This window comes from Manis pentadactyla, chromosome 10, assembly GCF_030020395.1.
Source record: "Manis pentadactyla isolate mManPen7 chromosome 10, mManPen7.hap1, whole genome shotgun sequence".
NCBI classification, from domain to species: Eukaryota; Metazoa; Chordata; class Mammalia; order Pholidota; family Manidae; genus Manis; species Manis pentadactyla.
Genome location: NC_080028.1, coordinates 4,901,894 through 5,183,499, shown reverse-complemented (window position 1 = coordinate 5,183,499; position 281,606 = coordinate 4,901,894). Strand labels below are relative to the sequence as shown.

The window sequence follows — 281,606 nt, the reverse complement described above, 5'->3', positions numbered from 1 at the left end:
AGGCCCATCCTGCCTGAGACCGCTAAGAGGAAATGGAAGTCGTGAGACAGCAAAGGTTTATGGAGTGACCAACAGTACCAGGCCGGTGGCTCCAGTGGAATCTACACCTTATTCAGTCACCATCCAGGTGACCCTTTGTCCTGAAATATTTTTGTCCTTCAACTCAATGCTTTGCTTTTTAGAACTCAGCATGTTAGGATTGCCAGTTCAGGGCCCATGACTGATGCAGCCAGAAGGGAGAGTACAGACATGGCTTTCTCCTAGACGGAAACATTTCAGTAAAGAGGTAGAATTTGCACTTACTTAACTTCTAGCACTTTACGTTGAGATGGGTATAACCTGCCTATAACAGGAAGAAATGGGTAACTTGTGCATGGTTTAGTTTTAATGACCTTACTAACATGGTGCCTCAGCACGTAGCAGTCAGTGGAATACTGCATTTATTTAATTGTTGTCTTTCTTCCACTTTGATACTGCTCCCTTGCAGGTGGGCCCTCTGTCTTTCTCACTGCTATACCCATACTTGAGCAATGCCTGGCATGTAGTAGATGCACAGCACACATCTGGGGATGGGGTTCTGACTTTGAGCAGCCTGGTTAACCCCCTAAAACCTCAGTTTTCTCAGTTTCTCACAGTTAAGTGGGGTTGGTGGTAATAATAATTCTTGTGTTGCTGCCTTTGTGGGCTGTGAGCAGAGCCAAATGAAATCATGCACGTGCCATCCCTTAATTTAGTCACAAATGGCACGAAAGGACCTGAGCTTTTCCTGCCTCGCCCAGCATCACAAATCCCCAGTGCCTGGCAGGTAGGAGGTGCTCGATGAATATATGGTGAATAAGTGAAACCTAAGCTGTATTAAAGTACAGTGGTCTAAACTGGGCTCTTTAAATAAGACCAAGGGGCTCCTGATACTTTTATAATTTTTCAAGTGCACTGTTGGTTTCTTTTTATAAGCCAGGCAGTGATTCCTTTCTTGACTGACCCTCTGTTATTTTTGCTGCCTGAGGAGTTGAGCTCTGGCCCCTGGCATCTGCTTGGCCCACTTGAGATGTGTGGGCTGGGAGACCCCCCGCCCCTGCCCTTTGTCTGTGTGCAGACCGGGCACCTCTGGTCAGATCCCGGCCATTCTGTTCTCAGGCTGGCGAGGGCCCTCCTTTCTGAGCCCCCGGATGCCCTTGCCCTGCTCCTGCAGAGGCGGCAGCTCCTGGGGAGCCCAGTGCTGTTGCTGGCCTGGCCCCAGGCTCTGTGTTAGTGTCAGTTCGCTCAGCTTGTCCTAACAAAGCACCGCAGACTGGGTGGCTCACACCACAGGAATTTATTGTCTCACAGTTCTGGAGGCTGGACGTCAAAAGTCAGGGTGCCAGCCGGGTGGGTTTCCCTCCTTGGCTTGCCGAGGGTGTCTTACCTCTGCATGTGCATCCCTGGTCAATCTCTCTGTACCCAAATTTTTCTTTTTGTAAGGATACCAGACAGGTTGGATTAGGGCTCACCCCTCTGACCCAGTTTTACCTCACCTCTTTAAAGGCCCTGTCTCCAAATACAGTCACATTTTGAGGTAGTTGGGGTGAGGACTTCAACATATGAATGTAGGGGGCACATCATTTAGCACAGACATGAGAACCGTTAAGCCAAGGTCAGCCAGCACTGGGACTGCCTCTGCCTGGGGTTTCTCATAGCTGCTGCCACAGGCCCCTGGTCTTGACTCTGCATGACCCTTCATTTGGACCGTGTCTGTGGGTGGGGTGTGGGAGGGGGCCCGGGGGCCTGGGGGCCCGGGAGGGTGCGACCTCGGGGGGTGCTCACAACCGCTCGCTGTCCTGAAGCTCCTTCCTCACACCCTGCTGGGCGGGAGGGCCACCTCCGAGCAGGCTCTCTCTGTTGGGATTACGTACTCCTGCTTAAGCAAACCCAGGAATTGGTGTTAATTAAGCAACACCTGCGAGCAGAATGTGTTCCCATTGGCATTTAGGGATTGCTAATAGTTATCGTAAATAATAGCTAATAGTGCTTCGTAGTGCCAGGCGCTGTGTAAAGTCATTTATCCCCACGGCAACACCATGAGGTCAGTTACTGCTTTTAATCCTGTTTTATAGCTGAGGAGGGAAGGCACAGACAGGTGGCCTGTCCAGGTGGGTCACCCAGCTGGTTTGTGCCTGCGCCTGGTTTTGAAACCAGGCTGTGTGTTCAGTGACCAAGGTGGGGAGAAGCTCTATTCCTGCCCCTGGCCCTGCATTCCAGGAGCTTCCTCGGTCCCTCCGTCTGTCCGGGCAGCGAGCACCGCCGAGAGCGAAGTCGGCCTCTGCACGTCGGGCGGCCTCGGCCCGGTGGCCACTTCCTGCTGCTGCTGTTTGATTTGTGTTGTCTTGGAAACGGATGACAAGTGTTCCTTGTTAGCACCAGACCTCCTGAAGACGATGGGACCAGGAGGGGCTGCGGGGGCTGGGTGGGCCTTGCACGGCCAGGGTCGGGCTGGAGACCAGAGCATCAGACCCGGGCCGCCCTACGACCCCGTCCGCCCTGCCCCGTGGCCGCTCTCTGGGCCCAGGCGAGCTGGGAGGCTTCTCCGAGGCCGGAGTCTGCCGCCGAGTTTCCACTGAGCCCAAAGAAGGTGCCGTAGGCCGCACCCCAGAGTGGACAGGCCACTCCCTTCCTTCCTTCTTCACGCACTGTGGGCTTGTTTTCCAGTCTGTTTGCCCGGGAAGCCGCTGGCAGTGGAGATAGAAATAAAATTTGTGGTCAGCAGAGTCCTATCACCTAGAAACAACCCAGTCCCCGGCGGCCCGGCCCTTTGCGGCCTTCCTCTTCCTTCCTGAAGGCAACTCTTCCTCGGACTGCAAGTCACCGCGCCCCTGCCCGCAGCCACATGTGCCCGCCGCGCCTGTCGCCACCACCCCCGGCCGCGCTGCTCGCGCTCCAGCCACCACCCGTCCGCAGTGAGTGCCCGGCCTGCTCCCCTGCATTTGAGCGGGAGCTACACCCCCGCCAGCCCCTTCCCCTCCTCTGCTTTGCAGGGGAAGGTTGTTTAGACAAGAATGGGCCTGGGCGGCCTGTTCCCGGGAAGGTGACCCGGACGTTGGTGTGAGGACGACGGGGATAAGGGTGTCCTTGGGCTGATGGCACCTTGGCCCCCGATCCAGGCACCTGCTTTGGGCAGCGAAGCGTGTTGGGAAGTTTCCATCACTCTGGTGGGTCTCGGGGGTCTTGGTGTTGGCAGCGTTTCCAGGGGAAGCTGAATGTAGGGGTCTCTGATGAGCTGGGGTTTCTCTTTAATGTGCTCCTGGTTCTGCCTTTTCCTGTTAACTGGCTGCTCTTGGCCAGCGTCTGGCTTCTCCTGTCACCGCGAGGTATGGTCCGTTCTGCCGTCTTCAGGAGGCAGCGCTTGACAGAAGGAGCTTTGCCCTGGGCAGCATGGGGGTGCGCCCAGCTCTGCCGTTATTAGCACCGCCGTGGCACTGGTGCCATCCCTCTGGTGCTCGATTTTCCTGCCTGTGAAATGGGGACAGTGGTACAGGTGATGTGTAGTGAGTTTTTTGGGTCCAAGGGACAGTCCCAATCTCTTAAACTGCTTCGTCTAGTGCAATTCTTGTAACTTTATTTTACGGTAGAGAACACCACCGCCCAGAGAGGCTAAGTAACAGGCCCAAGGTCACTCACACAGCAGTTGGGAATTGGAGTCAGGGGTTACTTGGAGCTCTTAACCTGGGCTTACAGGCCTTCTCCCTTGGGGACAGAGTGAGATGGTGGCTGTCCAAATGCTCCTGTGCCTCTGACACCAAGGAAGCTCCTGGCCAGTGCCCCTTGCCCTCTCTGGTGGAGAAGAGAGCACGCAGTTCCCTGGGAGTCTCCTGGGGCACCCTTAGCAGGAGGGACACTGGTGCTCAGTCTGGAGGTGACCAGGACAGGAGCCCTTCCCTTGAGAGCACAGCCTGATTTCTGGCTTGATCATCCGTGGTCTTCCAAGCATGCCACTCTGGGTGTGTGGGGACAGTTCTGGAGGAGAAAGTAGCAGTTGAAGGAGGGGGGTCAGGAGATCGACTGCAGGGAGGCTCTCAGCTCAGTCTCTGAGGCAGCTCCTCAGAGACAACAGACCTTTCCACAGGGGCAGAGAGTAACAGACTTGGCACAGCTGGGAGGGGGGCAGGGGCGGGGAGGGGCGCAGTGTGGGGACTTAAGAAATGAATTTCAAAGCTGTGCTGAATGTTTTCTCTCAAAACCCAACTGCTGATGTGAGGAGGGGGCTGGGAAACTTTCTGTTAGGAAAGGGATCCCCAGGCTCTGAAAGTTGGGGACCTGAGCTGAGAGCACCCCTCCATGGTGGCCCCGGGGCCGCCTACCCCACTTCCTTGGCCTGGTGATCAGCCCCCTGCTCTGCCTTTGCATCCAGAGGTCTTTTCTGGAAAAGCTCTTGTCACCAATGTCGGTCACCTCCTCCAGGCTCGAGGTCTGCCGTGCACGAGGATGCAGACGCCGTGGCTGGGCTCAGGTTAGCCGCTGCGTGTTTACGCTGGGTGCGCCAACTAGTGGGGTAGGCAGGGAACAAGTCCTGGCTCCGTCATGGCCTTGGGCGGGTTTCTTGACTTCCTTGGTAAATGGCGATAATGAGGTAGCCACTCCTGCATTGGCGACCCCTGCGCCATGCCCGTGTGGACCGGAGCCGCTGCCTCTGTGTCTTGGGCTCTGTCCCTCCCAATCGCTGGCTGTGCTCTGTCCCTCCTTCCTCCTCGCCACCTATTTCCCAGTGCCTGGGACCAGGAGAACTTTCTAAGGTTTCTGCAATGTCCACAACTTCCCCATGTTGCTGTTATTTTACGGATAGGACCTGGTGGTCAGGGGGACCAGACTTGGTCCCACTGTGAGTGTCAGCCCCTAGCTGCCTCAGCTGGGCAAGTCCCTGCTCTCTGCGCCTCTGAGCCCTGGTGTGCAGGGGCACCTGCCCCTCACTGTCCGGAGTCCGAGTGAGGTCGTGGAGGAGGATGTGGGGCAGGCAGGCCCTTGACAGAGGCGGACTTCCTCCCTCTGCAGAGACGGGCCCAGGAGTCTCCATGCCCACCCTGCAGGCCATGTCTCGCTGCCCATTCGGGTCAGGGGATTTCAAGCTGGGCGCACAATGGGACAAGAGAAGGGAACTTGAGTGAAAGCTCGAGGTCTGCTGATCGGGACTTTGGAGGTCCCCTCTCTTTCCAGCCTGTCAGCCCTCCTCCTGCTTCAGATGATCCAGAGCATACTTCCCTACCCTCTGGGACCCTGGGAATGGAGACGGGCACCCTCTCCTTCCACTCTGTGGGCCAGACTCCTCCAAGACTCGGTTCCAAGTTTACCTCCTGCAGGAAGCCTTCCTGGACTGCTACCCTCTCCCTCGTGGGTCCCCAGCATTCTCATGGACCTTGGGCTGGGCCTGTGTCTGAGTCCTTGCCCTGCCTAACCCCAGCCCTGGCTGGTGACCAGCCCACACACCTGCACACAGCAGGCCCTCAAAACTATTTGCCGAGCATTCTGAGGGCCAGCTCTGGTCAGTCCTGTGGTAGGCATTTGTACCTGCTTCCCATTGCATCTGTACCCCTGAAGGAGGCATGGTTATTGTAACTCCAGGGAGAGGAAATCCCTGGGGAAAATACCTCTAAAACCCGAAATCAGTCAAAGGGAGAAATAAAGTTTAAAACCTGTTTATTGCTTACAAACTGTGGTCCAGGGCTGACTCTCTGCTCCGGAAGAAGCCAGCAAGCCAGCCTCCTCCCCTTAACCTCTCAGGTTCAGACATGCCCTGCCCTCGGTTGCCCAGGTAATTAATTATCCATGGATATGGAGATGAACTTCTCTCCACCCCTGAGGATATGCAAATAAATGCACTAAAGCCAGGCGGGATATTCTGTAGATGTTACAATTTTACCCACAGTTATGGTGCGCATTTTACTCAGCTATTGAGCGGACCTCCATTACGGACCTTCTAGGTACCTGACCTTGTGCAGGGCTTCACGGGGACAATGTGTCTGTTCAAGTTGGAGATGGACAATGGAGTATTAAAACAAAATAGTAACTGAATGTGAGGACTTGGGGGCAGAAAGGAAGCTAGGCGCTGCGATGGTCACCGGGGGACTTTGGGGTGGCTGGCTGCGAGGTGTTTTCTGGAAGCATGAGAAGGGACCAGTCACCTGGAGCTGGGGTGGGCCTTCTGTGGATGGACGGAAGGCAGCCTGCACAGGTCGGAACAAGCCCTGCCGTCTTGCAGCCCCGCGACCCGTTCTGTCACCCCCGTGGCTGACTGGGTGAGCAAGGCTGGCTGAAGAAGGTCCCTTGGCGCTGTGACCCTGGGCTCGTGCCTGCGCGGTGTGCAGGCAGCAGCTTTCCCAGCGCAGGATGTGGGCTGCCCCTGCCTGGCCCCCAGCCGTCCCAGAGCTGCCCCAGAGCACGCAGCCTGCCAGATCCCAGGGGCTTCCTTGGGGAGGCCAGGGCGTCAGGCACGTGGCTGAGCCTCTCCTAGCCCCAGGGAGGCAGGGGACGCCGGGTGGGGGACGTTAGGCATTACTCACCGCCTCTCCCGAGTCCTCCCAGCCACCCGGCCAGGCTGTTGGGGTGTGTGGGCAGTGACCCCCCCACCCCAGCGTCTGGCTCACGGCGTGATCACGGAGGTGGGCAGGCTCGGCTGTGAGCTTGCCCCCTGCCCTCAGGCCCCACTCAGAACAAGCACCTCGTATCCAGCCGGGAGGAGAAAGCAAAGGGACCAGGAGTCCAAGCTGCCCCTCTGTGCCAAGGAGGCCCTCCCTGCTGGCAGTGGGCACCGGGTGGCAGGAGCCTTTCTTTCTCCTGAAGGGTCAGGAGGCAGGGGCCCAGCCCCACCTTGGCCCTGTAAGCTGCAGGGTGCCCGGTCCCTGCCCCACCTTGGCCCTGTAGGCTGCAGGGTGCCTGGCCCCTGCCCCACCTTGGCCCTGTAAGCTGCAGGGAGCCCATGCTCAGCGCTCAGTTAGCACTTCCGGTTTGCAGGGTCCAGGAAAGCCAGGATGGGTTTAAGCCACATGATGGCCATGGGAGGCGGACGCATAGTCCTGGCCCTCGTGGGCTTCTGACCCGAGCCAGGGTCCTGTCCTGCCTGCCGATGCCACACCGTTGTGTGGAAATGTCCAGCCTCTGGGCCTCCCACCCAGGTCAGCTCACAGGTTGCACCGGCTGACCCTCTGTGGGGGGCCGCCGGGCACTGCAGTGTTGAAGGGCAGCCTACCCCTCCACACAGGTGCTGGGAGCCCCTCCTGCCTCCATGTGTGACAACACAGGCTGCCTCCAGACACTGCCCCATGTCCCCTGGAGGGCAGGATTGCCCCAGTCTGAGAACCACTGAGCTAGGAGGCTGCCTCCATGGATCTTCAGGACCCTTCCACCCCAGGAGTGGGAGAGCAGAAGGGAAGACCCCCAGCAACCACTGGTCTTTTCATTGTCTCTCTAGTTTCGCCTTTTTCAGAAAGTTGTGCAGGTGGAATCCGACTGGATGTAGTCTTTTCAGACTGGCTTCTTTCACTTAGAGTATGCATTGAGGTCCCTCCGCGTCTATTTGTGGCTTGACAGCTCGTTTCTTTTTAGCACTGAATAATCTCCCATTGTCTGGGTGGACCACAGTTTATCCATTCACTTCCTGGCGGATCTGCTGCCCCTTGGCACACGGGCAGCTCAGGCTCCTTGAATTGGGAGGGGGAGGTTGGCGGGGTGGGAGCCCAGACCGATGCCCTGAGGGGGCGGGTCCACTCTGAGGCTCTGGAGGGTGAAGCTGGGAGAGGGTGCTGCAAGGGGCAGGTCGGGGCTGCCGGAAGCTGGGCGCCCCCATGCCTGCCTGAATCCAGGAGGCTGAGGAGGGAGCCGAGGCTGCTGTGGATTCTCGATGCGATGAACCTCATGGGAAGCTGAGTTAGGTGGATGGCTATCCTCACAGGCGCTGCCGTCTTCAGAGAGGAGGGTGGGCCATGGTCCCTAAGGCCCCCATCCTGTGAGCCCCTCCCCCAGCCCACCCCAAGCCCCGTCTGCCTAGAAATCCCTTCTGCTCATTGCACTCAAGGCTGAAGACGGGTGGACCCCATAAGGGACAAAGGATGCCTCCGAGCACTCTGGGTGCAACGCAGCCTGCATGGGGTGCCGCCTCCTCCACTGGCTCCCTGCAGGCGTGGTGAGTGCCTCCTGCAGCTACAGATGCACGTTTGCTCACGCCTTCTGTACATATACCTCTAAATTCCTAGGCGTCTGCCCATCTCGGGACAGATGAGCTAAGGTGCCCACCCCTCTTCAGGTGGGAACACCAAGCTCACAAGCATTCAGAGACATGTGCCCTGGAGGCAGGCAGGCATTAGTAGGGGGCTGGTGTGGGCCTGGGTCCCACTCTGCTGCATGTCACCCTCCCTTCTCCCTCTGCCCCGGTGGTTTAGTAGATGACTCATGGGCGAGCCTGGATGGTCTGAGATAGTCGGTGCCCCGTCTGGTGGCAGAGCCGGCTGCTGGTTGTGTGTGGCTCAAGGTCACCCAGCGGGTGCATCCCGTCCAAGGCCGAGGGGTGCCCTGGAGCAGCAGTCTGTGAGTGTCCCGGGGCTGCCGTAACCAAGCAGACCGGGCGGCTTAACAGAAATGTATTGTCTCATGGTCTGGAGTCCAGAAGTCCAAAATCAAGGTGTCAGCCAGTCTGGGGCTTAGGGGGGAGGGTCTGTTCTGTGTCTTCCAGCCGCAGGGCTCCGGGCTCTCCTGGGCTTGTGGGCGCATCGGGTCTCTGCCTCTGCCTCTGCCTTTACATAGTGTGTCCCTTCTTCCCGTAGTTCATCTCGATGGATGAAAAGTACGAAAGGAAACTCTTATGTCTGCTGCCTGGTTTGGTACTTGGATCTCATTTTGCAAGAGCCTCCTTACAGAAGTGTTTAAAAACATATACTCAATAAAAAATAATTATCCAGGAAAAAAACAAAAAACAAAAAACAAAAAACATATGTAAAGCAGAATTCTGAAATGAGTACTTAGTCTATACATGCGTATATAAAAATAAGTATTTAATAAAGGATGCAGAATAAAAAAAGGATTATTCAGTGTCTCTGTCTTCTCTTAAGGACACCAGTGATCAGGGTGTCCGCCCTAATGACCCCATCTCAACTTGGCCACATCTGCAAAGACCCCATTTCCAAATAGGGCCGCATTCACAGGCACTGGGGTTCAAGACTCCAACATGTCTTTCTGGGAGATAAAATTCAACCCATAACACAGGGTGAGTTGTTCCAGATCTGTCTGCTTCCAGAGTGTGGGGCAACCCAGGGAAGGGTGCAGTCAGTGCAGGGGGCCTGGTGGGAGGCCTCCCTGAGGAAGATGTGTGAGGCTCTGAGGGATGTGAAGGGAGGTGTTGGGGGCCCCTGGGAGGTGCAAGCCTGCACAGGTCTTAGGGGAACTGCAGGGTTTCATTGCTTGTTTGCTTTGATGGTAAGGTCGTGCGGACAGAGTGAAGCTTCCTACGGCCAGGATTCTCACCTGGCCCTGGTCGGCTAGCTCACTACACACGTGTGGGCAATACGTTGTTATTGACTCTATATAAAGAGCTCTGCCCAGTGCTCTGGGTGACACGGTGGCAGCGCCGAGGACAGAGACTGAGATGGCTGCGGGGACAGAGGGGCCCAGAGGCAGAGACTGGCTTGCTGCGTGCAGACTCGCTCTGAGTGGACGGGATTCTAGTGACTGACCTGCCGCCGTGGGAATAAAGTTGGGTATAAAACCTTTCATCCCAAGAACGTTCCATTGTCATTCCTTAGTCTCATTGAATCCATAGTTGAACTTACCCGGGGCTGAAACCCACTGGCAAGACAGAGATCTGAGCACGGCTTTAAGAAGTAGAATTCAGGTAGGTAGTGGAACTTCACAACTGGGCAGGCAGTCATTCAAGGAGCTATGAGAACACATATGGGCCTCTTGGGCTTGGTGACATGGACACGAGTACCAGGCGCCTTGCAGAGCCACATGGTGGGGGGAGCACTGGGTGGAAGTTTGCGTCCGTATGTCAGGGGGCTAGTGTGTGGAATGTACTTGGGCTGGGGGAAGTTACCTGGCCGGACACCTCACCCAGGTGGGCTCTGCCTGACTCCAGTCTTCCTCTTCCCCGGACAGCACTCTCAGGGGGGTCCGGGGGTGTTGGGGGAAAGCAGGAAGGGGGTAGATTTCCTGTGATGAGCACGTTTTCTCCACTGGCTCCCTAATGTGCTCCTGGGCCCGGCTGTGTGGCAGACGGGCATGCCTGGGTCTGGAAGCTGGGTGACACTGACATCTGGGCTGGTGTTGACTATTTTTAGTGACTTGAAGGATGACCTTGAGCAGGAATGATTTGAAAGTGGCTGGGGCCGCTTCCTGAGAAGCTGGAAGGTGGATACCTGGAAGGACGGGGCAGGATTGAGGGCCTGCAGCAGCTGCCCCCTGGGATGAAGGGCATATGCGAAGGCTCAGAGCCCAGGGAGATGATGGGGCACAGCTGTGGCCAAAATGGTCAGGCGGTCAGCAGATCCTGGCTTCTCCCCTTGAGGCCACTCAGTAACCAGGCCGAGGAGGAGGAGAGGAGAGCAGGTGGGCCGTCTGACCCCCCACTCAGTGGCCACACCCAGCCATCCTGAGAAGGTCCTGGGGGAGAAGTGACTTCATATCATGCCACCTGTGAGTCTTTCCTGCTCTTTTTGCATATAAGGTAATATTTTAGTGGATTTGCCATTAAGAAGCCAAATTCCTCAGGCCTCGTCCCATGGGAGTGACCTGCGACACTCAGGGACAGTGTGTTCTTGTCCATGGCATTGGTTTGGTGCTTGTTCTCGTGTGACTGAGGCCATGCCTGCTTCGGTAGTGGTTGGGTCATTGGAGCTCTTTGGTGGCTGGTACCGAGGAGGTGCTCAGTAAAATGGGTGCAGCCAAAGAACGTTCTGGGCCTTTAGAAATGCCATGAATAGCTGGGGCTGTCCTAGGGCTGTGTGAGTTTCCTGTGACTGTTGTAACAGAGTACCACAAATGTGGTGGCTTAAATCAACACAAATATCTTACAGTTTGGAAGGTCTTAAGTCCTAAAATCAAGGTGTCAGCAGGGCTGCATTCCTTCCAGAGGCTCTAGGGGAGAATCTTTGCCAGCTCCTGGAGGTGCCCCATCCCCTGGCACCCAGCTCTGTCCTTGCCCAGCAGCGTGGAATCTTCCAGCAGTTCCACTTCTCTTGTCACATTGCCTTTTCCCCGTTCTGACCCACCTGTATCCCTTTTATAAAGACCCCTGCAGTTACACTGGGTCCACCTTGTTAATCCAGACCCCTCTCTCCTTCTCAGGATCCTTAACTAATCACATCCGCAAAGTTTCTTTTGCCTTGTAAGGTCCCAGGGTCCAGGAATTAGGACGTAGGCATCTTTGGATGAAAGGGGCATTATTCAGCTAGTCATAGTGGCCCTAAGAGACATAGAGCATAGCTCCCACGAGTTGCAAAAAGAACTTCCAGAATGGAGCGTCAGGATCCTGAAGCACATTCATTCATCACCATTAACTCGGCAGGTGTCACCGAGGGCCTCCTGTGGGTCAGGCCCTGAGCCAGACTCCTGGGAGGCAGACAGGCTGTGCATCTGTCCTTCCGGAGCACTGTGGGCATGAATCCGGTAACATAGATGCACACATATTCCTCAAATGTGACAGTGCTTGAAGGGAAGGAACGGTCTGTGGGGTGGGGTGTGGAATCTGGCTTTGTCTGGGCTGGCAGGGAGGCAGCGTCCACAGGCCTTTGGCTGCCAGCCGCTCCTTCAGGGCTTTACCTCTAAAGGTGGTGCCTCTGGGAACCTGGCGGGTTGTGAAGGCCCTTATCCTTTGTCGCCTTGGGAGTTGCATCTGTTCGGGGTGGGTGAGCTGTGTTCCTGGCAGGCTGCCTGAGATGCCACGTTGGCCCCTTGTGTATCGCAGGTGGGAATGGGGCCACCAGCACCAGGGCCCCCAAAGCCACCTGCTTTTGGAAGGTGCCCATCGGCCCAGCAGGCCGGATTCTTTGGGATGAATCCTTTGCAGGTTGTGCTGGGCGGGCGTCTGCGGGTGGAGACGGGCCACGAGGGGGCGCTGTCCTTCCGCGTTGGCCGCTCGCCTCTCCGCGTTCTCTCCCAGCTGAGCGTTTCCGTGGCAAGTACACAAGGAACTCGTTTTTATTTATTTTAATGACTCAATGATTTGATCTTATATTCTCAGCAGAGCATACTTTGGACTTCCCTGGGTACGATGGGACCTTACTGATCAGACTGATTAATGTGAGCGTCGCAGCACAGGGTGCCTCCAGACTTGCTTTGCCAGCATTTGGGGCCGGCCTCATTTTCCCCACTGGCGTTTCTGTTTTCACTCTATTTAAGCACATTTCTCTCCCAGTGTGTGGACCTCATCGGGCCTTCTTGATGGTTTTTTGAGTTTCTCCTGAGTTGTCCTTGCCCCTGCCTTCTGCTGCTTTTATGTCTCTTAGGGCCCCCGGCATCTCGCACATGTTCGCCCCGTGGGGCCTGCCTGGCTGTCCTTGGCCTCAGGCGTGCGGCTGAATTTCATTTTTACTCCGAGTCCCGTAAGCAGTGCTTCCGGGCCTCCTGCAGGCTCTGCGGCCTCCTGCTCCTGGCCACGTGTCACCACTGAGGGCGGCTGGCCCGCTCGATGCTGGGGGGCGTGGGAGGCACTGAGCACTGTTCAGAATTGGCGTGGCTGGGTCTGCGTGTGTTGCTGGCACCATCCAGTTGCCATCCTGATGTTTTATGTAGAATTGTGAGGTTCTGTTATGATTCAGCCTAATCAGAGTCTGTTATGAATGCTTCGAGGCCGTATAAGAATGTTCCTGGTGATGCCTGAGCAGTAAAATCAGAATCTTCAAGATAAGGTCATACCTGGTTTGCGGTAAAGTGAGTGTTTCAACATCTGGATTCTTTGAGAATGGGTGACCTGTAGGTCCACGAACCTTGTCATCTGAACAGTTACTTGAAGAGACTGTTCCATACCTGATGCTCACAGGTAACTGAGGCTTTTGGGACCCAGTTCAGGCAAGCACACCTTGTGGGGTCTTCTGTGTGTGCTGGGCACCCCTTCCAGGAGTTTATAATCCTAGGAGTTTTCTAGGAGTTTATAATCTAGCAGTGAGACGTCCACACATCCCGTAGATCATAAGCTACGGGAGATCGAGGGCTATCTGTGAGTTCAGGGCCAGCTCTTGAAGCCTTGTGTGGTGCCTGGTGCCCTGGGCCAATTTGTTGAGTGGATGCTAAATGCTCCCTGTTGCCCTGCACAGGTGCTCCTGATGGGACAGGAAGGGGAGAGACCCAACATTTACTGCCTGACTGCGTGTCAGTGCACACCATCTTGTGCCAGCTTGTCCCAACAACCTTATCAGGTCTGGCTATTCTCTTCCTGCAGTGGAGAGACAGTAAAAGATGGAAAGGTTACAGGGCCTGTGCCCAAGGTTACTGGGCCATGCTGTTGCCAACCTCCAAAGCCTCCCCTCTCTCTACTTCTCTGTCTGCACCAGGACTAACCCTGGGCTTGGGGGCTTTGGCGGAAGGCAAGATGCCTTCTGAACAGGGCCATGGGAGAGGGAGGTTTGCAGCAGACTTTAAACATGTTGGGCCACCTGGCGCAGCTGTGGGGTCTGGTGTTCCTGGAGGGGGCACAGCCTCAGCAAAGGCATGGAGGTGTGATGGTCCCTGGCACTCGGCCCTTTGGTGGCGGGCGGAGGTGGGATGCCATGTGGAGGGAATGGGGCTTTGTTTTGGGAAGCCTTAGGGGATGGGGATGGTCTGTGGGCAGAGGAGTGACCTGAGGTGCCTGTGTTCTGGGGATGAAGTCTTGAGACACTGGGGGAAGTGGACTGGATGAGGGGAAGGACCAGGACCCGAGGCCAGCACAGATGGCTTGGCCTTCCACGGGTGTAACCATTGTTTTGGGCCCTTGAGGATTCTGCCTGCTGCATTTGGAGACGTGAGTTGGATAAACTGACCCACTTGCTTTCCATCTGAAAAACTGACCAAATTGTTGCTTTTGTCCCTAAAGGATCAGTCATCCTGTGTGAGTGAGAAGCCAGGGCCCCTCCTGTGTCCTGGTTCCTGCTTGCCAGGTGGCTTATATGGTAAACCTGACATTCCACATTCACCTAGAGATCTTTTTTCTATTCTTCTTTCCACAGACAGTTCATTTTTCTGTGATTCTCTGATTTTTTCAGCCAGGGCAAAGGGGGAGAAAAGGCCTGATTCTGGGCAAGACAATTATCTGTTTGACATGAGCTTCTGAGCTCCAGCTTTTTAATAAGTACATATACTTCAGCAACCTTTGGTATTCCAAAGACCTACTTTCCTGGAAACGGGTGGATTGCTTTGTTCTCGGGGGTCTCTGTTTCGGATACCTGCAGCAGGTGGCTGGGCTGACGTGCACGCCAGCAGGTGAGCCCTGGGAATGTGGCACCCGAGGCAGCTTGTCCCAATAAGTCCCTAATTGCAGAGAAGAATTCTCCACCGAGTCCTCTCCCTCCATGCGGCCACATTGCAGTAATTGGGTTCTTGGTGACCCGCGACTGCCAGGATAATGTAAGCCTTAATGGAAAGTCTCTTTTCCACCCAATTAAGTGGCTGGAGGTGGACTGTTTTGCCAGAACAGTCTGTTCCCAGTTCTTCTGACTTTAAATCTCTTACCTGCATTCTCTATTCAGCTCGGTTTTGCCTGTGTAAACATGTTAAAGGTCATTCATTCTTTCCACCAGTATTTATTGAGTGCTTATCATGTGCCAGGTTCTGTGCAGGAACAGTGCCTGGGCCCTCTCACTCCCCGGTGGGGGTGGGGAGGCGGCCCCCACAACCACACAACGGGGATTAGGTTTCGTCCTTGTGTGCACAGCGAGCTGTGGGGACCCGGAGGAGGAGCCCTAACTCCCCCCGGAGGGGGTGCACAGAGAATGCTTTCCTGACACACCTGGGGGAGGGGTGGAGTTAGCAGGTATAAAGGGAAGGGCATTTCAGGTGGTGGGATGATTGGGGCAAAGGTGTGACAGGCGCGAGTGGTTTGGAATGGCTTCATTGGAAGGTGCGTGCAGGAGCTCGGGAGCTGCGTCTGGGTCAGTGAGCGCTGGGGTCTGCTCATCAGGGGCCTTTGGGTATGAGTTTGGGTTTTATCCTGGAGCCATGGGTGATCTCCACCAGGAGTGAGGTGGTCAGCTTTGTGTGTTGGAGGAACCGCTGCATCAGACAGAAAACTCAAAGTGGATTAAGAACATAGTGGAACTCATTGGTACATTTGACCGAAAGGCCCAGAGGTGTCCAGCCTCAGGTTAGGCTTGATCCAGCACACAAATGGTGTCACTAAACTGTTCTCACTGTTCTGTTGATCCAGTGCCTTCATTTCCAGGTTCTTTGTGGTGGTAAGAAAATGGGGCAGCTTCTACCTGCATCCTTTCTGGGTCAAAGCCAGTAGGAAAGAGAGCCTGTCTCATTCTGCATTCCTAGTACGGTCTCCTTCAGCTAGCTTTTGACTCTGATTGGGCCAAGCCCATCCCTGGGTCTGGAACTGTGTTCTGGGGGGTGCACTGTGCCCATTGGCTGCCTGCTCCACCCTGGGGCTGGGCCCCACCTGGAACATAAGGCCTGAGAACAGGGGCTGGAGGGGCTGGTTCTCTCCAGGGAAATGCTGGGTCCTGTTTGACCAGTAGAGGAGTGAATGGATGCTGGGGAGGAGAACCAGTGGTGACAGCACAGCCTCCTGCAGCAGAGGAGAGCTGGGTGAGAGAGTGAAGAGGCCGAGGCCGAGCGGCCATCCTGGTGAGCGGATCCACTCCCTCTGCCAACTGGCTGCCCTGAGGACAGGGCACGCGATGCAGAATCTGTGGAGGTGGTCCTAGGTCCAGCATCTTTGCACTTGCCCACATGCTGGGGCCTTTGCCTTCGGTCATGGTCCCAGACTCGGGTTACCGTCTGCAGTGGTTCTGTGTGGCCAGGGCTCTGCCACATGCTTCCCCCTCCCTCCAGATTGCTTGCTGGGTCTCCTGAGGCTGGCAGTGCTGTCAGGAGAATCCTCAAGCCCCCTTGCACCCCTGAGCCCCTTTTGCTGGGGTATGGAATCCAGCCTTTGAAGTAGAGGGTCTTGGGAGAGGCCAGGGTGGCCGGTGAGCTCATTAATTGCTGCTGCTGAGACAGGTGGCTGTGCATTAGCTCAGGATGGGTAATGGATTCACGGAGGAAGAATCAAATTCTGGGTTCTCCCCATGGGCAGGAAATGTTCTGTGCTCCCCCTTGATCCTGTCGAGAGCTGAGAGATCGTGTGGTTTTGGGGTGCTGCAGGCCCTGGGTGGGTGGGATCCATCCGTAAACAGATGGGGCAGCTCGGGGGTGATTCAGCCATTTAGAGACATGATCTGCAACGGGAGAGCAGGTGTGGGGTGGGTGCCCAGTAAATCACCTTCCTTTCTGTGGAGGGAAGCACCTGGGGTGGGTACTGGCTGGGCAGAAGTTGTTGAAATGTCGTCCCTTATTCATCTCTAAAAGGAGCATGAAGAGTTGCTCCCTGGCTGGATTTCGGGAGCAGGCCGCACGTGGTGATATGCACTAAGTTCTCGCTACTCCGGATGTGGTCTGCGGACCACCATCACCAGCATTGCCCAGGGAGCGGGTCCGGATGCCGAGTCTTGGACACCGACCCACCCTGCTGGGTCAGAAGCCTCCCGTCAGCCCAGGAGAGCCTAGTGCATTCAAGCTTGGGAGCCTGGGCTGAGGGCTTGGGAGGGGAAGCAGTCAGCAAAGCTGGGGCTGGTGGTGGGAGGGGACACAGGGAGGCCCTCCTGGTGACGGGGCTGTGACAAGTGTCGTCTCAGAGCCCAGCCTTTTTCACCAGAAGGCCTCCCTGCTGGGCTCCCTGAGGGCACAGGCCCCGCAGCTCCCCCTGCACATCTCCCCAGGTAAACCCAGGTGGCACTGTGCTGCCCCCGTGTCGCCCGAGACAGGTGCTCTGCATTGATCTGTTCGTAAAGCATGGAGGAGCAGGCAGACGGGCTTAAAATGGTCCCAAGAAAAGGTGATTCTGAGTTCTGAGCCCTGTGGATCCCCTTGTGTCCAGCAGAACGTGATCTTCCTGAGCCTGGAGGTGACGGCAGAATTACCTGGGGGGCAGCAGTGACTCTACCCCCAGCTCAGTGTTCCTCCGTTGCCCGCACACTAAGGATGCAGACCGTGCGCCCTCCGTGACTTACTCGGGGTCTGCGGCACACGCATGGGCTCTCTCCCTGCACACCGCTCTCGAGGAAGCCCAGGCTTTGAGGGCTCCAGGCCAAGGCTTCCCCCAAGGTGGATGGGAACCCCCTGCAGGCCTGGACCCTCGGCAGCCCGGGTTCTGGGTCCTGCATCCCTGCCCTTGCCCCAAGGGCTGAATGCCTCCGGACAGGCTGAGCTCCGGCCTCCTTCCCTGTGGTCAGCTCCCCTGTGGATTGGCTGCCATCCCCTTTGGGTCAAACCCGGCACATACTCCTGTGAGAGCCTCTGTCGTCCATTCTTTTAACTTTCTTTTTATTTCACAAGTAACCTGTGAGCACAGTGATAGCAAAGCCTCCCCAGTCTCCTCCCTTCCAGAGGTAATGCTACTCTTGTTGTCTTGGAGTGCATCCTTTCATTCTTTTTTCTGTGAATTTAGATGTGCACACATGGAAATACATAGTTTTGAGTTTTCATGTTGTGTTTTTACGTACATATCATTCTGTGTTGTTTTGAAAGCTGCTTTTTAAAACTCAGCACCCATGATTTTTATTTCACTTACATGTTTCTTTAGAGCCTTCTCTGCACCAGGGCAGTAGGCTAGGCTGTTGGGCTGGAAGTAGCCAGGATGCATCTTCTCCCTGCATCTGCTGCCCATACCAGACTCTGCAGAGCGAGGGGAGCCCTGGGTCTCTGTCCCCTTAGTGCCCAGCCAAGTGCCCAACATGCAAGTGGCCTTTGACCAGCGTTTGTTAGAGCAGCAGGCTATGAAACCCCAGGCTCACCGCTGCCTGAAGAGGACAGGTCTTTTGCTGTGAGCTCTTGAGGTGGGGTCAGTAATGCCTGTTGACTGCCTTTGGGTTTGCTTTATTGAAATGCTCACACATTTATTTTGGCCTCTAAGCTTATTTCATCTCAAGAGTTGGGATGGAGACTCATGCAGCAGCAGAGTGAATCCCGTGAAGCAGACGTCAGGCTGAGCGACCCTCGGGCCTGGGCAGCAGTCACGGCGTCTGCTCAGCCCTGTGCTCCTGGCAGCCCAGTTCAGAAGCTCGTCCTCCGCTGAGAAATCACAGCAAGCTAAACATGCATGCATATACCAGCTCATCAGGTGGACGGTTCCTCAGGACAAGGCCAGATCCCTTCCTCAGCAAAAACGAACCAGATCCACCACTTAAAAGGCCAAGAGGCTCTTTCTTTTACCTTTTGCTGAAAGGAATTCCCCTCTTTGCTCACATCTGGTCAGGAAGGGTAGCTGCCCTCTCTGGGGCCATTGGAGCTCACACTGCCTTTTACCCAAGACAGGAGGTCACTGTCACCCATCTATTGTGGTCCAGGGAATTGTGCACATTGAACCTGGAGTTCAGAACCAGCTGAGAAGGGCGGGCTTCATGTGTCAAGGCCTTTGCAAGCGAGATATTGCAGAAGGACCCCATGGAGTTCCGTCGCCTCATCTTCGGATGTCAGGAAGGGCTGCCCTGCAGCGAGGCCTCCCAGCTGTTGAGCCTGTGGGTGTTACTGTTCCTGTTTCGATCTTATTTGGGCCTTATTTTAACTCCACTGAGCTATGAGATCTTCACATGAAGTACAATTTGATTTATTTTTAGAAGAACCACTCTGTTAAGACCTTCATGGCTGATGAATTTAATTATTCCAATAAATTATAACTTCTGCAAAGAAATGACCCCTCTGAGTGCAGAGGAAGCTGGAGAATTCATAGAAAGCTCTCACTTTCCTGGCAGAGGCCTGAAAAGCCTCTTTTAGCATATTTTGTGAGGTCCTACTCAACACGTGGTGTTGACAGTGCCCGTTTCCCTTCCCCCAGCCTGCAGGGAGATGGGAACACGGATGCAGAGAGGCGCCCTCATCCCCCTTATCCTTCTGGCAACTGTGAGGGCCTCTCAGTGTCTCTGAGGAGGGCCAGTTGCCACTAGAAGTGGGTATGTCTTGAAAAGGGTGGATAAGTGTCCAAAACCGAGGCAGCTTTCCAGCCATTTACAAGTTCTCTTATTAGATGCGGCTCAGGGGAAGAGCGGCTGTCTTTGCTGAGGTTTCTCTTTGATCCTGGTTCAGACGGGGCCCGCTGAAAACTATCCCCCTGATCTTTTGTTCTCTGTGAAAACTAGGATGCGTATATCTGGGGTAAAAAGTCCCCATAGGTGGCAAAATGTCTGCTGTGTTGAAAGAACACACTCAGAAAAATGTCAGAAGACTGAGCCGTCCCTGTATCAGCCTCTGAGGACCCACCGCAGCTCAATCCCGCCCCGTGAGGCGTTTTTATCCTTGCTGAACCCCCTGCAGGTGAGCCCCCAGTGTGCTTCCTGCCCCTCGTCTTTGCAGGGGGTGTGTCATGATCTCCCGTTCCTGCCTTGGGGCCCCTCGTGGAGCGAGAAGCCAAGAAGCCTTATGCTTTCCCCTATGGCGACCCGCCCAGTATGCCACCCTGCCCTCCGGGTTGTATTTTCCTAATAATGTTAAAAGGGAAAAGGCAAACTACCTAAAAGCATTTTTTTGGGGAAAGAGCTTGGGTAAAAACTAAATAAATAAATACATAAATGAAACCCATATATAGAAAAAGAAAAAACAAAACACACAGGATGTTTGCATTTGGCCTGGGGTATAAATGGCAGGCTCTTTAGGTGAAGTTCTCAAGTGTTGAGGTTTAGTTTTTGATGCTCTTTCTGCCTTTTAATTTGCTCCTGATTACAATTGGGGAGGTGTCTTTTTTTTTTAGGCTTGCCCTGTCTTTGGGTGGAGTGGTGGGAAGAGAATGGGCTTTGGAAACACGCCTGTATGCCTCCGCTCCACAGATGCCAAAGGCTAGCATTTATTGCGTGCTTACTGCATACCAGCAACTGTTCTGGGTGTTCACCTTCATGAGCTCTCTGTGAGGTGAACCAGGCCCCATTTCACAGATGGGAACTGGCACAGGGCAGTAAAGTTGGTTGCCTAGGATACCCAGCTCATCAGTGGCCAAACCAGGATCTGAAACCAGCAGACTGGCTCTGGGGCCCTAAGCCCTTCAGCGCACTGCCCCTCAAATACAAGGATCTGAGTTAGCACTAGTGTGGGCAGATGGTGGAGAAAAGAGAGTTGCTGCGCTGTGTGATGTGAGCTGGGGAGACTAGTGGGGGGAGGGGAACACTCAGGCAGGCTTCCTGGAGGAGGTGGCCAGTAAGGCTTGATGATGAATAGGACTTAACTGGGTACAGTGAGGTGCAAGGCCTGGTAGAACCATGTTCAGTCCTGGCTCTGGGGCCCACTGTAAGTGTGCATCAGGTACCTTCCCTTCTAGCAGATGCTGGCCCACCTGGACCCAGCCACAACCAGCCACAGACTTGTTAGGAGATGAGATGAATGGATGGCATGGGAGGCACATAGCAGGTGCTCAGGAAAGGTTGATGGCCCTCTCCCCGCTTCCCATTGACAGGTGGAACGTGGGTTGGACATTCACTGCCACACGGAGTGCAGACCGGTAGCCCTCGGCTGGCCCACAGAATCTGAAGTTTTGCTCACCTTTATAAACTGGGGGAGTCCAAACTAAACCCCAGGTTTCCATCTTTTTTCAAAAGCTCATAGATTTGTCAGCTGTGGTCTGACCACCCCACTGTCCCCCTGGGCAGCAGGAGGCATGGCTGTCCCTAGAGGGGCCCCTGTGCTTGCAAACCTTCTCCCTCTGCCCTGTCTTTTGACCTACCTCCGACCCCTCTCTCTCACCCTCCTGGCATTTCCCCAGCTCTTGGTCCCCTGTGTGGCCCTGGCCCGGGAATGTCACCGCTGGAACGTGACCTTGGTGCAGTGGGAACAACTGGCACTGAGACCCTGTGGTTGGCTGCGGGTTTAGTGTGGGCGAGGGCGTTCATCCACACAATGGCAGACGCGCGTAGGAAACAATCAGTCCTGGCCCCGTGACATTGAGCGCCAGCCCTTTGAGCACCCACACGCTCTGTGCACACCAGACGCCAGCTCTCCCGGGCCAGCGATCTTTCTCGGTAACTCAAGACAAGCTGGCATTTTGCATCTTTCAAGTGTTTGACCTTCTGGCAAATGGGACCAATACTTTAAAAACCAAAACATTCCTGGGGTTAATGGAAATCCACTAAGCTGGCAGAATAGGGTCCTTGGGGAAAAGCGTGGTTCAAGAGGAGTCCCTCCTGCTGAACGTCTGGCTGACTCCTCAGTGCAGGGGCTGTGCCCCCGTAGAGAAACAGGAGTCTGTGGAAGCCTCCTTTGGTTCAGCATTGATGTGGCTGCCACATTGGGCTTCTGGAATCGTGACTCTGATCTGTCCCCGTCTGCTTTGCACAGAGCCCCAAAGTCCATCATCTGGATTCTTGCCATCTTTCAAGGTTGTTGTGTCCAATTGCTTCCTCCTCCAGGAAGCCTTCTGTGGTTCTCCCCAGCATGAGGGAGAGCCACACTCTCCTTTCCATCACTCATTGCTCAGTTCACACCTCGCCTGGAGCCTCATTGAGGAGCCGTTATTCACCCACACCTGTCCACCCTCTGCAGAGTGTGTGCTGTGCACTAGGAGCTGAACACTCACAATCTCTTACTCTGCAAACCCGTTTGAGGAAGGAACTGCTGTCACCCTCATGTTACAGATGGGCAAACAGAGGCTTAGCGAGGGGAAGGGATTTGCTCCAGGCCACATGCCCGCATATGGCAAAGTGAGATTAGAACCCGAGACCATGTGGTCACCATGTGGTCACAGACTGGGGCTCCTGGGTGTTGGCCCTGCCCTTGTTTCCCTCGGGCCTTGTGCGTAACAGCCTCTTTGGAATGTGCCATCCAAAGGGGCCTGGCAGTCCTGTGGGTGCATTTCTCATTCATTCAGGTCGTGAAATCCCAGGCCCCATTTGGTGTTGTCTTTGATGTTCAAGGGCGGTGTGGACATTTCTGTTTTCATGTGACCCAATTTCTGTGCTTTGAAAATGCCTTTCTTTCTCCGCCCCCCCAATCTTTGTGTTTTTGAGACCAGGCAGCAGGGTCCCTGGAAGCATTTCTTTAGCTCCTCGCTCTGCCCTTGCACGGGTCCGTGCCTGGGGGTGTGGACAGCCTGTATGGCTGCTCTGGGGCTTTCTGAGAGGCATTATGGGCTGCCTGTCATGACTTACCTGTGAGGCCCACCTGGGCCCCAAGGCCCACCTGTGCCACCCGCCCCTCATATGAGTCCTGAGTCTTGTGCCTCCTGGGCTGTGAACATGACCATCTCAGAGGGCCTGGACCAGGGGGACCCCCTGACCTCAGCCCTTCTGTGATACTGGCCCAGGAAATGGGACTCAGCAGCCTGGGTCTTCTGCAAACACCCAGTGGACCAGGTCACATTATACCTCGTGGATTTGTGAGGTTGTGAGGACTTCTGGGAAAAACCCCCTTTTCCTCTTTCCCTTTATGTCTTTGAAAGCTCTTTGCTGGTTCAAATACTCTTTGTAACTCATTACATAGACAAAATCATTGCTGAAAATTGGTCTCTGTTTTCTAAACTGGCCTGGGCGGGCTGTGGGATCTTTGGGATGCTGTTAAGAAGTTGGGGGGGTGCCTCAAAAGTCCACACGTTCATCATGTGCTCAGGAAACTGGTCTACACTGGTCTGCTTCTTGCACAGTTAAGCTAAGGATTTGGGGATGAGAAGATGGCTCTGCGTGGGGTTGGGTCACAGGATGAACACCTCTCCAGGGGGCGAAGGCGGTTTGAGGGCCGCCCGCTGCCGGCCTGGCCTCCAGACAGGAGCACCCTTGGGAGACCATCCACTTCTGCTTTTCTTGTCCTGTTTTTATTGTGCTAAAATACATATAACATAAACTTACTGTTTTGACCCTTTTTAAGTGTGCAGTTCAGTAGCTTTAATTCCTCCGCTCACACTGCTGTGCGCCCACCCATCTCCGGGACTCTTCCATCCTCCCAGCGGAAACTGTCCCCAGTAACACCCGCTCGCTGCCCCCACCCCACCTCTGCGTTATGTCTGTGGGTTGGGTGGCTCTAGGGACCTCACCCCGGTGGGGTGCTTCCTTCTGTGAGTGGTTTATCTCACTGGGCATCGTGTCCTCAGGGCGCGTCTGTGTTGTAGCCTGTCAGGATGGCCTTCCGCCCTTTTTTATGGGTGAGTAACATTCCACCGTATGGACAGACCACATTTTGCCCCCAGTGGACCCTTGAGCCCTTCCCACCTTCTATGAATCACGCTGCTATAGAACATGGATGTACGAGACAGTTTGCTTTTTAAAAAGCCTTGTATCAGTGCTTTTGATTAGAAGCTGGTGTCCTGGGGCCCTACTGCTGTCATCCTTGTGAGGGGTGGGTGGGGCTGGGACCCCACAAGTTGGGTCCACAGCCTGGTCCAGAGAGCTCTGGTTGGTCCTGATGTCCATAATTTTCTCCAGTCCTCTTAGGGGCCCTGATATTTGGAGGAAACAGGCTCAGAGGGGTTTCTGGGACTTGCCTGTAGTCACACTATGAGGGGTGACCACCCAGGCCTGCCTGCTCCAAAGCCATCACACCATGTCCCCTTGATAGTCTCACCGGCCACTCCAGGTGCCCGGAGTTGGACAAGTTAAAGGCTCGAGGTGATTGGGGCGTTGGAAAAAGAAACAAGTTTTCTTAGAACGTTTTGTCGAAGGGAAGGTGTGGGCAAACCTCTGACCAGAGACTGGCGATGGAGAAGGCTGGTCTTGTGGCGTGTGATCGGAAACTGTTGCCCAGCCGTTCTCAACTGGGCTTAAAAATGCAAGGGGTGCCCAGGACCCCCTAACCCCCCACACCCGTAAATCAGATCTTGGAGCTGGAGCCGGGAATCCCACAGGCAGCGGGGCCTGGAAGTGGCAGTTACGGCCAGTGCGCGGAGCAGGATGTCACAAGGGCGAGGGTGTCTGGGGGCATCCCCGTAGATGGGGCTCAAGGTGTTTCCCTGGAGGGTCTCTAGAGCTGGGAGCAAGGGGTCCCCTCTGCTCCCGTGGGGCCCTTGCTGTGCCTCTGCTCAGGTGGCCCTCTGAACCCTTGGACTGTCCAGCGCTCCTTCTGCCCAACACACGCTCAGCTGGGGCTGCCTACCCGGAGGCCTTGTGCTTCCGCCTGGAAGCTTCCGGTCACCAGGTTAGTTAGATCCTGTTGTGTGTTGCAGTGCTCCCAACCCTGGGCTTTACGTACCGTCAGGTTTCTGTCCCCACGAACGTGGCCTCACATTCACGTCAGCAGTGGCATCGCTGGGAGTTCTGGACCTGCCCGTGCAGGTCCTGGGAAGGGCCTTCCCGCTGGAGTCCCCGCCGAGAACACAGCTCTCCAGGGAGGGGAGGGGAGCCTGCCTGTCCAGGCCCTGTGTCTGTGACCTTCGCTTTGTCTGTCTCAGCAGCCTTGGGCAGATCTGGAAGCATCCAGAAGCCTCTGTGTCCTATCTATTCCAAAGAGATTGGCAGGGCTTGGCGAGAATTGGGAAATATTTGGCGAGGGGGAAGAACTTCAGAATGTATTTTCGGTTTGGAATATTTTTCTTTGGACTCTTTCTGGGCCATAAGCCATTTAGGAATGTTTGCTAGATGCTTAAAAACCGAGTTGATTTCCCTCTGTTTCCACTGCCAACATGTGAGGCTGTGGTATTCTGTTTATACTAACCTGTTTTGTCCTTTGTGCTTGACAGTGAGTGACCTGCAGGAAGAAGGCAAAAATGCCATCAACACGCCGCTGTCCCCTGCCTTCGTGGATATTCACCCGGAAGACACCCAGCTAGGTACTGTCACCCCTGCCAGCGTCACTTCCAGTTATGAGAGCCGAGCTTCCGCCGCGTGCAGCCGGCTTATTGAGGCTGCTGAGGAGCACGGTCTTGGGGCCTCTTGATCCGACAGCACATGAGCAGCGTGTCAGAGTCCAGGCTCTTAGCTCAAGGTCATGTTTAGAAAAGTTTATAGGAAAAAGCAAGTCATCCCTTGTAGGTTTCTGCCTTTCCAATTTCAAATGTATTTTTCATTGTTCTGTAAGTCTGGTGAGGCCAACAGATCAGGAGGTGACTGCCACTGAGCAGGTGGTTTGTCTCAGTCCCCAAGGGGGTAGGGCAGCGCTTCACGCGGAAGCACCAGAGTCGGGCAGGTGGCAGAGGGAGTGAGGGGCAAGTAGGGCCCCAGCCTTTACTGTGGTTCCCGCAGGGAGGAACGGGTGAGGCGGGGGAGCCGGTTTGGGCTGGCTAGTTCGAGTGCACTCAGTGGGCTCTGGGCTGTGGAGGCTGCCCCGGCTGCGTGTACCTGGCTCCAGGGTGTCGAGGGCAGGTGTACGGGAGCCCTGGGAGAGCCTGGTGAATGAGGAGGCTGGGAGGGGCAGACCGTGGATTGGCTGGTTGGCACAGGAGGGGCACTCGCGGGGTGTTTGATATCTGGGGGGATTAGCTCGCCTTGGGAGCGGCATTCTCCCTGGGTCTCCAAGGCCTCAAGATGACAAAGTATCAGAAAACAGAGAAAGGAAGAAATGTGATTAATAGAACTCAGTGCACGAGCTGGAGCTGCGCCAAGGCCAGGGGTCTGCCAGATGGGACCTGCCAAGTGGTGAGGCCCCTGTACTCACCTGTTTTGGGACCACGTCACAGCCAACTCTAATGAGGTGACAGCCTGGATGTGTTTTCCTTGAAGTGTGTTTTGGAATCAATCTGGAGGACAGTTGTGGGATGTTCTGCTTCCGCGCAAACCCTGGTTCAAAGGGAAGTCCCCGTGAATCCCTCTTTTGTGGTTTCCACGTCAAGAGCTTGCAGAGAAGAAATGCCAGTGAGGGTCAGCCCTGGGGGCCTGAAGCCAAGGGCCGGGCGAGCTCCCTGAGCTCCCGCTGGGGTCACCGCGATCTCTCTCCTCCGGGAAGAGCGTCACTCTTCGTTGCTGCCGCTGTTGTTACTTTCAGTCTGAAGTTGCTGTCCAGGCAGAGGTTCCTGGGGACTCTCTCTCCAAGGGAAAGTTGGGGACCAGCATGCGGGTCTGTAATTAGCCTGACTTATGGCAGGGCTCCCCATCTCATGTGGCACAGTGGACATTTGCACTGGGCAGTTCTTTATTGTGGGCATGTCCTGTGTATTATGGGGTGTTGAGCTTCCCTGGCCTCTACCCACTAGATGCCAGTAGCATCCCCCAGCAGCTGGGACAACCAAAAATGTCTCCTCCACATGTTGCTACATGGGGTGCTGGAGGGGCACAATCGCTCCTGGTTGGGAACCTTGCTTTAGACCAACAGGAGCTAGACAGTAGACTTATAATGTGTGGCAGGCTGTTGTTTTGTCAATAATGCCTCGAACCTGCCTTGCCCTGGACCCTAACCCTCCTTTTTCTTACCACCTTTCTAAATAGCTGCTCTTGGGGTTCTTCAGTTCGCTTCAGAAGGTTCTGCTTGTCCCTGAAACTCATGTGACCTTAATAAGGACCGGCCTGGTCAGCACCTGAAACTGAGAGCTGAAGGGTGAAGGGGATGTGGACTCAAGGGAGAGGGTGTCAGACAGGGAGCAGCATGTGCCAGGGCCCTGTGGCCGGCATTTGGTGAGGCGTGAAGTGCCAGGGAGAGCTGGGGAAAGGAGGCTGCAGAGGGCCTCAGCAGGGACATCATAAGGGAGCCCAGTCTGGTCCCGTGTGTTACCTGAGTGTCTCTCTCAAGCATCAGATCTGCACAGCTCCACCTGCTAACACTACCTCCTTTGCTCCCTGCAGAGGAGAATGAGGAGCGCATGATGATCGACCCCACCTCCAAGGATGACCCCAAATTCAAGGAGCTGGTCAAGGTACGGATGCTCCTGTTAGGGCAGAGCCTTGGGGTTCTGGCTCTTGTGGGCAAAGGAGCAAAGCCATGGGCTGGTGCAGGGGAGCTCAGTGCTGTGGTAGGTGCAGGGCTGGTGGGGAAGGGGACCAGCCTGCAGCTTGGGGCGCCTGCCTGCCTAAGCTCCATGGGGCCTTAAACCACTTTCTTGCACTCCGCGCTGGGCTGGGTTATGAGGGGGGGTCTATTTTGAAGATTTGGAACAAGCAGCTGGAGTGAACTACAGAGCACCTTGCACACTGGGTTCATACTCTTTCTGGAGCCCGATGGGGGGATTCGGAGACGGTTCTGAGACACGAGCCTGTGTGACCCCTCCGGCCACTCCCGCAGAGGAGCCGTCGATGCTGGCGACCTGCCCTGGGCGGCCGGCCAGCGTCTGCAGCATCTGGAAGTGCAAATTCCAGCCAGACAAGAAGATGGCTGTGTCCTTCCCCAAAGCCAGGGAAGCGGTGACTGGCAGGTGGCTCTGTGGCTCCTTCTGAACAAGAGCAGCTTTTCTCTCTGCAGCCTGGTTTCTCCAGCTCCGGCTTAGCGGTGAGGCTTCATTTGTAGCTTTTGTCCGTGTCTACGCTCAGATTGCAGTTTTGATTGCTGTGATCTAAGCTGCAATAGGATTTTAAAAGATAATCCCGGACGAGTAGAGGCTCTGGGCTCTGGCAGCATCCTCACCCTGTTAGACCCAGCGTTTCATTTCCAAAGCCCGTGGCCAACTCAGGAGATCCCAGGGCTTTGAAATTGCTGTTTCTGATAGTGTGTGCCACAGACACGCACATTCTATTAAAAGTGTGTCTTTAAAAGTTTCTGCACCTTCACCACTGCTGTTGGCCCTAACATGGTGCACAGTCGTGGTTTTGTGAGGGCTCATTCATGATAAAGAAAACCTTTACAAGTTGTATCCTTTTAAAAAGTGAAATTGAAAATACCAGTCTTAGGGCCTATGCCAAAAATGTTAGTTCTAAACAGCTTAAATTACCTAGTTTATTCTATAAAGAATTTTTTTTTTCCTGGATACCCACTTTGTTATTCTGAACAGAAGAATGTCAGGGAGGAAGGGGGCCTTGTCTGTCAGGCACCAAAATGTTATTCACGGGGGATATTTTGGTAGCAGAAGGAGGAGGATATGCACTCTTTGTCAGGATTCTCCAGAGAAACAGAACCAGTAGGATATGTACATCTGTCTGTCTCTAGAAAGAGGTTTATTTTAAGGAACTGGCTCACGTAAGTATGGAGGCTGAGAAGTGCCGTAGTCTGCCCTCTGCAAGCCAGGGAGCTGAGGACAGGAGGTCAGTGGCCCAGCTCAATAAGAGGAGAGAGAGGGTGAATCCAGCATTCCTCCACCGTTTTGTTCTACTGGGCCCCTCGGTTTGCGTGGCCGCCCCTGCCACACACACCCTTACTCACTCCACCAGTTCAAATGATGGTTTGTTCTGGAAACACCCTCACCCACACATCCAGTCAAGCTGACACTTGAAGCTAACCATCACATGCACCTTTCAGATTTTTCCTCCTTCTATGCTTGAGCCGTGTGTGAGCCCCCATAAGCTCCATTCACAAGCATCATCTCCTTGGAACAACCCCCAGGGAGGCCAGTGTCGCTTTCACGTGGGGCCTCGGAGCTCACTCCCTGTCCCCAGGCTGCACTGTGTGTTGGTGAGGGGTGGTGGCTTCGATGATCTATGCACCTGGGGGCCCCCTGCCGAGCTCTGGTTGGGTGCCGGCTGCTGGGCTGGGCTCTGGGCCTGGTGAGATGAGCAGGTCGCCTGCCCCACTGTGTGGGGTCTGCGGCACACTCCTCTGATTAATTTGGCCCCTCCGGTGCCTGTTTGGCCGCTTAGCCTCTGAAGACCACGGGCTGTTTCTGCCCTCATGGTCAGCTGCACGTCGTTCACAGCCCGCGTGGAGGGGCCCACAGTGCCCCACACCAGGACCAGGATCCCTGCGGCTCCGGCTGCTCTGCCTCCTCCGGATTCTGGAGTCAGGCAAAGGGCCTTGTTGCCAGGTGTGGGGTGTGCCTACTGGAGGCTCTGGAGGTGCATGGAGGGTGACGCCCTTGGGACTATGTAGGACTGAGGACCAGAGAGTACCTCGCCCCCACTTCCCCGATGGGCCGGTGGGAGGGGTGGCTGCCCAGGAGACAGGCTGCACGGCAGAGCCTGGACTGGCCTTTCTGCGGAAGCTGTGGTCAGCTCGGCGAGCTGTGCACCTGCCCCTCTCCCCTCCCTCCGGAGCGCTGGTCTGGGGTTGTGCCCCCTGCCCCCTGCCAAAGCAGCAGCAGCGAGCCTGGCCCAAGAACCCAGGTGTGGTGGGCTGCGTCACGGCCCCCAAAGATGCCCGTGTGCTAATCCCTGGAGCCCGTGGATGTTACTTCCAGATGTAGTTACTTTAGGAATTTGATGTGGGGAGATTCTCTGGGAGACCCCACTGTTACCACAGATGATCTTATAAGCGGGAAGCAGAGGGAGACTGGGCTGCAGGTGGTGATGGCAACATGCTGACAGAAGCAGGATGCCACGCTGCTGGCTCTGAGGATGCACGTGGGGGGGCCCCACGCCACGGGATGCGGGCGCCTCTGGGAGCGGGAGCAAGGAAAGGCAAGGAAGCAGCCCCCCTGACAGCTTGGCATTAGCCCAGTGGAAACGATTTGGCCTCGGGGCCCCCGGGGTGTAAGGGAGTACACTGGTATTGCACCAGAAGCCGCCACATCTGTGGTAGTTGGTTAGAGCAGCCACAGAAAACAGACAGCAGGCTGTCATCGCCCTCCCCCAAGCTGCCGCCTCCCTTGGGCTGACGCTGGGCTGGGCAGGGTGGACCTTGCTACCGTGCCAGTTTCCTGGAAAGGCCAGCTGTGAAGCCCCTGGATGTCTGCTCCTGTGGCCATCCTGCCGGCCTGGAGTGCCTGTGCCTGAAGACAGACAGTTTCTGGAAGATTCTACCTGCTCTCAGACTGTAGGTTGCACCTCCAGGCAGGCTGGTGACATATTTCTTGCTTTGTCAAGCATTTTACAAGATAAACACAGCAGTCAGGACAGTGGCATCATGTTGGGTGTCTGTGCCTTGCCTGCCGTGATGGGGGTGTGGAGGGGAGGGACGTGCAGTGTTCCTTGTCGCTCGCTTTTTTCTCACAGCCTTTTTAAGTAGAGATGCGCGTGGGTGGTGGCGTGGGCGGTCCCTGTGCCGAGCCTCTGCTGCATTTGGTTCATTCTCGTTTGCCAGGTGGGGGGGCTGAGAGTGAAGCCTGGGCGTGTCCCCGAGTCGGGCTTTGCTCACGTCAGTAGACGGTCAGCACCTCCTGTTCCTGGCTTGGAAGGACCTGGTTCTGAGGCCAGAGCAGCCTGTGTGCTCAGAGAGGGGCAAGCGGGGAGGGTCTGCCTCCAGCTGCTCCCCGAGCTGGAGGCCAGCCCCCCGGCCTGGCCTTGGGGGTGCTGCTGACTGGGAAGCCTCGGACCAGCCCCGGGCATGCATCCCTTCCTGCCTCCCCGCCGCACTTGCTGTGCTCCAGCCACCAGGCCTTCCTGCTCTTCTGGAGCAAGCGGAGCACATGCCTGCCCAGGTGGCGGGTCAGAAAAGCCAGTGCCCCAAGTTCATCCTCACTTCTAATACCAACTTCACATTTGGGGTCCTCAAGGTGACCCATAGGTTTGCTAGTTTGCCAGGAGGACTTCCAAAACTCCCTGAATGATGTTAACCTCACAGTTAGGGCCTATTACAGTGAACGGTTAGAATCAGCCAAGGAAGGAGGTGCGTGGGGCAGGGCCCAGGGGCACCGACGTGGCGCTTCCAGTTGTCCTGTCCCTGCGGAGCGTGGGGGTGTGGAGGGGAGGGACATGTCATGTGTTGGCAATGCTGCGCAGTATTCTCTGAGCATTGCCAGCCAGGGAAGCTCCCTGAGCCTTGTGGTCGAGGGTTTTTTGGGGGAACACCATCTCCTGGGCACAGCTGACTGCCCTCGTGGCCGACATGCCTCTGGCCCTCTGGCCGTGACAGACCCAAGGCCCCCACTGCAGGCACGTTGGTCCTCTCCAGCTGGCCCAGGGCCCCCCCCTACCAAGCAGGATGATTCAGGGACTTAGAGGTCGCCTCCCCAAGGCCTAGGCCCAGGCCCAGGCCAGAGCGCTCCGGGCAAGGTTAGATTCTGCACAGGAGCGTGGCCTGTACACACGCAGTTCCCGCTCACGGAGCTTGGTCCCCGGCTGAGTTTGCTCCTGACGTTTCCTCCCCCGACACAGTCTCTGGCCCCTCCCCCCACCACTGCCCTGGCCCCCGCCCTGCCCTGGCCGCTTTCATCCCACTACCGTCCATGGCGTCCATGGCCCACTGCTGGTTGGCCTCGGTGTCCTGCTTCCTGCCTCTCCGCCCCCCACCACCCAGTGTAATCCCGGTGCAGTCAGGGACCATCAGCATTTTGTCCCCAGCTGGGGCACGCCCTGCACACAGCCATGCTGATCTGCACTTGGGTGAAGGGATGAGGGACTTGGGCTGCAGTGCCCACAGGAGGTTGCACAGAGAGCCACCTGAGAGGGCATATGGTTCTTGCCCGCCCCAGACCTACAGGATTCGAATCTTGACAAGGACGGTTCGGGAGGATGGCGAGGCAGAGGCCTTGTGAGTTTGATGCTGATGTGGGTGGTCCCAGCAGCACCCCTTGGGAATTGGAGGTGCACGTGGCCAGTCTTGGTGATTCAGGGAAAACACCTCCAGCTGCTTAACCTGCGTGACCCTTGCTCTTTGCAGAATACCCACCTGCACCGGAGACTAGTTACTCGAGCTTCTGACTGAGTAAACCTGAGAAGACCTCGGCAGAGGCCGCCTCCCAGTGGCCCTTTGTAGGGATTCGGCTCAGAAACAGTTGTTTTGGGTGTGGAGTTTGGACCTGGCATAGGCTGAGCAGGTTGGGTGCGGTCTGGCTGATGTCCCGAGCCCCTGGACATGTCTCAGTTTGGGGACCAGTGGGACATTAATGAGGAAGCATAGTCAGTGTCCTTGTTTTCTTTCTCTGTCCTCCGTCATCTGCACATTTTCTGTCTTGTCCCGGATCCTGTCCTGTCTCCCTCTGTAGACTTAGCCCACTGACCCTGCTGCCTCAGGACTGTCACTGTAGAAAGGACTGTGGGCGACTCTTGCCTCCTGTGTAGAAACCCTCAGCTCTGGCTGAGCCTGGCATTAAGGATGAGGCTGATCATGCAAAAATTTTCTTTGCATGATCTCTTGTGTATAATGTCGTGTTAGGGGTGAAGGGGGCACAGTGAGCCCTGGGGTCAGCTTCCTGGATTCAAATCCTGGTTCAGGTAAAGTGGGTGAACAATAGTACCTACCGCCAAGTGCCTGTGTGAGGAAATTGTAAGATCACATACGTAATTCCGTGTTCCTGCTGTCTGGCAGGCACCATGGAAGGTGCTGGAATGTGAGCAGGGCAGAGCAGGGAGGGTGGTGAATGGGCAGGGCTATAGTCCAAATGTAGAAGTGGGTTCAGAAGCCCGAAAGACTTGCCCTCATACCTTCTCTGCTGGGGCTTCACACTGTGGTCATTTTCCCCAGCATCTTCCAGAAGCACCTGAATTACTTCGGGGTGAACAGCATTGCTGCCTGGATAGCATTTTATAGATGAGACGCTTTATATTTTTAATGATCCTCAAAAGAGGTAATGGCGCTACTCGAGCTTTCCAGAATGAAAAGCCAGAGGAAGGCTTCCACTGTAAGCGTGGTGGTCCAAGGCGAGCTGGTCGGGTCATCACTGGGTCCACATCGCTGCCGGCGAGCAGATTTCACATCTCACTTCCCAGTTTATTGGGCAAGACTCTCTGGTTGTTTAAGTTTTCTACTTTCTTCCTCCCTTTTTCCCTATGAAGATCAGCTACATAAAAATGATCCTCTGGGCAGAAGACCGTGCTATCAGAGCCGCATGGCGATGCCCCTGTGACACAGTCTGGCACGGCCCCCGGCTCAGGGTGGCCTCCTGCCTGTTGCCATCAGCCCGAGTCAGTGGATTAAGCAGCGATGGGCCTGTTCAGAAGTGATTAAAACATAACTGTCATAGCTCTGGGGGAAACAGGCTGCAGGGCCTCATTATCATCGAGAAGGAACTAAAGGGAAATAATTTTTCGTTCTGATAAAGCAAGCTTGTAAATCACGTGTGCAGAGAGCCCTGTGCCACAGGCGTCATTAATACATGTTCTAGGTGTTTGCCTGCAGGATTCAAGGCCTACAGTGGAGTGTGTCCCTAAAAATAGTGACTTGATGCTATCTTTAAAAAGTCTTTTGTGAAGCAGAGGATTAAGATAGATGACCCAGGAAGTACAGGGCAGGGCGATTTGTGGTGTCCAGGAGTAGATTGCAGCTAAAGTGGGCGGTCGGTTGCTCTCGCTTCCCCGAGCTGACCTCTGTGGCCTGTTGTCAGGAATTTGATTTTCATCCTTTTCTGTTGTTTTTGTATTTGGACTTTGACGAGGTCAGAGAGCCAGATTGGATTTTGTTTAAGTTTTAGTTTCCTCTGAGCAGAAACATCTCTCAAGTATTTTCTAACAGGCCTGTGCTCTGGGCAAGGTAGCCTCTGGAACCGAATATCTGTGTGCCCGAGAGAACTTTCTAGGTATGTAGGCAGTTTTGCAGTTTGTTTGAGTGCCTTTTGTGGGTCTGTTCTAAGGTTAGGTACAGGGGATACATCAGTGAGCAAAATGAAGGCCTAACCCTCGTGGAGCTGACAGTCCATCTGGGAAAGACAGATGTGTCAAGAGATAAATGTGTATGTGATCAGGTGGCCATGAGTGCTTTGAAGGAAACTATGACAAGAAGCAGGATCGTTTCCTCTCCCCCACTGTTTTAGGTAGGGTGGTCAGGGAAGTGGCATTCGAGCTGAGTCCTGAGAGTCAGTTCCTAGGGCAACAGCATGCCTAGCATCGGCACCAGCAGATGCGAAGGTCCTGTGGCCTGCACATGCCTGGCATGTGTAAGGACCCATGAAGAGGGAAATGTGGCTGGAACCTAGTGAGCAAGAAGAGAGTAGTCACAGATAAGATCAGACAGATGGCTGGGGTGTAAAATGGCTCAGTGGGTGAATCAAGCTCCTTCCAGTAGCCATGGGTGGACTAGGTGGGCCTGTATCCTGTATCCTTCCATGTGTACCCTTCATGCATATGCCCTTCCCACCTTAACTGGCCCACCTGGAGCAGAGACTGGGTTGTGTTTCTTACATCTCCAACACCTAGGCTGGTGTCTGGCATATATTGGGTTCTGCTGGTTATGCTGAATAAATCGGAAAGGGGCTTTTGGCATGCAGAGAACTCCTGGGATGGTAATGCTAACATCTGCGTAGATCTGTGTAGCTGATTAGCACTGCCAGCCACGTCCTCTCACCAAATCCTCCCAAACAGCCCAGCAGCGGTGGACCATTACAACTGCATTCTAGAGATTAGTTTTTTAACGGCAGCTTTTTTGAGATAGAATTCGCATGCCATTCAGTTCATTGGTTACTAGTGTGTGCCCAGATTGTTCAACTATTAGCTCAATCCATTTAAGAATATTTTCATCACCCCAAAAAGAACCCTATACCCGTCAGCAGCTAAGCCGTATTCTGCCCTCTCCCAGCCTCTGGCACCGCTCTGTGTCCTTAGAATTATTCTGTCCCTGTAGATTTGCCTATTCTGGCTGTTTCATGTAAGGAGAATTGTACAATACATGGCCTTTTGTGACTGGCTTCTTTCACTTGGCACAAAGTTTCTAGGGGTCGTGCATGTTGCCACATGTGTCAGCACTGCATCCCTTTTCATGGCTAAATAATGTTCCACATTGTACAGATCATTTTGGTGCACCCATTCACCAGTTGATGGACATTTGTGTGGTTTCCACCTTTTGGCTATTTTTTTGAATAGTGCTGCAGTGGACATCTGTATACGAGGATTTTTGTGGACATGTTTTCAGTTCTCTTCTACATAAACCTGGCATTGCTGGGTCCATGGTAACTCTATGTTTCGCCTTTTTTTCCAAAGTGGGTGTACCATTTTATGTCCCTTCAGCAAATTATGAAAAGTTCCAATTTCTCTACATTCTTTGCAACACTTTTGTCTGATAGCTGCCCTAGTGGGTGTGAAGTGGTATCTCATTGTGGGTTTGATTTGCATTTCCCTAATTGCGAATGATGTTCGCACGTCTTTTCTGTGCTTATTGGCTACTTGCATATCATCTTTGGATGAATGTCTATTCAGATCTTTTGCTGGTTTTTTAGTTGTTTTTTTGTCTTTTTGTTATCGAGCTATCAGAGTGCTTTTTATATTCTAGATACAAATTTTTATCAGAGGAATGACTGGCAAAACCTTCCCCATTCTATGGGTCGCCTTTTCACTGTCTTAATGGTACCTTTTGAACTACAAAAGTTTTGAATTTTAAGTCCAATGTATGTGTTTTTTCTTCTGTCGCTTGTGCTTCTGGTGTCCTAAGAAATCATTATCTAATCCAAGGTCACGAAGATTTACCTCCACGTTTTCTAAGGGTTTTATGTTTCGGTTCTTACACTGAGGTCTTCACTCCATTTTGAGTTAACTTTTGCGTCCGGTGTAAAGTAAGGGTCCGGGTCCCTGTGCCTGTCCTGTTGTACCCGCACCGTTTGTTGAAAAGGCTGCTCTCTCCCCATGGGACTGTCTTGGCCCCTTACTGACATCAGCTGACTGTCACTGAGGTTTGCTTCTGGCCTCACAGTTCTGTCCCCCTGGTCTCTGCCTGTGCTGGTACCATGTGTGTGGTGAGCTTGAAATCAGAAGGTGGCACTTCTTCAGCGTGGTTCTTTTTCAAAATTGCTTTGGCTCTTCAGGGTCCCGTGAATTCCCACGAGCATTTAAGGGTCTGCTTGTCAATTTCTGCAAACAAGCCATGTGGATAGTGATTTTTTTTAATGGTATTTAATATTATTTTTGCTAAATACCAAAGTAATATATACTGCTAAAAACCTGGAAGACAGAAAAAAATCAAACAGAAGGCAGTGGTGATTTTTTCTATGTGTGTCCCATCAGTCTTTTTTCTCTTATGTGTGTATACTTTCCTATGCAAAATTTGGACTCATTCCAGAGTTAGTAAATATCTAGGGACACATTTGGATTTGTACCTTGGGAGAAACCTCTGGAACTGGAATTGCTGGACCACATAGCACACATACTGATAGGAATTCACTTATCTTCTTTTTAACAAAGACTGAGGACCAGAGAGGTTAAGTGATGGCTCAAGGTCACACAGCTGACTCTGCTTAGAGGTATAACTCGAGTGTAGTCCCCAGCAGCGCACCGTGTTTCTATACGGTGGTCGTGGTATTACATATGAAGCTGATGCTTGAAATCTATGGCAGCAGAAAGCTGTTTGTATTAGTTTTCTATTGCTGAGTAACTAATTACCAATTCAGTGGCTTAAAGCAACATCTGTTTATTAGCTCACAGTTCTGTAGGTCAGAGGTCCGGCATGGCATGTCTGCGTTCTGTGCTCAGTCTCACGAAGCTGAAATCAAAGTGTGGTCGGGCTGAGTTCCCTTCTGCAGGCTCTGGGGAGAGTTGGCTCTTTGCTCCTAGAGGCACCCCCTTCCTCTCCCCGTGACCCCTCCATCTTCAGAGCCGGCCTGTCTCGCTGGGTTCCTCTTCTGCTTCAGCTGTTTGCCTGCCTTCCTCCGACCTCCAGACCCAGATTCAAAGGGCTCTCATGACGGGGTCATGCCCATCTGGATAAAATCTTTGGCTTGAGGTCAACCGTGTCCTATAACAACCTAAGCAGGGGGTGTAGTCCATCATCTTCCCAGTCCCGGGGATTACAGGGGTCTGTGTATACCAGCAGCCTGGAAGCTTAGGGGGCATTTAAAATTCTGCCTACAAAACACTTCCCAGCTATTAGCCAGGAATTACGAATGAGCCGTGTGGTGAGGTGGTTCTCTGTGACTCCGGCCCAGCGGGGCTTTGGGGCGGCAGCTCATCCTCCCGTGGGGCACCCGCCCCTCCTGCCCTCCCGTGCTGGTTCATGTTCAGAGTAAGTCCACCCGCGCTGAGACATCGCGCACCCGTGTCCACTCCCCAGCCTCAATCTCCCCATTCCCTCTGCTGGGCTGGCCCGCCCCCTGCCCCGTGCACCTGATTTCTGCGTTGCCATTTCCTTTCTGGTCCCAGATGCTGCCTAGACTTCTCAGACTCCGTGGGGTCCCTCTGCCCCCTCGGCTGGGAGGCCCTCCTTTCATAATTCTGCTTCTTGCTCCTGGTTCATCTGTCTCTGCCCTGACTCCCAGTCCCCTTTGCCCCCACATCCTGGCACAAGGCAGGTGCTGTAGTAGTTGTTGAGTTGAATGTAATGCCGTCACTCGGTTCCAGTAATCACTGTCCCGGTCACCCACCTCTGCCCCTGAGGTTTCAGGGCCCCCCGGCCTCCCAGGGGGTGAGGGTCCAGGGCTGGCTCCGCACTCCCCTCCCCTGCCATCGCTCTCGGGCCCCCGCCCGGCTCCCTCGCCCAGCTCGTCCCAGGCTGCTCCCGGTGGGCTCCGCTCCTCCCATCCTCCTGCCTGTCTCTGCTCAGGTGCCACCTCCTCCAACAGGCCTCCCAGCCCCTGATCCCCAGGGGCCCCTCTACCCTCTCTGTCCCCAAACTACCTTTTTTCAATAGACTTTTCTTTTTTAACAGCTTTTTTCTATTGATTTTCAGAAAAATAGCAAAGACATTACTGAGAGTTCCTATATGCCCACACCCATTTTCCTCTCTTAACATCTTACATCAGCCTGGTACATTCATTATATTAACAACCCAACACTGACACATTATTAACTACGTCCCTGCTTTATGCAGACTGCTTTAGTTCTTACCTGCTGTCCTTTCTCTGTCCAGGACCCCATCCAGGAGCCCACGTGGCATTTAGTTGTCATGTGGCCTTAGCTCCTCTGGGCTGGGACAGTTTCTTCTTTTGTTCTTGATGACCTTGACTGTTTTGAGGAGTATTTGGTCAGGAATTTTGTAGAATGTCCCTGTATTGGGATTTGTGTGATGTTTTTCTCAGGGTAGCCTCGGGTCATGGATTTGGGGGAAGACCACAGAGGTGAAGGACCCCTCCCAGCACATCACATCAGGGACCTGCCATCTACATGACTGATCCCTATGACATTGACCTTGATCACCCAGTGGAGCTGTGTTCATCAGGATTCTCTCATTTTTCTCTATTTTCCTTTATAGCATTGACGATAGCCTGAAAATGTGTATGTTTGTTTGTTTTGAATGTCTGATTAGAATGTTAGGGCCTCAAGGACAGAGGCCCCCCCTCTGTCTTATTTATTCCCTGAGTCTGGCACATAGTGGGTGCTCAGAAAAATAATTAACTCAATGCTTGCTGACAGAACTCCAGTGCCAGGCAGTGAGCAGTGGGTGCTGGGGAAAGAGCTACAGACTGTGACAGAACAGGAGCTCCTGCCCATAAGGAGCAGAGAGTCTACTAGGACATCATTGCAAACAAAGATGCGTTCCCCTTGTCAGTGTGAACCAGGTCAGGGAAGAGGAGCCTTGGATACAGTGACAGTCATGATGAAGGATGAGGCCTGGGTGGGGTGAGACAGTCCCAGAAAGATACAGCAGCTTGAGACCTGCGGGATGAGTGAGAGCTGGGGAGGGGCATGTGTTGAGGGTGGAAGGAATAGCATGTGAAAAGGTCCTGAGGCAGAGAGGAGCTTGGGGTATTTGGAGAAGACCAGCAGGGAGGCAGGGTGCTCAGTTTGGGGTTACGACATTGGCTCAGGGAGGTAGTTTAGGCAAGGACAGTCAAAGAGGGGAGGGTAAGAAGTGGACCCAGTTACCAAGTAGACAGAAGTAGAGTGAGGTGGTAAAGTCCAGGTTCCTGAAACTGGTGGCCCGCTTCCTCCCTGGAAAAGGAGCAGGTTTGGGTGATGAGGAATTCTTTTACAGACTCCCATGGAACACTGGGCATTGAGATCGTGCAGAAGTGGGCCATACGTATGTTTAGGGGTTTAGGAACAGCGTTGGAGTTGCAGGAGGGCATGAGCTGGCCTTGGAAGAGAGTGGAGGGCGAGCAGGGGAGTTCTCCAGCGTGAGGCCTCAGGAACGTGCCCTTTAAGGTGAGGAGGCAGTGGCAGGGTTGAGGAGGACCCCCAGGGAAACTGGGAGGGTAGTCGAGGAGGCTGCGCACCAGGTGAGTGTGGCCTCTGAGGGTGTGCACCTGAAGACAGGAGGGGGACAGCCTTGCTGGGAGCAGTGGCGTCCCGTCGCCTGTGGAGGGGCTCAGGTCCAGCTGCCAGGCTCCCAGGCCACTGCTTTCTCCCCACATCGCCCACCTGAGCCTCAGGGGGGGGCGACGGGACAGGGAGACAGATGGGACCGGGAGGCAGACAGACGGCTAGAGCAGTGGGGCCGGCTTGTCCTGCCGACATTTAGGGACGGCTTTGAGCAGACGCAACACCACGGCTGCTCACCTCTTTCCTCCTCCGATCCTCTAGTTAATGTTTGCTTCTTCTCTTCACGGGATTATGTGTCTGATTTAATGTTTTTGAGTTAATGGGAAAATAGAACATACTTCACAGAAATTGGCTTTGTGGCCAATTTTGCGGGTTGTAACTATTTCAAAAAGTGACAAAGAACATTATATTCTGGATTTGTGTCCTTTTATTCATCTCAGAGAGGGACAATAAACTCCTACATCCGTAAGGTTATTGGGACCAATTAGCTGGTTTTATTAGTTTTGCTCAGGAAAATCATGGACTGTTTTTGATCAGGTTTGTTCAGGTGTCCATTTTATTTTGTGGAGAAGTGCCTTAAACAACATTGGCCACATGGAATTCTGTTCAGTGGGGAAGCCAATTTCTCCATAGGTGTTTTCACAATTGAACTGTCTTTTTTTATGATACGTCATCAGTGAATTGAATGGAAGGCTTTGGAGGAAGGCTCGTCTGGAGAAGTGAGCGTGTGGCCATGTAAAAACCTGTACACCCATGGTCACAGCAGGGTTATTTGCAATCGCCAGAGAGGTGACAACCCATGTCGGTCCCTCCCTGCTTCTGACCCACAGACAAGGGAGGAGACGTGATGGGATATCGAAGATCTGAAAGGGTCAGCCAGCCAGGGGACTCGAGGCGAAAGAGCACAAGAGCGGTGCGGAGAGGGCACCCTTCGTATTTATTGAGCACATGCATGTTGACAACAATAGAATTCTGTGGGGGGGACTTAATAGACAACCACTAACTAACTCTAAACTTAATCCTCGGAGTCTCCAGTCTCCTGGGGCGCGACGTCTTACAAGGTATTGAAACAATAGCAAGGGCAGTTAGGTCACAGAAACTGTTTTGGTCCTGTTTGTTCTGTTCCTGATCACTTATCAGGAATTACAGGAAAAATAATCAAGTCATATATGATTATACACTTGATTTCTATACTTGATTTATGTATTAATCCCACGACCCGGATGTTCACAAATGGATCGGTCAGATGTGGTCTCTCTGTACTGTGGAATATTATTCAGCTGTAGAAAGGAATGAAACACACAGCCTCATGGGTGAGCCTTGGAAGCATCATGCTAAGCGAAAGGAGCCAGACACAAAAGATCATATATGATTCCATTTACACGCAATGTCCAGAATAGGCAAATCTGTAGAGAGAGAAAACAGTTAAGTGATTGGAAGGAACTGGGGAGGGGGGAAATGGGTATGGGGTTTCTTTTTGGGGTGATGGTTGCACAACTTTGCGAGTTACTGACAACCACTGAACTGTACACTGGAAAAGGTGAATTGTGTGGTATGTGAATTCTCTCCATAAAGCTGTTAAAAGAGTGGGTGCTCAGAGCTTGTTGCTGACGGGCCACCAGGATCCCTCTCTGCAGCTGTAGGCTCAGGGTGACCAGGCTGTTTGGGTGCAGGTCTCACGGCAGGAGAGTGAGGGACATTTATGGCTGCCTGAGCTCCCGCGGCCCCGCGGGCAATGCTACCCACATTGACTCATTCTCCGCCCTCCTCTAAGCCAGGGGAGCCGTGCTGGCATTTCCTTCTCTGGAGTATTTCCCCAGCTCCCGAGTCCGCTACGAGGAGACCTCTTCTCTCATGAATCCCTGGTCCGGGGTGGGAGAGCCCCTCGCCTGTCCATCCCCTCCTGGGCACCGAGCCCAGGGCACCTCCGGGTCCGGATTCAGTGTCCTGTGCTCGCCCTGGTTGTTGCCTCGGTCTGCGTGGTATGGACGAGCAAGGCCCTCACGCCTGCCTCTCCCCAGGTTCTCACGGACTGGGTCAGTGATGTCCTGGTGGAGGAGAGGATCATCGTGAAGCAGCTGGAGGAGGACCTCTACGATGGCCAGGTGCTGCAGAAGCTCTTGGGTGAGTCCACAGGCTGGGCGGCCCCCCCAGCCCCGCAGAGGGCCACAGCTCTGGGCGGCCCCGGGCTGAGCCTCACAGCCTCAGAGCTGACTCAGCACGCAGCCCGGATCCCACAGCTCCCCGGTGGCGTCCCGGGCCCTGGGCTTCAGGTCGGCCGTCCCCATCCTTTCTCCAGTGAGCGTTCTCACAGCGCTGCAGCAGGTCCCCCACGGCCTCCAGAGCTGCCTGTGGCTTCTGTGCTTTTGGCTGCATGGGCCCAAGGGGGCACAGAGATGGGGCAAGAATGGGTGCTGCTTCCTCTCTGGGCCAGCCCTCCTGCCAGCCCTGTGCCGTTCCATGTCCATCTGTGTGCACCTGCGGGCCTGGGCCTGCTCATCCAGGATCAGAGGTGGCAGGAGTGGGTGGGTCCCCAGCAGGTGTTTTGTGAGCAAGCTGTGTACTTGGGGGTGTGACTTGGAGGGAAGTGGGATGTGAATACAGGCAGCGTTTTCATGTCTGTGGAAGCTCGTTACTGGAATGATGGCCGCAGGGCCCTGAGCATGGTACCCAGCGTGTGGTCTGGAGTCATTCTGGTAATTAAAAGACAAAGAGAAGAACACTTAGAGCGGGGCTGCTGAGTCCTCCGGTCCCTCGGAGCAATGACAGGCAGTAATCTGTGCCGACCAGGTCTGGGAACAAAGCCCTGCGGTTTCCTTACCTGCACAGATTGAGGCTCCTTCTACAGCAAGTGAGTGTTTGTCGGGATCCGTTGGGCACCATCTAAAGTCTCCAGAAGGGCCCAGCTGTTTACTGAACCATCTCTCAGTCCCCAAGAAGCTCTGATGTACTTTCAGGGTCCCCAAGTGCCCTGTGAGGGTGGCCTCAAGGACTTAGTGCCCCCTTGTACCTGAGATCACACACTTCCGAAAGGTCAAGAGGGGATCCCACCCCCGGCACTGGGGTTGGCAGATCTGCTCTGGGCATGAGACTGGGGTGGGCTCACCTGTCTCTCCATCGTTATGATGGTGGGCGAGCCGAATGCAGGCTGCTGTGGAGGAGTGGTGGTGAGGCTCAGGGGTGCTGTTCTGGTGGGAGAGGTACTGCGGGAAAGCAGACAGGAGGGGCTGAGACCGGAGAGGGATGACCCCGAACCATGGGGTTTTAGCACCTGCAGACATGGAGGGCGTGGTCCTGCCTCCTCAGCTTGGCATCTGCATCCTTCCCAGACCCCGGGCAGGGCCTGCATGCTCTGTCTGCACAGTGGCTCTCACAGACCATCTGATCTTGGAGAGAAACCTGCGGGGTTGTGCGGAGGGGAGCCGGGCTGCCTCTCTTGCTCTGAAGGACTCGGTGATGGATGGCCCACACATTGTTTTGTCCTGATTCAGCCAATCCTCAAACGGCACGTTTGGAGGAGAAACAGTTCGTGTTTGTTTTGGTCACTCCTTCGTTTGCCGAATGAAGGCTCACTGGTGTGCTGTGTGGCAGGTGTGGGTCCAGACTCGGGAGATGCTACGGTGACGAGAGGGGTACCCCCGCCCCAGCCCTGTGTGTGTTCTGGTGGAGGGAAGACAGAAGCCTTGTGGGGTGGTCCAGCCGGCGACCCGAAGAGGGGCTTTGAGAGTGACAGCGCTAGGAAGATGAGCGGGTTCTGGGGCGGAGAGCAGCTAGGTTGGGTGGAGGGGCTGGGCCCTGGGGAGGTGCCATCTGAGCAGACATCTGCACAGCTAGCCTTGGAGAAATGTTCCAGGCTGAGACTCTGAAGGGAAGAAGAGTCTGCAGTGTTCTAAGAGCAGTGAAGGGGGGCTGCAGGTGGTGGTTGGGGAGGTGAGACGAGGCCAGACCATGTCCGGCCCTGGCAGACAAAGGCTTTTATTCCAAGGGACAGGAAGACACTCGAGGTTCTGAGCAGGACTGTGAAGTGATCTGAGTTAGGGTTTTAAAAGGTCCGTTGGGCTTCTGGGTGCAGAGTGGAGGGGAGAAGGTCAGGGGTGAGAGCCAAGAGGTCAGTCAGGTTGTATTACAGCAGCCCAGGCGTCGGGGAAGTGGCTCGGACGCGGGTGGAAGTGCGGGTGTGGGGAGGTATTTTGGAGGTTAGAGCCGCCAGGAATCGAGACTGATGGCCAGGTGTGTGGCCTGAACGCCTGGTGAATGAGGCGGCCCCGGTAGTAGTGCCGGGACAGAATGAGGGGTGAGGGCTTCCTCTGCAGCGGCTGAGACCCATCCCACTCAAGTCAGCGCAGTCAGGGTGGAGCTCAGCCACGCAGACGTGACATTTAACGCTACGGGACCAAGGGCCTCGCCTGGAGAGGTGTTCATAAGGAACGTTCAAATTCATTGTCCGGCTGAATGCGGAGTGACCGAGCCCTGGCAGCTCTGTCTGGCTGAACCAGGAAGCCCCGTGGTACAAGAATGAACTTCTGTGGTACGAGAATAAATCTGAAATGTTATCAGGGTTGTTGAATAACTATCACAACTGTATTATGAGAAACGTCGGTCAGAGGTTTGATGTTCCCATTGGTAGCCCTGGTGTGGTTGTTCTTGCACCGTCTGCAGCTGGGCTGCTCTGGGGCGCGTCCGGCTGCTGAAATGAAAGACACGCATTTTCAGCAGAGAAGGGCGAGGGCTGTGTCCAACTTAGGCTAACACTGTCTGCAAGGATTCTGCTGATGGGGACACTGCCCCGGGCCATCAGCTTTCCTTCCTTTCTGTGGTGAAGACCTAGCTTCCTTGCACTCTTGGACTTGAAGGGTTGGCAGTTGGTGACAAAGCTCTTTTACTGAAATGGTCCCTCACACCGATTCTTTGCTCCCTGCCTGAAGGAGATGCGTGCTCGTATTTTCTGAAACAAACCCGAGTGTTGCACTCACTCACATTTTTCCTCTCTGACTCTTTGTACCTATGGCTTTACCTACCCAATCCCTTGAAAAAATTGTGTCCCTAGGCCTTAGATCTAGCAGCGTGGCTGGCTTTCAGGATCAGAGGACAGCTTCCTAATTGGCATCTGCGTCTCAGCCTTGCTTGTCTGTAGATGGTGCTGGCAGCTCCCTGGAGGAGAGCATCTTTACAGAGCAGATATTAGGTGAGAAGTCCTTGCCTGTCCTTTTGGTCTCCTCTTCAGTTGGTCCCAGCAAATGCAGTGGTTGCTCTGAAGCTGCTCTGGGTGTCAGTGAGTCCTGCTGCATCCGTTTTATTATCTGCAGAGCGTACCTTTGGCTCAGGCAGCCTGCTTATGGTTGAGTGGCTTCACTTCCATCCTGTTTGAATACCTTGCATTAGTACTTGATAAGGCAATTCTAACACCCCTCTTAGGTCAAACCATTGACATACCACTCTGGTGGGAGGAAAGAACAATGGGAGAAGAAGGTTCACATATAAACAGAACATCAAAATATCTTGCCTGGTTAATTAACAGTGTCACACTGACAAGATGCAGCGGAAACCTCCGTGATCACAGGGTCCTCGTGCCCAGGGATACTGGGAATAGGCATTTGGCTCTTCGTGTGCCAGAGGGGGAAGCCAAAGGCACGTAGGAGACTTCGGCTGAATGCCCAGGCTGAAGCTGACTTCCGAGCATCTGGAGAGAGAGAACAGGTCTCGGGATGGGCCCCGGCCAGTCAGCAGCCAGTGGTCAGGAAGAGGAGCAGCCAGCACAGGAGTGTGAAGCGTCTGGCTGTGAGGAGCGGGCCGGGGGCAGGGTGTGTTCTGGAGGGTCAGAGGAGCAGTGTTTCAAGAGGCAGGGATGATGGAGATGGGGACAGAGAATGGGCCTCTGGCTTTGGCCGTGTGGGATTGCCGAGTGTGAGTCACCAGCAGGACCCCAGATGTGTCGCTCTTCCTGAGAGCAGAGGCTGGAAGCAACTACAGACTCTCGGCCACATGGAAGGTTTCAGTGGGTGTGATTCTTCTGCATTTGCCATGTTACCCCCAAGACAGACCCTCTGTGGGCAGAGTGAGGGTGCCCGTGGTAGACAGCTGAGGGGCTCCCAGGCTGGCTGTTGCCTGCTTCTAACTCAGCACACCCTTCTTGCAGACGGCGGGCCCTTCCTCATCCAAGTGCTCCCAGCCCCATGTTGGCCATCATCCACATTTGCCTGCCACGTCTGAGAATCTGCTCTATTGTCTGCTGTCTGCTTCCAGGCTAGGCAGATGGGGCCCTGGCTGCAGAAAGCTCTGAGCTGCTTGTGTAGCCCAGCAGTGGCTGCCTGGCGATGCTGCCAGCCCAGCACCCTGTTCTTCCCCACACAGTCCCCGGGCATAGCCAGTCCCCTTGCTTTGTCTGACGGGCCAAGTTGTGTCCTCCCAGAATTCACAAGCTGATGTCCTATCCCCCAGGACCTCAGAATGGGAATGTGTTTGAAGTTGGAGTCTTTAAGAGGTAATTAAGTTAAAATGAAGTCACATGGGTGGACTCTAAACCCATATGACTGGTGTCCTTTTGAGAAGAGGAGACTGGGACACAAACATACACTTGGAAGCACGACCACGTGAGCACCATATGCAAGCCAAGGAGGGAGTCCTCAGGAGCAGTCAGGTCTGCCGACACCTTGATCTCGTACTTCCACCCTCCGGGACCATGAGGAAGTAAATTTTCACCATTTAAGGCCCCCAGCCTGTGTCACTTGGCCTGTGGCGCTTTGTGATGGCAGCCCCAGCAGCCTCCTACACCACCATCGACTCCTCCTCCTCCACCCCGGGGGTCATGGCTACGTTCAGTCTGCAGGGGTGGCTGGTGGAAGGGGACAGCAGAGGCCTGCTGGGCTTGGGCTCCCTGGCTGTCCGTGGGCAACGCTCTCGACCACCTGCCTTTCTTACTCCTCCTTCCTTCCCTGGGGGCCCCTGATCTGCCCAGTATGGCTGGTGAACACCTGGGGACCTGCAGTGTATTTTCAGGGTGTTCATACAGATGGGCAGCTGGGGATTATTCAGCTAGGCCCTACCAGATGCAGGCGGAGGGAACTCTGAGCGTGTAAGCCGGAGTCATTTCATCCCCTGCAGGCTGCGTTTTGCCTGTTGCACTCACAGTCCCCAGCCTGGTGTCATTCAGGTGTGGCCATCTCCCCGCTGGAGACCCCACCTGCCTGCACCGCATCCTGCCCTAGGATGGTGCCTGGTACACAGTCGGTGCTACCAGCCTCTGTCAGCAAACGGCCGAGTGAGCGAGTGTCCCGAGGTGCTCTGGGATTGTGTTGTCCTGGAGCCGCATGACAACTGTTCATCTGTCCTACCTGATGGAGGGAGGGCTTGGGGGAGAGAAGACTGAAGTAGCAGGGCCCCCGGTGAAAAGGCCTTAAACCGAATTTTGCTGGGGACCACTTGCAAGATGGAAAACTCGTTGGCGACCAGGTTGAGCTCAACTAGAGTTAGGACCTCCCTCCTGTCAGTGCGTGCTGTGCTCCGTGCCCTGCCCTTTGTAATCGCTGTGTCACCTCTGTTGTTTTGCAGAAGAGATCTACTGGGAGACACCTGAGTCTTAGAATAAATGAATAGGAAGGAAACCTGGGGACCCTTCCTCGCCTTGCTCCTTAGCAGGTGTGGGGTCCGGTGTCCCCTACTGTTCTGCTTGGGGAGGAATGGCAGGCTCACAGGCCTTAGTCTGAGTAATGAAATCAATCAGATGTGACCATTCTTGTCCGGCTCTTCCGGGTTGCCCCCTGCTCACTCTTGGTAATAAAACAGTAGCAGGGATCTGTGAACATCGAATAATTCTTTTTATCGTTGTGTCTTATCCAGAGAAGGAATAGCGGGAGCATAAGAGTGCAGAGAGGCGGGAGGCAGGGTCTAACTCCTTCGTGTCTTATTTATTAAAGGCCTCTTCCCTCTGAACTGCCGGCACAGCCTCGCGCCTCCAGTCCCATTCCCTGCACGTCAGGTCCTAGCCTCTCAACTGCACCTCGAATCCATTGTAAAAAAAACCTGCATTTTTTTCCATTTTATGTGCATAGAATTTTCCCAAGTGGGACAGCCACAGCTCTATCTTTGAGCTTCCCAGACCCCTTGTCATTCTGGAGTAATTTTCTAAGAAATGCGAATGGCTTGTAAGTTGAGGGGCTCCATGGCTCAACATCCTGCAAACTCCTGTGGTTACATGACGATCTGCTCCGCTTCGGCACTGGTCAGGGAGGGGACTGCGTTGCAGCCAGTTGGCTGGGCGGCCCTGAGTCCCTCCAGCTCTTCCTGACACTCTGCCTCTTGCGTTTGACTTTCCTGTTGCAGAAAAACTGGCCGGCTGCAAGCTGAATGTGGCCGAGGTGACACAGTCGGAAATAGGGCAGAGGCAGAAGCTGCAAACAGTGCTGGACGCCGTGCACGGCCTGCTGCGGCCCCATGGCTGGGCGCTCCAGTGGACCGTTGACTGTGAGTAGCCTCTGCGGACAGGGAGCCCATCCTCTCAGCTTCCACGTGGTCACTCATCGTCGCATCTGGTCTTGCATTTTAAAGACCGGCTCACACTCCTGCTCTGGAGAGGCAGCTCTGGGGGGAGAAAGCCAGAATCCCCCTTCTCGGGAGCTTGTAGGTAAGGGACTGAGTCACACCCAGCATTCTCTGTTTTTGTAGCGCTTCAGAGTACAGAGGAGTCCTTTCTGGCTGGGTGGATTGAGAGAGACTTCCAGAACGAGGATGGGAGTTTGGCTTATAAGACAGGAGAAGCTCTGTGGGGTTCTTGCAAGGGACCCCAGCCCAGATACCAATGGCACCAACAGCAAATGACCCCCCAGAGCAGGTCTCAGGAGGTGGTTGATGCTGGTCTCTGGGATATTGGCAGGCCTGCTGGTGTTAGGAATATGTGGCATCGCAGTATTTCCAGCCAAGACATGAACTCCGGAAGGTGAAGAACTAAACCAAGAGAGGCTGGAAAGTTGTTTGTCCTGCCCCCACCCCGCCCCTGCCTCCCATCCTCAGTGCAGGGCAGGAGGGCAGGCCTCGGAGCTCTCCATGCCTCGGGGGGACGAGCTGCAGGCTGTGGCGAGGAGGTTTGCTCCTGGTTTCTTGGCACTGAGACCTGGGTCAGTCCCAGGACAGCCTCATGGGCTGTGGGGGGCCTCGTAACCTGTAAACCCCTTCACGGGGGGGGATAACAACCACACCCTGGTCCGTGTCTAGGAGAAGAGTGAGCCGAGCTGGCAGTGGCCGCCAGGGCCGCAGCAGGGCAGGGTTCACGTCTCCCAAAGCATCCTTTGCCCTTGTGGCCTACCCTGTGGAGGCAGCTGATTGCATAGATGGACAGCTCTTTAAGTGCCAGAGATAATGACGCACATTATTGTGGTGGGTAGGTGGCCAGGGTGACCTGCTTTTCATGATCTTTTCCCTTCTCTTGTGCTAATTTTACTTTCCTGCCCATTACTTCTCCTTATCACTCCTCAATTTACCCTTTTCAAGAACATCATGCTCTTGAAAGTGATTACACAAATCACTTTAGGCCAACAGGAAAGAAAAATTAGAACTCAATTCATACAGGGTGCTCATCAACTCTCCTCATTTCCCCGCGGCCTGTGGTTTTCCTCCGAGGTCTCGCTTAGATGCAGTGTTTCATTGCCTTGTGGATGTGGGCTCGGGGTTCCTATATAACCTGATCTAAGGCAGCTCCCTTCTTCCCTCCCCCCGCGAAAAGCAATTCACGGGAAGAACCTGGTGGCCATCCTGCACCTGCTCGTGTCCCTGGCCATGCACTTCAGGGCTCCGATCCGCCTTCCTGAGCACGTCTCCGTCCAAGTGGTGGTCGTGCGGGTGAGTGTCACGGTGGTCAGCCTGCCTGCCATCCAGCGAGAGGCACCACGGCTTTTTCCTCCGGTGCACTTCCTGCTTTCTGTTGCCTTTTTTTTTTCTTCCCCAAGAGGCTACCTTCTATTTTTCCCTTTTGACAAAATGTATGCTTTGCCCTGGCTTGGAGATGAGCGATTGGCGCAGGAACAATGGCATTGATTTGCAGCGAGGCAGATTCAAAGGCGTGGGGGTGTGGAGGTTTAATTTCACACATTTTTTGAAAAGAACATTCATTTCTCTCCAAAACCAAGTCGTTGGAATTCAGTCCTCTTGAATGAGCTTATTACTCACTGGCGAGGTTGAGCCCAGCGGTAGGAAATAGATACCCCGATTAAGGCTTCTGCGTGTTCGCTCCGCATGATAGCAGTCAGAACCGGGAGCTATTCGTTAGGGCCCTTTCTCTTGCTTCACGTGGAGAAATGTAACCAGGAGCCAGGGGCCTCCTGACGGAGAAGGAGCAGATTTCCTGGCCACTTCCCTCCATTTAAGGGGACAGACCCTACTCTGGCTTTGTGTTTGCAGTTTTGTCTAGTAAATGTGTATTAGGCGCCTACTGTGTACCTGGCAAACTGCACTGGTTATCGGGGACACAGACTGAGGAAAATACAGTCAGGTCCTGCCGGAACCTCGGCTTGTGCCAGAGCATTGAGGTTATGCTCAGAACCTGGATGTCTCGCCTGTTTATACACTCGATTTCCAGCTCCAGACGCCCCTCTGGTTTTTAAACTTACCGGCCCTGCGGTCTTTGCATTCTGCAAGGCTCTGCCTGATCCCGTGTTTCCCAAAGCTGGCTGGCCCCTGTGTTACCTGGGGAGCTCAGCCCTGCCCTGACCACAAGAATGCCCCCTTGCATTAGGGGAGGGTTACCTGCTCTTGGCCCCATTTGATTCCTGAGGAGGGATGATCATGGGCAGTGGTGGGGATGAGGAGGGGGCCACTCCTGCTGCCCGCGTCGTGGGTGCTCCCTTGGGGCCGCCAGCGGGAAAGGCTTCCCGAGGACTCATGGGAATGTGGTTCCCAAACCCGTGGACGTCAGACCCGGGCCCCATGAGTGCTGTGCAGCTTGGCAATTAGGGTATTTCCTTTCAGGCCTGCACTTTGTTCCAAGAAAATCTTTCGGGTTTATGGAATGTTTTCCTGACCCAGGCAAGCACTTGCTGGGGCTTCCTGCTTTGACCCAGGTTAAGGAAGGATTCGTTGGGCTTTGCCCAAAGTGGAATGAATCAGTCCGAGGCCTGGTCAGCTCACACCTCAGAAGCCTTCCTCCCAGACCTTAGAGCTGCCCCTGCCTTCCCCAGGGGCCCCTGGCCTGTCCCTCCACGTCCAGTTATCCAATCTGAGATGCGAGATGCAAGCTGCTGGAGGGACAGACAGACGGCAAGTGCCTCATTTACCACCTAGCATTGTGGCCTCAGGAGGTCGCTTGATTTCTCCGAACTGCAATGATTTCCCCGAACTGCAATGATTTCCCCATGAAATTGAGGTTATACTACAAACGTTAAACAACACATTCAGCTTCTTGTGTCCCACACCTAGCCTGTGCCCAGCACCTGGTAGGCGCCTGATGCTCACTTGATGTGTGATTATGTGTGTAAAACATCTCCGGACCTCCCTCGGTGGGCTGTCCTGAGAGTCAGCCGGGGTGAGGCCGTGAGAAAGCTGACGGCCCCCGTCCACAGTGACTCTTCACTCACCAGTGCCAGGGGTGCGAGGTCCCTGGAGACAGAACTCGGGTGGGTCGGGAAGCTTAGGTCTCAAGAGCTGTCCGCTGTTGGCTGCCAGTAGGGAGTGAGCTCCCCGACCCTTAGGGGCTCATGATGGTGGTTGGGTTAGCTGGCCCCCAAGCTCCCCTCTGGGGGTCCCCCAGGGTGTCCCCCCTCCACCATTTCTTCTTGCTGTAACAAAATACCAGGCTGGATGGTAAAGCACCAGACATGTGTTCCCTCCCAACCGTGGAGCCCACGTCTGGACCAGGGAGTCGGTAGCCGCCAGCGAGGAGCCTTCTTGTTCTCTTCTGGCTCCTGGACGTCCTGGGCTTCTTGGCTGGAGACGTAGCCCTCGAGTCACGTGGCCTTTAGCCTCTGTGTCCATGTTTCTTTGTCTATTGTCTCTTCCTAGGAGAATACCAGTCATAATGGATTTAGGACCCACCCTAGTCCACTATGGCCTCATCTTAACTAGTTCTATCTTCAAAGACCCTATTTCCAAATAAGGCCGCATTCAGAGGCTCTGAATGGACACAACCTCCAGGGACGTCCCAGTGCATGTCCCGTGTGGGATGCTGCCCTGCGGTGTGGGTGCTTTTGTGTCCCTACCTCTCCCGGCTGCCAGATGCAGAGGACAGGTCCCTTTGGGACTAGGGTGCTTCTCCTAAGACCCCCACAGATGCCAGCCTGCAGAGCCATGTGGAGAATCCAGGGTGGAGGGGAAGTTGGGGGGCAGGTTCTAGCCACTGAAGGGGTCACCTCCTCGGGTGTGGCTGCACAGTTCCTTTGTCACCCCTAATGTGGTCTTGGCTGCAGGGCCATCTGCATGTGGCTTCCGCTGCCCTGTTGGTGATGCCCTTCCGCCTGTCCTTTCCGCCTGCCCAGGTGTTTGTGTATTTACTTGTTCCTTTGGGGTTTTCAGAAGCGGGAAGGCCTGCTGCACTCCAGCCATGTCACGGAGGAGCTGACCACAACCACGGAGTAAGTGGGCCCTGCGTCAGCCGTGGACGAGGACACGTATGTCCCGTAGCCTTAGGCTAAGATTTTCATGCAAGAGTTGGCCTAGCTTTCCATCATCCAAGCACTTTCTTCAAAGTTGGTTTGGTTTTTTTTTTGTTGTTGTTGTTGTTGAGGAAGGGCAAGACAGCCGTTTGATTTGGTATTTAAATGAGGAATTCCACATCTTTTATTTCTTTCAAACAGAAGAATCAGCAAATATGTGTGGCATAGGAAGGCTGGCGAGGTGAATGGGGCAGTGCCTGGGATGTGGCACATGCTCTCCCTGAACTTACGTGGGCTGCCTGCACTCTTTTCTGGACTGAGACGGAGAATGATAAATGAAAATAGAATAGATCACATCCAAAGTCTCTTATAAGGAAGGAAAGGACAGAGGGAAGTTTTACTCGTTGGATTTTGATATAATATAGTAGGTCCACTGAGGTCTTCAGTTTCTGATGTGAGAACTGGGTTAGTCTCCAAAGCCTCGGGCTTTCCGTTCCTTGTTTTATTTAGAGGGTGAGCTGAGGAGGAGGGAGGGAGGGCCTGGGAGGGGCTCGGGGTGGTTGTAGGGACCGTCCCAGCTCCTTGATCCATGTCCGTTAGCTCTGTCAGAGGGAACGAGCCCCATGTCTGCAGGAGAACTTGCCTTTGAGGCGGTGCTGAGCCACATCTCGTCTCTTATAAAGCCAGAGGGCAGTTTTCACAGTCTGAAAGGCTTCAAATCTATTGAAAATAGCAAACCAAATGGTATATTTTGAGCATGGTTTTTTAGGAGGTCTTAGACACTCTATTATGGATCTTCGAAATTCATTGTGTTTGTGTCTCTCGGCTAAACCTGCTTCAGATGAAACAGATCATTAAAAATTGATCGTCCCTACTGACCCACCCGCTCTGTTCACGGAGTGGTTAATTGCCACGTCATGAATTCATGTGTGGTCCTTCAAAACTCGGAGCTGACGCAGGAAACCACTCCGGGCGCGGGGGCCGTCGGGTAGATTAGAGATGCTGACCCACGTGTGCTCACATCTGTTCCAAGCCCATGGGAGGGAACTGGGGTGGGGGGAGGTGGGGAAGGAAGGCCAGAGATGTGCTGAGCCTGGCACAGCGCTTGGCCTGTTCGGGAGCAGCAGGCGGCAGCTGGAGAGGACCTGGGAGTGGGGTGGCATCTCGGTCGTGCATTATTATATAACAGACCACTCAGAACCTGGTAGCTTAAGACAACAGTTGCTCTGTGTGCTGACAGTTCGTGGGCCAGCAGGCCGGGCTGGGCTCAGCTGGGTGGGTCTTCGGCTAGCCTGGTGGTTGGCGCAGGCGTGGGAGCACCTCCGTCTCTCTACACAGCCCTTGTCCTCGTGAAGCCGGGATTCCCCCCAGGATGCCCTCAGAGTGCCAGGCCAGGGAGGGGGGCCACAGGCCTCCTGGGCCCCCACACACCGTGTCCTTGCATTCTGGGGATCAGAGCAAGTCACCAGGTCATCTCAGATCGGAGAGGGGGAGACATCCTGCCCCTCGGTGGGTGGGGGCAGCCAGGCCCCTTGCTGTGGGGAGCAGGCAGCCATGGGAAGAGGCTGTGGCTGTCCCGTGCCGTCTCTGCAGGGCGAGGGAACCTGAGGGAGGGCAGCAGCAGCAGCAGTCGGAGCTCCGTGCTTGGCGCTGGGCAGGTGGGAGTGGCCTGAACAATTCACAGCAGTCACCAGCACGCAGAGGGCCTACTGTGCACCGGGCAGAGGGGCAGGTGCTTCAGACATGGTTCCTCTCCTCAAGGGCTGCGGTCTAGGTGGTGAGAAAGGGTGTGTCCACAGAAATGGGAACTGCAGCCCAGGGAGCTTGTGGGAAGTCCTGTGTGGCCCTATGGGGATTTCAGGGCGAGAGGGAGCACCCCAAACTCAAGAGAGAGATTTCTAGTAGAGGCTGCCCAGCCTCCCTGCCTCCGGGTTTGCTGTATCCTATCCCATCTCCTCTGTATGGCCACAGCAGATCTGGCGGAGCCTGAACCATCAGATATCTGCCCAAAACCATCAGGACTGCCCCACCTGCCTCCCAGCCACATCTGGCTTTAGTCTCCTTGCTTTGGTGCTCCTGGCGCACCACAGATCCGCCTTTATAGTTTCCTGAGGTGTCTTCCCTGCTCACACCTCCTCAGCATCCCTCCCATTTCTCTTTCTAGAGGCAGCTCAGAGGTCACTTCCTCCAGGAAGCCCTCCTGACTGCCAAAACAGCTTCCTTTCAGTTCCTTTGGCATCTACATGTCACATGTAGGGTGCACACGGGCTATATGGAAGTGTGGTCTTCTGAGTGCTGGGCCACGGAGCATTTATTTCTGTATGTCCCTGGCCTGCACATACCAGGTACTCAAGGGAGTATTTGTCAAATAAAGACGGATCCAAAGGACTTGAGTCCGGAAGGATCTGGGGGCAAAATAAAGATCTCTTGCCCCTGGGGAGGTAGCGTGTGGAAGGGAGCTGGCCCAGCGCACTCGCAGCCCTCCAGGAGAGCCCCGTTGTCTGGCCTCCGTGGGTCTGCCTTGTGCCCACTGGACATCAGGGCCCAGCCTGGGGTTCCTCAGACCCTCTGGTTTTGTGATTCCCTGGAAGTACAGCAGGCTTACTCCCTGAAATGTGGCCCTGGGTCACCTGCACCCTAGTATCCGAACATTTACCATTCAATGGCTGCTAGAAGGCCTGTGTTCTGCTGAAATGGTCTCCACACCAACCAGTCCCATGATTTAAATAGCACCCCAAATGGCATTAGAGGGTGGTTTAAATAAAGGTGCAAATGTTAGTAGTCCTCCTAAGCACCTCTTATTTGTCAAGGCAGCAGGACAGAGTTTATCAAAACAAGGCTTACATTTTTATAAGTAGCCCTTCAGCTGGGGGTCTTGGGGCCCCGACCTTTAGGTCACCCTCTATCAGGCTGCTTATAGGCTGTGTTCTGAGTGGCCCCTGATGACAGCTCCCTCTCTGTTCTCGTTCACAGGGCGATGATGGGCCGATTTGGTAAGTAACGGGGTGGCGGGAGCCTGAGGCTGCCAAGCACTTCAGGGCTGCCCCCAGGAAGCCCCTCTCGGGGGGAAGCATGACCCTGGGGGGGTCTCACTGCTCCCAGCAGTCTGGGTCTTAGTGCTTAGAAAGCGTGCACGTTCCTGTGGGCCCTGCACCTGTGCCTTGCATCTCAGAGCTGGGTGGTGATACAGATGTGGTGGGAGGTTGGCGAGGTGAATGGGGAACAGGGAAGTGCCTGGGATGTGGCACCTGCTCTCCCTGGCAGGGACCAGAGCAGGGAGGGCAACCAGGACGCAGGAGATGTCCGCTGGAATGTGGAGCCTATTAGCCCCCGGGAGAGGCCTTCCTCGTTGGCTGTACTTTCCTACAGTTTTCCGCCTTAAACTCTCCTGAGCATAGGCCTGCTCAGAGTCAGGCAGCCTTGACTCCGCTCCCAGCTGCAGGCCTGGGACGTCTGTCTGTTCCTTGTCTGTGAGGTGGGGCCCCGGGCTGGCCTAGGGATGGTGTGAGATAATGAATAAACAATAAACTCAGCCCAGCCCTCTTTCTGGGGGGTGGTTCCTGCTGTTAGGCTCCTCTGGCTGTTCCCAAGGAGCTGTCCTCATGCAAAAGCCCCATGGCCTCATAGTCATCTCAGCAGGGTGACAGGTAAAGGGACAGCAGTGATGGCACTTGATCCCTCCAGGAGAGACATCCCCGCGAGCCAGGTCACTGCTTTGGGGACTGTTTCAAAACAGAGAGCTCCCCGCACCGCACCGAGTTCTCCGGTGAGCGGAGAGGGGAGCCAGTGGCTAGAAGAAGCCGGGGAGGCCAGGGAGAAGTTCCTGGCACGCCTTGCGAGCCTTCCTCCCTGGGGTTGGTCCCGCAGCTGCGGGGGAGAGGGGCCACCCCAGAGGCGTGCCCGGGCTTGGCCACGGGGCTCTGCAGCCTTGTGGTTATCATGGGGACCCGAGGCACACCACGGCCGCTTGCGTATGAAAAGGGGATGCAGCTCTTGAAGTCTCAAAGTCTTGAACGAGAGAAAATGCAAGGGTTGTTTGTCCTGAAGCTTTCCTGAGCAGGCCCTACGCCGTGTGGGGCAATTCAGTTTTCACTGTTGCTTTTTGCAGTATCAATTCAGTTATTTTTAATGTCATTATTAAAAAAACAAAACAAGGAAGAGAAAAGGAAACTCTCCTGGGTCCGGTTGCTGAGGACAACCGACGTGAGGGTGCAGCTCCCCGGCCAGCATGGGCCTGGAGGGGCTGGACGCCTGGTGGAGGGCCCACGGAAGGGCCCAGGGCTCCCTTCTGTGCCCACCCCTCCTGCCCGAGGCAGCTCAGACCCTGTGGGATTGTAGTGGCGTAGAGGGGATGAGAGTGGGGCCTTGGAGCATTTTTGTTTGGTTGTCTTTTTCTGGAGCTGTCACTTTCATGTTTGGATGGGCCTCCATTGAGGTCTGGGGCCCTGGGGAGTCAGTCCAGTTGGGGGCTGGGTATAGATCCATGGTGGAGAAGCTGAGTAGCCCTGAACCCCTGAACGAGCGCTTTGGGGCCTGCGGTGCAGGATGGTAGGGCCCTGGGTACCAACCAGGTGTCACGGTCTGAAACACGGACTGGGTTGCCACCCGAGCATTCAGGGCAGGGGCCGTGCCACCGGGAGGTGCGAGTGGTTCTCATTACTCCATGGCCGCCTGCGTGCTTGCGAAGAGCAAACAGGCTATTAGTGGATGGCAGGCAATTTGTTCTGCCCACAGCTTCAGCTTCTGCTGATGCAGGTTCCAGCCCTCCTGGGCACCTAGACTGGCAGCCTACGGCCCTTCTCCCCTGGGGGCCTGCGGCACCCCTGAGCCCTGAGTCCCACTGAGCCTGGGCCTGCTCACCTCCCCCTGGTGCTGGGCCCCACCCTCCCCTCGAGTTGGTTCCTCTGCACCCATGTTGGGTGGTGCTTCCTAAACCACCCCTCAACCCTCCCCGACTTTGGCCTGAGCTAAAACCACGGCCCCCTCAGACTACCCTTCTGGACGCCCCTCGCCTCTCCCGTGCACGTCCAGCGGCCCCTTGCTGCTCTGAAGACACCCTAGGATGTCCCCAAACCTGAAATGCTCTCCCTCTAGATTCCCTGGGGTTCAGTCCCAGCTGCTCCGGCTCTCCGCTCAAATGTCACTGTTGGGAGGCCCTCCCTGACTGCCCTGCCTCCACCGGCCTTATTTCTTCACTCATCTCTGCACACCGGGAGTGCTTGGCAAGCCCTGCCACGTGCCTGGACAGTCTGGGGTCCCAGGCCCCTCCCTCCTTCCCTTCACGCACAGGAACTTGAACTGTAACCTTCTGTAGGCTGGAGCCCTGGGCCACGGGCTTCAGGGGCTCCCAGAATACCAGGCAGACCCTCCTTGGCTAACGTCCGCCTGCTGGGCTTGGCCAGGAGCTGTGTTCTGGGCCTCACGTGAGCACACCGACCTGGGAAAGGAGGGCCCCAGCCTGCCCTCTGGGGCTCCCCCTTACACCTGCCTCCCCGCTGAGGTGGGGTGGGAGGCCCTTCTCCCCAGGGATGTTGGGAGCTGCAGCCTGATCTCCATGGCAACGGGTTTGCTGGCTTCTCCACAGGCGGCCCTTCCAGTGCCTGGGCTTTGGGACGCAGGGGGAGGGAGGAGAGGCTTTCTTCCTCTTCCCTCCGGGTATCCCCCCCTCACCTTCCGCTTTCTGTCAACAGAGCTTGTTTTAAACTCTGCAGCTGGATTCCTCCATTCCTCGTCCCCACCCTCTGCGGCTCCTCACCCTACAGGGCTCAGCCCCTCTCAGCCTCCCTCACAGGCCACCTTCTGGAACCCACTCTCGCCTTCTTGTGCCTCTCTGCACTCTGTGCCCTCTGCTGGAACGCCCTTCCTCTTGTCCCAGCCAGTCCCAGTTCAGATGTCAGTGCTCCCTGTGAGGCCCTCCTCCATCCCCGGCCCTATGCACGTGGGCCCCAAACTCTGGTGTGTCCAGGGGCCGGGCTGGTAACCTGAGAGAGAGAAGTGGCTAGAATGTCAAGTGATGGCCACGAGCTGCCCTGCAGCCTTGTGCTGGGTGGTGGTGGGGACTGGTGGGGCCTGGAGCAGACTGGGGGCCCGCACCCCACTTCCACAGGCGGCTCGCTGATGCCAGTGGGCATGTGGGCTCGCTGTTGCCACAGTACCAGTTCAAGAGAAACCAGAGTCAGAACTTCTGGACAAGTCTTCCAATTTAAAAAAATGTTGGCTTAAAAACAACTTTGGACTAAACCGAGCGTCCCTGCGGTTGAACTTGGCACACCTCAGTGGATTTGGCACCTTCCCACATCCTTCCTGGCATTTTTTAGTACCTGCCCTCTTCGTGCCACCCTGGTTTATTCACTGTGTCCTCTGCTGGTGCCCCTTCCAGGGCTGGGCTGCACCCTGTGGTCTCCATGACGTCCGCAGAGCCTGCGGAGGGCGGTTCATGTGGGGGTCAGGACGAGAGGGCCACTCCTGAGCCTCGTCTGCCTGTGCTTGGCCCTTTCTTCACTGTCTTGTTTAATTCATGTGCCAGTGGTGAGGTAGGGACTATTTTTACTTCCTCTGTAAAGAGGAGGATGCAGGTTTAGGGAGGGAAGCACTTGCCTAAGCGACAGGACTCTGAAGTCAGGCAGCTGGGGTTTGAACTCGGCTGTTTTCATGCCGAAGGCTGGGCATACCCCAGGGCACAGGGAAGGCTGGCCTGGGCCATGTGACGTAGCCCCAGTCCTCCCCATCCCGGTGCCAGGGAGCGAGGTGCAGGGTGGCAGGCTCCCGGGCCCTCTGGTGCCTCCCCTGCACGCCTTCCCTCTGTGAGCCCAGCGGTGGCTCAGCTAAATATACCCGGCTGACGTCAAGCGCTGTACTGTTCCCAGGGTTTTTCTCAAGCTGCATATAAAGTTTGTGTTCTGCTTTGTAAAGATTTAGCTCTTTTTTCCTTCTTAGCAGACTGTCTTATTGAGTATAATCTGACTTTGATGATTATAAAAAGAATTTACAGCTGTTGTGGTGGAAAAGCCGGAGGAGGGTGCTCCCTGGGCCGGGCCTCTCGTTGTGTTGGCCAAGGAAGCAGGGCGCCCCTCCCCCCCACGGCACCCTCCCCGACGCGTGTGTGCACACAGCGGGCACACTCGCCCACACGCCTTCCTCTTTGCCTCTCACCCTCCTTGCCCACCCTCACCCCCAAGGCCAGGGAGCAGGCTGGCCCACGAGGGCCGATGCACCCTCCAAGATGCCCGCCAGGAGCAGCCTGGCCGGCTGGCCTTCTCCAGCCACAGCCCGTGTTCTCTTCCCATTTCTTCTTTGCTCCTTCTCCGTGAGTCTGGCTGGGCGGGCCAGCTCCGCTTCTGGGCTTCTGGCACCTCCGGACAGGTGGAGGAGACTTCCTATCCCCATCCATCCCGCTGGGCTCCCTGGAATTCCGGGTCGGCCTTTGGGCCCAAGCCCTGGCTGGTGGTGAGGGCCTCTCTGCCGGCTGAGGTCCTCGGAGCCTGTTTGCCCCCAGGCATCTTGAGAAGATGGCTGGCTCCTTGACAACAGGAGCTGGGGCCCCAGGGCCTTCCAAGTGTCCCCCTCCTGCCCCCTCGGCCCTGGTAGTGACTCCCTGGGGCCCTGCGTCGGCTCTGGAGACCTCAGCCCTCCTGCCTGGGGCCAGGCTTCAGTGGGCTCTGTCCTCCCTCCATGTGACCCTGTCCCAGCAGTGCCAGCCTAGAACCAGGCACCTGTCCCCCAGCCAGCCGTGCTGCTTTCTCATCTGCTGAGAGCAGTGTTGATTTGGCCTCCAGTGGCCTCACGTCAGAAAGGGAAGGGATGGGTTCTGGGTGCCTGGGAGGGCACGGCTGGGCCCGTGCATGGCAGTAGCGTTGGTTAGAACTTTTCTGGGAGAAGGAAGTTGGTCGGGACACAGAGGGAGGCCACGTCAGGCCTTGCAGATGTTCCCACACACGGGACATCCCAGAAGAGCTGCTGTGGATTCTGGGGCAGGGTCTCCTGGTGTGTTCTTAGTGATGGATGTGGGCCCCACAGTTCCAGGAGCCAGAGACAGTGTGTCCAGGGAGCCAGCAACACAGCAGTCCCAGCTTGAGGAGCTTACAGTCCAGCAGATAACACATAGCAGGCAAATTAAAATGCACTCTTAAGTAGTGATTAAGTGCTGTGCAAAGTACAACCAGAGTAACAGGCCAGAGAGCAGAAGTGGGGTGCTCTTTTAGACGCAGATGGTCATGGAAGGCCCCTCAGAGGAGGTGATATCTGAGAGCCACCTGGAGGAAGCGTAGCAGGTGAACAGCAGATGCAAAGGCCCTGTGGTGGGCGTGTGAAGGAGGAGCAGCCGGGAAGCCAGCTGGTGGAGTCAGGGAGGGGAGCAGGGGTGACTTGGAGCCTGGTGGATCCTGTGGGCCCACAGGACAGGGAGTGAATTTTATTCTAAGAGTGATGAAGAGCCATGGAGAGTTTTAGCCAGGGCAGGGGTGGAGAGGGGAAAGAAAGGATTCAGTTTACACTTGAAGGGGCTCCTGTCTGCCAGGGAGAATGCATCGGAAGGGCCCGGAGCCGAGGAGGGAGCCCGGCCAAGCAGCGGGCTGCGGCTGCCCCTGGGTGAGGCGGCAGGGCTTGTATGGGGGCGGCAGCCAGGACAAAGCGGGTGGGGCGGTCCGACTTACCGACCAAATCTGCTAATAGGCAAGGAGTGTGGGGAAGGAAGAGAGGCAGGCGTCTGGCCCTCGGATGCGATGGGGATGGGTACGCAAGTGCTGCCTGAGGATTTCGCTTTACCAGATAGAAGCCGGGTTAGAATGAACCAGAGAAGCATCTTTCCCTTGGTTCTGCTCCTCATCAGCCCCCGCCCTTCGGTTCTGGTGGGAATTAGAAGGATTCTAGGCAGGCTGAGAGTCCTGCGGGATGGGCGGGTGTGGGGCAGCACTGTGTCCCCCTGAGCCTGTCTCCTGTGTCTCTCACGTGTCCACGCAGAGCGGGACGCCTTCGACACCCTCTTCGACCACGCCCCGGACAAGCTCAGCGTGGTGAAGAAGGTAAGCTCCTGCTTAGAGTGTTTTGCTGCGTCTCCAGGCTTTTTTACGGCGTGTGCCCCATGCTGGGAAGAAGGTGGGAAAATGTTTGAAATCTCTGAAATGTTTGCCACATGGATTGAAGTGTAATTATAGTTGAAAATGTAACTACAGTGCATAAAATTAGCACCTTTTAACTCAACATCTCTGCTCCCTGGGTATCTTCCTGCCCACCCGCCCCACTTGTGTTGAGTGAATTACCCAGCCAGCACCAGCCTGGCGGTTCATTCCGACTCAGGGCTTTTTTTCAATACGGAGATGTTTTTAAGCGTGTCAACCTGCTGGCTCTCGCTGGCCTCATTACCGTGAAGCTGCACTCCCCCAGCTCACCCAGTAAACAGGCAGGCCTCTGCGGCAGAGCTGTTCTGTGCGTGCATTTGGCCTGACTCCCCTTCAGACAGGAGCACAAAGCCCAGGCCCTTCAGCAGCCCAGGCAGCCTGCTGGCAAATCTATGGATGGAAAAACCCATGTGACCTGAGGCTCTGGAGTCAGGGGCTGGGGAATGATAAGGTTCTGGGGGGATCTGCCAGGAAAGCTTGTTCTCCCCCAGGAAGAATGGAGACTCACCTCACTGCACATTTTGTTATCTGAGTGCATGCAGACATCTCAGTCGGGGACTCAGAGGTGCGATGGATGCTATTCTTGCCTTCCTGTAAAATCCCAGGAATGGTGCTTTCTGCCCATGACCTAGGGGAGGGTGTTCTTTGTCTAGAATAACTTCTCCAAACAGGCTTCTTAATGCAGGACTTCTTAGAGCCCTTAACGTGCTGACATGCCTTGGAATTTTTCAAGAGGAGATTTGGTAGGAAGCATTTTCTAAACTTCTTTGTTGATAGTGAGATCTGTTTGTTTATTTTGGGATAAACATGTTAAATTCCCATGAAACCCACTTTTGGAAAATACTGGTCCAGGCTGGGACAATATTGTTAGTCCTTGGAAGCATTTGGCAAAAGGCGGGTAGACCCATCCCAGTGGTCCTTTTGGGGTGGAGCTTTCTTATCATCCTTAGGTCATTAACAACACTGGGGCCTTGAAATACTGCCCCTACTCTCACCTGGCCACGCCCCGCCCCCAGGAACCCCGAGAGAACACACTCAGTATATGCACAAGAAGCAGCTTCAAATCTGGTTCACTTGTCATCTCTATGACCTGAGGCAGATTACACCCCCTGGCCTCAGTTTCCCCACCTGTCAGGACAGAGGCTGTGCCCGCCTCTCAGGGTGCCGTGAGAGTAGCGTGACAGTGTCTGTGCAGTGGCCCAGTGTGCAGGACACGGTCACTGAATTGTGTTGACTATGACATGGTCTTATGTTCCTCTTTCACTCATTTTTTGAAAAGACCTATTTTGAGCCCTGTGGACCCCAGCAATGAACATGACGAAATCCTTCTGTTTGTCTGACAGCTCCTGCCCCCAGCCTGGCCCTTCCCCACCCCCACATCGGGATTGCTTTGTCAGTGGTTCCCCGTACCCCAGAATAAAATCGAGGGGACGCTGCCCACCTGTCCAGGATCACCCGTTTCTACACTTTCCCATCCCACCCACACCCAGCACAACCTGAAGATTCCATAGGGTTTGCTCCTGTGTACATGGCCTGGGTGCCTGCTTGGCCCACTGCCCCACCATCTCCCACTGGGCCACCTCCAGGTGCAGCTGCCATGCCCCTGCCCCCCAACGGCTTCAGGGAACCACATGCCTGTTCTTGTCTGCTTATCGAACCTCCCTCTGGTGCATATTCCACATGCCTTGCTATCTCTTTATTTCTCTGTCACCTTCCCTAAGTGTATATGTAGAATTATTTTGCAGGCTCTCCTGGGTGGGACTCTGTCTTTGTGTCCCCAGCACCAATCAGAGTGCTTGGCACATAGTAGCTGCTCAGTAAATTTGTGTTGAATGAATAAGGAAGTGGCATTGTGCCTCTGGGTAGGGAAGATTGAGCTTGGTATTGAGTTCCCATTGAAGTTGGGTTTGATTGCTGATAAAAGTGGTAAGTGACAAGTTTTACACTTGTGCTAGAGAGGAGAGGCCAGTGACCCTTAGACAAATATAACAGGGCTCAGAAAATCCCTGCTTCTGTGAGATAAAGCCCTGGATGGAATCTGTCTGTTTACTGAGACTGTGAATGACAATCCTAGATAGCCTTTCTCTTTCAGCCTTCTGTGGTTCAAGGTGACATCTAGGTCACATTTAAGGAGGTAATTTTCTTCCCCTGTTAATTTTATCTTTTTAAGGGCACCGAATATACTTCGATAGGATTATTAAATATGATGCTCATGTGTAGAGAAGCGTGTGTGCATGTGGGTCGGTGAATAGAGATGTGTGTTTTCTTCTCCATCTGGGGGAGACTTAGGCATCATCCCATTCAAACCAAGGGTTATTGTAAGAACATCTAATTTTAAACATGAGCCTTCCAGTTTAGCAAACAGGAGATTATGGAAGTGTTTCTCAAAGCCGGTGATTTTGGGTCCGATGTTGGGTCCGCCGCCCCGTACGGGACCTGAATCCCTCACTCACGGCCCCACATTGTTGTCTTGCAGTCGCTCATCACGTTTGTGAACAAGCAACTGAACAAGCTGAATTTGGAGGTGACAGAGCTTGAGACCCAGGTAAGCAGAGCCCCAGTTGAAGAGTCCTTTGTCCTGGGGTCATGTTCAGCCAGCTTTCTGATGCCGGGTGGGCCATGTGCACCAGGCAGACGCCACCTTGTTCACTGGAGCAGGAGTGCCCACCCTGTGGCCAAAGAGCTGCAGCCCTGCCACCCTCCTTCTCTCAGAGCCCCTGTCTGAGTTCCCTGAGGCCCTATAACTTGTGCCACGGGCTGAGTGGCCTAAGCAGTAGACATTGATGTCCTCACCATCCAGAACTGGAGGTCCTGGGTCGAGGTGTCGGCAGGGCTGAGGCAGAGGGGCTCCGGGCCTCTCCCCCAGCCTCTGGGAGTTTGCCTGCGGTCGCAGATGGGCCAGCCAGACCTCTGCCTTCATCTTCACGTGGCTTTCTCCTTGTGTGCTTGTCTGTGTCCACATTTCCCCTTTGTGTAAGAACACCGCTTACATTGGATTAGGGCCACCTAATGACCATCTTAACTTGATTACTTCAGTAAAGACTACTTCCAAATAAAGTTACATTCATAGGTACTGGGGGTTAGGACTTCAGCATGTCTTATTTGGGGGGACACAGTTCAGCCCATATTTCCCTCCAAGGTGCCACCAAAGGCCCACCAAAGGACTTTGTGCATGCAGGTCCCCTGGTCTGGAATGTGCTGTCCCCCCACTTCTGCTGTCTGCTGCCATGTCACACTTGCTGCTGTGGCTGGCACTTAGCAAATGCTCACTACCCATCCCTCTAATGAACAGGCACAAGATATTTATTCTGCAGTAAATATGTAAAGCATGCATCCCCAGCCCCTACTCACAGCTAAAGTGGCATCGTGAAAATTTGTTTGGAGCGCTTGGCAAGCAGTCAAGACAAAATGCAATTTTCCCGGGACTGGCTGGGTGCTTGGATTGGGAGTCAGTTGAGTTCTTGGTACAGATTTCTCTAATGCACAGTGGATCCTCCTTAAACCCCTGGGTGACTGTGTTTGTTCCTTTCCCTCTTTTAACGTTTCTCATTTGCTTTTCTAATTAAGAAAGTAATTCAGGTTCATTGTAGAAATGTCTGAAAATGCAGATAAGCAAGACAAATAAAAATCATTCCTAATCCCATTGCCCAGAGGTAACTGGCAGAGGGTTTTGTTCCAGCCCTTTCTCTCCATAGCTAGCTAACCATGGAGAGCATTTGTCTGCATTTGAAAGCCAAACCACCCATTTTTAATATGTATATTTATTTGCAGGTTGTTTGCAATTACATTTATTATTTTTAGCTGTTTACTAGCATTGCACACTTAGCCTCTGATTATTTGCTTTTGATATATTAACAGTCCAGGAAGTATGTAATTGAAAAGTCACAGTCCTCTTCCCTTCCCACAATCTAACCCCCCATCATCCTCTCCAGAGGTAACTAACCACAGATAATAGCTGGATGTATATTTTGCTAGATGCTTTATATGTGTAAATGTATTTTTTAAATGACAATGGATCGTACTATACAGCTGTTTTGTGTGATGTGCTTTTTTTGTTACTAAATGTACCGTGGGCATCGTTCTGTGTGAGTGTGTGTGTGCTTCTGTGTAACCCTTTTTTTGGCTGCCAGGTCTATCTATCTCTGTTTGTCACATTGAATAGCTGCCTCTGGTCCATTCAAAGGCTGCGCTGCATCTCATTAACCGGTCCCTTAGAATGGGACATTTCCCTCTCCTGTTAATAGCAGGACAGTGAGCATCTTTGCGCACAGCTCTTTACGCCCTGGTTGGCTTGCTCAGGGTAAACTCCTAGGAATGGAATCCTTAGAGCAAAGGTTGTAACGCTTTGAGGCACTGGGAAGCTCTGACCACCCGGAACTCTCATGGGCCGTGTGGAGAGCTCGTTTCTCCCCACATCTCTCCAGCAGTTCCCAAGGGTCGCCTCCCAGATGGGCTCACACTCCGGTATTAAAAGCCGGAATCTTAGGGTTGAGACTCTAGACTTAAACTTGCATTGATCTTTATTTATTCAATAGCTCCACTTTTTTTCTATTACCATACTATATACAGTAATATCTTAAAAATATTTTTAACCACTGGGCCACCAGAATAAATAAATCACTGACCACACAATGCAGAGAACTTTTTTCTTTTGTTGCAGAGGAATCTGGGTATTTTTTAAATATGTTCATCGCTGAAGTCCAGATGCCCTGGGAGTCAGGGAGACCTGGATTCAAATTCCTGCTCAGGGTGTGTGTGTTTCCCCTTCTTTTTAAAACCACTTTTATATGTGGGGCAGCTCCCTAGCTGTGACGCTGAGCCAGTTACATGCCCACCTCTCTGAGGTTCTCTCTGTAAGTTCAAAGTGGAGACAGTAGATATGGGGGGGCATAATGGAGAGGGTGCATTTACAAGGTCAGGACTGATGGTGGGGATGGCAATGATGGTGCCCTGGGTCTCCCTGGGGATTTCTGAGCTAGGGCATGCCCCCAGGTCAGGAGCCCCACTCTTGTGGATGTGAAGACTGGTGGGGGGGTAGTCCCAGGGGGTCCCAGCCCCCCGCCACTGATTTGCTGCCAAGCCACCACTCTCTGCCTGGCCTCACCCTCCTGGGCACCTCCTCCCTTGGTTACTGTCTCTCCCACCTTCCTATGATCTGGGGGCCAGGGGTGGGTTAGAGGATGCCGTGGCAGTAAGCAGACTGCCCGTCTCAGCCCCCTATACCTCACGGCAGGTGAGAAGGGCCGTGTCTCTAAGTGGGTCAGTGTTGTTGAGAGAGCTGGTTTCTCTGTGTGTAGCTCAGTGTCATTGGTGTGGAGGGGTGGAAGGGGTGCTGCTGTGGTGCTCCACTGGAGAAAACTGCCACACCCGGAGGCATATAAGTTTTAAAAAGCCTTTGATCACTGTAAGGAGTTGAATAAGCGATTCCTTCACTGTGGGGGAGCATGAGACTCCTGACACACAGGCAAAGGGTCACTTACCAATCAGATTGCATCTGCCTTGAGGCCTGGGAGGCCCCAGGAAGGACCTGCTGGTCCATGAACTCCTCGAGTTTCCCAGGTGTGGTCTGTAGCTGGCCCCACAGCAGAGGGCAGGGAGAGATGGCAAAAAGAGGTGGGCCATCCAGATGGGTAGGTGGTGGGTTGAATAGGCAAGGGAGCTTACAGACGAGGCTCGTCCTGAGTGGCTGCAAGATGAGGGGACATCCACCCCACCCGCCCAATCGCCTGACCTGGGTGCAGTCCTGGGTGCTGTCCGGAGGCTCTCAGCACATCACTCTCAAGGCCGCGTCCTTGGGGCAGCCTCTGGGGCCTGGAGAGCAGGCAGAGCCCACATTCCAGGACGGGAGGGACGAACAGGCAGCAGCAAGCCCACTAGCTAGTCCCAGGAAGCTGCAGGCCCGCCAGGCCCCCAGCCCCTCCCGGGTGCCCAGGGGTGATGGTCTTCAGACCACGCGGACCTTTCCTTATTGAGGGGGGTGCTCTCCACTGCACAGTCCGATGCCACGGCCGCTGGCCACATGGCTGCCGAGCACTCAAAATGTGGCTAGTGTGACGGAGGAACTGACTTTCATTCTTTTATTTTAAAAATCTTTTAAGAGTTCTGGAGATGGGCTGCTCAACAGTGTGAGTGTGCTTAATAGGACTGCACTGTACGCTTAAAATGGTTAATATGGTAAATTTTATGTTGTGTATATGTTATCACAATTAAATTTTTTTTCTAAAGTCAGTATAAGCCAGGCACAAAGGACCAAATACTGTATGGTTTCACTTTCTCGAGGTCCCTGGAGCCCTCAAATTCATAGAGCTGGAAAATGGAAGAGTGGTGGCCAGGGGCTGGGGCAGGGATGGGAGCGAGTGTTTACCGGGCACGGAGTTGTGGTTTGTACGATGCAGAGAGTTCCGGAGATGGACTGTGTTGACGGCCGCACAGCAGCGCGATGGACTTGAGTCCACTGAGCTGTATACACTTAAAAATGGTTGAAATGGTAAATGTCACGTTTCATATATTTTACTGCAATAAAAATGAACTAGTTAGCAACATTCAAGCAGAAACATTTTAAGTTGCAGTAGGTGCCTGTGGCCGGTGGCTACCGTATTGGACAGCACGGTTCCAGACATCTGGAGTTGCGGTCCTCGGGGCCTCATCCCCACAGGAACGCCGTCTCGGTCCCCTGGGACGATGAGCGAGGCCCGCCCTCCCCAGGTCCCAGCAGCATCTGTGAGGCAAGGGGAGGCCGTACCTCCTGCCCCTTGGCTCTCCCCCTCTGCAGGTTGTCCTGTCTTCATCCATCGCTGCTGCTTTATCTGTAAATGCAGTGACTGCTCCCTGTCCTGGCTCTTTGGGGATGGAAGGTCTGTCTTCTGAAGAGCACTGTTCTGTCTGAATCCCTGGTCCCCGCCAGGGGGTAGGAAGTGGTGCCAGGCCAGCTGGCAGAGAGAAGGGCTGGGGATCTCGACTGAGGGGTATAGCCTCCAGGGCTTTCCTGCCCCAGGGCCGGCCCTGCTCTGCAGAGCCCGGCTGTGTGGACACAAAGGCTCAGGCTGGCATGATGTTCCGTGCCACGAGCACAGCTAGAAGGTTGGTGACAAAGTGAGCTGACAGAACAGGGCAGTAAACCCAGACCAAAGCACAAGGGGCCCTGCATGCTGTGGCTTACCCGTGCCAGCCGTGGACGCTGATGAAATACTCACTGTGTGTGGGCGCCCCTTCGGGGCCCTCCCGCTTGGTCCTCACACCAACCCTGAAAGATGGGAGCCTGTATTTCCCCATGGTCAGTAGTGGGAGGGCAGGCCTTGTGGCCCAGTTGTCTGGCTCCAGAGCCGTGGTCTTGTCTGCGTGGCTGTGCGCCATCTATACACACGTCACATCTGTCCTGAGTGTGGCCCTTTGCACCCGTGTGCTTCCCCAAATCGCAGGTTCTCTCACTTGCATGTGGGATGTATTTTCACTTTAAAAATTTTGAGTACATGCAGAGCATTCACCAACTCCACACACAGCACAGAAGCCTCACCAAGTTTTTCTCTGTAGTTTGCAGATGGCGTGTACCTGGTTCTGCTCATGGGCCTTCTGGAAGACTACTTTGTCCCCCTGCACAACTTCTACCTGACCCCGGACAGCTTCGATCAGAGGGTACGTGCCTGGTCTCCATCCTCAGAGATGCCCTCACTGGCGTGCACAGCCTGCACTATCCCCTGGCAGTGCTTTCTGGAGTCTAGTTGCATTCCTTAAGAAATAAAGACCGCCCAACAGTTGGTACTGCAATTCAAGGTAACCCTCAGTAAATGTATATATATTTTCATTCCTGTGGATTGTTTTCCAGGAGAATTCCCCAATTAGGATTGTTTGGGTCAGAGGACCCAGCCTTTAAATTTGGCTTGCTGGTTCCATGTGTCACTGTCCTTTGGGACAGGCTCTTTGCCTCCCTCCCGGGGCTCCCCGAGTCCAGCCCGTCGCAGCGGTGGTGAGCACATCGCTGTTGGAGACTTGGCTTGTGGACTGTCTGTGTGGCTTTGAAATCACAGGAACCTGTCATTCTGTTTTCCCAAAGTGCCAAACCCATGAGTCAGAGAGGCAGACAGTGCAGCAGGGTGGCAGCAGCCAGAGAAACACCCGGAAACGGGGCCGGTGTTTATCAAATTACCCGCTCCTGGCACCTTGCAGGCTGTTTGCTTGTGGCCAGATGTCCCTCCTGCTTTGCCTGCTGAGGTGGCATTAGAGCAGATAAGAGAGGTCCTGGCACCTTAGCATCCATGGTGAATGGAGTGAGCGTGAGCAGGAAGGAGCAGAGGGAGTGAGTGACACCGCGGAACGTGGTCAGGAAACGCGGGTGGCTGTGCTGTTGTTCTGGCAGCAGGAACACAGACAGTTTGGTGATGTAGTTCATGCATTTCCAGGCTCCATGTGGCTGGTCGCAGAAGCATTGTTTGGAGAGATATGCTCTTTGTTCAGTCTAATGATAATTCTGGCAAGGAAGGTGAATTGAGCCAGGTGGCTGGACCTGGGTTTCTTCCTGAGACAAAGCTGTGGGTAAACGTCAGAAGCACTGTCCCCCGGCCCACCCTCTTCCCTTTGAACGGTGGTTGAAGGTGTGTGTCGGTCACTGCCCTGGCCTGGGAGCTGGGGGCTGCTTGCAGTTCTGTCTGCCCTGTCCTGAGGGCCGGCCGGGCTCAGGGGAACTTCTCGGCCAGCATGAACGGTTGGTGGGGGTGAAGGCGTGACCCTGAAGGATGACAACAGGAGGATGGTTCCTGTCTGGCACGGTCCTCAGCCTGAGAAGAAAGCAGAAGGAAGATCTTGCTCCCAAACAAGCACGGTGGAGCTGAGGGGCTGCAGAGCAGGGGGTCTTGGAAGGAGATTTGTTTGCGGAGGTTTCTCTCAGTGGGGCAGCGGTGGGTTCCGTGAGCCTGGCCGCGCTCAGTGCAGAGCAGTTCCGAGGGGCTGTCTCTCCTCCTTGTCTTGGGTCCAGTCCCACTCTGTGCCCAGCGTGGCCATTCCTGCTCCTCTCAGCCTGCCTCCCCTTGAAGAGAACCCTTCAGGCCTGGACAGGCTGGTGGAAAAGGCTCTGCCGGGATGTGCCCACAGTGGCTGGTGGAGTTTCAACTGTGGGTACAAACCAGAGACCTCCTGCTGCTGCTCTCTTGTCAGCTGTCCTGTCTCCATCCTGATTGGAAGCCTGCTGTGCGTGTGTGAACCGGATGACCTGGATGCTGGCCAGCTGCCGGGGGGCAGGGGGTGGCGGCAGAGCTTTTGGAGAAAGGACGGCAGGCCTGAGTTGGGACTGGAGAGGATGAGTCCTGGCTCCGTTTCTTGGGACGGACGTCCTAACCCCTCTTGGCCCTGGGGCCTCCTCCATAAGGCGGGGGATAGCGTCCCCAGGTCAGCTCCGGGCACTGCAGCCAGGGCTTCTTCCTGCCCCCTGTTCTGAGTCGGCCTCGGGGGTGGCCCGGGAGCCCCTGAGGGCAAGGCCTCTGTGTGCAACCTCGCCCAGTCTGACGGAGGGTGGCCTGTCCCCACACTGGGCTGTTCCCCCCACTGTGCTTCTCTGAGTGCCCCCCAGCACTGCCCAGGGCCCTGGAAGCCTCTTCGTGGTCCCCTGAGCTATTGTGGGCTTGACCAACTGAGGGTTATGTTAGCAAACAGCTTTTTCCTGGTTAATTATTAACCTGTCTTGCAAGTACAATTGTTACCATGTTTCTGATTTACACTGAAGTCAGGAGAATATTATTGTTTAAATAGTTATTGATTACTAGGAACGTCAGAGTCCTGTCTAGCTCTGACATCTGTCGTACATTTCACTTTTATTTTCTGGTCCCTGCCACCCCCTGGCCTTTGCTGACAGCCGGTGGCTTGGCTATGATCTGGCTGCTCATCCTGTGTCTCTGGATTCAGGTGGACTTTAAATGCATCAGAGAAGGCTTGATATTAAACCTCAGCAGTCATTAGCAGAATATAGCTTCAAGCACCCTTGCGGGTTGAGTGGTACCAGACCCTGTCTCTTCAGGGAGAAGCCACATGGGGCTGAGGTGTGTCACCTGCCTGTGGGATCTCACAGGCTCACAGCTACCATCAGTCTGACTCCATGTCAGCAGGGCCCTTGGTGCCTGCCCAGGGCCAGGGCCACCGCTGCCCCAGAGTTCTGTGTCCTGCCACAGCTGTGCACACTCAGCATATTGAGTCCCCTCCAGAAGATGGCAGGTGGCTGCTCTGTGCTAGGGACAGAGTGTGGGGCTGGTTGCCTTTGGGAAGTGACTTGTGCTTCTTGAGCCTCAGTTTCCTTATCTGTAAAATGGGGTCACTGTCACTTCCCATCGTGTGGCTGTGCCAGGGCCTGGGCAGAGCAGGCATCTGGGGACCCCCGAGCCCTCAAGGGCTGGCTTTGCACCTTCGCCTCTGCATCTCCCAGCTGTCCTGATCTTGGGTGAGGGGAGTAAGGACCACCTAGTAAACGCGTGTTGCCCGTAGCAGTTGTCCCCGCCCTCCCTCTGCCTGCCCTGCTCCAGGCTCCCGGGTCCTGCTGGGTGTACTATTCCAAAGCTCCTCTGGCTGTACGCGCTCTCATCCGTCCTTCCCGAGGGAACGCAGAGGGCCGCGGGCGCGCCTGGGAGCAGCTGCAGCCCTGCACCGACCCTCGTTTCCTTGACAGGTGCACAACGTGTCGTTTGCCTTTGAGCTGATGCTGGACGGAGGGCTCAGGAAACCCAAGGCTCGGCCCGAAGGTAAGGCCCCACCGTGCACCCTCAGGAGAGTGGGGTGCATGGAAGGGAAGAAAGAAAGGCTGGGTCTTAGAAACGCCTGGAAGGTGGAATGTGTCTCTCCTGATTAGGCTCTGGGTGTGCTGCTGGCAGGCCAGGCTGTGCTGATCCGAGCTCCCATGCCCCGGCCCCTGTGCTCCTGGCTTCGGGGACCAGGAGGACTGTGCTGGTGGAGCCCGACGCTGTGTCTCCGGTAACCACGTGACTCGGAGGACGTGGCCCCCACCCACAGGCCTCAGGATTTAGTCCCTCTCCGGCTGCAAGTGCTCAGGCTGCAAATGCTGTCTCCTGGCCTGCAGTTTAGTGACTGTCGGGCTGATGTCCCCGACGGCCAGCACAGGGCCGTGCCCGTGAGCGTGGTTATGCCCTGTGCGGGTGTGAGGGGCAGTGAGGCTGGAGGAGCTGGGGCAAGGGGCCGCCTTGCTTTCCCTCCCTGGCTGCCATGTTAAATCATCTGTACCAGGATGCTCTAACTAGAGTGAGCACCAGACTCCGCAGGAGGGCTTCTTTTTTTTTTTTTAGATAATTATTTTTTATTGAAGGGTAGTTGACGCACAGTATTACATTACATTAGTTTCAAGTGTATAACACAGTGGTAGAACATTTATATACATAATTCTAGGTTCCAGCTATCACCCTACCAAGCTGTTACAATATCTTGACTATATTCCTTATGCTATACATTACATCCCAGTTACTTATTTATTTTACCATTGGAAGTCTGTCCTTTTTTTTTTTTTGTTTGTGAGGGCATCTCTCATATTTATTGATCAAATGGTTGTTAACGACAATAAAATTCTGTATAGGGGAGTCAATGCTCAATGCACAATCATTATTCCACCCCAAGCCTAATTTTTGTCAGTCTCCAATCTTCTGAGGCATAACAAACAAGTTTTTACATGTAGAACAAATTCTTACATAATGAATAAGTTACATAGTGAACAGTACAAGGGCAGTCATCACAGAAACTTTCGGTTTTGCTCATGCATTATGAACTCTAAACAGTCAGTTCAAATATGAATACTCATTTGGTTTTTATACTTGATTTATATGTGGATACCACATTTCTCTCTTTATTATTATTATTTTTAATAAAATGCTGAAGTGGTAGGCAGATACAAGATAAAGGTAGAAAACATAGTTTAGTGTTGTAAGAGAGCAAATGTAGATGATCAGGTGTGTGCCTGTAGACTATGTGTTAATCCAAGCTAGACAAGGGCAATAAAACATCCACGGATGCAGAAGATTTCTCTCAGAACGGGGGGGTGAGGTTCTAAGCCTCACCTCTGTTGATCCCCAATTTCTCTCCTGATGGCCCCCCTGCGACTGTGCCTGTCTTAGGTTGTTCCTCCCTTGAGGAATCTTACCCGTCTCTGGCTAACCAGTCATCTTCCGGGGCCATACAGGGAAATGTAGAGTTGGTAAGTGAGAGAGAAGCCATATTCTTTGAAAAGGTTAGATTTTTACTTCTTTGCAGATTTATGCCCTGTGGCTTCTATGCCCAGCATTTGTCTTGAGGTATCTTTACCACTTGGAAGAATTATGATACTCGGTAAATTTGATATGAGGCACGAATTCTATTTAAGGGTTGTAATTAGGAAGGAAGAAGAAAAGCTATAGAAGTAGCAGGCGGAAGAAAATATGGGAAGATTGATTATTTCTTTGACATATCTTCTTGTAGAGTAACTTCAGCATGTATAGGTTTTAAACTACTAATTAAATTGCGCACACACATTAACATAATAGGAGTATAGTTACATAACCAAAGCATATCTGTAATTACCAGCCATCTGCAGTGAAACCAAGAAAACCAGTTAGGCACCTTAGGCATTTGTGAAAACTTATCTATGATATGGTGGATATTGTCCAACGGAACTTGAGCAGTCTGAGAGAAATCAGACAAATTAAAACAACCCATTCCTGGGGAATGTTCACATCCCTTATGTTCTTTTAACAGTAAATAGTCTGTAGTTGTAAGATTTTGGAGCGCTACAATTTGCACTTCTCCTAATTCTTGGTTGAGTTCCAACAGTATAGATCCAGTCAAATTTGTTGTTTTACTGTATGCACAGGCCAGCTTAGATATCTCCTTCATTCCCATGGCAAGTCCAGGAGCTGGTGGGATGAGTGCAGCTACAGCTGTAGCAGTGCGTGGATCTTTGTTGGGGTTTTTTGATGATCATCTTCTGGCATGACTCTTCCAGAGAGTGCTGATGTTGGAAGTTCTCTTTCATATCGTATCTTAGTTCATTTTCAGGGTAGCCCAATTAGGCTTTGATCCTCTGTATAAACACAAACAGACCCTTTGCCTACACTTGTATATGCCCTTTATACCCTTGTGTAGAACTCATTGGAGGTTACCACACAGGAACTGCCCTTTTTTGTTTTGTTTTGTTTTGTTTTGTTTTGTTTTTGGTATCACTAATCTACACTTACATGACGAATATTATGTTTACTAGGCTCTCCCCTATACCAGGTCTCCCCTATAAACCCCTTTACAGTCACTGTCCATCAGCATAGCAAAATGTTGTAGAATCACTACTTGTCTTCTCTGTGTTGTACAGCCCTCCCTTTTCTCCCACCCACCCCATGCATGTTAATCTTAATACCCCCCTACTTCTCCCCACCCCCTTATCCCTCCCTACCCACCCATCCTCCCCAGTCCCTTTCCCTTTGGTACCTGTTAGTCCATTCTTGAGTTCTGTGATTCTGCTGCTGTTTTGTTCCTTCAGTTTTTCCTTTGTTCTTATACTCCACAGATAAGTGAAATCATTTGGTATTTCTCTTTCTCCGCTTGGCTTGTTTCACTGAGCATAATACCCTCCAGCTCCATCCATGTTGCTGCAAATGATTGGATTTGCCCTTTTCTTATGGCTGAGTAGTATTCCATTGTGTATATGTACCACATCTTCTTTATCCATTCATCTATTGATGGACATTTACGTTGCTTCCAATTCTTGGCTATTGTAAATAGTGCTGCGATAAACATAGGGGTGCATCTGTCTTTTTCAAACTGGAGTGCTGCATTCTTAGGGTAAATTCCTAGAAGTGGAATGCCTGGGTCAAATGGTAAGTCTGTTTTGAGCATTTTGATGTACCTCCATACTGCTTTCCACAATGGTTGAACTAACTTACATTCCCACCAGCAGTGTAGGAGGGTTCCCCTTTCTCCACATCCTCGCCAACATTTGTTGTTGTTTGTCTTTTGGATGGCAGCCATCCTTACTGGTGTGAGGTGATACCTCATTGTAGTTTTAATTTGCATTTCTCTGATAATTAGCGATGTGGAGCATCTTTTCATGTGTCTGTTGGCCATCTGTATTTCTTTTTTGGAGAACTGTCTGTTCAGTTCCTCTGCCCATTTTTTAATTGGGTTATTTGTTTTTTGTTTGTTGAGGCGTGTGAGCTCTTTATATATTCTGGACATCAAGCCTTTATCGGATCTGTCATTTTCAAATATATTCTCCCATACTGTAGGGATCCTTTTTGTTCTATTGATGGTGTCTTTTGCTGTACAGAAGCTTTTCAGCTTAATATAGTCCCACTTGTTCATTTTTGCTGTTGTTTTCCTTGCCTGGGGAGATATGTTCAAGAAGAGGTCACTCATGTTTATGTCTAAGAGGTTTTTGCCTATGTTTTCTTCCAAGAGTTTAATGGTTTCATGACTTACATTCAGGTCTTTGATCCATTTTGAGTTTACTTTTGTATATGGGGTTAGACAATGGTCCAGTTTCATTCTCCTACATGTAGCTGTCCAGTTTTGCCAGCACCACCTGTTGAAGAGACTGTCATTTCGCCATTGTATGTCCATGGCTCCTTTATCAAATATTAATTGACCATATATGTCTGGGTTAATGTCTGGATTCTCTAGTCTGTTCCATTGGTCTGTGGCTCTGCTCTTGTGCCAGTACCAAATTGTCTTGATTACTATGGCTTTATAGTAGAGCTTGAAGTTGGGGAGTGAGATCCCCCCTACTTTATTCTTCTTTCTCAGGATTGCTTTGGCTATTCGGGGTCTTTGGTGTTTCCATATGAATTTTTGAATTATTTGTTCCAGTTCATTGAAGAATGTTGCTGGTAGTTTCATAGGGATTGCATCAAATCTGTATATTGCTTTGGGCAGGATGGCCATTTTGACGATATTAATTCTTCCTAGCCACGAGCATGGGATGAGTTTCCATCTGTTAGTGTCCCCTTTAATTTCTCTTAAGAGTGACTTGTAGTTTTCAGAGTATAAGTCTTTCACTTCTTTGGTTAGGTTTATTCCTAGGTATTTTATTTTTTTTGATGCAATTGTGAATGGAGTTGTTTTCCTGATTTCTCTTTCTGTTGGTTCATTGTTAGTATATAGGAAAGCCACAGATTTCTGTGTGTTGATTTTGTATCCTGCAACTTTGCTGTATTCCGATATCAGTTCTAGTAGTTTTGGGGTGGAGTCTTTAGGGTTTTTTATGTACAGTATCATGTCATCTGCAAATAGTGACAGTTTAACTTTTTCTTTACCAATCTGGATTCCTTGTATTTCTTTGTTTTGTCTGATTGCCGTGGCTAGGACCTCCAGTACTATGTTAAATAACAGTGGAGAGAGTGGGCATCCCTGTCTAGTTCCTGATCTCAGAGGAACTGCTTTCAGCTTCTTGCTGTTCAATATAATGTTGGCTGTGGGTTTATCATAGATGGGCTTTATTATGTTGAGGTACTTGCCCTCTATTCCCATTTTGCTGAGAGTTTTTATCATGAATGGATGTTGAACTTTGTCAAATGCTTTTTCAGCATCTATGGAGATGATCATGTGGTTTTTGTCTTTCTTTTTGTTGATGTGGTGGATGATGTTGATGGACTTTCGAATGTTGTGCCATCCTTGCATCCCTGGAATGAATCCCACTTGGTCATGGTGTATGATCCTTTTGATGTATTTTTGAATTCGGTTTGCTAATATTTTGTTGAGTATTTCTGCATCTACGTTCATCAGGGATATTGGTCTGTAGTTTTCTTTTTTGGTGGGGTCTTTGCCTGGTTTTGGTATTAGGGTGATGTTAGCTTCATAGAATGAGTTTGGGAGTATTCCCTCCTCCTCTATTTTTTGGAAAACTTTAAGGAGGATGGGTATTATGTCTTCCCTGTATGTCTGATAAAATTCTGAGGTAAATCCATCTGGCCCGGGGGTTTTGTTCTTTGGTAGTTTTTTGATTACCGCTTCAATTTCGTTGCTGGTAATTGGTCTGTTTAGATTTTCTGTTTCTTTCTGGGTCAATCTTGGAAGGTTGTATTTTTCTAGGAAGTTGTCCATTTCTCCTAGGTTTCCCAGCTTGTTAGCATATAGGTTTTCATAGTATTCTCTAATAATTCTTTGTATTTCTGTGGGGTCCGTCGTGATTTTTCCTTTCTCGTTTCTGATAGTGTTGATTTGTGTTGACTCTCTTTTCTTCTTAATAAGTCTGGTAGAGGCTTATCTATTTTGTTTATTTTCTCGAAGAACGAGCTCTTGGTTTCATTGATTTTTGCTATTGTTTTATTCTTCTCAATTTTATTTATTTCTTCTCTGATCTTTATTATGTCCCTCCTTCTGCTGTCCTTAGGCCTCATCTCTTCTTCTTTTTCCAATTTTGATAATTGTGACATTAGACCATTCATTTGGGATTGCTCTTCCTTTTTAAAATATGCTTGGATTGCTATATACTTTCCTCTTAAGACTGCTTTTGCTGTGTCCCACAGAAGTTGGGGCTTATTGTTGCTGTTGTCATTTGTTTCCATATATTGCTGCATCTCCATTTTGATTTGGTCATTGATCCATTGATTATTTAGGAGCGTGTTCTTAAGCCTCCATGTGTTTGTGAGCCTCTTTGCTTTCTTTGTACAGTTTATTTCTAGTTTTATGCCTTTGTGGTCTGAAAAGTTGGTTGGTAGGATTTCAATCTTTTGGAATTTTCTGAGGCTCTTTTTGTGGCCTAGTATGTGGTCTATTCTGGAGAATGTTCTATGTGCACTTGAGAAGAATGTATATCCTGTTGCTTTTGGATGTAGAGTTCTATAGATGTCCATTAGGTCCATCTGCTCTACTGTGTTGTTCAGTGCTTCCGTGTCCTTACTTATTTTCTGCCCAGTGGATCTATCCTTTGGGGTGAGTGGTGTGTTGAAGTCTCCTAGAATGAATGCATTGCAGTCTATATCCCCCTTTAGTTCTGTTAGTATTTGTTTCACATATGCTGGTGCTCCTGTGTTGGGTGCATATATATTTAGAATGGTTATATCCTCTTGTTTGACTGAGCCCTTTATCATTATGTAATGTCCTTCTTTATCTCTTGTTACTTTCTTTGTTTTGAAGTCTATTTTGTCTGATATTAGTACTGCAACCCCTGCTTTCTTCTCACTGTTGTTTGCCTGAAATATGTTTTTCCATCCCGTGAGTTTCTTGTAAGCAGCATATAGATGGGTCTTGCTTTTTTATCCATTCTGTTACTCTGTGTCTTTTGATTGGTGCATTCAGCCCATTAACATTTAGGGTGACTATTGAAAGATATGTACTTACTGCCATTGCAGGCTTTCAATTCGTGGTTACCAAAGGTTCAAGGTTAGCCTCTTTAGTATCTTACTGCCCAACTTAGCTCGCTTATTGAGCTGTTATATACACTGTCTGGAGATTCTTTTCTTCTCTCCCTTCTTATTCCTCCTCTTCGATTCTTCACATGCTGGGTGTTTTGTGCTGTGCTCTTTCTAGGAGTGCTCCCATCTAGAGCAGTCCCTGTAAGATGTCCTGTAGAGGTGGTTTGTAGGAAGCAAATTCCCTCAGCTTTTGTTTGTCTGGGAATTGTTTAATCCCACCGTCATATTTGAATGATAGTCGTGCTGGATACAGTATCCTTGGTTCAAGGCCCTTCTGTTTCATTGCATTAAATATATCATGCCATTCTCTTCTGGCCTGTAGGGTTTCTGTCGAGAAGTCTGATGATAGCCTGATGGGTTTTCCTTTATAGGTGACCTTTTTCTCTCTAGCTGCCTTTAAAACTCTTTCCTTGTCCTTGATCTTTGCCATTTTAATTATTATGTGTCTTGGTGTTGTCCTCCTTGGATCCTTTCTGTTGGGGGTTCTATGTATTTCCGTGGTCTGTTCGATTATTTCCTCCCCCAGTTTGGGGAAGTTTTCAGCAATTATTTCTTCCAAGATACTCTCCATCTCTTTTCCTCTCTCTTCTTCTTCTGGGACCCCTATAATACGGATATTGTTCCTTTTGGATTGGTCACACAGTTCTCTTAATATTGTTTCATTCCTGGGGATCCTTTTGTCTCTCTCTATGTCAGCTTCTATGCGTTCCTGTTCTCTGATTTCAGTTCCGTCAATGGCCTCTTGCATCCTAACCATTCTGCTTATAAACCCTTCCAGAGTTGGTTTCATTTCTGCGATCTCCTTTCTGGCATCTGTGATCTCTTTCCGGACTTCATCCCATTTTTCTTGCGTATTTCTCTGCATCTCTGTCAGCATGTTTATGATTCTTATTTTGAATTCTTTGTCAGGAAGACTGGTTAGGTCTGTCTCCTTCTCTGGTGTTGTCTCTGTGATCTTTGTCTGCCTGTAGCTTTGCCTTTTCATGGTGATAGGAATAGTTTGCAGAGCTGGGACGAGTGACGGCTGGAAGGACTTCCCTTCTTGTTGGTTTGTGGCCCTCCTCTCCTGGGAGAACAGCGCCCTCTAGTGGCTTGTGCTGCGCAGCTGCGCGCAGACAGGGCTTCTGCTTCCTGCCCGGCTGCTATGGAGTTAATCTCCGCTGTTGCTGTGGGCGTGGCCTGGCTCGGGCAGCTGCTCCAAGATGGTGGAGTCGCGTTGGAGCAGGAGCTGCTGGGAGGCTATTTATCTCCGTAAGGGGCCTCCCTGCTCCCTGCAGCCCAGGGGTTAGGGTGCCCAGAGATCCCGGATTCCCTACCTCTCGATTAAGTGCCCCGCCCTGCCCCTTTAAGACTTCCAAAAAGCACCCGCCAAAACAAAACAACGCCCACCAAAAAAAAAAAAAATGGCTGCTCGCTTTTCTTATGTCCTCCGGCGCCAGGCCTCCCGTGCCCGCTCACTGTTCTTGCTGCCCTGTTTCCCTAGCATCCAGGGCCCCCTGGGCACGCACTGTGTCTGCACTCTGGCCCGGATGGCGGGGGCTGGGTGTTCGGCAGTCCTGGGCTCCGTCTCCCTCCCGCTCTGCCTGCTCTTCTCCCGCCGGGAGCTGGGGGGAGGGGCGCTCGGCTCCCGCGGGGCCGGGGCTTGTATCTCACCCCCTTCGCGAGGCGCTGGGTTCTCTCAGGTGCGGATGTGGTCTGGATATTGTCCTGTGTCCTCTGGTCTTTATTCTCGGAAGGGTTGTCTTTGTTATATTTTCATAGATACATGTTGTTTTGGGAGGAGATTTCCGCTGCTCTACTCACGCCGCCATCTTCCGCCCCTCCTTTCAGGAGGGCTTCTTAAAAGCACGAATTCTGATTCAGAGGCTATGGGATGGGCCTGACAATTCTCATTTCTAACAAGTTTCCCGGCACCACCAGTGTTTCCGGTCTGGGGGCCCCACTCTGAGACAGTCACCACCCTACTGCACCAATTCTGTGCGGGGAGTCGTCATCGCCCTCCACACACACATCCCGGGGGATCTCCAAAGCCACCATTTAGGGTCCATCCAGGCACAGAAATTCCATCCTGGGACCCAGGAGCCCCAGCCTTTGCCCAGGTGGGCTGGGCATCCCTCTGTGCCGGGGCGTAAGCATCAGGCCCTGGGAGCCTTTCATGCCTGTGCTCTGAGCTCAGCTTCTGATTTCACCTGTTGGTGAATGAGCTGGTGGGGAAGCTGTGTCTCCTGGGAACCGTGGTCTCGGATGCAAATGGGAGAGCAGGAAAGGGGGTTGCCCCCCACTCTCTGCTTCCCTCTTTCTCTGATAAGCTGAGGTTTGAGAATCCCCAGGGCTGGCGGGAAGGACGGTTTCTGACTCATGACAACCACTGAGCCTCCCTTCCTCTAGAACCATTTCTCGCTCTGTAATTTATTGCCTGCAGGGGAAAAGCAAACGGATTGTTCTGTGGCTGCACTTAAATCCCACAGAGCCAGAGCGCAAAGGGTCATTTTACAGACGAAGAGACAGAGGCCCAGAGCAGGAAAGTCACTTGTCTGAGGTCACAGGGAAAGTGAGGAGAAGACCCAGGAGCCTGACTCCAGGAGGGCTGGTCACATCCCCACCGAAGAAGGCAGCCCAGACTTGCTGGACTCTGGAGGGAGCCCATGAGTGTCATGCCAGGGCCACACCACATAGCTGGCAGCTCCCACCATGCCGTGTCCCAGGGGGCCTTTCTGGCTGCAGGTCATCAGTCCTGGCACAGTCAGCCTGTGGATGTTTGCCCCCAGTAAATGTCCTTGGCTGTTGTGGTCCCCACACCATGATTCCAGGTCTTGTCTTGATGCAAATCCTAAAAGGGATGAAGGAGTGTTCTTGTCCTGGCCACCTCAGGGGTTCGTCCTGAGGGGTGGTGGCCTGGGGCCCACGGCAGCCTGTGCACATAGTGCCCTGGATGTGGTGGCCGTTGGTCTTTAACCCGAAGCGCTCTGCTGTGGCCGTGGCGAGGTCCTGCCTGTCTCCACAGTGCCGGCTCCGGAGCTCGGGCGCTCTCCCACCTGCCAACAGTTTCTCACTTCTTTCTGCAGATGTGGTGAACCTGGACCTCAAATCCACCCTGAGGGTCCTGTACAACCTGTTCACCAAGTACAAGAACGCGGAGTGACTGCGGGGATCCGCAGAGGTGGTGGGACGGCCCACGCTGCATCCAGCAGGGAAGCCTCCCACTCCCAACCCACTGTCCTCCCGGCCCGCTTGCCCGCCTGTTGTCCTGGTTGCTCTTGCCCTCCCCTCCGTGCACTTCCGCAGTGGGTGGCATGCTTTGAAATGTGGGGTTCTGAACAGCAGTTCCCATGTTGGAGGCCTTGCTCCCTGGTGCTGGGTCAGTTGCTTGATCAGAAGACTGAACAAGAAAAATGCTGAACGAACCGCTCAGCCCACAGGAGGGGGCACCATGCCTTCCGGTGGATGGAGCAGTTAGCAGTCACCGGTGATCAGCACAGGACCCTCAGCTTTGCCAGAGCGGTGACCTGGCTCTCTTGCTCTGGGGGAACCTCCTGGACGGCTCCCTTCAGAGCCTTTTTGGTAAAAAGCATTTTGCAGTTTTATGAACTTCTCTCCGTGGCCCCAGATGCTTTTGATGTGATGAGAGTGCCCACCCCGTGGTCATGCTTCTTGGCCGCTCAGTGTTGTTTCCGTCTAGCTTCTGCACGCATCTCAGAGACCCTGGCGGCCCAGCTGCCCAGGAAGGATTTGCTGAAGCACCTCTTTCTGTCTTGTTGTGGCAAAGTGGGCTGGCTCAGGAGCCTTAGATGGCTCGGTCCCGAGTTCCCATCACAGAGGCCCTGTTTGAGGATGAATGGATTTTTAAAAACTTTTAAAGAGCAGAGACTGTTAGTTTGCCTGGGCTGCAGACCGGGGGACTTGAACAACAGAAATTCATGTTCTCCCAGTCCTGGGGGCTGGAGGGCCAAGGTGGAGGTGTTGGTGGGTCCTTCTGAGCCTCTCTCCCACGCTTGCAGACATGCCTCCCCCCTGCGCTCACATGGCCAGCCCTCTGGGGGAGTCCGTGTCCTGGTCTCCTCTTCTTATAAGGACACCAGTCATATTGCACTAAAGGCCCACTCCAGTGACCTTGTTTTAACTTCATTACTTCTTTGAAGACCCCATCTCCAAATGCAGTGACATTCTGAGGTGCGCAGGGTTAGAACTTCAGCATGTGGATTCTGGGGGTGACACAGTCAGCCCATGACAGGAAACATGAAGTGTCCATCTCCCTGCTGGGGGCAGCACTTTCTGGAGCCCTGTCAGCAGCTCCCGCTGGGGGGCCCAGAAAAGGAAATGGGGAGCACTCACTGTGTGCCAGTCACCCTTTGCTCACCGTGTGGCATCCGTCTGCTGGGTTACCCCCTACACCCCTTTCTCTAACTCCTGAGTGGGGTCTGTGATGCACCAACCCCCCAGCCCTGCCTGGAGCCCTCTGCAAACCCGCCTCCTTATTGACGTTCCCTGCCTGCTGCTGTGGCAAGGTGGGCCTTCCTAATGCCTTTGACTCTTGCCTTCCTGCTGTTGAGTCAGTTGTTAATATTAAATCGAATGCCAATGCTCAAGATTTAGAAAACAGTTTAATATTCTGTCTCAGCTCCGGCTGCTGCCAGGCTGGGGTTGGGTTCAGAATAGCTGTCTTGATGGAGGTGGTTTCCCAGCAGGGGAAAGAAATAATTAAAACAGTATTACGGTGTCTCCTGCGGGATGCAGTGACATTAAAGAACCGCATTGAAGAAATAGCCGAGGCTGGGACGTTCTATGCCGCCTTCATTACACGCATAGAATCACAGCCATCTGGAGCCGTGGCGGCCAACCACCTGCCCTGTTCACAGGTGGGCTCAACGGGGTGTCACTGATCTCTAGGGACCGAGGAGGGGAATGAAAGAGGTGAGATGGGGCTTTGGAAATAACACAACCTCAGGGTGTTCAGCCCAGGGGTCAGCTCCTGCCCGTGGTCCCTGCCTTGGGCGGAGGACGGGGGCTCTGGGAGATGGGGTGGGGGCTCGGACTCCCGGGCAGTGAGCCCACTTCAAGCCTTCTGTTTCTAGCAGGGAGGTAATAGTGAGATACAGGAGACAATGCACAGGCGCTTGGCCTCGCAGTGCTGACCGCTCAAGGCCGAGTTTCTGGCAAGGCTGCAATCTCTCTCCATTTATTTTTCGCCAAGTTGGTTCAGAGGTGTGGGTGTGCCTCCTGCGCCCCTGTGTGGGGCCGCCTTGCCCGCACGCAGCCCATGACTCTCCATTCACGGTCCAGCTAGAATCAGAATTCCTGGGAGGCTGGGGCATCTTGTTAGGGTAACTTGGACAGCAGAAACAACTTAATTCCAGAAAATTCTGGAACCCTTCTTCCTCACTCAACCCACATCCTCAGGGAATTGTTTGTCTCGGAGAGGGACCCTCATCAGCGTTAACTAAATGAAAGCAACATCATTTGCAGCTGGGCACATGGGTGTCTCGGGGTCCACAAGGCCTCGGTGGGGTTTTCCAACCACAGGGTGTTACACAAGCCCTGAGCCCAGAACCCCACACACGGACATCCTACCTGGATGTGACAAAGAGCCGCATCATTTTAAAGCAACTGAATCTTTTGCACCCTCTTGGTGTGCCAGTACTTTATTGTCTTTTTAATCATTTTAAGCAATGTTTACTTTGGACTTCTGGATATTAAATAAAAGCCACTAAAACCTGGCCACGGTGTTGACCTTGCCCGCCCAGCTGACAGTGGGAAGCTGATCCTTTCTCTGTGTGCTCTGGGCCAGCTCACTGTGCTACCAACCGAATGTCACCTAAGCCAGACACCCAAACTAGGAAAACTCTGTGTGCTGTTATTTATTCCAATAAAGAATTTGTGGGCACGGCGCTGTCCACTGCCTCAGGCTGGCTGCTGTCTTTTCCTGCATGCGTTTAGTGGCCGTGAGCTGCACCAGCCCCAGGCTCGGGGCTGAGGCCACATGGTTCCAGCATGGCCCTGCCCACCGGGAGCTTCCAGTGGGGAGTGGGGCCGTGGATGGGCTGAGGCCGGGAGTTGGCAGAGGCGCAGCTGTGGATGAATGATTATACAGAGGAGAGCCAGCAAGTCAGAGGGTCCCCTGGTCCCACACCAGAGCAGGGGAGGCCAGCAGGTGAGTGGCACAGGCTGGATAAAAGGGCTGCTGCCGGGAGGTGGTCTCCTCCTTACTTTGCAGCAAGGGCCCCATGGTGGTGGCCAGAACTTCATGCCCCACTGGCCCTGCTGCAAGCCTTCCCCTAGAAGGTGGGGTGCTCCACATGCATGGAGCTTCCCTCTGCAAAATGCTGACCTCGTGACTAGTACGGCTGCCTGGAGAGCAAGGCAACGAGGCTACAGAAAGAGCACTAAAAATGACAGTTGCTGGAAAGAACCTGGACTTTGGAGAAACCCTGGGGTTCAAATCCAGCTTTGTTCCCATGTGACTGCCGGAGAGTTAATGACCCGCTTTCCAGGGTGAGTGCTCACCAAATTCATCCTCCCTTAAAATCAGCTGGCCTCTGGGGCCCTTCTGCACACACCCCACTCCCCACCACCGGAGGATATTTGGCAACATCTGGAGACGGTTTGGGTTGTCACACTGGGTGGGGGTGCTACTGGCGGCGGTTGGGGGGGTCTTGGGCCCACAATTCACAGGGCAGGCTCCCCAACCCCCAAAAAAGACTCCACTGCCCAAAACGTGTGCTGCGCTGCAGTGGAGAACCCGCTGCTGAGTGGCTGGGTCCTTGAACCAGCCATGCTCAACCTCGGGTTTCACTGGGTGGGAGCATCTCTTCCAAGGGGCTGTTGGCACAGCAGGGCCGCTGTCTCTGAGCCCCTGGAGAGGTGGGCAAGCCTGTGGAGGGTTCCCGGGGTGAACTGTGATGAAGGAGGAGCCCAGGGTGAGGCCTGGGAGAGGCTAAGGCTGTCGGGAGGGACAGCTAGGACCTCGTGGAACAGGAAGGGGGCAGCCAGGGCTTCGGGACAGTGTGGCGTGGGAGACAGTCCTGCCGTCCCCTCCCTGGGGTGGGACACCTGCTTTGGTCAGGGTCCCTTCCTCGTGACCAATCTTTGGGGAACTGTGACACTACATGGCCACTTGCACTCAGAATTTGTAGAATCAGAATTTAGGGAAGGAGGGGACCTTCTGAGGTCATCTTGGTTGAGCCTTTCCCGGCAGGAGCCTGCTCAGCACTGGCTGAGGGTCACTGATACTGCAGGGACAGGAACTCGCTGCTCCTTCTGCAAGGACAGTGTGTCTTGTTGGGAGGTTCAGATTTAGTTTGGTATCATTTTAAGTGGAAACACTCTTTGGGGTATAATTTGATGCAATAGATTGTTAGCATCCTCACTAGCTCCAGGGTCAGACTGCCCTGGGATCGGCAGGTGGAGACTCCATGAACCCAACACAGTAGGGCCTTGCAGACTCAATCAGTCGGTGTTTATTGAGGGCCTACTGTGTGCCAAGCCAGGCGCTGGGGTAGATATAGCCATGGCCCCAGGGAACTGGAGAGTGGTGGACAGACAAATAAGATGGTAAGGTAGACAGGATAGCTGCAGACAGGAAAGGTCTGGAAGGAAACAAACAGTGGGGTACTAGAGAAATAGAGGCAGGTGGGAGCACTTGGGAGGCAGAGGCATCGGTGCTGAGGCCCTGACTCACGTTGTCTTGGCCCCTTGCATTTAGGAGGGTCTGGTGGGTCATCCCACCAATGGCTATGAGCAGCCATGGCAGGGTCACATAAAGTAAAACATTTAAGTCACAGCATCCCATTTAAGTCAACATTAGGCATGCTTTTTGTAACACCTATGCAGGATTCAGATGTTCTACCAGATGACATGTTTGGAATGAAGCTCTAAATTTTCCCCCACATCAATTATTTAAGCATTTTGATAAGGTGAACCTGCAACATTGTGCCAGAAAGCCAGGACGAATGATGCAGAAATGATGGGGAACATGTCAGGAGGACACAGGTGATGGCTTAAAGGGCATCCGTAGTTTGGACAATTTGAGCATCAGAAACAGTGGAATATAACATGTTGAATTAAAAACAATCCATGCATTCACAGTGATACTAAGCAAGGACGGAAGTGAGGACCTCTTTTTTCTTTTAACATTTTATATAATTTTAAGACTTAGAGAAAAGTTGCAAGAATGGTACAAATAGTTCCTGTATTTACCCAGATCCCCATAAATGTTGACATTTTACTATATTTGCTTTACCTTTCTACCACCTCTGTATAGATAGATATAACTAGACCTATTAGACAAACCTCTATATAGAGAGATAATCTCTGTGTATATGGAAATGATCTATCTAATCTGTCATCGATCACCTATCTTTCCTGAACCTTTGAGAGTAAGTTGCATTACCTAATGTCCTTTTATCTGTAAATACTTAAGTGTATGTTTCCTAAAAACAAAAACATTTTCTCACATAATCTCACTACAGGAAATGAGATTGATACAATAACATCTAATCTACTGACTTTAATATGTTTTTCCAGTTGCCCCAAAAATGTCCTTTTACCAAGACAAATGCATTCGAATCCTGTCCTGTGTCCCCCGTCTCCTTGAATCTGGAATAGTTCTTCAGTCTTTCTTTTTGCCTCACGCCACTGATGCTGAAGAATACAGTCATGTGATAGAATGCCTCTCAGCTTGGTATGTCTGATATTTTCCTCATGATTAGATTCAGCTTGTGCATTTTTGGCAGAAGCTTTGTGTTCTCAGCACATCTTATGAGATGTATCACATCGATTCGTCCCATTTCCTGGAGTGTTAATCTTGGTTACTTAGCTAAGGTGATGCTTATCACGCTGGTCCACTGAAAAGTATCTCATGGGGAAAGGATTTCTATGTTTGGAGTTACCCTTCCACCAGAAATAACTTAAAATGGGGCAAAATAGAGGAAACAACTGTTTCAGACATTAAATAAGAGGCAAGGCAGGTCTGTGATCCTTAAGAAAAGGGGGGAAAAATGAGGTAAGCCTACCACGGCCTATGCTTCCTGCTTGGACATAATTCCTGGACTGCTGTGCAGCAGTGGGAACCCAGATAGAGCCTGGTGGTCTCACTGAACTGAGGAGACAGAGCAGATTTTGAGGCAGTCAAGGTTAAAAAACAAATTTTAAAGGGATCAGAGTAATCCACACTTAACTGCCTGCCAGAGAGGGAATCTGTAATCCATACTCTTTAAAAAGGAATGCAACAGAATTCACCCAACAACGTAAAATCTCAAATATCTAGCACTCAGTAAAAAATTACTAGACATATGAGGCAGAAGAATGTGGCCCATAGTCAGGAGAAAAATCAGTCAACAGAAGCAGACCTGGAAACGACAGAGATGATTGAGTTAGTATTCTACAACACGACTGACCTGGGGTCTTTAGTAATGTTAGTGTCATGGAAGACTGTCCCAGCTTAAAAGACTCTAAACAGACATGACAACCAAATACAGTCAAGTGGAACATACGATCTTGAGTGGAGTGAAAAAGTAAAACAGCTATAAACATCATCATAATTGGGAAAATTTGAATCTGGATGAAATAATTAGAAAACATTCTACTAATGTTAATTTTCCTGGATTTCATAATGGTTCTGGGTTATGTAGAATGTTCTTGTTTTCAGCAGATAATATTCAGATTTATTTAGAGATGAAGTGACACAGTTCCTGCAGTTTATTTTTAAATGGTTCAGAAAGAGTGAGAGAGACGCATGTAGTAAAATGTTTAAAAAACAAACTTGTATTCAGACTTGGGGTTGTAAATAAAATTTACATACTTTTTAGAGTTATGCAAATATAATTAATAGTAATATATACATTTAATACAGTTATGTAATATAATTATATAGTTTCCTATATAAACTTCAGATTTAAAAAACCCATTGTGTTCGTTACCTTGTGGGGGTCCCAAGGAAAGGGGACCCTTGCTTTCTGAGGTTCTGAGTCTTTGCTCGTCCTGTCACTCTGGGTGGCTGTGGTCTTCCATCAGGTTTTACCACATGCTGTGACAGTTCTAGGGGTGCCCTGAGGACTCGCCTAGGTTCCAGATACCCTCCGTGCCCCTCTGTGTCACAGCAGCCTTTCTTCCCCTTCATGATCAGGCTCAACAGCCCCAGCCCACATGGGCACCTTCTTCTTCCTTGTTTCCCATTCACCCGATGGCATGAGGATGCCCTTGTGGCCAAGTGGCCATTGTGTGTCCTCTGGAGGAAGCATGCATCTCATGGGAAGTGAGACCTCTTAACTGGTCTCTTAACTGCCTCACCAGAACCTCTTAACTGGTCTCAACTGCTCACGCAGTTGACCTGTGCCATTTGGGTCTGCTTCAGTGTGACCCCATACATGTCACTTCCTTTGACGGTGGAGGGCCATGGCACACACAGTTTTATAAATTAGTGGTGCAAAGGACACTCATGTCTGAAGGAATGTCAGGGTCCATAGTCACTTAAAACACCACAGACGGATTTAGACTGTACTAGGGCCCAACAGCAAATTGGGAAGCGATCTCAAAAGGAGAGTAAGTATTTGCCATTGACTGAATGTTTGTTGTCTCCCCAAAATTCATATGTTGAAACCAAATCCTCAGCATGAGGGTATTTGGAGGTGGGGCCTTTGGGAAGTGATTTGGTCATGAGGGCGAGGCCCTCAGGAATGGGATTAGTGCCCTTCTCAAAGAGGCCCCAGAGAGCTCCCCACTCCTTCTGCCATGTGAGGACAGTGAGAAGACGGCCGACTATGAACCAGGAAGTGGATCCTCACCAGAGAATCTACCAGTGCCTTGATCTTGGACTTCCAAACTCCAGAACTGTGAGAAGTAAATGTCTGTTGTTTATAATCACACAGTCTGTGGTGCTTTGTTACTGCAGCCTGAACGGACTGAGACATTTGTAAGGGAAGAAGACAGAGCTTTGTCCCAAAGCTCCAGGGCCTGACCTGCGACCCTCCTGTCCTTGCTCACCTTCTAGCACCCTGGTCCACCTCACACACTTTGAACCCCCACTGGGACTGCTGGCTCAGCAGGGTCAAGAGGCTAAGTTGAGGCATCGTTTCCAGGATCAGCTGCAAAACTCCTCTCTGGACCCCACTCGCAGCTGGTAGGCTTGCAAGTGACTCCGTGAATGGTTGGAGCAAACCCAAGAGACAGGTGTGTCGCCTTTCACATCCGTAGAGCTTCTGCCCTCAAGCACTGCACTTGTGTCTCAGTGGTAGGAGATGCGAGGTGCAGCAACTTAAATTCCATCTGGGAGGGGTTGTCCCTGTGTTCCCAGACAAGTCGATCCCCAGAAAGTTCACTAGGTAGCTGGCCCTTGAATTTGCATGTGTGCCCCTACATGGCACCTAGGACAGGGCCCCATGCTAGTCCTCTGTGTCAGTGACATAATAGGACCCAGTGAGCCAGAGGAGCAGGCATACTAAGCCAGAGCCTCCCATGGGGGTGCTGCAAGTGGGCTGTAGGTACCAACCTGCCCCCCTTGTCCCTCGGGATGGTCAGAGCTCCCAGACTAGTCATCTCTGGCCACAGTGACTTTATCTCTTCATCCAGAGTGCCATACAGGTTCCGTCGTGTTCTATCTATCCTATATTGTGACACAGCAGAGATTTTGTAAGTGTGTGGAGGCTTGCCCCCCCTTCTTGTGCTGGGTACACCGTGTAAGTGAGCCTGAGGATGGAGGCCGTGCAGCCAGCCTGCCCACTGCCCGACATGTGAGTGAGGCCATTCTACACAGCTAATCATAAGCTGACCGCAGCTGCAGGAGAGAGCCCAGTGGAGATCCCCCAGCTGTCACAGACCAGAAGAATTCCCCAGCCAACTCACAGAATCATACACTAAATACAATGGATGTTGTTTGAAGCTACTAAGTTTTGGAGTGGTTTGTTATGCGGCAAAAGCTAACCGATACACCCAGCTTGCCTAAGATGAATAAGGGCTGTCCTTCACCTCTGCCATCTTGAAATGACCCCAGTTTCACTGAAATTGGGAAGCCCGTTTCAATGGCAGCATCTGCCAAGGTCCCTCCTGGGCTACCTGGGACAGCCCCTGCAGTGCTCTCTGTGTACCCCGGGGTCCTCTGGGTCTTCTGAGGGTAGAGGGTCACATATGACAAGTCCACTACATACACCAAGGTATCACTGCCATCCCGTTTCACTCAGAGTGGCCAATGCCATGTCTGTTTCCAGTAGACAACCTCGCCAGGAGTTTGGAAGCCCTCCTAATGCTTCCTGCTCATGGCCCTGAATTCAGACCTTCCAGCAAGCGCAGCCCCATCTAAAAGTGTGGTTCTTCTTCCCTGGCCCAACACCCTGATAACCCTTCCCCACGTTTCCGCTTTTTGCTAACATAAATTAGCGAATGCTCGCAGTTTTTAAAAAAGTTACAAGCCTCCTTCCAGGTTTGACTTTGGACAGACTGGAATTGAACTGTAGTTAGAAACTGGGGGGCCAGGAGGGGTGAATGGGAAGAACTGGCATGCTCTGGCAAGCGAGAACCTTGTGGAGTTTCCTGGCAGGAAACTCCCCACTTCACAGATCCCAGTCTTGCACTGGGCCGGGGTGGGGGGGCTTAGGAATGGCAGAAACTAAATCATCTGCCTCCGCGTCTGCCTCTGTAACGTGGGGATGATACAGTACCTGCCTCAGGGGCTGCGTTCCAGTAAAAATTACAGCCCTTAAATTTATGTTCACTTCACTGTCAGCTACTCAACAAATACTAGCAGGAATAATGCTCATCTTTAGAGCCTACTGTCATTTTATAACAGTTTGTCATTTGTATAACTTCTCACAAGCAGCCCCACTTTCCAGCTCACACACACCCTTTGTTACAGCTTCGCACCTGTTCTGGCGCCTTCCTGCCCGGTCTGTGAGCAGAGAAAGGACGGCCGGCTTCCCGGTCACCGGGAGCTGTCACCTGTTGCTATGCAACCTCAGTTTCAGCCTGGCTCATGCAGACTCAAGCTGAGGAGACCAGCCTGGGTCTGCGGTGTCCCCTGGCTACCTTGCTGTCCTGGGGTCTCCCCTTCCTGAAGTCTGCTAGACCTTTGCCCAGGTCGTCCCCTCCACCTGGACCATCCTCACCCATTTTCTTTAACTGGCAAACTCTTATTCATCCGTCAAGGCCCACTTCTCCTCTGAAAATCTTCCTCACTGGCTAGACAGCAGCCAGCCCTCAGTATTTATTCCTGGAGCCCACCTTTTGCCAGGGATTATTCTGGACACTGGAACAAAGGGATCCTCCAGGGGCTGTGGCAAGGAATCAGAGCAAGGACCTACTTTAGATAAAGACAGGGAAGGCTTCCTGAAGGAGGAGGCATTTACATGGATGATAAGGATGAGGACATAGGCATTTTAAAAGCTGAGACAGGGCTTCTAGGCAGAGGGAACGGTAAGTGGGAAGACCCTGAAACAGATACTTACAGCGAACAGAAAGCTGGTCAACTTGGCTGGGAGGGCATGAGGGCAGGAGAGGTTAGGAGACAAGGATGGAGATGTAACTGGCAGGTCACATCAGGACTCACGGGCTGGGCATGCAGACTGGATTTTATTTTAAGAGCTATTGGATGCCACTGGTGGGTTTTGAGTGAGCTGGGACATGAAGTGTGTCCTCTGGTTGCTGTGAACAGCTCAGGGATGGAAGTAGGGGAGTGAAAGAAGCTGCAGCGGGGGTGCAGCTAGGAGGTTCCTGTGCCGTCCAGGGAGGAAGGGGTGTCTGGCTGGGGTGGGGGTGTGCAAGCAGATGGCTGCCCACTGATGGTGGGGATGTGGGGGTCTCTGGGGGAGCTGACTCCTAGCCTCTGGTCCCAGTGACTGGAGGGCTGGCACTGCCATTTGCAGGTGGGAAGACGGGAGAAACTGGCTTGGTTGATGTAGTGGGGAAGGGAGAGGGAAAGAACAATATTAAATTTGAGTTGCCTGTGAGGCCTCTGAGGGGCTGTGAGGTGGTGGCCGGGGCCCCGGGCAGAGCTTTCCGGAAGGCTGTGGCGGCATCGCTTTCAAAGTGTTAGGCTCTGAACCGAGGGTGGAGGAGCTTCCTGCAGCCAAGCAGGCCCCGCAGAAGCCGCAGGCCCCGGAGGAAGTGAGCAGCTTGGCCCTGCCTCCCAGAGGGCCCCTGCTGACCTAGGGACCCAGAGCCTGCTTCTGTTTGGACCCCGGGGACCCCCGTTTGAGCTCCTTGTTGCTCATTTGCTGGAGTGGAGGACACTGCCAGGTGAGTCCCGGCGTCTTAGCCACGGGGCCCTTGGCTCTGGGGCCTCCTTCCTGTGCGCAGTGCTCAGGAGCTGCAGGCCATGGCGGGAGGAGCCCCGGCCCCAGGGAGCACAGTCTCAGCTGAGGCCGCTCGGGTTGGTGCCGGGCAAAGCAGAGCCCTGAGTCCCCTCGCCGTCTGGGCACCCCAGGCTCAGAGGGGCCGCTCCTCCCTCCCCGGAAGCCCGGCAGGCAGAAGGCCCTGTCCTACCTCCAGGGTGGCCAGATGAAATCTCCCCTTCCACCACGTCATCTCCCTGAGCTTCATCCAGTGTGAAGAACCCCCGAAGGGAGGCCCAGGCAGGGAAGGGACTGCTCAGGGCTGCTGATGGCCAAGGCAGCGCCCAGCTCTGTGTCCGCTTGGCAGCCTTTGCTGAGCTCTGAGTCCGGCCCCTCCTTGCAAAGAAGCTTCAGGACCAGAGGGGGAGTGGGTTTGCCCAGAGTCGCCACAGCGGAATGAGGAGGAGCCAGCCTGGAGCCCAGACCTCTGCACCCCCAGGCCGGGCTCTTCCCTCTTCCCTGGCTACAGTCCTCAAACCAACGCCTGTCCAAAGGAGGCCTGGGGATTCAGGGAACAGAGATGGCCCAGCACCCCTCTCTGCTTCATGGTGGGAAGAGCCTTGGGCAGTGCCCTGTGTCCCCAGACTGGCTGCTGGTGTGACGGGCAGCTCCGGCCCCAGTGAACGCCTCTGTCTCACCACTGACCTCCCCGGAGGCCGGAGCTGACCACCACCTTCTGCTGCATGACACGCTGCCCCAAGTGTCTGACTGGGATTGGAAATGCTGGGGAGACCAGGGGCTAGAGAGGGAGAAAGACGGAGGGCAGAGCTGGCAGCTGAGCAGGAGAGGAAGTGAGTCTGGGCAACAGGAAGGAGGCCTGGCGGTTTCTGAACCTGCACCTCCCAGGCATGGGGGGAGGTCGGCCCCCTGCCCGTAACGAGGACGGGGCAGGGTGATGCGCACTCTACGAATGGCCCTGACCATGCTGGCAGGAGCCGCGAGACCCCCAAACTACCTGAGAGGCTGGAGAGGATCAGTCCCACTGTAGAGAGCAGGGCAGGAGTGGTGGGTGAGCTGGGGGACGCAGGCACTCCAGCTCGGTCTGCTCGCCCAGAGGCTGCGGGTGCTGCTGTATGCCTGCCCTTTCCAGGCCCTGGGGCCCAGAGGGGATGGGCCTGGTGCCCCCTGGCCCTCAGGGGCTCATCCCTCAGTGTGCTCACCCCACCCAGTCCCCCAAACGGGCCCCCACTGGCCCCTCACCCCTCTGCCCGACTTCCCTCTGGAGCCTGAGGTTCCCTGGACCCTGACAAGCTCCTTCCTCTGGCGCAGGGTGGGCCCAGGCTTCCTGCATGCTGTTGCAGGTCAGGGGTGGTTGTCTGGCCACTCTGCACCTGCTGAGGAGGCACCACATCCCTGCCAGGCGCCTGCTCAGGCTGTGCCCACAGCTGGTGCCTTTCTCCACCCATCTTCCTGCCTACTGTCCCCTTGTCCTGGCAGCACAGTGATTTGCCCACCCGTAGCCAGCTCCCACCCTGCTTGGCCTGGGAGAAGAGACGCCCTCTGCTCCCTGCATCCCCCAGGGCCGGCAAGGAGACATGGAGGCGGAGACCTTGTACAACCTGCTGCAGCTTCCCAAGGAGGCCACACCGCCAGCAGACGAGGAGCTCCTGCAAGGTGCCTGCCCCTGCGGGGCTGGGGTCCAGGTGGGGCGGAGGGGAGGGTCTACACCGCAGGAACAAAGCTGGCTGTCCCGGGCACAGCATTGCTCCCAAGTTGTAACTGAGCACCCAGCTGTTCAGCTCCTGCCTATGCCTTCTGCTTTATACCTGACACCTCACCCTGCTTCCAGAACCTTCTGCAGTTATCCATAACTGCACATCTCTAGGTTGACGATAAGGATACCCATTGCTATGTGTGCCTACTATGTGCTGGTGCTGTGCTAAGTACTTCTAATAGGCCGCAACTCATTCATTGTTCTGAGGGTAGGTGTTATTATCTCTTTTTTATAAAAGAGGAAACTGAGGCACAGAGAGGAAGGTAGCAGAGTAACAGCTGCCTCCGTTAGAAGGGGTGGGGCCAGGATTCTGGATGCAAGGAGGGCAGCTCCGGGGTTCAGGTTCCATGCCCACTGTGTGGTCCCGGCAGACGCCGGCAGAGATCTGACATCCGGCATGCTGGGGTCTGCTCATTGGCCCCCCTCACTCTTGCGGGTCTCTTTGGAAAGTGGGCGAGCACAGGACAGGAGCAATTCAACAAGGGCGGGTCCCCCTTCAGGCAAGTGTCTGTTTTCTGAGGCTGGGGAGTTTGTGGCCACCGCCTCTGAAATCTAGAAGATGGTTTTAAACAAGGACCAGGACAGGTGCTCATAGCTGTTACCACCCTGTTACGGAAAACAAACAACAAACCAGAGGGCAACCTGAATGTCCCTCTTGGCAAGGGCTTTAAGTGACCCTGCTAGAACTTACGTGACCTTTAAAACAGATATACGATGCTGGAGAAGGAAGTGTGAAATAATCTGAGCAAAGGCGCACAATGCAACTTCAGCTCGATCCTGTGACAACAGCCTTTTACACAGAGGGGCTGAGAGTCCCGCAGAGAGTGAGCGAGACCCTGGGCTCTGGGGAGTCGGGCAGGCGAGGTCCGAAGCCTCAGGGCTGCGCATTAACTGCCTGGTGTCCTCTGCTTGTAATGGTTTCAGGTTAGAAAGCACGTGAGGAAAACTGCTCATAGGGTGGTGGGCTTAGTTACTTGAAAAAAAAAAAAAAAATATATATATATATATATATATATATTTTTATAGTTGATTTAGCAGAGCTGGAACATGAGATGATTCGGAGTGGCCGGGAATCTGCTCCGGGGAGGGCGGAGCAGCACCACGGTCGCCACTCACTCACTCACTCAGCCGCCCCCCAACCCCACGCTGGTCCGGGCCCCCCGGCTCCGCTGGGGCAGATAGCCTTCCTTCCTGCCGGGAGACCCGGGCCTGGGCAGTGCTCGGGTCTTCAGAACATGGAGGAAAGTGTCCAGCTGGGTCATATGAAGAAGAGACGATGCATTTTGTGAACGTGGGCAAGGCAGCTCCCAGGGGGTGACTCCGTTTCCCCCATGTCCACTGGGACTGTGTGACCTCACAGGTCCCCCTAGGCCCTGACATTTGTGGGTTCTGTGCATCTGAAATATGAGGAATCACTGCTGACCAGGGTTCTGGGGCTCCAAGAGCCAGACATGTGGGTGATCCCTTGGCCCATGGGGCCCCGCTCCTGGGCTTGTCTGAGTGGTGGTTTCTCTAGTAAGTGGGTAAAGTTGCCACAAAATACAAGACACCCAGTTAAATTTGAATTTCAGAGGGACAAGAAACAGTTTTTGAGTTTATGTCCTCCAAATATGAATATTGCTATGTGTGAGAATCAGCTGGTGCTCATGAGGGAAATGCAGGGAAAAGCATTAGGGGTGCAGTGGGAACAACATGGGCAAAGGAAGGAGGTGTGGAGGACAAGGCACACTGGGGAAACCCAAGTCACTTTGGACGTTTGGTGCTTAGGGTGTATGTGTGTCTGAGTGTCCATGTCTGTGTGTGTCTGTGTGCATGTGCCTGGGTATCTGTGTGTGTCTGTGTAACTATGTGTGTGCACACATACACATGTGGGTGCATGTGAGGCAGTAGGACTAAATTCTCCCTGTGGTCAAGGTGCTGGCTTTGTGGTGACTTGCAGAGAGAGCTTCCCAGCTCCCTGCAGGGTCCCCACACATGTGTCATCCTGACTTCTGCTTCCAGGACAGAAGAAGAAATACCTGTCACCCACCTCCAGGACGGATCCCAAGCTGGCGGAACTGCAGAAGGTACTGCAGCACCTCTGCTTTCCCTGCTGTGCTCCCTGGAGGCAGTCAGGTCATCTTCTCGGGGACCGCAGGCAGCCGCCTCCCCTCCCTGACATCAGGCCGCTGCGCAGTGACCCGTGGAAAGGCCGCCTGAAGGAACGTTTATGGAGCACGGACTGTACTTTCACACCATGATCCCAGCAACCCCCACGATGGTTGAGGGGTTCCATTGTCACCCACATCCCAGGGAGCAGGTAGTGAGGCCCAGAGAGGTGACCTGACCTGTAGGGGACATAGGCAGGCCAGTGGAAGAGCTAGGGTTTGGCCCCAGCCATCAGCCCCCCAAGCCTGTGCTCCTTCACCTGCTCAGCTGCCCAAGGCAACGGAGGGGCGTGAAATGGGCAGGATCAGGCTGGTCACCCAGGGCCAGCCCTCTTCTTGGCTGTGAGTCTGCTGCTCAGACTGGCTGGCCACAGACAAGCTCGGGGCCTGTTTTCCTCTCCCCTACTTCTCCAGTTTCCCTGTGGCATTTCTGTTGCCTCCTCCAGGAGGGCTTCCTGGCCCACCCCACCTTCTACCTTCCCCAGAGGATTTTTGGCCCATTTTCTGGCCCTTCCTGCCTTCATCCCTCCTAGTCCCTCACTCCCTCCATCCATCTCCCCCACCCTGGGCACTGGGACACGCAGTAGCACGAGCTCTCCTGGAAACCCCGGCAGGATGCTGACGCATCTGAGCATGGGTTCTTCCAGGAGCTGGTCAAGCAGTTGAAGTGGGTGGCAGTCACAGGAGATAAGGCAGGGCAGTGGGGACTAAGACGGGCAGGGAAGGCGCTGCCCAGGTGAGGGCTGGTGCAGATGCAGCTTTGGGAGCCAGTGTGGAGCCGGCGCCTGAGAGCCTTCCCACATGGCAGAGGAGCGGGCTGTTTGCACCAGCGCCTGGGTCCCAGGGGCTGCGCCCTTAAAGGCGGGCATTGCACCTCTCCATTCTGGCCTGTGGAGCACAAGCAGGGTGGGCCGGCCTCCAGGGTCGGCCCTCGGGCAGGGCTGCAGAGGGGAGCAGAGGTGTGCACCACAGGGGTAAAATTTAGGGTCAGGAGGGACAGCAGCAGCCCCTACGTTAGTGTCCCAGGGCTGCCAAGACAAAGTCCCACCAACTTGGGGGCTGAAAACAACAGGAATTCACTGTCTCACTGTCGGGCTGGAGTCCAAGATCACAGTGTGCGCAGAGCTGGCTCCTGGAAGCTCTGGGGGAGAATCCATCCCAGGCCTCTCCCCACACCAGGTGGCCCCCAGCCTTGGCATTCCTCTGCCTCTCATTGCCTTCTGAGCTCTCACCATAGTGCCTATTTGATGCCCATGTTTCTACCAACTGCCTCTGCAAAGCGGCCTAGGCTTTTTCTATCAAGTGCTTTCAAAACCCTTTCCATGACCAATTCCATCTCCCTGCTTTGGGGTATTTGTTACAACAGTTCCCCACTCCCTGGTTCCAAAACCTTGGACAGGGCAAACAGCAGCCCACAGTGCCCAGGTCCATGGTGGAGAGAAACAAAAAGTGTCTTCAGGAGCCCAGATCAGGCCCTAACTCAGCCCAGGCAATCAGGGAGGACCTCCCAGAGGAGGTGACATTTGACCTGCTCTTAAAGGATGGGAAGGAGTTGGCAGCTGGGAGGAGGGCATTCCAGGCTGAGGGCAGAGCTGAGCCAGGTGAGGGCCAGGTGAGAAGTGGCCCCGGGTCAGCTGTCCCATGGGGGCCTGCAGGTGCTGATGGAGTGGATCAACACCCAGCTCCACTCCGAGCACATTGTGGTCCGAAGCCTGGAGGAGGACATGTTCGATGGGCTCATCCTGCACCACCTTTTCCGTAAGTGGCTGCTCCTGGGGCTGCCCAGGGCCATCCCCCCTGACCTGGCCCCTCAAGCGCCTCAGGTGGGCTCTCCACTCAGCCTCCGGGGAACAGTTACTGCTCCTCCACTCCAGGCCTTGGACTCCCCCTCCCCCACACTGCCTCCCTGGCAATTATCGAGTGCCTCTGTTTGTGGCTGCTGAGGACCACAGAGAATCCCTTATCCCTGCCCTCAGGCTGCCAGAGAGAAAACAGGCCAGTGGGGAGGTGACCCTGGCAGCCAGAGGGGACCTGTCCTAGCCTGCCACGTTCACAGCAGGGCTGCCTCCTGGCCCCGTGGCCCTTCCCGCACCCGTTACCCTCTCCCTGTGCTGTATGAGGTCGTGTTTGGTCTACCTGTCTGTCTCCTGCACAAAGCTGTAAGGTCTTGGAGGCAAGGGTGGCCTTGATTCTGGTCTTCTGCAGCCTGGGCCTGGGCAAGTCCTTTGTAGATGGGCAGCAGAATAATAATAATCCTACAAGCCACCACCAAGGCCCCCTGAGCACCTGCTGGGGGCAGGTGCTGTTAATCCTCAGCACAGCCTTACACTGTTACTATTCCTATTTTACAGATGAGGAAACAGAGGTGCTGGGATGCCTAGCACCTTGTCCAGGGTCTCACAATGAGGAAAGAGGGAGTCAGGATATAAGCCTAGGAGTTTAGGCCACACTGTCCTGCCGAAAGGAAGTGTGCACAGCCGTGCAGAAGGCAAGGGGGGCAGGGAGCAGAGTGGTCAAGGTGAGGCCAGTGGAGCAGCTCAGAGGGCCGGCACTCCCCATGTGCAGAGGGGCTCGGCCTCCTGGGGGAAGCAGACTGGCCGTGGGACCCCGCGGGGGCCCAGACTGTTCACACCCTGCCCTCTCTGGCCCTCAGAGAAGCTGGCCGCGCTCAAGGTGGAAGCAGAGGAGGTTGCCTTGACGGCTGCAAGCCAGAGGCGCAAGCTGGAGGTCGTCCTGCAGGCAGCCAACCAGAGTCTGCAGGTGGAGGAACCGCAGGTCAAGTGGAGCGTGGAGAGTACGTGGGCTCGGCCGGGGCTGGCGTCCAGGGGCGGTCTGGAGGAGCCCGGGTCCTTCTGCTCCAAGGTTTCTCAATGACCCAATGGGCACGCTCATGCGCCCCAGGTATGGGGGTGACCTGGGTGCTTGGGAGGTGGGAGAAGCAAAGCCTCATGCACAGAGTCATGCACCCGGTAGCGGAGCAGGCAGCCCTACCCACCTCTGTGCCATGAGGGTGTCGCCGCAGCAAAGACAGCGCAATGACGATAAACGCGGCCACATCCAAAGCACGCCACTGCTTACGGAGTTCCACGTGCCATGATGCTCCCATCCCCCTGGTCACGTGGGCACTAACAGTCCCATTCGTTTACTTAAATTATATCTGCCACGTCTGCTTATAAGAAGTGGGAGTGAGCAAAGCGTCCAGGCTTCCTCACCCACCCCATTAACACTTTGGTATGAATTGCCTGCCTTCCAATCTGTACATCCTCCCCATTTTCCAGACCAGAAAACTGAGGCTGAAAGGAGTTAAGCAGTGTCTCCAAGGCTGGGTGGTGATCTAGCAGTTTGCAAACCCAGTTTTTGGTGACCCCCATGTCATACCTTCACCACGATGTTTGGTCTCAGGTTTGATAATTGATGTTTATAGTGTGGGCTCTGAATTCCGCCCCATTCGCCCTAATCTAAAATTTTATTCCGTCTGTGCCGGCTGAAGGACATTTAGTTGTTTCTGATGTAAACAGCACTTCAGTGAACATCTCTCTGTCCAAAGCCCTGTCCACACACTGGACTGTGACTTTAGGATCTTCACAGAAGTGGGGTGATTGGGACAAAGTGTGACTATTTTGGGGTTCTGAATGTGTATCTCCAGACCTCTGTTTTCCAGAAGGCTGGACACAGATCTCCTTGGTCTGCAGAGGGTTTTTGTGGCCATAAGAAAAACCTCCATATGGCCCCACATTTTGGTGGGCCCTGGGTCCTGACCTTGTGCCCCTCACCCCTCCCAGCCATCTTCAACAAGGACCTGCTGGCCACCTTGCACCTCCTTGTGGCCCTGGCCAAGCGCTTCCAGCCTGACCTGCCCCTCCCGAGCAACGTGCAGGTGGAGATGGTCACCACAGAGGTAAGGGGCTGGGCCCCTCGGGGGGCCTGGGCCTGAGCTGAGCATCTTTGGTCCTGCACTGGGGGTGCTGTGAGGGTTGGGAGCTGAACCAGGGTATGTTCTAGATCTGTTACATCCCCCCAGGACAGCAGCGGGGCAAAGGGCTGCAGCTGTGGGTGGGAGATGCCAAGTCCCACAGAGCCCCGAGATGGTCCATGGGCAGGCCAGTCCCACTCTCCTGAGCAGGTGCCATCTGCCTGGGGGTGTGAGGAAGGTCCTGGCTGATGTCAGCTGTGTCACATGGGCCATATGTGTCTGTTGATGGCCTTTTGGAGCCCTCACACCATTGAGTCACAACCACTGCCCTGGTCACTGCCGTACTGTCACTAACTGATGGTATGGTGGTGGTTCTAGGGGGCTTTTTCGGGTTTCGCACCCCAGTGGACCCTTTCTCCCTGAGCTGGTTAATGTCTCAGGGGTCCCTGGCTCCCCCTCAGACAGACTCTAGCACTACAAATAGGGCCTCACCGGTGCCTGCTCCCCTTTATTCTCCCCCCAACCTCTGCAGGGCTCCCTGACCCGGGGCTTACCTTTGACTCCACCTGACAGAACAAGCCAAGTCTAGCCAAACTCGGGTGAATTCATTTCTAAAAACACATTGACTAAATGCTTATACTTCTTTTAAAGTCAGAAGTGACTTGACTGTCATTCTGTCACTCATTCCCTCACTTGCCCACCTGTCCATCCACCCACCCACCCAGCCAGCCAGCCAGCCAGCCAGCCAGCCAGCCAGCCAGCCACCTGTCCATCATTCATTCATTATTCAAGTCAACACATGGTCACTAACCCCTGCGAGCCGGGCACTGGGTGAGACTCGGGGGATATCTGAGGGGCAAAGCAGACATGGTCTCCATCCTCATAGGGCTCAAGGCCCCTGGGGAAGAAGGACAGCTAAGCCAGGCCACGTGTGATGAGGGCCACCCTGGGGAGGGGGTGAGGCAGATGAAACTGGGTCCCATGGGGCTGCTTTGGCCACCACAGTCTTCTAGTGGCAGGTGTGGGACCCAGAGGTTTCTGGAATTGTTCAGTGCCTTCCCTTTGCTCTTTCTCAGAGCACCAGGAGTGGCCTGAAGTCGAAGAAGTTGGTGGAACAGCTCACGGACTGCAGGTAAGGGCAGGGCCAGGCTGTGGTCTCCCGGGAACGGGCCTGGGGCCTGGGCCCGGGCCACAGCTGCGTGACCTTCCTGGGAGTGGCCTCACACTCTGCCAGCTTCCTCTAAGCCTCCCAAGGGCCTCACTGGCCCCTCAGTCCTGCAGGGGCACACAGGGGCCCTCCGTCCCTCTGGCCTCTGGGGCAGGGCCCTCGTGGGCTGGTAGGAATGCCCACTTCTGCCAGCTCTTCATCCCCTGCACAGCCCAACAGAACAGGCAGAGTTGGGGTCAGAGGGGCTCTGGCCCACGCCAACAAGGTTGCACAACAGCCACTGGAGGCCCGGAGGAGCCCAGAAATGGGGTCTTTGGACCCTGATGCCTGCTGCTTCCCTGAAGCCCAGCCCCCAAGTCTGGAGGAGGGGTCGGGGACAGGGAAGGGGAAGGTTCCCTCGCTCCACGGCAGGGAACCTGGCTGCCAGACCACAGCGCCCCGAGGGCTCAGGTGCTCACTCATACCACCAGCACTAACTGAGCACCTACTGTGTGCAGGGGGGCTCTGTCCGTGAGTGTCCCAGTCAGCCAGCGGCTGGCCCTTCATCCGTCTGGGCGAGCAGGAAGCCTGGAGTTGCTGGCCAGGGAGCGCGTCCCTCGGGCCTCCCCGCCGTCCTGGCAGCTCTCCCTGGCCTGGTGTCAGAATGGGCTTCTTACAGGAAAGCTGGGGAGTCTCCCTTCCTGGCTAACACCTACTGGAGGCCTACTCTGCACAGGGCACTGGGCTGTTGGGCTCCCTTGACCCATTTAACCCCCACGAAGCCCAGCTGGGCAAGCTCAGTTCTCTTCAGCTCACAGGCCCACCTGGGCCTAAGTGTCTGCTCTGCCATGTCTGAGCTCTGTGACCCTGGACAAGTCACCACTCCTCTCTGAGCCTCTTAACTCCTCTGAAAAATGCAGCCCGTTCCTAGCCTTTAGGCTATCATGAGGGTAATAGAAGATGCGTGGGAGGGGGGCCTCCTGCATCCCTGAGGCCCTGGCAGCCTCTGGTTCCTGGGCTTCCACTGGGGAACAGCAGGGTCTCAAAGTATGGGAAGCTGATGGCAAGGAGCCGCTGTGGCCCAAGCATGTGAGCTGAGGCAGCAAAGGTCAGGAGGAAGCAGACCTTTGCTGGCCCCTCCTGCAGTGGGTCCTGTGCACTCATTGGCCCATTTAACCTCCTCAAGGGCACCCCGGGAGGAAGCCTTGCTCCCCTCTGACTCAGGCCAAGGGACCTCCTGGTCACCCAGTCACTGAGAGACTCTAAACTGACTAGGATGCTGTGCCTGAGGGTCTGAGAATGAGTTTTGGGACCCTGAGTGGGAAGGTGTGGTCTGTATTCATGACATTGAGTTCCCTCCTCATCATGGCTCTTAAGCCATCCTGCTCAGCCCCCTTTATGAACTTGGAAACCTTCTTGAGGGCGCACCCCTGGCTCTCCACTTGTGTCTGGGGCAGCACGGGGCATCTGTCCGCCTGGCACCTGCCTTTGGGCAGAGCCTGGGGTCTGTGTTTCAGGCCGTCCTCTCCGCCCCGCACAGCCCAGCTCCCTGCTGAGGCCTCAGGCAGAGGGACCGCCTGGCTCTCCTGGGAGGGCTGGGGCAGAAAATTCACAGCAAAGTCCAAGAAAAATCATTCAGAAAGAACAAAAGTAGAGTGAAAGAACAAAGATACAAAAGAGTATGGTCTATCCGATCTCATTTACATGGACTTGCAGAACAAAACCCATAGGGAGGGAGAGAAATCAGAGCGGTGGTAATCCCTGTGGCCGGATGGGGTGGGGGGCACGCGGGGGTGCTGGAGCGCGCTGTGTCTGGTTGTGAGTGGTGATCACACAGGTGTGTATGGGTAAAAGTGCACAAGCTGTAAACTTACAATTTGTGCCTTTTATGGTATGTGCAGCCCCTCCGCCCGGCTAAAACAGCAACCACAAAATGGCAAAATCCAAACATTGCCAGGTGGGGACGCCTCCGTGGAAGGGTAGGAACCTCTTCTGCCATTTGCTTCCCATAGGGGCCCTGCCTGGCTACAAAGCGGCCTGGAAACAAAGGGGAGCACATATGGGTTGTGTGTGAGCCTTGCCAGCACGGAGGCGCGGCTTAGTAAGAAACTACAGGGTCAGAGGTTTTTTTTTAACCATTTGTTTGCTTTCTCCCCTCCTACAATTGTCCCTTTAGCACAGACAAGGACCAGCCTTCGAGTGAGTACTTCTGTAACTTCAGGACATCTTTTTCTATTGGATACGTCTTAATACAGACATGTAACGATGAAGGGTTAATGGATGGATGTTCGCTCGCATTTCCTTTGCGGTCTGTGTGTATCTCAAGCCTTCTTCTTTTCTGTTTGTCTCTCCTCCGGTCTATCTGTCTGTCTGTCCATGGGCTTGGCTATTCCTTCTCATGCTCCTGCTCATATGGGTAAAGAGATTTCTGATTCCCCCTCGGCGGTGACGGTAGAGGTGTCATCAGTGTGTGGGCCCCAGATCCAGATGTCCTGAGTTCAAACACTAGCTCACCCTCTCAATGGCCACAGGAGCATGAGCAAGTGTTTGAACCTGTCTGTGCCTCAGTTTCCTCATCAGTAAAATGGGATTAATAAAGGCACCTGCCTCTTGGCTGGTGATAAGGGTTAAAAGAGAATTTGTTAGTGTGCTTAGCACAGAGTAGGTGCTTAATAGTGATTGCACAGCCATGTGGCTGCTGCTTTTGGGACAGAGATCTTTACCCGTCAGCTGACCCAGCTAGCCTCCCTCCCTCCCTCCCTTCCTTCATTCCTTCATTCCTCAGGTAGTTGGCCTGGCCAGATGTCCATCCATGTCCATCCACCCACCAGTCCATCCATCCATCCAGCCTTCCGTCCATCACCCATCCACCATTCCCATTCTAATGTGATTTTCCCTCCCTGAATCATCCTGGGGCTGGACCATCAGCATCCACTTAGGACACAGGGCTGCGTGGGCAGGGGATTCTATGGGGGGTAGAAATAATATGCAGAAGCAGAAGGAATGACCTGTGAGGGGCGTCTGAGAGCAGGAGTTGAGGGAAGATGAATGGGGGAGGAAGGAGAAGGGGGTACACGGGAGGCTGGCTGATGTCTGTGTGTGTGGAGGGGCAGCGTGAGGACGTGCGTGGTGTCCAGGGAGCAGTGCTGGGGGGCAGCACAGGGATGGCTCACATGGTGGGGGCCCGGGACCCAGAGCAGGGCCTCCTCACAGCCCTTCCGGGCACAGTCACGCTGCTCTGGCCCATGCCATCTGAGCACACATTTGCCCCTCATTTCCTGCCTCCTTCAGTGCCACGATTTCCCTGACCTGGGGCCCAAGGAGTCCCGAAGGGAGCGCTGGTGTTTCTATCCTTGCCGGTTTACGGGGCATTTCAGCACGCATGCTGCTCTCTGGTGCTGACTTTCCCCTTCACTAGTGAGGGAACTGAGGCACAGAGAGGTAAAGGGCTTGCCCAAGCTCACACAGCTGCTGAGTGGCAGAGTCCAAAGGTAAATTCTTCCACCCAGCTTGGGTATTCCTGCCAAGGACTGTCTCCCCAGGGGAGGGGTGTTGGCTACAAATAGCTGGGATGCAGCTTGTGGGAAAAGGACGTCAGTCTGAGGACTCCAGGTGTCTGAGGCTGGCCTGGGGGTGTGCGCCGCCAAGACGCTCCTTCTGTCCCCAGGCCCTGCGGGCATGACTCAGCAGCTGAGGGTGCTGGCCTTTCGCAGTCTGCAGGTTCAGACCCGCGGGGAAGACTCGATGCCCTCATTCTGCCAATCCAGAAACACCAGGGAGAAGACCTATTGGTCAAACAGGTCTGGGGCTGGCCCTGCTCAGCCCCCATGGGCCTGTGGGTGGAGCAGGGAGCCGGAAGGAGGCAGGGTGAGTTCCCAGAGGAAGGGATGGTGGCTGATAACGGGCGTCCACTGCAGAAAGGACAACTGTTTATTCAAGTCCTACTGTGTGCCCTGCCACCGGGCCAAGTGTGTTATCTGCTCCCGGGTTTGATGTCTGCAACGGCCCCACCTAGTAGGTGTCATCAGCCATACTTGACAGATGAGTCCCAGAGAGGGGAGGCCGTTCTCTCCCAGCCACACAGCCTGGGGGGCAATGACTCAGACCTAGGCCCGAGTTTTTATTCAAGAAACAAGAGTTGAAGCTACAGCTCTCTCTAGACTGGTTACTCTGAGAAACTTCTGTGGGGAAAAAAGTGCCTGTTTGGCTCAAAGATAGTAGCACTGTAATGAGGTGTCTATTGGATCTCTCTGCAGAGGACGTCTTTGATGACTTATTTAAGCTGGCTCCAGAGAAAGTGAGCGCTGTGAAGGAGGTAAGAGAGGTCAAAGCCCCCAGGGCCCCCACCCCCACCCCGCTGCCACACACCCACTGCCCACCTGCATCGCGCCCCAGGGGACAGAGGGCCGGGAACAGGCTCCCATTCCATCCTGCCGTGCTCCTCGTGCTTAGCGGGCTTTTTGGACCCCAAGTGGAAGGTTGCAAACCCGAGTCCTGGGCCTGGGGTCCTTGTTCTTCCTCGGGTAGGCCATCGTGAACTTTGTCAACCAGAAGCTAGGCCGCCTGGGCCTGTCTGTGCAGAATCTGGACACACAGGTAGGGACTCAGCCTCAGGGTGTCCAGACAGGGAAGGGCTGTGGGAATCGGGTGGGAGAGAGGGCTCCACTGGGCACTGGGAGCCTGGGCCCACCCCTGCGTGGCCTGGGTGTGTCACCTCTCAGAGCCTGGGGGTCCTCCTGTCCAATGGGAGTGTTGCTGGCAGGCAGCCTCACCAGCCAGTAGGAACTGTTGGGGTGCTTTACAAAGGGGTTCATCTATGTGGTTGTTACTAGTTTTCAATAGAATAAGCACTTTTCAGGTCTTTTTCCAAAATTAATTTTAGACGATCAGATTCTCAGACTCAAAGCACATGAGCTTCTTCTGTGTGACTGTGCTCCGTATGGTATTCACTCGCATCCAGTGCCGAGTAGGTGTGTGCCGTATGCCAGGTGTTGCCAGTGTGTCCTGAGGCTTCCTGAACTGCTCAGCCCATGCGGTTGGCTGGCGCTGAATCATCCCAGGGCTGGACCATCAGCATCCACCGTGGGCGTCCCATAGGTGTTTGCTCAACATGGGGCAATAGGGAAGCTGGGGTCCAGTTGCCAGCCCAGGGCCTGTGGGGCGGCCATGGAGCCTACTGGACCCGGGCACATCACCTGGACATGGCGGTGTTGGACCGCCTGGGTTCTGCCCAGGCAGCACAGCGGTGGGGTGGGAAGGGAAGCCGAAGTCAGGTCTGGGCCCAGATGGACTGAGTGGCTTATGGCCACCTTAGCCAGAGCTGCTGACTTCCCAGACACACTCTGACATTAGGCCAAAGGAACGGGGTTGACACACTCCTGTGCCTGGAAAAACACCAACGTAGCCCTCACTGTGTGCCCTGAGCAAATTGCTTTACATACATTAACTCACTGAATACTTCCAGCAATCACCTGAGGGGGGAACTGATATGACCCCACATTACAGACAAGGACACTAAGGCACAGAAGATTAATTAGTTCATGCAAGGTCACACAGCAATGAAGTGGTGGCCCTTGAGATTTGAACACAGGCTGTCGAGGCTGTAAGCACCCAGTCTATACTCACCACTACCTCACATGTTAATCACATTAACTGTGTGTGTGTGTGTGGCATGGTGTGGTGACATGGCAAGGTGAAAATAACAGACTCGGAAGCCAGATGGACACATGTTCCCTAGGCTCCAGGGACATCTCCTCCATATTAACTGTGTGGCTTTGGACCTGGACTTCTCTGAACCACAGGCTCTTTTTCTTTTCAAATGGGTACAAGGATACCAACCTCACAGAACTGTGAGTAATAAATGAGGTCATGAGCATCTGGTGTTTAGTATATTACCTGGCACATTGTGGACCTCCATTAAATGGTAACTTCATGGTTTTAGTATATTTTATGGGGGTGTGAGCTGAATGAGCTCTTAGGTTTTTGCTGGACTTGATCCAGCTGTGTCTCTGCCCTGGTAAAATAATGGCCTGTGTGAGGAAGGTATTTAGAGACGGTTGGATAGGAAGGGATAATGTAGTCCCTGGTGTTTTGGTGGTATGACTAGGGACTATCAGCAGAAAAGGTTTCAGGCCAAACTAATAACATCGGAACCGACCTAATATGAGGAAATTCCATTAAGGACTTTGAGAAGTGGTTTTTCTTCCAATATCCAATCTTGTGTTTTATATCTTTGAAGAGATTGAATAGGATTATATTAGCATATGATATGCTGGTAACTGCAGGATGGCTTTGTCTTTGAAAATATAGACAGAACAGACAGAAATATTAATGTGGAAGCCAGTGAATCGAGTTTGGTGTGCTGTTCTCTGCCTTTTCCTGATGGAATAATTTCACACTTAACTCTGTTTTCTCCTGTGCTTATGTAGCTCATGAAACTGGGTGGTTTAAAAGGTGATATGTGGCTATTTCACAGAAAATGTCAAAGAGCTTATTCTATTGAGCATGTGCTATGCGCCAGGCAGCCAATAACTGCCGATGTTCACAACACTGCGAGGGCCAGGTGTCCTCCCCGTGTCACAGAGGGAAGCTGAGGCTCAGAGTGGTTCTGCAAGGTCACACAGCCTGTGGAAGGCAGAGTGGGGTTCCCCGGCTACTGCCTCCAGACCCCTCCTTTGTAGTTTTCAGATGGAGTCATCTTACTCCTGCTGATTGGACAACTGGAGGGCTTCTTCCTGCACTTGAAGGAATTCTACCTCACTCCCAGTTCTCCTGCAGAAATGGTACGTTTTTCCGATTTTCCTTGATGGGCAAACTTTGAGTGGACAGATCTATGGAATTAGCATGACCTGTCTTTATTTATTCACTTTCATGTCAAGTGAAGGGTGGGGGATGAGTTTGTTTGTGCATGTGTCTCCCCATCCAACTACCCAGCCACCCTCTGCACCCACACATACCCACTGACCTGCCCATTCACCCACCCACCCACCTCATCCATCCATCTTCCCACTCATTTGCCCATCCACCCATTGCTCATCCATCCGTCCATCCATCCATCCACCTACCCATTCCCCCAGGAAGCTGATCCCTCATTTCTTGAGGTCCTGCTTGGTGTCAGGCCTTATGCTGGGTGGGCCAGAAAACAGTCCAGCCCAGGCTCCTGCTTCCAAGAGCCTCTCCGTCTATACCCTGAGCTGAGGTCTCCCAGGGCCACAGTGAAGCGTGTCGGTTTGTGGTGGGTGGGTCAGTGGGGAACCGGAAAGAAAGAGTGGTTAGTATAACCCCAAGCGGTCGGGAAAGGCACAGCGCAAGAGGTGACATGGGGAGCTGGTTAGGGTTTGGTTTTCCGAGGTAACAAGGTGGAGGCTGCCAGCAGGGTGAACAGCATCATCCGAGGGTCGGATGCGGACAAACCAGGACGTTTCAGGGCGGTATCCGGGGGCTGCCCAGCTGCAGGGACTGGCTGGGGGTCTGGCGCCGGGGGAGGCGGGCTCCCTTGTGAGCCCTGCAGGCTGGTGGGCTGCGAGGGAGATGGCTGCTCTGGCCCAGGCGGGAGGCTCTGTGGCCCGACCGTGGGAAGGGGTGCAGAGAAGACATTGCTGGTGGAAGCGATGGGCCAGCCTCCCAGGCTCAGGACTGCTTCCTGGCCCGCGGCTTTCAGCGCCCCTCAGGGCTCCGGCTTGCCTGCTCTACTCTGCTGCCCCCGCAGCCCCCAGGCCCCTGCCCCATGGAGCCGCTGCAGTTCCTCCAGCTCATCACACTGTCCCACCTCCGGGCTTTTGCAGGGGCTGTTCCCCCGCCGGGAATGCACTTTCCACGTGGAAGACCTGCCAGCGAGGGGAGAGGACTCTCACTCCTCTCCCAGTGAGGAAACTGAGGCCCACAGGGGCAGCGACTTACGCTAGTTGTCCAGCTCTGTGTAAAGGCAGGTGCGGCAGAGGCACAAGAGGCCTCAGGGTCCCGGCCCCACCACTCAGGGTTCTTGTCTCTAAAATGGGCTCACCCCCAGACCACCCAGATGGTAAGAAAGATTTCGGGGAGTCACGGAGGCAGAAACATGGAGGGGCCTGCGGTTCCCGGCCCCACCCAGGCCGCGCAGCTGGTGGGGCTGGAGGTGTGACTGAAGGGCTGGCTGGAGCTCTGGGCAGTGGGCAGCCTACCCAGGACCCCAGGTGGCCAGCTCATCCCTGTCCACACCAGGGTCCCTGCGGCCCACCTGGCCTCCACCCTGGGGTGGGGGCAGCCCCTCTGTCCTCAGCCACGGCTTTTCCTGAGGAGGATGCCAGGCAGGGCTGGGGACCCCTCCCAGTGCCAGCCTGAGGGCCGTTTCTGGGCGAAGGGAGGACTTCTGTTGGCTTTGACATGGCTGTGTGTCCCTGGGGAAGGCCCACCATCCTGGGGCTGGGGCAGACCTCCTGGCCTCCCTGCCCTGGGGTGAGGCTCCGCCCCTGGGACCCTGGCCTCCAGGCCCCTCCCCTAACTCCTCCCCCCCACGGGGGCACCTGTCCAGCAGCAAGCCTGACCTCCCCGGCTCGGGCATTCCGCACCCCCGCCGCCCAGCCCCCAGCCCGCCTGTGTCCCCAGACCCTCCCTGCTCCTCGCCTCACCCTCTCTCCCCCAGCCTGCAGCCCTGCCCTGGCCGGGCCCCTGGCATCCCTAGGTCTTTGCCTGGGCACTCCCTGGGCCTAGCTTGCCCCCTGCTTTGTTCCAACCCGCCTAGCCAGCGGTCAGCTCCCCCCGAGCCCCTCGGCATTGTATAGGCCCCTGAGCTTGGCTTCTCTCTCCTTCTCTTGGAGCTACAACCTGCACCGAACCTCACCTGGCCTTCACCCCATTTCATCCTCACGCCCCACGCCTGTGAGGGGGCAGGGCTGGGCTTGTATCTCCAGTTCATGGAGCAGATGCTGGGGACTTGCCCAGGACCCCTCCGCTGAGTGGCAGGTCTGACCCCAGGACTGGCCTTTGCACCAGGCAGATGTGGTCTTTAGTGGGCGTGGTCCCCACCTTCCCAGGGGGCAGCGGCACTCCTGAAGCTTGATTCAAGACTCCGACTCCCAAGAGCTGGGTGTTGGACCAGGAGCAAATAGGTGGGAACAATGCAGTGCTGGTTCTGGCAGCAGAGGTGGGAACAGTGATCCAGAACTCCTGGGTTCTGCCCGTTCCCTCGGCTGGGTCAGTCCCATTGCCACAGGGGTGCTGCGTGAAAAACCACCTCAACAACCAGTGACTTAAAGCCATGATTTATTCTCATGGATCTGCAGCTGGGCTCTGTGGCTCCTCCGCGGGTTGGCTGGGGTTCAGGCCTTCTTGGCTGGGTCTGGCAGGCTGGCTCAACTCTGTGCCACATGCCGCTCATCCTCCTCCTGGGACCAGCAGTGAGCCTGGCCTTCTCGTGACAATGGCAGAGACACATGAGACTAAGCAGAACACGTCCACCTCATGTGTCGGCCAGAGCAGGCCGTGTGGCCTTGAGGGTGTGTGGTGGAGCTCTGCAAAGTGTGTGGGTGCAGAGGAGGGAGTGATCTCCCACTGCACGGTGGAGGAACTTGCTAATTCCTCCTGGCAGGGGGCCTCTGAGTTGGAAGCTCTTCTCGGTCCCATTTCCACAAAGGAAACTGAGTTCAGAGAAGCAGAGTGATCTGGCCAAGAGCACACAGCTTGTTAGGAGAGAAGTCAGACTGGCATCCAAGTGTGTGTGTTTCCAAAGCCAGAGCTGCCCCTCCGTTTCCTTCCTGGGAAACCAGTTGAGCCCCCGGGTCTGGAAAACACAGAGGGCCCCCTGTCTACGGCCAAGAAGGGGGCCTGTGAGGGGCAATGCAAGGGCTCAGGAGGGTCCAAGCCAAGCTCGGTGACAATCCTGTGCCCAGAAGTGTGAACAGTGAGTGGAGGCAGGAGGCTGAGTGGGGCCGGCTGCACGCAGGCTGACCCAGAGCAGCACGGGGCCCCTCTTTGTTACTTGGGTGTCGGTGCTTCGTGGGACTTCAGTACTACCGTGCTCGGTATTTTTCATGCTTCCAAACCTCAGTGACAGGACAGGCACCCCAACTTCTAACATCCCTGTGTACAGCCAGCTTCCTGAACCCTCCAATCTTAGAACCAGCTTCCTCATATGAGCTACACTGTTTGTCGGGGCAAAGAAGCAGCCTCTTAGCTCAGACCCCAGGAATGAATCGTTACAGTGTATTGTAGGAAATCGCAGCTGCGTGAATGTATAATAGACGTGCTGGACAGGTCATTAGCTGAAGAGGGCAGGAATGACTCTTCAGTCCCTTTGTAGAGGTGGGACACCCAAGGAATTGTCGTCTTGGCAGAGTGGCCTCTGGAAATTGAATTTCTCATTATTAGACCTCCCTTGCCCATGGTGTTTACGTGAGATTGTCATTTGTTGTAGGAAGAGAAATTAGGGATGGAGGGGGGAAGGGGATCATCTGCTGTTCTGCAGAAATCAAAACACAGGAGCCAGGAATCTCTGGCTTCCTCCCACTGTCAATTATTTCTCCCCAGGAGGATTGTAATGCAGCCTCCAGGGTCTTAACCTTCTCTCGGCTCTGTGGAACGTGGTGGTTTTACTTCCATCATCTCAAACGGTGCATGGAAGAAAAAATGATACTTTGGGCAGAACATGTGGAGACAGTTCTGGAGCCCAGGCAGGTCCTGCGGGTTCAGCGTGAGCGTGGGTGAGGGGGAGCGTGACAGATGGAAGCAAGCACAGTCATTCGTGCCGGGCCGGCAGCAGCGATTCTCAATCCCAGGCTCTGCAAGGGCAGGGAGTGGGCCTGGGTTTGCCTCTGTTGCAGGGCCAGCGCATGGTAGATGCTCAAGAAATGTTTTTTAAATAAGTGAATGAATGAAGTGTTTCCAAAACACTGGTCCTGTGAATAGCTTAGGAAAACACATACCGTCTTGAAGGTTCACAATCCACCGTAATGTATTCAAGGCTCTGAGAAGTCCCACAGCGAAGGATTTCCTTAGTACTTTTTTTAAGCCAACATCTCCCTAAACAACACTCCCCAGGACACCCTTTCCCCCTCTGCCCTGGCTCACGTTCTGGGAGACGCTGGCTTACTGAGCAAGCGCCATGAAGGCTGCAAGGTGGGAGAACACTGTGCTGAGGCCAGTCTCTGTGTCTGGTTCCCACTCTGACATTTACTTTCTGTGTAACCTGGGAATAGTGTTCATGATGAGAATGTGAACAGTAGCAGCAACTGCAATGCTCACCTTCCAGAATATTCCAGTCTGGAGGGAAGACTTGGGGACAGAGTGACAGGAATGAGTGGTAGAAATCCAACCTGCTCTCTGAGATTTCATTCCTTTTTGGTTTGGACATCCCCAGGGGGTGTGTCCCACCTGCTTGGACGCATTAGCGCCATGCGACAGCCTTTGCCTCTTCTTTACCACTGCAGTGGGACAGCCCTCTCCCACACTCTCTCCTGCATGCTGGACATGCCGCCAGCCCGGCCGCTCTGCCCACTGGTGCTCCAACAGCTGTCCCCAGGGGAGAAGGACCCTGCTAACTCTGCCTTCTGGACCCCCAGGAGGGGCTGCCCTGTCCCTGAGCATCCCACCAGGGAGCCAGGACTCCAGCACCCGGCCCAGGGATGGAGCAGGAATCGTAGGGGATGCGTGGGTCAGTGTCCTTGGACCAGGACTGTGAGCCACCCCATCTGCCCCGGGGAGAGCTCCTTCTCAGGGGCTTCCAGAGCCCTCGTACGCATGTCCGGCCCTTGCAGGAGCCCAGACACAGGGAACTGGCCAGGAGGCCCTGGCTGAGGCTGGGCCCTTGCTGCGCCTTCAACCCTCCACCTTCAAATCTTGCTTTGTGGCTCCAGTTCCATGTCCATCATCACATTTGACACACATGGCGGCCTCGGAGAGGTAGACAGGAAGACGTGGTTTTACCATTGCACAAATGAGGGAACTGAGGCCCAGCCTGGGTATGTGACTAGTGTGACCTGTGACTTGTGGCCTGGTGGGGGCTGGTGCTCAGACATCCAGCCCCGATCTCAGCTCCGGCCCAGACCCGCCAGGCAGTGGCAGAGGCAGCCAGGCAGAGCTGGCTTCCCCAGGTGGGCCTGGCTCATCTCGGGGCCTGGGTTACGTTGCTATGGGAGCTGCCTGGCCTGTTTGTACTGGGCTGTGGGACTGGGACGGCCAGCAAACGGGGAGGGCCTGGGACCGGCACAGCTGGACCCCAGTCTGGGCCGTGCAGCCCCTGCCGTGGACCTGTGAGCAGCTGAGACCATTGAAGTAAGGGCCTGCTTGAAGTCACAGGGAGTCAGGTGCTCAGCCGGTTTAGACCTTGCTCGGCCGCTGCCCTCCACCTGCTCTTTCTACTACGCCAGGCTGCCGCTGCCAGGGGAGATGTGGGGTCTTTCTGGTTGTATCTGAGGCCCAAGGGAGAAATCAGCTGTGAACAGGGAGGATTCCGCTAACAGGGTCTGTGCGGAGCCAGAGGCTGGCAGGGCCCCCGGAGCTCTCCAACCTGTTTTCTGTATTGAGGCACAGGGGACATGGTGGTCACCCTGCTTGGCAGGAGAGCACACAGAGGCCCAGGGGTGCCACGTGCCTAAAGTTGGAGGTCGCACAGTGACGGGGCAGGGATCCAAAGTCGGGTGGGTCTGGGCAGGGGTGCCGCCCCCTGCCTCCAGCCTGCTTTGCACGAGCATCAGCGTGAGACTTGGTGTGGCACTTTCTGTCTTGTAAGTTCAAAGGAGCCCCCTGGCCACTCTGAACCTTGGTTTCCTCATCTATGCTTTGCCCATGGAACTAAGCTCTCTCTGAAGGGGTCTCTGTTGCCCACAGGTTGGGGGCAGCATTGGAAACCATCAGACGAACCCGCACTCCTTTCCCTGGCTAAGTCCCCTCACCCAGCAGGGCTCGCCTCCACCAGGAAGCCTTCCCTGACCCCCTGGGCTGGGCGGCCCTTTCTGTAACTGCCTTTCCCACTAGAGGTGGCCTTCTTGATGCACGATGGGCATCATGGATGAGGGGTGGGCCTGGCACTTGGGAACCAGGGCTTGGGTTGGGGCTGCCTCGTCTTGCTGGAACCTGATGGGGTCTTGTCATAGCTGCACAATGTCACTCTGGCCCTGGAGCTGCTGAAGGATGAAGGCCTGCTCAGCTACCCCATCAGCCCCGAAGGTGAGTGGTGGCGCGGGTGGGCCCTGTGATCCATTCCCTGGGCAGCCAGCCTGGGGCGAGACCCGCAGAGCAGCGCGCAGGGCGTGGGGGATGGCACGTGCTGGTGTCATCCCCCTGCCGGGCATGGGCAGGTAATTGATGTGTGCCAAGGCTTCCTGTGCAGGGCACCATGGCCATGGCTCCCACCAGCCGAGGAGGAGGGGCCCCGGGGAGAAGAGACCAGGGCCTGAGGTCTCTGGGGATGGGCTGTCCAGAGAGGCGAGGCCTTGAGGAGTTGCTGTGTTGGGGGCACCAAGAGAGGGGTGCAGGGGAGGACCGTATGGGAGGAGGGAGGCAGGGCCGTGTGAGGGGTCCTGGGACTCAGGCCTGCGTGACCAGCTGTCCTGCTTGGCCAGGGATTCCCCTGGGTTTAGCCCTGAAGCCCCATGTCCCAGGAAACCCGCAGTCCTGGGCAAGCTGGGGCAGTTGGTTGTCTGCAAGAACCTCCCCCCGCTGCACCCCTGAGCCAGCCCTGGTCTGACCGGCTGCCCTGCTCTCTTCTGGCCCATAGACATTGTGAACAAGGATGCCAAGAGCACGCTGCGAGTCCTCTACAGCCTGTTTTATAAGCACAAGCTGAAAGAAAGCACAGATGGGATGCCCTGTGGCTCCCTGAATTAGCCATCACTGCCCCCCAAAAGCTGCTTCTCAGAGCCTGCCTGCAGTTCCATCTAGGGGCCCAAGGACTGCAGAGAGATCCCCGCCACCTCCTTCCTCCCCAGCCAGCCAGCCCTGGGGCCACCGGCCTTTCCCTGTGTCCACAGCACGCCTACCCCACCCGCCCACCCCCATTCCTGTCTCCTGTTTCCATCTGTCTGAACATCTTTGAACTCACTAGGCATGGATCGTTTTGAGCCGACCTCTGGCTTCACTCAGTTTATTTTAACAAATGTATTTCTGGGAGGGATTTTGGGAGCCTCCTGGTATCCTGGGGAGGGGATTCAAATATGCGTAAATATGGCTGAGCCCCCTCACAGCCTCCCTCCCCAGGGAGCCTGGTGGGAGACACACAGCATCTCATGGCTGATGGCGCCCCCGGGGACGGCCAAGAGCCCACAGGCGCAGGCCTCCACCGGCTCGCGGGCGGGTGCTGAGGCAGGAGGGGCTCTCGGGTGGCTGTGCTGATGGCCGGAGGCCCCTGCCTGCTACACTCAACTACTGGTGCCTGCCTGCCTCTCCCTTGGGGGGTGGCCCCAGAATCACCTCTGAGGGGTAGGAGCCCCACGTGGCTCCAAACAAGCCCCCGCGCGCTGCTCAGGGAAGTTCCTTCAGTTACTGGCCAGAGGAGCCGTGGCCCAGGCTCACCCCTACGGCTGCACGGTGAGCGCGCCCAGAAGTCACGAAGCAGGCTGTGCAGTAAGGGGGTCAGATCCCGGGAGGTGCCGCCGCTGACTCCGGAGAGACTCGGTACTTGCTGCATACACTCCTCCAAGGAAAGTCTCTGCAGGAGGACTAACACAGTGGTTCTGGGAGCGGACATCTGGACCCAGCCAGGCAGAGGGGAGTCGGGTGAGGCCGGCAGGCGCCCCAGGCTGCCACTGGACTCCCCACCCCACCCCATTCTCCAAGCCCTAACTCCCGCTGGAGGACAGAGCCTGCTAGATCTGTGGCTGTCACAGCTGGACAGTTTTGGATTTGGGGAGACGTTTTAGCGTAGGGGGCCAGCGTGAGCCAGGCAGTCTTTGCCAGACCAGCTGGTGGAGCTTAGGAGAATGTCCTGCTGGGAATGACATCAGGAGCCCTTGGAGTTGGTGTCTGAGTGTGAGAGGTCTTGAGAGGTCTTCCCATCATCCCCCATCCACCTGTCCCTGTCACCTCCTGATTCACAGATAATTAGGCTTAGATGAGGTCATGAGGGTGAAGCCCCATGATGGAATTGGTGTCCTTATAAGGACAGGAAGAGACCAGAGCTCTCTCTCTGTCCTGGGAGGACACAGCAAGAAGGTGGCCATCTGCAAGCCAGGAAGTGAGTCCTCACCAGGAACTGAATTTTTTGGCACCTTGATCTTGGACTTTCCCACCTCCGGAACTGTGAGAAATAAATGTCTGTCATTTGAGCCCCCCATCTGCGGTATTTGATTATACCAGCCCAAGCTGACACAGATTCTCAATATTATTAGTCATTAGGGAAATAAAGTTAAGACCACAATGAGATACCTTATACCCCTTGCTGGAATGGCTCAATTAAAAAGACTGACAATAGCAGGTGTTGACAAGGATGTGGAGCAATTGGAATGCTTCTACATTGCTGGAAGGAATGCAAAATAGTACATCTACTTTGGAAAACAGTTTGAAGGTTTCTTATAAAGTAAAATATCCACTCACCATATGACCCAGCCTTTCTACTACTAGGTATTTATCTAAGAAAAATGAAAACATATGTCCACACAAAGACTTCCACATGAATACCCAGACTACTCATAAAAGCCTAAGAGCTGGGAAGAACCCAAATGCCTGTCACTAGCAAATGCATAAGCAAATCACAGTTTCTGCTTAGCAATAAAGAGGAAAGAGGTGTTGATACAAAGCAATGTGGATAATAGCAACAGCATGAGGCTGAGAGAAACACAAGATGCAAAATGCTGGCACTGTATGGTACGGTTTATAAGAAGTTCTAGAAAAGGCAAAACTGTGGTGATATAGAAAGCAGATTCATGGTCAAAGGGAACAAGGGCAAGGACTACCCGCCTGCAGTGGGGGAGACCTGTGTAAGGCAGTGAGCAAACATTGCCCGGGGGGCCTGGATTTCAGCTTCCCTGGAGCCTGGTGAGCACAGGGTGAGGGGTCACGGCGGTGAGTAGGCCTGAGCCTGTTTAAATGCTCACAGGAAGGCTCTGCAGGAGGAAGGAGAGGCCTTAGAGGGAGCATCTCAGTGGAGGCACCTGAGCAGGTGCAAGTTGCTGGGCCCCTGGTCCAGGGAGGGTGGGCCTGGGATGGGGGGCAGGTAGGAGAGGGATGGTGTGGGGTCTCCTGCGGTGCAGGCCCATAGGGGCTTAGGGGTTCTGTGTCTTCAGTCCTTGGTAAGATCTCATGCTCTGAATCTACTTTGTCTGATATTAATACAGCAAGGCAGCTTTTCCATCCTTGTCGTTTTAAATGATCTGTGCCTTTATATTTAAAGAGGATTTCCTATAGACACAAATAGTTGTCTTTGTATGGGAACTGAATATCTCTGCCTTTTAATTTGGAAGGGTTAGTCCATTACAATTTTCTTGCTGTGGCAAAATACACATAACAAAACACATAACACATAGCCATTTTACAGTGTGCTGTTCAGTGACAATAAATATATTCACAGTATTGTACAACCATGGCCACCGTCCATCTCACAAAACTGAGAGCATACCCGTTGGGTGATAGCTCTCCATTCCCAGCCCTCCAGCCCCGGGCCCACCACTCTGCTTCCCGACCAGACCCACGTTTCTAACTGCCTAGGGCAACACTGCGTTGGGGTACCCACCCCAAACACACCACTTCCAACTCAGAACTCGGCCCTCCCTGTCCTGCCTCCCGACTCCCCGCTTCTTTGACTGGCCCCTCCAGCTCCTGGGCCCCAGGCCTGAGACCTGTGGCTCACTGTAGACCCTGTCCTTCCCCTACCTGGGCACCAAGTCCCATCCTTTCTGCCCTCTGCTCACCTCCCAGGCTGATGCCCTCCCCTCTTCTCCTCTGCCCCTCGAATTCCAGGCCCTCGCCATCCATCGCTGGGGGGATGCAGTCACTCCCAGGCCGGGTCCTCTGCCTCTCTCTCCTCTGAGCCCAGTTCCACATCAGCAGTTGGAGACTTTCTGTCCTGGGAACTTGGTCCTGTTCTCATCCCCCCAGGCCCCCAGCCTTCAGGCAGCTGCCTGTGCCCTGGGTCTTCCTGATCCCCCAGGCTTTACAGTCTGCTCGCTGAGCGTGCGCTGTCTCCTATGCCTCCCCAACTCTCCCAGCCGCCTTCAGTAGTTCCCCAAGGTCCTCTGCTCTCTCCAGGCCTTCCTGCTCAGATGCCCTCCCCATGCCCCAGCCAGGAGCTTAGCAGCCTTACAGGGAGAGGGGCCATCCTTGAGAGGACAATGAAGGGGTGAGTCCTGGGGCGGGGTGGCGCCTGGGAGGCCTGGTGCCTGGGGGCGGGTGGGGGAAAGGGGCATGGAGGGGGGACAGGAGGCCTCCCCAGGTCTGCTCGCCGCTCTTCGCCCTACTCTCTCCCTCCATCCCGAGAAATCTGATTCCAGCTGCAGCTGCAGCAGCAGTTGGAAGCAGGGTAATTATAGTGGGCTGACCCGGAAGACATCCAGGGCCCGAGAGGGAGCTGGCAGTCCCGGGCTGGGTGTGCAAACGGCTTCGGAGTGATGGGAAATGCCTCGAAGCCCGGGGTGCCTCGGCATTGAGCCGCTTCCCAAAATAATCCAGGGGGCAGCTGTCTCGGATTCTGGAACTGGGTCTGGCTGCTCGAGCTGCAGGAAGCCCTGGGCCCCACACCAGCCCCACTCTGGGAACAGATGGCATGAGGAATATTTTTTCCTTTTACCAAAGTCAGCTGGTAAGCGAACAGCTTGTCTAGAGAAAAGTGTGTTCCTCCCCTCCTTTGGCAAAGGTTCAAAGCCGCCGCCTCCCCCCCCCCCCCAGTCCCTGCCCCATGGGCGCTCTGCCCTTGTGAGACCTGCCAGAGGGGCTTCACAGGCCTTCCTCGCCTCAGAGCTCATGGGGTCCTCTGGCGGATTTAACTCAAGGAGCAGCCAGGGCCCCTGGTCCATGGGGGCCTGGGACGAGCTGGGACAGCAGAGCCAGGGGGATCTGCTGGTTGGAAATGGACTATGGTGATGTCCCAGAAGTGATCCTTTGAGGAAGAGTTGGCCAAGTAACCTGGGTTGGCCAAAAATTGCATGAATTCATTCATTTACCCTCAAGCATTTCAAATCAATTGATCTGATTATTGCCTGTAAAGGTGATGCATTAACACACAGGTGGGATTTTATATCTGTACACATCATCATGCACAAGCTGTTCTCAATAGACCTTCCCCGAGCACCTACTGTGTGCAGGCCCTGGGCTTAGAGCTGGGGTTGGACAGCCAGCTGAGATGGAGACCCAGCCTGGAGGCGCTCACGGCCCCTCCTCACCGTGGAGGAGGCAGATGGGATGGTGGTTACAGCACAGTGCTTGGGTCAGATTCTGGGGTGGGAACCCTGGGTGCACCTCCCCTGCTCTCTGACCCTGGGTGAATCACTCACCTCCTGGAGCCTCAGTATCCTTCCTGTCAGAGGGAAGCGATAAAAAATCTACTTTTTGTAAGGTTATCATGAAAGTTAAAAAGATGATCCATCTAAAGAGCTTGAAACACTGTTGGGCACAGAGCATTCAATAATGTTAGTCTCACCACCACCACTGCCACCACCAGCACCGCCACCACAACTACCATACCACCACCATCACCACCAGCAGCACCACCATCACCACCACCACCACCACCATCACCACCATGACAACCACCATCACCACCACCACCGCCGCCAGCACCAGCACCACCAGCACCACCAGCACCACCATCACCACCACCACAAACACCATCACCACCACTACCATAACATCACCACCATACCGCCACCACCACCACCAGCAGCACCACCATCACCACCACCACAAACACCACCACCACCACCACCACCATACCACCACCACCACCACCACCACCAGCAGCACCACCATCACCACCACAAACACCATCACCACCACTACCATAACCACACCACCACCACCATCACCACAACCACCACCACCACCACCACCACCACCACCACCAGCACCACCACCATGTTAGTTACCATCACCATTATCATTACCATCATCACTACACCTGCATAAACAGAATGGAAAGCCTTTCCTCCAGGGGTCCTGGCCAGAATGCCGTGCCGTGAGGTCAGAGCCCTGGCACACCGTTGGAGCCCAGGGCTAGGTCTAAAGAGCTGGCTCATCAGGTGGACTCTGCCTGGATTTGGCACGTGCCTTGTCCCAGGACCTGCCTGTCAGAAGCTACACCACCACCCAGTGTCCTGGAGGCACTGGGTAGACACCTCCTGGCCAACCCACTGGCCTCTTGGCTCTCCTGCGTGGGGCAGACCCAGATCTGCTGCTCTGACCTTGGGCCCCCCAGGTGGCTGTCCTGACGCCCCAGGATGCCAGGGTTGAAGTCGAGCTCGACCGCAGACTCCCTGCCCTGTCCTCTGGCTGCTCCCCTCAGCTCCCGGGCTGGGCCTGTGGGCCCACCAGCATAGCTGAGAACAGAGGCTTACGGAAGACCTTCGCACCACGGCCCCTCTCCCTCCCCCGTGTCCTCTGGTGAGAAAGAAAGCAGGGTGACGTCATGGGAAGTCCCGGGCTCCAGTCCCACCTGGGCCCTTATCTGCTGTGTGGGCTGGGGCAAGTCACTGCGCTTCTCTGAGCTTCCTTATCTGTAAGATGGGAAGGGTCCTCTTTGCTTAGCTTACTCCTCAGGGTGGGCATCATGAGACGAGCACAGAAATGATGATGAGCATGGTTTTTAATAATAGCCGTGGCTAACACTAACTGGGCCCTGCTGCGGTGGCCCTGATGGCCTGGCCACCCACCAGCACGCTGCCTCTTCCTGCTGGGCGCTCAGCTCGACTGCATTTCCCAGCCATGTGACTGCATCCTAGCCAATGACATGTGAGTGAAGTAAAAGGCAACGTCGTGGGGCCAGGCCCCCAAGCTTGGTCCCCTGCATGAGCCTCAGCGCCCCATGATGCCCAGGTGGTGCAGGCGAGTGTGGGGATCTTGGGAGCCCTTTGCTGAGGAGGGTGGAGGCACAGAAGGACTGGCTCTGGAGGAGAGCAGCCTGCCAGTCAGGAGCACCTGCTCTGACTCTACGTGAGCAAGAGACATTTGAACTCTCAGTCCTTTTGGTGTTTGTTGCAGCTGCTGTGGCACCTGGACTGCAACAGTCACACGGGCTGCTATTCAATCCACTCATTTTATTTTGATTATATAGTTTTTTCATTTCTAGAAGTTTTATTTGCTTCCTTTTCAAAATTCCTTCTTTCTTATTCATATTTTTTTGAGCCCTTCCTTTGATTCCTTTTACGCATCGGGCACCTTATTTTATGCCCTGCATCTGATGAACGAAGGCCCAAAGCCTGCCTCTGCGGCCCGGTTCTGCTGCCTGGGGTTTGTGCTGACTCTTGCCCATGGTGCTTTTTTCCTTGTGTGTCTTCTGTGGGCTTCACTGTGGTCCTCCTGCTTAATCGTCAGTAATGCTTTGAGGCCTATGATGAGAATGAGAACCTCCAGAGATAATTCACATCTGCTTCAGCGAGGTGCTGAGGGTCACGTCGAGTCGGCTCCTTTTCGATTAGAACGTTAGTCTGGGAGCTGTGGTCTACACAGCTAGTTAAAGCCCACGTTAGGGCTGGCCTGTGCTTATGCTTCAGGGGAGATTTTGTTTTTTCTTTTCCCCCAGTGCCAGGATTGATACAGGCAAGTGTCTCTGCTTTCCCCTTTTTCAGGATTTCCCCCCAACAGGGAAAGCAGAGCCCTGTGGAGATCCCAGCTGTATGCAGGGCTCCCTGTCCACCTCATCTGCAGGGCGGCCCAGGCTATTCTCCTACCACTAATTAAGTAGGAGGACTACCAGTAAAGCGAACAGAAAACACACAAGGAAAAAAGCACCATGAGCAAGAATCAGCACAAACACCAGGCGGCCGAATTGGACCACAGGGCAGCGTCCTACTTGGGCAAGTGCTTACCTCTGGGGGTTTCCAATCCCACTCTTAGTCCTCTGGCTGTAGGGCGGTCTTCGCTCTTGCTTGCTCTGTGTGACACATTTTAATATACATATCTCTATGTATATGCATATGTATAAATACATTCCTATGCACATACGTGTGTGTTATTTTCTGTTACTTTGCAGGGCAGTACAGCTCAGTGAACGCAGCTGCCATACTGTGGAACGGGAGTCATTCTCTGGCTGCACTGGTAGCTTTTCACAGTAAAGTACCTTCAGAAGTTACTCTGTCAATCTTTGTCCCTCCCCAGGTCTCCATGTGGAGGTGGGTATCTGCTCCCCCCACCCTCTCTCCACCCCCTGTCCTCCGTGCCAGCCTGGACCCTGACCCTGGGCAGCATTCATCCCTAGATGATCTTCGCTGTCACATTAGTATGTGCCACTAACACGAGGCTTTCGGTGGTTTGTGCCCAAGGACACAATTAGTGTGGAGGGTGCTAGGGAGATGGAATCTTCTTGAGGGCCTGTCCTGGCTGTTGTGGGGCCAGTTCTGCCTGGGTCGGGGACAGAGTGGGCCAAGGCGACAGTTCTGGAGGAAAGGAATCAGTTTGAGGCCCTGGGCTAAGGGAGACAAGAAACAGGTGCAGAAGGGCTGGCTTTACCCTTGAACTCACACCACAGGTGACCTCTCTGGGCCTTGACCCCCTCTGATGGGGCCTGAGTCCCTGCGCCCGCAGCCCTGCTCTTGTTGAGTGCCATGCGCATGGGGGAGCCTGTTTCCCCAGGCCTGCGGGCTCCCGAGGGCGGGGCCTGCGTCTGCCTCCCTGTTGAGTGCTCTGTTTCCAGCACAGGTGGCACGGGAAAGGGTCACTGAGGTTCTGCTGAGTGAATGAGGGACGGGCACCCAGTGGGGAGGGTCTCTGGGGTGTGCTGGTTAATCCAATCCAGGACTCCACCAAACAGATGCCTAGCATGGCAGGAACTGGCTGGCTCGGAGGGCGGAGCTTTAAAGGTGGGAGAACTTGGTTCTAATCCTGGCTCTGCCCTTAATCTGCCTGTGACCTTGGCGGAGGGGCTGCAGTTTTTTAAGTCATGTTTCCTCCCTGTATGGGGGATCCTATTAATAACAATCTCCCATTTCTATGGCTGCCTGGTAAACCCCAAACACAGCCGCACAGGAGATCCACCACTGATATGCCCTGGCTGCTGCTGCAGGTGGGGAATTCAGATGGGCGCAGCTGGCGGCTCGGCTCTGCTCCTCAAGCAGGAAGGCGGAAAGCTGGCTGGAATCACCCAGAGGGTCTCACTCGTGCGTGCGGTCCCAGGCGGCGCTCGGCCGGCGCTGCTGATGGACCAAGAGCCCGAGCAGTGTGGCTGCTTTGTGCCCTTGTGTTTCTCGTGGCCGGAGAGCCGGGCTCTGAGCGTGCCCTTTGATGACCCCGGCTGGAAGTTGCGTGGCAGGACTCCACTGAGCTCTGTGGCTGCCGTGGTCACAAGGTGCTGTGGACTTGGCATTTCTTATGTGAGACCAGAGCCCAGGTTCCTGCGAGGAGATGAGGACACGGAAAGCAAATGGGGCCGGAGAGAGGTCCTGGCCCACGATGGACCCAGCTAGTGGGCCCAGCAGGGGAGGGAGCCTTGGACAGGCCCTGTGGGCAGCTGGACTGTGTCAGCCTGTGTCCTGACAGCTGGACAACCCGGGTCCTCTCTTGGGCAAAGATAAAAAATATTTTAAATGCAGTTTTCCTTGACAGCACAGCTTCTCCTGGGCAATTTGGCACGTCCAGAGGGAGCTGGGGGAAGACGGCTGGACACTGGCTCAGGGTCCTCTGGCCTATTTATCCTTCCAGCACAGACGGAGCCCAGTCCGGGCAGGTGTGCAGAGCAGGGCCTGGGCTGCGCTCTGCTGGACGGGGTGGCAGTGACTGGTTCCTCCGGCCCCCCTCTGGGACGTGTGGTCTGACAAAGGCCAACCCCGCTGCCCAGCCTGAATTGTGAATGTGTTTTTAGGAAAAAACGTACACACTTACCTACACATCTTACATACTGCCTGTATGGATAAGAATAAAATTACATACAAGAAACAACAGCTCAAAGCAAAAATACCCTCCAACCGGCTCCTGTTGTCGTGGTCACTTGCTGCTGGGGTGGGTGCATTGGCCTCTGCACTTGGTGCCGGTTCCCTGTGCACCATTAAGTGCCAGCTCCCTGCAGTGTGGTTCCTAAATATTTTGAATCCTTGCAATAGCCTTGAATTGGAGTTTTCACACACTCATTTAGCAGGAACCCAGAGAGGTTGATAACTTGCCCCAGGCCACACAGCTATAGCCCGACCCAGCCAGCAGACTCAAATGCAGTAGCCTCGGTGGCCCAGGTCTGGGACCCGAGCTGGACCCAGATGCTAAGGGTACACAGACTTGTAGTGTTAAAAGACAGAGAAGGCAAAGGGTGAGGACTGCCAGGCCCTGCCCTGGACGGTGCAGCAGGGGGAAAGCCAGAGATCTGGAGTGGTGGGCCCAGCTGGCGCCCAGAGGGGCATGAGGAGGTGGCCTAGGGGAAGGGTACTGCCCATGGGCAGCACACCCCAGGCAGGCCCTCCAGGTGTGGAGTGGAGGTGCAGGGCCCTGCTGCCAAATGCCCAGTCTCCCCGTCCAGCCTCTGCTCTGGGACTGACCCTCCCACAGTGGGGACAGAAAGGATGGCCGTCCACCTCAGATGGTCCTTCTGCCCTCAGAGGCCAGCTGGATCCCAGCTGCCCCCCTCCATCCAGAATGTTGTCGTGTCTGATGCTCACCTGTGTGGCTCCTTCTGGACCCAGTTATCCGCTTAGTTGTCACGGCTCCTGGTCACCAACGTGACAGGTCCCGTCGCTCTCTCCCACTGTCCCTGCAGTCGTCACCGTGTCACACTGCCCTGCTCTCTGCCGTGCCTTAGCCTCCTGGGGCCTCCTCCCTTTTGCTGTCTGTGTGGCTCCTATTTGTTCCTCCACTGAGGGTGGGGACCCTGTAGGCCGTGTTCACTACATCCTGCATCTAGAACAGTGCTCAACACGCTATAGGCATTCAAAGAAGAAGCGTTTTAGATGAAAGAACTTCCTAACATTTGAACCATCTAACAGTGGACTTGGTGGTAGTGAGCTCCCCATCACTGGTGGTATTCAAGCAGTTGGTGGGCAAGCACGTGTCAGGGTGCAGAGGAGAGACAAAACCAGGAGGTGAAAAGCTCAGGCTTCGGGCAAACCCAGTTCCCTCCAAGGGGCTCTGGCCTCCCAGGGCCCCCAGCCTTGTCCTGCGGCCATCTTTCCATGAGATGCTGGGGGACGCCCTTCCCCTCTCTGGGCGCCAATCTCTCCGCAGTTCTGGAGAACAAGAGTGGGGGAGGACCTGTTTGGCTGAACCACCCAGATGGGAAAGGCTGCAGAAGGAAAGGCCAATATTTATTCATTATCACATCCAGGAATTAGGCTGGGGAGCCACAAATAGACATTTCTAGCGAGAGCCCGTCTGGCCCTGCCTCTTGGGCGCATGCTGTGGATTCCTTGTTCATGTCACGTCTTGCCGCCTCCTGCACTGGGGTTTGGCTTGAATATTTGCCAGCTGCTCAGTTATTTTTTGCGGCGATTAATGGGAAGGTGGGGCATCCGACAGCAGCGTTCTTTTAAAAGGATGCGTGCTGGCCTTACAGGGACCTGCCTGAGCGGTGCCCTCTGTGAGGTCAGGGGCTCACCCTTCTCTCAGAGCAGGAGGGCAGGCAAAGGGGAGGGACAGGAAGGCAGAGCCCTCAAAGCCAAGGCTGCGCAGGCCAGGCCAGGCCTCTTTGGGTCCCTGTTGGGCCCTTGGCCCTGCCCTCAGTGCCCGGCTCAGGACAGGTGCTCAGCCAGAGCTTCCCCATCACCAACCTTGGTGTAAGCTGGCATCCAGCCATTTCATCCCCTGCTGCTGCCGTCCACCCGCTCTGGCCCTTCCCCCTAGGAGTTAACTAGGTGAGCAGAACTCCTCCCTGTCTTTCTTGAATTCCTCCCACCCAGCCCCACTAAGCAGGCTCTTGACCCCATGGACTCCCTGGAACTGCTCTGAATGAAGTCAGCAGAGAACCCCAACCCGGAACCCACCGTGGGCTGTCAGACCCCAGCTTCCGGACCCACGGGCAGCGGCCGGCTCTGCCTCCCCGCCCCAAGCCCCTGGCCACCCTCTCTGTGCCTGGCTTCTAGAAGCCCGTACCCTCTCTTGCGCTGCCTTCTCACTCCTTTGCCAGCTTTTGGTCTCCCTGACCTTGAACACACCAGACGGTCCCAGGACTCAGTCCTTGAACCGTGTCTCCTTTTCTTAACCACTGGCTCCTTAATGATCCCATCTTGTGGCTTTAATGCCTTCAAGATATAAATGACTCTCACATTGTACCCCAAGCCCCGACTTCTTCCTGCCCCCCAGCCGGATTTCCACCTGCCTCCATGGCAGCTCCATGTGGATGTCAAAGCCATCTCTTCTCAAGCTCAGCACATCCCCCCTGAACCCCTCACCTCCTCCCAGCTTCCCTGTCTCAGCCCCGTGTTCCAGTTGCTCAGGCCAAGAGCCTTGTGTTCACCTGTGGTGTCTTTTTCTCTCGTGCCCCACACCCAATCTGTCAGGAAATCCTGTTGGCCCAACCTCCAAAACATTTCCAGAACCTGACTGCTTCTCACCACCCTGTTGCTCCCATCCTGGCACAAGCGACTTCCCCCTGCGCCTTGTCTGGTCTCAGCACAGCAGTAGAAATAATCCTTTAAACAACATTAAGCTGCATGTCACCCCTCTGCTCAAAACCTTGCAAAATTTCCCACTTTTCCCCTGAAATACAAGCCAATGTCCCTCTGGGGGTCTGCAAGGCCCTGCAAAATTTGACTTCCGGTGCCTTCTCTAATATCACCCCTTTTTAGCACCCAGGCACCATGCTAGGAGGAAGCCCAAGCAGTTGTGTGGGACGCCCGTATGGTGGGGAACGGAGGTCCCAGCCAACAGCCAGCACCAAGTGCCAGCCGTGTGACAGAGGTCGTGTGGAACCCTGCCCCCATCCTTGTGCCCCAGCCAACACCATGGGAAGCAGCGAACCCACGTGCTGAGCACACAGAATTGTCATAGGGGGTGGGTGCTGGTATTTTAAGCTACTGAGTTTGGGGTGGTCTGTTATACAGCAATAGATAACCTAAACAACTGTTCAGCTCAAGACTTCATTTAAAAATGTGCTTTAACGGCTGAAAACATACAGACCTGTGCTCCACACAAATGCCCAAGTGTGTTAACATATGCACAGTGCATCTTATTGCCAGTCTTTGTGTACTGTTTTCCTGTCTTGCTTGGTTCCTTTTCTCCTTCCTACGTATTACACCCTATGTCCCCAAATCATGTTTCCTTATTCTCCCGAATACTCGTGAAATCACTTATTGATGCCTATAGGCATGTGGAGGGGCTTTGTCGGGGAAAGCCATTATGTTACAAAAATGTGATCAGTATTATACTCCCTCGTGTATATTCTGCTTTTCTTATATGGGCAGTTCTTTGTGACAGTCCCTCCAAATCCCCTGTAGAACTCCAAATCGTGGTTTTAAATAGCTGCATAAAATCCCCTGGTGTGGCCACTCCGTACTAGTCGGTCATCCCCAGAGGTGTGCTGCAGCCGGCACGTCCTGCCTTGTGAGAGCCTACTGGTGGTTTTTCAGGAATTTTGTAAGCCGGTTATTAAATGCAGCCAGTAAAAAAATTAAATCCTATAAACTTATAATTAAATACATAAAATTATAAACCAAGGTAATAAATGCTCAAAACTATCACTTCCTAATTATTTTACTATTATGGATGCTCAAGGTTATTTACATCGATTACAAAATGCAATGTAACAGTGTGCTTTGGTGCATCTGTTCCCAAATCTATGATCAGGCATATCACGTAGGTCATTTATAGTTGCCTGGTGAACTTTATCAGGACTCAAATCAGGACTCAACTTATTGTTTTGTTGGTTGTCAAGACTTATAAGACATTAGCATTAATAATGAAAATTCAGCATAAAGTGTGTCACATCTGTACCCGTTGCAACAAAATCGATGAACTATTCTCCAAGGAGTCAAAAACTGTTACTCAGTTCATCAGAGGCAGGCAAGCCTTTGATGAATGAGTGAAGTTTCTTTGTTTCACTTTTATTTGAACAAAAATGAAACTCTCAATGACCATTCATGTGGGACCTATAGTGGTTCCTTGGTTGCAACTAAAGGTTGGCTACAGGAGCAAGAGTTGGACAAATATCAATAAAAACATTCTGAGAGAATCTGTTTACTACATACAATCTATAATAAGGAGTATCGTATAGTCAGTCCATCATTATTTGTACACTTTATGGTACACACCCTTTATATTGGTAAATTTTATAATATAAATAAATAATGAATGCATTTTTTTTTTTCCCCTGGAGACTGGGTTGTTTACCACTTAGCACCACACCCCTGAGTCTGTCCTCTTGTTGATAAGCATCATTTTATTTCCATTCCAGTAGGGAATTCCATTCCATCTGTGCTCAGTCAAATAGTGTATGTATTTTTAATTTTAATAGATATTTTCAGATTACTTTCAACAAAGGTTGTAGTAACCCTCATGTCTATCCTCAGTCAATAAGATTTCCTCACCCAGCTGCTGACAGCAGGTGACTTTCTGCCGGGCGGACGGGTGCAAACCGGTAGCTCACCTTTCCCTCGGCTCCCCTCCGCCGCCGTGTCAGAGCTCCTGAAGGTCTTTTCGTGTTTGTTGCCATTTGGATTCCATCTGTGAAGTGCTTCCTGGTGTCCTCTTTTCTTTTTCTGGAAATTGGGTTGTTTATCCCCTTTCCATCAGTTTGTGCGTGCACTCTGTATATTAAATACATGCTTTACTTGTGTTCTCGGTGTTTGAATCTCTTGTTCACGTTCTGTCTTTGTGTTGCCTTTGGTCATACCAAAATTATTGTTTTGTTGCTTATCATTTCTTCTATAGCTACCAGATGTCTGGTCGTGGTCAGGAACATTTCCCTACATTGAGAATGTTTACGTAACCCTTTTGAATTTCTTGCTGAATTTTTATGGTTTTATTTAAGTCTTATGTAAAGTTTGTTTTCACATAGGGCGAAAATAGGGATCCAATTTTATTTTCTTCTGGATGGATAGCCAGTCATGCCAGTATCATTTGTAAAAATGCGTGGTTTAGTGAAATAATAATAATAATTATGTATTAATGAATAATTCCCCTCTGTATTGAAACACTACTTTTGTTATATTTGATTATTATACATACTTACATATACTTCTGGGTCTTAATCGGTGTGTTTATTCTTATGCCAACAGCTTACTGATTTAGTCACAGGGTTTTTATAGTACGTTTTCATTTGGGAGTTTTAGGAAGACAATATATAACACTATCCTTGGGATGAAATAAAAGAGTGCCTCTTTTATCTCTCTAGTTCCCAGTGGCATTCACCTTGGGAGGGTCTGTGCTGAAACTGTGCAAACATAAGATGAAAGAAGTTGGATCTCTGAGTCCCTTTGTGGAGGAGAGCTTCCCCGAAGCACGGTCTGATTGCACTCTTTTTGCCTGAGCAGTAAATACACTTTATTTTTTTTTACCTCAGCATAACCTATCCTTTCCCGACTAGCAATTGGTGTTGCTGCACCAAAAAGCTCAAATATACAGCATTAGCTTAGTGGCTGGGGGTCAGTGCCAAGGAAATCAATACTGGAGGCGGGGTGGGGGCGGCTGGTGGACATAACAGCAGTCCAGGTTACAAGTGGTAACACGTTTACATAAATCAGTCTGCATTCATTTATAGCATGTTGATCTAGCAACACTAAAGCAGAATATTTTAAGTGTGTCTTGGCTGTTGACTATGTTCAACAGAGCTTTGCAAGAAAGAAATGACCTCAGGAAGGAAGTGGCTGGTTTGTGAGCAGAAATAAAAGAATAGAGAAATTCCAGATATTTGGGGCTTAGCATAGTTGAAAAGCCAAAAATAACTTGATAGGGGATTAAGAAAGCCATTGAACAACAAAGGTCAAACTACCCCAGGGCAAAAAGCAAATTTAAAAGGTCCAGATAGACTCAAAGTAGCTGCCATTATATTGTAAGTGAAACTTGGGGGCAAAGAAGGCAGCTCAGTAAAGTTGAGCTGTGTATCTAAGAAAGAACTTTGGGATTGAGGTATGGAATATGGAACTCGCTGGAAACAAATAAATCAGAAGCTCATTAAGTTTTTAAGGAAGTGTATTGTGAAAGAAACCCAAAGATTGGACTAAAATAAGGTTTTGACTGTTCTTGACTTTAAACAAGCCTTGGGTCCCCCGTCTTCCATGGGCAGACAGCAGCCAGGAGTTTCACAGCCCCCAAGCGTGGTGTATTCTCCCATGTCCATTCAGATGGGGCCAGGAGGGCAGATGGAATGACACGGTCAAGGGCCAGGAAGAAAAATGAACAAGGACTTCTTCCCAGAAGATCTTAATCAAGAAACCCTGGCCACCCCAGGGTAGGGGCTCTGTCCACATCTACCTGGCAGGGGTCCAGAATCGCTGCAGAGCCGTGACCACCCCGTGTCTTCGTTGTTCCCTTTTCCACATGGACGGTGTTTGTGGCAGGTGCCCTGACCCTGCTTCACCACTGAAGGTTGGGTCTCTAGAGAAGACTGACAATATCTCTTTCAGTCTGTAGATCTTCTTCCCAGACCAATAGAAGGTAGGTCCAGACTGTCTGGAGAGCTCTGTGCAGCTTGCTTGCTCAGAGATCTAAGATGTCAAGCAGATCCATGGCAGCTGGATTGTCCCTCTTGAGCAGGTTTGAGCACGTTCATGTAGGTAAAAGGGTGACTTGAATACTTGGGGGCCACAGAAGACCGCTCTTTCTAGTTCCCTGCTAGTTAGGTGGGGCCCTGTGACTGCTTCCAGCCAATGAAGTGGCACCTATGGTTTCCAGCCCAAAGTGCTGAATTGCTGCTGAGGTCCCCTCACTTTCTGTCTTTTCCTGGCCCTGGTGACCCTGGAGGCCACCAGATGAGATGATGGTGAACAGCACAGAGGGGACGTGGATCCCAGAATGGTTATGGAAGAGGATTCCTACTGGACCACATTAGATTTTGTTTTAACGATACATATTTTTTATGCTTAGCCACTGGTTTAGCCTAAATTAGATTCATTTGGACTTTCCACCTATACAGTCACATCTTCTTGAAAGGTGACATTTTGATTTCTTCCATTTCAGTCCTCACACCTTCTACTCCTTGTCTTGCTGTACGGTGCAGCCCGGAGTTCACGGCCAGCGCTGGACAGAAGTGGTGATGGCAGGGGCCATGGGCTTGTTGTGATCTGAGGGGGAAGCTGTCAATTCTTCAAGCATTCATACTTGTAAGATGTTTTCTGTAAGTTGTTCATGAGCATCTATTACCTGTTTTACGAAAGTTCCTTTGTATTCCCTGCGTGTCTATCATATTTAAACTTGAATGGTGTTGAATTTTATATTTTTCTCTGTGTCTATTGAAATGATCCTATATTTTTCTATTTAATATGCTAATGCTGTAGATTATATTTATTTGTTTCCTGATGGTAAGCCACCCCAACATTTCTGGGATGTGCCTAATTAGGTTATGCTGGTACCATTTGCTGTATTTTGATTGGGATTTTTGCCTCTCTGTTGATGACTGAGTCTCACTTTGGCCAGGTTTTGTTATCAGGGTTATTATGGTCTCATAAAATGAGCTAAGGCTGTTTTATACTCTTTTTTCCCCATCTTATATATATTTTTTTATTTTCTGGAATGGGTTGTGTAAGATGGGCATTATTTCTTCCTTAAATGTTTAGTTGAATTTACAGGGCCTGGAATTTTCTTATTGGGAAAGATAGGCTTATGGATGCAAGTTATTTAGCGGTTGGAGGGTTCTTCAGAATTGTATTTTTCTAATATCAGTTTTGGGAACTTATAGTTTTTTTAAGAAAATAAATCATTTCTTTTCAATTTTCAAATATTTTGGATACATATCTGCACAACAGTCTCAAATCCTTTTTTTTATGTTCTGGGTGTTGAGTGATATCTTCTTTTTAATCCCTGGTATTGGGAATTTGTGTCTCTTTATTCTTCATGAATTTTGCCCAGAATTTATCAACTTAATTATTAATTTTTTTTCAAAGAACTAGAGCTTGGCTTTACTGATTCTGTTTTGTTTATTTTCTTTTCATTAGTTTTGCATTATCTTCGTTGTTCTTTTCCTTTCACTTGGTGTTCATTTGACTATCCTGTTTTTAATTTGTGAGAAGAATGGCTAAATCATTAGCCATTTACAGTCAGTTAAACCAGTATATCAATCTGAGGAGAATTGACATTATTACTACATTATCCTTCAATCCATGAATGACGTCTCTTTGTTCATTTAGATTTCTCTCATTTCTTTACCAATATATGCTCTTGAGCTTAAATTTCCTCTGAAGCACTAAAATACCTCTATCACATGGGTTTTAATACGTATCATTTCCTTTGTGCTCAAATCGTTTCTCATTTCCATTACGATTTCTTCTTTGACCTTAGTCTATTTATGTGTCTTATTTTCTGAACAAGTGGGAACTTTCTAGTTATCTCTTTTCCTTCACAGATTTCCATCTTCATGGCATTGTGGTCAAATAATGTCCTTTCAAGTTAGTGGAAAGTTAATTATTCAGTAGAAGGTAATTTCTCATTAAGGTTCTGTGTCTGCTTGAAAAACAATTTTTATGTTTATTGGAGGCATTGTTTGTATATGCCCATATAGTAAATTTCTTAATCCTATTCAATTCTTCCAAACACTTTCTAGCTTTTCATCCACTCACTCCACCTGTTACAAAGAGAGGTGTGTTCAGATCTCCCACCGTGACTTTAGTTTTGGAGATCTTAGGGCCACTGCTAATACACAGAAACACAATTGGTTTCTGTAGGCTGATCTTGTACCCTGTGAGCTTAGGATTCTGGTTCTGGGAGTCTTTTATTTGGTAGACAATCACATCCTCTGCAAATAGGGGCAGTTTTAAGTCTTCCTTTCACATCTGTGTGCCCTTCATTTCCTTCTCTCGCCTCATTCGCCCTGGTCAGGATCCAGCACCATCCTGAATACAAATGATGACACCTGACACTGTTGCCCTATTCCCTGATTAATCTGCTTTTAAACCCAGGTATTTAATTTGGGTTATTATACTTTTCATTTCTATAGTTTCTAATTGGCTCTTTAAAATTCTTCTCTTCTTACAGTCTTCAGTTTTCAGACGTGACTTCATTCACTGAGCGCTCTTCCTGTGATCCATGGGTCTTATTCCTGTTACCGCTTTGTGGGCCTGGTTATCTCTGATGACTTACCCGACAGAATATATATGACAAGTGTTTGTAGGAATATTTTGATGCCTCGGATAATGGAACCTCCCTGGAGGAAGACACGTATGGTGCGGTCAGTTGCCTGGGAGCGCTAGCAGTCTGGGATCCCCTTAATCCCATCCCAGGGATTGAGTGTTTCTGCGTCCCCAGGTAAAGTGAAACTGCAGGTGCCTGGTACATCCTATGGCCCAGGCTTTGGGGACCCAACCGAAAGGGAGGGGCTACGATCCTTCCCTCCAGCAGTCTTAGACTCCACCCACTGCCCCTGGCTGGCCACGCTGGAAAACCATGCCCAGCCTCCTCTCAGAATCAACAGGTCCCCAAGTGCCACCTCCCCCCCGCGCCCGCCCGTGGGAGAGTTTGTCCCCTCCCAGACCTGGAACTCGGTTCTTCATGACCTTGTTGTGAAGCCGTAATCCCTCCAGTCATTTTTTAAAAACGTGTGGCCCAGTGTTGCCAGCTGTTCTCAGGGGTGGGGGACAGTCTGGAGTTCCAGCCGGCCACCCCCGGCTTTCAGAGGCACGCAGCGCAGCCCGGGCATCCTGGCAGCAGATGTCGTCAGAGGGAGAGCGTTGCGCTGCTGGAGAGAGGGGGCCTTGCAGGGGGCAAGGGAGGATGGCACCTAAAGGTATGGCTCAGCGTGGATGGGAGCCTGGATGCTTCATTTTGTGGGTCGTTCTGTGCCCACAAAGAGTGAGGGCAGTGACCCCTCAGGACCCCTGGGCCTGCCACAGGGTTGTGGCAGGCGGCCCCTGCTTCCCGCAGACATTTCTTTCTTGGGGGAGCTAGTATCAGTCCAGTATGGAACACGGGCCGAGCTTCCTCAGCAGGGCAGAGCCGCTGGGTACCCATGACTCAGGACCGGAGCAGGGGAAGGGCCTGAAGGCGGAGTCAGGTCAGGGTCCCCAGCAAAACAGGGTGGAGGCCGGCCTTGCTCACTTCACCCGCCATTGCCGACAGCCTCCAGCTTACCAAGGCCTCCAGCTTACTAAGGCCTGCCCTGAGCACATCTTTCCATGCACGCATCCTGCTTTTCCAAAGGACAGAGCCGATATTGTCTCTCCTTTGCCCCGGGCCTGCCCATGGCTCCCACTTGCCCATAAGATCGAGTCTGTGACATTTCTCCAGGCACCGAGACCCTGACGATCTGATGCCAACTGCTCCGCCTTCTATGTGCGCTCACCGGCCACAGGCGACATCGCCTTGCACAAGCCCTTGCCCCCAGCGTGAGGGGCCCCCTGGGAGAGAGAGGGCATAGGCTTTGTTCAGGAGGGTTACTCTATCCCCTCCCCAGAGCCAGGCTCAGGATGGTGTGTGCATGTGTTTCTGAGTGTGAGTGTGTGTGTCCTGTGTGTGCAAGCAGCTATGTCCTGGCCTGCTCCCCGCTGCACTCCAGACGGCTCCTCGGCTGGGACTGCTGGCCCTGGTCCTCCGCCTGCCATGTAGCCTGAGTGCAGGCTCCCTCGAGGCCCTTCTGAAACATTAAAGCAAACTTGAATGCAGGGAACAGTTGACATAACACTCCTTTATTAAAACGTAGGGACATCTTTATAAAAACTACTGTATATAAAGACAAAAGCAGTGCAACAGCGTCAGTGTAAAACACATTATTATAATCATTACATTATATTATCATTATTATTAGGAATATTATTGGTTTTTGGTTTTCCCAGTTTTCAGCTCCCAGCGAGACCCCGTGCCTGCGCAGGTGAATCGGGGCTTACAGGAGAGAGGAAACATCCCTGGCCCTCCAGTAATGGCCTGCCTGTATCTGGCTGACCCCGGGGAGGACACACGGACTGGGGGGGAGCGTCCTGCCTTGTCAGGGTGGCTGAGCCCTTCACCCCAGGAGGCCCCACTTAGTTATTGCATTCCACCCAGACTGTTTGCTTCTTTGTGGCATCTCTCACCAGCTTTCACACAGAAAATGGGGGAAGAAACAGGAAGAAATTGCACATGAGAAACAGGTGAGGCTCCGAGAGAATGTTTTCTCTGGTCAGTTTGGTTCAGGTTGTGGCCACACCAGGGGCCCACCTGGCCGTGCAATCTGCGCCCTTCGACCATGTGCAGGGGGCTCCTCCCCAGGCTCATCTGACACTGGCGGGATCCTGTGTGTTGGGGAGGGTGGTTTAGGGAGATTCACAGGGCGCCTCCTTGCACAAGCCCAGTCTGTAGAAATGGTGCCCCTGGAGTGCATCGCTGCTTATGTGACAGCATTGTGAATGCGGCTCCCTGGAGGTGGACACCTTGGTAGCCGCAAATTTCAGCCCACTGAGGGCAAATAGGTCAGGGCTTTGATGTGATGATAGGAGTACAGGGTGACTCTTGGTCAAAGCTGCGCATTCACCAAGCACCAATCTAGCACCAACTGTCCGGCAGCGTCTGAGACGGCAAACTTGGGGGTGGGGAAACAATGCCACTTCCAAGGTCACTCTCATGGGTGGGATAGGTAAGTGTTCCTTGTTTGCTTTGTGGATCTGAGCATTCCTACCTGCTAGGCACAACTAGCTATTTCACAGGTGACCCCAGCCTCTCCCAAGGACCCCTCTGTCTTTGGCAGGAACTGCTGCCAGACAGACAGTGGGAAGGAAGGTGGATAAATATTTGTTGAATAGACGAATGAACGCATGCGCACCCACAAAAGGAGCTTCTAGGACCTCTGTCTCACCTGACTGCCCAGCTTTAACTTTTGAGTTTTTCAGGCCACGGACCCCAAAGTTGCACACGTTCATGAAACCACCATCTGGTGCCATGTTTGTGTTGCAAGGGGGGTGTGGGGAGCCTCTGTGCGTTGGCCACGCACACAGGTGTGCAGGGCTTGTTTTTCTGGCGGGCACAGGGCACCGCCCCCGCCTGGTGATGTGCTCCTGGGCTGCAGGCAGCTGTGATCATGGTGTCACCCACTCGTTGGTGGCTGGCTGCCTCTCTGGGGGCTGCCTCTACTATTCCAACCCGATTTCCATAGCAGATGACAGGAGGGCCCCACAGACATGGATGGAATGACAGGGCTGCCCCTCAACACTGACAAGGAATGCCCCCGGTAACTCCACTCAGGGCTGTTACATCGATTTGGGTCATTGAGGACAAATTGCAAAGTCACTTCTGAAGGCCACCGACGGCATGACTCTTCTTGTCGGTGGGGCCCAATCAGCCAAATGGAAAAAATTAAACCAATAAATAATTTTTTCAAAGTCGATAAATGGGAAACCTGTCTTTTTTCATGGCACATCTAGCAGACACAGCAAATGGGGTGTCAGCTGAGCCAGGGGTCAGGGCCCGGGTGGCAACAGTGGGCTGCAGGGACAGTGGAGGGCCTGCATCCCAACCTGGTGTGGACAAGAGCCTGCGGGGTCTGCTGGGTGCGTGGGAGACAGTGCCGGCCTGGCCACACACAGAGTCTGGTGGAGACTGAAATGACCCACAGAGAGCTCTCCATCCCACGTGAGCTGGGACGTGTCTCTGTGCTGAAGTCTGTTATTGCCCATTCTTGGCCATGTTTTCCCTGATATGCCCAAGGCCTTCCCTCTAGCTCTAAGGCCAAATTTGCCTACAGGTTTTTTCCAACGAAGAGGGGAAATACCACCCACCTTAGCTGGCTGCCTACCTGCTCTTTTGCTGAAGCATCAGAGACAACAAGGGAGACTGGGTCCACCTGCAGACTCACACGTGTGCACATGTGCGTGAGTTATGTGTGTGCATTTGTGTGCGCATAGGTGCCTGTGTGCACACGTGCATGTGTGTGTGTGTTTTCAGTTAAGGCCTATTTCATGTTGGTCCTGATCAGCATCAGATGTTCACCTGGCAGCTGGCAGCTCCTGGCACATCTGCACGAGCAGGTGCAGGGCAATTTCAGAGGTTAAGGTGAGGGCAGAGAGGCCCTGGTGCTACCAGGTATTGGTTCTGGATAGAAATTCCAAAACACACAACACTCACACCATACATGAATGAGAAGGAAAGCATAAAACTGCTCGTTAACAACACGCAGTTCCCAGTGGGAAAAAGTCCTTACAAACACAGCGAGTTAGTTACACAAACCAGCGTCAAATACAAATACAGATTACAGCGTCCTCAGTGGGTCTGATGTTATCATCTACCTCTTCTTTTGTTTTTCTTTTTGTATTAATATTACTGTTATTTTTACAAATTACACGGTGATAGCCAGAAGCTCACAGTAAAAAGTAAACATAGGCAGCTTGAAAAATCAAGTTCAGGAGTCACTAGAAAATGCTAATTCTGTAAATCTCTACTTGAACTTGTCACTTCCCTGCAACTTATTCTCGGGGACACTCTACTAATTGGCACATCTGCCTGCCACAGTGGGATAGGGACACATTTTTGTTGGGATGACCTGGGGTTCTGCAGGGTTTTGGGGAGCCCTTGACACTGGGAAGGACTTAATGGCGTACATGTGCCATTGAACACACAGGCCGAGCCTTCCACTCAGGTCACACCCACGTGCCCTGAACTCACCCCCTCAACTACTCCGTGATGCAGTGGCTGCCGCGACCTCCCTCCCACACCTACACACCTCAGAGGTGAGACCCTGAGGCTCAGAGAGGGGAAGCATTTTCCAAGGCCACCCAGCTGGGAGGGCAGGGCTCTGTGCTCCGTGTCTGTGTGGTCTGCACTACAGGCGGCCCCACAATTGCTCTGCTACATCTGCTGAGCAACACATGTGTGAGCAGCTGCAAGGGCATCACCTAGAACCACGAGAAGCCAGAGATGCAAGCCCCCTAAATGCCTGGTCTGACTCCTTCCTCTTACCAAGGGGGAAACTGGAGATGGGGAGGGCAGGGGCTTGTCCAAGGTCACACTGCTCATGGTGCAGAGCTGATGTCAGAATCGGGTCTTGTGCCCACCTCCCGTCCCCATGCCCCTGGGCTCAGGTTCCTCTGACGCTGAGGCTCCGCACATGGGATGTAGGTGTGAGCCGATCCAGGTGGGCTGACTAGCTGTTGAGCACTGTTCCACGGCACTCACTGCTCCACATGGACAAGGCCCTGGGCATGTTCTGGGATGACTCGGCATCCAGGGGAAAGGAAGGAAGACATGTCTGTCTGTTATCAAGGCCCCAAGTGAAGGTTCTCCTGCTTTACCTTTGCCAAGCTATATACCGGGCATTGGCAGCACTGTCTGCAGGAGACAGGACTGAAGGACCCGTGTCTTCCACAGCCTGCCAGTCTGGACTTGGGCAAGCCGCCTGACTCACCTGAGCCTCAGTTTCCTAGTCAGTGAAATGGGGAGAGTCCTTTCTCTATGGGGCTGTTGAGAGGATGAAACACCAGGTAGTATGGAAAATGCTCCATGCCCTAGAAAGTTCTCTGCTTTATCAAAGGGTGGGGTGGGCTGTTGTGTTTTGAACCCTTATAGCAACTCAGAGTGAGGCACAGAGCCTGGACTCTCTCGCCTTCAGCCCCTTCTGCCTTCCTGCTGGGTCCTTTTGGAGGTTTTTCTTTTGGTTCCTTGAAACCACCAAGCCTACGGCTGCCCTAGGACCTTTGCATTAGCTGTTTTTCTGCATGGAATCCTTTCCGCTGTCCAATGCCCATGGCTGGCTCCTGCTTGTCACTCAGATCCTGGCTTACCCATTACCTGCTCAGAAAGGCCCTCCCACACCACAAGCTCAACACGACCCTCACCAACACACTGCTCTGATGAATCCTCAGCGGAGTGCTGACCACTGCTGCTGTCTTTCTTATTCCCTACTTATTTCTTCACTATCTTCTCCCCCAGCTGGAAGACCAGCCCCACGAGAAGGGGTCTGCCTGCTCACTGCATGTCCAAGTGTAAGAACACTGATCTATCTAAGTGGGGGGGTGTGATCAGAGGGATGTGCGTTTTTGAATCGGGGCTCCCCAAGCTAAGAGCCGGGGAGGTTTGGTGTCACGGACATCAGTGGGAAGAGTGTGTCTGCACTGGCAGCAGGTCCTTGGGGGTTTCTGTGGTCACCTGGGGCAGTGCCCTGCTGTGTGTGTGCCCTGCACAGCAGGGCGGGTGGCAGCAGTGAGCTCTATGGACAGATGGTACAGGCAGCCAGTTCTGTGTGGAAGCCCATCTTAAGGTGGAAGGGTTTCTAGAACCTTCCTGAGTGTCCATAGCTCTCGGCACCCTCTCCAGCAAGGATGTGTGTATCTCTCCCCAGATGGCAGCTGCCCCGAGGCAGGGATGAAGCCTGCCTGACTCATGTCCACTCCCCATCACTGCCCAGTGCAAAGCCTGGCACACACCAGGTGTTTAACCAGAATGTGCTATGTGAATGAGGGCTCCAGGGCAATGATGGCGGGGAACTCAAGGCAACGGCCAGTCCACCGAGAAGCCACTGGGGAGATATTCCAGGGATTTGCTGGGGCTGCCCTGGCCTGGGAGCTTGGACATTGGGCTCCTGCGCCCCTGAGCTCAGGCAGAAGGCTGGTCTCCTCCTGGCTGTGTGACTCTAGGCACCTTCCCCACTCTGAGTTATTTCTGCAGGGAATTCACAGCCCCTTCTAGGTGGGGAGAGAGTGTGTGATGAAAACACCCAACCTAGTTCCTGCCCCAAGGACAGCCCAACACGTGTCTCTTACTGTTACTGCTGTTACAGGAACAAATGAAGCCTCGCTGGCTTTTCCAAATCCCCGGTGTCCCCCGAGCCACAGTGGGGCTGTGCCCTGTGCTCACCAACTCCATCCGGTTCACGGCTGCCTGCTGCAGCAAGACCCCTGAGCCTGGGATACTGGAGAGGAACCCCACCACATGGTGACCTGTGCCTGTCAGAGAACCTGGGGGCCCCAATAAAAACCAAACAAAAAGAACACCCCCAGATCACACACATGCACCCATGTGTGTGCATGTGCATACACACACAGACACACACACACACACACACACACACACACACATCCAATATTCTGACACAGGCCCACAGGCCACTACTGGAGGGAGTGGAGGCAAGGGAACCCCGAGTACAAAGCCCAGGCCTCAATCTTTCCAGCTTGAATCAGCCAGAGCTGCTTTGCGCTGGCCACCCTGAGTCCGCAATGGAGTCGCCTCTCAGAAGCCACCAGCCCAAATGGGACTATTGCTTGCGGATGAGTGGCTCAGAATCCCCTCCCCTGCAACCCCCCAATCCCCACCCCTGAGTTTGCTCCGAATTTTAGAAGTCCACGGAAGGGGGCTTTGGGCACAAGGGGCATTTCCTCCTCTGCCACGGCCGCAGCTGCCTCGGTTCTCCCTGGCGTCTCTGTGGAAGTTGCTCTTCTCGGAGGCTGCTCTGGGTGCTTCGGGTCTCACCTCCCCCATCCTGAGGCACAGCAAAAGGGTTTTCTGGGGAAGCAGAAGGAAACAGAATATCACATGTCATCTCCCCCATGAGGATACCCTAGGGGTATTTCTCTCAAGCCTCAGTGCCGGGAGAAACCAGGTTTTCTCTGACTGCATGATCTGTCTTTGTCTTCTGGATATTCAGAACCATTCAACTTTAAAAATAAAAACAACATGAGCAAGCTGGCCATCACTGGTTCCAAATAGCATAGTGCTCCTGGCCCATGCAATCGGGCAGGAAAAAAACAGTATCAAGAATGGAATACAAAAAAACCAACTCACAATCATTGGCAGATAATGTCCTTAGAGAACCCAAGAGAATTGATAGGTTAATTATTAGAACAGAGAGTGCAGATATAATATAATTTTCAATCTGTGATTCATCAGGTCAACTTAGAAAAACCAATAGCATTCACCTACCTCAAAATGACTAGGGTGATTATATGTCTTCTCTTGGGACAGTTACAGTTAACACCTGTTGCTCTGACATAACATACTAATTAATTTTTAATATTATTCCCCTGTCATGCTCAAAAGTTTTCAAATTTGGATGATAAACTATATGGTCACTCTTGTTATAACAAACTAGAAAATATTAAGAACAGATGCCATTCATAATGATAATAAAACCATTATAATAAAAATCTCACCCATGGATATGACCATATCATACAAGCCATGGAGGGAAAACCAGGTAGTCCTGGCACAGGGACAGGCCAGCCCAGTGGAGCAGGATTAGGAGTGTAAACACAGGCCCATGGGGGTGCTTACCGTTTTGATTTGCAGCATCAAGTTGCCTGTATCCTTTCTCTTCTCAAAGTCACCCCCAAACAAGGGCAATGAATAACAGAAATACAAGCTCTACCTGTGGCACGCACTGTGACTCTCCTCTCCTATATCCATTCATAGGAGCAATAATAGCCTAGTCACAAACAGTCACCTTCCCAGACTCCCTTGAAAATGGGGGTGGCCACATGACCCAGTCCAGCCAATGCTGTGTGAGTGGAAGTCTACTGAGAGGGGGACATGAACACAGAGAAGAACATGGGCATGAAGGAGCCTCACTAAGGTGAGTGGAATGGAAAGCAGGGAGCAACCTGGTTCTTGTCGTGGCCACCGACTGCCCACCTCCACACCAGTGCAGCTGGGTCTCTGCTATTCGCATCTGATGACAGCTCTGAACTGATAAGCCATCACCACCAAGTTCCAGTAGATGTTTGAGGGGCAGGAGGGAAGTTGAGGGAAGGGCTCTGGCAAAGCTGGCATGGTCCACCTCTCCAGAGCGAGGGATATTCCACAAGGCAGAGCCAAGCCCCTGCTCTGAATCAACGGGACTGTGTGCGTGGGCTCAGGGTGAGGGACTCCTTGGAACCTTCTCATCTACTTCACAGAACAAAGCCCAGTGCAGTGACCCCCCCATTCTTGTTATAACAAACTAGAAAATATTAAGAACAGATGCCATTCATAATGATAATATAATGGTTATAATAAAAATCACACCCATGGATATGGGTTATAATAAAAATCACACCCCCATAGCACATATCTCTATCCAGCACACCGCATAGTGTTTTTATTGGCTTATTTATTGCTTGTCTCCCCAAATAGAAAGTAAGCTATAAGAAGGCCAAGGTGTTTGTGTGTCATGTTCATTGTTGTCTTCTCAGGGTCTAGAATAGTAACTGGCACACGGTAAGGGTCTAATAAATATATATTTTTAAGAATGAATGGACCAAGAATTTAAAACCCAGGTGAACCATCTTACACGTATAACATCAAAAGAAAAGCTTTTGGAACATATTTTTGAATGTTTTTAAATATAGTTCCCATGAGTCCTTCTTACATAAATTACTAGAGGACACACTTAGGATAACCAAAGTTAATAGAGTAAATCTGACAAGAGCTCTGGCAGTGAGAATCTATTTAGCTGTAGGACTGTGGCTGAAACAAATCTAAGAATTATGACTGTTGTAGAAAATGAAAGAATGAAAGAAATTTATAGACAGAGAAGCCAGAGAACTGGTATGAATAATAACAGAGAGGAGGTGTAGAGGCAAGAAGGAGAGAGGTAATACATGTAAGCTATGTCCTATTCATTTATAGCTGGGGTCTAAAGAATCATTTAGAGATTAAAGTAAAATTGGAGATACAAAGGTATATGGAAAAAAATCATAAAATATAATGAACAAAATCATTTGGTGGGAGGGAGAGAAGAAGAGGGAAAGTAGAACTATTCTAATTTAGACCCTATTTATAATAGGGAGAAAATCAACATTGTTTAAAGAGACAGGATTTAAGGGTACCACATTGCAGTATAATTATGAAGATAGCCACAGAACCAAAAACACAGCTTTCCAAATTGTCAGAAGACATATACACAAAAATAAAACAAAGGAAACAGACCATATGGCGAAAACTGACAAAAGCTATAAAATCAGAAAGTATACCATAAACTATGATGACAGAGCTAAGACCAGATGTATCTGCCATATCAGTAAATGTTAATGAACCATACACACTTGCTTAAAAAGAACTCAGATCAGATTACCAAAAAAATCCACTGAAGATAGAATGAGTCAGTAAGGTCTAATATAAAAGAGTGGGCAGATGATAAAAAAGTTCTGGTGATGGTTGCACAACGTGAATGTCCTTTGTCCTTAACGCCACTGAACTGTACTTAAAAGTGGCTAAAGTGGTAAATTTTATATTATATGTTTCACCACAATTTTAAAAACAAGGGATGGGCAGAAACATCACAAACAAATGCAAACCAAGAGAAACCAGGGGTCTTGATCTGCAAATCAGACAAAGATTAAGTCAGTACAAGAAATGTTGAATGAGAAAAAGAAGGGCAGTGTGTGGGAATCCAGGATCAGTCACCATGAGGACCTAAAAGTACTGAGTGTCTAGGCACCAAATAACATAGCCTGCACATCACAGCACAAGAACTGCTTTCACCTTTCTCAGTCCATTACAGATTAAGTTGTCAAAAACATAAATGAGGGTATAGGGAGCCACATAACCTAATATATAGTATGCAAATATTAATACATTAGCCAAATAATAACATAGTGTGCAGTGCATGCATTTATATGAAACAGAATCTACCTTCTGTTCAAATGGTCTTGAAAATACACACACAAGAAATGACTATCAGGACACAAAAAGTAAATTCCAAAAATTAGGAATTAGACAACATTTTCTGGTCACAACATAATAGAACTTGAAATTATCAGTCACCAAACCACAAAACAAATCAGTCTACTACCAAGAAGTTTAAAAACTCTTTAACTCAAAGAAAAAGCAAAAATCAAAGTAGTCTCTGGACAATAATGAAAACAAAAGTATTACATTTCAGAACCTGTGGAATGCAGCAAAGGCAAGGATCAGTTAAAAACATACCTTTCAATACTGATACTAATAAACAAGACAACATGAATTAACTATTTAACTCAAAAAGTTAGAAAAGAAAGGAAAAATAAACCCAAGGAAGGCCTAGGGAAGCAATTGACAAATTAAAACTAAAGTAAAGTTAAAAAGTCAATGGGAGGAACAAGTAAAGAAATCCAATTTCTAGTTCTTTGAAAAACAATGAAACATTAACTGTTGGTGAATCTGATAAAGCAGAAGGAGGATGCAACCACTCGGAAGTTATCTATATTTTTGCTTTCCAATACCTCTTCTCCACTGTCGCTTGGCCCCTCAGACAGGCTTTTCCCCAACTCATCTGCCGAGTTTGCCCTTGCCAAGGTCACCAAAGACTTCCATGTTGCTGAATCCAGTGGTCGAGTCATGGTCCACCCTCCACTTGTCCTCTCGGTAGCACTGACACAGGGGATCACTCCTCCTGCTTCTGGGCACTCCAGACCCTTTCCTGGTTCTCCTCCTACTACTCTGGCTGCTGCTTCTCAGGACCCTCTGGGGGTCCCTTCTAATCCTCCCGGTCTTCTCTCCTCCTTTCCACCTCAGCTCATTCCTGAGGAGCTCATCTCCTCCCAAGGATGTAACACACTCCATGCATTGATAAATCTCCAGCCACAAGATTTCATACTCTCTCCAAACTGTCTACCTGACATCATCAACTGGATATTTCCTGAACACTTCAAACTTACTATGCTCAAAACTAAATTCCAGCTCTTCCTCCCCAAATCTGCTTTTCCCATAATTTTCCTGACCTCCGTAAACACAAATCCATCCTGCCAGTTACTCACATGCAGGTCCCAGAGTCACCTTGGGATCCTCTCTTTCTTTCACACCCACATCCAACCCACTGGCAGATCCCACTGGCCCTTCCTTCTGATATATCCGTACACCTTGACCTCCCCTCCCCTTTGCTCCTAAATGTGATCCAAGCTATCAGGATTCTTGCCATGACCTCCTCAGTGGCCGGCCCTTCTGTCCAGTCTACACAGAGCAGCTACAGGGCCCCTGGGAAGATCTGTGCCAGACCATGTCACGCCTCTGCTCAGAGCCCTTAATGGTTCACATCTCACCCAGAGTATAAGCCTAAACTTCCCATCCTTTCTGATCAAATCCTGTGTCTTTTCCCTTTTGTTACTCCACTCCAACCATGGTGGCTCATTGTATGAGTCAGCTCAGCCAGCCGCAGATATCTGGTCAAACGTGATTCTGGGTGTGTCTGGGAGGGTGTTTCTGGATGACAGTCACATTTGAATTGGTAGACTGGGGGAAGCAGATCGCCCTTCCCAATGTGGATGGGTTTCATCCAATCTATTAAGGGCCTGAATAGAACCAAGGGAAGCAGAATTCCTTCCCTGCCTGACTGTCTTTGGGGTGGGATCTCAGTCTTCTCCTGCCTTCAGGTGTGGACTTAGACTGGACTTCACCCCATCGGCTCTCCTGGTTCACAGGCCTGCGAACTCGGACTGGGGCTTAACCGGCTCCCTTGGTCTCCAGCCTGCCAACTGCAGATTTTGAGACTTCTTAGCCTCCAAAATTGCATGAGCCAATTCCTTATAGCTCAGTCTCTCTACATATTCATATCTATATCCATAACCATGTCCATGTCCATCCCACTGGTTCTGTTTCTCTGGAGAACCCAGACTAATACACCACCTACACCATCCTGTTGCCATCTCTTCTCCGAGAAGAGCATGTGGCTTATTCCCTCATGACCTTCAAGTCACTTGCCCCTGAGACCCCCTCTGACCACCCCATTCGCCTACTCCCCATCTTAAACGCCATTCCTGCTCCCATATTGGTTTTCTCTCTAGAGCTTATCACCACCTAACAGTCCATATATTCTATGTGTTTTTTCAATTGTCTGTTCATAAAACTAGGACTTTAAAATTGGTTTTGGTACACTACCATATCCCCAGGGCCAATAATGATGTCAGGCACAGAGCAGGTGCTCAGTAAAGGTGAGGTGAGTGGACAAATAATGTGGGAAGAACAAGAGAGCCTAGCTACTCAACTCTCTCCGGATACATCAGGAAATCTTGATGAAATGGGTGAATTTCCAATAAAACAGAAATTACCCAATGGATCCAGGGAGAGTCTAAACAGACCGACGGCCAAGAAGACAGAGAACTGCCAAATCACAAATCCAAAGTCTAAAGTAAGAGAAAAGCGAATTAAAGCCATCATGAGAAAGCTTTGCAAAGCACAGACATCAGGATCCTTCCACATCCTTTTACTCTTCACATTGGCAAAGATCAAAACGGTAGAGGTTTGTTTGCTGGTTTGTGGGGGGAAGAAGTGTCTGTTTCGCTCGTGGTAGGAGGGACACTGGGGCCATTTCTGGAAGGCAGTTCCAGACGCACACCCTCTGACCCGGCAATCCACTTAGTATCCTACAAATATGTTCAGAAGGGTGAAACACGTGCAAGTGCGCTCTTGCAGCAGTGTGGGCGACAGCGGGAGATTCGGGTCAGTGACGCGTCCGCCGGCAGGACACCGGTTGACAAGCCAAGGCTCCCCGTGCGGTGGGGAACGATGCAGACAGCAGAAAGGTCCGGGCTGTTGTCCAGGAGCCCAGTCTGTCGGCTGCCCCAGGGCGCCTTGCTCAGCCACCTCCCATTCTCCAGTCTCCATGAAGAGTGCCGTTCTCAGGATTTGTGGCTTTAATACCATCTACATGCTGAGACCTCGCCCATGAACATTAGTCCCAAATACCGAACTGCCTCCTGGGTATCTCCCGTGCATGCCTAGCAAGCATCTCGTTCTTAGCATGGCCACCAGTGAGCTCCTGAGCTTCCTTCTAAACCCACTCCTCCTTGGGCCTCCCCATCTCGGCTGACAGCTCCACCCTTCCAGCTGCTCAGATCAGAAGACTGGAGCTGTCCTTACTCCCTTTCTCTCACACCCACGTCCAATTCATCAGCCAGTCTCAACCACTCACAGTGAGAATCTCACCACTTCTCAGCACTCCCACCACTACTGCCGTCTGATCTTGGCTGGAGTACTGCAGGGCTCTTGACTGACTTCTTTCCCTCCCCTCCCCACAGTGTATTCTTGACACAGGAGTCAGAGGCCTCTGCTTTTTTTTTTTGCAAGTATAAATTAAATTTCTTCTGCTTGAAACCCGCTGATGGCTTCTCATCACCAAGGCCCTGGTGGTTATCCCTGCCGGCTCCCTCAGCCCTGCCACCTTTCCGACATGGTCTCCTGTCATGCCTCCTTGTCGCTCCTTCCAGCCACAGGGGACTTTTCCCTCCAACTCTCCTGGGTGCACCTGCCTCAGGGCCTTTGCACTTGCTCTTCCCTTTGCCTGGATTTTTTTCCTAGGCACCCACGCATGGCCCATTTTCTCAGGACCCCAGGGCTTGGTGCAGATGGCTCCTCAGGGAGGCCTTCCTGACCTTCCTGTACCCCCAGGCTCTGCTGTCCTCACTGCCACCAGCTGATGTCCTGTCTCCTCCATTTGTGGACTGCCTGCCTTCCTACCAGCTCAGATGACCATGAGGGCAGGGCTTACCTGGTGTTGTATTTTCTGCTCAATCCCAGCCCTGAGAACTTAGGTGGGGGAAGCATGTAGTAGATGATTCAGACACCAGCCTTGGAGATCCCATCTGGAGGGGTAGTGATACCAGGTGGGGGGTATATGCTGAGGCAGAGGGAGCCCCAGGGGCTCGGGAAAGAGCAAAGGCAGAGAAGTCCAGCTGGTTGCCTGGTCTTTGCTTGGCTTTCCCCGGGGACAGTAAGCTCACCACCTCACAGCTCACTGTCCTTTCTTTCAGCTGCTCACTTAGCTGCAAAACTTGTATAATGTGGGTCAAACCCCTCCCGTAGTTCACAGCCTGGCCCCCTGCTCCGGGTGGCCCCCTGAGATACGGTGTCCCTTCCCACTCGTCCTTGTTGTTCCAGGCTCATGTGGAAATGAGGCTCCCATTCTCTGAGTGGAGGCGGCATCTTCCCAAATGTGGCCGAGGCCTGCACACAGCTGTCCCTGCCTCTGGGCTCCACGTCCAGGCCAGGGTCTGCATTTCCCCAGAGGGACTGCTCTGGGGCCCAAAGCTGCTCCACCACTCCCTAGGGAGCCAGCTCTGTTTGGGGCTGACAGGCTGGTGGGACCTGGGTGGGGGTGTGCCTTTGGGGAGGGGAGTGCTGAGGGCCTCTGTGGTACTGACAGGCTGGGCAGTGGGGACGTGGTGCTTATGTCATTATTTTTTATGCCTTAGATATACACTTTGCTATATTCTTTTATATGAAATATCTGAAATATTGTATGAAATATACAAAACATTCATTTTTAATATGAAATATTTCAAAATCAATAATGTTCAAATATTCTGCCTATGGCTCCTTAGAGGGTTACATTTTGATGCCCGAGCTGGGACTCTTATCACCAGACTTCTACTTCTGTGTTTGTGGCTTCCACTTCAAAGGATTTTCTTTCCAGATTGCCCAAATGTGCTCCCACACGCTGAGAACTCACTCTCCTTTCTCTGCTTGGCAAACTCCTACTCATCCTTCAAGACCCTGCTCACTGGGCGTCCCTCCCATGCAGCTTGTCTGACTCCCATGGGCCTTGTGACAGTACCGCCTGACACTGTGGAGCTGCTGGGGCAGTAAATGCAACTGGCCTCAGAGGCAGGCCGTGCCTAAACCACCAAGGGAGCTTCGGTCCTCGAGTACAGGACTGCCATCTGCCCTGTCTCCCGCGTGATAACCAGCTCCGGACGCTGAGAGCCCTGCGACCCGCCCCTCATCCTAGGGTCACCCATCCTCCCAGACGCTTTGCCGGTGGCCTGGCCCCTCACTGCCAAACAGCCCCGCGGAGACCAGGCCCAGGGCCACCAGTGCTTCTGTCACTCAGTATCAATGTTGATGCCTCCCACCTGGGCCTCTGTAAGCCCTTCCAGGTGGCATCTTCTGCCAAGCCTGGGCTGGGTGCTGGGAGCACAGACCTGCGTCAGGCCTGCGCCCCACCCTTGAGGGCTCTGACTGTTGGGGAAGTCACGCCAAGACCCAAAACCCAGAGCGGCAGATCCGCACTGTATCAGAAGGGGGTGCCTGGGGTCCCGGGGGTCCCGGCCTCGGATGGGGTGGGCATGGGGTCAGGAAAACTCTCAGGGAGTGAGGCGGAGCTGGGCCCCTTGGCCCAGTCAGACAGGAAGCTGTGGGAAGCCGCAGGAGGAGGGCAGAGCCTGAGCCAAGACCATTCAGAGGGCCCGCAGGCGCCACCAGATGCTCCTGGCAGGGGTGAGTCTGGGGAGCTTCAGCTGCCAGCGGAGGCATTTGGATGCGATCCCAGGGCTCTGGGGAGCAGTCTTGGAAGATCCTTCTTAATTCTAATACAGGGGAGTCAGGGCTGATGTGCACCCGGTCTTCTGTGCTGGCACCGTTGCAAGCACTTCCCTCGTCTCTTAGCTTGTCTAACAATCCTATGGGGTGGGGCTGTTAGTACCCCCACTTACAGATGAGGAAACTGAGGCTCAGAGAGGCCCTGTAACTTGCCCGGGGTCACATGTCCAGGGGGTGGTAGAGCCGGGAGTCCAGCCTCTGCTGCTAACCGCGGGGATGGTGGCCAGAGCCCTGCGGCGGGGCAGTGGCCGGGCGGGCGGGGGCGGCCCTGGGAGAGAGGGGCCGAGCGGAACCCAGGCGGTGGGGCCCACTGGGGCCAGGAGGGACCCAGCTGGTGTCTGCGACCTAACTGGGAAGAGAAGACAGAGCACCTGGCAATTTGAATAACAATGAACGCTTCCAGAAGACTGCGCGTCTGTAACAATACCCGTGCTCTGACAGGAGCAGAGGAGCCACGGGCCCAGCGTGACTCACTGCCAGGTGAGCTGCAGACAATGTGCCCCTCAGCCAAGAGAATAGCCTGTGTTTATTTAGCGCTGACAACACGCCAGAAGAGGGGCTGGTAGCTTTCTGCCTGGTTTCTATTGCATTTTCCTGGCAACCCTGAGAGGTGCAGACGCTAGAAACCACATCTAACAAAAGAGCAAACAGCACAGGACCCTGAGTGAACTGTGGGGTGAGATGGCAACCCCACAGAGGTGTCCCCCAGGCCAGAGCTCTTAGCCACGAAAGATGTGGTCGTGGGAGGCCACTTGGAGGAGGTGTGCCTGCGCAGTAATGAGAGGCGGTGAAACAGGAGCATGGACCGGGGGAGGGGGCGGGGAATGCAAATGAAAGCTACACGGAGCTGCCGTCCACGGAACCAGCTACGAGGCAGACTGGCAATGCCAGGTGCTGGTAGGAGGCAGGCGACGGGGTGTCTCAGCTCACAGGCACGCAGTGGACGGCTGTGAAGGAATGTGCTGTGGATACGAGCATGGAAGGACTCACCTTCCAGATTAAATCTTTCCGGAAGCTCTCACCTAAGAGCCGGCACCATCCAGTCCCATCAGGCCGTGAGGCCAGCGGTCAGGCGGAGTGCGGGCCACAGGCTGGACTTCATCAGGCCAGGCAGTTAGGAGAGCTCTGTGCACTGACTTCAGCGCGGAAAGCTTGAAACGTGAGCCACCCAGGCCTCCCCTCGGAAGTGCCTCCCGCCGCGTCTGCTGCACAGCGGAGGCTCCAGGAACATCTGAAGGAACCAATGGAGGCGGCTGCCTCGCGACACCCCAACCTCTCCTAAAGTGTGCAGCATCTCGAGTGCCGCTTCCGCCTGGGGGAAAAGAAACCTCTGTGTGTGCAGCTCTGCCAATTTACAAATAATCTGTAGCACACATACCATCTCATTTGCATGCCACCCCACCCCAAAGGCAGGCAGGATACCCCCAGTTCCCAGAGGACCCTGAGGCTTGGAGGGCAGGGGGAGCAGTGTCGGCTGGCAGACACCCCACGTCCATTCCTCTCGCCCCTTCTGAGCTGGTTGCTGCATCCCTCAGCCTGACTCCAACCCCAGCTTCATTGGGGGACCCTGAATGGATTGGTCCATTACTGTTCCTCCTCAACCCCTTACTGCGACTGGCCCAGGAACAGGCACATGACCCACATCAGGACAGTGAGGACAAGCAAGACCTAGTCCTGGGGCCAGTGTTGGAGCCAGTGCAGATGCTGACATCGTCATTGCTGTGGGATTTGGAGGGAAAGGACTTGTGACCTAGAGCAAGGGCTGGGCCTGACCTCAGGCAAGTGGAGGTAAGAAATGCAGGACCAGATCTTCAGACAGTTGGAGCTGCTGGATCAAACCTCTCCTGAAGCCCATATTCTCCTCTAGCATGTTCAGTTGCATGAATCAAACATTCCCTTTATTTGTGTAAATCAATCTTCCTGAGACTTGCTATTGCCTGAAAAGCAAAAGCATTTTAACTGATAACTGTCACTGGACTCAAATTCAGGTTGGGCCTGGATATGAGCCTTCATCTCCTGCTTCCTGGCCAGGGTACCCTCTGCCCAGGACCTGCCTTTTCAGAGCCCTGGCACATCCATGTTATCTAATGTTTGCAACTTTCTGGGAGAAAATAGAGATAGTGACTCCACTTAATAGTTGGGTAAGGTGAGGTGCAGGACCAGAGGCCAGGAAGGAGCCGCAGTTAGGCCCAAGGCCTTCTAGGAACCAGAACATCTAAACAGTTTGGACTCTGAACTGTTGGGAGCCTCTCCTCATGCCCAGGACAGCCTGGCACACAGTGGGCTTCGTGGAAGTTCTGAGTGCTGGAGGGCAGCATGGTATGTGTGCTCTGCTGGCCACACACACCTTCTCCATCCCCTGCAGACCTGTCCTCCTGGCAAAATCCAGGGTGCCAGGGTCCACGACATGGGTGGTGTCCTGACTGAGGTGGGCAATCCACACATTTGGATGCGGCAACATCCCTGGGAACCTGCGGGCCTCCCTGACCCCCTTACTGGCTCTGGGGGCACCCCAGGCATGGGGCCTTCCCTGTGATCCAAGATACTGAACCAGAGCCCCACAGGCCCAGACCTGTGTTGGTGGCAGCTACCCATGTGCTGTGTGACCTTTCCCCAATCGGTTCATAGCCCCCTTCTCTGATTCATTATCGAGGCCCATAGGGGGCCCCCAAAGAGCCCACCTCCTGGTCACACTCAGCTGTGGCCTCCTCCCTTTGTGGGAGGGCTGGACTCAGGGACTTGTGTCTAATGAACAGACAAAATAGAAGTGATCAGGATGGGATGTCACTTCCAAGATTAGGTCACAAAAAGACTGTGGCTTCTATCTTGCTGGGCACCGTGTGCACTTTCTCCCTCTCTTTCCCTCTCTCAAAGTCCTCTTCTGGGGGAAGCCAGCTGCCAGGTTGTGAGTTGCCCCATGGAGAGGCCCTACATGGCAAGCAACTGATATCCCCAGCCAACAGCCAGTGAGGACCTGAGCCTGCCAACAGCCGTGTGAAACAGCTTAGAACCAGATCCTTCTCCAGCTTCGACATGACTGCTGTCCCGGCCAACACCGCGACTGCAGCCTAGTGCCAGACCCTGATTCGTAAGACCCTGCTAAGCTGCACCCAGATTCCTGCTCACAGAAAGTGTGAAATGATTGTTTGTTGTTTCAGCCTGTTAAGTTTTGGAATAATGTGTTATGTAACAATAGCTAATGGATGCAAACTCTCGGGGCAAAACTAGAGATTCTGTGACTAGGAGGCTCTTGGGGACCACGCAGCTGGACTGCAGCCTCAGAAATTCATCTCGGCATGCACACCGCGAAGACAGGAGCTTGCTGCCTGTTGGGGAACACGAGTCAACTGCGCAGCAAGGCTGTCTGACAAGAGGGTCTTCTCTCCTGGACCCGAAACCTGCTTCGGCATCCTCGCCTGCCTGCGGCCGCTCCAGCCCAGTTTGGAGAGAGGACCCCACAGTGAGTTCATCTCTGGATGAGGCTTCTCTGGAACTTGTCCTTCTTTCCTGTTTCTGGTAGGAGCTGCTGGGAGGCGAGCAAGGGTGCGGGGTCCAGCTCTGCCAGTCGCCGAGTGCACGTCGCACACTGCAGGTGAAATGGGGGGCGGTACTCTCCAAAGAGCCCCTCACTCCCCAGTACTGTTCACTGGGTCTCCAGGGAAGGCGAGAGGTCATCCAAACAACGATCTTTCTTGTTGACAAATTAGAATTCTTTTGTGTCTTATAGGCACTGTGTCATTTTAAAGAGTTTAATAGGGAAACTCACTTTCTTTCCCTAAGAAAGAAGGTGGTTGTCACCCCAGGGAACGCAAAAGGCCAGGAAGCTGGCGGAGGGAATGACGATGTCTTTTGGGGGCAGCTGCGCCCAGCATCGTCCCATGTGTTCCAAGGAGCCCACCGACTGTGCTGTGGGACAGGGATGGCATTCCGGGCTGGGGAGGGGCATCGTGGGGCAACAGGCAGAGGGCAGGGCATTCGAGGCCAGGCCCCCGTCCACTCCTCCAGGAGCACCACCCCTTTAAGCTTCTGGACCCAGGTGTCCTGCTTTCCTCCGGCTTCTCCCCAGGCTTCTTTGCCGGCTGTCCCTCCGCCCCCTGGAGAGCTCCTGAACACATCATCCTCTCCCCAGGGGACCCCACCCTCAGACTCAATGACAAGCACCCTTGGCCAAATGCAAGCTGGGTCCCAGCCCACCCACCCTCTGAGCTCCTCCCTGATTTGTCTGGGCCCCAACATCACCTCATCCATGATGCTCACAGGCACCTCCAAGTCAAAACGCCCCACATGGCTGATTCCCACACCTGCCCCTGGGTCCCCATCTTGGAAAATCACAGCAGCATCTTCCCAGTGGCCCAGTCCAGGGTCCCAGACACCCTCTTTGGAGCCCTCATCTCCTTACCATCCAGTCCCAATCCCGCGGGTGCCGCCCCCTGCTTCTGCTGACATCCCCGCCTGTGACACGCCGGCCTCTGTGCTGGACTGCCAGTCCCCTCCCCACTCACTGCCAGAGCGAACTGATGAAAAGGCACAGCAGCCCACGTCCCTGTCCTTGAGGGTGTCCCCCTGCCCGTGGAATAAGAAGCCCGCTCCTCCCGATGGCCCTGCACAAGCAGACCCTGCCTGCATCTCCCACCCTCCCCTCCTGTGTCCCCCTGCTCTCCCCACATTCCTGCACCCTGACTTTCCTCCTGAGGCACTCCCGGTGCCTGGAATGTTCCCTGCTCCTCAATCTCCTCCAAGCTTGGCAGGCTCACTCTTTTCCCTTCTGCAGATCCCAGCTGCCCAGAGAGGTGGGTCACAGGGCCGTGAACGGCGCGCTGAGGGTCTCTTCTTACCCTGCAGGCAGGGAAGGGCTGACTGGGGGCTTCTGCGGACACAGGGCTGGGGCTGCTCCTGCTTTGGAAGCGGGTCTGCGGGGACCTGTGCCTGGCTCTGGGCCTTCATTATTCATGTCCTACATGTAACCTTCCTCCCGTCCCTTCAGTTTCCTGACTTTCGGACATTTCTTGGGGAGCTCGGGGTCTTTAAACATCTACATCCTGAAGGTTAATTTTTAATGCCACTTTGGTAAATATTTGATGACATTGCCTTCACAGGAGACCTGCATTCTGCATTAAATGCCACAGAGTGCTCGAGACGCTGTCCTTTTCAACCGTTGTCCTGCCCATAACCCCCTCCTCCTGCTGTACAAAAATAAAGACTCTCCCTTTGCATCCTGCTATGAATTTTTCAAAGCACTTTCCACATCCATTCTTGCCCCCGATCGGCATCTCCATTAGCTAGACAGAAGGTCAGGGAGGTTTTAAGTTGAAAGACACCATAGAAGCGTTTGTCACATAAGGGGAAAGTAAAGCCTGGGACCCAGTTGCCCACATCAAACAGCAAGGCAGCAGCGGAGGGAGCCGGACAAGCAGCCATGACTACCAGCCCGGGGCTCTGCTCCAGGCACCAGGACCCCCAGGAGGGCTGGCTGTCCCTGCCATCACCCAGTCCAGTGGGCACAGACATGACAACAGACTATGTGGTCCTTGCTGTCATGGGAATGGGGAGCAGAGAGAGAAGCCCTCCAGAGGATGGGCACTCGGCGGGGCTGGGTGGGAGAACTGGGCCTGTGGCGGGGGGCTGGGCGCTGAGTGGAAGCCAAGGAGGCCTGGAGTCCGGGGAGGCGCCTGCCTTGTGCGTCTGCGGGGAGTGCTGGCCTGGGTCGGGGTGCACAAGGAGAGCTGGACGTTGACAGAAAACCTAAGACACACTGGCTCCCAGGGGCACCTCTGCAGCCATGTCCCCTGGCTCTGAGACCAGCAAGGCCCAGTGATGGCTTTCCCAGCCTTCCACCCCCTAGCCTGGCACCAGGGGAGTGGATTCTGGGATATGAAGATCCCAAGATAACCAGGTTGATGACCGAACAGTCCGGCACAATACTCTCAATTCTTGTCTGGTAGAATAAGCAAACTGGGAGGGGCGGGTGTTTGGCAGGGACCCCTCTTCCCCCTCAGAATGGACAGAGACATGGACAGGGGATCCTCTGGGGGTCCTTCCTAGGGGTGGGGTGCTGAGCTAGGGCCTCTGCACATCCTCGCTGATTTCCTCCTCATGAAGCCCCAGCCAGGTGGGAATTACTTGCTCCCCCACTGATCTCTAAGCTCAGAGAGGTGGAGCACCTTGCCCGAGGACACACAGCTGGGCAGCACAGAGCCTGGTGCCAGCCCAGCCTAGGGAACCCCAGAGCCCTTATTGCTGCCATTGCATGCCTGGGTTACAGTGCCCAGACTACAGTGCCCAGAGACACCTGAAGCCATGTCCCCGGACTCAGGGCATGACAGAATCACTCCCAGAGCTGGCAGCCAAAGCAATCTGACAATGGGCTCCTCCCAGCACCCTCTGGGGGGCCTTAGAAACAGCAGGAAGACCATTCTGAGGGTATTTATGAGGAGCTGGCGGCCTCTCGGCCCACAGGCAAGTATCAGTTTCCATCATTCTGACGGGAGCCGGAATGCCCGCTTTGGGAGCCATCCACTGTGCCAACAAGCATCTATTCTGAGCAGCAAATATTTTAGCAGTTTAAGACCAGAATAAAGAAGGTAAGACTCCATGGTCCTCCCTGACCCGTGCCTACAGAGATGTGTTCTTTCTTCCTTGCCCTGCAGTGCCTAGTCTGGAAGCTGGGCCTGCTAAGAGCCCCCAAACTGAATGGTGTGGGGAACCGTAACAACTACAGGCCCGTGGTTTTCCCTTCAGGGCGACCTCGCTGTCTCCACATTGCCCTTGCTGCAGCCTATGGGCAATTAGGTGGAATTCCTGTCAGACTGGCATAAAGGAACATCCTCTTTTCTGGCTGGCAGCTAACGTCCCCAGATTCTCCCAGGCCTTTGCAGAAACATGTCTTTAATTGCTCACGCGAACTGGCACCCTCGTTCACACGGTAGCTGGCTGCAGTTACTGGGTTAGGGAATTTTAACTGAGATTCCAAACTGTGTGTGCTGGGTGGGCAGTGGGGTCTCCCCCAGGGCTGGGTGGCCGGTGCACAGGCAGGATTGCAGGACCCCCCTCTGGGGATGAGGCATGTCTGACATGGCCGCCTGGCAGCACGTCCCTGGGAAGAGGGCCACTGCGTGCCTGAGTGCCTGCTCTGTGCCTGGGTTCCAACAGGCACCATCTCCATCCTCCTGACATCCTCCCAGCCTTTGGGCTTGGGAGGAACAAGTGACTAGCCCAAGGTCACAGCGCCTGCAGAGCTGGCTGGTGGACACAAGGTCCTCACTTGCCCACCCTGCTGAGCTGTGTCCTGGGCCCAGAGACAGTGGACTGTGCATCTGGAACTCAGGCTGGAAAAGGGGTCTGCAGGCGGCCATACTCAGTCTAGTTACTTCCATAAGTGCATCTTCAAAGTGACTTCTTGAGAACCTTCTCTAAGGCATACTGATGCTGTGGCTGACTTCACTGAGGACCAGGCAGGCCGGTGGAGGGTCAGGATGGATTTCCTGTGGGTCCTGGGGTGTGGGTGGGGCAGAGCCTCTCTTGTTTCCACTCCCAGCACTTAGCACAGGCATGGCTACCCCAACAAGCACTTGTTGAATAAAGTGAATTCATGATGTGGAGGCTGCATCCTCATGACAATGAGACTGGTTCTGAGAAGAAAAGGCCAGATGGCGCCGGAGAGTTTGCAGAGGGACTGCCCAAGGTGTTTCCTCTGGGGGCCGAGAACCAGCTGTGTGACAGGACCAAGTGACCAGTCCCTCTGCCTTGTCCCCTGCCGTCTCTGCTTGGGGAAGGACCAGGAGCTGGGAGGAGTGGACGCGTGTCCCTTCCAGGACCACCTGGTCTCCTGTCTCAGCTGCCAGTGACCCCATGCCTGTGTTTGGGTGTCCCTGGAAACCCTGGGATCCTGCCTTCACGGGCACATAAGAACGCGCACAGTTAGGTTCCGTGGTGGGGTTCACAGACCCCTGGGGCAGGCGGATCATCTGAGGGGCTGAGTACACGAGCACCTGAGCCGTTAAGCACAGTGGCAGGTGGACAAACGTTTAACCCATCCTCCAGGGGAGAAAATCCCTTGTTTGTAGCATCTGCCGTCCATTTCCATGCTGTAAATACTGCCAACATGAGGTCACCGATCTCAGAGCTGGGGAGAGATGCTTAGCAGCCACCATTACACAGGTTGGCACTGAACAGATACAGTAGCTGTGAAAACCTCAAGAGCATAGGCGGCAAATGCAGTGAAATAATTTGGAAGCGAAGAGCTTGGGCACCTATGATTTTTGTGTTTAGTATCATGTATTTCATTGTAAGTTTGTATCATTTAATTTTTAGGTGGCTCTGTTTAACATCAGGCTCCCCAAAATTCCTGAGAATTTAGCTACTAGCTCTTGTGAGGGTGAGGTGACCCCAGCACATCTTGAATATTATGCTTTTGCTTTAATGTGTTACTAGGAAAAATATAAGTCTTAAATCCAAGGTATGGTTGTTTAGAGCGAGTCTGAGTTTTCTAAAAAAAACAATTTGATTTAAAGTCAATTAAAAAGGGATTAAGTAAATAGTACAGGGGAGGGCGGTCTGCAGACAAGAACACCTAGGAACTGAAGCTTGGGAAATAAATGTTGCTTATGGTCAATTGTCACCTGTCTTGGGGTCACAATAAAATAAATGGGGAACCCAGAAGGGAGGAACTGCACTGCATTAACAATTGAGAGGAGGGGTGTCCGACTGCCCTAACAATCAAAGAGATGCAAACCATATGAAAATGAGGGTGTCCTGTTGCTGGGGGCCATGAAGGGCACGCCCTCAAAAGCTGCTGCTGGCCACAGTCCCTTTGGTAATGAGTCGGGCACTATATGAAGAACCATAAATCCATCACACCTCTTGACTCAGTAATTTCCCAGCCTGGAATCCACCCAGAGGAAATAATTCAAAAAAAAGGGAAAACCATAAACACTTAAAGGTGTTTTTTTGCCACCCCTAATTTTCTAGGATATTTTTTACCCTCCTGCAAAATTATTTCTCAGAGCAGTAAAACCCTGTAAGCTATAAAAATGCCTCGCTGTAGGGGAGTGGCTACCTTAATGCCAGCACACGGGATCTGGGGTAGCTGCTAAAATGATATTTAGACAAATTAAGGAAAACTGCAGGATAATGGCTAATTTAATGCTAAGTGAATAAAACTGGCAAGAAGATGGACAAGGGGCTGGCATCAGGCCTGGCTCTGAGATTCAGTCCCAGGGAGCGGTGAGAGGGGCCAGGCACGCTGGGTGGGATGGTTGGCGGTGTCCACTGAGCATCAGAAGACGCTGCCTGCGAGGGCTCTAGGTTTGCACAGATGCATCTGGAGTCGGGGGAGAGGCTCCCGGGGAGGCAGTCCTGGGGGCTGGGAGCAGGTGGGCAAGACTGGAGCTGTGAGCTGGTTGGCTCACAGGGGAGGTTGCAGGCAGAGAGAAGAGTATCAGGGAAAGAGCGCTGGGTCCTCCCGTGTCTAAGGTTGGGGGGACGAGGAGGCAGCAGTGGAGGCGACCCAGAAGGGATGCTCGATGAAGGGCCGGGAGCCACGACGGGTTGGTGCCCAGGACCAGGGGCTCACTAGGGCCCCCCACGTCTCCTCAGCCCTCTCCATCTTCTGCGACTTTGCCTGAATTGCTCTCTGCCTAGGTTGCCTTTTCTCCACTTCTAGAGAACTCCTATTCATCCATTGAAACCCTTTCTGAGTGTTGACTGCTCCCTGACCAGCTGGTACTCAGCCCAGAGGCTGTGGGACCAGGGACCTGCCTGTTAGAGGGGCTCCAGCTATCAAAAAATGGGGGAGCAAGATTTGAACCCAGGTCTGTCTGCCTCCAAGAGCCTTTGCATCTAACTACTCTGCCCCTGCCTGTGACAAAAAGGGAGTCGCGACTGGGGTGTGGAGGGGGTTTCAATGCCAACTCGGGAAACCCTCTGACCCTAGAGGCTGCGGGATGGGGGCCTGAGAAGAGCGGTGCGCTGAGAGGAGAGCTGTGCAGAGTGGGGGTCAGACGCCCCAGGCCCGAGACCGGGAACTGGGTCACTGAGTTACAGGCCATCATCTCTCAAGGGACAATTAAAACAGCAGTTATGAAAATTCAATAATACAGGAAGCTTGCTATGACTTAACGTTAAATTAAACACCCAAGACACACAGCTTTACGTGTGGATGACGACCAGGAGGTGAAGCGGGCCGACGACAAGGGGAGCTGCAGGGGCAGCGCGCCGAGCTGGGGTCCCAGGCCCTCCGGTGCACCTCTCTCCAGCGAGCGGGGACACTTTTATGACGGAAGACTCTGTCTGGAGAAAGGAAACCGCGGCGGTGCTGGTGGAGGGCTGGGGATGGGCGGGGGCTAGAACAGGGAAATCAGATGAGCAATAAGGACCACAGAGCTCTGGCTGTGGGCGGCCGGGCCTCTCCACGCAGCTCCTCGCCCCTGAGCCCTCGGGGGCGGGAAGGGGGTGAGGGGTTACGGGAATTGCCCAGGTCACACAACTCAATGTCACCTCTTCCTCCAGGAAGCATGCCCTGACTTCTCCCACCCCTGCAGTTCACTGGGAGCCCTCCAGGCTTCTCTGTGTTGCTGTGGTTCTTCTTTGCATCGCCCACGGGCCTGGGAGCCTCCTGAGGGCAGGGCGCTGCCTCCACCACTGAATGCACCTCAGGCTCCGATCAGTTCCAAATCACACGGAGTGGTGCGGCACTTCTGTGCAAACGAGGCCTCTTCCTGGCTGGGGGCTCTCTGGGCAGACCAGGTGGAGCATGGAGGGCTGCTCCTCTCCCGCCAGGGGAGCCAGGTAACTCAGTGTCCCCCATGGATTCCCGAGCCAGCTTCCCAGCCCCACGGGGCTCCTTCTGTCAGTCCAGGCCCCAAAGCCACAGAACCACACTGCGGAGGAGCTCCCAGCTCTGCCAGCCGCGGTCTGTCCTTGCTGTGCTTGGGCCGCCCTCCCAGGCTGGCATGTCGGCATCTCCTGGAGGTTTGTTTATTAATACAGCATCCCAGGCCCACCCTAGACCAGGCACAGTAGAATTTGCAAATCTAACAAGACCCCAGGAGACTGAATGCCCAAAAAAGTTTGAGATGCACAAACAACCCCTCCCCAGGCCAAGTCAGGAATCTCCTCTGAGTTCTGGAAGATGGGGAGAGCTTGGGGGCTAAGCAGCCTCCTCTCCTTGTCACTGCCCCCAACTTAGCTCCCTTCAGGGCCTCTGACTTCAGGGAAGGTGTTGAAGGATGAATAGGAGTTCCCCAGGGCATTCTGGGGAAATAACTGTGTGCAAAAGCAGCGAGGTGTGAATTGGCAATGGAGGGGAAGTGGGCCTGGAGCGGAGGGTAGGAGGCAGGAGATGAGTCAGGAAGAGGCTCTGACATAGATGGGGCCTGAGGCAGTCGGCTCACGGTGGGACTTGGTTCTGGGAGACCCTGATTTGTGGGGGTCTTGGCTCAAGTCCATGGACTTACTGTGTGGCCTTGGGCAAGTCACTTACCCTCTCTGGGGCTGTGCTTGCTCAACTGTAAAGGGGGATAATAACCTTGCTGAGCTCAGTTCCCAGGGTGGGAGTTACAAGGGCTATTGCAAATAATGATGGGAGGTGTCCAAACAGTAAGTTTAACCATGGTTCCCAGCATCTTCTGGCTCTGAGTGTATTTTAGAAGGAGGTGAGCAGCGGCCTGGGGCTTCAGAGAGAGCTGGGCTAGGAGCTGTGGCCCTCCCGGGAGGCGGAGCCATGGGAGCAAAGCAGGGACGTGGTGGGTTAGGGGGAGAAGCTGGGCTCCCAGGAGGACAACCCCCCCCCTCAGCTGGTCCCCACAACTGTACTGTGAGGTCAGGCTGTAACTGTCCCCATTTTACAGGTGAGCAAACCCAGGCTCCGACAAGTCAGGCCCATCTTGAGGAGCATCTGACCGTGAGCCGCTGCATGTTGCCCTGGACCCACAGCAGCAACGATGAGAAACACAAGCACGTGATGGGCTTGAACAAGGAAGACAGCACCACAGGGAACCCTCTCTGCTCAAACAGCATCTGCCGAGCACCTACTATGTGCCCTGAATGCAGAGACAAAGATCCCCGCCAAGGGAGACCAGCAAACCACAGCCTAACAATGATGTGATTCGTCAGAGGGTGGGAAGTTCTGAGGCATAAAGAAAACCAGGTAGAGCAGGTAGGGGGGCTGGAGGGCAGGCGGAGAGGCCAGAGGGAGGGAGGCGGGAGCACAGAGCCTGGAGCCGCCCATCCTGCTGCCCTGCGGGCTGTGAGGGGGCAGCAGGGCCAGGCGCACCGGAAGTGCCCTATCTGGGGAGGAAAAGGCAGAGAGTCAGGTGGGCAAAGGAGACACTAAGTACAAAGAGTAGCGCCATATCAACAATTTTCAGAAGGCAGCGAGCCAGGCGAGATGGCGCCCCGGGGCAGACCGCGCCCCTGGAACTGCAGCGGGATCCTCGCTGGCAGTTGGAGGAGGGTTCCGGGAGCAGCTCCACGGCCTCCTGGGGTGGTTCCCGAGTGTTCGCTGAGCCTGGCCAGTGCTTGGCCCTGTGAGGGACTCGGCTGAGGGGCCGAGGGTCAGCACAGTCCACTGCCTGGCCCGCGGGTCCAGCATCTGCTCCTGGCCGCACAGCCCTCCTGCACCAGATGGTGCACCCTTGGGCCGCCCCTCCCCGAGTAGTCCTGCTGCAGCAGGGTCAGGAGCAACCCGGGAGTCTGGGGCAGCCCTGACCTCTGGCACCACCGCCTGCCGCCCCCTGGCTCCCGCCTCCACCTGCCCTGTCTGGCCAATGATTGGTCTCCTGCCTCAGTCTCCCCTGGGGTGGTCCAGGGCTGGATTTTAACTCCTAAGCCCTCCCCTCCCTATAAGGGCTTGCAGAATAAGCATATGGGGACCCCAGAGGTAGTATGAACCTAAAGCGAGGACTTCAGGACCCACAGTGATGAGTATATTTTTAGCTTCTTCCTCTTCCTGCCTGTCCTCCAGGAGAAAGACCCCCAGTTGCTGGCGCTGCTGCTCCCTGTGGGCAGACACAGGGGGTGGGTCAAGGAGGGAGAGGCCTCCGGGGGCTGGAGAATCCAGGACCACCCCCAGAACACAGAGCTGGGCAGCAGGGGAGGTGCCCCGAGGGCCAGCGGGTCTGGGGAGGAAAGGAAAGCTGAAGGTGAGACACTTGGGGGGCAGCTGCCACGGGCTGCTCTGCGGGGGCCAGAGAGGGGAGCAGGCGGGAGACCTCAGGTCCTGTGCAGAGAGTTCAAGAGGCTCCCGGCCCTGCGCGCCCCTCCCCAGAACTTCTCTACACACGGTCAGGCTGCGCTGCACGCAGGGGGCCCACTGGCTGCGACAGCACACTGAGGCTGTGCCCTGTGGGGAACCGGACAAGCCAGCCCACAGAACAGCGGGTCAGGCTGTGTGACAGGGCCCTGTGGTCCCGGAGGGCTGCAAGAGGCCTCGGCTGGCAGCAGGGGGGTGCTGGGGGGGGTGGGACAGGGAGGGCCAGAGGGGCCATCAACCAGGGTCACAGAAAGCTATGGGCCAAGGTGGCTAAGGTCACCAGGGAGGCCCAGGGTCTTGCGGGGAGGGTTGACCACATCGGGTCGCAGAAGAGTTTGGGAAAAGCAGGGCTTCTGGGCAGAAAGGAGCAAGGAAACCACTGCACTGGAGGGAGAAGCCAAGAGGGGGCAGGCGGAGAGGGCCCGGAGCAGTGGGGGTGCCTGGCCCCAGTGGCTGTGGGTGCCGAGGGGAAGGAGCAGAGCAGCTGGGGACGCATCCCCCGGAGGCCTGGGAAAGCTCACAGCTGCTGGCATGTGGGTGTTCCGAGCACCCAGGTGACAATTTGGGGATGGAGCAGTACAGACTTGTGGCTCCTGTTCTGGGAGAAACACTGAGTGCAGCCCACCCCGGGCCTGGCCACCTCCCCAGTGACACCCCTGTGCCCACAGCCTCCACAGCACTGTCCTGTCAATGCTCGGGGAGGTAGGAGGCATTCCAGATGGGCAAGAGGGACAGGGAACCGTGGTCAAGATGGTGGATTCTTAGCTCTTAAAGACCTCGGCTGAAAATTGAAACCACAATGAGATATCACCTCACACCAGTAAGGATGGCCACCATCCAAAAGACAAACAACAATAAATGCTGGCAAGGTTGTGGAGAAAGGGGAACCCTGCTACACTGCTGGTAGGAATGTAAGTTAGTTCAACCATTGTGGAAAGCAGTATGGAGGTTCCTCAAAATGCTCAAAACAGACTTACCATTTGACCCAGGAATTCCACTTCTAGGAATTTACCCTAAGAATGCAGCAGCCCAGTTTGAAAAAGACAGATGCACCCCTATGTTTATCGCAGCACTATTTACAGTAACCAAGAAATGGAAGCAACCTAAGTGTCCATCAGTAGATGAATGGATAAAGAAGAGGTGGTACATATACACAATGGAATATCATTCAGCCATAAGAAGAAAACAGATCCTACAATTTGCAACGACATGGATGGAGCTAGAGGGTATTATGCTCAGTGAAATAAGCCAGGAGGAGAAAGACAAGTACCAAATGATTTCACTCATCTGTGGAGTATAAGAACAAAGAAAAACTGAAGGAACAAAACAGCAGCAGAATCACAGAACCCAAGAGAGGACTAACAGTTACCAAAGGGAAAGGGACTGGGGAGGATGGGTGGGAAGGGAGGGATAAGGGGCGGGAAGAAGAAAGGGGGTATTATGATTAGCATGTATAATGTGGGTGGGCACGGGGAGGGCTGTGCAACACAGAGAAGACAAGTAGTGATTCTACAACATCTTATTACACTGATGGACAGTGACTGTAATGGGGTTTGTGGGGGGGACTTGGGGTAGGGGAGAGCCTAGTAAACATAATGTTCTTCATGTAATTGTAGATTAATGATAACAAAATTAAAAAAAAAAAAAAACCTTGGCTGAGTGTGACATTTTCCAGTGGTTCTCAAACTGCAGTACTTCCAGGCGTCACCCCGAGAGGTTCCGGGTCAGTAGGCTCTGGGTGAGACCAAGGCGTTTATTTTGACAAAACCCCAGGTATCCCTGCTGCAAGACGCCCACCCCCATCAGGGCTGGGCTGCGGGACATTTCATGGTCTGTAGCTTTGCGTGGCTTGTGTCTCTCCTCCCCGCTCCTCAGGGTAGATACCAGCCTCTTCTCCACCCACCACCTGTGCTGCATCACCAAGGAGCCGGGCACAGGCCCCCACCCGCAGGATGCGCTCAGTCGACATTTGTCAAACTGAGCCGAGCAAGGCTGTGTCTTTGTCTTCTGCGTGATAGATGGGGCAATTATTCGATCAATAAGCACAAGCTGATGTAAGTGTACCTTATTAATTATTCAAGTAATTCATTATTGAAAAGGCCACTACCTGTTATTTAAATGATCATTAACTAGCTTGGTTGCATCTCCAGCAAGGAAGCAGCAACAGTTAACTGAGCACCTACTATGTGCCGGGTGTGGCAGGGACCATTCTTCCTCTCCACTCCTTCGCAAGCACTGGAAGTTTACAAGGAGGTGAAGTTATTGCCTGGAGCCATGGAGCTGGTGAACAGCAGAGCAGGGACTCACACCCAGGTCGGGTTACCTGCCAGGCTCTTAGACTTGACAGTGGTCACTGTGCTGGAAATTTCTGCACCTGCCGGCAGGTGGGCTCAGTATAAGGACGTCCCTGGATGATATGGTCCACATCCTGCATGTCCATGGCTGCAGCTCAGCCCCCATGGGTGTCAGGACCCTCCACCCAGCCCCTTAACAGGGGCGATTGTCCTCTGTCTGGTTTTTGTCCTTGGTGCCAGCCTGACTCACTGTGGTTCCTGCTTCCAGAGGCACAGACCCTTCCCCTCCCTCCAACTCTGCATGGCCCAGAGACCCCAGGCTAGGTTATTCCCCACCTCCCACTAGACTGGGATGGGCAGGGACACGAGTCACAGTAGAGAAAGTCAGATTTGAACATGCCCCTTGGGCAGAGCAAGTGGGCTCTGCTGGGGTAGCCACCCTCGCAGGCCAACCCCCGATATCCCACTCCTTCGCCAGCTTCTTTTCCTTCTCTTGAGCCAGCCCTGAACAGCCTGCTCACATTGCCTCTGATGCCCCTACAATACGTAACACATGTGCATACAAGGAACCAGTAACATAGTTATTTTCTAACTGCACGCTGACAAGGTTTATGCCCCCAGCCTCCGACAAACTAATTTGCTTACTTTGACCAGACCATGAAAAATCAGAAAGCCATCCATTATCCCCTTTTGCCTTGACAGCCAGGAAACTCACAGCTCCATTTAATGCTTAGTAGCAACAACTCCCACAGCAGGCTCTAAGTACAGTACACTTGCAAGCTTGCTCCTTGGCCGCATTTCCTCCTCTCACTTTGACTTCCCTATCCAGGCAGATGCAACCTTGGGCAATTTCAAATCCTTCTTGGCAAATAAGATAAGCAAATAATCAGGCAGTCAGTGAACCAAACATAGCAGCTCAATAATGATCCAGCATATTCTAAGCTCTTCAAAGACAAGTGACCCACAGAGCCTGAGCCTCGATCGCGACCACTCACCAGGCAGACGAACTCTGGAAGGTCATCAGCGGTGGGCTGTGGGTGTCTCCCTGCAGCGTGTGTGTGGCCTGGGTGGCTTGCGGCAGGGCGCCGGGGGGAGGCTGGGGCTGTGGGGCTGGCTGCCCTGGCCGGGGGCCCGGGGCAGGGCTTCCCCATCGCTGGGGATCCTGCTTCATCCACCGTCCATGGATGCCCCACCTCGCCAGATAAACCTTGCAAATGTCGTAGTTCATTGCCGAGTAATACAAAAGATCCAAGATCAGCAGCATCAACACGAAAAAGCCATAGATCCACACTCCCAACAGGGCAGTGTAATTGCTGGGGAAAAACAGAGAGAGACTGAGAGAGGGGATGACGGTGCCCCTGCTCAGGCCAGAGTTAACAAGAGGGGTTGGTTAGAGAATGGGGCTCAGGGGCTCCTCAGCAGTCCCAGAGAACAGGGGCAATGGTGTGCACCTCCTCTTCCTCTCCCCCTCCTGTCCTGCCAGCCTTCTCCCAGACCCCCCGCACCCACTGTCCTGGGCTCTGGCTCCAGCTGAATCTCTCTCCCTAGACCCTAGTCCTTGGGTGGCGATCCCAGCAGGGCCCCACACTCTTAGGTGCTTCCGAAGGAGCTCCACCCTCTGCCTGGCCCCGCACCGGTGCCGCTCCTGGACCTGCCCGTTGTCTCCTGTGAGTGCCCCCTGCTTGCCTAGCCCCCGAGCCTGTGCTTATGCTGCTCCCGCCCCATGGGATGCCCTCGCTGCCCCCTCACCACCTCCTCCACCCTCGCCCTCCACTCCCCAACCCCTTCGCCAGCACCACCAGACTGCTCAGCCAGGGGTCTCACTGTTTCCCTTATTCATTCACCCAGCATTCCCCCACTGAGGGCTGCTCCACACTCCAGAAACAGAAGTGATGGGGGTTTTAAGCTGTGAATGTTCACAGCCCCTTTGTGAAGGCTGGTCCCCCGGCCAAGCTGCCTCTTTAATGAGGAGCGTGCCCTGCCCACTCTGACACAGGGCCTTTGCATAGGCTGTGCCTTCTGCCTGGGGAGCCCTTTCTATTTCCCCTCCTCCTTCCTCCCCTGCCTGAATCCCACCAGCTCCTCTTGGAGACTGTTGCCCCCAGGAAGCCTTCTGGACAAGCTGCCCCTCCTCCATGGCAGGGCCAGGCTCCTCCTCTGGCCCACAGCCCTGAGTACCCCTCAAACCCAGCCCCTGCCACCTAGGGCCATGCCTGTCTCCCTCCACACACTGCCCCCTGGGTCTGAGTGCCCAGGGTGCCCAGGAAGGGCTGTTTCCTGGGTTTGCCACCGAAGCTGGGGCTGCTCTATTCCAAACAGTGCCCGCCAGGCACGGCGGCTGTTTAAAAGGACCGATCGATTAATCACTCAAACGCCTCCTGCATCTGCTCCCTGCTGTGGGCATCTGTTCAGGTGGGTGTGCGCTGGCGGGTGACAGAGAGGAGACGCACTACTGAGGGGCCAGTGTCCAGCCTCTCCCCCCACCTCCCACGGGGAGGGACCTACTCCAGTCTCACCCAGACGGGGCCCCTCAGGCTCCTGGGTCCCCACAGCAGTCCTTGAGGCCCCGTTTGAAGCCAGGCAGCCCAGCTCTGCAGCCAGGAGACCTGGTTCCAGTTCCTTCTGTGTGCCTGGCAGAACCCCTGCGTGTCTCTGGGCCTGGAGGAGATGATGGTGAGGCCCCTTGCCGTCCGTTTCCAGACCCTGTATCTTCCCAGCTTGGCCTCAGCCCTGAGATGGGGACGGTCACCCTCCAACTCCTGGGCCTGGGGCTAGGGCCACTCACTTTTGCTCACGTGTGCCCTGTCTGAAATGCCTTCCCTCCCCTTATGTGGCCAAGTTCTCCACCTGCAGACCTGGCTTGGGGGCCTGGGGGCCTCTCAAGGGGGACACCCCTCAAGGTCTCTGGGTGTCCAAGCCTTAGTGTCGAGCAGGCACTGGCCAGCTCCCGGCGCTCAGCATCTGCTTGGGGAATGAGGAACCTGACAATTCTGTGTCACGGCCGCCCTTGCTCCCCTGTGCAGCCCCACCACCAGCCACCGCCTCCAAGAGGCATGCAGCAGTCTTAGGGCCTTGTTCATGCTAGGGTGTGAATGACTAACAGCCAAGCCCTGAGCTGCCTTATTTCAAGGGAAGCTAGCTTCACCTAGAGACACTGGATGTGGAAACAGAGGCAAAAGCCTCTGGCATGCTGAGGCAGAAGTCTTGGGGTGGACGCCCATGTGGCCAGAGGGGGGCCTGGCCCCAGTCCTCCCGCCCCCTGCTTTCCCCAGCACCCTCTCTCCAGGCTCGCAGTAGCCCCCACAGACTCTCTCTAAGCATCAGGCTTTTCGGTGGTGGTTCCCATGGCAGCAGCCTGGGGGCTGAGGGGGAGGAGCGGGGCAAGGGAGGCAGGGGCCGCTGTTTGCAGATGCTGCTCTTAGGGAGGGAGCCCATGATGCCAGCCGGGGTGGTGGCCGGACCATGGTGGCCCTGGAACCACCAGGACTGAGAGATAATAACGGCAGTGAAAGCAGAAGCTGGTGTTCATTGCTTTAAATGCTTTGGACATTAGCCCATTCAACACCCGACACAAACAGGGAAGGAAGGCATTGCTGTTGTTACCATCCCCATTTTAAGGGTGGAAGACTGAGGCTGGAAGGAATTAGGAGAATCTTCTAAGATCTCACAGCCATTAAGTGGCTGGGCTGTGGTTTGAACTCAGAAGCCTAGCCCCAGAGCACACAGTCCTAACCATTATGCTGCACTGTCCTGGACAGGTGCCAGCCAGGTTCTGAGGGCAGACAAGTAGCCTCCAGGCCCTTTGTCCATGCTGCTCCTCTGCCTGGAACTCGCTCCCTACCCCCTGTGCTCCCAGCTGGTGCTGCCTCCATGCCTTAGCTCAGCTATCACCTCCTCCAGGAAGTCTTCCTTGATGTCTTGTGTTGAGCTCCCAAAGTCACTGGGTTTCCCAGAACACACTGTGTTATCTTTGCTGTCTTGTAGGACTGTCTGCCCCTCAAGATCAGAGATCCTTGAAGCTAGAGTCAGAGCCCAACTTACCCTCGCATACCCAGTGCTCAGCGGAGGGTCAAGGCGCATCGAGAACTTTTGGTGAGCTGGTGACAGTGGCAACCTTGATGTGAATAACCTGAATAACCTGTCCATGGACTTTATCTCCTCTACGCACCTTCACTAGGAGTTCGTGGTAATACTAGCACCGCAGCGTATCTGTGCCCCATGTTCCTGAATCCCTGCAACGATATCATGGCTTAGGAACCAGTCTCCCCAGTTTACAGTGAGGAAATGAGGCCCAGATAGGCAAAGTCACTTGCCAAAGGCTGCCGGCTGGAGGAGGCATCCGGGCTGGGGTTTGGACATAGGGCCAGCAGCCCTCAGAGGGTGCTGAGCCTCGGGGAAATCCCAGGTCAAGGCTGGGACAGATGTCCAGAGAGGGAGTCCCTGCGCCTTGGCCCACTGGTCCCAGCCCACCCTCTGCCAGGAACTGGGATGGGTTCCAGTCCCCCCGCCCCCGCCCTCTCCCCGGAGCATCCTGCACCTCACTGTGTCTTTGGCACTGCACGCGGGTGCTGCCAGGCCTGCGGGGTCTGCAGCCGGCTCTCGCTAACTGGCATCTGGGGGATGGGGAGGGGTAGCGTGACCCCACTGCCCTCTCAGCTCAGAGAAGGGGCGGGAGGCACGGCTCACACCCTTCCACCTCCCGGCAAGGGAGCCCACCCTGGAGGGAGTGGCTGGCCAGGAAGTCTGGCCCTGGCCACTGTCCCCAGGCAGCTCTCCTGACTCCCTGTGGCTGGCTGGCCTGGAAAGATTCTGGTTTTTTAATTTAATTTTTAAAATGTGATCTGGAAATTAATTCCATCCAGATGCAGGGGTCTTTGTTGTGTGTATGTGTATGTTTTGTGAACAGCAGGAAATAAAATAGAGGCTCATTTACGGGGCAAGATGTGAAAACAGCCAAACCACAGACAGCAATTTTTCAGTGTATTTTGGGATATTTACTAATTCAAATTCTTCTGGTGTTTCCCAAGCAATAAAACAAAACCTTCTCTGATGGAGGACTCTGACTGAATACCCGCCAGGCATCAGAGCAGGTACGTCAGCAGGAGGAGCGGCTGTGACCAGGGGGACGCTCCTGTCCCCTCCCAAGAGGCAACCCCGGTTCAGGAAGGAGGTGAGTTCCCGAGGCCATCAGGTTAGGAAGGAAGGTCGGCTGCAGGGCCGATGGCCCCTTGGCCGACCTCACCTAAAACATCCCAGCGTTGAGCCCTCTCATGAGGTGGCCTACGTGTCGGCGTGACAAGCTGGTAAACCTGGTGATGAAATTTCTGGGCCCAGGAAGCCAGGGCTTCATGAATTCAAATCCTATCTCTGCAAATTACTCTCTGTGATTCTGGGAAACAGAGCTTTGCTTTCCCCATCTGTAAAATGGGGATGACAATACTCTCTGCTTGGTGGTGTAATTGAGGCCTAATGAGATAACATGTAGCCTGGGGGAGAAAGGACCCAGGGAGCGCTGGCTTCTGTGATTAAGGAACACAGGGAGCGCGCAATAGATCTAGGCCCAGAGAGGCAGAGTGACTTGCCAAAGGTCACCCAGCAGGACTTAGGCCGCCCCGAGCACTGCAGGAGCATGGGCTTCGGGCCAATGAAGTAGAGCCCACTACTGTCAAAATACTCACTCAGGCCTGCCCTGCCCACAGGGTCTGTCCCTGTGCATCTTCCCGCCCTGCTGGTGATAGGCTTGGCCCCGTCATGTACTTTGGCTGATAAGATGTGAGCAGAAGTGTCACGGTCACTTCTGAGCAGAAGCTTAACAGACACCATGTCACCCCTGCTCTTTTCCCTCTGCCGTGGGGAGATCCTGCCACAGGTGGGGCGTGCGTCACAGGCCTGGGTCACAGCATGCTCCACGCACAGAGCCGTGGTGGCCCGAGAAGGGCGTGGAGTAAGAATCAAAAACAAGCCTTTGTGTCTGGAGCCCTGGGCTTTGGGGCTGCTTGTTACCTCAGCAGCTGAGCCCAGATGACTGATACACCAATCTCCTGCTCTGCCACTTGTGTGCTGTGTGACTACAGGTAAGTTTTCACCATCTCTGAGCCTCAGCCCTGGTGCAATGGGGCTGGTGCAACCTACTTCACGGATTACTTCCCCACATGGAGGAGAGGTGAGAGAGGTGTGTGTGCAGGTTTTATGCCTGACAGGGCCTCATGGGGTTGAAGAGCTGACAAGAACATCTGGAAATTTCTGACCCCACTCAGCGGCTGGAGCCAGAGCTTGAGGCATGCTGGGCAGTGACGTGAGGCCTGCAGCACAGGACCCAGGTGGGGGAAGCCAGGAACCTGGGGCTCTCAGGCCCTCCCAGCCAGCTGACCGCCATGTGTCAGCCATCGGCGTGGCTGTGACACGTCTGGGCACTGGGAGAAGGGAAGCTTTGGGGGAAAGAGGTTTCATGTACAGCCACAGGAAGAATGAAAATTCATCCCCTCCACACTTGGAGGCCTTTGAGGAACCTTCTGCTTTCCTGGAATTTCTCTCCCACCTGCTGCAGCCCTTCTGCCTGCTAAACAAATGCCACACATTGCACAAGACTCCACTCCGTGCCACCTGTCCCCAAAGAGAGCTGACCACCGGCTCGCAGGCCCCATCCAACCCTGTGCCCTGGATGGGTGTTCCCGCTGCTTGCCTGGGGCCCTCCCTGGATCTGGGTCACTGCTGCTAGTGACCTGCCCAGAACCTGGCAAGGGAAGGGGGACAGCACACTTCTGAGCACCCAGGGCCTCTCTGCCTGTGTGGCTGAAAGTGGCATCTTGCCATGGCAGTGGGCTTGGGAAGGCTGCTTCCCTCACTCCGCCTGCCTTTTTGCCAGGCAGCCAGAACCAAAACAAAGCACTCTGTTCCCCCAGAAAAACACAAATAAGTCATCAGAGGCACCCTCCTTTACCCTGTCACCAGCCCCACCTCCCGGCTGATTCACTGGCAGGGTGGGCGAGAACAGGCACCAGGCAGCCCTTGCTGCTAATGGACTGTGTGCATCTTCATAAAGCCCTGATGGGGGCCATGGCTTCCCTGGTCCATCTGGACAGGCTGCTAGTGGGCACTAACATGTCCCTGCTAGTACCTGGCCTCCTGGCTAAGATCTGGTGCATTCCTCAGCATCAGACAAGCCCTGGCTTTCTAGGTGCACCCGGTGGGGTATGGGGTGGGGGCAGAGCCCAGTGGGTAGAACAAAGGCCCCTGCATCCCTCAGGCTGGGACTGTAGCTCTGGGATGTCTGCCCCACCCCCTGCCCTGCCCTGTCCTCCCACTGCGGTAGCTCCAGTCCCTTCTCTGCCACAGGCTCCAGCCGGATGTAAGGCCCTGGTCTGACAACCTGGGCTCAGGCCTTCTCCCTGCAGTCCCGAGCTCAGGCAGCTGGGCAGGGGCTCGAGGGCCTCCGAGCTGAGCTCTGGATTGGTCGTCTCCTGGGTGGCCTGGCCCCTTCCCTCAGTGGGGCCCCAGCCCCGCCCAGGGCACCAGCATGGCTTCTGTGGTGTTCTCAGTCTGTGTGCCATGCAGTGTCCATGAACACAAACCAAGCTGGAAGCCCTCAGGGCCCCTGCCACCCGCAGGAGAAAGTCCAAGCCCCCAGCCCGGGAGGCCCCTGCCCCACTGAGACCTGCCTGCCTCTCCCCATGGCTCCCCTTGCACTTCATGCTCGAGCTGCAGAGAACTCTGCACAGAAACGCTCTTTCCTCTGGACCCTGTGGGTCCCACCTTCTTAAAAACATTTGGATGCAGGAAAACCTGGCACCATCCCCCATCTGTGAGCAGCACCGCCAGTGGGAGGGGCAGAGCCCAGTTCCTCTGCGGCGGGCAGCCTCCCTCTCTGGGCCTCGGTCCACAGCTGTGGGAAGGGGGGAGGCTGGCAGGAAACTTGGTAGAGAATATCAAGGAGGAATCCCTCCAGAGCGGGGGCCCTCAGCTGGGGCAGTCCTGCAGCCCACAGTTGGAAACGTCAGGAGACATGGTAGGTTGTCACAGCCAGCTGGTGGAGAGGGGTGCTACCAGCACCCAGTGGGGCAGAGGGCTGGCATCCCACGGTGCACAGGGCCGACCCACAGAGAAGGACTGGCCCAGGTGTCAAAGGGATCTCGGCTCTAGGAGCTCGGCCTCAGGTCTGCCTCCGTCGGTGGAAGCCCTAGATGATTAAAGCCGTCTCCAGACCGAAATGGCTCTTGGCTCCGCCACAGATTGGCTGCCTCATCAGGCAAGTTACTCAGTGTCTCCACACCTCATTTTCCTCGTGTGTGAAGTGGGCTAAGTGTGGGCTGCCTGGTGACTCCAGCGATACGGCAAGGAGAGAATTGAGCACAGAGCCCGTCCCAGCCTGCACGCTCCATAAATGCTTTCTGAGGTTCAACAATGAGAACTAAGCTAAACTTCTTCAATATTCCCATTCCTCCCCAGGGGAGGGCTTTGTTTTGTGGTCCAACTCTTAAACAGCAGCAGCCAGGCCCCCCTGTGCTGAAATGATGGAGTCTTCTGTGTGAAATCCTGTGTAAATGTGCAGATTATAGAAACCTGTGGGCTTCAGAAGGAGGATTCCAGACACCACTCGCCAGAACCCTGGAAAAGTCTAGCTGCCTTGCCAAGCCTGTCTTCTGTCTGGCTCTCAGCCGGCAACTATAACACTTAGGGGTCCTAACCCCAGGCCTGGCACTGCCCTCCTCCTTCAGGGAATCAATCCTTGGTCTTATGAAAGGCTTGGGTCAGATTCCAGGCCCGATTCCAGCCCTTGTGATGGACAGGGCTTGCTGAATGACTTCACACACGGAACTATTCTAAGGCCTGAGCAGATGGCAAGATATTCAGGGGAAGCACCCGTGCATTTGAGGAAGGCAGGCTGGGGGCAGACCTCAGTTGGAAGAGGGAGATTTGCATGATAGTCAAGGAGTTTGCACCTCCTGCCTGACCAAAGGGAAGAAGTGGCTTCCCCCTGAGCATGGCACTGGTGGCAAAGTATTTAAGCCTCAATCCTTCCAAGTGGATTTTTTTCCATACCATGAAAAGAGCATATCCACTCCAAGAGTGAGACTCAGGCCTATTGAGAAAATATGTGCAGCTTACCCATTGATATCAGGATGAAGATAAGAATGCCTGACAATTTTAAATGCTTGACAGTTTTAGAGGTACTCGCCAACATGACTGGACAAGAAAAAGAAGTCAGGAACGATAATTGGAAAATGGGGCATAAAATTATCATTGTTTGTAAATTGCATAATTGGAAACTTAAAAGAATCAATAGAAAAAGTATTACAAAGGTAAGAAATTTCAGTAAGGTGGCTGAATATGAAATTCAGATTTAGAAATCATTAGGTCTTATCATCTAAACAATAGTCATTTAGAAGATATAATGAAAGAAAAGACCTACTTATAGTAGCAGCATGAAAAGAAATAAGTAGGAATAAATGCAAAAGATATGTACAATATATATATGAAGAAAACTCCAAAATATTGTGAATGAAAATTTGAGCAAATGGGAATACAGATTTTCCTCAACTTAAGATGGGTTACAACCCAATAAACCCATCATAAATTGAAAATATCATGTCAAAAATGTATTTAGTACACCTAACCTACTGAACAGCAGAGCTTAGCCTAGCTGACAAATGTGCTCAGAACACTCACATTAGCCTGCAGTTGGGCAAAATCATCTAACACAAAGCATACATTTACAATAAAGTGTTGAATATCTGATGAAATTTATTGCATGCTGTACTGAAAGTGAAAGACAGAATGCTGGTCAGTGTGTCGGTTGTTGATCCTCATGTTTGTGTGGCTGACCAAGAGCTGTGGCTCACTTGATGCCCAGCATCACAAGACAGGATTGTACATACATTGTTAGCCTGGAAAAAGATCAACATTCAAAACTTAAAGTATGGTTTCTATTGAATGTGTATCGTTTTTGCACCATTGTAAAGTTGAAAAATCCAAAGTTGAACCATCATATGTTGCGCACTGCCTATACCGTGTTCTTGGGTATGAATATTCAACATCATGGAAAGTGCTTTGTCCTTAATCTGCAAATTCAACCGAAATCTCAGTAAAAAATAATTGGATTTTTGGGGTGGGGCAGGGGGACTATACAGGCTAATTCTAAAGCTCATCTGACAAACAAGCTAGGGGGAATAGACTAAGAAGACATTAGAATGTGTTAAAAGCCACAATCATTAACACAGTGAGATACTAGCATATGGGGGAGCAGTGAAGGTCATGAGAAAGTATCACAATCTACCAGATACTCAGATTCAGTGTATTATAGTATGTGAAAGGTTTACATTTCCCATCACTAGGAGAAAGATGGGCAATTCAATGTGTATTGGGACAACTGGCTACCCATTTGGAAAAAAAAAAGTTGGATTCCTACCTCAAAACTTACATCCAAGTCAATTCCTGACAGATCAAAGATTTGAAGACAAAAACTTAAGACCTAAAAGAAAACATGAGGGAATTTCTACAGCTCTCAGAGTAAAGACAACCTTTCTCAGTATGATATAAAACCCAGAAGACATGAAAGAAAAACAAAAAAAAAAGGCTACAGATCGGTTAGGTAAGAACTGAAAATTTAACATGAGGAAAAAGCATCACAAATTCAAAGACACACTGAGAAAATCTTTGCAACTCATATTTCTTTTATATATAAAGAGTTCCTATAAATAAATAAGAAAAAGCCCAAAACTTCAAAGGAAAATGGCAAAGGGCATACACAGCTAGATCACGGTAAAGTATAAATGGCTCTGAAACATCGGAATAGATGCTCAGTTTCACCCATAATAAGAGAAATGCATGCTGTTTCAATCCTCCACGACTTTACTAAGCATATTCTCACTGCTTTTTTTTTGCCAGAAAACTCCTCTTTCTTTGTACTCATGATACCTTCATTTAAAGCCCTAGTCGCCAGTATTTCAATCACCTTAAGGGAAGGGGCTTCGTGGGATTAATCTCTGGGTCAGGTGTGTCAATCAGTTATTTGTTGAACAAATAAAGAATGAAGGAGGACCTCGGCCTGTGGATTCCAGGCCCAAGCTCCTTCCATACCCGAAAGCCTTCCACATCCTTGACGTGCAGCAGCCCCAGGCAGTAGGATCATGTTCCCCGTTGTGCTGGTTGCCCGGAAGCTGCCCCAAGGGGCCCAAGGCAGCAGGACTGCAGCCCCAGCGTGGTACTTACTTGTGCATGTAGCCCTCGGAGCCAGCCGTGAGGTTCGCCTGCATCACCGCCTGGAACTCTGTCTCGTTGCAGCAGTATTTGAAAACCGTGTTGTTATGGTGACAGCAGAGGATGAAGGTTTTGTTGTCCGACAGCCGGGGGCAGTGGAAGCCGAAGTGGTAGCGGCCTTTGTGGTCCGTGTATGGCTCACAGACCCGGAAATGCGCAGACAAGACTAGAAAACAGAGTCACCAGGCTTGCTGGGAGAGCCCCTCCCCAAGCCCAGGTGTCCTGTGAGAGTCCTAGGGCAAGGGGTGGGCTTGGCTGGCTGCTCTAGGGTACTGCTAGTCTCTTTCCTCCCTGGGAAGCCGTTGTAGTCCTGTGCAAGCCTCACCTCTTCGAGGAAGCCAGCTCTGGGCTCCTGCCACCTCCCAGGCCCCCTCAGTGACAGCCCTGCTTACACTGTATCCCCCATGGGGCTCCTTGCAGGCAGGGCTGTGTCTTAATGTGGATCCCTTCCAAGAGCTCTGCATACAGCAGGCACTCAATTAGGAAACAACCTTAAATGAGTGCCTACTATGTGCTTCACAGGCTCAATCCCATTTAATCCACTCGGCCACCTTAGCAGGCAGATCTGGGACCCCATTTTACAGAGGAAGAAATGGTGACCTGCCTGAGCTGGGAAGTAGAGGTGGGATGGGGAACCAGCCCACGCCTGCCTAGATTCAAAGTCCCAGCTCTCTCCACTCCTCCTCCACCAGCTGTAATAACCTGTTACTCTGTGGACTGGGGGTGGACCCAACCACATGCCCAGGCAGGCCTGGGGGTTGAGTGGGGGTGTGTGCGCAAGAATTGGTCCCCCTCGTGGAGAAAGCACAGTCCCCTTTGTACCTTGCTTCCTACTAAACCAGTGCCCTAAACCTGAAGGTCCCCAAGGGTCTGCCCTGGTCGCCTTCACCTCACAGCGGGGCACCCTGGCCTTGGACCCAGCTCAGGAGGGAGGCCCGTATTCTGCCATGAATGTGCCTGCAAACCCAGGATGGTATTTACCACTTGTGCTGGTGGTGATAAACTGGAGCGAGAGCTTTAACAAATATAACAATGGAAAAAAACCTGGAGCCCGCTGTCTCCAGCTTAATTAGTTATCTTCATAAAAGGGATGGCTGTCTCTAATTTGTATGGCTGGAAAGGGGCTTCGTTGGCTGAATACATTCCTCCAGCCACAAAGGCACTGATGGTTTTGCAAAAGCTCCTAGCACGAATCGTAAGCTCTGTGTCTGCTGAGAAGTTATTAGACCACAGCCCACGCGGCTCCTGTGCCTGGGCCACCGAAGGGGAGTCCCAGCTGGGCTGCGCCGGCCGCTGAGCGGGCGGGCCTCGTGCCTGAGTGCCGCGCTGGGTTGATGGCCTGCTGAAATCCTGCGCCCCTTCCCCAAAGTGCAGCACCCCCTTCTGAAGGGATGGGCGTGGCCACCTCAGGAGAAGGGTCCTGGCGTTTCAGGAGTCTGGGGGGGCTCTCCAGGGCCCCTGCTTAGCCTTGACCTTAGGAAACAGAGGACCCTCTTATGGGGAGACAGGGGTCTCTCAGTAGGCACTCCCACAGTACAGAGGAGAATCTGGGGCTTGGAGCAGTGGTCTCAACATGAGGCCCCTGACCTGCCACATCGCCATTCCCCGGCGACTTGTCACAAATGCAGTTTCTTGGCCCCTGAGCAGGTCTTTTAAATCGGAGGCACAGGGTCAGGGGGCAACTCAGAGCCCAGTCCTGGTCTGGATGGCTGTCATTTAACAGCTATGTGACTGTGCCTGTTGACTGTGGCTTCCAGCAGGTCACAGACCTTCTCTGAGTCTGTCTCCTCATTTGTAGATGGGTGAGGAGCTCCTCTCCCCGGGGGGCAGAGAGGAAGCACAGGAACTGTGCCGGGAAGGAGCTCAGCAGATGGCCCCAGGACCCCTGGACTTGGCCTGGCATTGGCTGTTGTCCTGGGAGCCCCCTCTGCCCCCAGAGCCTTTCACGGACTTCCTCTGAGCCGCCCCTCTCAGCAAAGGGGCAAGGGCATGAAGCCACCGGCGGGTGTCAACAGCTCTGCCAGAGCAAGAGGGCATAAGGAAGTGAATAAGGGAGAGGGCAGAGAGCCGGGGATGGAGTAGGTGCTTTGCTCAGGCCGGGGCTGAGGCCGCCAGGGCCCGTTGGGCTGGGCCGCTCCTGCTGTCAGGAAGGGCGGGGCTTGCCTGGCCCGTCAGCTTTAGTTTCAGCAGCTCAAGGCCTTGCTGTATGCCGGTTGGTGTAAACTGGAGAGTGAGAGCCCACCCGCTGGGTAGGGGGGAGAGGCCAGGAGGCCAGACAGGGACTGGGAGGTGGGCCCCAGCATTCTCCTGCTGGGGTTAGAACCCCAGCCCCTGCACTGGCTGTGTGGCCTCAGGCTAGACCACTTCCTCTGCAAGCCTCAGTTTCCCCATTGATACAGTGGGGTGACTACTGCATTGCCTGACTTTGACGTTCAGGGGTGGAGAGCGAATTCATTCATGGCTTCTCCAGGTGCGCTGGCAGCTACTGCTCACCCCACAGCACCCTCAGGACCCTTGGCTGAGCTCCTGTGGCAGGCACGTGGGACACGGCACACAGTAGGTTCTCACTGAGCTGATCATTAGGTCCTCACACGGGGGATACCAGTGGGGCAGGGGACTGGGGGCACACCCCTGCCAGCTCCCAGGACCCCAGCTGGACCAGCACCAACCCTAGGAAGGGACCACCCACACCCCCGGCCCCCTCCCTCTGAGCACCCACAGGGTTCTACCTGCAGAAATCAGCAACGAGAGGACGGTGAGCACTAGCAGGGACTGCTGGCCACAACTGGTCATCATTCGGCTTGCATTGATCCGACGAGAGCTGCCTGTAACGAGGTCCGGGAGGCCGGGTGTGGGCTGCCTGGCCTGTGGGTGCAGACACTGGCTCTGCTGCGCTCAGCGGGGCCGCGCGGGTGCGGCTGGGAAGCGAGCGTGCTGGGAGCAGGGCTGGGCCGTGGAGGAGGGCAATGCCGCCATCCAATTTCCTCTCTGGAATGAATGACCTTCCCTCACCAGTCAACCGTCATCTCCTTTTCTTTTCATGGTAAAATGAGACTTAATCAGAGGAGGACGCATGGCTCAGGTGGTGGAAATAACCAGGGGCTGAGGCCGGCAGGCAGGTGCCCGGAGTGCAGAGGAATGAGAATAGCCAGCTGGCGTGCGGAGATCTGACGGGAGCTCGAGCACCTCTGGGGTTTGCAGGACCCAGTTCTCCCTCCCAGAGATTCCCATTAAGCCCTCCACTAGTCTGCATCGAGCTGGGCACCTGCCAGGCAATAGGGACAGAGCAGTGAACTACATAGAAGTGTTCCCTGCCCCGGCTTGCATTCTAGTGAGGAAGGCCGAGGGCACACAAACAAACAGATGAGTATTGAAGATGCTATGAGGCTCCTGGGGATCCACCCTGAAGAACTGAAAGTGGGGATTCAAACAGATATTTGCACACCCATGTTCAGGCAGCATGAACCAGATGGCTGACGGGTGGAGGCACCCTAAGTGCCCATCGATGGGGGGATGAATAAACACAATGTCTCTGCTTACAGTGGAGTGGGATCCAGCCTCCAGGAAGGGAATCCTGACACACTACAGCACGGATGGACCTGCGGACGTGGCGCTCAGTGAGACAGGCCAGACCCGGGACAAACCCTGTGTGACCCCACTCAGATGAGGTCCCTGGAGGAGCCAGATTCATAGACATGGAAAGTAGAAGGGGGGTCTCCCGGGGCCGGGGCAGGGGGCTGGGGAGTGAGAGTTAAATGGGGACAGAGCTTCAGTTTGGGAAGATGAGAACGTTCTGGAGAGGATGGTAGGGATGGCCTCACAACGGTGCGAATGGATTTAATGCCACTGAACTGCACACTAAAAATGGTTAAAATGGTCAAGTTTTATGTTCTGTAGATTTTACCACGATAAAAAAAAATCTATGCGGGGAACAATATAAGATATGTGGGGTGGTGGGGAGTTGGGGGTGGTGGTGTGGGGAGCCGGCCTGCACAGGGCAGTCAGGGAGGGCCTCAATGCAGAGGGGACACCGGCGCTGACTTGAGGGAGGCAGGCGGGAGCCATTTGGGCTTCTGGAGGAAGAGGGTTGCAGAATAGGGGCAGCAAGTGCAGAGGCCCCGAGTGGGGAGCAGCCAGGAGGCTGGCAGGGGTCAGCGGGAGTGGGTGTGGTACAAAGCCGCCTGAGGCAGGGCCTAGGCCCCTGTGGACACTTTACATCAGGCTGTTGAAGCCTAGTTCAAACCTGAGGAGACAGGGGACCTCACCATCATCACCCCCTGCCTGCAGGGGTTTGGAAATGGAGGCTGGGCACAAGGCCACCGTGTCCTCTGTGTAGACGGTGTGGCCCTCCCAGAGCCCCACCATGCACGGAGAGCTAGGGGTGGCCAGGGGAGGGGAAGAGACACAGGACAGGAATTAGTTTGCTGAGCGCCTATGTGCCAGGCTCTGGGCCAAAGAGGTCCTGCACACCACTCTTCCTTTGGGGCACCCCGTTAGTCTATGAATTGTGTCCCCCCAAATTCATATGTTGGAGTCCTAATCCCCAGTTCCTCAGGTGGGACCTTATTTAGAAATAGGGTCATTGCAGATGTGAGCAGTTAAGACGAGGTCATCTGGAGTAGGGTGGGCCTCAATCCAACATGACTGGGGGCCTTATAAAAGGGGGGAATCTGACCATAGAGACACACACACAGGGAGAACCCCACGGGAAGGCAAAGGCGAAGATCAGGGTGATGTGCCTACAAGCCAGTGAGCCCCAGAGACCACCAGCGAACCCCAAGACACTAGGGGAGAGGCCTAGAACACATCCCCTGACCAGCGCCCAGGAGGAAGCGGCACTGCCAGCATGCTGGGCGCACAGTCAGGCCTCCAGTCCTGGGGAGCAGCCCCCCAGTTTGTGGTGCTTTGTTCCAGCAGCCCCAGGCCATCGCTGCACCCCTCACGCGGGCACTGCTCCTGGAAGGCTGGGGTGTCCTGAGGTGTGAAGGATGCTCCGCTGCCCACCTGGGAGCGGCATGTGACATGGGGATGGGGAGGCCTGGAGATGCCACCTCCTACTCCAGGGGAGACCCTGGGGCCCTCCCAGCCGGAAAGCACATTTGCAGCCCCAGGGACCAGCCTCTCTGGCTTCCCAGACTGTCCTGGGGCCCCTGCTCTGGGCCCGGCCCCGGGTTGGACCCCCAGGGGCCACCGACAAGCTGCTTGTCCTCACCCGCAAGGCTCACGACCTGGTCAGGGAGAGCAGGGGGATGCCAGCACCTCTACATCCTGCTTAGTGCGGCAGGCAGAGCAGGAAACCGCAGGGGGCGCCCCAGAGGCTAGAAGCTTCAGACGAGGAGGCAGGCCTGGCCCCTGTTCTCGGGGCCCCGGGGGGGTCTCAGTCTTCTCACCCTGTCCAGGCAGTGCGGTGGTACCAAGGGTGCCAGGCTCTGTTCTGAAATCTGAGCCACAGTCAGCAAGGGGGTGGCATGGCTGCAAGGTGAGGGTGAATGCCTTAATAGATTTTCAGTGATTGCTCATGGTGACCTCATCGGGGCCAGCCTGGAGAAGGGGCCCTCCTGTGTCCCCAGCCAGGCCTCCCGGCTCCCACTGTGAGACAGGCTCTGCTCCCAGGCTGTGAACTGCTTAATTGCTCTGAGCCTGGGCCTCCTCTCCACCTCCCTCAGGGCCCTTCTGGGAGGATGAAGGAGATTAAAGCATTTGAAAGTGCTTAGGAAAGGATTTCACACCTGGGAAACCTAAGGCTTGACCCTGGGAAGTATGCTGTGGGGGGTGGGGAGGGACAGGCCCCCTGAGATGACCCCTCTCCACGGCTCCATTCTACACAGGGGGCCGCCAAGGCCCCTGAGAGCTGAAACAGGTCTCCAGCCTCCAGGCCCTCCGGGCCCTGCAGGGGATGGGCTGCCCTGCTTCCAGAGCCAGGGCTCAGGTCTGAGAGCTGATGGGTTTGTTGAATGGACGTAGGGGCTGGGGTGGGGAGGTCCCCCTCTGCCTCGTGCCAGCCCTCCACCTGCTGCTCCTGCTCCCCAAAAGCCCTGCATATCTGGGAGAAGCTGTCAACTCACACCGGAGTGTCTTCCTCTCCCCTAAGTTCAAACCCTGCAGCCCCTTGGGAGTGGCTCCGGAGGCCAGCTTTGCTTCTATCAGCTGCAGACGCCAGTCCACCCGCAGAGGCACGTCCTGCCCAGCGCCCCTCCCAGCGGTGCGCTCGCTGTCTCAGCACCAGCCACTGACCCCACTCTGGACCTGGGTCTCAGCTGGGGTCTAAGATAGGGAGGAAGGGAATCCCTGCCCTCGAGGTGCGCTGGGCAATGGCACCCACCAGCCCCACCAGTGTGATTGGCTCCCATGCTTTCCTCTATCAGGCCACGAGGGTCCTGGGCCAGGCCTGGCCAGGGGGGGCCATGGCCGTGGGGCTTGGGGTCCAGAGTCCTACAGCCTGGTGATGAATCCCAGCCTGGCCAACACCGGCCTCGGCCCTGGGTCTGTCTAGGAGCACTGAAGCAACAGTGGCTTCAGGGCCTGCTGTGGGTACGGGGGTCCAGCACACCGCAGGTATTCCCTGCCGGGATGTAATTCTGTCCCCTGTCCAGCAGGCACTGCTGGTCTGCTCAGTCTCCAGGGCCTGCACCCCTACCTGAGGCTGCCTGGGGATCAGGCAAAGGGCAGTGGAAGCAACAGCCCATGCGCTGGACAAAGGTCAGAGTAGGGGGGCTCTGGGTGACAGGGGGACCGCCTCCACTGCGGAGGGTCCGCAACACCGCCCTACCCTGCCTCTCCGGGCTGTCCGGGGCAGCTCAGATGCCGGAACTGAGGCTGAATCTGCAGAAGGAAACCCCACTGTGTGTCACCCGGAAAGTTGCATAAAAATTCCATTTCTAACGACCCAAGACAGCAAAGCTCAGAAGCCAGCCATGCCACCCCCAGCAGGGTCGGACCGCTGCTCTGGGAGCTCCGCAGCCTCAGGGGCCGCAGCGGCTGTGCCCCTTGTTAGGTTTCCACGCCACACCTGGCCTCGGGGGCGCGGGAGCAATGCGCCAGCATTCTCAAGGCTGAAGCCATCACCTCAGGCCCTGCGTGGGCTCTGCAGCCCAGCTGGGGAGGGCGTGTCACCCCCATCGGGTCCCACCACCCGGGACCCCCACAGTCCGCGGGAAGCCCCTCCAGCCCGGGGTGGGGGTGGGGCTGAAAGGCTGAGCCCCTGCCCCATGCCCAGCTCTGCCTGCCCAGCTGCTGCCCCGGGTCCGGCTTTTCACCGACTTATCTCAGGTAACCCCCCACCAGTCAGGCAGATCATGACACCCGCATCTCGTAAAGAGCGACAGTGCGGATCAGAACAGGGAAGTGCTTGCCTCAGTCGCACGGCCACCTCGCAGCTCAGACAGGAAGCCAGCCCAGCCTCCCCCCGGCTGCTCCCCCTCCCGGCACTGCAGGAGCTCCAGGGCCTCCTGAGACCCCCCCAGAAAGCACAGTTGCCACAGACAGATTAATCTGAAAGTTGGTAAACTGCCCACGTTGCTAGCCTGTGGCCAACAATAAAACTCAAATAACTGGAAGAAATTCTCGGTGAGTAGGACTGCCCCTGAGTTCTGACCGGTTCCAGAGCCGCCAGTCAGGCACGTAGCCGCCGCACACCCCTCGGGTCAGGCGGGGACTGCTGTTCCCAGATTGAGGATTATTTTTAAACACCGAATTTGGCGAGGCTGGAGAGAAGAGGAAGGAGGGCATGTGAAGAGAAACAGAGCCGGAGACGATGAATTCAACCCCACTAGGAACAACAACAGATCTGTTTTCCTGTCAGCCGGGCTAGGCACGGGAGAGCACGGCCAGCCCAGGGCAGGGTGGTGGGGCCGGGCGGCCGAGGACACCCAGGCTGGGAGGCTGCTGGCGGGATGCCTGGGAGTCAGCATCCTGTCTTGGCCTCTGGCCCGTCCTTCTCAGTCTGCCATGCCCCCCCTGGGTGTGGCCAAGTTCATCACCTCTGGCCTGGACCAGGTCGAGGGCAGCATGGCCTGGAGGTCGGGCCCTTGGGCTTGGGCCTCACTGCCTGGAGACAAGTCCCGGCTCCGCCTTTTATCACCACAGACCCTGTGACCTGGGAGAAGTCTCCTCAGTGTCCTCAGCCCTTGAATGGGGATAAAAATAGTGTCTAATGCACAGGATCCTTGTGATGATTGAAAGTGACGCACCAAAGCACTTGGAACAGGGCTGGCACGCAGCGGGCACTCAGGAAGTGGTGACTGCTCCTTGCCACCAGCTGCTTCGACCCCAGCCTTGCCCACCAGTCCAGGTCCTAGTGGCCCCCAGGGCCAGCTTTCTGAAGTAGTGCCCATCCAACCATCCACCCGCCTCCCTAGGAGGTTTGGAAGTGCCGGGTTCAAGTCCGAGTTCACTCTGAGGCCGCGTGTGCTCTGGCCCTTGCTGCTGCCCTCGGACTCTCTCCACGGTGCATTTCAGCCCTTGAGGACGTGCCGCCTGCTGGGGCCTTTGCACGGCTGTTGCCCTCAGTTGGGACACCCTTCTCCTCACCCCAGGCCACCTGGAGTGTGTGGGAGCAGGCAGCCTGCCTGACTTGTGCCCTGACCTGTGAACTGGGAGAAGGGGAAATGGATGGCAGGCAGGGTCTCCGAGAACCCAGAGCCCTGAATTTCCTGGCATTTCTGGAGAACAAAGGACACGTGACTAGTTACATGCCACATCCACACACTTTCCACCTTGTCTCACCCCTGCAGGGGTACACGGGGGGTGCGTCAGGCGGGAGGTGCCTCTCCGAGTCAGCCCCAGGCAGGTGAGGACGGGTCCTGCCCCAGCCGCCTGGGTGCTGGGCGGGAGCACAAGAGTCGGGGTTTTGCTCAGGCGGGCCCTTCCCTGGACATCTTTCCCCAGCTCATCTGTCCAGGTCAGACTTACCCGCGGGGCCCGGCTCGACCACCACCTGGCCCGTGCAGCCACCTCGGCTACTGGCCCCTTCTGGAAGCCCATTCAACGAATCCCTAGTGGGCTCTGCTGGGGCCAAGCCTAGTGCTGGGCGGGTGTGGGATTGGGAAGCGGGGCAGGGAGCCGCCACGGGACCACAGGCTGAGGGGGGCAGTGATTAAGCTCCTGATTCCATGATGAATCAGTAACTCACAGGGTCAGGGCCCACAGACGGTCCTGGAACTGACAGGGAGGCAGCGGCTAACAGCTGGGGAGTGTCTGCCCCGGGCTGGGGAGCCCGCTGAGGACTTTAAGCAGAGGAACTCATCCCCTCCTGTCCACACCTTCAGGCTGTACTCCTGCCCTCCCAGGGTGCAAGGCGGAGGAGCAGAGCCAGGATTCAAACCCTTGCCCTGTCCCTGTGCCTTGTCTATACTGATGAATGAGCATGTGCACACCCAGGCAGTGCATGTGTGCACACACAGTCTACACTCAGTGCATGCACACATGTGCACACCCGGCAGCACATATGTGTACACGCGATGGCCCGCATGTGCACAGGCACCAGTGCACGCACTGTCAGCGGTGATATTTAACTGCCAGCACATCCCCACCTAGTCAGGACCTCTCCTTGTGAGTGTGGACCTAATCCTGAGCTTGTGAGCTTTTGCCTTCAGGACATCATCCACTCAAAAGTTGTGAAATCTCACTCTGACATGTGAATTCTGGGAATAAACACCTGGGAAGGCACAAAGCCAAAGCGTGTTCTCCTGACTCCCATGTGCCCCTGCCTGTAGGAGGGAGTGTGGTGGGAGGGAAGGAGGCTGCGGCCCCTCCTTGGAATGGCCAGGCTGAGGTGGCCAGAGACAAGCATGGAGGACAGACACAGGCCAGGGAGCAACATGCTCCCCTGTGGTCATGGCTCTGGGCTACGCAGCCAGCTGACGTGAGCTGAGCTCTCGCTGGTGTCCAGCCCTGCACCAGCCCTTCCCCCATCTTCTCATTCAGTCTCCCACCATTCCTGAGGTCTCCAGTTGTTCCATGTCTGGTTTGTACCCATCTTCACGCAGACCTGCAAGCCAGGCCCCGGCCGCCTCCTGATCCCTCTATTCCCTCTTCCCCATATGGATCACAGGGTCCCTCTGCACTGCTCCTGTCCCCCCAACCCATCCTTGCCTTGAAGCTAGAGAGCTAGCTTCCAAATGCAAATCCCACTGTATCAGCCCCCGATTAAAACCCCCCCAAGGGCTTCCCAAGGCATCAGGTTAAAGACCAGACTTCCCCTAGGGTCCTGGCCCGTTCCTGGCAGTGCTCCCTACCCTCCAGCCACACTGGCCATCTCTCAGCCCTTTAGCCTTGCCCCATCCCCCATGCTGTGCTTTCCTTTCACCTGGCAGATTCAGACAAATCCCCTGGAGCCTGTGTCCTCCAAGAGGCCTTCCTGGACCCCTGCCCGAGGTTGGGGACCCTGCTCTGTGCTCACGGCCCATCCACTTTTCCTCTCCTTCCAGCACAGTTGGCAGATTAGAGTTGCACGCTTGGTGGGGTGGTTCTCTGAGCAATGTCTGTCTCCTTCACTGGGTAGTAAGCTGGACAAGGGCTGGGCCCAGGACTGGCAACATAATTTGCAAGGCCCAGTGCAAAATGAAAAATGCATGCCCTTTGTTAAAAAATTATTAAAAATTTCTAGACAGTGATGAAAGAGCGTTAAACCAATGCAGGCCCTTCTGAGCGTGAGGCTCTGTGTGCACAGATCAACACCCATGAAACTGACTCTGCTGAGACCCCTCCATGTTTGCTTGTCACTGTACACAGCATTGAGCCTGGCATTTAATAAACATTTGTTGGAGTGGCGAGTGAATGTACGTACTGTCGCCTCCGTTTTTCAGATAAATAAACCACAGCCTGGAGAGCCTAAGTGATTTGCCTAGAACTGGAGGGTGGCAGGGCTGTGATTTGAACTCAGGTCTGTCTGACTCCAACAGAGCTCACAGTGGGGGCCAAGGGTGATGGTGCAGGCTTTGGAGTCAGTCTACAGTGGCCTGGAATCCCATCTCTGCTGCTTACTAGCTGAGTATTCTACACAAGTTACTTCATTGGCCTCAGGCTCCTGCAGAATGGGAACCATGCCCCTACCTTGTCAGGGTACAAAAGCTAGAAAGGACCAGAAGTTTTAGCAGGGCCCCTGGCAGAGCTACCAAGTGTCCGTAAGTGGCTCTTATCCAATGTTGCCCACTCTGTTATTTCCAAAGTTGATGGTTTAAGGTATCCCAGAGATTCCTATTGTGCCCCTTAGCAAATGAAGGTGTGTTTGAACACCGTGCCTACCTGTGAATTTCCTGAGTTCTTCCTTTTATGCTTTGCTTGTGCCTTTAGTTAGCACTGGTTCCCTTCCACCCTGCCTGCAAGCTGACTGCTTCTGTTCTGAGACAAGTTTCTGAGGGAGAGATGGGGGACATACTTCTGTGCCTCTGATACTTCACTATGCTTTGTGCACAGTAGGTGCTGAATAAATGTTTGCTGCCCACAGAGTAGGAACTCAGATCCAGGCAGGGGCCTTAGTGCAACACATTTGCTTGTCCATTTGAGGCAGGGTCTCAGCTTTTACTGCTGCCTCCAGGAGAGGCCTTGGGCACCAGCCTCGAGGTGGAAGCCACTGACCTTAGCCAAGAAACTTCAACTCCAGGGCTCCCAGGTGGGCCTGCTCAGAGCCTTAGATCTACACTCCCCACCCCGCACAGTCGCCTGTATCAGGTGGGCGTGATAACACCTGCTCCATGGGACGACTGTAGGGTCAAGTGGGGAGGGGAGAAGCATGCTCCGCAAGCTATCATGTGGGCTATCGTCATGAGTGCTGACGTTGGGATGACGGGCAGGTCACCACCTCTGCCCCCCAAATCCCTCCCTCAAGAACCCTGACAGGGCTCCCCCACCAGCCAGCTGGGCTCTGGGCTCAAGTTCTGAACTTGACCTATTTCCATGCTTCCCTGCTTGAGCCTATGCTCTGGGCCATTTCTGGGCTCACCGAGTCCTGCGTGCCTGTTACCTTCTCGAGTGTCTAAGGTAGGCACTGCTGTGCTCCCCACTTCACAGGGAGGAAACCGGGGCCCAGGAAGGGGGAGATGTGCCCGAGGACACACAGCTGAGAGGCTGAGGTGCAAGTCCGGTCCTGCTGGTGGCCCGAAGCTCTGCTCTCCCCATCAGGGCCATGCCTGGGCACGGGGTGTGCACCTCCCCGGTATGGCCTCAGTGTCCCGCCCAGTTAAGGGGAGGGCTAAGCTGAGAACATCGTGGGGCCCTCAACTCTACAACCTCTGCCTCTCTCTGCTCCTCCAAATTATTTGGCTGCACCATGGAGATAAAACAACCCCTGGAAATCCCAGCAGCATTTTTTCCCACTGGAGAAACAAAAATATCACATGAAGAATGAATCACTTAAAGTGTCAGGTCAGGAAGAGGAAAGACAGGCACGCAGAACGCCTGTTGGAGTGGCCCTGGATTTCTCTCTCTTGGGGCCTCTATACGGGCCTCCCTCCAAGGGCGGGGGCCCTGGCCCTGGGGACTCTTCCTTCATGGGGGAGAACAGAGACCAAAGTGGAGCCTCAGTTTCCCATAAACAGGGATAACACATTCCCGTGTAAACGGGCATAACACGCCCACCTTGAAAGGGGGCTGGGAGGGTCAAGGAGGCATCCACGCATTCAGTCATTTATTTCATGCCGAGTGTGATGCTGGGCTGGCACTGGGCTGGGGACTGGCAACACCACGATGGGTTGGACAGACCTGTCCCAACCCCACGAAGCCAGCCAAATTCCCTGTGCTCTGATGTGGGGCCCCCCAGCACCTAGCAGGGCCCTGACCTGGGCTGGGCTGGGCGCAGCAGGAGGAAGCTGAGATCTGATGGGTAGGTGGGCCTTGTTAGATGGGGGGGCCTGGTGGAGAGCCAGCGAGCCCAGAGGGCGAAGGCGGAGAGGTGGGCCAGGAGCTCTGGGGGGAGCCCAATGCAATGGGTGGGGGGAGGAGGCGGCCGGGGAGGGGGCCGGAGCGGTAGGCAGGGCCCCGGGGGTGAGCCCTCCTGCACAGTAGTGCCGACCGGCCTCTGCAGGGGGGCTCCCCCACTCATGAGGACCCGTAAACTAGGGTCTCAGGCCTCTGGGATGAGGGTCAGAGAAGCAGAGCATCCACCATCCTTTGCCTGGCCAGCTAGGGGTGCACACAGGCCTTCGGGGACCTGGGCTGGGGAGATGGGAAAGCTGGGTCCAGAGCCATGGGCTCCCAGGAGGCTGAAGCGGGAAAGAGCCTGAAAGGAGAACAAGGGGGTTGGGGAGGGACCTGGAGTGGGTCTAGGTGAGACCTCCCCCCTCCGTCCCCCACTCCTTCTGTCCTCCCTCCCATCGCAGCCTGCCTCAGTGCTCCATAAAGCACAGGGTTTATCCAAGCATTTGACCCTCTATTCCCACCTACCCTCTATGCTAGGCTCTTGACATGAGGATACTGATGCACAGAGATGGTCAGCAACTTGCCCAAGGTCACACAGCACGTAGATGGTGGAGCTGGCCCTCGAGTAGGTGGTCCACAAGGCCCCCAGACCCTCTTCTCACCTGTTCCTGTGGCACAGCCTTCACTGTGCCCCTCATGTTCTTCTGTGACTGAGGGTCACTTTGTGGCCCTGCCTGGCTCCCCCCTTGGGCTGGGCACTTGTCCAGGGCAGGGACCCTTTGGGACCAGGGTTGGTGAGGGTTTACACCTGAAGGAATGTGTGCCTGTGGGGGCTGGGAGCATCCTTATCTGCCCAGCTCTGGGGCTCAGAGACCAGAAACCCTGCCCCTCCACAGCCACTGGCTGTCCTCACTATCATCCTAAACCCCAATAAAAGGAGAGCAACTTGGCCGGGCCATGTATAGGCAGGAGCGCTTTCTCGGCCTGTTCTCCTGGAATGGGAAGGCCTGGGGAGCTAGAGAGGGTGGTGGCCCTGAGCAGACCCTGGTGGCTGTCCCCACAGCCGGGCCTGGTCTGACCACCTTCTACGTCCTCACAGCACCGTATCAGAGTCCCGTTTGGCAAGGAGCAAACCGAGGCGTCTCCGGCAAGGTCTCACAGCTAGGGAGCCGCTGAGCTGGGGTTGTGTGGGCTGCTCTGGGCCGACGCGTCTCACAACACATGTGACTTCTCTCCCAAGGCGCCCAGGCTCGCTCGGTCAAATGGGTGTCAGCAATGCCACTGCTTGAGGCCCTCAACTGTGCCAGGCACTGCCCCGGCAAGGTCAGTGCATGAACACAGTCAGACCCCGCATAAGCCCTCTAAGGAGGGAAACTGAGGCACCGCACACACAAGAGGGCAGGGGAGTGTCCAGCTGACTCTAAAGCTGGGCTGACCCTGCTGGCCGTCCCGCCTTCCGTGCCCAACTTAGCAGCAGAGGACTGGGGAGGGCTGCCCACTCCCCCTGATATTGGAAACACACCATGTGGTCATCTGGACGCACCAAAGGGCCCGCTGGCCTCTCAGGCTGTCCCCCATTGCCCAGGCTCCTGCCCCAGCCCACTGCCATCTCCATGCCCAGGCCCCTCTGTTGTGCCTCAGCTGGCATTTAAAGCCAGGCCATAAGGGGAGCCAGCTCCCTCTCCCTCCCTCCCATCCCTGGGACCCTGCCTGTCCTGAGCTCGGCCAGAGATAAACCTCCTTTTTTGTCCCTTGAGGACCCAGGTGCTCTGTTTACAGCAGACAGAGCACCAAGCTCGGACTGGCCCAGGTGGGCAGCAGCAGCCCAGAGGGCCCTGTGCCAAGACGGGGAAACAGGGCCACGGGAGCCCAGGAGAGGTGCCCGACCCAGCCTGGTGGGCAGGAGGGTATTTATTTAATTCTCATGATTAGGAGAAGTTGTGAGTATCTCAATACACAGATGGGGACACTGAGGCACTTCTTCACCACCCCAACTCCACACAGAAAGTTTCAATAACTTGTCCCGGTCACCCCCACTAGTTTGTGGTGGATCTGGGACTCAAGTCACACCAGAGGGTCTGGCAGTGGAGCCCAGGTGTGGGAGGGCGAGCAGGAGTGGGAGGGTGTCCCTGGTGGGGGGCCGAGACCCACAGAGCGGAGGGGAGGGCGAGGGTCACATGGTGCGGGCAACCTGTGACCCATCTTCGGTGCGCTTTCTGCCCCGGGCTGAAGTCCTGCGTGGAGCAGAGGACTGAAGGGCGGCCTCTGAGCCTGGGGTCTGAACACTCCAGCTTGAGTCCTGGTTGGAGTCCCGGCTCTGCCACTGCTCAGCTGTGTGACCCTGGGCAAGTCCCTTGCCCTCCCGGAGCCTGCAGCGCCTCGCTGTTAATCTACTGTAAGTAGCGAACCTCCTGGGTGCCAGATCCTGAGACCCCCTGACGTATGAAAGCGCAGCCGCTCTGTTACTGTTACTCTTTGCGATCGCCCAACCCAGGAGGAATTCCGCTGCCTTTGGCAAAGGTTGGATTCACCACACAGACCAGCCTGCCTAGCAGGCTGGGCCGAGGGGCACCTCAGCAAGCCCGGGGAGGCCCAGGGGAGGCTGACTTCACTACATCCTCTTACACACGTGTTGCTCAGAGACTGGGGTGAGAGGCACCAGCAGCCCCCTGGGCTCAGGGAAGGCCCTGCTGGCCCGCGGCCATGGGGTCCGAGAATGTTCTCGGCAGCGCTATTTATAAGAGGAAAGCCCCGGAGACACCCCAAATGGAGAGATGGGAAAACGCGTCGTGCTATGTCCAACACCGGAACACCCTGCAGCTGCCAAAACGAGCCCCAACCGCAACAGACGTCACGGGGCACTCAGCAGCCCAGGGCTGAGGGAGAAACTTAAGTCCCCAAGTTAAGCTCCACACGATCCATTTTATAAGGCTAAAAGGAGCTGGAGAAACATGCCTTTGAAGAACACGCAGAGTTGGAGAAATGGGGTGGGCCCTGCGGGGGCAGGTGGTAGAGGGAGGGCCAGCCGGCCAATGGTCCAGCCCTCACGGCGGGTGGCGGCTTCAAGGATGCTTATTATGTTATTAACAGAGGAACAGGTAAATAAAGAGGGCTTGGCATGGACTGTGGTGGGAGAGCGCCAGGAGCCATGGGGAGGAACCGACCCAACGCCATGGCCTGGAGTCCAGGAAATAAAAAATAGAAACAGTGCTAACACATATTATGTCCCCACCCCATCAACTGTAAATAGACCAACCCCCAGATGTGGGTGGGGGCGCAACCCCAGATTGGTGCGGGGTCTGCATAGGGGGGAGCTCTCCAGGAGGCTGCCTTTGCTCGGCTCTGCCGCCCAGACTCCTGGCTTGGGCTGGGGTTTTCTGATTCCAGTAAGGATTTGTCTCCACGTGACTCCTGGCCTCCCTCCAATGAGTCCCAGACACCCTGTCCCTTTGAGTACTTCCTTGTCATAGACTCTCTGTTCCTTGGTTTCCTAAATTGGGGACACTGTTACAAGACGTCCTCCTATCCCTTAGCAATGTGACCTGAATAGAGGGGACCTGCCTGGCATGACCCAGGCGCAGAACCCAAGGCTGCCACCCCAGCCTGGGCAGTCTGGCCTCTGGGAACCCCGGTTCCTCCTCTGTAAGGTGTGCCCCCTCCCCTGGGTCGTGGGAGGGTGAGAGAGATGAGCATGCTGCGCATGGAGCAGCCTTGATATCCACAGTGACATCAGGTGATCCGGGGTGGCAGGATGGGTGTCACCCCAGGGAGGAGATGGCACCAAACAGATGTTGGTAACTGAACGTACCCCCAACCACCCACCACTCTGCAGTGGGGTGGAGCAGAGAGAGCAACGCCCCCACTAGGTGCCAAGCAACACCCTGACCTCCCATGAGCATGCTCCCCACCCAAGGACGATGACAGCATTCTGTGACTTACTGAGGTGCCACCGCTTCTAACAGTAGGCTCCGTGTGGAACCCAGACTTGGAACAAACCAAGCCAGTTAGCCCCTCTGGGGCATGCCGTACCTGGACGTGCTGTAAGCTACCCGGGTCAAGGGTGCACTACGTGGTCGGGAAGAGCCAGAGCTTATCAGCTCAGGACACTGGAGAGGTGAGGGACCTCTCAGACCCTCAGTTCCCTCTTCTGTCCAACAGTGATGGTGTTCAGAATAGAACAACATGAATGGAGACTGTTGTGAGGGGTGCCTAGACCAGAGTGCCTGGAACGTGGCCCTGCACCCCACTTAGGAGCTGGTTAGAAATGCAGGATCTCAGGCCTCCTAGAACCTGTTGGATTACATCCAGGTGGGGGGCAAGGAATCTGCATCTTTAATCCCGTTTTTCAGGGGATTCTCCTGCAGCTCAAGTGTGAGAACCACTGGCCTAGATCAAAGATCCGGAGACATTTTCTGTAAAGGGCTGGAGAGTAGAAAGCATCAGCTTGTGGGGCCATCAACTCTGCCTTTGTGGTGAAAAGGCAGCTATAGACAATACTGAGCACATGGTGAGGCGGCATGCCAATAAAACTTTATTAACAAAACAGCTCCAGTGTGTGAACCCCGGCCTTACAGCCCTGATACCCACAGTGCAGCCAGCATCAGGGGCCCTGCTGGAGAGCTGAGTGAAATGCTGGCTCCCCGGCTGCCCCGCCTGCCGAGTCAGAGGCTGCGTGCTAACCCAACCGTCCTGGTGCCTGCAAGTTTGAGAGGCCCAGGGTGCAGCACACTGGGGCGCACGCACAGGCCCTGCGTGCCCTTCTGGGTCTGATAAGGGGGGATGGGAGGTGGGGAGCTGGCAGAAGGGGCTGCCGAGAAATCGGAACAAACCAAGGCGCCTAATTGGCAGCAGCTGCCGCCGTTGCAACCAGAGACTTGTCAGCTGTGATTAAGCGAAGTTGCCTTTAGGCCAATCAACTTCAAAATTATGCAAATAGGGACACAAAGGAGACCACAGGGATGGTGCTGAGCCGGCTCCCCCGCGGGACCGGGCACTCTTGGCCCCCACCGCTGGCCGGGAGGGCCCACTCCAGTCAGCCCCTGGACCTGGCTCCCCTCCGGGGGTAAAGGAGCCTCCCGCCCACACTCTCTGTAACTGGCACCAAAGCCGCCGACGGGATGCGAGCCAGCAGCTGCGGAGAGCCAGGCCAGCGCCAGACACCCCTCTTCAGAGTCAGATGCCCCACTGGTAAGCCCGGCCTGGGCCACCGTCCTGGTCAGCCCCACTGGCCCACAGTGAGCCAAGCCCATCAGCCAGGACACTCCACATCCGGGAGGGCTCCCTGGTGGCAATGGCCAGACAGCAAAGGAAAGCGGATGCTTCCAAAGGTGGCAGGAAGTGGCTCTCAGTGGCCCAGACTTGAACAGACAACAACTTCCTCCTGTAACCCTCTACTTCTGGGCCCCTGGCACCCCAAACTGAGCACTCAGCCATTCCCAGCCCTGTGGTTCCCGTGTGGTATTGCTGCCTCCCCCTGCTGGTCCCTTCCACGGCCCACCTCCTAGGAAGAGGGAGTGGTGGGCAGCCGCTGGATTGGCGTGAGGGGCAGGGACACAGGGGGCAGGAGGGAGGGAGGACTGCCTCTGCCCCCCAACGCCACGCCTGCCCTTCAGACACACCCCCTCAGTCCCCAAGCGTCCCCATCTAGGAGAATGTCAGTGTCCCATCGCCTGCGGACACAGGGGGAGCCCAGCTCAGGCCTGGGGTCTCCGGGTCCAGCGCTGTCAGGTGTCTGGCTGGGAGCGGGGCGGTGCAGGCTGACAGCGCTGCTCAGGGCTGTTTCACTGGTGTTTTTCTTCTCCGGTCTGCTCCCCGCCCTTCCCAGCCTAGAGGCTCCTTGCCAGCACAGCCAGCACCAGCCAGCACTTCCTCTGTTTAATGTTGCTTCTGCTCTGTCCTCCCCAAACTGGAGACCCATTCGGATTCTGAGTTTGCGCTCTGGAAACAAAAGAATCACTAACAAACGTCTGCCTGCCCCCGCTGAACTCGGAGCCCTCTGACCATCACCAGGTGGGCTCTGGGGTCGTCCTGACACAGAGGATGCTTTTACAGGACTAGGAGCATGCAGGGCACAGGCCCCGACCAGGAAGGCCCTGCCCTCAGGCCAACACTGCCCCGCCCAGCAGGGAGGCCCCCAGTCACATTCCCCGGGGCCAGGGACCCAGCTAGGTGCTGGGAGGGGAGCCTTTCCTGGCGGCCCTCCTGGCTGAGGGCCACTCTGGCCGACTGTAGTGGGCTTCCTGCTTTCCCAATATGAACACCTCCTATAATGGAGGGAAAAGTGCTAAATGCCGCAGCACTGGCTGACATCTGGACAAACAGCCTTATGGAGGTCTAGTCAGTGTGCCCTTCTAGGGAATGTGGGCTCGAAAGTTTCTGTGAAATGGATCAGTAACATCACAAGGCATCTAGGAAAGACCTCTGCCAGCAGGAAACTCAGGCTGGGATGAGGCCTGGCAGAGGACCAGGGTGCAGACTGGTCTGGGGGAGGGCACACGGCTGCCCTGTGACCTGAACACACGACTTGGCCTCTCTGGCCTCCCCCTTGTAATGTGGGGTGCCAACCCTGGCCTCTCAGGGGTGGTGTGAGGATTAAATGAGAAAGTATGCGTGAAACCTGGGGCCAACCGTGCGGGGTGGTCAATAGATGGTCAGCAAACAGGGCTTCCCACCCTTCCCCATCCTCTCCCAGGCCTTGGGATTTGCCTAGAGCCTCACACACGTTCTCTTAGGGGGGCTGCACGTGAGTGACCCTGAGAAGTGGTCTGGGGAGGTTACAAGCCTGAAGCTCAGAGAGGCTTTCATTTCTGGGGTCACACAGCTGGACTGGTACGCAAATGTCCAGATTCTCAGCAAAGGGGTCCCTCCATGATGCCAAGCTGGCCATGCCTGGCACAATCCACGCATCTCCAGTGGCTATGGGCAACCACAGACATTTGGGGCTCATAGGGCTCCCCATGCCTTCACATCATCCCCCACTGTCAGCTGAGAGGAAAGGCCCTGGCCTGGAGCCCAAACAAGACTTCAGCTGAACATAACAGCTGGCCTTCTGCACAATGGAAACAGGAGAAAGACCATTGCTGGAGCACCTACTGTGTGCCCAGCCTTGTGAACAGCATTTGACTAATACTGTCTCCTTTAATTTCCAAAAAAGGACGGGTTTCTGCTCCCAGTTTGCAGATGAGAAAACAGACTCAGAGAGGCTGTGTCACCTGCCCAAGGTCTTGGACACTATCTGGTCTGATTTCCAAGTGAAGGTTATTTCTGGGCCTTAAGCTCTTTGGGAAGGAAGTGGTTGTGGGGAGGATCTGCCACTCCCCGAAATGAAACCACTGGGCGTCTCCCCCTTTCCCAAGGCATGGCGGAAAACAAGAGACCATTTTTGGAATCAGCTGGTCCCACTTCCCGTCCCGCCCCTCCCCACACTCAGGACTTCCCGGCAGATCTGGCCCCTGGTTGAACTCCTCCAGGACAGAATTCAACTCACCACAACCCCTGGGGGCCATTTCCCTTTAGGGGCTGTCCAGACTGGAAAGCTGGGAGGGGGGTTCTGCACTCCTGTCCTGCCCTCCCCCGCGTTGGTCTGGCCTCACACTGATCATGTGTATTTTTAAAAATCAGTATTTGGCTCAAGTCGTGAAAAGCAAAATCTACATTTAGTTGGGTCAGGAGGAGTGCAGTGGGCCACGCCTGGCGAAGAAAGGGGTCATCCTGTGGATATCCCTAAATGTCTCAGACCTCACTCCTGGCCCCCCAGGGACATGGGGTGGGGGACATCCAGGTCTAGGGGTGACTGATCTGGTTCCCATCCCACCATTACTACCAACAGCCGTGTGTCGTGAGCCGGTCGCTCCATTCAAAGCCTGTTTCCTGCCTGCCTCTCTCCCTCCTACCCATTGTTCAGGCAGGAAATTTACTGGGCACCTACTAGGTGCCTGAGGACACAGGACAGACGGAGACAGCCACACCTAGTGTGTCTAGGGGGTATGGAGATGCCTCGGTCTGGAGGGCAGGGAGCTCCAGGCCTCTCCACCCACCGTCCGCACAAGGGGGCCCCCACAGTGCGCCTGTCTCCTCTGAGGCCCCTGCAGACTGCTGGCTCCCCGAGGCTGGGGCCAGGCCCTCCGCACCTCCGCTCCCCCCGTTGCGCAGCCCAGCCCTGGGTGTGGAGGCGGCGGCGGCAGGGTGTCGGGGGAGTGACGGGACCAGGAAGTGTGGGCGGGGTGGGCAGTGAGGAGGTAGAAGCCCTGGCCGGCCTCGGACAGTCCACAAATAAACTGCTCATCCTCTTCCCAACCGAGAGGGAGAGAAAATAGCTTTCACACTATATTTTCTGATTTTTTTTTTCACTTCACTGCTTCTAAATCGATCTAGAACAGATTGTCCAATTGTTTGAATTTCAGGAGAAAAGTCTCCTAATCTTTCCCTAGTTCTGCCCAGAATTCTCCCAGGACCCGGCCCTGCCTCAGTGACCCGCCCCTTGGCCAGGTCCCTGTTAGATGCCTGTGGTTGCCCTGGGCTTGCCCTCTGGCCTGTGGGCCTGCAGGGGATGGATGGGAGCTCACCTGGGCTGGGGGGTGGCCCTACACTCCCAGGTGGGGCCCATGCCCAGAACCCACTGGAAATATCCTGTCCCCAGAAGGGAAGGCGTTGCTTCCCCAGGAAGGACTGTCCTTCTGAGCCTTGCAAGGCAGAGGGGCCACATGGGAGCTTGGCAGCCTGGGTGGAGCTGGAGGTTGCAACCAGCCTTCCTCTCCTGTTAGGAAAGTGCTCTGGGTGCTGGGCTGAACCACACAACGTGAGAGGAAGGCCATCACTGTCCTAAGTGACCATAGCAGCAGAGCAAACGGGTGTCATCTCAAGCACCTACAGCATCAACTGGATGGGGCTGCCTGGGGGGCTGGGCTGGGGCACATCTTGACTCCATGCTGCGATGGATCGATTAGCAATGTCTGTCCTAGACACAGCAGTAGAAGGTGGCAGCCCTCAAGCCATCTATCGGCCATCCAGAGTCTACAGAGTTAAGTCCAAACTCTTTAACTTGCCAAGAGTACTTGCGATCAGGCCACTTCTACAGGCTCACCTGCTCAGCTTTCAACAAGTGCTATGGGACAGTCATGCCGAAGTGCCGAAAGCTTCCTAAACTCCTTTCTCTGGGCTCCAACGTTCCCTCTGCTTCGGTGTTCCTTTTGCTCACCAGCCTTGTCAACTCATACTCCACCTCCTTGTATGTCACCTCCTCTGGGAAGACTTCCTTGATGCTCTGCCCCTTTCCCCAGGCAGAATTGCTCCTCCAGCCTCTGTCATCATCCAGGCTCAGGCAGTACCTCACACAGGACTCAAACCTGGGCAGAACGGCGACTGTGCCCAGTCCTCCTGCAGACCACGAGTCCTGGTGCAATCTCAGGAGCAAATAACTGTGTGACACGCACATGGGCAGATGGCTTACCTGCTCCTGACACCCAGCTGTTCATTGGCCACAGGCGGCAGTGGAAACCAGACTCCAGACAATAAAGACCCTGCTGCCCTTGACCTCTGGACTATGAGGGCACCGGAGAGCTCCAGTGCAGCTCCTCACCGGCTTGTCCCAGACGCCAGCCCTTCCTTAGGGACTCACTGACCTGCATCTCTCTCCCTGGGAGAGAAGAAATTCAAACAATGGTGACAAATGAGTCCAGACATGTGAAGGGCTCGCCTCTGGGGCACTCTGCCTGGCCCCTCAGTAACCCTCACCCACATGTGACACAGGAGGGCTGCTGTGAGCCCCGGTTTGCAGAGGAGGAAACCGAGGCAGAGAGGAGCAAAGTGGCTGGGTGAGGCCACACCATGGTGCGGGGTGGGCACAGGAGTGTGGAGCCCGTGGCAGAGCCCCTCCTGACCAGTGAGCACTTCTAGCCTCTCCCGGTGGGAAGAGCCACAGCTGCCAGATCCAAGCCCTGGCTTTGCCCCTCAGCAGCTGTGTGCCTGGGGAAGCTGCATCACTGGCGGATGGCACCGGGCGCTGCTCACAGCTGGACCAAACCAGGTGGTGTTTGCAAAGTGCCCAGGACAGGGCTTCAGCAATGACTTAAAGGTCCTCGAGCAGATCAGAGCTCCCGGGGGGGCCCTGGGTACGGTGTGCTTGTCTTCAGGGCTGTTCTGTGGCTCTGGCATGCTTAATGCTGCCCTCAGGTTGGTGATGCCCCTTCCCCCAGCCCCCTGCCCCATGCCTGGAGACCTCTGAGGAAGCCAGGCAGCCCATGAGCTGGTGCTCAATAAACTGCACCCGTGTGGTGCCATCCCCCACCCACCACCCCCACTCCAAAACCTTCCGTGCAAGCTGCTGCCCCCTGTGTGGTGTCCAGTCCCTCCTCTGACTTCCCATGTAGCAGTACAGGTTACAAACTGCTCAGACACATTATCAGATGTGCACCTCCCTGCCTCCAAGGGAAGACAGCGTCCTTCCCATATTACAGAGGAGGAAATGGAGGTTCAGAGGCACACCAGAACTTTCCTGGGCTAAAGGAGAGGAAACCACAGCCTGAACTCAGCTCTGTCCAGCTCAGAACCAAACTGCAGGAGACACCAAGTGGCCTGGGCCCCCAGAGTTGGGCCACCATCCCTGGTCCCCTGGAATGGGGACAATAAGTGTTTGTGCAGAGAAAAGAGGTCATATCTGGCTAAAAACTCAGTCTAACTCATTGCTCAAGGCCCTCAGAGGGAATCTGCCCCAGTTCTTCAGCCCCTTCCTGAACTGCCCTTGTGATGTTTCCTGACAACCACCATTCATTCATTCACTTGCCCACCCACCCACCCACACCTCCATCCAACTACCCATCATCCATCCATCCATCCATCCACCTACTCAGCCATCCATCCATCATCCATTCATCCGTCTATCCTGTCCAGAGCATGCCTGGGCTAGGAGCGACCACAGAGCTAAATCAGGAACAAGGCTGTCTCCACTCTTCAAGGACAGAGAGAAGCTCTGCTGCACCTGTGCCTTCAGGGTATTTCTGTTGTTGAATGCAGTGATGATAATAACGACAGTGTCATTTGCTGAGAGCTGACTCTGGGTCAGGCTTTGCCCCAAGCCCGTTCCTTGGATTAACTCATTTAATCCTTGCAAGAACCCTGTGAGATAGGTGCTAGCCCCATATTTAGATGAGGAAACTGGGGTTCAGAGAGGTGATGTAACTTGCCCAAGGTCACACAGCTAACGGGTGGGGGCTGGGATTTGAACCCTGACAATCCCTCCAGAGCTCTGGGGTAATAATGATAGTTATCAGAGTAATTTCTCCAAGAGCCTGAAATGTCATATCCTTACTTCTGATCTTCACAACCACCCTTGTAAGTTGTTATTATTATTATTATTATTATCATCAACAGTACCAACTTTATTTTGAAAATGAGAACCCTAAGGCTCAGAGAGTGAAACAAGCAGCCAACACTGGCTGCAGGTAGGAGGTGACACTGGGGTGCGATCCAGGAGCGGGAGCTCCAGTCAGCTCTGCGCTGCCCTGCTCTGCAGTACCCCGGCGCTGGCCAGGCACCACCGTGGTCTAACAGCTCGCTGGATTCATTTCCTCACTCAATCAGCAATCACTTCTGCGGAATCCCCTGCCCTGGAGGTTCAGGGATGATCAGGTTTGGTTACTGCCTGGCTGTTTCAGGGAAAGACTGGAGCAATATTAACAGAGTAACAGCTAAGTTTCTGTTAATAAAGAACACAGAGAGCTGATGGGTTTCTGAATGCATGCTGTGATAACTAAGTGCCTCCTCATAATAACCCGTTTTGCAGATGAGGAAACTGAGGCTCAGAGGTTACATAACTTGCCAGGGTTGCAGAGTTAGGAACAAGCAGAGGGAGACTTGTCCAGGTTGGGGCCCCGAGCACAGACTCGGTGATCCCAGGCTGCTCTCAGGGGATCTGCCTGGAGCCTCCCCCAGGCTCTCTCTGTTGCCCTGACAATGGCCTCAGCTTAGAAACTTGGCTTGCTCCCCAAAGGCTTTGAGGCCCCAGTGACCAGAATCCAGGCAGTTATACCCAGATGACGCCACATTCCCAACCTGCTCCCTGAAAAATCAAAACAACAAAGACCTTCAGAAGCAAACCCAGGAGGGCGTGCTGGACTCCTGCTGAGTTGAAGGCTGAACACCACTGGCTGGGGGCCCCTGGGACTCAACGATGACGCCATGCTTCCTGCAGATGGGAGAGGCAGGCTCCATCCCCACAGTTTCTGGATGCAGAGATGGAGTCTCAGAGCTGGAAGCTCCCGAACAGGCATTCAGGACCCATGTCCTGAAGCCCCGTGCTGTGGCCACGGAGTGCGGAGCAAGGCTCAGTTGGAGGGTGAAGGTCACCCTAGGCTTCAGTATTGGTCCCTTCGTTCAAGCCTTCAAATTGCCATGTAAGGGTTTACTGTACTTGCTCCCCTGCCCTGTCTGGTCCAGAGTCTTGGGTTTCAGAGCCCTGTCTGGTGAGGACCCTGGTCACCTCATTTCCCCAAAATAGAGGTCAGAGGTCAACTTGGGGGTTGCCTGAGGGCGCTGGAATGTAATGGATATGAAAGGGCTTTGTAACAAATCTGCAAAAGATAAAACCTGAAGATGCCACTCAGAGGCCATGCCTGTTGGAAACCTATTTCAATACTTTCTCAGGCTCCTCTTCCTGAAATGCCCTCTGCCCCCTGCTGCCTGGCACACTCCTACTCACCCTTCAACACCCAACCCCAAAGTTACCTCCTCCAGGAAGTCCTCCCTGACCCCTCAGGCAAGGTGGGACCTCACAGATGTCTGTTTTTCTTTTGCTCTCCTGCCCCCTGCAAACACTCTGTGAACCCCGCCAGGGCAGGGTCCTGTTTTCATTGTCTCTTGTCTCCTAGGCCTGGCACTGTGTGTGGCACAAGGTAGACACTTCAGAAATGTCCAATGAATGAAAGCTAAATGCATTTTCTGTTGGTCTATAAATCCAGCTGCACATGGAAGATTCCCCCGACAAAGGAAAAGAGCCTGAAATGAAAGCAAATCACTGTCGCTTCTGTAACCTGCTCAGGGAGCCGTGGAGGAAATTCTCACGCTGGATTATGGAAGGAATTTGCCTTTATTTTTAATTTGTGCCAATATCTAAGAAAGCAGCACTTTATTTTGAGCCCATCATGCAACGAGGCGCTCTGAATCTGGCGCAGGAGACAAACTTTCCCAGCTGATTTCCCAATGCAAATCTTGCAGCAGCATAACAGCCTCTCCGCCCTCCACGGGGCAGTTCCCGGAGGCTTGCCAGGGAGGAATAATCAGATTATGTAGCCGGGTTTTAAAAGATCATGGTTTGTCTCATTTTCCAGGGAAGTGTGAACCAAAAAAAAAAATTTTTTTTCCCTCCCAGGTCTCTGTAAAGAGCTTCCAGAACTTAATTCAGTGTTAAATGGGTGTAATTTGGGAAACTCATGCATTATTTCTTAATTTCTTGAAGGCAAATTTGCCCGCATCTGTGGAGGTACGTGTGTGCGTGCGGACAGATGGGCGGTAATCGGATTGTGCCCCCCAGATGGGCGAGGGGAAGGGGCAGGCTGCTGAAAACACGCAAAGTAAACGCTCCATTCATGTCTGACGTCCAGAAATGTGGGAAGGGAAGCATTTACATTTCATCTCAGCTTCTGCCTTTCTGCTTGGCTGGCCAGGGGAGGCGGACTCTGCAGCCTTTTTCTGCAGAGAGAGATTTCACCATGGGGTGTTTGCCCCCCACCCCTGGGTGGTCTCTGGGCAACTCCCCCAGGCCTGCCTCACATCACTGAACATCCTTGGCCTTCAAGGGCATCCAATTCACTGTGACCTTGAGCACATCACCAGCAGGCTTTGGGCCTCAGTGTTCCCATCTGTAGGTGGGTAAGCCGTCAAGCTTCAAGCCTCTTTCCAGGCCCCACAGCAGTAGCTCCTGGGGCTTCATTCCATCACAGCCCAGCACCTGGGCCTGGGGAGATGCTAGAGTCTATCTTTGTCTGCTCCCCCAGCCACAGGTTATGGATAGTGGGGGCTCCCACTCCTAAGACCCTATTAGAGCCTTTCCCTGCCACAACCCTCATCTCCCCATGTTGAATGGGAAAACCCAGGCTCAGAGGGCGCCGGACTTCCAGTGAGTGGCGAAGTCAGGATGCCCAAAGGCCCTCTAGAAAATGTCCAAACTGGTCGCAGCCAAGGGAGGGGCTTGTCTCAAGTGGGCCAACCTGGGGCATGGGAGGGGCTACCTTAGGAGGGCGGTGGGGGGGTGGGGGGTGTTGCAGGAACCACCACTGCCCCAGCCACTGAATTATTTATTCATATAGTCAGTCATCAAACAGATCCTAAGCCCTGGTCATGTCTAGGCAGGGAATCCCTGGGATAAGGTCTGAGGGGCCTTGGGGTCTCCTCTACCTCCCCAGGGGGCTCACATACAGAGAAGGGGTCAGGGAATGTATGTGCAGGAGGGAGGAAGTCAGAGAAGGAAGAAAAGAGGGAGGGAGGGAAGAGGAGAAGCAGGGCCCTGTGCAGGGTGAGACGAACACCTCCTGGGGCGGGTGAAGCCTCATGCCCCCAGGAGGACATGTCCCAGAGTGGGCAGGGCCTCAGGTCACCCTCCCCACTTTCGCTGATTATAGATTTCAGGACCCCAGCTAACAGAAGAGTATTTAGGAAACAAGGCCCCACTTCTTAGGAGTTACCTATTGTTTCAGTAAGTTCTAGAAAGAGCAGCTGGGCTGGGGAAAGCCACTCTTTTAGGGAAGCTGGCTATGGGGATCTTAGTTCGTTCTAAGATCAATGTGAATTGGTTGTGTGACTCAGCTGGGGAGAAGCTAAAGCCATAGAGGCTAAATCAATAGAGGTAGACCATCCCCAAAACGGGAGGGGATACCTTCCACCCGAGCATAAGACAGTCCACACTCTGGATCAGTCTGGAAGAGAATGGACAGGACATTGACTAGGAAGTGAGACTCAGGAGAGCCTGACCCGCAGTGGCTCACTGTGCTATGTCTGAAGAGCCACCCTGATGGCCACTGGGCAAGGGCTGGGCTCGCTGTGATGTAGGTCACGATTAGGAGCCTGACCACAGCCAGCTTATTTTTAGTTCTCTGAACCTGTTTTCTCATCTGTACAACAGAATCAATAATGACTATCTCACAGGGTTGGTGAGGATTCATGCAATGGTGGAGCTCAGTGCTTGCTCAGCACAGTGCCTGGCACTTAAGTAGGCCTTTGAGCTTTTACTGTCAAGTGCAATCCTATTGCTATGGAGGTGCGACCTTGCACCTGTGTCAGTGAAGCTGTTTATTACAGACGTAGACAGTTGAAGCAGCCAGATGCTAGTGTCCACTTGCTACCTACCCCTCTTAGAAGCCAAGGACCTGGATGTGAGGCAGTCCTCGTCCACAGCATGGCCAGAAGTGAGAGCACGGCTGGTGAGGGTTTGGCTGACTGTCCTAGAGAGTTGGAAATGAGACTCCCAGCAGCCAGGCTCCAAACCTGACCATCCTCCCTGCTTCCCTGCCCACCTCCCTCTCTCTTGAACCCACCGCCAGGCCCGGCGGTGGTGGTGCCCAGCTCCCCTGCTCTGCCTCGCCCCAGCTGCACCATCTCCCCCTGCTCCCTGGCTCTGTGGCTGACCCAGCCGCACCCCAAGATGCTTCTCCCACCCCTCCTGTGGATCTGCATCTTAGCCCCGTCTCTGCCCAGAATGCCTTCTGCTCCCCCTAATTCTGGCTGATTCATGCCTGCCTTTTGGACCAGATTCCCCTGGCCTGGCCTCTCCTGGAGCTCTCTTGAGAAGGTACTCCCCGCCAGATGTTCCCCTACCACCTTGGCTTCCCCCAGGCAGGCTCCCCCAGCACTGGCTGGTCAGGGCTATTTCCTCAAGAGCGGCCAAGACAGAGCTGATGCCCTTCAGTGGCAACCACGGGAGCTCACTGAGGGGCTGCAGAGCGGGTGAAGGAATGGATCAGTGGATGGATGGACTACGGGACAGAGCAAGTGGCTCTCAGCTCGTGTCTCTGGGCCAGGCCCCACTCCTCTCTCTCACAAAGGTCTGTGCAGTGGCGGCACTGCCTCCAGGCCTCCTGTCCAGGCCTGCTGCCTTGATGAGCTTCAGGCCGGGTAGCTTGGAGAGTGGGGGTAGGACACACACTGACACATTTTCACACATGCACACACACATATACACACATACACACACACAGCTCCAAGCCAAACTATTTCTCTTCACCTCCTAGTCAGTCCAAACCTCCCAGACACTTGGGAAAGAGCTGAGGAACTTGGTATGACTGGCAGAAACCCCTAATGGGGGGCTTTCAGCCACGGCCAGGAAGGGCAGGGGACACCTGGCTACAGAGAACTTTCTAGCCACTGCTTGTTCCATACTCAACACCCAGCCAGGACAAGCACAGCAAACAGCCTGTTCAGAGTCATGGATTGCTTGCAGGGAGGTGTCCTGCCCTGATCCAGGGGACAGCGGAGTGATTCCCCCAATTCAGGACAACCCTGACCAGCATGCAGATTGTCCTGGGCTGGCACCAAGGACCAAGAATCATTGTGATTCTGGCTTTGAATGACATTTCCAACCAAACCCTGCAGCCTACCCATAAGTAAAAAGTCTCAGTGTTTCCCTGGACTGCCTGCTTCCCAGCCACATTCGGACCATCTGACAGGTGAAGGAAGGAGGGTGAAGGAGGAATTCCCCTTAGCCTGGGTCTGAACGGAGCGCAACTTGCTGATCAGCAGTATTTGAATTGCAGCCTGGAGATTCAGAGGACAGCAGTGACTGACGAGGTGCTGGGGTCCAGGCCCTCACTCCATAGACTAGGAAACTGAGGCCCAGAGCAGGGCAGGCAGCTGCCTGAGGTCACACAGCCAACAATACACTGTGAGAACTTACAGGGCCTTTTCAGTATGACCTCACAGCAACCTTCAGAGGTGGGAATGCCTCCCGTGCTGCTTTACAGACGGGGAAGCAGAGGCTCAAAGGGGTCAAGCGCCTTGCTCAAGGTCACACAGCCAGGAGAGGGAGGGCTGGAGGCCATGGCTGTAATTCCCCGTGCAAGAGCTTTCTGCTCTTCCAATCCTGGTCTGGGCTTCCTGGGGCAGGAGCAGTCACTAAGCCAAGGGATCAGAGAGGCCCCGAGACAAGGTAGACAGACATACTCCCACGGCAGATTATGTACATCCCCTTCCCGCCCGAGCGCCCCAGGGGTGTGTGAGCAGCCAGCCCCGCACTGGGACAGGCAGAGGGGCCCGGCCAGTGGGCCGACACTGGCTCTCTCCAAAGAGATGACAGTTGGAGGCGCCAGTTCCCGCTGGCTTTTGTCCCTCCTTTCTTTTTTCTTCTGTATGAGTAACAAATACTAATACTAATAATGATAATAATAATAATTAGAATAAATATAACCTGAAGACGCTTGGGGTCTCGCTGCCATGGAAACTGCTGGCGCTAATGAGCTTCAAGAGGCCGCCGCGGGGCCATCCGGACCCAGGCGCGGGATCAATACTGATTCGGCCCTGGGAGGCGGCGGCAGCTGCGCCGGGGCCCCACAGCGGGCGGGGAGCGAGGGGCCAGCACTTGGAAGGGTGTTCCGGATCGCCCGCACCGCCCAGCTGGGACCCCCCGAACCTGCGGGTCCCCGGCTTGGCTCCGGAACACTGCCCGGCGCGCACGGGGCTCCCGGCTCCCTGCGCTCCCGGACTCGGTCCTTGGACGCCGGGCCCCTCCGCGGACGCGGATCCGGCCCCTGCCGCCTCGTCCGGGCACGACGCGCCCCGCACTGCCCGTCTGCCACGGGCCCGGTCCCCTCTTAGGTTCAGCGACCCCCGACCCCGGTGAGCCCTGCTGCGGAGCCCAGTGCCAGGGCACCGGCTGCCTGGCCTGGCTCCTGTCCCCAGCTTCTCCCCTGGCCGACCCGGGCCCCTTCCCAAAGCATCCCGGGCCCCCTGGAGCACCGAACGCGCCTCTCCCGGTGCGCCCACCCCTCCCTTACCCGGGCGCCCGCACCCCTTCTCAGGAGCCGGGGCGCCAAAAACCGCACCCCCCGCCCCCCGGGAGCTCCGCCCCCCGCCCCCGGCCCCCAGCCGGACCCCGGCCCGGACTCCCGGCCCCCGCGCGCCCCCGGCCGGCCCGCCCCGGGCGCCGCTCACCTCGTGCCCGCCGCCCGCGGGGCTCAGCCGCCTGTGGGGCGCAGGGCCGCCCCCGCCCCGCGGTGCCCCCGCCGCCGCAACAGTTGTCCCGACTGCAGGGTTCGGGGCTCGGGGGCTCCGGCGGGCTCCGGGCAGGCGCCCGCTGCTAGGCGCTCCGGGCGCGGCGCGGCGCTCGGGCTGGGGCTCCGGCTCGCGGAACGACCGCCGGCCACATGTCCCGCCGCCCGCCGCCCGCCTGCCCCGAGCCCCGCGCCGCGCCCGCCGCCGCCGCGCGCCCGCTAGTCGGGCCCCGCGCTCGCCGCCGCCGCCGCCACTTCGCTCCCGGCCGCCCGCGCCGCTCCGCGCCCTCTGCCGCCCCCTCTCCGGGCTCGCGCCCCCGCCGGCGCCGCGCCGCCCCCCCCCCGCACCGCCCGGTTCCTCTTTCGCAATCCCCGCCGGCCCCCCCACCGCCCTCGGCTTCCCCGCGCGCCTCTCGCGCAGCCGCCGGCTCCCCCCTCGCCCCTCTCGCGGCGGGCGCCTTCTCCCCACTCCTCTCCGTCCTTCCCTCTTTCGGTCCCGGCTTCCCTTCCGCCTTCCCTCCCCTCTTCTGCCCCCCCACCCCCCGCCCGGCCCACATCCGTCTCCCGGCCTCGGGGCGCACTCACCTGCCGCCCGCCCGGCTGCTACCCAGCCCCGGCCTGCGCCGACGCCAGGCCCTCCTCTTCAGCGGGCGCCCGTCCTTGCAGCCCCGCGCGCGTCCTGCCGCCGGGGCCCCACCCGCAGGGCGCCTCCCCAGGCTGGTCTTCCCAGCCAGACCGCACAGGAGGCGGGCAGGGCAGGGCCGGGCTCAGGTGGTCCCGGGCGGGGTCGGAGTTGGCAGGAGGATCCTCACACCGCACAGGATCCTCTGTCCCGCGTCCGGTGGGGAAAGCGTAAGTCCTCCGACAGCGGTGACACTGCTTGGCGTCCCCTCTCCTGTGCCAGCCCTCCACTTCCCTCCTCACCTGCAGCTGCTCTAGACCCCCAGGGTGGTCCCGAGCCAGGGAGCCAACCTCAGCAGCCCCTTCCTCTGCCCCTGGCCCAGGGACCTCTGGAGGTGAAGACGGTCATGTGGGGGATGTTGCAGCCTCTTCAAGGACCCCGCAGAGGGAGTGGCCACGAGGATGGCTTACCAATTGGCCATCTGGGCCAGGAGAGAGGGTTTGAGCGCCCTGGAGGGAGGGCAGGTCCATCCCACACAGTGCGAACTCCATGAGTCTCCCGCTTCTTGGGTCTGGCTTCGTTTGTACAGGCATTGACTGACCCTCACGGCAAACCGGGCCGAGCCTTCATGCACTCTGCTTCACACATTCCTCACCACCATCCTGCACAGTGTCCTCCGCCTTTTACAGACGAGGCAGCTGGGGCCCAGGGAGGTTGGGGCTAGGGCCCCTGCCCTGAGGCACACTCTGGTGGGGGCAGAACCAGGATCCAGCCCAGGCGCCATGACCACCAAGCCCAGGCACCCCACCTGTGATGATGGGTCAGAGCGGTGCCACCCTCCAAGTCCCGAGGATTAAACGAGACAGGACACTCACCGCAGTTCGCCTGCAACCTGCCAACCCTCCCAACAGGGGTCCGCTAGCCTCCCATGTTATGATGGAAACCTAGGATCAGAGACATTAAGAAACTGGCTGAAGAGCCCAGTGCTTATGAGGACAGGACTAGGGCAAGAGGTGACTGTCTCTGAGCTCCCTGCAAGCAGAGGCTGTGTTCTGGGGTCATCACAGCTGTATGGTGTGTGTAGTGTCTTTGTGTGTATATGTGGTGTGTCTATGTGTATGGTGTGCATGTGGGGGGTGTGGTGTTTATGTGTGTGTGTGTCTGCATGTGTGAGGGATCTGTGTGCCTGTGTGGTACACCCAGAGTGTGTTGAAAAGCCCTGGTCCCTGCACCCGCCTCTGCCTCCCTTCACCCCTCACATCTCTGAGCAGGGCTGTGCCTGTCCAGGGTCTGGGTCTGGTGCTGGATGCACAGAGAGGAAGGGAGCTCACTGCCCCGAGGACCCTCACAGCCACGTTGGGTGACCGCACAGGAAGCTAAGCCCCTGGAGACCCCGACTTTCTACAGGCTAAAGTACACCCACTCCTTCCTGGCATTTGCAGCCCCATTCCCATGAGGCCCAGCCTCCTCTGCAGCCAGTGCCCTGAGATCCAACCACATCAAGCCTTCTTCTAGTCATGGGGGTCCCCTGGTTGGCCTCTACACGGACTCCCGAAACCTCCCTCACTCACCTACTGTGCGCTGGGCCAGGCTCCCCTTGCTGTGCCCCCAAGGTCCTGCACCTTCACCTGCCCTGCAGTCGGGCTCCACCACCAAGGACAAAGCTATTTTACCTTCTTGAGCCTCAGTTTCCCCATCTTCATAATGGGAATGATTCCACCCACCTCAACAGGTCAAGGATTACGTGACACTACCATATAGGTAACAGTCCCATTGCTTAACCCAAAATAAATGAATGCCTAGCACTTAGTAGGTACTTAATGTGCATCAGTGTCCCTTCTGTTATTTCAGGGGTTTCCAGGATGGGCAGGAAAAACAGTGGGCTTTGGAACTGACCAGACTTGGGGCTGAATCTCAGTGTGGCCACTTGCCAGCTGTGTGGCTGTGGGCAAGTTCACTGACCTCTCTGACTCTTGTGCACTGGCTGCCGGTGGCTGCCATAACCTGTGATCACAAACTCGGTATTCTCTTACAGTTCTGGAGGTCGGAACCCCAAAATCAGTTTCACTGTGCTGAAGGTGTCACCAGGGCTCCCACCCTGGAGATTTAAGGGGAGAATTCTTCCAGCTCCCAGTGGCTGCTGGCATCCCTGGCCTGTGCCTGCCTCTATCTGACCTTCAAGGCCAGCCTCTTCCAATCTCTCTCTGTCCCGTCTTCGTGTGGCCTGTTCCTGTGTGTGTGTCAAAGCCCCCTCTGCCTGCCTCCCAGTAGGACGCATGTGATTGTATTTAGGACCCAGGGCTGACCCAAGATAATCTCCCATCCCCAGATCCTTACCTTAATCACATCTGCAAAGCTCCTTTTTTGCTTCTTGCCGTGTAAGGTAATGTCCCTGGGTTCCAGAGATTGGGACTGGAGGATTGGGGAGCATTTTCAGCCCTCCATGCTGGGTGTGTACCTGTGGAGGCAGGATGGGGTGCTCCCAGAGCCCTGGGGAAATCAGGTGAGCCGAGCGTGTCAACTGGCATATGTGGACCGATTCAACAAACATTTATTGTCTCCACTCAGGGCTGAGCTGGGAAGGAGGGAGAAGTGATGGGGGGAGAGGGGGCCTGTGCAAGTAATTACACAGATCTCTGTGGGGGACATTCACCCCCTTTGCTGAGCTCCTACTGTGTGTCAGCCGCCAGGCACTCCTCCTTCACGGTTGCCTTTCAACTCAGCCCTATTTACTATTTCTCTGCCTTCGGAGGCCTGCTCCCCCGCAAATGCCGCTGCTCACCCTGGCAGGCGGGCGGCCTGGCGGATGACTCACGCTTTCTCCGTGAAGAGCAGCCTTTTCAAAGGGCTGGCTGGGGAGGGAGCTAAATTTAAAGCCATGCCTCCTGAGATCACCTGCCATGTCGAGATCACTGCCATTTAATTAGAAGTTGGGAGCACGAGGTGCTCTGCTGAGGTCCGGCCCCTAAACCCCCTTTGGGGGGCAGGAAGGCGCTTGGAGGCCGGGATCCTGGGGTGGGCAGGGACGGGCTCCAGTTTGAGTGTGACCAGCTGGCCCTCAGCCTCCACACCATCTTCCCCCCACACTCCCTCTCTTAGGGAATAGCACCCCAGGACTCCCCAAGTCCCTCCTTCTCCCTCTTCAAGATCTTGGGGTTCCAGTCCCAAGACCCTATTTCCCAAATTCAAAACAAGGAACCAGGACGCAGAAAGGTTTGAAATTCTACCCCCTACCCCAAATCACCCAAAGAAGATTGGCTATGCTGGGATTTGAACTGCTGGCCTGGTTTGGGGGCTCCTGCTCTGGACGACCTGGTCGCTCAGGTCCTCCTGTGGAGTGGACAGAGGCGTGAGCAAGCCGCTCAGCTCTCTGAGCCCGTTGCCTTATCAATCTGAGGTGCTGACGTACCCACTCTGCCTCCACTGCTGGGGCAGGTGCTTTGAAAGGCCCTCGAGGGCATCAAGTCCACCCCCCTTGGAGACCGGTCCCTGGGGCCTGGGGAGCAAGAAGAGCAGCCAGCAGCCAGGTCTCTGCCTCCCAGCCCTGCCCCCTCTGAGGGAGGAGGCCAGTTAGGTCACGGCCGTCCTGTGCCCCTGCTGCTCCCACTCTCCCAACTGGCCACGGGAGTCACATGTTGCAGAAAAGCCTTGGTCTCCCCAGGATGGCAGGGCCTGGGCATGTGGGTGGCAGGGCTGCCCAGTGGTTAGGAATGCTGACGCTGGCTCTGGAGCAGAGTGCTGAGCTTGCACCCCCACCGTGGCCCGGGACGCGCCCTCAGCCTGTTTGCTGGTTTGCTGGTCTGTGGGGTGTTGTCAGTCTTGACTGTTCACGGCCAGGCACATAGCACGTGCTCAGTGTGTGGAAGCTGCTGCTATGGGGTTGTTGCTGGGCCCAGGAAGGCCACTCCCTAAGGCTAGAGGCACTGCAGTGACACCAGCATGTGCCGGGCCATAAACTCACTGCGGGACCCCCACGGGGCCTTCCCGGCTCCCCTTCCCTGCTCCCGCCTGCTCCCCTGTGGTCTCCGTGTGAACAGCTTCTCTTCTGGCCCTGACAGGGGGCCTGGCCCAGAGCCACAAGGATCTAGGGCTTCTGTCTGCATCAAAAGTGCACATGGCAGCCCAGTTCTAGGATGGGCCCAGCACCTTCTCCCTGAGGTTACTCCGGGATTACATTATGGGCAAAAGGGGTATAATAATCTTGCTGATATAATGAAGATTATTAATCAATTGACTTTAAGATAAGGATATTATCTGGTGACAAGCTATTCACACAAGTCCTTTAAAAGCAGAGAGTTTTCTCCAGCAGGCAGCAGCAGAAATCAGAGAGCTGCCCACGTGAGAAGGGGTTCACAGGAGGGCGGCTCATGCTGAGATGGCGGGGGTCAGAGCCAGGAGGTGAGAGCAGCCCCCAACCAATGGGGTGCTGGGAGAAATGGGGACCTCAGTCCTGCAGCCTCCAGGAACTGCCTTCTGCCAACACACCGAAGGAGCCCGGGGAGAGTCTCCCAGACCCTCCCCAGACGAGGCCAGCTTGACTGACACCTTGATTTCCATCTTGTGAGACCCTAAACAGCAAACTCGCTGAGCTCCCCAGACTCCTGGTCCTGCAGAACCGTGAGATCCTCAGTGGGTGATGTTTCAAGTTCCTAGTTGTTAGGCAGCAATAGAAAGACCAATATACTCAGCAACCACTCATGCCAATTACTTAATAAATGTTTATGGAGTGAAGGTCCTCACAGGCCATCCCTCCTACTGCAGACCAGGTATGGACTTTGCACAGCACAACCTAGTTGACCCGCCCACTCAATTACCCCCAACCCCGCCAACAGACCTGTGGATAAGCCATCAGGATGAAGGCTGAGTCCCTGGTTCAAGGTCCTGTGTGTGCTGACCGCCCACCCCCGCATGCCTGTGGATGGCCCCACCCCACACACACCGGGAGTCTGTTCAGAGAGCAGCTTGGGTCCGTCATCAGATATGAATTATGAATCATCACGGTCCCTGTCCAAATACAGCACCTACATGTTCCCACGTGCTTCTTTTTCTTTAAATACTGCCTCTGATAGCTGGTTGTATGGCTATCAGGGAGATGTCAGCCAATGTTACGCACAGTCACAAATTCTACATTTTAGAAAATTTGAAACGGGGAAGAAAAGACACAGTGGCCATTAGCCTGGAGAAAGCTGGCAGCAGGGGCCCTGCTGCATGCTGGGGTTAGCTGATTCCAGCGGCAGCACCGCTCCCAGGGAAACGGTGCGGCTTGGGAAGACCTGCCTGCCTGCCCCTGAGCCCTAAGGCTCAGAGCTGTGGATGCCCACGGGTCCAGGAGCTGCCGTGCGGCCCAGGGTCCCCAGGGCCGTGTTTGCTGCCAGGTGGCAGTGAGAACCAGGAAGGACTGGTGTGGGACACAGAGCTGCTCTTCCCGAAGCTGAAAACAGAGGGACCCCAGGGACTCAGTGTGTCCCTGGCCTCCTCCAACCTCAGTGTCCTCATGTGTCCACTGTCACTGATAATAACCTCCCCTCAGGAGTCACCAGGCTGTTCTCGGTCTCTCAGTGTGTTGTGTGTATTAAGTCCCGACAAGCCTGTGGGGTCAGGCTGGCACCCTATCCTCGTGGGAACAGTTCCACAGGTGAGGAGTTGGGAGCCTGCTTAAGCGGCCAGGGCCCTGGCCTGGACTCCTGGCTCCCCACGGGCCAGCTGTGGCCTCGGACAAACTGGAGTGCCATCTCTGAATCAGGACGATATCTGCCCCAACCCAGGGCTGGCTCCCAGGAGGCACTAGGTGGCCAGAGGAAAGCAGAGGGGGTCTGCTGGGGGAGAAAGAGACCCCCACCATGTCTTGGATCCCAGTCGCTCTCACCCCAACCCCAAACCCCTATGGCATCTGGCTCATCAGGGCTTATAAGCTCGCCAGCTTGCTGCATCTCAAATCCAGCCCACAAATAACGAGAATTAATAGGATGCAAATTGGTAGGTTGAGCCAAGCACCCCAAGCTAGAGGCCTAATTTCCACACAGCCCAGCAGTCCCCACAGGCAGGCCCTGGAATAATAATAACAGCGATAATCAGGATAATCAGCAGGTTGAGGGCCTCTTCAGCTCAGCGGCCTCCACCTTCCTCACCTCCTCTGGACGGGAGCTGCCCTGGCCTCCAAGCAGCAGGAGAGGGACCCAGACGGGCCATGGAATGGGCCTGAGGCCCTGTGCCTGTGAGCGCAGGCCCAGGCAGAGGACCGAGGGCTGTGACGCCAGGGGCCTTCTCCGGGCCTGGGCAGCCCTTTCCCAGAAGCTGGTGTCTGGGGACACCTGGGTGGGCACTGTGCTCCATAGATAGGTTGTTTTAAATCCACAGAGGTAGGGTGAGGCAGCCTGGGCCGGAGTGGGAGCCTCGACTTTGTAGCTGCATGGCTCTGGACATCCCCAAGGAGGTGAAGACCCTTTTTTCTTGAATTAGGTTGACAGCTATTTGGGGGCAGGCGTGGGCCTTCACTTCCCTCCCTTCCTGGCGGAGCCTCCGGTGTCAGCTCAGGTGTATGTCTAACCAGTCGGGTGCTCCGTGCCCCACGGTGTCACTTGGAAGCTGTCCCTGAATCCTCACTGCCCCTGCGCGGGGGGTTACTTCTATGCATTCCCATTTACACTGACAAAACAGACCAGAGAGGTTAAGTGATTAGCTGAGGGTCACACAGCTAGGAAGTGGTAGAGCTGGGATTTGAACCTAGATCTATCCTTTCCCTGACCCAGGCATGGCTCTGTGCACTTGACCTTGATGGAACAGAGCAGAGAGCTCTGGAATGGAAGCACGTCCTGCTCTGTCTCCCTAGGCTTTGGTTTTCCACCTGCTCCATGCTCACTGCAGTCCCTGGCAGCCCAGAGAGGGTGCGGGTCTGGCAGGCTCAGCCCAGCTCTGGCTTCTTGTGGGTTTAGCTCAGGCACTGGGAGGCAAGTTGTCAGGGGTTTGACAGCTCAGACCCCTGTGGCCAGGGTCAGAACCCTAGACTTCTTTGATTTTGCTCAGCAGCATCTCTGAATACTATAAATTGTTTGTCTTGGCCTCTCAGAGCAACCTGTCATTGCAAAACCTCACGTTTCTGCAGAGCCCAGGGACAGAGAGGCCTTGCTGGTGGTCCCAGCGTCCGTCTGAATCCTGTTCTGCTGAGGCTCCTGGCTGTGGGGAAGCCCTGTGCAGCGCTGCCTCCCAGCCACAGCTGTTCCCTGGCCAACATCTGCCATGAATCAGAATCTCCGAGAGGCTGCTCAGGGGCCTGATGGGGTGTGGCTGGGGTAGGGAGAATGAGGGGTGTGCCCATGGCCACGGGCTGGGTCACCCCACAGGCCCTGTCCGGGGCCTCCCCTAGCTGATCCCCTTACTCTGCCCCTGCTAGTAGCTGGTCCCTAGAGCTTAGTAAGAGCTACTAGATCTTAAGCAGCTACTGAGTACAAGACACTGCCTAGGCACCTGGCAGCAGCATCATAAAATCACTACCACTAATGTCTTTGAACCTTGTGTTGGGCACTGTTTACACATTTGACAGGCATCATCTCAATTACCGTGAGGCGGGCTGCCGTCACGCCCAGTCACGGACAAAGAATCTGAGGCTGGGAAATAGCTTGCCCAAAGCTCTCAAGCCTGGCCAGTAGTGCTGAGGCCACGCTGTCCTCTGCCCACAGGGGGACACCTGGGCCAGCTTGGGGACATGAAGTCTGGGGGGAGGTGGGAAGAAGTAGAGTCATCATCAAGCACAGTGGGGAGTGGGGGTGGGTGTAGGGACAATAGCTGCAGCTTGCCGGCCACAGGGTGCCTCCCCAGAGGTGGCGTCCGCAGGGCTGCCCATCTGCAAATGCCCTGGGACCTGGTGCATGGCAGTCAGAGAAGGCTGGGGTCCGCGTCATGGACACAGAGACCAAGCTGTGCGGGTACTCTGCCCCCGACAATGCGCGCCCACGCCCGTACCACTGCCGTGCGCTGGCTTCATCGGTTCCGAGGGCCATCCAGCTCCGCCCCTCGGCTGCCCCTCCTGTTGTACATTGGTGCTGCCCGGCTCACGCTCACCGTCTCCCGCCTGGACATGTGCAGTAGCCAGCAATATCCCTGACTCCATTCTCTGGCCCCCTGGGCCATCTTCCATGTGGGAGCCAAAGGGAGCCGTATGAAACCCAAACTTGACAGTTTCAGTCAGCCTTCTGCTCAAAATCCTTCTACGGCTCCCTCCTGCATTCAGGATAAAGTGTGAGTCCACTTGCCCCAGCTCCGTCTAACCCAAGGCCACCCCAGGTTTGCTCAGTCTTCTCTCAAGACTTGAGCCCCAGCTCTCTCAGTGTTCTCTTCCTGGACTGTCCCTCTTTGCTCCTTTTCACTTTGAGGGCCCAGGTCACTTGTCTTCCCTTCCTGGAAGCCTTCGCTGAGCCCAAGCTGTGTCCCTGCTTCCGCTGGGCTTCCCACGCATCCCTGGGAGCTCCTGAGGGCTGGCCTGGGTCCAACTGGCTCCACGTCCCAGAGTCACCCACAGGGAGGGGCCTCGGCGCAAGAAGTTGTATATGTGGTTCTAACAGGCCCGGCCTCAGCGAGCCAGTCCGCGGGCCCTGGAAGCAATGGACGCCCCTCCGGGCTCCCGCTGGGGAACTCAGTGCAGAATCTAGCCACGTCTGCGACCTAGTGCTGCTGTTTTATTAATATGCCCATTTGGCACTTGCCTTGCACCTTTCATCCTCAGCTCTCGGAGTGCGTCTCCCACTTAAATTAATTCTCCCGACACTCCATACAAGCTGCTCCTCCCACCGCAGATAATGAGGTGCGAGGTCCTTTCCCTACGGGTGCTGTGATGAATTCCACATCATTAGGATCCTCTCTTCTCCACTTCCCAGGCCTTTCCCAGTTCTCCTCCCCGCCCCTGCCCATCCATCTGGTGGACTCAAGGCCTTCAGCATGCAGTATTAGTTTCTTATAATTATTATAAAACCATGCATAGTCTTTAGGTCTCAACAGCTTGATTTTGTCATCAGGAAAATAAATAAATAAATAGTTTTTGCAGAGGTGACAGCGGCAACCCAGAGGGGCAGTGAGTAGAATGGAGTAGCACGGGAGCCTGGTGCACACAAGCCAGCTGAGTGCACTGGGTTTGGGGAAGGCCCTGGGAAATCACCATTTTAGGTAGCTCTCCTTCCTCCGAGAAGCCTTCCTTGATTAGTCTGCTCAGATCGGCCTTCTCTGTTTCCCTTTGGCCTTTAGAGCACAGGCTCCTGTTCTGATTGCTCTGTGTTGACCTGCCCCTCCTAACAACACTGACAATACTTGTGTCAGTTTCAAGTTTCTAGGTCTTTGTATCCTGGGAGATGAATAGAGGACTGGGCATTTAATAGATGGGTACTTGCGATTGAGTAGAGGAGTGTGGAAATGAATGGAAAGATGGGTGGATGGACTGGTGGGTGGGTGGGTGGGTGGATGGGTAGATGGGTGGATAGGTGATGGGTGGGTGGGTGGATAAATGGATGGACGATGAGTAAGCAGGCTCATGGAAAGATGAATATGCGGGTGGATGGCTGGGAAGATGAATGAAGGGACAGGCCGATGGATAGATGGATGTGACAGTGAGTGATGGGTGGATGGGTGATAGATTTGTGGATGGAAGAGTTAATGGGTGAATAATAAGTGGGTGGGGTTTCAGATAGAAAATTGCAATAGTAATAATAATTTACCCATAACTAATATTTGAGGCATCAGACACTGCTCCAAGCGTTTGTTCTAAGCATATTCATTAATTCATTTAATGCTTATAACAATTATTGATGAATGCTGGATTGGGAGATGGACGATGCTTGGCTGCATATCTTGATGGGTAGTAAGGGGGACAGGTATGTTTGTGATGGGGAGGTAGGCAGGTGCTTCATCAAACCGATGGGGGGCCGGGCAGGGTGGGTGAGTGGGTGAGGTGGTGGGCAGCAGACAAGAGGTCCAAAGGGGTCCAAAGGGGTGGGCAGGAGGATCCATCTGGAGCCTGGGTCTGAAGAATCTTCTGTTTCCACCCAGGACAAGGCATTCCACTCTCTGGACACCCATGGCAGGAGTTTCCACCTCACCTTCTGTGCTGCCATCCCACCGACCTCCAACTGTCTACACTCTAACTGCAGAGCCCACCAACTCTTGCTGGATTTGACCCCTAGCTACCCGTAGCTGTCCTTGCCCTTCCCCTATGCCCTCCACATGGCAGCCAGGGGAATCTCACCAACACAGCCCTGATCCTGCCACCTGCCTGCCCAAGCCCTTCTCGGCCCCCAACACTGTGGACACTCAGTCCTGCTGGCCCACAAAACCAGCTACTGAGGACACACCAAAAGCACCTGGTTTCCTCCCACAACAGGTTCTTTCAGGCTCCTGGGTCATTGCTAACACGGTCCTTCTTCCAGAAGGCCAGGCCCCACCATCCGGCCCAGGGCCCAGTGACTTGCACTCAGTCCATCTTTAAGTTAACACGGAGTTTTCCAGCCTGGGTCTGGGGTCGCTGCTGGGGTGCTCCTTGGCTCCAGCAAGGCCAGCCTCCTTGCATAAAGTGAGGTTAAGCATGAGCTCTGGGGTGTGCAGTAGTCATGAGGCCTAACTGGGGTGTGAGGGTGTTTATACTATGGCAGCTGACATGAACCAAGTACTTCATAAGTGGTTGGCTGTAGTTATTATTAAGTGTCTGCCTTCCCCCAGCAGACAGCCTATTTCTCAAAACTGAGATTGGGGTTCCTTCGTGGATTAATCAACTCATTGCACAAGTATGTATGGAGCCTTCCCATGTGCCACGCACTGCCCTGGGTGCTGGGGACACGTCTGTGAATACAGGCACCTGCAGGAGATGCCAACGAATGGCGCCATCACGTATCTGCCTCCAGGCCGGGTTCCTGCTGGCCCATTCCCTGGACCAGGGATGGCCCTGGCCTTCCGGAGCAGGGCAGACCAAGGACCAGACACAATGTCAGTGCATCTGAATCTGAGTCACTCTCTCTCTTGGGGACAGGAGCGTGACCTTGTTTGCGGGCCCTGAGGAGCTAAGACTAGCCTGGGAAGCTCAGCGCCCTGCTACCCCTCCCAGCCCACGTGCAGCAGGAGTGAAAGGGCCCTGTCCCCCGCGGGGTGGCCAGCTGCTGCCGGTGTCTCTGGGCAAATGGCTGAGCCCTGCCAGCTGTTTGGGAGAAGAGAGGGACGGGAGGGTTTCCATCTCGGGGGGCACTGAGCCCTCGCTTGGCTGCTGTCCTTGAGGCCCTGCCTGGAGTGCGGGAAGCGCTGAGTCCTGGCCCTGCCCCTTGCCAGTGGGTGACCTTCTGCAAGCCACATGTCCTTGGTCTCTGTCTCCCAGGTGAGGAAATGGTCATGTCTCACCTCAGGGGGTGGAGCTGGCTCGTGACCCCCACCCTGATCCTGACCCCCTGCCAGGAAGCTGGAGGGTGAAGGCCTCGGTCCTGGGTCCAGCTGTGCCAAGCTCTCCCTCTGCCCCTGGCCTCCCCTGTTTTCATAGGAGCAGGCAGAGCAGCCCTGTGCTGCTCAGAGCACTGCTTGGAACCCGATAGCCTAGAGGCAACCCCCAGGTCAGCCACTTACGGCCTTTGTGGCCTTGGACCAATGGCTTGGCCTTTCCCAGCCCATGTCCCCTGCATAAAGTGGGGATTATGGCCTGTTGTGGGGTGAGATATGCACTGGGTTGTGAGATGTGCATGTCAAGTCGCACATAGCAGGTGCTTTAGAAGCATGGGAAGGTGTGCGGCCGAGCTGGAGAGGACAGGAAACGGCCCGTGCTCCTGTGCCTCCGAGGCACAGGGCTGGGACCCACGGGGAGACCATTAGGGCAGATTTTGAGGAATAGCCCAAATGTCGGAACTGAGAGGGAGCTGGCCAGAATGGGCAGTCCCCCAGGAAGACCTCCCCACGCCCAGGGCAATCGGTAGAATCTGGCCCTCTGCTTTCCCGGGACATTGCAGTGGGGATTCACACATACCTAGGCCAGGGTCCACTCTGGGGTTTCAGGGTGCTGGGGTTTATCTGGTTCCAGGGCCGTTGGAGGCAGACTGTATAGGCTGTGAGCTAAAAAGCAGATCTATCTGACCCTACCAGGCCCCCAGCTCAGACCCTTCTGTGTCCCATCGCCCTGGTAGGCAAGGGAAAGGAGGGGAAAGGACAGGATGATGGTGGCCCTGACCACTCACTGTGCCTGACCAACAGAGCTGGTGGAGGGATGGGCATGGGGCCAGTGCTCCAGGCTGGGTGAACGTGGGTGGGTGGGCTTGACCCTCCAGTGCGGCCAGGGGGTGGGGGCCTGTGGCTTGTCTCAGGGGCTGGAGGGGGCGAGGCAAAGGCTGTGATCAGAACACGTGGAACCCCTGGGTGCTGCCAGTCTTCCAGCTGTGCAGCAAACTCGCCGTGACCCGGGCTGCAATGTGATGACCCCATTTCTCAGAGAGGGAGCCTGAGGCCCAGAGAGGTCAGGTGACTTCTGCAGTCACCCCCAGTTGCAGTGGGGCTCCCAGCCCAGCCCCACACCCCGCTACCACAGCCGAGTCAGTGGGCGGCCATCACCTTCTGCATGGACAGCCAGGCTGATCACGCCCGTGAATTCTGTGCTGCTGCTGGTCTCTGGCGCGGAGGTGACTGCCCGCCAGACCAGGGCTGGCCCACTGGGCTCTGAGCTCTGTGGGCCCAGGAGGGGAAGTGTCTGCTGCCCTGGAGCGTCCCTGTGCTGGCTCCCAGACCCATCCATCTCCCAAGGGTGCAGAGCCCTGAGCTCTTGGCAGATCCGGTTTTCTCCTCCTGTGGCCCAGCAGAGTTCCTGTTTGTGGAGGGCCCTGTGGCCCACAGCCCTCACCCCACTCCCTGAGCCCTCCGACAGGTGTGTGGCAGGTGCTCCGTGGGGGGCATGTTCAAACCACCCCCCTCCCTTTAGAGGACTCACAGAGCCAATCAGTGACAGCCACAGGCCTCCTAAGGGTGCTTCTTAGAACTCAGAGAGCACCCTGCATTTGGGCCAGTGCGTTCCCACCCTCCCACACTTCGACCTCTGGGCAGCCTGGCCAGGCGGTGATTTTATGAGGCTGAGTGATCTGTCCAAGGACACCCGGCTGTGGAGCCATGGGGGAGCCCATGCTCTCCAAGCCTGAGAGCAGCACTGACTCCCTGACCCAGGCACCCCATGCCCCAGGAAGCGTTCAGGTCATCTGGGGTTGGCAGAGTCGCACAGCTGGGACATTTGGGGAGGAGCTACGGCCCTCTGCCCCCTGTTGCACGGCGTACTTTCAGCCAGCAGCTTGAGGACCCCTTTGAAGCACCCAGTCCCTGGGCATCTGAGCCCTCCTGGTCCCATCCCACCCAGAGCCCGGCTCACAGCCCCTTCCCTGCTATGCTCCTGCCCTTGGGTACCTTCACAGCTCTTAGCTCATCTCTGCCAAATCTTTCCTGAAATGTCAGCCCCTGGTAAGGTCTCAGCCAGCCTCACTGCCCCGCACCTCCCCATCAGGATTCCCCTTTCCCAGTTCCGCTCTTGCTGTTTTCCCCCAGAGCAGAAGCACCTCTGACATCTGTACAAGCTCTGCACCTTTGTGGTGTTGTTATAAATGCCCTTGGATCTGGAAGTTCCATAACACGCACGCTGGGGGCTCATGTCTGCCTGCTCTCTGCTGTGCCCCTGGGGCCTAGCACACAGTAGGCCCTCAGCAAAAACTTGCTGAACAAACCAGAATACTGTGGAGACATTGAACAGAACATGGGCAGGGAGCCTGCCTGCTGCTCCCAACTGTGCATGTGTTTTCTTAATATTTTTGCTTCATTTATCAGAAATCAAGACTGTGTCAAGCCCAGTAATACATCTAAATTGGTTGATTAAAGCATAAGCAAGAGAGTGGCAGGCACTTTGTGGCAATTAAACCCAAGCCATGGGAAGATTTGGAAATACTGTGATCCCTTCTGCGGTTTTTGCAAATGGGGGTTCTATTCCTAGTGAGTCTGTTGTTTTTATTTCATTACTTCTGGGGGTTTTCTTCCTAGCTCTTCCCCCAGGGTTTTGTGATATTGTTATATAAAGTGATTTCAATAATGGAAACCACGCACTGTTTGCTCTGGCCGGGTTGGGAGCCAGGCCTGGACGGTGACACAGGATTAGGGTTCTGATGTTGAGGCTCCTCCTGCCACCTGACAGCAGGTCGAGGGGAACAAGCCCAGGTCAGAGGCTGGGTCCTGGGCCAGGGGTAGGGGACACCATAACCTGCCCACCTCGGAGGCCTCCTTTCCTGCGTCCTTGCCACTTACCCCTTTCCTCCGCTCCTGCTACGCTCTCCTCGCTGCACCCAGGCCATGCCAAGCACACGCCAGCCTCAGGGCCCTTGCACTGGCTGGTCCCACTTCCCGCAGAACTCCGCCATTGCCAGATATCCCTGCAACTGGCCTTTTCCTCCCCGCCTGCCTCTCTGAAGAGCCCTCACCTCCTGACACTTTCCACCTTTCCCCCAGAGGCATTCCTTGCCATCTGCTGTATTATGAACAACCCTGCTTGTTGGTGGGGAGTGAATGGATTCAAGAGTTCTTCAGACATTCGGGTTTCAGATCTGGGGGCTGACAGAAGGGCAAGGCCAATCCCAGTTCATGGTTTGAGGAGTGGGTGGGGGTGGAGCCATTTCCGCAATGGGGACCCCAGGCATCAATGCCCTGGCCAGGTGGTTTCCCCATTTGGTCCCCACAGGTCCCCTCCCCAGCTGGCCTGCCCCAGGACGCCCCTGGCACTCAGCCTGACCTCTCTGATCACACAGCTGGCTCTGTTTACCGGCAGCCCTTCCTTGGGTGGCTGTCATGGGTTGTGTTTGCACCCCCACCCCAAAAATTCATAGGTTGAAGTCCTAACCCCAGTCCCTCAGAATGTGATACTTTCTTGGAAACAGGATTGTTGTGGGTGTAATTAAGATGAGGTCATACCGGAGTATGCCCTGCCCGGTATGACCAATGTCCCTATGAAAAAGAGACAGTTGGACAAAGTCACACACAGGGAGAAAGCCATGGAAAGATGGAGGCAGAGATCGGGGTGAGGAGCCAATAGCTAGTGAACCCCCAAGGTCGTCAGCACACCCCAGGGGGCTGGGGGGAGGCCTGGAACAGACCCCACACACACACTGTCTGGAGGGAACCAGCCCTGACATTGCCTTGGTCTCAGACCCCTGGCCTCCAGGCTGTGAGAGCATCTGTGTCAGTCGGTCGTCGTAAGCTCGCGGTCTATGGAACTTTGTTACAGCCGCCCTAGGCCACTGATATCCTTGCCAAGCTCACACTGGCCCACCCCAGCCCTCTCCTTGCCCCCCTTTCCCTCCCCACCCTGCTCGGAGCTGTCTCATTCTGGAGTGACGCCCTCGCGCATCAAAGGGAGCCAGTTCTCTGAGGCTCTGGTTTCTCACTCAAAAAATTAGGATAATAATATCCACCTCCCACGCTGTCACGAGCCTTCAATAAAATACGGTGGAAAATGCACCTGGTTCGTAGTAAGGCTTGGTAATTGGTGGCGGCAATAGTGAGGTGGTTATTTATATTGTTGTTAGTATTAATGGTATTATTGGAATTAGCTGTCAGCTGCCGGGTCTGAGTGGCCGCCGTGGCCCGGCCCGTGTGCAGGAGAGGAGGCTGCCTGTAGGAGAGGGGAAAGATTTGCGTGCATTTATGCTTAAATTTACTCAGACTGATAGTCACTGCCTCTATGCTCCATTCAGAGCCTCTGCCCCGTGCGAGTGAGCTACGTCAACAGTGATGGCAATGCAGGGTGATCAGGACTCTGATGACAGGGCCCTGGGGAGCTGGGGGGCCCAGCAGGCACCTGATCCAGCCTGGAATGGGGTGGCAGGTGCAGGGAAGGCTTCACAGAGCAGGCGGCATCTGAAGCAGGCATAAATAGAAAGGCATCCCTGAATCAGGGCTCCCGGCTCCTACACCCACTTACAGGGTGGCTTTGGGCAGACTCCTCACCTTCTCTGGATCTCTGGCTCCCTGCATGAAAAACCCAAGTTGCAGAGGGCCTGTGTCCCAGGGGAGCTCAGAGTTGTCACATTTGCAAAGTCCCGCTGTCCCCAGGCCCTATCCTAGAGGCCAACCAAGGTAAACACGCAGACTGCCTGCGAAGCACTGGGGCCGTGGGCTCCCCTGCGACATTCCACATTCCAGCCAGTGCCTGCCAGAGCTCTGTGCCTGAGGATAAGAAAAGAAACTCCCAACAAACATCTAAAACATTCCCGGACTCCCTGCCCTCTGTTTCAGTTGAGGGGAAATGAAATGCCAAGCCAATCTCTCTGAGGACCCACACCCTGCCGGGGCCGAGCTGGCCTGTCCAATAGCATCCCGTTGTTTTATTCAGTGTGGGCTCTGCAGCCGGCCACCTGCCTGTCCTTTATGAGAACCGAAACAGAGCAATAAATGGGGGAGTTGAGATGGGCAGATGCTGCCATTTCTGAGAGTTGCCGCTTGCTCACCACCTGGGATTTTGTTTTCCCTGTTGGAAGACAAAATATCCCAGCCACGTGGAGCCTTTCTTTGCTGGCAGATTTAAGGCACCTTGTAAACAGGAGCCAGAGATGGAAAAAGAAGCACACGTGGCTGAGCACCTGTTCTGCCTGGCATGTGTGCAAGTGGCTCCTTCATACTCTAGACCCATTTTACAGATGTGAATCAGGGTGCAGGGAGCTGAGGGCGCCCACCTGGGAGAAGAGCCAGGTGGTGAGGTCAGGGCTCTGAACGTCAAGCTTGCTGTTGCCCCAGAGGCTGAGTAAAATTTCAGGGGTGAGCAGCTTTGGGGGAGATGGCCAGGCTGGTGGAGGCTAAGAGGGGGGCATTAAAGAGAAAAATTGCAACAGGTGCTTGCTAAAAACAGCCAGGAAGACTTTATTCCGGACTATTGTTGCAGGGGTCACGACTATTGCAACAGGGGCAGGAGATTGAGCTCAATTCCAAATACAGCAAAGACAGCTGGGGATTCACAGTCAGGGAGCAGAGTGAGGCGTCAATGGGTGGAAAATTACTGAGAGGAACTTGATTATTTATCAAGGGTTGGGGAATCCTTACAAAACAGGCCCAACAGGATTCTTCCTAAAGGGCCACAAGGGGAGGAATGAGCAACTGGGGAATCCTGATAAATTGGCTGAACAGGATTCTTGGCTGAAACTGGTATCAGGTCGAGGCCTGGTCAAGGAGAAGAGCCACCCCGTGAAAGTCTGACCCAGGAGGGAGGCTGTGGTGGGGAGGGGAGGCCCACGGAGGCCGAAGCGGAGGCCGCAGTGTGACTGCAGGTCTCCCTGCGGACTTGGCTTGGAGGTGATCCGGCGCGCGGCGGTGGGGAGGCGATGTCCAGGGCCAGGCCGGAAGCCATGCCGTGCTGGGGCCACGCCGAGGACCCCGCAGGTGCCGGGACCCAGACCTCAGGGAGCCCGGCGTGCATTGAGAGCCAAGTTTTCCAGTGCCATGTGGGCGGCAGAAGTGGCAGCCAGTCTGAGGCTGGGCTGGCAGGGCGAGAGCAGCAGTCGCCTCAGGGGGGGTGTTGCGGGTTATCCAGAGCCCCTCACGCCCAGGGATGCTGGTTTGCTTGCGTGGCGGAGGGCCCGTCCCCAGAGGGATCAGCCAGGTTGAGCGCTGGGAGAGGGCGGCCTCACGCTGCTGGGCTGAGCTGAGCGCCGGTTCTGCGCTGCCTGCGGCCCGCCGCCTGGCTGGTGCCGAGCACTCTCACTCACTGGCTGCAGGGCAACATCCCGGCGCAGCTGCTGCCTGGTGGGGCGCCCTTGGGCCTTGCCCGGCTCAGCTTCCTTATCCCTGAACCAGGTGGTTGGAGCACCTCCTCCACAGGGAGGTCAGCAGGGCTGCATGGGCCTCAGCCAGGCCCATCATGTTAGTGATGACAATGACAGCGAAGAATTAGGTGACCCCACCCCCACCCCATGGGCTCGTGCTGGGCTGGCCGCTGGGCAGTACAAGGCTGGCTCCCCGGGGAAAGACCCTCATCTGCACAGAGCTGCAGAGAGTACGTCCAAAGGGCCTGCGGCAGGCTGGGGACAACGCGCTTTAGAGCTTTTCCTGCCTTGAAAAGTCTTTCCTATCTCAACTCTCTTTGAGTCCCACAGCTCTCAGAAGGGCCCACAAGTCTAAGCTCATCCTACAGACGTAGAAACAGAAGACAAGGTTCAGAGAGGTGAGGTGGCCGCGGCTTTCTCACAGCCAGCACAGCACAAGAGAGAGGAGCACGGTGGAGACGCAAGCCCCGGCCTTGGGGCCCCACATCCGGCTCCTTGTCCTCCCAGGGGCTGCAGCAGGGTGGCTGGGGAGGGATTTCAGGGAGTGAAAACAACTTAGGCAAAGGCTGGGAGGCTTGATGGGACCTGGGAACCTGGGGGGTAGGCGTCAGTGTCAGGGGACCACAGCCCAGAACCAGAAAAAGCCCTTCTGCATTTTGGGAAAAGCACCCCAGGGTCGCGGAGGGATGACCCAAGTACACAAAAGCCCCTCGGGCCTGAGGGTGAAGCCTGGGGCTGCCCCTCCCTGGCTGAGGCCCCTCCTGCCAGTGGTTTGACCTCTGACTCGGTTCCTCCATCTGTTAAGTAGGGCCTCTCCTGCTGATTAGTGGAGCACCACACAGGACGGCAAGTGCGTGTAAAAGGGGCTCGATGATTACCAACCCCCCTCCTGAGCCACCACCCTGGAGCCTGGGGCAGGGCAGGGGTCGGGGTGGGTGCGGGATCTTCGAGGCCTACCACATCAAATGGAATTTGGGAAGAATATTCCAAATGGGACAAAGACAAATGTTGTCTGCTACTGCAGCTCCCTGCCCTGGGGGGTCGTCTCATTAAGCCATATACGGCTGGCAGCTGCCTGGGGACCACAAGGGGCGAGGACTTCAGAGCCAGGGCCAGCAGTTCATCATTCCACGGGGACATGTCCTTGGTGGGGATTTCTGGGTGGTGTGGTGCAGCCGCGGGCATGTGCGAGGCAGGTGAGAACATGGGGGAGCCAGATTTGCCCCCCTGAAGGAATCCCCCTGACCGCCATGTGACTCAGCTCCGGGACAGCTGAGGGTCCGGAGTAGCTCGGACCCCACGGGCAGGTAAGGGAAAGGTCAGTGCCACGTGGCTGTGCACAGCTTGGCAGGGTGCAGACCACAGGGGAGCAGCAGCCCGGCTCCTGACTGGGTGTCCTCAGTGTGCAGACATGTGGCAAGCTGCCTTCCCGTGGAGTGTGTCTCTCCGGGGTGGTGACCAGGCCTTGTGTCACCCATGGATTCACTCGACAATTGCCAAGTAGCTGTGGGCTGGGCAGGGGCCGGATGCTGTGGCTGCCAAGATAAATAGGTTTCAAGTTCTGTGTCCCCAAGCTCCTTCAGGATTGGGCCACTGGCTGGCACCGCCAACCTGATGTAAAGCAATTAGCCACATCACAGCCCCTGCAGGTGGCTTCTGGGTGGTCTAGAACTTTCCCTGACCATTTGAGGAAGCTGTTGTAGCATGGTGGAAAGCTGACAGGCTCTGGAGTGAGCCAGGCCTGGGTCCAAGGGCTGCCCCAGTCCCTGGCTGGCTGTGTGACCATGGGCAGGTCACGCTCTCTCCTAGCATCACTTTCCCCACAGGAGACAGGGCTCTTGGCACTGTTGGGAGGCATTCTTATAGGGGCCTGTGGGGTAGTGATCCTGGGGTACAGCATGAGGGTTGCCCCATAGATTCCAGAATCATGATGAATCACCCGTGTATACCAGCCTGCTTGTGTATGCCACCACCTGCTGTGCAGGTCCTGACCCCCGATATTCAGAAAGTGGCTGTATTTGGAGACTGGCTCTCTGAAGAGATAATAAAGCTGAAATGAGGTCATTAAGGTGGACTTTAACCCAACATGACTTCTGTCCTTGTAAGAAGAGAAGATTGGGTCACCAACAAACACACACAGGGATGACGGTGTGAGGCCACTGGGAGAAGGCAGCACCTCTAAGCCAACACCCAACCTGCCGACACCCTGACCCTGGACTTCTGGTCTCCAGACTATGAGACGATAAGTGTCCATTAAGCTTCCCCATCGCCGGTACTTTTTATGCAGGCCGAGCAGATGAAGACCATCGGTGTTGATGTCGGAAGAGCGGACTGAGTATCACGCCCTCTCAGACTCGAATCCACCCCGCACACACCAGCCACGGGCCCCTCAAAGCGGCGCCCCGCCCCACCCCACTGAGCCCCTCAGGGCCAACCTGAACTTGCCCAAAACAGTTCTTGACCCAAAGGATACCAAATGCTTTTCTCAAAGGAAATGCTTCCTATCGTCCCTGGCAGGGGCAGAGCCTGAGTCTGTTATCACCAGGGCTGGCATCCACCCCCCGGGGCCGTCCCGAGGAGGCTCTCGGCACAAAGATGTTTGCTGCTGTGTCACCACGGTGGCAGATCTTCTCGAGAAACAAGTGAGCCACGCAGGCCCATCCAACAGCACGTACAGTCATGTAACCTCGGGGGCCCATCTGGAAGTCACAGAGGGAAACGGGAGGGGGCCGAGGCTTGTAGAGGGCTGTCCGAGGCCTGGCTCCAGTGATGCTGGTTAGGGGTTGTTGTGTTTATTTCTCTGACTGTCCTGAGGGAGGTCCTCTTGTCCCTACTTTACGAGGCTAAGAGTGTGCTCAGGACCACACAGCCGGTGAGGGGCAGAGCTGGGGGTGAGCCACGGGGAAGGGGACACAAAGCCACAAAGGAGCATGGCAGGGAAGCCGACTGCGACAGTGACAGCAAGAGGACATCTGGAGAAGAGCGCAAAGGCTGGGGGCAGGATGAGAGGGGTCTTCCCCGATGCCCCGCAGTGGTCATTTTTGATTCACAATAGAGAGAAAAAGGATGTCTTGGTTCTGGTTGTCTGATCCCGGACGAGGCCTCCTGTGGGGGCCCCTCCTCTGGGCACCACTGGCCTTGGGCTCAGGGTGGCCGTGGCCAGTGTCCCCACACCTTGAAGGCAGGCGCTCTGCCTCTGTGGCTGTCCCTCCCAGCACCTAGCATGCAGCTCCACACAGAAGGGGCCTGGGACAGTGCATGGCGGCCTGCAGGCCATGGGCAGCCATGCTCTGTGTGCCCCTGGGGCCTGACACCCACAGCAAATGCTGCCATCAGGCCAATCTCACAGACAAAGAGACTGAGGCCCAGGAAGATCAGGGACTTGCCCAAGGCAAACATCTAGAAATTGGGGTGCAGTGTCCACCCGGGGCACTTTGGTCCCTGAGGTGAAGTGTGTAACCCCCAGGTGGCCCTGCCTCTCAGCATGTGGTTGTTGAATGACTACATGAGTGAGCAGCCGTGGGATATGAGTGCATGCCTTCGCCTGGCAGGGCTCCCTCCTCTCCGTGAACCTCCTGGGTGGCCGTAGGAGACGTACAGGGCAGGGTCAGCCTGAATTGGCCAGTACCTGATACTCGGTGCTTAGCTGTGTGAGGTGCTCTGAGAAGGAGCCGGTGCAGGCCCACACGTGGGACAGGCAGCCCCTCCCTGGGGCAGCCTCAGCCCTCTGCGAGGCCCAGCCCTTTGGGTCAGGGACCCTTGCCCAGCCGGTCCTGGTGGCTCCCTGTGCAGTGGGGTTGGCAGCCGTGCCTAGACAGCACCTAGCATTCTTCCGGTACCTTCCAGAACCCCGTCCGGCTCCCTGGCTGATGCTGAGTCAGCACTCACGCCAGCCACCAGCTCTGGTCTGGCCAAGAGACAGCGGCCGCCGTGAGCCGCAGGAGGGACAGAGTCTGTGAGGAGTGCCCCTACCTGGACGGCTCCCCATTACACAGGCCCCCTCACTGCTCCTGCTGCACGGTGAGGAGACCAAGGCCCAGTGGAAGAGGCGACCTGCCCATCAGGCAGCAGTGTGGCTGTGGGCCCTGCCCCCGCCCAGGCAGTGCCCAGATGCCACTCTAGCCTCCCCATCAGCAGCAGCTTGAGAGTTTGTGCAGAAGCAGTGGCTGAGACAGGGGAGCAGGCCTAAGAGGGGGTGCACACCCAAGCCAGCCCAGCCTGGGCACAAGCCCCAAAAGTAGCCACCACCACAACGGGGGCTGTGAATGAGGCAGGTCTCCAGCCAAGCCTCCAACCCAAGCCAGGCCAGGGGGTCAGCCTGGAAGAGGAGGCCTGGCTATAATTTTCACAAAGGTGAGACATACACTAGAGCTGCTAGAGGAGGATGGGTGGGGGACCAAGCAAACCACCCCGAGGGGCCCTCCTGGGGCTGTAGGTCTGGGGACAAGAGGCTGCCAAGCTGGAGCCAAGAGGCAGGGCAGCGGGCCTGGTGCGGTGGCCAGATTAAACCCTGAAGGAGGGGTGCACCCTGGAAGCGAGGCAGAGGATGGGGCATTGCCCAGGAAACTGCAGACTGAGGGGCCCCCAAGGAGGGTCTCCAAGGACTGTTTAGGGGGCCCCGGCCACAGACTTTCCTGCCCCTCCTCACTGCCCTGCCCGGCCCAGGCCTGCAGAGCCAAGAACCACACCCGGCAACAGGGGCCGGGCAGGGGGACCTGACCGTGTCACTGGTCCCCAGACCACGCTGAGCCGGGCTGCGGCAGGGGGAGCTGTAAATGCCAAGAGGCTTTGCAGTTTTGATATTAGACTTGCCTGGAGTTCATATTACCCCAAAGTGCCTGAAAAATCTAGGGGGAGCGCCTGTGGGGTTCATGCAAGTGTGGGAAGAATGAGTCTGCCGGGTGGCAGCAAGGGTCTGGGAGCAGAAAGAATGAAGTTGGTCTCACCCCCACGCCCCCAAACCACACAGAGTCCGTGGTGGCATCATCTAGAAAGAGAATGTCCTCAGAGGGGTGAAGGGCTATCAACCGGGCAAGGGGGACATGGGGAGCAGGGGGACAGCTGCCCAGACACCCAGGAAGGGGCCAGCACTCCCCCAGGGCGACCACTGTGAGGGGGCATGTGGGCTGACCCTGGGCAAAAGGCCCTCGTCCCCAAGGAACCCGGCCTCAGTGGGAGATGCGAATGGGCTCTCACCATGGCTGCCTCCCTCTCCTGCCTGGCCCAGCTTCCCACTCCCTCAGCTGAAATCCTGGAGCTGTGCCGTTATAATGAGGCCTTTCCGCCTGAATCAGGGCTCACCAAAAGGGTTCTTGTGTCTTCAGAAAGCTTGGGTCGGGTTTTGAAATAAAGATGTCTTCTCGTGCCATACTGATGTTTGAAGAGGGTCATTGGCTTTCAATCTGCGCTTTTGTGGGTCAGTCGCCAGCTACTGCCTGAAACACACGCACGCACGCACGCACACACACACACTCGCTCGCTCGCTCACATGCACACTTCCTGGATGGCCACAGCCGGTCGTTCCATGATGCCTGAGCAGTACGTTATGTAAGAATCAGCATTCCCTCGTGGTCGCTGCCTTTTGAGAATTACACAGTCAGCAGTTTGGCCCAGGTGGGTCCTAAAGAGGATGATCTCAGGGAGAAATTAAGTGAAGCCAGAGAGAAGTGCTCTGCGTTGAGCCTTTGCTTGGGCAGGCAGCCTGCAGGGGGTGCCCTCCCCAGGCGTCCAGCAGGCAGGCGTCTACACGGCTTCCAGGAGGTGTAGACCTGGCCTTCCCAGCAGGTCACAGGTCTACAGGAGGGGACCCTGGAGTCTTCCTCTCATGTCTCTGGATCCAGCTCCAGGTCTCGTGCCTAGCTAGCCCCCAGCAGGGCTCCCAGCACCCCTGCACCTGATTCCAGCCATGCCCGGGTCCCTTGGCACAAGGTGCAGGAGTGTCAGATAAAGGGATGCAGCAGGAGGAGGGTCCCGTGCAGGGTCATGAAGGGAGCTGCTCTGGGATTCTGAGGCCCCAAAGTCCCTGTGAGGCCCTCCCGGACTCCTCCAGAGCCCCTCCCAGCACCAGGCTCCCCGAGTCTCAGCCCTGGCATGGTGCCCTGGGGCCTCTTTGGGGGCAGATGCTGGTCTGAATCCAGCCACTCAAAGGACCTACACCAAACTGAATGAGGGATGAAGGGACGGGTGGGTGCCTTTCAAAGAGCAATGATACTAAAGAAACGCTGACGCTGACTCCCTCCAGCGTCTATGACGTGTGGGTCTCTCCTCTCAGCGCGTTAGGTTCCTGCACATCTATCCTCACGGGGGGGGGTCTCTGAGCAGAGCCCATCATCAGACCCACTTTCCAGATGGGGCCACTGAGGCAGAGCTGGGATTGGTCCTGATGTGCCTGACATTCCACATCAGTCATGACCTAACGGGTACTTGCTGAGAACCCCAGTGCATTCTGGAAGCCTCACCTGCTTCATCTAGTGAACCCTGTTTACAGACAAAGAAGCCTGCATCTCAACAGTAAAACTTCATCCCAAGAGAGGCCAAGAAGACTAGAGCTGCAGGCCGCTGTCACACTCGCCCAGAAAACACAGGGCTGGAAGGCGGGGGGCCTGCGCCCGAGTAATAACAGCGACTAGTAAGTGCAGGCGCGCACTCTGCCCGCCCCACACGGTTTTCAGTGTTTTACGCAAATGATTCATCAAATCCTTCCCACACCCCGGGTGGAAGGATGATAAAGGGATACACCTTACAGACAAGAGACTCAGCCCTGAAGGGTCAAGGGCTCTGCCCAAGGTCATGGAGAGTGAGAGGCAGCCACGCAGATGCAGAGCCCACACTCCCACCGCCTCCTCGGTTGCTGGGGTGGGGGGCACACAACCGCTCCCATCCTGTGCAGCTGTGACTCGGTTCCCCAGGTCAAAGTGTCTGGAGGTGACATCAGGGCTCTTGGGTGACTCTGAGACCCTGCCCCCAGCCCCTCCCTACATCCCGATTCCTCCCTAGCTTGCCTGCCCTGCCCACTGCCCAGCACAGCCTCATCCCCCACACGGGACCCCCTTCTCAGAGTGGAGATGGCTGGGGTTTTCTAAAGAATAGATTTTATTTTTAGTCCATTTTAGGTTCACAGCAAAATTGAGCAGAAGATACTGAGATTTCTCATATACCCTGTGCCACCTGTACACACAGCCTCCTCCATTATCAACATCCCCCACCAGTCGGTACATCTGTCACAATGGTGACACATCTGTATCACCCAGAGTTAAAGATCACTCCTGGTGGTGACATTCTATGGGTTTGGACAAATGCATGACATGCACCCACCATTAGAGCATCATACAGACAATCTCACTGCCCTAAAACCCTCTCTCTGCTGGTCATGCCCCCTCGTCCCCCTGCCCCAGCAACCACTGACCCTCTTCCTGCCTCCATAGTTCTGCCTTTTCCACAAAGTCATGTAGGTGGAATCCCACAGCCTGTAGCCTTTTCAGATCAGCTTCTTTCACTCAGTGATGCTGGCTGGCTTTTAATGGCACCTTGGCTGCATAGTTGCTCACTTGTCCCCCCAGTATCACCAGTCAACAAAGACCCAGGGCCACTTGAGAGGACTGCGCCCCCACTTCCCCTGCCTCCACTAGTGAACCCTCTCTTCATTACAGAAATCGTAACGATCTTAGATTGCAAAAAGGGCCACATATTCTCCCCCTCCCTCCTGTGTAGTCCTTCCCCCACTGACTTGGGCTGGGCCCTGGTGCTTAGTTTGGACAAGGGGACATCAGTGAGCAGGATGCAAGCAGGGGCGCAGAAAGTACGTGGGTTTGGTGGGTTTGCCCTCGTGCTGCCCTTGAACATTGAGAGCAGCAAGGGAATGAGCCCCGGCCAGGCTGCTGGAGAGGCCACAGTGAGAGGACTGAGGCACCCCAACCAACACCCTGCTGACCTCCAGGCACGGAAGTGAGGCCACCCTACATCATCCTTATGCCAACCAACCTGCCAGCTGCCCACAGATGTGCGAGAGAGCCCAGAAGAAAGGAGCTGAGCAACCCAGACCCACAACTTCTTGGACAACCCAGGCTGTCATGAACTATGTAAATAGTCGTTATTTTAGGCCATAAAGATTTGGGGTGTGGTTTGTTACACAGCAGAAGCGAACTGATAGTCGTTAACATTGGATTTGAGGATCGGCTGTCAGGCCTAAGTGTTCTGACTTCAGTGCACTGGGGGAGCTGCCTTTGGGGCAGACTGGTCTGGCAGTTACTTTTTACGTCAAAAGCTTACTTTGCTAAAACCTGCTCAGCACCCAGCATAGGCCTCAAAGCAGCAAAGTTGCCCAGATGCAGAAAGCCCCGGTCATCCAGATGACTTGGGTGGGGCAGCAGGCATTTCGCAGACTCCATTAGGGGAGGCGCGTCTCCTAGAACATGGTTGGAGAAGACGACTTGAGCAACTAAAACTGCCCGGGAGCCTGAATGTTCTCTGCTAGGGAAAGGCCGCATCCGAGAGAGGAAGCAACTCTCCCAGCAGAGGCTAGCTCTGGACACAGAACGGCGTGGCCTCCGTTTTGACCCACAGGTAATTGTCTTAGCTAAGGGGTTCCCCCAGCCCCTAAGTGGGCAGGGGATATAGAGACCTGTGGTCTATTCTTCTATCTTGTTGCATATATCTGTGCATGGTATATGATGATAGGATGCAATATATACTTACACAGATATTTCAGTTAATGGTCTAAGAAACCAGACACATAAATCTTATTCTAGAGCAAGGATCTTCAACACACCTTTCATTTTCTTCATAAAGTCCTAAATCAAGAAACACCCTCAGACACTGTTACATACAGACCCACCCACCCCCCTAAAGTTATATTCTCTTGAGCGGATGAGAAGGGCAGGAGCCCCTTCATCAGATGAAGCCATGAGATCTCTTCTAACTCTGACAGCAACTCAGTGAGGCAAAGTAGGAGCCCATTTCACAGATGGGAAAACGGAGGCTCTGAAAGCTGAGGTGGGCTGGTCCTAGCTGGTACATGTCAGGGCTGGGACTTCAACCAAGGCAGCCCTTCAGAGCGCGCCATCCTGCGAGCCTTCCCCAGCGTCAGCATGCCGCCCCTTCCCCTCCTGGTGGAGGGACACATGGAGCCCTGGCCACACAGCCAGCTGCCCGCTCTCCTTCCCTGCAGCTCCGCCCCCAGAGTGATCAGCAGCAGGGGCAATAGAGCAGGACATGCCTCCTGGGAAGGCCTGCTTGAAGCTGGCCCTGCATGCTTGTCAGTAAGAATCTGGCACAGAGCTGACTGGGTGCTGGCTGAGGGCACCTTGGGAGTGGCCCAGTGTGGGAGCACCGCAGGTCTCAAGGCCCGCCTCTGCCCAGGCCACGGAGCTGGTTCAGGCAGGGCTGGGGCTGGGCCTTTTCAGCTGTGGGTACTGTTGGCAGCTGCATCCAACTTGCTTTAATTCCTCGTGCGTTGGAGGGACCTGGAGGCCCAGGCAGCAGCTGGGGCCCTACTTGCTTCTCGATCTGTCTGGGAGAGCATGCTAGATGGGAGGAGGCTGGAAGGGGGTGTGTGTTGGGGGGAAGCGGGGGTCAGATTCCTCCTCCCTAGGAGGAGCTTTGTGGAGCTGGGACGGCTGAGATGGAGGTCCTCCTGAGCTGCCTTGCACAGATCTGCTGGTAACCGCCACCCAGGGTGGGGGTTGGGGGCGGGGCAGCAGCCAGCAGGGCCCTGGGGCCTCCATGCCAGCTTCAGCCAGAGCTCGGGGTGCAGCCCTGGTGTGTGTGTGCACCCGGCAAGCCTCCGCCCAGGGGGTCTTCTGATCCTTTCTGAAGGCAGTTACGTACCCAAACGTGCTGTCAGGCTGGAAAGAGTGCCCCCTGCAGGTGCATGGTGTGTGGTGCCTTCACCAAGAGGCCTCCCTGGCTGCTTGGCAGGGTGCAGCCACCCTCTGCCACCTTACCCGCTTCACTGTTATTCATCACGGCACCTCCCATCACCTCTGGTTTGTGTCTGCCCCCCACCCTGAACCCTTCCTGGGATGTGAACTCCATGAGGACAGGGACTTCTGCGTATTTTGTCCCACTGCTTTGTCCCCACTGCCTGGAAGAGTAGCTGGCACACAGTAGGTGTTCCATAATTATTGGGTAAATGAGCCAAGTGTGATTTTGAGCCTCACAGCATCTTTCCAGGAAGCAGACAGGCCAGGATTAATAACCCCCTTCTGCCAGTAGGAGAAACTGAGGCTTTAAAAAAAGGCAGCTTGCCTGAGGTCACATGCAAAGGGGCAGGGGCAGGCTGGAGCTCAGATGCCAAGGCCAGCGACCCCTCAACGGATGTTCAGCAAACGTGCAGGGAGCACCAATTACGCGGCAAGTGTCAGAGGGACACGGTGGTGACGCAGCTCTTTGTGGAGTTCTCGGTCCCTGGAGGCGGCACACCAGAGTTACCACCAATAACGAGCAATTGCAGACTGAAGAGTGGGGAGTCTGGCCTGAGCAAAACACATTCAAGCAGAGACTAGCAGGGTGGAGAAGATCATTCTCAAGGGGAAACAGCTGGTGCAAAGGCCCTGAGGCAAGACCTCAGGATGTATTGGGGCAGGGAAGGACTTTCAGGGTGATCCAAACCAAGAAGGAGGCCAGAACCCACAGGGCCTTACAGACCACGCTGAGGTACTGGGTCTTTACCCAAGGCTAATGGGATTCCTTGAAGGTTTTATCTGGGGTGATGTCACGAGGCCTAAGGGCCTGAGGGTTGGACACGGGGGCGTCTCTCTGACTTCCAGCACTGGTCTCCTGGCAGCCCAGGCCCCACCGGGCATGGAAGCACTCCAATTTGAAAATAGGATCTTTGCAGATATAATTAGTTAAGATAAGGTCATACTGGAATAGGGTGGACCCTAAATCCAGTGGCCAGTGTCCTTACAAGAAGGCCATGTGGAGAGAGGGAAGGGGGCGGGGCTGGAGGGACGTGGCCAGCCACCACCAGGGGCAGAAGGGGGCAGGAAGGATTTTTCCCTCGAACTGTCAGAGGGGCTGCAGGCCCACAGACTCCTTGATTCTGGACTTCTGGCCTCCAGACTGGTAAAATAAATTCCCGTTATTTTAAGCCACCAGTTTGTGCTCATTTGCTGTGGAAACCCCCAAACACTGGTAGAGCTCCTATCTCTGGCTCCAGCCCAGAAGGACACCCCAGAATTACTGTGGGGAAGAGCCCTCTGAGTGGACCTGGTTGCTCTGGGGACTACCCGGCCCCTGAGCCCCAGCCCACCTTGGTGAATCCGCCACTGTCTGACTCCCCACTAGGAAGGCCCCCTGCAGGGCCGCGGTCATGTGACCTGGTGCCGCCAATCAGTCTCACCTGGGACTCTGACTCCGGAGCTTGTGAGGCAAGGGGCAGGTGCCCTTAGGGCATTTTCCTGGTGGAGCCTGTGCCACCAACAGTCCTGCATGGCAGTGCCAGCAGCAAGTGTCCAGGGTGGCCTCCTGGCTGGCTGCTCTGTGGCCAGATCTACCTGTGTCCTCAACCACCAGGCTCTTCTAGATCTCTGGCCATTTCCCTGGCCAGGCTCCAGGCTTCTGATTCTGAAAATCCCCAGATACGCTTCCTATAAAATGTTTCTGCTGATTGCAACCAACGCCCCTGACAGTGCCCCCCTCACACGTGCTCTGGCCACTCACGATGGGGACAGAGGCCTGGATGTGACCTGTTGGGAAAGCGGCTGACCTATCATTAAGGGGAGCATGTGAGCCTCAGAGAAGTGAGGAGACTTGCCCGGGACACACAGTGGGGGCGGGAGGTACAGTGGGAAGGACCTGGCGCTGGGTCGGGGCAGGTCTGCATCCGGTTCTTGTTGGCTGGGGTGGGTCAGTCAGATTGCCAGTGACAGTCAGCGGATTCTCCCTTTTCCATGTCCCCTCCGGCCTGCCTCTGTTCCACAAGGAATCCACATTCCTCTGCCCACTTCCACGGAGCAGCAGTTCTGAGCCCGAGTGCACACTGGGTGCTGGGAGCTGGGGGGATGGCGATGAGCAAGTCAGGCTGTCCCCAAAACGCTCACTTCTGGGTGAGGGGAGACAGATGCAAGGAGAGCCCACCCAGCGGGAAACTAAGTCAGGGATGCATTCTAGAGAAAGAATGGTCCCTCCTTTGGGAGGGGAGAGGAGGCTGAGGAAGGTCTCCCAGAGGAGGCAGCCTTGCAGTTTTGAGGGGTGAATAGGAGTCCGTCCAGTGGCCAGAGTCTGGGAGAGGCAGTGGGTGGTGTTTAGGAATTTGGCCGTGGAGCCAGAAACTGCTGGAGATTTGGGGGAACACCAAAACCCAGTCCGAGATCCCAGCCAAACTACACAATCTGGTATAACTCCTTCTCTGACCCTACTTCCCAGCCCTCTGTGCTCAAACTTACCCATGATGCCTCAGAAAATCTCCATCTGAGACTAACAATCAGCTCCTGAGCAGGGACCTCCCCCCAGCTGTGCCACCTGGCTGTGAGCTCCCTCTATCCCGAGGCCTCTGTCCCCTGCCCTGCAGGGACCTTAGTCCCACTGCACAGAGAAAACATGCACAGTCAGGGGAAGTAAGCAGTGATTTTTCTGGGCCAGCCCGTCCCTACCTGGTCTGGAGAGAGGAGCAGTGGGTGGGAGGGGGGCTGGCAGGGTGGGAGGGGGTGCACAGGCAGCACGAGGCCATCCTTGTTGCTGGTCTCAATCCTGTACCCACCTGAGGGCTGAGGGATGCACCAAGTCATGACAGGTCACCTGTGAGCTTCTCTAGGCTGCTGCAACACCTGCCCCGCAGCCCTCCTTCTGTTTGGGGGAGGCCCACCTCTGACACACACCCTCTCTGACCTGAGAATGGGTTGAGATTGGTGAGAATGTGGCCTGCCAGGACTGGGTGAAGAGAACAGCCTTGGGAATAGCCTTGGGACTCATCTGGTAACCTGGTTGGAGCCGGGTTGGGCACACCAGCTACCAGGGGAACAGAAGGGCTGGGGCCTGGAGAGCTCCTTCCACGAAAACCCAGCCTCAAAGCCCGGCTGGGTGCCGAGCAATATGCCCCCGTTGCCTTTGGACTCAGAGGACACCGGTCTCATGACAGCTCATTATCAGACAAATTCACATTTCTGTAATTTATTCATTCAGTGACCTGTGACCATCTCCGTGCTGGGCAACACTGAGAACGTGGAGACAAGCAGACAAAGGCCCCACCTTTGGGGGAGGTTGACAAGGGCACAAACGATGACCACGAGGAGCTCAGGGCTATAACAGGGGATGCAGAGGGAGGTCTGGGCCCCCAGGGGAGAGGCCTGTGGGAGCCTGGGTAGGGAGCAGACATCAACCTGGTGTTGGTGAGTATGTGCCAGCATCTCAGAGGGACAATCTGCGTTCATCATCGACTCCTCCTTTCCCCACTAATAAATCACTGTGACCGTATCTCTCAACCCATCTATTTCTGCCATTTCTGCTGCTACCAGCCGCGTAGAGGCCAGCATTGCCTCTTGACTGCCCTTCTTCCTAATCTTCTAACAAGGAAAAAAGTGAGATAACATGCTGGAAACATCTATTTAAAGGTATGGGAGAGCTACAGAGGCAGCCAAAACTGAAGGGGCCAAGGTCCCAGAGAGAAGGGAAGCTCATTCAGGGTAGGCTGACAGTCAACCCTGCCTCCCTGGGAGACACCTGCCAATTGGCAGGCAGCTGTTCCAAGAGGCTGAGAAGCTGAGCAGAAAGTGACATCTATTCGTGCTCTTGGAAATCTCATGGGCCTGGAAGATGAAATCTGGAGTTGGGGGCTATCTGGGCATCCACGACTCGAGGATTTAAACTCCCGAATAAAAGCACAGAGAAGTGGACCCAATACTCTCTCCACTCCCCTTTGAGAGAACTGCTAGTTCCTAAGCAGAGTGAGCCTAGTGGAAAGTGGCTCCTTCCCACTAAAGAGATTGAAAATCTAAGCAGACCTTTCAACAGATTTATAGTGCTAGGCAAAAAGATTGGATTTCAGGGACCACCAAGTAGGGGGGACACCACAATCTCATTTGGACCCCTGAAAGTGGCTAGACTCGAGGAATAAAGGTAAGTCAGAGAAGGCGTTCCTAAGAAAGGCAGACCCAGGGTTGTTCCAGATCAGGTCCTGGCTGGCTTAAGGTTATCTCTCCATAATCTAAATGCCTTCAGAGAGATCTTAAAATAATAAAATAGGAAATAAATATAATAGTGAAAATCTACAGTGTTAAGTCTGTTTTTCAAATGCATAATGAAATTGATTAATTCCTCTCATGACTGATCAAGACTAAAAAGGAGACATCTCCATAGACCTACGACAACAAAAAAGGATATTGTGAACACCTCTTATGCCAGTAAATTTAAAATTTCAGTTGAAATGGACAAATTCCTAGAAAAACAACACCGACGAAAACTGACCTAGAAGAAATTTTAAAATGTGAATAGTCTTATATCTATTAAAGAATTTATCTGTAATCTGAAACCTCTCCACAAGGAAATCTCCAGGCCCCGATGGCTTCACTGATGAATTCTTCCAAACATTTAAGGAATAAATAATAGTAACTGGATACCAATTATACACAGAATAAAAATATGGGAATATTTTCCTACTTATTTTAGAGGCAGAGTAGAGCCTTCATACCTAAAAATTAGAAAGGACATTACAAAAAGGGAGCAGAATGTACTTTGCAAAGGCAGACACACCAACATGTCCACCTCTTCCCATAAGCCCCTCTTACAATGGGACTGGCACTCTTCCCACTCCCTCTGACTCTGGGAGGAGTCTGGTGAGCCCCCTAACCAATGCAGAGCTGCAGAGGTGACATTATGTGATTTCCCAGGCTAGGTCTGCAAAGGACAAAAGAATATAGCTTGTGCCTCTGCCTCCCTCTCTCCCTCTCTCCCTCTCTCTGTCTCTCTTTCCTTCTCTCCCTCTTGGGACATCTACTCTTAGACTCCTGCCACCATGTTGTGAGTAAGCTCAGGCTGGGTCCCCGGTCAGCAGTCAGCATCACCCAGTAGGCATGGAATTAACTGAGATTTCACGTGATTCCTGTCCTGTCCCAGCCTTCAAGTCTCCCAGCTGAGGCCCCAGCCATTATAGAGCAGAGATAAGCTGCCCTTGCGCTGCCCTGTCTGAATTTCTGACCCACAGGATCCCTGTTTTAAGCCAGTACATTTTGGTGCAATTTGTTATGCAGCACAAAGTAACAAATACAGAGGAAGTGAAAGGCCCATTAAAGGCCAAATATTAAAGATGCAAAAATCTTAGGTAAAATATTAGCAAAATAGAATCTGGCTATATATACAAAGGATGGTACATCTAGATCAAGTCAGGTTTACTCTGGGACTGCAAGATTGATTTGACATTTGACAGTCAATTACTGTAATTCACTGCATTAGGAGAATATAATACATAATCATGTGTTTACCCAATAGATGTAGAACTAACACTTGATAAAATTCAGCACCCATTCATGATTTTTAAAACATGTTTAGCAATCTATGAATAGAAGAAACTTCCTTAATCTGATGAAAGATATCTACAAAACCTTCAGCAAATAGCAAACTTGAATGATGAAGAATAGAAAACTTTCCTCCTAAGGTCAGGAACAAGTCAAGGCACCCACTATTACTACATCTGTTTAAGGTTTTAGCCAGTGCTATAAGACAAGAAAAAGAAAAAGTATGAAGACTGGGAAAAAAGAAAGAAAACTGTCAGCACATATCGATGACATGATTGGTTATGACAGATGATCCTAAAGAATGTACAGATTATCTATTAGAACTAATAAATTTATCAAGGTTGCTGGATACAAGGTCCATATGCCCAAATCAAATGTATTTCTACATGCCATTCACAAATAATTAGGAAATGACATTTTAATAAATCATTTGCAATAACATTAAAAACACAAAGCCTCCAAGAATAAATCTAATGAAAGATGTATACTGTATACTCTACATGGGAAAATCAGAATGTTATTGAAGGAAATCAGATAAGATAATTTTTTAAATGGAAAGATACACCATATTCTCAGGTGAGAGGGCTCAACATTGTGAACATTCTAAGTTTTCCCAAATTGATCTGTACATTGAATGCTACCACAGTCCAAATCCCAGCATGTTTTTGTATGAATGTAGAAATTGATACGCCGATCTTAATAGGGAAATGAAAAGGACCTATAATATTCAAAACAGTCTCATAAAAGAACACAATGGGAACTCACGGTACTAGATTCAGACTTACTATCAAGCCAAATGCCAGCATTCCTTTGCACATGGTGTGCAAAGGAAGGAGGTTTGTGATGGTATGAAAGGTGGCAGCCTCACTGATGAGGGTGTCACTGTGACCACCTGAAGACAGGGGCTCAGAGAGTGGCAGGTATGGGGCAGGTGCAGGGTGGGTGAAAGACACGTGCTGTTCACAGGGCATGATACTGAACACTCTGCGAGTGCTCTCTGAATCCTGCAAAATGTGCGTTACTATCCCATTTTACAGATAAGTAAACTGAGGCTCAGAGACATGAAGTCACTTGCCCAAAGTCACATAGGGCCATGATTCAAACATAGGTTTGAACTCTGTGACCTGTGGTTCTGGTAACAGACACTGGCCCCAGCAGAGAAGATACCCCAGGAGTGAGCAGCGGGGACGTATGGGCAGGTCTGGGTTCCAGCAAAGCGGGGCATTCCCAGACTGGCACGCATGGCATCCAGGACAGAGCTGTTGCTATCTTCCTCCTCCTGACATGGCTGTGGCTTCTGCAGTCCCTACAGCTGCGTCATGCAGAGCCCAGATGTTCTGTAGGTGGAGTGGCCTGGGACGGAAGGGGGACGTGGGGCTAATGGGCCAGCAGTAGCCCTAAGTGCTGGTGAGTGAAACTACTCTGTACTCTGTAAGCTGAATCTCAGCCGATGCTCAAAGATGCAAAGTAAAAATAATTCTCAGCAAATAGAGCGCTTTCTTTATTTATCCAGTCAACTCTAATCATGTCAGAAGAAAGCTGACCCAAATGTTGGCTCCAAACAATTCTCTCCTTCTGGGTGCCCCAGGGTCACACAGTGGCCCTGGGAGGAATGCAGCCAGAGCCCTGGGAATAAAAGAGTCGCTGTGGATCTGGGAACAGGGAGAGCTTAACCCCAGAACCCCAGTTGGTGGTGGGAGTTGGAGTCAGCAAAACCAGGGCTGGATCTGTTAATCCCTGCTCTGCCCAAAGTGCACAGGGCCAAGACAGTCTCCTCTTCGGTGAAGTGGTAATGCCCCCACCTTTCCAGACTATTGGGAAGAATCCCTGCGATTGAGAATGGTAAAGGACTGCTGCTGTGCCTGGCACACAGTAGGTGTGCAGGAAATAATGGGCCTGGAGGAGCCACGGGGAGCCACTGCCCAAGTCACAAGTGGGGAGCTGATGGCAGGATCTGGTGTGGGGCCCTGAGCCTTCCTGTCCCCCCAGATCCGTTTGCTCCAGGATTCCAGGGGACAGAGTGAGGAGCCTCTTGACTTTGTAAATACTCAGGGAGCAAAGGGGCCCCGACACTGCACAGGCTCTGCGTGGAGCCTCTGGCCCCTCTGAGTAGACAGCCCCCTGAGAGCAGGGACTGAGGAGGGGCAGTTCAGCTTTGCAGAGAAAGGAGTGGGGTCAGGACCAGCAGTACCTGGATGCCCCAGACACCAGGAGTGGGAGCTGCCACAGGGGCACACGGCTCCCAGGGTCACAAGGCCCTTCTCGGGGACCAAAAGGCCCTACAGCTTCCTGGTCACCAGTGAGAGAGAGCAACTTCCCCGGTTCCCTCACTAGGGGCTGTGCAGCCTTGAGCAGGTATCTCAACCTCCCTGGTTCTCAGTGCCCTCAGGAGGAAAAAGGGGTCAATACTGCACGTCCTGTATGGATTGGTGAGGGGATTCCAGGGGTTTGTATGTGTAAGCTGCTGGCCCGGCACCCGCAGGTCCCACACATGTGTCAGCACTGTGATTATCGCCATGGCCTCATTGTGACTTCCTGGCAAGAAGTGTGCGGAGGAGGCGGGGAAGGAGGGGTTGGCTGGGCCAGGAAGAGGCTGGGCCCTGAGGCAGAGGGATCCAGTTGCCAGGGGCCCCAGCGTGTCACTTCCCCTCTCCTGCCTCAGAGGACTGAGCAGGGCCCCCAGGGACCCTGGGGAGAGAAGGACCCTGCAGGAGGGTGGTGCTCCTCGTCCACATGGTTCCCCCTGGGTCTTCTGGGCCAGGCAGGGAGGAACACTGGTGTGGGAGCAGGGCTGAGACAAAGACAGGAGGGGCCACTGTCAGATGTGACAGCCGGCGTCCACACGGTTGGTGGTCAGGGCAGCGGGACCACAGGCCTGCGCAGGATGGTGGCAAGCCCCTGTGACCCAGGGTGTGCAAGCCCCATCCCTGGATGCAGGGGCTCCTGGGCGAGGGGGTGTCCCCCTCCGTCTGAGAGCTGGGAGGAGTTTAGTGCAGTGGATGAGCCCACAGACCTCTGTGCCTCAGTTTCCCCTCCTGCGAATGGGATGATACTGCAGCCCCCATCTTGCAGGGCTGCTGTGAGGACTGAGTGTGCTCAAGTTCACAAAGGCAAAGTGCAGGCATGTGGGGACACCAGCTAGGATTACTGTCACACGCTTGCAGGGTCGGGATGGACAGCGGCTGAGACCTTACAATGCCGAGAGCTCCTGCTCGGCCGGGGGGCAGCTCAGCCCGAGGCTGGGGGTGGGGAGCGGATGTTCAGCGCATTAGTCTTGTTCCCGGATCTCAATGATCATTCCTAGACCGCAGGGCGGCTTTATGGAGTGGGAAAAAATCCATTAAGGTCTTTAGAGCAAAGCTCAAGACATAATCTCCTCATTGTCAAGGTCTTTCGGTGGCAGGGTGGGCGTCGCCTGCCGCATCCAGCCTGGCCCCCGAGAGGCCCGGGGAGCTAGGCCCGCCCCCCCACCGCTGCCAAACCCCCGTGGCTGCGGCCACACTGCACAGAGTTCAAATGACTTCCCAGGATGCTCTTGCCAGAGTTTTCTGCCGCAAACTGATCTGGCCTCTCCTGCTTCATCCATCCTTCACCAGATACCCTTTAACAGTCTGAGCCTAACCTTGTCTTTCTACTGTCAACCCCCAATGGCTCCTCAGTGCCGGATAACATCCAAACCCTACTCGGGGCATCGGCCGCCTGCTGGCTGGTGTCTCCCCAACTGCCAGACTGAGTGCAGGCCGGGGGCCGTCAGCCTCGGGCTGGGATCCCAGCTCCGCCACTTCCCAGCAGGTCCCCCTAACCTCCCCGACGCCCAAGGTCCTCATCTGTAAACAGTATCAAAGTAACAGCGGGCCAGAGGGGATGCGGTGAAGATAATGAGACTGCACAGAGGGAGGTTCAGCAGGGTGCCGAGCACAAGCTAACTGTGAGGCCGTTCCCTGTCTCCTCCTGCCCGCCCCCACCCCCAGCTCGCTCACTGCTCGGCCTGGCGGTGTGCGTGCGGGTGTATCTCCTTCCTGGCCTGGCTGGCTTATAAAGCACTGTTCAGAGTGTCCTCTTCCAGGAAGCCCTCCCTGATTACCTGCAGCAGTCCTGAGCTTCCAATCACAGAATGGAGCACACACCTTGACTTCCCTGCCTCTGTGCAGACAATGAGCCCCTCAAAGGCAGGGCCTACCTCTGGGTCCCCTGCAGCCAGTCGGGCCAGGGCACAGAGTCTGGGCTGGTTGGCCTGAAATGAGTCCTGGAAGCCTCTAATGCCGCTCTGAGCACAAAGTGTCGACGGCCGTTGGGCCTGTCCCTTAGTCAAGGCCCTCCGCGGGGGGCTCCAGGAGGCTCTTCCAGGGCCCTTCTGTGCCCCCAGCCCGCTGCTTGGACTCTGTCGGGCTGGCCCGCCTTCCTGCCCCAGCCCTGAGCTCAAGCATTCGCTCCCAGAGTAGCTGGCAGGTGTGCACTGACCTGGCGGGAGGAGCAGAGCCCGGAAGCCAGGATACCCTGCGCAGCTCCCCTGAGGCCCTCTGGGTGTTGCTGGGCAGAGACTTGGAGGCAAGGGACTCACTCAAGGTCCCGCAGGGACGAGCAGGACAGCTGGGATCAGCCTCGGCTCAGCCCAGCCCTGCGGCTTTCCCAGGGTTCCATCCTCATCTCTGCCCCCTACTCCTCCAGGCTAGCGTGCAGGCCTAGGTAGGGGAGAGGGGCCCGGGAGGCCCTCGGGGAAGATAAAGAACGTTTGCCTTGAATTCATGGGGAGGGGATCTGCCTCCCCTAGTTGCCCTAATTCCCGTGTTTACAAACTGCTGGTTAGGGGCGGGGCGAGACCTTATTCCGAGTGGAGGCCATTAGAGCCACTCAGGGAGGAGAAATACATGATGCCAACGATACCTTAAAGAGCCCTTTGGAGGTGGGAGGGGCCCTGAGGGTTGAAGAAAGCAGGGAGCCCGCTAAGGGGGGCAGGAGCCAGGTGAGAGGTGACCAGCAGGAGAGGGTGGCCTGGACGGGGTGGAGGCCGTGGAGGGAAGATGGCTTGGGGGTGTGTCTTGAAGACAGGACTGCAGGTCTCGTGACCACACTGCTTGGGGTTTGCTGGTGCTCGGTCAGCCCTCCCTCTTAAGATCCCGCACTGGCCCCTCCGCACTGGCCTATGAGGGGCCCAACATCTCCCCATTGCTGAGGCGGGCACTGGGTACTGCAGGGGACAGGACTTGCCCAAGTCCCAGTGCCGTGAGTGGCCATGACCCTGGGTGTCCCTCCCTGTCCTATGCTTTCCGCTCTAAGGGGCTGGTGCACTTGCTGCCTACCCCATGTCAAGGGTCAGTGAAGTGCCCCTGCAAGCCCTCACACCCTGAGCCCTGCACCGTCCTCTCCCCTTTGTGTCCACGCTGCCCCTTGACAAGTCCCCAACGCTGACTTTACCCACTGCATGCCCACGCGTGCGTGCCCACTCCCTGAGCTCTGGACCCACACTCCCAGCTTCTCCTGACATCTCCGTGGATGACCACGGCATCTCAGAGCAAACATGTGGACCTCGCAGCCTCAGCAGCCACCTCACATCACTTCTGGAAGGTTAATTCTCTTCTTTGTGCTTTCCTGTTTTCCAGGAGCGCCCTCCCCACCTGTGCGACATGAATGTGGCTCTGGTGTCGGCCCTCCTGAGCACCGCCCCAGGAAGATCTTCAGAGAGAGGTGGTGGCTTTCCTAAGGTCACACAGACAGCAGGCAGCAAAGCCAGGGCCCTAAACAGCATCCTGCCTGCCAGGCCACTGCCCCTGGAGCGGGCCGGGAGCCACGGCTGATTTCTGTGCCCAGCCTGCCCCCTGACCCCCACCCCTGTCCACCACCAGCAAAGCACGGCCCGATCCTGCTTCCTGATCTGTCAAGGGACGCAGTGGCGTCTATTCCCAGTCACATGCGCACGAGGATTAGTGAGTCACGTAAGGAAGAGGGCTGTGTAAACAGAACATGTTACACGAACGTGCTCGGTGAGGACTCAACAGTTGCGATATCTGGGTTTTCCTTCGGCTCCTACTTCCCTGGGTTCAGGCCCTGGAGAGCGCAGCGGGGTGGGGCTGAGCCAGCTCCCTGCAGCGGCCCCAGAAGGGCCTCCGTGGTTCTGGCACTGTGCGTGCACATGCGTGTGCTCTACCTGGAGCGCCTGGGTTGTCAGGGCTGCTGGGTGAGGCCCTCATTTGTCTGGAGCTGCAGCCTGGACAGATCACAGCCTGCAGAGGGGGCTTGTGGGGGCTCCCTTCTGCCCCTGCCCTGTGGTTGGCCTGGCATGGGGAGCAGGTTTGGAGGGAAAGGGGCCTGGCAGATGATCCCCAGGCCGGACTCCAGTTCCAGCTCAGCTGATGGCTATGTGATGGCAACGGGGAGGATATGAGGCCCAATCTGAGGTGGACGCACACCTGTCCTGTAAACTGTGAAGCACTGCGCTCTGGGAAGAGGGCACCACAGAGGACACAGCGGTTATAATCATGGTGCAGGAGTGCACGGGCTGCCCAGTCCACAGGGTACTGAGCTCTGCCTGTGCAGGCAACTCCTGGTGCAAACCTCCCCTCCCCAGGCAGCTGACCTGCCCCCAGCAAGGGGCCAAGGAGACAGGGACAGGAGCCTTGCCCTGTCTGCCACGGGCTGCATTGAGTTCATCCACATTAAGCCTCAGTTGCTCAGTGCTGGGAAAGCTCCAGCTGGCGGTGCTCAGCTGCTCCACGGAGAGAGGCCCTCCCCCAGGACGAAATGCGGAGAACACCACCGAGTGGGTGCAGCCTGTAACGAGTGTGCCCTGATGGCTCCAAAAGCAGGTGTGTGTGCACGAGTGTGGTGAGCATGTTCATCAGGGAGAGCCAAGTGTGCTCCAGGGACCAGAGGCACGTGCCACGTGGAACCCCTGACCTCCCTACCCACCCTCCACCCCAAACCTGACCTTGCCCAGAACTCTCGTCGGGGGAACAGCCAACACCCATCCACTAGTGCCAACCAGGAACCCTGGAGGCGCCCTCCTCCCCACACCCACCCGCTCCAGTAGTGGATCCTGCCTCCTAGACAGCCCCCAGATCACGCACCCCTCCACCCTGTTTGCCATGCCCAAGGCTGAGCCACCACCCCCTCCAGCGTGGTCTCCTGGTCACCCTGCCAACGGGCTTCTTCCTGAAGCACGTGCCTGAGCGTGTCAGTTCCCTGCCCAAATCCACCAGCATCTTCCCTTAATAAACCCCCCAATCCACAGGCTTATGATGCATCATCCAAACCAGGACTTTGCTCTGGGCTGTAAAAGGGGAAGCTGTTGATGACCCTGGGATAGCAGGCGTGAATGGGACTGTCCTGAGCCACCTGACACGTGGCCTTGCTCATCCTAACCCTCCACGGAGGCAAGGTGGGGACTGGCCACTGCGTAACTATCCAGCCCCACCCTGTTTTCCGAGCCTTTCTCTTCCTGAGCACCTAGGTTCCTTCTCCCCTGAGGGCCTTGACACATTCTGTTCCCTGGTCTGGAATGCTCTGGCTCCCTCTTGCCCCCCTCTCCTAGTCATCCCTTGATCCAGCTCAGGGACGGCTCCTCCCTCCCTAGTGGGCTCAGAGCAGTTACCTGCCTTGCAGCAGCTCATCCCCAGGGAGCTAATGTCCGACTCCGGCTCTGGGACCCATGCACCCGGGCACATGGCCGTGCTGGGCACCGACATTTTCCCAGGCAAGGCCTGGTACACAGGAGGTGCTTAACAAACGTCACTGAACCCATCCAGTGGGGCAGATCTTATTGTTACTCCCACTGGGGGGCAACCCTGAGCGCAGAGACTCCCTCCGGGTCCCAGCTTTTCAAGGCAGAGCTGGGGGCTGAATCTTCATCTGCCCCGTTCCAGGGCCCCAAACAGGGCCCCAAACACCGGCTGCCTTAGGTAAGGTGTTTGCTGCATTTCAAGGTTCATGTCAAGCGGCGAGGGAACCACTTCAGGAGCGGTAGCCTGAGGGGGGAGCCCGCTGCCTTATTTTCCGTCTGAGGACTTACCGGGAAGAAGGGCCGCCTCTGGGCGGGAAGCCCTGGAGCCCGGGGGCAGTGCTGCCCTGTGGGACCAGATGGTAACCCCACGGCTTCCTGGCCCTCCCTGGACACTGCCTGGGTGTGCCCCACCCCATGTCAGAACGGAGACCCCGGCTCCAGCGGCCGAGCAGCCTCCTCACCACCCGTGTGCCTCAGGCCGTTTCCCCGGGGCCAGGGGTGGGCGCTCCTAAGGGAGGTGAGGCCGCCATTCAAGGCCCCACGGGCTCCCCCTGGGGTGAGGGGCCCTCCCACGCCACTTCGCCTGCTCCTTCTCTTCATAGCTCTTGCCTGTGTCCTAATGTGTCTCATTTAGGTTTTAAGTTATGATTATTTAATTATGATTTTTTCTGTTCCCCTTACTAGAACATGAGGTCCTGGAGGGCAGACCTGGTCCCCTTTACTGCCTGCGGTCACCAGAATAGTGGCCCCAGTGGTGTCCACGCCCATTTCCCTGGGCCCTGTGGACATGTCACCTCACGTGGCAAAGGAGACTTTGTGGATGTCCTTACAGTCACCTTTGAAAGAGGGGGACTACCCTGTGTTATCCCAGTGGGCCCAGTTTAATCAGGTGAGTCTTTAAAAGCAGAGACCCTTTAGCCAAGGGTGAGAGGTGGGTGGGGATAGGGAGGGGGGGTCAGAAGCGTGAGAGGGCCTGGCCCTCCGCTGCCGCTGCCGACTCTGAGGTCGGAAGGGCCACGAGCCAAGGGAAGCAGGCAGGAGGGTCAGGAGCACACGGGCCCCACGTGGGCCCCCCTGCCACTCTGACTTCATGTGACAACTCCTGGGGACTTGCATCTGTGGCTGGAGGCCCCCCAGGGGCAGGGCTGTGGCTCACTCACCTGTGTATCTGCCCAGCAAAGCCCCTGGGGTCAGCACGTCCTCACTGAGGACCTACTGTGCGTGAGACCCCGGGGCTGCAGAAGCGATGAGCAGGCACTGTGTTGGGGAACTGGTGGCTGTCGGGGGAGACAGATGTGTAAGCACCAGTGAGTATAAAGATTAGCTATAGCAGGGGAGGGCGCAGGCGGCTGCCAGGGGACAGGGGACCAGGAGGAAGCTTCCCGTGGAAACCCGGGCGGGAGGTGAGTGCTGAAAGACAAACAGGAGCTGAAGAAGGTGAGGCAGGGAGGGTGTTCTGGGTGGGGGAGCAGCGTAGCCAGAGGCCTGCGTGAGTGCTGAGCAGAGGGTTGGGGCCCACACGGGACTGCACCTGGGGAGGGGCCCAGGGGCCCAGGGGCCGATGGGGCGGCATGGCGTGAGGGAGCAGACCGGCCAGGACCCTTGCAGGCGTCTGGATCTCAGTGTGCAGACAGGGGCCAGGGGGTAGTTTCAGCAGGAAGACAGTCTGGGCGGATTGGGGTCAGGAATCTCTGCCCGGCAGGTGTGAGCCCTGGGACCCAGCATCCAGCAGGTTCTTTTTGTCAGAGACCCTGACCAGCCTTTCCAAGGACAGATGACTAGGAAAGACTCAGAATGTTCAGCGCGCAGCTGGGAAAGGCGGCCTGGCTCCGCGTCTGCCGCCTCCGCCCGCCCTGTCCCAGCCTCGGGGAGGGCCCGGCTGGCTGTGCCTCGGAGAAACCGGCGGCTCCCCACCAGTCGTTTGAAACTGCTCTCTCTCAAAAACAGAACAGTAAATGAGGGGATTGAAACAGTCGGTCCCTCCCTTTCCCTGGATTGGCTGCCAGGAGGGTAATGATTTCATTAATACCATCAGCTTTCCTTAAACCTGATTGTAATTACTCTTCAGCCCACATTCCCCTCTGCGAAGTGATGCTGAGTGCAATGTACTTAATCAAATCGACTGATTACATCTGACTGCTGATGGCCTGAACTTGGGGCCCGTGGCCAGTGGGAGAGGCCAGAGGGGGCGGCCTGGTGCGCCCTCTCCCTGGGGCGGACATCCGTACAGATGGAGGTATAATGAACACTGATGCAGGCCCCCGGCAGCTGCCGCCCATTCATGGGCTCCGTGCTCATTTTTCACCTGTTGGGCCCTTGCAACAGTTCCTGGTGGCAGCAATATTGTTTGCATTTTCAGAGGAACAAGAGCCATGGCTCAGAGACATAAAGTGACTTCCTGAAGGTCACACAGCATGTCGAAGTCGGTTTTAAACCAGTCTGGTGACCCTTGGCCAACCCTCTGTCCTCTACATCCTGATTGTTCCCCTGGGAAGCAGGGTGGGTAACGGTAGGTGCTGGAAGGAAGAAAAGGGCCGAGAGAGGGGGGCAGGAGGAAGCAGTAGGGAGGCTTCCTGGTCTGGCTACACCAGAGTCCGGAGTGCTGTCCGATGCCTGCCCCACACCTGTCACTGAGTGGGCTCCCACAACTCTGCACTCTGAGTTTTAAATTGCAGATCTGGTCGTGTTGCTCACACTCCAGGGACCAGCTCCCTGCAAGGCACCTGGTCTCCAGCCCACCTCTGGCCCCTTCCTCTCCTCCCCCTGTGTGCTGGGTCAGCAGCTCCAGCTGTTTGCCATTTACCCAAAGGCATGTGCCCCCTCCCCAGCCTCCAGGCCCACTTGGCCCCGCCCCACGTGGCTCCAGGTGGGGTGCCCTTCCCTCTGTGGGCCTCACAAAGGGTCTTTATGAAGCCTCAGTGAGACTTTTTCCATCAGATGAAGGCTGACAGGTGGGTCTGGCCGTGTGCCCTATGTCATTTGCCTGCCACTCGAGGCCTCAGTGTGCTAACATGCAAGGTGAGCGTCTACCCTTCAGGGACACACAGGCACCCGGGAGAGGGTATGGGCGCTTGCCCGGGGCACCGGGCAGGGGCTTCCTGCCTTGCTGTCGTATCTGTCTGTGTAATTTTCCATAAGTCCTGGTTGTCTCACTGCAAGAACAGGGTTTTTTCTACTCATACACAAGCATTTTCTGAGCCCCAGGCCTGCAGGAGCTCAGAGGCGGAGCAGGCTTGCCCAGGTCACCTGCCTTCGAGGACCCCCTTTCCACACAGGAGACACACCCAGGCCTGCGCAGCCAGGCCTTGGGAACAGGTGCTGACTCACACCACATGCCCCACTGACAAAGGGACAGCGGGAGGCTCCCCAGACCTGCTCTGGGGCCCAGGGAGCAGAGGGCAAGCCAGCAAGAAACCAGTGTGGGGCACCCAGCCCTTTGACAGGCCATCGCAGGGTCCCCGCCGCCCAGAGGAGAAATAGATAGGTCACGTCACTCCTCTAGCTCTCCCGAGCTGCCGGGAGGGATGAACCACACATGCCTGACGGATGACTGGGTCCCACAGGTAAGCCAGGAGAAAAGCAAGTATTTACTTTAGGGGAAAGAAACAAAAACATTCAATCCAGTTGCCAAGAAAAATAGCCAAGGCACCCCGTTAGTCACCCTGAGCTCCACAACTCTTTCCTCCCCCTACTTTGGGGCTGTGAAGAGCAGAAGATGTGCACATGGAGGGGGTGCTGGCAAGGGAGGAAATGGGTGCCAGTTGGTCCCAGAGGGTTGGACAGCATCAGACTACAGAGCCTGGACCAAGGAAACCTCAGCATGAGGTGAGGGGTCTCCTAGCGGGGCCAGGAGGAGCCCAGGCTGGGTGTGGACAAGTACAAAGGTTGGCACTGGCCAGGGTGCAGTAGCCGGGTCCCCATACGGGACGGGGGCCCGCTGGGCCGTGCTCTCTCCTGTTGGCCGGAGCTGCTGGTGACCGTGAGCTCTGACTCCCCTACCTGGGGGCAGTGTGCCTGGCTGGGTCCTGCCTGGGTGCTGGGTGATGAGAGAATTGTCGGGATGCTCAGAACACAGAAGGCTGAGGAGTCACAGACTCACTGGAGGCCACATTTTCCCAGAGGCAGGCAAGGGACCCCCGGGCACAGGACAAAATGACTTAGAGACAGGCACCCGCGAAGGGGCTACGGGACACGCTGCTGGATCTGGAGATTCAGTCGCATCTGCAAGCAGCTCCCGGGCGCGAGGGGCGGCGGGGAAGAGAAATGGGAGTTTAATACCGACGGAAGAAATGTTTCCCCTGAGCTGCAGCAGGATCTGGTTTACAGATCAGAAGTGCCCGATAGTGTGGAGCAGGACTAATGAGGGGAAACACCCACAATGGGGGGAGTTCAGAAGGACGACAACATGAGACGCCCCAGAAGCTCACACTGGGAAAATCAGTCCCAGATGAGGGCACTGGAGCCAGACCTGCACCACATTCTCCATGCCCACCCTGCCACCAGCCTCGGAAGTGGGAAGACAACGGGGCAAGATCTACAAAGCTCTGCAGGGGTCTGGGACAGAGATCTACACCGAGCTGGACCGGCCACAAGGATGAAGGCCAAGCAGAGGCTTCTCCAGGCAGAAGGAGGGTCGCAGGCGGACCCCCACGCCCTGCAGGCACCCCCCAGTCCAGGCTGCACAGGCACGCACATCCAGACGAGCGGCTCTTAACCAAACCAGCCACGGGGACAGCAGCGTGGGTCAGGGCCAGGCTGCCCAGGCAGGGCGGAGCTGCAGGGAGGCCCAGGACAAGCCAAAAAGCAGCATGGACCTTGGCGCTCAGACGGGCTCTCCTCCAAGGGGCACCTTCTAAGAGCCAGGATCGCACTTCCCTGTCTGCTGGGCTGATCACGCTTCCCAGCTCCGCAAGGAATATTATTTACATAATTCGAACACCTTAAGCCTCATGCATTGATTTCCAACTCGTACACTTGGCCCACTGACAAAGCACAGATGAATGATTCTTGGTGGTTCCGCCTGGAGGGCAGACGCCCTCAGCCTGGCCAGTGGAGCAGCCCAGGGGGGAGGGAAGGATCCTGGGCTGCACCCCTCAATGCTGGCTGGAGTCTACAAATCAAGAAACTAAGATGGACCTCTGCCCGTTCCACCAGGCGGCTCTGTGCCCGGCGCCAGCGGAAGGCCGTAAGAGCAGGGGTCATAGCTGTAGTCAAGAGTGAAATGACTCCTCCTCCCAGAAGATGGTCAGACAGCAAACCCACAACACAGGAGAGAAACACCAGGGTGGTCAAGGACTTCCAAGGGCCACGGGCATAGAGTGTGTGGGAGGGGGCACCCACGGTGACAAGCAGGGAGGCCCTGCGGAGTGTGACTTCAAAGCTAGGAATGAGGGGCAAGAAGGAGCCAGGGGAACAGAATTCCTTCCCAGGGAACCGCCAGAGGGAGGCCAGGCTTCAGGAACTGAGGGGCTGGGAGAGAGGGGTGTGCAAGGTGAGTTCAAGAGACCCCAGGGCTGTCGTGGGCGCTCCAGAGGCCACCTTGTAGTCTGGACTTGACCCTAGGTGCTGTCAGCGAGTGTTGGGGGTTTTAAGCAATGGGGAGGCCTGGCGGGACGAGCTCCCTCTGGCTCGATGGGGAGGGTGAGGCAGGCGCACCGAGGCTGAACCGGAGGATGAGGGGGCACCAGCCCTGGGGTGGGGGTGGGGTAACACATCAGTGGACAGGAAAAGGGGGAAAAGCAATTGCAAAACTCGGAGGCTGGGCCACAGGGGCAGTGGGTGGGCAGGTGAGGAGAGCAGGAGAGGGTTCCCTCCGGCCTGGGAGCTGGAACTCTTCCCCAGGCTGTGGGCCATTTGACGGCGTTATTTGTGTGAGTCAGAAAAACAGCATAACTACAGCTCAGGCTGTGACGCTTACGCTGTGCCATGCCCTGTGCTGAGCGTTGCAAGTGGATTATTTCATTTACTCATATGACAAACTGCATAGTTCTGCCCATTTTACAGATGAGAAAACTGAGGCCCAGGAAGTGCCATTATCTCACCCAGAGTTGGAAGGCTGGTAAATGGCAGAGCAGCCAGTTTCCAGCTCTCCATCCCCTGCCATCCTGCAGGAGGAGAGGGCCAGCCCTGTGGTTCCCTGAACTGTGGCTGGCTGTCCAGCGGGTTGCACTGACGGCAGAACGCAGAGGCACAGTCCAGCTCCTACAAGGAGGCTACCTGGTCCTGCACTAGCCACAGCCAGAGACTCCCCTGGAGTTTGAAATGCAATTAAATGACAAATGCATTAAAAAATCATCAGAACTGGGAGGGCTTCTGACTGCAGAAACCGAGCATTGAGATGCAAGATAGAATGAGTCTGTAGGCTCCTTGGGGGCTGCCTGAGGCCTTTGAGGAAATACTCGATTCCGAAGCGCTCACAGAGCAAAGCAAAGGCCAGCACGTCAGGTAGTAATGGGTGCTAAACACTGTTTCTTTGGACAGCCCACAGGTGCGGACCAAGGGCAGCCTGGCTCCTGCAGCTTCCCAAGACCGTGGAGGCTTCTCTGCCTCCAAGAGCAGGACACTGACGATTTGCCAGCTCTGCACATGAACACCAGACAAGCCAGGCCTCGTGGAGAAAATGGCCCGGGATGGGGTCCAAGGCCTGCATTTGTGCCCCCTCTGCCTCTGCTCCGTGACCTTCATCAAGTCACTCTGTCTCCCTGGGCCTCAGTCTCCTTGACTATAAAAGGGGACAGCACGGGAGATGCGCCTCACAGTAATACCAAGCCTGGTGTGTAGGGGAATCCTGGTAATGGCATGTGAGCTGATACGATCTTACCCCTAGGTCTTGGCACACGCACTGCCCTCTCCCTGGGATGCTGTTCCCCATCCTTCCCTAGCTAATGCCTACAGGTCTCAGCTTAGATGTTACTTCTTCCCTGAGGGTGTTCCTTGACCTCCCATCTGCACTGTCTGACTGTTGTGCTTCCCTGTTCTCCACGGATACGCAGCTCCTCTGGCCGGGCCCTATGGCCGTGGGGGCCCTGGGAGGGGTGAGGCCCCGCCCCCGCCTGGAGAAGACTGCAGTCTGACCACAGAGACAGATGCATTGACCTTGAAGCTGGACAGAGTGTGAGGTCGTGCGAGGAGGGTCAGTTCCTGCTCCTGAGCCTTGCCTTGAGGACAGGGCAGACTTGAAGAGAAAGCCAAGGGGAGAGGTACTGCAGGTAGAGGGAACAGCCTGGCAAACGCAGAGAGCTGACTGCACAGAGAAGGCAGGGAGCAAGACACGGTATTGCGTGGCTGCAGCTAACGGAGGCTGAGAATGCCGTGATAAGCCTGTGGGTGACGAGGGGCAGTGGCGGACTGTGGGCATGACTGTAGCCTGCAGTTTGAGGGCGGCACGTGGGGACAGGTGGGGTCTCTGGGGCCTGTCCCGTTAGGTCCAGCTTGCTCCCAGGGCTCAGGTGTGTGCTCTCACAGATACCTCGTCAGGTGCCCCGGAGGGCCTCAGCCTGGGGTCGGCTCTCAGCCCCGCATGCTTGCCGTGCTGCCAGGTGGGCTTCAGGCCGTGGAAGCCAGGCCAGCTTGGCTCTTAGCCCCTCCCCTGGCATCAGTGGGCTCTGGCGCCTCATGCAAGCTACGTCCCTGTAAACCTGTTTCCTCAGCTGCAGAAGGGTCTAATGACAGCATTAGCTGACTGAGGGGACAGCAAGTGCAAACGAGCCCCTGGGGCAGAGGGCCCCCAGAGGGACGGGCGGGTGGTCCAGAGGGGACAGTGGCATGTGCAGAGGCTCAGTGCCAGGGTTTTGTGTTGCTAGAGCACAGCAGCCATGGCAGGGGCAGGGCTGCAGAGACAGGACAGGGTCAGAAACGGGGCTGGGCTTTGTCTGAGGTGGAGGCATGCAAAGCTGATAAGCTGAGAAGGCATCACGAGAGATGCCTTCCAGAAAGAAGACACCTGCTGACGTACGGAATGGACCGGAGGGGCTATGAGTCCTGAACCTGGCCATGGAGACCAAAGGCACCAAGGGGACGTTCATTGGCGCTGCCACCCAATACGATGGCTTCTTACCGCAGGGTTATCAGGCACTTGTGAAGGGGAGGCTCTGTACAGCTATAAACTCGAATTCAAGGGCTTTACCATGTTAGAGCTGCGGCAACTCTGGAGCACAGAGAGGTTAAGTAACTCACGCAAGGTCAAACAGCCTAGGTGGTCCACGTTCACAGCCCACCCTCCTAGCCACTGGACCATTCCTCCGGAGAGCCCACGGAGCAGTCAGACACCAGCACCAATGCCGACCTGCACCACACATGTCATCACTGTCATGGCTTCTAGCAACTCTGCATGCATTCCCACAGCACTCTACAGTTGGCAGAGCATCTTCACCTACATCATCTAATAAGACCCATACAAGAGCCCTGCACAGCGGTGTTAGTCCTGGTTTTCAGGGGAGGCCAAGGCACCTGCCCCAACTCATGTGGTGGCCCCGCTTCCAGCCAGGTCAGCCAAGCCCACCCAGCCAGAGTGTGGCGCCTGTTAACTCACAGCCCCTTTCCCCAGGCCTCCGCTGTGTACCAGGCCCTCCTGTACCTTCTCCTTTCTTTCTTCCATCCCCTTAACTCCATGGTATGGGTATTCTGGGTCTCTTTGCAGACGAGGCCACTGGAAACTCAGAGAGCTTGAGTCACTTGCCCGAGGTCACACAGCTACTCATTGCTCGAGTGGGAATAGAAGCTCGGTTCAGTTAGGCTGTAAAGTTGAGCTCTCTGTCCTGCATCCTGCTGAGCAGGGGCCCAGGAACTGATTGATAATTGAGCTGGCATCCTTGCAGCTGACCCCTCCACCCCATTAGCTCTGCCCACCCTGTTCTTTGATTCTGGATGGCAGGTCCTGGACAAGCAGGAGTCTTAAAAGGGCAGAGAGTCTCTAGTGAGCAGCTGATGACATCCACGCTCTTCCCAAGAGCAGAACAGCATTAATGAGGATGCACAATGAGCCTCAATCTCCGTCTGGTCTTTTATCATTTATGATCCACTTTCTCTGCAGACCTCGCAGAAGCTCACTGGCAGGCGCGTGTAGGAGCCTGCAAGGAGCGGCACATCCCTTCCCAGGCCTGATCTTGGAGAGATCACACAGCCTGGGAGTTGCATTTAAAGGACAGCTTGGCTCTGGGTCACAAACCTCAAAGTTCTTGCTGCAAGATTAGGGCTGTGGCACTCTGGCAGACAGGCAGGACAGGGATTTCTAACCTCTAGGCTCCTCACCGGGAAGAGGAGAGAGTTCAGCTCGGTAGTGAGTTGGCCTGGAGTAGACGGGTAAGGATGTTAACCCAGCGAGGAGCGGGGAGGGCCTTTGCTGCCTGACCTGCTGAGGCCTCCGGGGTCCAGATGTGCAGTTTCCAGGCATTAAGTGCCCCCCGCTGCCAAGTCGATGGGATTAGTGTGAATGACGACAAGGACCCCGCCTCTGCAGGGCAGAAGCAGGAGACAAGAGCCAATTAACACCATTCGGTGGCTTGTGTTGTACATTTCTGAGAGAAAGAGAGAAGATACCCCGCTTGTTGCTTTTACAATTAAGAAGGGAAAACATTTAATACTTACTTAATACATTTAAATTGCCCAAGAAGACACTTCAGCTTTATTTCAGGGCCACTCAAGGCTGAGAGAGGGAGGGAGATGGAGAGTCTAGAGAGAAAGAGACAGGCCGATGTGGGCAGAGATGGGCGCTGACCACACACGGGAGGGGGCCGCGTGGGGGAGGAAAACTGTCCCCTAACCTTCAAGGTTCTCCCGGCTGGTCTAAGATTAAATTGACACGAGACAGGTTAACAGGAGGAAATCAAAGTTAATTTCGTGCTTGCAGGAACCCTACCTACAGGAGATGTCTTTGCCATCCTGAGTTCAGGATCGGGCAGGGGCCAGGGGCCTCCCACAGGGAGGGCAGGGCGAGCAGGAGTTCGGTAAGGTGTTTGCAGGGCCACGCGGGCAGGCCAGTGACCAGCCTCTCCCAGCTCGCCCCTGTCCTCTCCCCTCTCCCAAACTCCGGAATCCTGCCTTCTCCACCCCCCATGTCCAGGCTGGCACCTCTCTCTGCATTTTCATACCCACCTTCTCTGGATTCCCATAACCCTCCTGGACTGTCCACCCATTATACAGATGACAGAGACTTGTGAAGGCTAAGGAAATGCGGGCAAGGGCACAGCTACAACCCTGGAGCCCCTTTTAAGTCCAGGCCTTTCTGTCTGCTGGTGCTCCCTGCCTGGAAGGGGAGTGTACGGGGGGTAAGGGAGAGACCCCGTGAACAAATGCCTCTGGTATAGGACTTGTTTCCTTAAACATCCTCTCTGCCCAGCGTCTTGAAATCTTAGGAGACAAGGAAATGTTTAACTTGGAAAAATAACCCTCTCTCCTTGGGTGCTTTGAACTGCCGGCATTTAAATGCCTTCGTAGCTTAAGGGTCTTTGGGCTGTGTATTCTTCATTTCCCGAGTTAATATGCACTGGAGTACTTGGGAGTGACCCTTAAGCTTCCCGCCCCCTCTTCACGGCTGCGGGCTTGGTGATGCTCCAGAGCCTCGGTGTCCCCAGGCTCTGGCGCCCTGAGCGGGCAAAGAGCAGGACGATTATAACTCAGTAATGAGATCAGAGGTTCCCAGCTTCTGCCTAATTTGGAGCTGGTGCCAGCGGAGCCCAGAGGCGTCCTGGGGAGGAGCCCAGAGGCAGGCTTGCTGTGAGCGGGCCCAGGGCTGCCCCTCTGCCGGGCGGCCCGGACAGCAGGTGGCTCTCAGCACGTGGCTCCTGCCTGCCTCCTTCCGGATGCCCTCACCCACTCTCCTCTGACCACTGAAGGCCGTGAGGGGCCCCTCCCCTGTCCTCTCAGTGACACAGCTGCACCCCAGTCACTGTCCCAGTCCTCTCCCTGGACCCACTAAGCTGGGAGAAATGCCATTAACTGGCCTGACTCCCCCTTTGACTCTGAGCTTGACCTTATCTTAGTGGTTTGTATCCTCATGGCCATGTGGTCCAGGGAGAATCAGACACAGATCTGTCCTCAGGGAGCACCCAGCCTGTGACTAGATCAGAGGAAGCATGGGAGGTGCACGTGGGTGTGGAAGACGGGGCCCCTCATCCCCAGCTCTGCCCCTCCCTCTGCCCTGTGACTTTGCAGTGGCCCCCTGGAGAGTAGATGGGGTCTACACCCTATTGACTTGGGACTTGGCAGATGGATATGGTCAAGGAGCCCTTTAATGAGCTGGAGGATTTGACTTGGACTCTTGCTCCTCTACCACAACCAAGACAAGACCAGGCCCCAGAATGAGAGTGGGGAGCAGACTATGGCCCAGAGCCACGGGCAGCTACTACACCCCACTCAGGCCCACCAGACCCAAACAAGATCGGCCAAACCCCAGGCCCAGGAACAAGCAAAATACATTTGGTGGCTATAATCCACTGAGACTCGGGGATTGTTTGTTACAGAGCATTGTTGCAGCAAGCGCTGACCACTACAGCAGAGACGTGCATGGGCCGGAGTAGGGAGAGCAAGACAGGTGCACCCTTTCCTGAGGAGCAGAGCGAATCTGGATGACACGGTGGAATGCTAACCCCAGCAGGGCACTCCCAGGGCAGAGTTACCCTCAGCAACTGCAGCTGGGGGAGTAGGACAGCAGGACACGGGCACCAGCCAGGGAGGCCAGGGCCTTGGGGCATCTGGAGCAGAGCTCTGGTGCTAAAGGCAGGAGGTTTGTGGGTGCGGCGGGCAGGCACCATGGGCTTCCAGGAGAGCCTCATTGCAGATACATGGTGCTCTTCTGGGTTAGAGCCGCATCACTTTGCTGAGTGTCTTTGCACAGAATTTTATTCTTTGCAACAAAGCTAAATGGTTCGATGTAAGACAATGTTTACTAAGTGCCCAGCCCCAGCCTGGCATCTGATCCCTGCCAAGTGGGGTCGCTGTTGCTGATACAAGAATATGGTGTGGTTTTCAATTTTCAGGCCTTTGCCACAATGTTCCCTGTGACCAGGCCAGTGGGTCTTGAGCCAGCCACCACCCCCAGCATTCCCAGAGGCTGTTCCAGGTCCCAGGTGGCACCTGGGGACAAGCCTGCTTCCAAGGCACTGGAGGGAGAGGGACACATGCTTACATCATCAGCCAGAGCAGAGAAGTTAAGATGACATTGTCAAGAGGCAGGCCAGCGCCTTAAGGGCTGGTGGTTACCATTACTTAGGCCTGTGCGTCCCCACAGCCCCACCCACCCTGCTGGGAGGAGGCGACCCGAGCGCCCTGCATCCCAGCCCATCAGCCCGCTGTGCTGGCCGGGACTGTGTGGGTCAGGAGCGGTGCTGGGTAGTGGGCGAGAGGCTGCTCCTCGGGGGCGTTGTCACCAGGGTCCTGGTCAGATGGGGTTGGTGTTAATGTCAGAGCCAGACAGCTGTACGCTGTGTGTGTGTGTGCGTGTGTGCGTGCGTGTAAATGCAGCAAGCACGTGTTGCATGCCTGCTGTGTGCCAGGTTCTCCGTGGGAAGCACTGCCCTCCAGGCTCAGGCTATAATAATGCCAAGGAAGAAACGCTCATGAGGTAGAAGGCTTTCCCCTGCCCCGTGCTCTGTCCTGCTTCCCACCCGGGATCTCGGCTGACCCCCCACCAGCCTGGTAAGGAGGGCAGCAGCACCCCAGTTTACTGGTGAGAACGCAGAGGTTCGGAGGGGAAGTGTTTTGCCAAGACTCACACAGCTGGGAGAGCCGGGCTGGGCAAGTTGGAGGACGGGCAACCCTGAGTGGGGTCCTGGGGGATGGGTGAGCCCGTGAGGGACCGTGCAGGCAGAGTGGACAGCAGGGAGGTGGGTGTGGCCGCCTGACATCGGGAGACCATGGGTGTTTGCAGGAAGGACGTGCTCGGTCCAAGACCCGGCAGCGGCCACCAGTGTTTCTCCCTGACGGCCCCAGAGTCTCCCCTGGGCCTGCCACATACAGCATACGTATTCCCGCCACCGCACACCTGGGCCCAGCACCCTGGTGGACCCTGCATCCAGCTGAGCCAGCGTGCCTGCAAAACTTGGTCATGGCAGAGGCCAGCTCACGGGCCACCAAGAATCAACGTGATTAACCCCACTCCCTAAAGGACTCCCCACTGTGCGCCCGCGGAAGGCCCAGCCCTTGCGGGGGTCTGGCCTATCCCGACACCCCCAGCACCTGCCCTTCTCTGATGAAGGAGGCCAGCAGGACCCCCACCCTGCCTTCCCATACTGGCCATGGGAGGAGATCGCACCAGCACCAATCAGCCAGCCTTAGGTGAATACCCGGAGATTAGTCACAGAAATTCATTTCAGCAGAAAGTTAGATTTGGCAGCCCTCTGACCCCAGGGACCAAGCCCTCTGACTCCCAGAAACCTGACTCCTCGCTTTCACTCCGTTCCACTGGGCGCAGCTCACCACCCAGAGCAGCCCCCACCAAATGGGTTTCTGTCAGCCTTGAAGTATGCTTCCGACTCAGAATGCAGGAACTCGAGACCTGCCCGGGGACTGTGTGTCCCTGGGATTCCTCCCTGTCTTCCTAGCTATCTTCCCCCCCAGCGCTCCGGAGAGGGCCGGCCCCACCTCCCCTGGGGGCCAGAACCTGCCTTGCTCCCCGGCTCCACCCACCATTTCTCCCTGAAAGGCACCAGGCATCCCTGGAACCAGCTCTGGGCCTGCCTGCGACACTTTCCAACCTCGTTCCTGCAATCCCATTAACCTGCAGCGGCTTCTGGTTAAGCCGACAGGACTCTGACATCTTGGCAGTGGCTGAAAAGGGCAGGCTGTTCCCCACCAGACTGGGGGGGCATGAGGAGGGGAGGGGAGCACAGCTGGCCCCCTCCCGAAGAAAGCTGATGCCTCCAGAGCTCCCTGGAGTAGAAGGGGGGCACAGGAGCTGCCCCCAGAGCCCCTTCACCACACCCCCAGGCCTGCAGGCCCACCGCCCCCAGGGGGACAGACACGTGGAGCAACAGCTGCTGCCTTACCTGTGCCGAGGCCTCTCACAGTCCAGCACGGGGAGGGTGACTCCAGGTGACCCAGGTGCCCGCCACCAGCCCCTTCCTCAGGAGCAGCCCAGCCACGCTCTGCAGAGCACGTCCCAGGTTGGGGCATATGTGTGCATGTGTGTGTGTGTGGGCGAGAGTGCCTCCGGAGCAAAGGGTCAAATATTCCTGGCTGCCACCTGTCACCAGCCCATCCCAAGGGCCAGCTGACCGAGGCGGGGGCACTCCAGCCAGGCCCACTGTCATCTGCTGGGAGTGCCAGGCGGCAGCTTCTGCTCACCGGGCTCTGCCAGCTGCTCCAGGGCTGAGGCCAGCAGTTTATTTTTAGAGCCCGGCCCTTCCCCAGACACCAGGATCCCAGCTGAGATTTCCAGCGGCTCAAACTAGCCGTTCCTGAGCTGAGTTGTCCCTTACTGGGAATTTTCTGGAAGACAGAAAGAGGCCCTTGCAGGGTGTGTCTCAGTGTTTTCATCTGAGAAATGAAGGGATGGACGGGGGGTCTCCAGGACCCTCTGGTGAGGACAGCCCCAGGCTCACAGCCAGGATGGGATTCAGCTTGGGCAGGGTGGCTGCCTTCCCAGGGCTGCCCCCGTTTCCTTGTCTGCAGGATGAACGAGGGCAGCAGGCACACCGTCCAGAGAGGGGCTGGAGGGAGGAACAGCCATCCCTGTGCACTCTGCTTCCCCCACTGGGCCGCCCAGGAGGGCAGGACCCTGCCAGTCTTGTCCATCATAGGTGCACACAGTAGGTGTTCAGTGACCATTTAGCAAGTAAGGGGACAAATGCTCATCCCGTGATACCTGCTATTAGTCTCCTGATAACCTGCGAGGTCACCAGAATGCCCCCACTCAGTAGATGTGGAAGCTGAGGTCCAGGAAGGCAAGGAGCCCGCCCAGCGCCCCTGCCAGCAAGTGGCAGCCCCCAGACGCCCTGGGCTGTGGGGCTGGCAGCTCACGCCCTTCCCACTCCCCCACCCCGCCTTCCTGGGAGACAGCTGTCCCTGGGGCATTCCCCTTTTCTGGCCTCCGCCCCGCTCGCGGGACCTCACTGCTGTCCCCCCAGCCCACTGCTAGTTGACTCGCCATGTGCTGGGCCTCTGCTAAAGTTATCTCCCCTGTAGAGCAGACTTGGGACCTTCCCAGCTTCTGAAGCTCTCTGGGGTCCCCAGGGGTCAACTGGAGCCCAGCTCTGGCCGTTTATATGTGGGAGGCTCCCGCCGCCTCTTGCCCATCCAGGCCTTGCCCTCCCTTCTGCCAGGCTCGTGAGGGGCTTTCTGCAGTGAAGAAGCAGGGGGCCAGGTGCACGGAGGGCCACCAGGGTTTGCTCCTCTGCTTTGACTTGGCTCACAGGAAAGAAATTGCGTGTGTGTTTGCTGTGTGGCCACTCAGCCTTAGCAGGCTCCGGCCTCGAGGCAGGCAGTGCGGGCCACGTCACCCTCACAGAGCTAGCACAGCCCCTTCATGCACAGGCACACCCCGGCATCCTGCCCACCCTGCCACGCATTTGAGGATCTCTCCCCTGTGCCCAGGGTGCCCACCCTTCCTTCTGCAGCCTCCCAGACCCAATGCCACCTCCTCTGCACACCAGGGACTGGCCGGCTGGTCTCCCAGGACTCCAAGAGGGCTGGGGCCAGGGAATTCCTGCCTCCGGGGAGGAGCCAGTCTGCCAGCACTGTGATGCTGATGTTTCCCCCCTAGGGGACAGACATAAGCCCACCCCAGGGCCTCTTCCAGGCCTCAGGGCAGTTTGGAAACAGGGGAGGGTCTCAGCTGTCACTCCTTGACAAGGGCCATCCACCGCCAGGGCAGCTGACCAGGCCCAGCCAGTGGTCCTTGAAGGACCCAGGAGGTAGGGCACCAGTGAGGTGGGAAGATGGCGTTCAGCCTGTTTTCTGGCACAGCTGACCCCTCCCCACCATGCCCCTTTGAAGAGGGTCTCCCCTGGCCCCCCAGCCAGAGCCCTGAGTTCTTCAGGGCACCTGTCTGGGGATCGGGCTTTGTGTCCCTGATCTGGTTCTCACCTGCCTTTTCTGCCAGAGCAGAAACTCCCCGAGGGCAGGGCCATTGCTTAGGCACAGCTCCAAGGTCCCTTGGTTCCTATTTTCTGATCACATTAACAAATCCCCCAGAGGAGAGTTCGGTGCACAGGCAGGCGAGCTTATCCTCAGGATGCTTGGCGACACTAAGGAGTTTGAGGAGGAGGGCCCCCTGACCTGCTCATGGAGGAACGGTGGGCTGCAGCCCCCCTACCTGCAGCAGGTAGTCTGCAGCCCCGAAGGCGCCGGCAGCGCATGCCCGCCCAGCCGCGGGCCGTGGGGCAGGAGGACTGTCCAACTTAGGCAGGTCCGGTGATGAGGGTCCCGCCCTGCCCGGCATTTCACAGATAAGAAAACCAAGGCCGGGAGTGTCAGAAGGCCCTGTCCCCTTCCCTCAGAAGCAGCAGCCTCGCTCCACCCCCTCGCGCCCCTCTGCCCGCTCCAGCGGTCTTCCTGGGGGGTGGTGCCTGCTCACACACCTCCTGGGCTGGGGCGCTCCCTGTGGACCAAGGTGGGCCCGTCCTTGGCCACCGTGCACACTCCCCAGCCGTCCCCTCGCCCCGTCCCAGTTGTGGTGGCCCAGGGACCACAGGCTTGGCCCACAGCCTTGGGGGCTCTGGTCCATCCCTTTGCCTCCATGACCTGGGCATTTGATGCTTTAGGGGGGACCCACCCTTGCGCCTTTAAACTCCTTCTCCTGGGTGAGAATGGCACTCCCCACCTGCCAGGTAGGGTCACGTGTCTGCATGTTACTCCCAAGCACATCAGCATCGATCCCCATCGCAAACAGCCCCTCTGTGTACTTGGGAATTGTGGGTGCCCCCATTCTGGAAGGGCAGGCCAGGTGAGCAGGGCCCCTGTGTCTGGTTTACTGCTGTGTGCCCGGTGATAACCATGATACTTGACACATGCCAAGTGACTGATGGATATTTACTGCCAGTCTGACAATCTGGAGGGATAGGCAGACATGTGGCCCCCAGGCCCCAGGAGGGGACCCCTTCTCCTGGCTCCCTGCCCTACCGACCCCCCCACAGGTGGCTCCTCATGGCTCAGGCCTGTCTCTGGCCTGAACTCCCCCTAGCTCAGTCAGGGTCATCAAGGCCAAAGATGGAGCCTGGGGGACCCAGCAATGTGTCAGCAGGAGCCCGCGGGCCAGGATGGGGCCTGGGGCAGAGCAGGTTTGCCTTATTTGTTAAGGACTATCTTTTCTCTGCCTTGTTAATTTTTCATTTAAAAAAATCTCTGTTCTTAAGTTTAGATATTTTTTACTAGTCTGTTTTTTTGCCCTGTCATCTTTAATACACTGTGAAGCCCGTCCAGTGAATTTTTTCATCTCAGTTACTGCACTTTTTGGTTCTAGACTTTGCCTCTGTTTTTATAGTTTTTATTCTTCTGCTGAGATTTTCTATTTGTTTACTCATAATATTATAACCCTTAACTTTTTAAAGATGGTTTTCCTTTAATTCTTTGAATGTATTTATAATGGCTAATTATATTCATTTATATTGACTGCCTTTTCTTGACTATTAATTGCATGTCCCTATCTCTTTGTGTATCCAGTGATTTTTTTTTTATTGAATCCTGGGCATTGTGGATAACCTGCTGTTGAGATATGAGTCTATTGGACCCATATAGACTTTGTTTATCCTTTTTCATGTGTGTATGGAGAAAGCCAATGTGTTTCCTAAGTCCTGCTGCTTGGCAGAAATGACCTCTAACCTTTGGGAGGCTTGGTTTTATGCTTGAGCAAGAGGAGTTCAGTCTAACTCTCACCCTAAGAAAACAGTCCCTATTCCTAAGACCTACAGGGCCTCCCTGGGGTCTCAGCTGGATGTTAAGATTTCTCTATTCTGGCCAGGTTGCAATTTCACTGTTCCTCTGTTCTTCTCCCAACTCAGCTCAAACCTCCAGTGTTTCTAGTTTGCTTTCAGCCCCATGGAGTCCGGTCTCTGAATGTCTTGGACAATCTTGCTCTGGGCATGCACAGCCCACCACTCACTCGGACTTCAGGGGCCCCCTCCACATGGCTCCCCTGACGTCTTGTTCTGCAGGTCCCAGCCCCTTTGGCCGCCCTGACCTCTAACTGCTGCCCTCTGGGCTCACCAGGCCCCTGAACTCCGCGTAGGCCCCAGCTCCCTGTGCTGTACTTGGGAGGTTGCCCTGGGGGGACCTGGTGACCATGGGCTCCCCAGGTGGGGTCCCTTCTCTCAGGGATCAAAGTCTTGCACTGCCTTTTCCCCACTGCCTGCAAGGAGTTGCCTCATCTCTTTAACCCAATTCCATAATAGTTGACGGTGGAAGGGATAATCTAGTGCCAGTTATTCTATTTTGGCCAAATGCAGAAGTCCTAAATGCCGTGTTCTCTCTTTTAATCATCCCCTGGCCTCTGATTCTATTTAGAGCGGGATTCAAATTCCTTATTTGGCCCTCAGGCTTGGCCACCTGGTTTCCCTCTGGCCTCTCACCTTCCGCTCTCCACCTTCATGTATCTCCAGCTCAGAGCCCTTCCTTCCGTTCTCAAGTTCTTCTCTTTGCTGCCTCGGGGCCTTTGCGGGAGTTCCTCCCTCTGCCGCTGTTCTGACCCGGATCTCTGCATGACTAGTCCTTCCCTGCTATTCAAGTCTCAGTTCAGTCACCTGCTCAGAGAGCATTTCGGACCTGTCTTTGTCAACAGAGCCCCCCAGTCCTCCCCACTTCCTCCTCGTTTATGTCAGTGGCACTGGTTGCCACGTGAGAGCATCCTGCTTATTAGCAGGCTTGTTTCCTCCCTGCCCGAGCAGAGCATCCTCCCAGGAAGCAGGGGCAGGTGTGTCTGCCTCTCTATCGCATCCCTGGGCCCAGTGCAGGCCTGGCACACTTGTCTCTTGGTAAGAATTTTAACTGACTCCTCCCTATCCTCTGACACCTGCTTAGCACCTTCAGGTTCTTGGTAAATATTTCCTGAATGGAGAGTCAATTTCCTTGAAAGAGAAGGTAGGAATCCCTCCTGTTCCTCACGCCTTCCACTCGCCCTTGCCATCTGCCGTGCGGCCACCTCCCGTCGGCAGCCTCCCCCCCTCCTGCCCCCACCCCTGCCCCACTGCACACTTGTCCGTTTTACTCCAGGTGGAACTAAACAGACACCCTGCCCTCACAGGACTTATCAAGGCTGTCACGGTGCTCCCACCCTTGGACCCAGGACAGAGGAAACAGCAAAAGGTCCCACCCACAGGCCTGAAATATGGAAGACCCGAAGCAGGACTGGGAGGCCAGGCTCAGAGCTGGATTCAGTCCCCATCCCAGGGGTGCAGGGGACTGCCTTGCCAGTGGGTTTCAGCCCTGGGCAGGTTCACTATGGATTCAGTGAGAACGAGGAATGACAATGGAACATTCTTGGGGGAAAGGGTTTATACCTAACTTCCCACGGTGGCAGGTCAGTCACTAGAAGCCGTCCACTCAGAGCGAGTCTGCACGCAGCAAGCCGGTCTCTGCCTCTGGGCCTCTCTGCCCCCTGCAGCCGTCTCAGTCTGTCCTCCGCGCTGTCACCACTCCAGCCTCTGCTCTCCTGCAGCCATGTCGCCCAGAGCACTGGGCAGAGGCCTTTATGTAGAGTCAATAGCAATGTATTGCCCACAGGTGTGTAGGGAGCTAGCCAACCACGGCCAGGTGAGAATCCAGGCCAGGAACCTTTACTTTATTCCCAGGGACAGGTAGAAACAAGGCTGTGAGATCGGAAGCCGAGACAGGGTGTTACATCCCTATAGCCCACATGGGCGTACAGCCTCCACAGCCTCAAGTGGGGCCCCTGGGGACAGGAAGGACATGCGGGGTGGGGTCGCGCAGGCCTGCACCAGTAGGCAGCGGTCAGGTCTCCAGCCCACGCAGCTCCCGTCAGTGGCCGTCAACCCTGCCTGCACAGAGAAATCACTGGGGAACTTAAAAATATGCTAGTGCCGCCTCCCCCAACCAATTAATACAAATCACTGGGAATGGCCTAGGTGACTGAAAGGTGTGTCCAGGGCTGAGCACCTGGGTGTCTGGAGGCCCGGAGGTGTATTCCCCAGCCCCCCACTCTGCATGTGGGCCTTCCTCCCCCGGCCCAGGTGGAGGTATTCTGGCTGCAGACTTAATGAACTCTTTGTAAACTCCAAGTGAAGAATGACAGCTTTCCTCCAACTGTCAGTTATATGCATAATTGGAATTCGTTTTCCCTGTTCCCAGAGGCAGGCAAGAACGAAGAAATCACACTTGCTGATGAGCCTGATCTTGGGGGAGACTCTGACGCCTCCCCAGCTCCTGCCCCCTTCTCCCCTGCTGGGGCCCCTAAGGAGGGAGGGGGTTTGTGGACCCAGGTACCCAGGACCAGCTGAGAGAACCCTTGAAAGTCTGCCCACCCTCCAAAAATACTAGCTCTTCCTTAAAGATGAAAATATGCCTCCTAAAAGTCATTCTCTAAAATGTTCAGCTTCTGCAGTGACCACCTCCTGGACCCTTGTCTAGGGGAAACACGAGGCAGGGGGTGGCACGAAGGATGTGGGGGACTCAGTCCTGGGTTCAAATCCCACCCCTCCCTCATAGAGCTTGGTTTTCTCCCAACAGGCTGTGAGGGTCACAGCAACACCGCCTCACTGCGTGGTGGGGTCACGAGGAGCGTGTGCAAAGGATGTCAGGCATGCCGAGTGCTTGTTGCCATGGCAACAGGGATAATTCCAGGGGAGCCAGCCGGCCCCCCTAAATAAGTGGGTGGCTCATCCAGGACCAGGAGGGGAGCCCACTCCCTGGGTGAGGAATTTCTGGGTGCAAGTCAGGCGATCGGTCGCACTGCTTCCCCTCACACCCCACATTGTCCCCATTTGCAGTAGGAACGTTGGGCTAATTATGGAAGTGAAATAATTACCCCAGCCAGCCGATTCCACGGCGTAATGGGTGAGAAAGGAGCTGGGGCGTGGCAGGGCCCTCCCTCCCAGGGGGTCCCGAGGCTCCAGGCAGTGGGCTATCCCCCGGGAGGGCCCTGGCCACTCTGGGCGGCCTCCCTCCCCACTTCCTCCTGGAGTCCTGGCTCGGCGGGGGGAGCCTGGGCTTCAGAGAGGCCAAAGCATGAAGCTGGATCCTGGGGAGGCCATTCAGTTCTTCTTGGCATGTTGTGGGGGTCTCGGCTGATCCTCTTATGATAAAGGGGCCCCAGGTCTGCAGGAGCCCAGGCGCTTGTCCCCCACCTTCCCTGCTGATGCCCTTGGAGGCCTTGCCTGCAGACCTTCCCTCCGGCTCCAGCCGGGCCTCCGCAGCCTCCTCAGCACAGTCCCAGGCAGCCTCTGCTGATTGACTACGGCTGGCATCTCAGATGAAAGTGATGTGCCAGCCCTGGGTCATGTCTCCCAACTCCGAAAAAATCCAAAAAAGAAGTTCGCTCTGGCCTGAAGCAGTCCGTCGCCGTACGTACGGGAGCCCCCGGGCTGGGGAGCCTCTCCTCAGGAGAAGGCTGGAGCCCTGAGCAGACAGAGGCGGGGGCGCTGCTGACAGCGTGTCTCCCCCAACGCCCCCCCTGCTTCCTCTGACTCCCCATCAGTCCCAGTTCTCTGCCCCAGAACCCTGGTGCCCATGAGGGAGGAGCACGGCAGAGGGTCAAGTCCTGGCTCTGCCTCCTGAGCAACCCAGGCAGTTACTTAACGTCTCTGTGCCACGGTTTCTCATCCATACATTTTTCTGCTTTGAAGGACTCAGTGAAAAATAGCCGAGTTTGTAGATATTTAATTGCTCCTGGGATTCATGCTTTAACACCTCTGAAATCAGAGTGCACCTCACGATCAGTGGTGTATCACAATTTAACTGTCAGTGGCTTAAAACACTTAGTGGTCCAAAAAATACAAGGGTCTCGCAATTGGTGGCATCTTCAACTTATCAAACTATGGTGTGTGACGCACTAGAACTGTGCCTGGCACACAGTACATGCTCCGCTTGGGGGTGGGGGGCCGCCCTTGGTTCCATGTCCGTCCCCGCTCCCCTGCTGGGACACTCTGTGACAGGGACGCCATGCTCAGCGTCTTGACTATCTTTCTCATTCCAATAATATTTTTCTGCAAGAGAATTTTTATTTCTTGCCTCGTCCTTGGTCTATACTTTCCTGAACAAGCTCCTAGAGCTGCTGGCTAGGGTGGATCCAGTGTCTCTGTTACACAGAATCCTCTGCACACGTCACCAGTGGTTCCCCAGGATAAAGTCCCTGCGGGGAATGACTGGCAGGAAGAGATCAGAATTTTTCAAAGCATATCCTCGGTCCTTACAAAAGGCTTGCCATTTAGGAATTACTACCCCCACTTTACAGGAGATAAAACGATCTTCAGCGAACCTCATTCACGGGCACCTAGAAAGCCGACAGCAGACGCCACCGCTAAGCTGTTTCTACTCCAGAAAGTGTCGCTGCCGCTCTGGGCTGCAAACACTTACCTCCAGCCTTCGGAAGGCCTGAGAAATTTCAGAAAGACCTTCAAAGGCTCTCTTTGGCCAGACTTATTTGGGTCTGTGGCTCATTAAGCAGGTCAAAGCCTCCCCTTCTGCCCAGCAAGGCCATCGCCCGCAGCGGGGATTTGTATGTATTTATTCTGGTCCACGAGCAGTGGCAGGCCCCGTTGCCTGGGCCATCTCGTTTTTAGCCGAGACTGTGCCTCTCTGCTTTTCTCTGGAGCTTTCTCTCCCAGCCTGAGTGGCCAACCTGCCCCGTTCACTAGGCAGTGAATTAATTACACACAGGTACGGCCACTTCTGTCAAAGAACGTAGAAAAGCAATTTTAGAAAAGAAACCCCTTCTTCTCGCACGGTGGCTTTCATTGTGGGAGAAAGGGACAATTATGAATCACATCAGAGCTCTTCTGGGGCACCAGGCGGGGGGCGGGGAGGAGCCCGGTCTCAGCTCTCTGAGTGGATCCGAGCAGATCGGGATGTCTCCTCTCCCAGTCCCACCACCCCAGGGAAGAGGGTCTCACTCCCAGGAGCTGCTCAAGACCCACGTGTTAAGTGGTGTACGTGGGCACCAGCAGATCACAGGAGCATCTAGCACAATCCTTGCATTAAAATGCAGGAACCTCAGGCTCTGAGCGGGGCAGGGACTCACGCAAACTCACACAGCCACACAGCTGCAGGCCTGGGGTCAGGACCCTCCTCTCCTCAGTGTCTCTTAGTCCCAAAGGTTTGGGTTAGGGGTGGCATCTTCTGTTAGGCTCCCAGGAAAGGAGATGGGCATTTAGCAAAGAAGGCCAGGGTTGGGGTGGGCTCTTGGTAGATAGGTGCAGTGGGTGATATGGTGAACCCCAAAGACCTGGCCACATCGTAAGCCCTGGGAATTATGAATGTGACCTTACTTAGAAAAGGGTCTTTGCAGATATAATCATGTTAAGGATCTCAGGGTGCGGTCATCCTGGGTTATCTGGGCAGGCCCTGAATCCAGTGACGAGGGTCCTGATAAGCAGAAGAGGAGAAGACACAGGCATGGACGAGAAGGTCAGATGGCCACAGAGGCAGAGACTAGAGTGAGGCAACCTTAACCAAGGGAAGCCGGCAACCCCCACACTGTGAGAGGTGAGGGAGGGTCCTCCCCTAGAGCGTGTCGGGGGGCACAGACCTGCCCACACCGTGCTTTCGGACTTCTGGCCTCCAGAGCTGTGAGGGAACGAATTTCTGTCGTGTTACCCCACTAACTTTCTGGTGCTTCATTATGACAGATGAACGCACCACGCCTCTGTCAGGACGTGAGGACGACGGGGCAGGGGCAAACTCGCCCAGCCAGCCTTGGGCAGCTTCAGGGCTGGGGACACCTCTGAAGGGCGTATTTCAGGCAAGAGGGTCTCTGTATCCAGCCTTTGTCTCTGCGTTAGCCCGGCAGCCAGGGGGCCACCTACTGGGAGGGGGTGAACCCCTCTGGACAACGGCAGGTCTCAAGGCAGGCACGGTGGGGCGATGGGATGACTGGCGGGCACGCCAGCCCCAGAAGCTTCTAGGCAGCAAGCCGCCATTTCCACTATAGAGAGGTTGACAAAATTATCTGCATAAGAGTAGAAAATGCCTATATGGCAAAAAAATGAAAACAAAGTAGTGAGACATGTGCCTGAGGAGGAGAAGCGTTTGCACCATCTCTCACAGAGCTTAATAGCCTTTTGCAGGGAGTGGGCTAGAAAGTGGTAAGAAAAACAGACAACACAATAGGAAGATGCGTGAAATATCCAACGAGACAAAAATTAGGAAAACACGTTCAACTTCACTAGCAATCGGGGGCATGAAATGCAAACACGGCTGTGCTTGCTCTCCCTCCGCTGAAGGCAGCAGAGCGTTGGGTGCCGGCTGTCGGGGGATGCGGCAACATGCTCCATCACCCAGGGGTGCATGAATGTTTTCTGTTTTTGTGGCAGCGGTATCAAAATTGTAAATGTGCACACCCTTGTGAGTGAAAAAGTCGACTTGTGTTCATTCCTTTTGGGATGAAAGCCAGAGCCAAGCACCTTGTCGTGTTTTTCGACCATGTCAACTAGTCCTTTTTGTTAGTGTGTGGTTCAAACCCTTTGCCCAATTTTCTATTGAGCTGTTTCTCTTTCTCTTATTGACTTGATTCAACAAGTCTATACTGAGCAGCCGCTCTCTGGCCCAGAGCTTGTCCCTGCCCAGGGAGTGGGCAGTTTTCTGGGGCGGCAGGACCCTCATCTCAGGACTCAGGAACGGCTTCCAGCCTGACAAAGCCTTGTGGGGAGCCTTCGGGGCCCAAGGGGCCCAGCTTCCCAAGTACAGATGCTCCCCTCCTCGGCTTGGGTGCTATGGAAGGGGGGGGCAGGGGCACCCTCCAGTCCTGAGAACCCTTATCATGTGAGCCCTTCAGAATGACACTGGTGGCTTCTGGCTTATTCATTCATTCATTCACCACTCAACAAACATTCCCCAGATTCCTCTGTTTGGGGCCCTGGGCTGGGTCACAGAGCTGAGTGTCCACCAAGCCTATCCACTGGTGACTCCAGAGGCCTAGTGGGAATCTGGACCAGTAAACAGAAGACAGGGACAGAGCATGACAGTAGGAAGCACATAAGCTGCAAAGGCTGCAGGGGACAACTCATTCTGCTCAGGCAGTCAGAGAGAGCTTCCTGGAAGAAGTGGTGTTTGGAAAGAGGACTTAAAGGAGGCACAGAAAGGCAGGAAGAGGCTATCAGGCTACATGAACAACTTGCACAAAATTGAGGAAGGCAGGAAGGGCCCAGAAAATTGGAAATGGTCAGATGTTTGCAGTTGCAGAATTTGAGGGGGTGGAGAAAGGCAGATGATGTGAGTTCAGACAGGCAGGCAGCCTGAGTGACTGACAATGAGAACCATGCACACATTATTACCAGGAATAGACGCAGAAAACCTAGACTGTAAGGAGGGAGAAGCGGAGCCATACTCCCAATTCCAGGTGATATAGTGACTGGTCGAGGATGAAATTTTACTGTAAGCCTCCCAGCAGCCAAGGCAAAAAGGGAACAAAGGAGCAGTAGGAGTCTCACTGTGCAGACCAAAGAAGAAGGGTGCTCCACTGGGAGAGTGAGTAGGACCTGGGAGGGAAAGATGGGAGTAGACATGCAGCTTTTGTTGAAAACTGCCTTGCAGTTTGGCTTTATGGCTTAGAGTCTAGCCTCTAGAGGCATCTGGATTCTAGAAACATCTGAAAACAGACCATTTCCTGTTTGCTGGCTAACTGCCAGGTTGTGGTGACCCCCTGCCGGTGCCTGAACCCAGTCCATGGCCTAGCATTTAGTAGATACTCAAGAAATGTCCTTGTCCCTCCTTGCCCCTGTGCAACCCTGGTCCCATTTTCTTTTTCTTAAAAATCAATTTATTTTTAATTGTGATAAAATATGCATAACATAAAGGTTTAGCATTTTAAGTGTGCAGTTCAGGGCCATTAAGCCCATTCACGCTGCTGTGTGACCATCACCACCGTCCATCTCCAGACCTCTTCCATCTTCCCAAGCTGAAATGCTGCCTCCATTAAACACCGACACCCCATGCCCTGACCCCGGCCCCTGCTGACCCCCCTCTTCTGCTTTCTGTCTATGAGTCTGACTCCTCCAGGGGCCTCATCTGAGGGGAATCTCACAGGGTTTGTCCCGTGACTGGCTTCTTGCACTGAGCAGTGTCTTCAGAGCGCATCCGTGTTGTAGCGCATCAGGATTCCCTTCCTTTTTTAGGCTGAATTATTTTCCATCCCATTTTGTCTTGACAAGGCAAAGATGCTGCTCAGTCATTGCATTACTCCACAAGCCCCGATGAGCGCAGAGAACATGCCAGATGTTACAGAAGCAGCCCGGGGTACCAGTAGGAGCAAACCTTACGCTGCCCCCTGAACTGGGGACAAGATGGACATTTGCCATAGGCTTGATGTGAGCAGATGAGTCAGTACAGAGGACTCTGCACACAGCAAGCGCTCAGTAAGTGTCCATGGTCATCACACTCCATGTGTGCTCCAGCGGGCCACCTGGGCACCTGCTGGGCTTGACACTGAGTGGACGCTCACGAGGTGCCTGCAGTGAACGGCATGCGGGGTCACCTGGTGAAACTCAGCCAAAGATTTCACTTGAGTCCTTCATGTAACTCCCAACACTTCCGTGGGAAGGTGGGCAACTCAAAGTCCCCTTTGACAGATGAGGGCACCGAGGCAGGAGGAGGAGGGGCTGCCAGGGGCCTGATGTGTCCGGTTCCTGCCTCCTGTCCCGGCACCCCCAGGGGCGGCCAGGGCTTACAGGGGCAGGGGTAGGACACAGGAGGGGCCAGGCTTCGGGAAGGGAGGAGCGGCAGCAGTGCGCCCACCCACCCGGTCCACCTACCCACCTGCCCAGGAGCTGCTGTCACCCCTTTTGTCTATGTTGGAAGCTGGTGCACAAGGCGTGGGTGCTGGCCCCAGGCTCAGAGGTCCAGAAGTTTCTAGTCCTTGCCCAGGTCTTTGGCTGGCCCAGGGGAGCACTGTAGACTGTGGCCGGGGGTGAGGAGGTGACGGGAGGGGTTGCGGTGGGGAAGAGATCTTGGTCTCCGAGAGGGAGGTCCTCCAGGGGTCAGGGGATTCTGAGGCCCCTGAGGGCAGCAGGCGGGCCTGGGTAGGGGTGGGCCCATCCGTGCAGGCCTCACTGAGCATGTGGGGTGGGAGGATCTGGCTCCCCTGTTGGGGCCAGGGGCACATCTTCCTGGAGTCTGAGGGCAGGCACAGTGCAGCAGAGGGGGTGTGTCGGCCCCCAGAGCCCTGGCCTCCAGGACAGCACCCTGGCAGACGGGAGCCGCGCCCCGGACATGGATGGGAAGGAAAAGGAAGCTCGGCATACAGGTATGGCTGCAGCCTTACCGGCGCCTCATTAAATCGGGAGTGACAAGCCACCCAGCGAGGGAGCAGATGGCAATTTACCCTCAGAGAATGCTGGGCTCTCCTGCCTCTGAGGCTTGAGTTTCACAGGAAGAAACAGGGGACAGATTGGGCCCAGGGGCCACAGATCTAAAATGTGGGTGGTGCTATGCAGGAGGGGCTGCACAGGGAGCGTGCAGGGAGAGCAACCCCTGTGAGGTGCAAACACATGCCAGGCTGGGCCTGGCAGCAGGGCTGGGCTGACCTTGGCCCAGGGCCCCCAGGCCCCAGGCTTGCTCCTGCCTTCCAACCCCCGCCCTGCCCTTCCCCCTGCTGGAGGGCCCCTCTCCACAGTGCTGCCTGCTCTACCCCCTTCATCCCCTCTTAGCAAGAGCACCACCTCCTCCACCACCGCCCCCCCACCCACTCTCCTGGCAGTCGTTCCTCCGTCCACCAGCTGATTTGCCCGGTTTTGCCCCAGGTCCCGCCCAGCCCAGCCCAGAACAGAAACTCCCTGGAGGCAGGGGTCCTGCCTGTGGCACTGGCTGCTCATAGTTTATACCTGGCACAGGACAGCAGGCAGAGCGAGCGACGATGTGGTCCTGAGGAGCCGCAGTGCTGGGAGCCCACCTGGGCGCCTCCTTTTCAGCTGTGATGTCCACGGGGCATCCCGAGTCGGAGGCCAGGCCGTGCGGCTGCCGGAATGTGGATGTGGGCAGGAGTGGGGCTCAGACCCATGCGACCTTGGGTGGGTGATAAGACTCTTTGTGCCCCAGTCTCCCCTGCTCTCAAGGAGGGGCCCACGGGGCACCCTGGGGCACACATGGTGCATCCTTCTCCCCCGGCTGGAAGGTCAGCTCACTAGGCATGCACTTTGCTGTAAAGATGATGACGACAGTCTTGGGAGACGGTGGGGAGGGACACAGACTGGGGCCAGCCAAGCCCTGTCCCCAGGGCCTCGCACACAGTAGGCACTCAAGGAAGATGAACCGAGTGGCGTCCTGACAGAACGAGGCCCATGTTCAAATTCACGTGGTCCCTGAATCCACTTTTCATGAATAGTGGTTCAAATGCCGTCAAAACAGTGCTGTGTGAACATACCCATCAAAGCTGACGGAACCCAAGCCCGTTTATTGGGAAGCAGAGGCCTAGGTAAGTCCTACCCCTTTCCCGGATCACCAAGCTCAGGCGCAGCTGTGGCAGGAGCAAGCCCCCAGGAGTGGCCAAGCCCACTGAGCCTTGCAAACAGAGCCGACAGGGTTTCTGGCCAGGGTTTTGTGCAAAGAAGCTTCCAGAGCCTTCCTCCTCCCCTTTCCTGCTCCCAGAGCTCATCGGAGACCAGGGCCCCGCACACCTCGGAACTGTGTTCCCGGAGGTGGGTGGAGGGGTGGGGTCAGGCGGGCACGGAGGGGGACCCAGGATTCCCATCCCTCTAAGCATTTGGGCAACAGGGCGGGCTTGCTGGATAACAGGCCAGAAAGAATTGGAGTTTCTCTTTCCACATCAGATTAATCCTGCCCCCCAAGGACCACTCTTCCAACCCCGATGCTTTATTACATTTCCCTTCTGAGTCTCTGGCAGCCTCAGGGCCCCAGAGCCCACGCACTTGACTGGTCCAGCCCTGGGGGGCTCGGGAGAGCCCCTCCCAGCATCCTCTGTGGGTGCCCACTGTCTCCACTGGGGGACTGGAGGCCCGGGCAGGATTTGAACGCAGCCAGCCCTGGCTGCAGCCCCTGCTCGTCCCACTCAGCCTAGACTAGGCTCCCCTCCCCTTCCCACCTTCCTCCAAGCCCAGCTTTGGGGGAGATGGAGGGCATGAAGGCCTGGGGTCCTGGTTTCCACAGCAACCATGACAGAGAGGAAGACTCCGGCTCAGGGTCCAAGACCAAGGGGACGCCCCTGCCAGTCGCCCTTTTCCAGTCCTCGGGGCCCGGGTCCTCCCTCCTCCTGCTCATCCCTCTGACCCCTGGGACAGTGCTCTGCAGGAGAGTATGCAGGGGCAGGAGGCCGAGTGGGCTGCTGTTCCAGCCCCAGGCCCTAAATACCTAGAGGTGTGGGGGGTGGGCCTGAGGCGGAGGTCGGGTGTGCCCAGGGTGCCCGCGACGTGAGCTCGGGGGCAGGCACATCACATTGTGTGCTGTCTGAGCAGACGTCTGAGCCCTCTGCCCCCAGCTCCCGTGTCCTCGAGGGGTGAGGCAGTGTGGACGGCAGATGGAGACAACATTCCCAGATGGTTGGCTGAGAGGGAGGAGACATGGGAGAATGTGGGTGTGGGGGTTCCTGAATGTGGGGACCCCTGTGCCCAATGGGAGTGGGGGGCCATCTCCCTGGGCTGTGCCTGCCCATCCTGGCCTTGGGGTCCGGCACCCTCCATCCTCCCATCCTGGGGGTCCTGGGCATCCCCTCTTGGGGTTGGCCCTGATTTGCTATCAACTCTGCTGTCTGGTGTCTGAGGACCAGCGCTTCCCAGCCTGGGGAGCTCATACCGCGAGTGGGAAAAGACTATTTGTGCACAGAGTTGGCATGGCAGACAGAACCTGCTGCTTTCGGCCCTGTTTGTTCTTGAATCAGAGAGGAGGAAGCAAAATGAAACAAAGCCCCATGGGGGAGGCCAGCCAGCCGAGATGGGGTGCCCTGCCACCGCAAGGGACAGCACAGGAACCCTGACTGTGGCCCAAGGGCCCCCCCCGACAAAGCAGCCACCTGCCTGGACCCCTCCTGGACCCCTCACCCCATCCCTGGCCATCAGCCCTTGCTTCTAGTCCTCACACCTCTCTCCACCCCATCCAACCCCAGTCTGTGCCACACGGAGTAATTTTTCTAACAGCCTTCGTGTCTGACTTTTATCCAGCAGTGGCTTCCAAGATTTACTGGGATTTCCCCCGACTTGCTTTGATGGTTTCTTTGAGGAATTGCACAGTTTAGCTACAGAGCTCAATTTATCTGCAAGTGGCGTGTTCTGGTCCCTGAGCCACCAGACACCTCTTCACGCCAGCTCTGAGGACAAGCCACGCCACAGCGCTGGCTCTGCTGCCGACATGCTAAGTGGCTGCCTGGAGCGGGGAGCCAGCAGGGGTGGCCTGCGTGGCAATCAGAGGCTTCTCCGAGGGCACCTGGGAACCACGAGGTATATGATCATGTTCTCGGTAACTGGGGTTTGGGGAAAAGCATTTCTGGAGCAGACTCAGAGAAAGAGAGAGAGAACGGCCCAGGGAGACGGGGGCAGACACGTGACCCTGCATCACACAGAATCTCTGCAGGAGGAGTCGCTTCTCTCCCCTCTGCAGTCAGAACACAAGTTCCCTTTGTGAAGCGGGGAGGGACTGGGTCCTGCAGGATGAGGTGGGAGCACCACCTCACCACTTGAAGGTCTCTGTTCCCCCCCAAACACCCTCGCCTGCTGTAGCCCACCCACGGGTCCCATGTCACCCGGCATCCTCCTCCCCCAGCCCGCTCTCTCCTCCCTTGGCCCCCGTGGCTTCTCCACCTGGGACGCAGGTGCTCACCCTGTTTGTGGCTGAGGAAGCCCCTCCCCACCCCAGGGAAGGCCGCCAGGACCGTCCGGTTCCAGTTCTTATAGACCCCTGGCAGCACTGGGAGACCCCGGGCCGTGGTGCTCTGCTCGGGTGCCTGCATCCCACTCCAGGCACATCATCCCTGCCTCCACCATGACACCAAGGGTAAACACAAGGAAGACATGCTCATCATCAGCTTTGGAGCCCCTGCTCTGCAACAGATGCCACTAGAGCTCTGTCGGCACCAGCAAGATGGACCTGCTGGGTGCTCCATCCCCCAATGCCTCTTGGAAACCAGTGTGGACTAGCGAGGTTGCCGAGGCCACCAAGGCCTGGAGCCCCAGGCCCAGGGAGACACAAGCCCTGGGTAGGCAGAAGTCCCCAAAGGCAGGAGGTGCCAGAGCAGTTCAGCTCCGCGCAGCCGGCCTGGTGCCATCCCAGGACACACACAGGATCCCGCCCAAGTCTGGAGCCCCGGCTCTGCAAGTGCTCACGGGATGCGCCCCAGTCTGATGGAGGCTGACCTAATGGAAAGATGAGGGTTTGGCCTCGGTGACCTCCCTGAACTCCAGATTCCCTAGCCATGAAATGGAAGTGACGTCGAGATGAACTGCTCCAGGGCACTCTTGTGAGCTTGAGAGCATTCCTGCAGGGAAAAGCCTTACTAGCCCGGCTGTGGCAGGGGCCCGCTGGGCGGAAGCTTCTGGTCCTTCTTGCTTTCCTCCCAGGTTGCTGGGAGGGCTGATAAGGGCAGGCGGCAGGCATGCAGTCGCCCTCAGTGCATGCATCATTATTTTCATCCCAGTACCTCCCTCACATGGTGACAGGCAATAGCCTCCAGTGAAGAAAGAGGCTCAGGGCGCTGGCATCGCAGGAACACTGGACAGAAGACTGGGCCTTCAACGTGCCGGGAGTAGGGGAGGTGCAGGTCTGGCTGGGTGTGGAGTCAGAGACACAGGTCAATCCCCGATCCTGCTTCCATTCCCCGTAGGGCCCTGAGCCACAGTGGGTGACCCGAGACCCCGCACAGCCTGGTCACACAGGAGGCCCCCACAGGCACACTCCTCTTCCTCGCCGAGCACCCGGGGAAGCGCCCTGTTGCGCTGGGCGCTGAGGCAGTGGAGTGAACAGGACGGCCCCAGCCCTGCCCTCATGGGGCTCGCAGACCAGGGAGGGAGATCGTAAGCAGGCAGTAAATAAGCAAGACCAGCATGGAATAACGACTTACTGACAACACAAATTTATGCAACAAAGATTTACTGAGCACATGCTCTGTGCCAGGCACTGATCTAGGAAATGAAAATTGCAAACACATCTCGAACGTTTGCTTCGTGCTCAGGACTGTGGCTCTATCACCCCTGCTTAAGCTTCACAACAAGCCCATTTTGAGACGAGGAGCCAGAGGCCCTGAGAGGTGGAATCCCTTACCATGCTGGCAGGCAGCAGTGGGGCCTGTGCTCGTACGGGTGGCTGCCTCCTTCTGGATACCAGGGCTCTCCAGTGGCCTGAGGTGACATGGTCCCCATACTCCCAGAG

At 55.1% G+C, this 281,606-nt stretch overlaps 3 protein-coding genes across 14 annotated transcripts in view; 2 read left to right on the top strand and 1 right to left on the bottom strand.

The window, feature by feature from the left end:
- The window catches only part of PARVB (parvin beta), a 111,506-nt gene extending 27,396 nt beyond the window's left edge, over positions 1-84,110 (top strand). For 3 of the 4 annotated variants that reach the window (XM_036931361.2, XM_036931360.2, XM_036931364.2), the window contains exons 2-13: positions 24,833-24,922; positions 26,868-26,938; positions 41,183-41,285; positions 47,481-47,621; positions 48,877-48,992; positions 51,657-51,715; positions 54,710-54,729; positions 60,695-60,756; positions 63,329-63,397; positions 68,383-68,484; positions 71,498-71,570; positions 81,275-84,110. In XM_036931361.2, coding sequence (XP_036787256.2) covers positions 24,833-24,922; positions 26,868-26,938; positions 41,183-41,285; positions 47,481-47,621; positions 48,877-48,992; positions 51,657-51,715; positions 54,710-54,729; positions 60,695-60,756; positions 63,329-63,397; positions 68,383-68,484; positions 71,498-71,570; positions 81,275-81,351 — 983 coding nt within the window. In that variant the 3' untranslated portion in view covers positions 81,352-84,110. Of the gene's footprint in view, positions 1-2,703; positions 2,934-24,832; positions 24,923-26,867; positions 26,939-41,182; positions 41,286-47,480; positions 47,622-48,876; positions 48,993-51,656; positions 51,716-54,709; positions 54,730-60,694; positions 60,757-63,328; positions 63,398-68,382; positions 68,485-71,497; positions 71,571-81,274 lie in introns of those variants that run through there. The other variant, XM_036931362.2, reaches the window with a different exon arrangement.
- Positions 84,111-92,178: 8,068 nt separating this feature from the next.
- PARVG (parvin gamma) lies at positions 92,179-118,703 on the top strand. 6 transcript variants are annotated; one of them, XM_057486295.1, is made up of 13 exons: positions 92,185-92,429; positions 94,045-94,138; positions 96,240-96,304; positions 98,041-98,143; positions 99,039-99,179; positions 100,168-100,283; positions 101,375-101,430; positions 103,622-103,644; positions 105,702-105,760; positions 105,973-106,041; positions 108,126-108,227; positions 114,513-114,585; positions 115,136-116,681. In XM_057486295.1, the coding sequence occupies exons 2-13, from the start codon at positions 94,060-94,062 to the stop codon at positions 115,243-115,245; spliced, it is 996 nt and encodes a 331-aa protein (XP_057342278.1). In that variant the 5' UTR covers positions 92,185-92,429; positions 94,045-94,059; the 3' UTR covers positions 115,246-116,681. The 6 variants fall into 6 exon arrangements, with proteins under 6 accessions (XP_036787324.2, XP_036787325.2, XP_057342278.1 ...); XM_057486296.1 differs by having other exon boundaries at positions 93,962-94,138; positions 105,702-105,742; XM_036931427.2 differs by having other exon boundaries at positions 92,187-92,429; positions 93,967-94,138.
- A 16,521-nt stretch (positions 118,704-135,224) lies between these two features.
- SHISAL1 (shisa like 1) lies at positions 135,225-263,341 on the bottom strand. 4 transcript variants are annotated; one of them, XM_036931313.2, is made up of 5 exons: positions 263,183-263,341; positions 179,313-179,408; positions 176,536-176,749; positions 166,323-166,640; positions 135,225-141,021 (listed from the first exon to the last, which is right to left on the bottom strand). In XM_036931313.2, coding segments are annotated over exons 1-5 (756 nt in total). In that variant the 5' UTR covers positions 263,310-263,341; the 3' UTR covers positions 135,225-141,020. The 4 variants fall into 4 exon arrangements, with proteins under 4 accessions (XP_036787208.2, XP_036787210.2, XP_036787211.2 ...); XM_036931315.2 differs by lacking the exon at positions 263,183-263,341 and adding an exon at positions 208,554-208,668; XM_036931316.2 differs by lacking the exon at positions 263,183-263,341 and adding an exon at positions 208,215-208,348.
- Between the last annotated feature and the right edge of the window lie 18,265 nt (positions 263,342-281,606).

Excerpts from the sequence above, each read along its gene's own strand:
- PARVG (XM_057486295.1), top strand. The coding sequence starts at position 94,060 with ATGGAGGCGGAGACCTTGTACAACCTGCTGCAGCTTCCCAAGGAGGCC. Across the intron at positions 100,284-101,374 it reads TGGAGATGGTCACCACAGAG|AGCACCAGGAGTGGCCTGAA; the intron begins GTAAGGGGCTGG and ends GCTCTTTCTCAG. Across the intron at positions 105,761-105,972 it reads AAGTGAGCGCTGTGAAGGAG|GCCATCGTGAACTTTGTCAA; the intron begins GTAAGAGAGGTC and ends TTCCTCGGGTAG.
- SHISAL1 (XM_036931313.2), bottom strand. The coding sequence starts at position 263,309 with ATGCCCCAACCTGGGACGTGCTCTGCAGAGCGTGGCTGGGCTGCTCCT. Across the intron at positions 179,409-263,182 it reads TGTGAGAGGCCTCGGCACAG|GCAGCTCTCGTCGGATCAAT; the intron begins GTAAGGCAGCAG and ends ACCTCGTTACAG. Across the intron at positions 176,750-179,312 it reads CTCGTTGCTGATTTCTGCAG|TCTTGTCTGCGCATTTCCGG; the intron begins GTAGAACCCTGT and ends TCTGTTTTCTAG.